Source organism: Geotrypetes seraphini, chromosome 4 (assembly GCF_902459505.1).
Source record: "Geotrypetes seraphini chromosome 4, aGeoSer1.1, whole genome shotgun sequence".
Lineage (NCBI taxonomy): Eukaryota > Metazoa > Chordata > Amphibia > Gymnophiona > Dermophiidae > Geotrypetes > Geotrypetes seraphini.
This window is the reverse complement of record NC_047087.1, coordinates 88,092,567-88,372,679: the sequence shown is the minus strand read 5'-3', so window position 1 is coordinate 88,372,679 and position 280,113 is coordinate 88,092,567. Positions and strand designations below refer to the sequence as shown.

At 43.3% G+C, this 280,113-nt stretch overlaps 1 protein-coding gene across 8 annotated transcripts; it reads left to right on the top strand.

Moving 5' to 3' along the window:
* The first annotated feature begins 77,652 nt into the window (after nucleotides 1-77,652).
* On the top strand, nucleotides 77,653-272,528 carry PHLDB2 (pleckstrin homology like domain family B member 2). 8 transcript variants are annotated; one of them, XM_033941094.1, is made up of 21 exons: nucleotides 77,699-77,779; nucleotides 101,056-101,169; nucleotides 129,423-130,772; nucleotides 179,186-179,545; nucleotides 192,601-192,744; nucleotides 197,287-197,424; nucleotides 218,684-218,812; nucleotides 229,157-229,312; nucleotides 230,675-230,785; nucleotides 231,335-231,424; nucleotides 236,815-236,958; nucleotides 237,765-237,926; nucleotides 245,770-245,910; nucleotides 247,946-248,039; nucleotides 255,920-255,955; nucleotides 256,604-256,796; nucleotides 257,809-257,899; nucleotides 259,725-259,871; nucleotides 263,597-263,816; nucleotides 267,298-267,383; nucleotides 269,711-272,528. In XM_033941094.1, exons 3-21 carry the CDS (start codon nucleotides 129,435-129,437, stop codon nucleotides 269,849-269,851), a joined length of 3,921 nt encoding a protein of 1,306 aa, XP_033796985.1. In that variant the 5' UTR covers nucleotides 77,699-77,779; nucleotides 101,056-101,169; nucleotides 129,423-129,434; the 3' UTR covers nucleotides 269,852-272,528. The 8 variants fall into 8 exon arrangements, with proteins under 8 accessions (XP_033796983.1, XP_033796986.1, XP_033796987.1 ...); XM_033941092.1 differs by lacking the exon at nucleotides 101,056-101,169 and having other exon boundaries at nucleotides 77,653-77,779; XM_033941093.1 differs by lacking the exons at nucleotides 77,699-77,779; nucleotides 101,056-101,169 and adding an exon at nucleotides 78,109-78,228.
* The last annotated feature ends 7,585 nt before the right edge of the window (nucleotides 272,529-280,113 follow it).

Here is a 280,113-nt window from a genome sequence, read left to right as displayed (position 1 = left end):
GGCTAACACCTTTTTGTTTTAATAAATTTTTCAGAGACTTATTTAAAAATTCTTTACCCTTGTCTGTTTGAAGTTTTTCAGGTGTACGCCCTAAATTAAATATTGTTTCAAAGGCTTCGGTGACTTCATGACCGGTTTCTGTTTTTAAAGAAACGACCCATGCATATTTTGACAGGATATCTATTACCGTTAAGATGTATTTGTAACCGTTGTTATAAGGGGCAAAGGCTGACATGTCGACTAAGTCACTTTGCCACTGTCTGTCAACTTCTGACACAATTGTTTTATTTCTTTTAAAATGGATTCTAGCCGGTCTGTGTAAATTGTATGCGTTTTGACCGGTGACCCAATCCACCACATCTTTTCTCCGGACTGTTATATCACTCTTTTTAGCCGCTTGAAGTAGAGGGTTAATGCCTCCATAGCTTCCTGCCGCGTATGGATCATAATAAATTTGCTTCAATAAAGAATCTTTCATAGCTCTGCCTTTTTAACAGAGCCCAGTTAGGTGACAGCTGCTTTTGTTTTTTTTGTTTTTTCAGATTGTTAAGACAACAGTAGGAGGCCGGGACAAGTTCAGACATGTTTTAACACACCTCCACCTCTCTCCCCCTTGGCTTTATCAGGGGAGGGGTGCTGCAAGGGGCTTATCAGCTGTTACCATGACAATAGGGGAGCTGGCCCATTAACCATTAGCTCAGAATTCCTACTGAAAAGTGTGTTAAAAGCAAATGCAACCTTTTCTCGTTTGTTTCTGCCCCCTGCTCTGTTTTAAAAGCAGGAAAGATTTTGTGAATGCCTTTTGTTTTGTGATCTGCTCTATCCGTGAGCTCTTAAACCCTGTCTTTTAACTAAAAACTGTTAAAATAAAGACGCTTCTTTTCTGGCCACATCATTTCCGGGTGGGGGTTTTGACTAAGTCTGTTTCCCCTATTTCCGCCTACGTGTTCAGAAAAGCGCATTTCCGCTGCGTCATTTACCCTATTTCCGCCTACGTGGTCAGAAAAGCGCATTTCCGTCACTTCATTTACCCAATTTCCGCCTATGTCATCAGAAAAGCGCATTTCCGGTAGGGGCAGGCACTCCCATTTCCGGTGATGTCATCAGAAAGCGTATTTCCGGGGGGGTCAAACACGCCCCCATTTCCGGCGATGTCATCAAAAAGTGCATTTCCGGGGCGGGACATGAGGGGGCGGGGCAATGGAGGGGCGGGGCTTGGGGGGCATTGGCATGGGTGGGGGCAGGGTCAGGGGCGGGGCTACCACCATTCATTCCTATGGGAGGGGAGTGGCATAGGTGAAGAGTGGGGTGGGGCCATGGGTGGGGGCGGGGCCATGGGCAGGGCTACCACCATTCATTCCTATGGGAGGGGTGGGGCATGGGCGGAGACTAAGGCGGGACAATGGGCGGGGCATAACCCGGAAGTGAACGCTGATTGGTCGATCCTTATCTCTGACAGCTGTCAATCATTTTGACATGAGGTGTACCCATTATACTACTCACAGCTGCTTATACCATGTCAATGGCTGGTGTAAATAGCACATAGATGTTTGCAGTTGCACTCGCTACTGACATGATTGTAGACATGGTTCTTAACCTGGGTTCGACCGAACCCCAGGGGTTCGGTGAGTCAGTCTCGCGGGTTCGGCGGAGGTCAAAACACACCTCCGACTCATATAGCGCTTCGGTCACGTTCAATCATAAAAACGAAGAAAAGGATCAGACTGTGTTGCGAAAATGACATGAGAGTGGCACTTGCCAAGGTAAAGCCGCGCATTTCTGAACTGGTCTCTGAGAGGCAACAGCAGAAGTCACACTGATTTGCAGTAAATTTCATTATTATGTTATTATTATTCGAAATATAGAAGAACTTTTTTGTTTTCAAAATTGATATAATTTTTTCCCTCACTGTATACCTATGTTTTGAATTTGTAAAAATCATATTTTATTTTTCCAATAAAGAAAGGTTCGGTGAACACGCATATGAAACTGGTGGGGTTCAGTACCTCCAACAAGGTTAAGAACCACTGTTCTAGAAGCTTAGCATGTAAATGTTTGGCATTTACATGCCCCTCCCACACGCACTGAAGTTAAACGCTACACATTTTGAGCACTAAAGTTTGTAGACTAGTGACTAAGGCTCCGATGCACAAAAGGTTTCCTTGCAAGTAAGACTGGTTTTAACCAGTCTTACTTGCAAGGAAACTCTCCTACCAATGCACAAAAAGAGTTCTCCATGGCTGCTACCAATCATCGAGGATTCTCCTGAAATTCAGTTGATTGGGGCAGGGACGCAGGGTCACGTGTCCTTTTTTTCCCCATAAAAAATATAGTAACCTTAGTCCCTGCGCTTGAAAGTTCATAACACCAGTGGCGTACCTAGGGTATGTGGCACCCGGGGCCCATCATTTTTTGACACCGCCCCCCACCCCCCATGTAAAAATTTTTTTTTTTTTGCAATAACCATGAAATGGAATAAATGGTCAGAATAGAAACAGGCAGTGAAAATTTTCTTTTATTGAACCTCATATATGTAACCATTATTCCAAACATAACATAACATAAATTATGTCTAAATTGTCATGACATTAGAAGTACATATGGAGTAGTTGCAGGTGATGCTTGGGACAGTTCTGATTGTGTTAGTTCGGTTTTATGTGTTTTTTGAATAGAAGGGTTTTTATTTCTTTTTGAAGGTTTTGCAGTCTGTGGTTGATATCAATTGGTTGTAGAGTTGGGGGTCGAGTGTTGCAGCTCGAATGGCTAGGAGGTTGTCGAACAGTTTTTTTCTTTTGACGTTTTTGGTTGGAGGGTGTGTGAATGGTGCACAAGTTCTCCTATGTCTGTTTGAAGTGGATTGAATTATTTAGCTGAAGAAATTAGTTACCCCCCATTCCACACACATTAATTCTCTTCCATTTTTGTTCCCATTATAAAAAACACTGATAAGTTCCCAGAAAAAAAATACATTAAAATAAGAAGTGAAAACAAAGGCCCCTACAGATGAGAACATAACATAAGAATAGCCTAACTGGGTCAGACCAATGGTCCATCATGCCCAGTAGCCCATTCTCATGGTAGCCAATCCAGGACACTAATACCTGGTCAAAACCCAAAGAGTAGCAACATTCCATGCTACCGATCCAGGGCAAGCAGACACTTCCCCCATGTCTTAATAACAGATTATGGACTTTTCCTCCAGGAATTTGTCCAAATCTTTCTTAAAACCAGCTACACTATCTGCTTTTACCATAACTTCTGGCCACTTCATTTTTAAGTTTAGATCTTTCCTTTCAAACAGAGACCTTGCTAGATGTCAAATACAGCACAAGGTAACTTCACATGGACTTAGCTGTGCAGGAAATGTGAATCTCCTCATACACCCACCATATAGTGAAAAAATGTGCAAAGGTCTGTTTTTTTCTTTCAATCACTACATAGCCTAATGCCACACAAGCAGCGCTGTTACAAACATATTCTGTAGGTCAGTGCTAAGGATAACAAAGTTTCCTTCCTTGGACCAGAAGGAGATAAACCACTGGAAGAGATCCCAAAACAACACCCAAAGACCCACTCAGTGTGTGAATCAGTTGAGTGGAGTGGACTAACTGGGGGGTGGAAATGGGCCCGGAGTTTGCTCAGCAGAATTTCCCAGACCACCTCTTCCTCTCAACACATTGACACGCTGCCACCATCACCACTAGGAACACCTCACTGGGTAGGCCAGCTATGCTATAAACTTTATAAAACACATTATTATATTTTCTTATAAAGCACATATTTTAACTGACCTCTCTGACATCCTCAGCCTTTCCATTCACAAAAATAGAAGGAAGAAAAGTTCCCATTTCCTGCTGTCTCATGTCCCCGGCCTATACAATATTTTTTTTCTGCAGACCCTTCAAAAGTCTGACCAAATCCTCGTTTCACTTGCATTATAAAGTACTGAGGATGCCATCTCTCCCCAATCCCAGGTCCTAAAGTCTAAGACAGTAGCGCAAACTAATGCTGCCAGATACAGGGAAAAAAAATTTTGATTCGATTCAGCCCTATTGAATTGGTTTTTCAATTCGATTTTCCTGCCCAGTTGGGTGATTTTTTTCAAAACTCCTGGTGGGTTTTATAGCTTTTTCACCCCCTTTGGCTTCTCCTAACCACACTGGCGCTGTGGTGTAAATAAAATAAAGAAACAAAAAGGACTTTTCCTCTTTCTGTTAAATCCTAGCTCACATTTGCAGTCCAACACCAGCTCTGGCAGGATACACATTTCAAATCTGACATGTTATAATCACAAAACAGAAAATAAAATTAATTTTTCTACCTTTTGTTGTCTGGTTATATTTCAAATCTTGTTGGTCCAAGGCTCTGGTTTTCTTCTGATAACTTGCTTGCCAGGGTCTCCTTCTTTCTGCATGCTAACCATCCATCTGCCAACTCTGTCCTCCCTTTCCATTTCCCTTCCCTTCCCAGGAAGTCTGGTATCTTTCCTTTTTTTCATCTCCCTCCACAGATCCACCTTTTCTTAAATACCCTTTCATCCGGCATCTCTCCCTCCTTCCCCACCATCCCAGAGTCCACCATCTCTCCCTTTCTTTTCCTAATTACCCTCCTATCCAGTATCTCTATCCCTCCTCCACACCATCCCTTGTGTCCAATTTCTCTCCCTTTCTGTTCCTTCCCTCCCTAAATCCCATGGTCCATCATCTCTCTCCCTCTCCTCTATTTTCAGACCCATTATTTCTTCCCCCCCCCAAAGTTTGGCATATGCATGTCTCTTTGAACACCCCCTTCCCTCCGTGTACTTCTAAATCATGGTCCCCCCCCAAAGGCCTGTCCCCCCTTAAAGATCTGCCTGTCCCACCTTGAAGGCCTGCACCCCCCTTGAAGGCCTGTCCCTTCCCCTTGTAGGCCTGTCCCCCCCTTGAAGGCCTGCCTGCCTGTCCCCCCCTTGAAGGTCTGCACCCCCCGAAGGCCTGCACCCCCCCGAAGGCCTGTCCCCCACTTGAAGGCCTGTCCCACCCCCTTGTAGCTTCTCCCCCCCCTTGTAGGCCTGTCCCCCCTTGAAGGCCTGCCTGCCTGCCTTTCCCCCCTTGAAGGCCTGTCCCCCCTTGAAGGCCTGCACCACCCCCCTCGAAGGCCTGCACTCCCTTGAAGGTCTGCACCCCCCCCCGAAGGCCTGTCCCCCACTTGAAGGCTTGTACCACCCCCTTGTAGCTTCTCCCCCCCTTGTAGGCCTGTCCCCCCTTGAAGGCCTGCCTGCCTGCCTTTCCCCCCCTTGAAGGCCTGCACCCCCTTGAAGGACTGCACCCCCCCCCCGAAGGCCTGCACTCCCTTGAAGGTCTGCACCCCCCCGAAGGCCTGTCCCCCCCTTGAAGGCCTGTCCCCCCTTGAAGGCCTATCCCACCCCCTTGTAGGCCTGTCCCCCCCTTGTAGGCCTGTCCCCCCCTTTAAGGCCTGCCTGCCTGCCTTTCCCCCCTTGAAGGCCTGTCTCCCCCTTGAAGGCCTGCACCCCCCTTGAAGGCCTGCACCCCCCCTTGAAGGCCTGTCCCCCCCTTGTAGGCCTGTCCCCCCCCCTTGTAGGCCTGTCCCCCCCTTGAAGGCCTGCCTGCCTTTCCCCCCTTGAAGGCCTGTTCCCCCCCTTGAAGGCCTGCACCCCCTTGAAGGTCTGCACCCCCCCAAAGGCCTACACCCCCCCCGAAGGCCTGCACCCCCCTGAAGGCCTGCCTGCCCCCCTTGAAGGCCTGCACCCCTTGAAGGTCTGCACTCCCCCCCCCGAAGGCCTGTCCCCCCTTGAAGGCCTGCCTGCCTGCCTGTCACCCCCTCCCCCTTGAAAGCCTGCTTGCCTGCCCGCCCGCCCCACCCTGAAGGCCTGATGCCCCGACCCACCCCGAAGGACCGCTCGCCCCCCTGGCCTCCCCGCACCACCTATGAAGCAGCCGCAGCAGGATCGCGAAGTCAGCGTCAGCGATCCCTGCGCTGCTTCCTGCGCCACGGTCCCGCCCCTCCTCTGACGTCAGAGGAGGGGCGGGATCGCGGCGCAGGAAGTAGCGCAGGGATGCTGACGCTGACTTCGCGATCCTGCTGCGGGCTGCTTCACAGGTGGTGCAGGAAGGTCAGTGGGGCGAGCGGTCCTTCGGGTGTGCCGGGGGACTGAACGGCAAGGCCGGGAACACCCCCTTAGGGCTGGCACCCGGGGCGGCCCGCCCCCCCCCCCCCCCTAGGTACGCCACTGCATAACACTATAACTCTTTTAGAAGTTGCTTCTGATTGAGCTGGAAGATCAAAAGAGCAGGCAAAAAATGTGGCATTCAAAAATATGACTTATGTATTTTATCTCTTGAATATAAAAAGTAAGAGCATTTATGTATTTGCTACCCTTAAAAAGCACCAGCTTTGCTCCTACTATAATTTGCTGATATTTTCGTAAGAAAATGAGGCAATTGATAGATATGTGCACATTTTTATTTAATTCTGAAAACAAAATATGTGTGTGCCACCTTTGCATTAACCTAAAGGTTTGAAATAGATTTAGGAGAACAAGATTTTTACATGTCTATCTGCAAGTCTTAGCAAGAAACGGTGATTTCCTGTGTGCTAACTCACCCTGCACATACCTTTCAACTTGCAAATAGCAGATAGGGTGTGTATAATTCACAGGAAAATCAGATGACAAATACTGATAGTTCACTGCTCAGCTTTATATCTATTTCCTTTTACCCTATGGTTTTGGTGATAATGGTGGTTACCGATGGTGGGGAGAGATCAGGAGTGGGCCGTGATTCCCAGGTGTCTGAACGGGGCACAGGAGAAGGAGCTGGAAGGTCAGAAAGCAAAAGCAAGGAGCTTTGTGGTGCAATGTGTGTTGGGGTGTGCGCAAGTGTAAACTAGAGAGTTACATGGGGACAGAAATCCCACCCATCCCCGCCCGTCCCCGCCAGGATCCTCTCCGTCCCCACCCGTCCCCATCAGGATCCTCTCCGTCCCCACCCAATCCCTCAAGGAATTACCTCCATCCCCGCCCGTCCCCATAAAAAGCAGCAATTACTTCTGACAGGATCATCAATTCCACAGTTTCTTTTGCTGTTTTCCTTGTGGAATCTCTTTACCCTTGGTGGTACCCTTTTTTTGTTTTCTGTTCAGGTAATTAACTTATAAACCCCCCTCTTTTACTAAGGCTGACGTGTCCATTATATTATATGGATGAACCCTTCTTCCAAAGCCTTCCATCCCCGTGGGAGTCCCGTGGGCCAGAGGGGGTCCCCCCGTGGGAGTCCCTTGGGTTATGGGGGGATTCCTGCTGGACCCCCACAGGACCTGCGGGATTCCCGCGATCCCTGTTCCTATGCAGACCTCTAGTGTAAACACTGGCTCCCTAGGTATTGAAGATCCATGGTACACTAGTGGGTGATAACTACTGCTACACTGTTTTTGTGTAATGCTGGTTTTCAGCTTTAAAAAGGCAGAATGATTTAAATACAGTATAGACAAAAGGTGACATCCCCAGCAACTGCCTAGCTGACTGCATTTCCAATTTTTGCCACAGTTGGACCTATAAAGTCTATTGATGTTTTGGCTGCAGACACAGCATAAGTGCCCTTTTAATGGAAGGGTACTATCTCCTGGATTAGGAGGAGGCTTTGGAAGAATGAGGCAGGGTGGCAGATGGAGCTCATCTGGTCAGACACTTTGGCCAAAGGGTGTCTAAGCCTGTAGGCGCCATTCAGATGGATGAATGAGGCAGAGCGTCCATTACAGACCAGGGGTTGAGGTCAAAGTCACAGAGACTGTTTGCAAACCCTAATTTGACTTCTCCGCAGGTGGAAGAGATTCTCCATGTCAAGACTGAAATTCAAAGTGATACTTCACACAAGGCAAGAACCATAAAACTTTACTGACTTAAGAGTTCCCAAATCAAACAGTGGAAATGGAAACAGGCAGATTGGCAGCTTCACAGCACAAAAGCAGAGTAAATAAGGTTTTGATCTCTTTTTGTACAAACTTGGGAGATAACCTCCTTTCTAAGACTTTGGATACTCTCTGCAACTTTGTTCACCTTTCTGACTTCCCAGGGGCCCTTTTTAATACCTGATATTCCCAATGCTTTAATCATCATCTCTCCTTTGAACTTCTTTTCTCCCTCCCATTTCTGGATTCCTATAGACATAAGAGCATAAGTGTTGCCACACTGAGACAAACCAAAGGTCCATCAAGCCCAGTATCCTGTTTCCAACATTGACAAAATCTAGGTCTGGAAAGATCCCCAAAAAAGTAAAACAGATTTTATGCTGCTTATCCTAGACATAAGTAGTGGATTTTGCCAAGTTCATCTTAATAATATCTTATGGACCTTTTTTTTTTTAGGATAGTAGCCAAACCTTTTTTAAACCCTGCTAAGCTAACTGCTTTTAGCACATTCTCCGACAAGGTTAATTGCACATTGCGTGAAGAAATATTTTCTCCAATTTATTCAAAATTTTCTTCTTAATAACTTCATTACATGCCCTCTAGTCCTTGTCTTCTGTAGATCTACTTCCAGCCCTTCAGCTGTAAATATATAACAGAAATATTTGTTAAGCAATTCAGCCTTACTGTATATTTATCAGCTTCTACATATTCCTCCCCTTCACCTTTGAGTCTCACAATGCCACTTTTGCACTTCCTCCTTTCACTAATATATCTATAGATTGTCTTGTCCCCTGTTTTACCGTGTTATCTATTTTTTCCCATTAGCATCTTTGCTTTCCTTGCTACTTTACCAGCTTCTCTTAACTTTTCTATATAATTTTGCCTGTCTTTCGCTTTCTGCGATCTTGTGTATTTTACAAAAGCTAACCTCTTTTTCTGTACCTTTTCAGCTACTACTTTTAAGAAACAAAGTGACCTTCTTTTCCTCTTACCTTTACATACTTTCCTTATAAAATGGTTTTTCCTATTTCTTCCATATGTTCCCATCCAGGCAACTGCTTGATGTAATCCCCCATCTAAACAAAGCTAGTTTTTTAAAGTGTAGAAACTTCACTTTTGAATTAACCGCTCTCTATACCTGTCTTAATATTAAACCACACCATGAGGTGATCACTTGGTACCAAATGATCACCCACTATAACATCAAAAACTTTCCCCATTTGTAGGCCCTAAGTCCAGTATGGCCCCATCTCGCTTGGGCTCCATTATCACCTATTGGAGCAGCTCTCCCTGTAGAAAATCTAGGATCTCCCTACTTCCAGGAGAGCCTGCAATAGGGATACCCCAGTCAACATCTGATATATTAAAATTGTCTATTACTAATACTTCCCCTTTTATAGCTATATTTTGAATGTCTTCAATTAAATCTCCATCCACTTCTGTCTGTTGAGGAGGCCTGTACTGTATATCACACCAATTTAAAAACATTTCCATTCCTTCTTTCCAGATTGACCCAAAGTGCCTCTTCCTTATCCTGAAGGTCCTGCAATTGTGTGGCTTTAATATGATCTTTAACATATAATGCCATCCCCTCCTTTTCTTCCTATCCTGTCTTTCCTGAACAGATTATAGCCCAGTTTAACTATATCCTAGTCATGGTTCACCATGAACCATGTCTCTATGATTGCCACTAAAACCAAATCAGTCTCTTCCTTCACAGCCTCTAGATCATGGACCCCTTTAAGAACCTGATGAAAGTTATCGACCCCCTTCCCCAGATATTCACATAGACACAACTTTGCATACAATGAATATAATAGACTTTATTTATCGAGATTTGATTATCTCATACATATATGATATATTATATACAAAGTATTATCAAACTTTAAAGTAAAAAATCTAAAACAAATCACTCCTTTTTATGCAAACAGTAATGGATCTTCATTATAATTATGAAATACAATCCTCTTGAGCAAATTAAAACAGATCTACTTCTACTACTACATCTACTCTCGTTATCTGTGAGAAAAATCAACAGTACCAGGCTGTATAGTGAATATAAATGTTAATTTTTATCTGACTCTCACAGACCCCCTGAAACTTATTAAGTTAAGAACCTCGGTTTATGACCAAGAACTTTATTTCCCATACTATGGGCATTAGTACAGTATATACTGCTTTCCAGACATTTCCTCATATGTGTAGAGGTTTTTAATGCTTCACTTACCTGAGGGCTTATACTTCTCTGGGGGCTTTGATCATCTAGCCCCAATGATACTAGTTTAAAGCCCTCTTCAGTAAGTTAGCCAGTCTCTGCTCAGAAACCCTTGAAAAATCATCCCATGGACCAGGAAGCTAAAACACTCTTAATAACACCATCTATGTAGCCATACATTCATCTCCAGGATGGGAGCTTCTCTGCCTTGGCCTTTCTTTACCCTCGACAGGGAGAACTGATGAGAACACCACCTGTCTGCTTCACCTTCTCTCCCAGAGCCACAAAGTCACTATTAGTTTAGAGGGGTACTAATAGTATCATTAGTGCCATGCCAACATGGATGAACAGCACTGGATAATAGTCATTAGGGCTTGATGAGTCTTGACTCCCTGTAACATCTTGAATTTTAGCACCAGGCAAACAGCACACCTCCCAGGACATCATGTCTGGTCTGCAGAAGGATGCCTCTCATTGGCGAACCAAGGGGGGGGCCGTCCACCTCAGGTGCACACTCCAAGGGGGTGCACAGCATGCCGGATCTGGAACCTCCCACGCTGCTCCAAATGGCACCTCAGCAAGGCTGCCATACTTATAACAGAGCAGAGTTGGCAGCCACGCTGAAGTGAGCGAAGGTCCCGCGATGACTGCGCCGTCTACCGCCTCTGTTCCAGAAGAGGTAAGTGACGTCGGGGGGGGGGGGGGGTGGACCAGCAGCCGCAGTCATCGCGGGATCTTACCACAACTCCCTGCGTCTGCCGGCCCAGCCCCCTCCGACATCACTTACCTCTTCCAGCCGGAGCAGAAGCAGTCATCGCGGGACCTTGCTGATTTGGGATGGAGAAAGAAAGGAGCATAGTAGGGTGGTGAAGGGAGATAAATCTTGAAAAATTTAAGAAAAACTTAAAGACATTCTTATTTCGTGATGCATTTTCTTCTACTTAAATACTTCACTATTATCAAAGCTTTATATATTTCTCTACATCTCACATTTTTTCCCCATCCTATATGTTTCAACCCCTACCCCTCTTTCTCCTTTTCTTTCTAAAGTGTAACTTTACCCACCCATCCCCTTTTATCCTCACACTCAAGTTTGTTTTGTTAAAGTCATTAATGTTTACTACACATTCGAAATTATCTAATATCTATCTAATTACTTGTACTTTTAATTATTTTTATAAATTATGTAAACCGGCCAGATATTAGTTTGATGGTCGGTATATTAAAATTTAATAAACTTGAAACTTGAAACTTGAGGTCAGGGTGTTATGGAAGGGTGTAGAGGGTGAAATAGGGGGGGTCAGGATGGTATGGAATCATGGTGAAGGGTGAGAAAGGGGGTCAGGGTGGTATGGAAGCGTGGTGGAGGGAGAGAAAGGGGAAGATGCTGATGGAATTGCGGGGAAAGAGACATAAGGGGGAAGGATACTGCATGGAATTGGGTTAGAGGGAGAGAAAGGGGGCAGATGCTGATGGAAGTGGGGGGAAGGGAGAGGAGAGAGTGAAATGCCAGACCATGTGGTGTGGGAGAGGGAAGGGAAGAAGAGGAGAGGAGAGATGCCAGACCATTGGAGGAGGGAAGGGAAGAAGATGGATGCCAGACTAATGGGGGTGAAGGGAGAAATGGAAGGGGGATGCATAAAGTTTCTAGAACGGGAATAGAAAGAGAGAAGATGCCATATAGAAGGGGCAGAGAAAGGGTAGACAGTGGATGAAAGGAAGAGAATGATAAAAAGATTAGGAAAGCAGAAACCAGAAAAGACAAGGTAGAAAAAAAATTCTATTTTTTTTATTTATTTTTTGCTTTAGGTGAGATGCATCGCTGTTTCTGTGATGTTGCATTGTATGCAGAGTCCAGCTTCTTGGTGCTTTTAACCTTTGTCTACGTATTTTTATTCTATCTCCACATTTATAAAACTGTAGAGCGTTTTTTTAGCGTTGGCACCATGGCTAAAAATCACACTACAGTTTTGTAAAAGGGGGAGGGGTTAGTTTGTGATTACATTCTAGGTGAAGGTGTTTTCTGTGTGTTCAAAAAGACATAATTTTCTGTTAGGATTGACTGTGTAGGATTGATCTGTACTAGTCTGGCTTGTTTAGTTTTACAATGGGTTTATTGATGTACTGCTCACTGCAGTATGTAAGATGCTGCCTTTTCCTAGGTATTCATGTGTGATGTGTGGATTGTTACTAAAAATCATGTTTTCATACAGATGGGGGGGTGTCAAAAAAATGATGGGCCCTGGGTGTCACATATGCTAGGTACGCCACTGTTGCCTCTGTACCCCTCAGAAGGGAATCACCAACCACCACTACCTTTTATCTCCTCGTATTCACAGATCCAGCAGCTCTGGGGATTTTGAGCTTTGGTTCTTCCTCTCCCTGCAATGCTCTCATCTCCTCCCAGGGCTGCAAACCAGTTCTTCAGTGCAAGTGCAGGTGGAGTCACGGTATCCAGTGGCATAGAAAGGGTAGGAGGTGCCTGGGGCAATGGTGCCCCCACATCCTCCTCTTTACCCCCCCCCTCGCTCCTTCCCTGCCCCCCCACATGTCACACTCGCGCCTTCCCTCCCCTTTACCTTGTCACTGCCATACCTCCACTCCACGCCCACCAATTGCTGGCTTGTAGTAGCAACCAAAACACCAATAAGAGCAGTAGAGCTTTCAAGCCCAGGTTCTTGCAGCTCATAAAGGTCCTGCTGGTTCTGCTCTTGACATCAGGAAGTACATATCAGAGAAGGTGAGACAAGGAGGGTCTTCACCATTTGTAAGCACTTGGGCTGGAACACTCTTCTGCCCATACTGGTGTTTTGGGTGTTGCTGCAAGCCGACAGGCCAGAACTCAGTTGCTCCTAGGCCTGAAGAGGTGCTGAATGCTGACTTGCTAAGTAGGGTTACCAGATTTTCTCTCTAAAAACAGAGGACATCTGGCCCCACTCTGTTCTGCCCCCAGCCCCACATGAACCTCATATCTCCTTCCTCGAGCTCAGGGCCATGTCTGGAGAACCTCTGCACATGCGCAGATGTTGATGTGATGACATTATATGTATGCGTGTGCACAGAGGCCCTCCAGACACGGCCTCAAACTCGGGGCCTTCCAAAACCCAGGCAAACCGCCAGAGAGGAGCAGATAGTGGATGCTGTGGATGGGCTGCCCCTGGAAGGGTTATACTCTAAGGGCCCCTTTACCTGCCATCATGTTTCTAAGAGGTGTGAATATTCTGCAACCACAGTATGGCTGGGAAACATGTCACCAATGCTGTTGCCCCATCCTCCCCAGTTACAGCCTCTGCCTCTGTGCAGACAGTAACATCAGACAGTCCTAAGGAGAAGGGCTGGTTCCATGTGCAACATGTCTTCAGGTTGAATCCCTCATGAAGGAAGTGAAGAAATTGAGAAAGGAGGTGGCAAGACTGATAAGCATCCACGAGAACAAGAGGTACATCGATGAAGTGCTTCATGGGGCACCAAGGATTTCCAGCAGTGGGGAAGAAGACAGCTGGACTCAGATTACAGGATCCTGCAGGATCAATACCATCAGTAGTGTAGTAAGGGGGAGGGACCGCCCCAGGCGCTATCTTGGTAAGGGTGCCAGCACCTCTCCACACCCACACACCCCCACGCCATGCTCACACTCATTTCTGACGATGGCTAGAATTCTAAAAATCTACCTCAGGGAAAAGCCATTTACATAGGTATATTTGCCATATATGCAACTCTATAAAATTATCCCTGTAAGTCACTATTTCGTACCCAAATAAGAATCAAATTATTGATTCTACATAGCAAAAACGATGGCTTGTGAAACCAGCAACTGCACTGACAGCGCTACCTAATTTCATGTCCTGTGGATCAAAACTTTACACCTGGTATCTGTGACCCAGTTGCACTCACTTTCAGCAGCTCCTTGCTCCCCAGCTAATTCCTGAGAGCTGTGTTGAATATTTTCTTTGCACCTGCACAAAACATCATTGTTGCCTATGGAAACGCTGGCAGGGCCAGCCCAAACCTGCCATTACAATACAGGATTCATGTCTGGCATTCCTTAAAATGTGCCTAGTGTCAGAATTGATTGGTCTGAGTATTCTCCTCTAGTTCGTAGCTGGGACTATAAGAGTACGAACAGTGTGACCTCGTCACCAGGTCAACCTGAATAGGATGAATTTGCTCCATTACATTCATTGGTTTTGGAAAAATCTTAGGATCTGTAGGGCGATGGTTTTATACCATATCCTCAGAGCCCACCTAGACAGTCAGGTTTTCAGGATATATACAAGGAATATGCATGCAAATTTGTCTAATGCATATTCCTTGTAGATTTCCTGATAACCTGATTGGGTAGGTTTGCTCTAATAAGAATGGGTTGAGAACCACTGCTGTAGGGAAAGAATGGGAGGCAGCGCCAAATTTTAGATAGTGGTGCCTATAGCTAATGGAGATTATATACAATCATTCACTTTGAACATAGGCATTACTCCTTTTCCTACAGCAGGGGTGTCAAACTCAGTCACATTAAGGGGCTGAAATCCAAAACACAGGCTAAGTCGTGGGCCAGACCCCACGCAATCTCTGCCCCAGACCCTGCCCCCCTAATAGTACTAAATTGTAACACCATTTTTTCCATTCATTTTTCATATATACACACAATGTAATCTTGTTAACAACACATAATGGTTGACCACAAAATTAAACTACACAAAGCACACTGTATGCTTCTCAACATTCATTCCTACCACAACACAGATAACCCCTATGCAAATACGGGACCAAAACCTAAAAGTACTAATATATACAAACAAACCCTAAGATTCAAGATTCTGCATGCAGTATAACCCCCAGAGAAAAAACCAAATGCATTTCTTCCTGAACAGTGCAAAATACAGACAGCAGATGTAAATTCTCAAAATTGACACAATTCAATCACTAAATGGTAAAATCATTCCCCCTATCTTTGTTGTTTCCCTCCCTCCATGCTGTGGCTCAACTAGGTGCCTCCCTCCGGCGGGTGTCTTACCTTCCGGCCGGCTCTCACCTGGCCGTTTTATGCGGCCCGGTGTGATGTGATGTGGTGTTTTCATTGCCACCCACAGTGTGATCTTCTGGCTGGCTCCCTCCTCCTCACTGCTGCAGTGTGCACAAAGCCGCGAGCGTTAGTTTCTCACGCGTCCCGCGCCTCATCTGGAAGCATTTCCTCTGACGTTGCGATGTCAGAGAGAAGGTTTACGGTTCAGGCGCAGGACACACGTAGGAGCCGCTGCCCGTGGGCTTTGTGCACACTGCAGTAGTGAGGAGGAGGGAGCCAGCCAGAAGATAACACCGGAGGCGGCAATGAAAATGCCTCATCGCACCACGAGCCACATAAAACAGCCAGGCGGGCCAGATTCGGCCCACGGACCTTGAGTTTGACCCCTGTGTCCTACAGGATCTGAATTTAAGGTTACAGCAGTAGTGAATACACCATCTCCACTCTCTGTAGGCATTTTCACTGAAGCTACTATCATAACAGGAGCTTCTACAAGTAATGCTACAAATACAGCTGGCAGTTCCACTACTGTCGTGAGCAGCATACCTAGTAATTTCACAACTGCATCCACACCTTTTTCAACGGTAGTCACAATAGCTCCTCCAAAAACCAATATCAAGGCTCTGTCATTAGAAGTGAGTCACACTTGTTTGAAAGCTTTCTCACTCTCAAACCCTTTCAGGCCTATTTCTTGCTCATTAGAGCTTCGCCACCAGTGCTCTGCTCCTAGTCCTGAAGAGGTGCTGAGTGATGACCTGCTAAGAGGAGGACTTCATTGGAGTCAGGGACATAGCCAGACACCCAATTATGGGTGTGCCTGGACCCTAGTTAGGTCCCAACTCTCCCTTCTGGGGCTGGCGCAAGTAGTGTGCATCAATCACGTTGCATGCTGACGGTGAAGATTAGCCTTTTAAAAGTACGCAGAGGAGAGGTTTTGAGAGTTTTTAGCTGGTGTGATTGGGGGGTCCCCACCAACTACCTCATAGATGTGCTGCCACTGGGTGGGCCTGAGCCCAAAGTGGATGGGCCTGAACCCACATGGGCCCACCCATGGCTACGACACCGATTGGAGTATCTTACCTGCTGGTATTCAGACTTGAGAAAAGTTAAACTTAGACTTCAGTAGATAATTTCATTTTCTATTTCTTTCTTTCTATCTTTAATTAATTACTCTGCTTATTTAGTAGTCTGTTTAGACAATAGTGTAGAGCTTTAAAGGTTTTATATAAAAAGTGTTTTAGAGTCTAGATAGTATTTTAGGTTGTATTTTAGAGCATAACATAACATCAGTTTAAAGAACTAATAGCAGTTGAGGAAAGCCTCTATTTAGTGTCTAGTGTTTAACATTAGTTTAAAGTAGTACATCTTACCCCCCTCTTGTACAAAACTGTGCTAGCAGTTTCTAGCGCGGGGAGCCGTGCTGAATGGCCCCCGTTGCTCCCGACGATCATAGGAACTCTATGAACATTCAGCGCGGCTCTCTGTGCTCTCTCTGCGCTAAAAACGCTAGCGCGGTTTCGTAGAAGAGGGGGTTAGTCTCTAAAAAAGCATAGAAATCGCAATCTCTATTAATAAAAGCTAGTAAACAAGGTAGGGTCACATCTGTGTTTATCTCTTAGAGATTATTTGCAAGGTCTTTCTTTTAGGAACAAAGAAACTGTTCAATTGTGCAGTTACTTGTCAGTCAAACAGTGCCCAATTAAAGGGAACAGTTAAAAGGGCAGAATAAGTGCAGGGTGACTCATCCAGAAGGTGTAGCTGACATCACTGTAGAAGCACAGCTACACAAAGTTAACCACGCAACTCTCTAGCCTGGAGCCGTGGCAGTGGAAGGCAACAGTGGTGGCAACTTGAACAACAGCAGTAGAAGGGAGAGGGGTAAGGAGGTTTGAGGGGCTTATGCTGGACAGATGGGTGGAATGAAATGGGAGGGAGGAGTGAGAGAAGAGAGAAGGGGCAATGCTAGACATAAACTCATCAGGCAGGGCATACACTAGACATGATCTTTACTCCCAATATCGACCTCTTTTCATTTTCCAAAATTCGAAACACACCAGTTCCCTGGTCAGATCACCACATCATTTAATTTAATTTAATATCTATAAAGAAAAATGAATCTGTTCCTCCACCTAAAAAAATAGTTTATCGTGATTACAACAAACTTGAACATTCTACTATTTCCTCTTTTATGAGCTCTAGACCCCCAATATCAGAGTCAGACTCTCTAGAAGATCAACTTTCTACTTGGAAATATTCCATTCAACTTCTATTAGATAAAGAGACCCCCTTGATTAATAAAATTATTTATAACCGTAAAGCTCATAACCCATGGTACTCACCAGAACTTTCACTGATCAAAAAACAACTTAGATCTTGTGAGAGAAAATGGCGTAAAAATAAAACAATGGAAAATTTAGCATCATTCAAAGAGCAATTCCTATTATTTAAAGGTAAAATCAACGAAGCAAAAAGATTCTATTACACCAAAAAAATTAAAACGGCAAAAAATTCATCAATTCTTTTCTCTATTATAAAATCTTTCAAATCAAATACACACAAACAAGCTCATTCTTTAACACTTTCAGCACAAAACTTAGCAGACACCTTTTGCAATAAAATCGAAAATATACGAAAGAAATTTGCAACTACCATTGATAACAAGTCCCCTATTTACCAAACTTCTAACGACTATAAACTTCCTTGCGCGAAATGCTCTAACTTTAACATTCCTTCCCTATCACAAATTAAGTTAATGTTACAAAACATAAACTTAAAAAATTCCCCCTCCGAGATCATTCCTCCTGTCGTTTTAAAGAAATATTTATCTTGTTTTGGACCATATATATACTCTTTTGTTAAAAAAAGCCTTAACTCTGGTATTGTACCCAAATCTTGGAAAACAGCTACAATAATTCCCATAATAAAAGACCACAAAATAAGTACTGAAGATCCTCTGAATTACCGCCCAATCGCAAATATTCTTTTCCTAGCAAAAATTACAGAAAAAGTAATTTTTAATCAAATATCAGAATTCGTTGAATCTACAAATGTTCTACACCCCAACCAAACTGGCTTTAGAAAAAGCCACAGCACATAATACTCATTATACATAATCTCGATCATCACAATTCCGTCATTCTATTTTCCCTTGATCTCTCCGCTGCATTTAACACTATTGATCATTCTCTTTTACTAGACAGACTTCAATCAATCGGTATCAATGACACAGCCTTACAATGGTTCAATTCCTTCTTATCGGAATGGTCCTCTAGTGTCCAATTCAATGACACTAAATCTACACCATACTCACCTAGCTTTGGAATTCCTCAGGGTTCAATTCTTTCCCCCTTACTTTTCAACATCTTTCTCTCACCTTTACTCAGTCTTAGCCAATCTATAGGCTTCTCCGCATATGCTTATGCGGACGATATACAATTATTACATCCATGTAATCCAGAAAACCCAAATGAAATAGCTCAAGTCAACCAAAAATTAGTCAAAATTAAAGAATGGCTCACCTATAATAAACTCGCTCTTAACATTCCAAAAACAAAGGTCCTCCTTTTTCCTTCAAAACAGGGATTACAATTATCTTCTCCTTTCTTGATAGATGATATAACAATTGAATCAGTGACTTCACTTAAAATACTAGGTGTAATCATAGATGATAAGTTTACTTATCAAGAACATGTTAATAACATTGTTAAATGCTGCTTCTATCGTCTTCGTTTAATCCGTTCAATGACAAAATATTTAGAACCGCAATCCTTAAATATTTTAATGCACTCTCTTGTTATATCAAAACTAGATTACTGCAATTCTCTTCTACAAAATATCACTCAAAAAGAAAAAAAACGTTTACAAATTGTTCAGAACATAGCAATTAAAATAATTCATAATGGTAAAAAATATGACCACGTAACACCTCTTCTAATCAAATCACGCTGGCTGCCCATAAATAACCGAATAACTTATAAAATAGCTCTACTGATTTTTAAAACATTAAATACTAATGAACCACAATTTATAGATCGTCTATTAATCCCCCATTCTTCAAATCGTTCTTTACGATCTGAAACCCAAGAATTATTAATGGTTCCCTCTTTAAAAGTAGTAGGGACAAAACGCCACGATATTTTCTCTGTAGTGGCTCCTCTTACTTGGAATACTCTTCCTTTATATATCAGAAAAAATAAAAATTTAAATCAATTTAAAACTAATTTAAAATCATTTCTTTTTAAAATCTCTTTTGATCTCTAAATCCACTTCATAGCTAATTTTTATTTTAGAACTTTTAATCCCTTCCTAAATGTTTCCTCCCTCCCCTCTCAGACCACTCTCTCTCCCTTTAGGGAAACAATATTTTTGTAACTTTTAGCCCTCATGTTCATTCCATATGTGTCATAGTATGTTTGTATTGTTTTGTGAGTCTAATTCCCTTTCTGTTAAAGTAGTATTAAGATATTGTTAATTTTACCCCTTTAATGTTCAATAATATATAATTTAACAATGTTTGTTATATTTTGTTAATCGCTTAGTTTGTAATAAGCGATACATCAAATAAATTAAAACTTAAAAAAAAAAAAAAAAAAAGAAGAGGAAGAAAGATACTGGACAAAGGGAGGGAAGAGAATGGGAGTTGCTGCATGGGGGGGAGAGGGTCCGGAGAGAAAGAAAGAGAGGAGGGTATTGATTAATAGGTTGCACTAGGGCATCAGAAACCTAGCACCAGCCCTGAGTCTCCACATACACTTCCAATACCTAACTAATCTTAGAATATCTTCTGGCTTCATATTCAGTCATAGAGTCTCTGGCTTGGTCTTAGCTCTTGCGCTCCCACATAAGCCTTCTTAACTTTTTATCCCCCTTTTCCAGCATGCATAGCTCTTCGCTTATATTCATTTATCCTGCCTTTCGTCCTCCTTACTTCACCATTCTTCCCTCTCCACCTTCCACTGCATAAGCCCTCCCCCCTCCCCAACAATATTTGTCTACCCGTTCAGCATCAGCCTCAGCACCATTAGCAATAGCCTCAATCCAACCCAACTGCAGTCGTCCCCCCGCTCCCAGCATCAACTTCAGTCCAACCTCCCCAGCATTTACCTCAGTATCAGACAAACTTCTCCAGCCTCAGCCTCCCCCTCTTACACCTTATCTGTTGAAGGAGGTCCTTGCTGTTTCCAGCAGCAGGAGCTTGTGTATTTTGCTCCCACAACTCTAAACATCTTTGTACAGCTCTGCCAGCACTACAAGAGAGTTTAAAACATAGGAACAAGCCTTTTCTCATGTTTTAAATTCTACCAGAGCTAAAAGAAGATGTGCAGAACCATGAGAACAAAAAAGCATAAGCTGCAACTGCTGTGGAAAGCAGAACCAGTGAGGCAGGCTTTTGATGCCCCTTAAAATTGGGCGCTCTGAGCCAATACCTTGTTAGCTTGGCCCTCAGGCCAGCCCTGGAGTAAAAATTAGCCCACAAAAAAGATGTTTTAAAATGGGAATGAACTCAGTGCACCTTATTGCATCAATCTCAGAATGGGTCTCAAGTTTGTCTGGCAAATGTCATTGTTTTAAAGAAATATACCCCACTCCGCCCCCTTTTACTAAACCGTGAAATCTATGAGCGTGGGGAGCAGGGCGGAGCATTCAGTGTGGCTCCCTGCACTAATAATCACTATCGCGGTTTAGTAAAAGGGGGAAATAAATACTAATGATTTTTGCTGCAATTGCCATTCCTATTACAAGATAAGGTCCAACATAACTCAAACATGTAATTCTATTTATTTCCTTTATAGCTTGTTTGGTGTCATCCCACAGATGTTCATTTTGAAGAAAATAATATTCATTTCAGTCTTAAGAGCAGGTGGTTGCAAAAGGCTTATGCTTCTGCATCACCAAAGGCATATATTAAAAGAAAACTCTTTCAGGCTAGAGTAAAAGATTGCAGCATAACACAAGGCAAGACATATTATTAATCTGAACAATAAAATTCCACTGTTTCAGCTGGTAGACAAAACAGACATTCCAGACATCCCCAGCATTCCAGAAGGTTAGGTGATTGATATCAGCAGTGCCTACAGACAGATATGTTCACAAAAAAAACAGTAAAGGGTCCATGTTTTACCAGAGCCTGACTTCCAACTAGCCCCAGATGTCCTGAGTAGAGAATGTCTGTTTCCTACTGTAAGCTGCGGCAAACCCACAGGAATGGGGAAAAATTTGGCTCATTTGCCACGGGTTTAGGAACATGGTTTTTCACCACCCCGCGAGAGCAGTAAAGAGCCTTGTTTCCGCAGTAAAGGATGACTGCCACAAGTCGCCTCCTTCCCCACCTCCCCTCCCTTCCTGACCAGCAGCCCCCTCCCCTCCCTCTTGATCACAGGTCCAACAGCCCCTCTCCTTCCCTTCCAATTGCGGGCCAAACTGCAAAAACAAACAAACCCAAACTGCGACTCCCCTACTGGGTCGGCCCCTTTCTACCTCCCACCCTGGGCCTACCAGTGTCTTAGAAGCTTCATTGACTAAAGAGGCAACATTGCAGGCCTGCTCCGGGACCTTCCTCTGGCTGAGTCTCTCCTCCTTCTGGTGAAACTGGAATATGTGTTTAGTTAAGATAAAAACGTGGAGGGACATAATCAAAAACAACATCTAAGTCCCCTTTTGGCCTAAGGCCTTAGTCGCACAAAGTAGGCAGCAAGGAAATGGCCAGTCTCAAAAAAAACATCCAAAATGTGTTTTTTAAATCAAGAATGGCCTACCTGTACATTCAGCAGTTTAATCTCCCAGACTTCCACTACGTGTATGTTAAAACACATTCCCGAGCAAAAAATTGCCCAAGTTCCAAACGCCCAAAACAAGACCTTTTAGGCGAAGGAGAGGCCAGTCTGTCATAAACAACGCTGGTTAGAGAATAAACAACACCGGTTATAGAATCATGGAACCATCCCGTCTTCCCCTCCCCCTGCAATGATCACGGCAGGAGAGATACCCAATCTCTCCTGCCTCCACAACCCCTCTGACATATTGCAGCAGGAGAGATGCCCAATCTCTCTTGTCGGACATCCCCCCCAAACCTGGAGCTTCCTTGCAAGTAAGGTTTTAACCAGTCTTACAAGTATATACAGGCAGAACCAGCATAGGGGAGGGCAACTGTCCTGGGCCTCATAGCTCTAGGGAGCCCCTCTGGGCAGGCATGCCTTCCCTCTTCTTTCGGCACTGGTCTGACATCACCTACACCTTCCCTGTTTCACTGACAAACTGACCACGACAGCAATTCTAAAGTGCTACCTGCAGCTCCCTCAATGCTTTCCTTCTGCCATGGTCCACCCCCAATTATGCAACTTCCTGTTTCCTCTTGGGTGGACCATGGCAGAAGGAAAGCATGGAGGTTGCTGCATGCAATGCTGCAGAATCGCTGCCATGGCTTGTTTGTCAGTGAGACCTGGAAGGTGAAGGCAACATCAGAGCATCACTGAAAGGAGAAAGGCATGCTGATCCAAGGAAACCCTCTAGACCAGCTGACATTTTTAAAAAGTAGAATGTGGAAGGGAGGGATTAAAGAAGAGCTAGACTGGAGGTAGGGAGAGGTGATGTGAAGAGGTAGAACTTATGTGGTCCGGAAACAGAGGAGATTTAGAGAGATGATGGGCAATGGTCTAGATGGAAGGAATAAAAAAAGGAGAGAAGTTGGATGCAGGGTGGTGTAGAGGGAGGGAGAAAGAGACACTTGAAGGGCAGACTGTTGGGAACGGGAAAAGAGAGATGGTGGACCTGGGGAAGGAAGGGAGGGAAAAATATAGGATGGGAGAATAGGGTTGTTGTGAAGAGAAATGGATAGATGCTGGACCAGGGAGGGAGAACGATGGAATCGGAAGGCAGTTGGGAAGAGAAGTTGGGCTTGGGGAAGGAAGGAAGGAAGGGAGAAATATTAGGTCTGGGCGTGGAAGAGAGAGAGATGAAGCATCTCTTTTTTTTCTCTCCATCAGCATCTAGGGTGAGGGAAGAAGAACACAAAAGAGAGGGAGAAATGTTGGACCATGGGGGTGAGGTGGGGGGTTGATAGAAGGACCGATGGACACATGAGAAGGAAGGAGGGAAGAGAGGTGGGATAAGAAGATGCTAGGGAATGGGGAGAAAGAGACAGGGAGATATAGCCTGATGAGAGTGGAGAGAGGGAGGGGGATTCTGGAAATGGTGGAGCCATGTAGAGGAGATCAAAAGGGGGGTGACAAGAAGATGAATGAGACAACAGTGAGAGAGAAGTGAGTACAGTGGTAGAAATGTGATAATGAGGAGTAGATAGAAGGAAACAGGAGTCTGGGAAAGGAGTGAGATGGGAAATGGGAAAGTTAGAGCATGAGAAAGGGAGATGGAAAGTTGGTAGGTAGCTGAAAAGTACAAAGAAGAAGGGTGAAATTTGAATGGATGGAGAGGTAGAAAAGAAAATAAGGGTGGAAAAAGCTAAAAAGGAAAGATCAGTATATCAAAGTCAGGCATTACTGGGGAATGAAACAAGACAGAAGAGAGGAGAAAAGACATATGGACAGCAACCACTAGAATGAGAATTATCAGAAGACACAGAAAAGCAGAAGTGACAAAATGGGACCAACATGATGGAAAAATAAAATGTCCAGACAACAAAGGTAGAAAAAGTGTTTTATTTTAAATGTATTAACCGGAATATGTTAGCTTGTGACACATTAGAATATGTTACCAATGTGACACAGACAAGAGGACATAGACTGAAGCTGAGGGGGGACAGGTCCAGGACAAATATCAGGAAGTTATTTTTCACGCAGCGAGTGGTGGACACCTGGAATGCTCTCCCAGAGGAAGTAATTGCAGAATCCACCGTTCTAGGATTTAAGGGTAAACTAGATGCACATCTCCTTAAGAGTAAATATCACAGTCTGTTCTCTTTACATCAGTCGCCTTTCTATATCCAACAATTTAATGACTGATGTCTCCCCACCTCTATAATAACTATTGGTGTTCAATTTTTTACATTTTTTAACGGGTTTCAGACATGCCATTATTGTACGCCCACATTTTTTGGCGATACAAAATCTTCCTTAGTGGCTATGGCTGTTGGCTTCTTCATTCACCCATGTTTTTAATACGTTTTTTTTATATGTTTTTTTATATATACGTTTTTTATCTTAAATTCTTAAAGTGCATGATATCCTCATAAATATTTGTGAATAAAAGTATTCTTGCTATAAAATTCAACTTATCTTAAGCATTCTTTAGTTCCTTTATAGGATCAAATATCGGGTAGGGGCTTGTCACATCGACATGTTTCGCCGTAAAGGCTTTATCAAGATATATACCCCTATAAGAACAAAAGAAAACATGATAAATCCCATCGTTTTTCACACAAAACATCATCTTTTCTTAACTTTAAGGGGACCAGCTAGTATAATACTTTCAAAACTATGCGCTCACCCTTTTTTTGTTTGTTTTAACAAACAAAAAAAGGGTGAGCGCATAGTTTTGAAAGTATTATACTAGCTGGTCCCCTTAAAGTTAAGAAAAGATGATGTTTTGTGTGAAAAACGATGGGATTTATCATGTTTTCTTTTGTTCTTATAGGGGTATATATCTTGATAAAGCCTTTACGGCGAAACATGTCGATGTGACAAGCCCCTACCCGATATTTGATCCTATAAAGGAACTAAAGAATGCTTAAGATAAGTTGAATTTTATAGCAAGAATACTTTTATTCACAAATATTTATGAGGATATCATGCACTTTAAGAATTTAAGATAAAAAACGTATATATAAAAAAACATATAAAAAAAACGTATTAAAAACATGGGTGAATGAAGAAGCCAACAGCCATAGCCACTAAGGAAGATTTTGTATCGCCAAAAAATGTGGGCGTACAATAATGGCATGTCTGAAACCCGTTAAAAAATGTAAAAAATTGAACACCAATAGTTATTATAGAGGTGGGGAGACATCAGTCATTAAATTGTTGGCATCTCCTTAAGAGTGGCATAGAGTGATACGGGTAAGGGTAAATTAGATGCACATCTCCCTTGAGAAGCATACAGTGATATGGGGACTAAAACTATGCCAGTGTACACCTGGCGGGGCCTCCGCGGACTTGATGGACCCAGGGTCTGATCCGGAGATGGCAATTCTTATGTTCTTATGTTTATCAGAGATCTTTGTATTGTATTCCATGGAGGGGGAGGGGGGAGGCAGTGGCCCTGAGCCCAAAATGGTTGAGCACCAAATTTTCTCCCTACCCTCAAATGCAATGGGGAATCCCAAAACGCTGCCAGCTGATGACCTCTTCCTCCAGTCCATTAGCCAGAACTCTCCAAATTCTGCAGCTGGTGGCAGCTCGAGGACACTGCTGTTAGCTGCAGAGCTTGGAGATTTCTGGCTGCCAGACCAGAGTAGATGGTCTTCAATAGGCAGGGCTTCGGGATCCCCACCATCAAGAGAGGTGGCTAGTTTTAGGAGATCCTGGGCCCAGGACTAGGGAAACTCCATTTATGTCCTCTTTTTGAAGGACTGTCCAGATTCTTGAATGGACTTTCCAAAACCTGGCAGTGTGTCCAAGGTTTGGAAAGTCCCAAGGTCCAGCCACAACTGGAGACCCTTCAACAAGCATGTGCAGATGATGTCACAGGTATTCACACATGCTGGAGGCCCTCTAGACGTGTCCTGGGGGTCGGGTAAAGAGAAGCGGTTTTTTGGGGGTGGGGCTGGAGGCAAAATGGGATAGGGTGGGGGCGGGGCTTGAGGCAGAGCAAATTGAGGCTGGGGCGGAATGGGGCAGGGCCATGTGTCTGTGTTTTCCCTTCTTTAAATCTGTTACCCCTACCCAGGACCCCTGTGTGTTCAATACAAAAGTGCATATCTATTTTTATTTCTCTTGCTGAGTTTGATTTCTTGGGATTCTCAGTTCTGTATTTGGTAAAAGTCTATCTGTGTTTTGTGTGTGAAAAAGTCATTTAAGGTTGTTTTTATGTGTAATAGCAATGATAGGTGGGGATATTAGGGGGAGGGAGTAGGGAGGAGAAGGGATCAGGGGCCTCAGAATGTCTAAAACTGGCCCTGCATGCAGGGAAAACTTTGGATCATCTGGATCTGGGAGAATACCATGAATATAGGAGGAAAGGTAGCCGAAAACATGGTATTTGACTAGCCAGTGGAGAAAATGGATAGGGTTACCAGACATCTGGGAAAATCTGGACATGTTCTCTTTTTTGTCACAAGCATTCGCACATGCTTGGAGGCCCTCCAGAAATAGCCTGGAGGTCAGAGAAGAAAGACGAGGCTTTGTGGAGGCAGAGCCAGGAGCGGAATGGGGTGGGGCTGGAGGCGGAATAGGGCAAGGTGGGGCTGGGGGCAGAACATGGCGGGGCCATGTGTCCGGGTTTCTACGTCAGAAAATCTGGTAACCCTAAGCATGGAGTTTTTAGGAGAACTTTGTCCTAAGAAACATAGAAACATAATGGCAGATAAAGGCTAAATGGCCCATCCAGTCTGCCCATCCGAAGTAACCATTATCTCTTCCTCTATCTAAGAGATCCCATGTGACTATCCCAGGCTTTCTTGAATTCAGACACAGTCTCTGTCTCCACCACTTCCTCCGGGAAACTGGTTCACACAACTACCACCCTTTCTGTAAAAAAGTATTTCCTTAGATTACTCCTAAGCCTAGGTTGCATAGGGAGAGGTACAGGCGTACCTAGAGTATGTGACACCCGGGGCCCATTGTTTTTTGACACCCCCTGCCATCATTTTTGACACCCCCCCCATGTAAAAAAATATTTTTAGTAATATTCCCCCCAGGTGCCGGCCATGAGGGGGTGTTCCCGGCCTAGGAGTCATGGTCCGGGAACTTCCCTTCTCACGGCCCGGTGCCAAGGCTCTGGATAGTCCCCGTGGCCCAGCATGTTCCCAGCCTTCTCTCCCTCTACCTTCCATGAAGCTGAAAAAACTGCCGGCCTCGGCAGTGATTCAGCTACGTCGCCCGCGGCTCCCGTTCCTGTTTTCCGTGTCTGCCTTTGCAATCAACCCAGGTGGAATCAGGAAGTTGCGTCATTGGCAGACGGAGAAAGCAGATAATGGTTACTGTGGATGGGCAGACTAGATGGGCAATTTGGCCTTTATCTGCCATCATATTTATATGTTTCTAACTTCATCCTATGTCCTCTCATTCCTTTCAAATGAAAGAAACTCGACTCATGCGCATTTACACCACATAGGTATTTAAATGTCTCTATCATATCTCCCCTCTCCTGCCTTTCCTCCAAAGTATACAGATTGAGATCATACGCCTTATGTGAAGACTGTTGCAGAGTGTGCCAGAGTTTAAATCATAGCTCTTGATTGAAGCTGGCTGACAGTTTATACAACCAGCCCAGCTAAAGGCTATCAAGTGTGAAAGAAATCCTGATAAGAGGAAGGTGTGCTGCAGGCACAACCTTTGCAAGTTGTAGCCTGGTTATAATGAACTTTTTCTGGATAAGTGAAAGACTGCTTAATACAGATAAGGGAGGGGAATTTCTTTTAAACCCCTCCTGCAAACAGGAATTTCTTTTAAACCCCTCTTCTTCACACAGAGGGTAGTGGATACCTGAAATGCTCTTCCGGAGGGTGTAATAGGTCAGACTACATTATGGGGTTTCAAAGAGGGACTAGATAAATTCCTGAAGGATAAGGGGATTGAAGGTTACAGATAAAGGAGAAAGAAAGGGTATAGATAAAAAAGAAAAGGGGTTTGAAGGATATAAAGGATTAGGGAAGAACAGGTTCTAGACAAAAGATCACTTTACAGGTCATGGACCTGATGGGCCACCGCGGAAGCGGACCGCTGGGCACGATAGACCTCTGGTCTGACCCAGCGGAGGCAAATTCTTATGTTCTTATAAGGAATTTCTGAAGGCCATGTGGACTACAGAATTATGCTTATAAGATCTCCAGAATACAGAAATATTCCTTTAGGGGAGAGGGGAAAGCTTTTTCTGCTTGATCTCATTTTCTACTTAAGAAGCAATACTTTGGAAAGATAAGTTGATTATATATATATATTTTAAATTCTTTATTCATTTTCAAACTTAAACAGTGTTATACAGGAGTACATTACAAAATATCTTAAAGACAACATTTACAACTTTCAATAAATACCATAAAAATTATTTTTACCCCCCCCCCCATTTCAATATAATCAAGTAATCAAACAGTATTAAATCCATCTTTTAAAACAATCCCAATATACTTTCTTCCACTCTTCCCCCCACTCCCCCTCCCTGGATGTGTAAGGAATGAACAAAAGTATAAGGAAGTATCATTCAATTATTAATAAAATTAGTCAAAGGACCCCCATGTCAATTTAAATAATTTATTGCTACCCCTTTGATCAGAAAACGTTCTCTCGAACTTGTAACTCAAACATAACGTGTGCCACCAAAAAGTAAAATTTAGACGATCATAGTTTTTCCAATTTTTTGAGATCATTTGGATGGCTATCCTAGTCATGATTCCCAACAATCTATTTTTATATTTATCAAGTAGTGGCTTAGGGGATAATAATGTCCCACAAATTACCATATCATAAGATAGCGGAATCAAGTCTCCACAATCATATTAATATGACCCCAAATGGAACGCCAGAAGGTAAGTATTAATGGACAATAAAAGCAGATGATCCAGTATCCCGATCTCAAGATGACAGTGGCAGCATCTATTTGATTTAGAACTATCTAATTTCTGTAAACGAACAGGGGTCCAAAAACTTCTATGTAACAAAAAAAAAAACATATTTGTCTCATAGATGCTGACGCTGTACATCTCATCCTCCATGACCAAATACGTGGCCACTGAGTAGCAGAAATCTGTTGCTTAATCTCAATGCTCCAAATATCCCGAAGGCTCGTTTTTGGTTTCTTATTCAAAAATTCAGATTTAATTTGTACCACTTGGCTGCCTGATGTCCTAGGAAATCCTAGCAAAGGACCGGCAAGCTATACTGAGTTTTTAAGTTTTGCCATTCTGGGAACCCCTTCTGGATGGCCTGCTTCAACTGCAACCATTTATATATTTGAGACTTTGAGATATCAAATGTTTGTTGCAGTCGTGAAAAGTCAAGCAGCACTCTGCTTAACTACATTTATTATGGGCCAATCAGAGCTTTAGACCCCTCCTCAGTGCATCCCAGGATGCACCTGGAAGAGGAAGGCCCGCCATTTTGAAGAAGCAGGCCTGCTGGCTGGAGGGAGTAGGCTAGGGTTGCCAGACATCCGGATTTCCCCAACACTTTGTCCAAGTTTTGAGCAGCTTCTAGCAACAAACGACGTCGGGACAGCATTCACACATCCGCAGATGCAACGCAGTGACATCACGCGCATGTGCATAACATCATCGCATCACACCAGCGCATGCGCGAATGCAGTCCGACATCATTCATCCCGTGTAGGTCAAGAGGGCGTGGTGTGGGGTGGTATGGGTCGTGGCCAGCTGAAATGGGGCAAGCCTGGGGCAGGGCCATGAGTCTAGATTTTTCATTTGGAAAATCTGGTAACCCTAGAGTAGGCATCCCTCCCGCTGGCCATCATCTTCAAGGTGCGGTAGGGTATCATTACAGGTGAGGCATCTGGGGGAAGGGGTCCTCAACAGCAGGAGGGAGTGAGCATCCCTCCTGCCATCCCTTAGGGCTCCTTTTACTAAGGTACGCTAGCGTTTTTAGCTTGCTATAACGCACACTAGCCGAAAAATTACCACCTGCTTAAAAGGAGGCGGCAGCAGCTAGCAGGCACGGCATTTTAGCGCACGCTATTCTGCACGTTAAGGCCCTAATGCACCTTTGTAAAAGGAGCCCTTAGTTTAAAGTGCTGGAGTGTTGGGGGTTTGTTGGGGGGTGGGGGGACCCCCGGCAGCAGGAGGGGCTGGGCATCCCTCCTGCCGTCCTTCAATTTAAAGTGCGGGAGGTTGGCAGGGGGCTGGGGAGGGCCCGGCAGTGGCAAGAGTGGGCATTGTGGCTCTTCCTGCCAGCTGAGCCCATCGCGGCAGGGGGAACATCGGTCAGCTGAGCTGGCAGAGAGAGTAGCAGTTGTAGGCATGTTTTTGTTTGGGGTTTTTTTTTTCACTTTTGACAGGAGGATGGAGCTGTATTTAGCCATTACTAAGCAAATGCTAGGCACAGTTCCTCCCCTCCCTTTACCGGTGATTCTCTGCACAAATAGCGTACATATAATTTGCATGCTATTATGCTGAGAATCGCCAATAAAAGTAAAATCGCTCCCACTGCAGCCACTACATCGACTCTTGCCAGATTTTACCAGCAAGTTTTGAGAATTTTCCCCTGGATCCGAGAGAAGAGCGACTTCTCTGTTGTGGTCTTAGCTTACCCCCTCCCATCCTCTTCTCTGTAGGCTGGCAGGAATGGAGGGGCTAGATTAGAACACCTCTGTTGTTCTGGAATGCAAAAAAAAAAAAAAAAAGCAGCAGAACTGGGTTACAGGCCATTCCTCCCACAATAAGACTTTCCAGTGCCAAGCAACAGGCTTGTCTCTGGAGTTACTCAATATCTTGTTTTCATGAGGATATCAGGATAATAAGCAGCATTAGAGACATACGCAGCTGGAAACCACAAAATCCTTTGGAAATCACAGCCCTCAGAAAGAGCATCTACAATCTGATAAAATTACTAAACTATTTTCCAAGCTGTTTCCTTGTCTCCGATAATGAACACTTTAAAGTGTTACTTGATCCTGATGATTCATTTTGTGCTAAATTCTCATGCACAAATAGTTTGCCTCTAGCACAGCCCAGCCCTCACAACACAGCAGAGCCATGAGGGAAAAAATGCATTTGCATTAAAACAAAATTGCTTTGGAAAATTTTAATATCTGCTATTTTGCATATTTACAAAAGATCCTACAATAAATCAAATGTCCAGTGAAATTCTCAGCTATTTGGGCTAGTTTAGGACAAGGGGTTCACTACTAGAAAGTAAGGCTGCATTTTAATTGCAGATAACTCTGTGATTAATGCATTAATCATTAATTGTGATTAAAAAAAAAAAAAAAAAATCACATTGCAGTGTCTCCTGTTCTGTTCTCATGAACTCCCAACCCCTGTGCTCGGTGGAGTCCCTTATCTGCCAATCAAAATCATCCATTCCCCTGCCTACGTGGAATAGGGTCCCGGTAGAGGTGGTGGAGACACAAACTGTGCCTGAATTCAAGAAAGCGTGGGACAGGCATGTGGAATCTCCTAGGGAGATGAGAAAATAGTGGATAGGCCATTTGGCCATTATCTGCCATTTTTCTAAATCTCTGTTTCTCTTGATCTTCACCAGTGGCAGCATTATACATATGCTGCTTGCACCCTGGTCCGAAACTTTTCCATTGACCCATCCTGTTCAGCAGGGTTGCCAGATATTTTATTACAATCCCACCCATTTACCTTGAAAAAAACAGCCCAATGTATTTCTTCATATTCCCAATAGTAAATAAGATAAAAATGCCATAATCAACTATAATTAAAATCCTAACAAACCTTATTCATCTATAAGTGCAAAATATCCATCAAATAGAATGGGTTATAGCAAGGCAGGAGTAAGGCGCACTGGCAGAGCTCTGTGTGTGTGTGTTGGGGGTGGGGATGTCCCAGTATTGGAATAGCAGAGGATGGTGCAGGGCAGGAGTAAGATGCACTGACATAGCTTTACTGGTTGTTGGGGGGGGGGGAGCATGGGAGGGGGGAAGTCCCAGTACTTGAACAGGAAAGTGTATAGCAGGATAGGAGTAGAGTGCATTGTTACAACTGTGTGTTTGCTGCAGAGCAGGAGTGAGGTGCATTGCCTTTCATAAAGTCTTAAAATTTTCCAAAATTGTTTTAGGAAAAATAAAGACGTTAAAGTATCTTCATGAAGCAGCTGCAGTCTCCGCCTTAAAAGGAAATGAATGATTTCCCAGGCAAAGCAGATTGCTGAGAATTTAAATGCAGCCCAAATTACAGTGCCAAAAATCAGAAACCTGCCCAAAACCCACTATTGCTCAAAATTTCCTGCAACCAATTTTAGAAAGCAGCCCAATTGGATGAGAAAACCACGAACCTGGCAACTCTGACGCTCAGGCAGAAACAGGAAATGATATCAGAGGAAGTGGAATGGGCCAGAGGGAAAGCTTCAGAGCAGGCCACAGGCAGCATATATGCATTTCTAGGAACCAATAGACCACCTTTAAGGTAGACCAGCGGGAGGGGAGGGAGTAGTTGAGGGAGGACCGAATGCTAAATCCTGGGTGGGGTAAGGGATTACAGCTTCTGAACAAAGCAAAACTGGAAGGGCCACCAATAGAAACTATGATCAAGGCAATGAGTTCCAATAGCCATTAGCTTTATGCTGTTCACCACCAAGTTTGTGTCACTGCTCATGGGGAGGGGGAAAAGACTGAGAGGGGACGTGATCGAAACATTCAAGATAATGAAAGGAATTGACTTAGAGAAAGAGAGACTGTTCACCCTCTTCAAGATGAAGAGAACAAGAGGGCATTTGCTAAAGTTAGAAGGGAAAAGATTCCATACAAATGTAAGGAAATTCTTCTTCACCCAGAGAATGGTAGAAATTTGGAACGCTGTTATAAGGGAAAGACCATTCAGGGATTCAAGACAAGGTTGGATAAGTTCCTACTGGAACAGAACATACGCAAGTAAGGCTTGATTCAAATAGGGCATTGATCTTTGACTTAAGGGCCGCCGCGTGAGCGGACTGCTGGACACGATGGACCACTGGTCTGACTCAGCAGCGGCAATTCTTATGTTCAATGAGGACAGCTAGAAACAGGACTTAAAATGATTTGTCTTACACTAGACCCAGACATCTGGTGCTGACAGCTGACAACAGCTGATTATCAAGAGTCAGGAGGACCAAAGGCTTTACTGTGTAGAATTTCCATGGTTGTGTACAGTAAATTAGATTTTCTGTGAAAAGAGCTCCAGAGTATTACAAAGGAATTTATTTGTTCTGTGTATTAAAATTAGAAACTTTCTAGGCTTAGTAGGGCTTGGCAGAGGTGATGTCAGAGTACAGTGCTGTCCCTTTCTCTCCAAGGGTGGAGGCCAGAATATAAAAAGGGAACTCCATGAATCAGAGTATGTCATCACCTGAGAGGGCTGTAGGAAATAACCAGGAGACTTTTGAGTCTCACATTACCAACTTATGGAAAAAGATTATATATCGTTTAAGACAATTATGTTTGGTGAGATCATATTTTCATGAACATCGCTTTGCCTTTTTGGCCCAAAGATGGATATTATCACACTTGGATTACTGTAACTCATTGTATTTGGGACTAAATTCAAAATTTCTAAATAAGATGTAATTGATACAAAATATGGCAGCTTGTTTAATATTTCACAATTCTGATTATCTTTCAAAGTTTCTTTGGCTTCCCATATACAAGCTCGTATTGTTTTTAAAGTTGCTCGTTCTGTTTTCCATATATTACATGGAAATTCATCCAAATTGCTGATTTCACTTTTATTCCACTCATTTTTTTCTTCATCACAGGTGCTCAACACATTCTTATTAAGATATCCAACTATTTTTAAAAAAATGTATGCTATAAACAACATCTTATTCTTTGTTTTCCATTTGAGCAGTTTCTGTATGGAGTGATATGAATTTAATTATGCAAGATTTAGAAGGAAACTAAAATCTTTTTTATTTTATTTTTTTTCTTTATTAATCTTTTGTGTGATACTTGTTTACAAAATTTGATTATTTTTATTTTATAGTGGTTTTTAAATCTATTTTCATTTAATTCCCCGTATTATTCAATGGGCTTCTTCTGAGGTAAACTGCCTAGAAGCTCTAGTTGGGATTTGAGTAGTGTATAACTCTTGTATTAGATTAGATTAAGAGGATCATACTCTTAGGGATGTCCTGGAGAGGGGGGAGAAGAGGCCTTCCTTTCCATGGATAGAGTATCTCCAAAGTGTTGAGATGAATAAGAAGGATATTGCATGGAGATGTGTACAGGAAGGTGAAGAGCACCACCCAAATGGGGTCCTTTTATTAAGCTGCGGTATAAAGTAGTCTTAGCGTACCTATACACAGGTTTTTCCTACAGGCTAAAAGCTATTTCTACCACAGCAGTAAAATGGACAATTTTCCATTTTTGCATTAATGCTCATACAATGTCTCTATAAGTATGTGGCCATTAAAAACATCACTGTGTTAACACATACCAGCACCTATTTTGTAGGCTCACAGGGCAATCGTGTGTTACTCAATGGACAATAATGTAATTCTGCTAACTGATCACTCTCCACCTCCGGATATGCCCCCTTCACACAAAGAAGATTAGTAATTTACCACAGGACACCTGAACATGTCCCACATTAAGCTATTTTAAGCTGTGGTATTCACATGCTAGCACTTGTCACCATTTAGTACTTGGACCGCCAAAGAATTATCTGGCCCTGAACCAAAAGGTATTCTGTGGATTTTCTGCTCATGAGCATAAAGTAGATCACAGTTAGATTGTAAGCCTACCGGGACAGATAGGGAAAACGCTTAGAAGGCATAATCAAAACTTTAAAACATCCAAAAACCTGCCTACTAGCAGGGACGACCAAGTGCCAATAATCAAAACAAACTTTCTGGACGTTCAGCAGCACTTCTAAGCTGCTGTGTGTCCAGAGCTCAAAGGGAATAGGGCGGGTGGGAATAGGGGGGGCTTCCACCTGGATGGACATCCTGAAGCAATAAAATCGAAGCTTTTCCAGGACATCCAAGGCGGAACTTACATGCCGGGACTTAGACTACAGTAAAACAGGTCTACCGTCTAAGTGCCCCACAGGTGAGCAAACTGATAAGATGACCACTGGAGGGTTTAAGGCTGCTGCATTTAATCTGGCATTTCGAGTGGAAGAGGACAGCTGGGGGGAGCCCTGTGGTTTCCCACCAAATCTGCTGCTATGATGCAGTTTTTTTTTTTTTTAAAGTTAGTTCTTCCTGCTGAGGAAGCACATGTGGAACATGAAATCATGTTGAGGAAGAGTCTTTACATGTAGCTTTATTTGGACTATAGTTTGGTGTGTTTGCATTGTTTTCTGTTTTTTTCATTGGACACTATTTGGGGATCTGAAGAACTTGATAATGGCCACCACTGCCTGCTAAACCCAGATGGAAGAATGCATCCGGATGACATTAAGAGATAAGTGATATACTATTTTTCTAAAAAAAAAGATCAGCTTTTGGCCTTTATTGGATTTGGTAGGCAGGTGGTGCTATGATGTGGTAGATTGGACCATTGCCTTTTGGGATGGTAATAATCGTGTAACTGAGCACTTTTCATTTAATTTATTCATTATTCTTTATTATAATATAGAACTGTTTATTTTTTTATTTTGACAACAATCTCTCTGTTACCTCAAGCAAATATATTAATTAAAAAGTCCTTTGGTCTTTTTTGGAAACTTAGAAGGTTAAGATAATATTTTAAACATCATCAGTTCCATTTATTGATGCAATCATTATTACTATCCTTATTGGACTACTGTAATGTTACTTTCTTAGAATGGCCCAAGTCAATGCTAAAAAAAACCTTCAAACCCTTCAAAACACAACTATAAGACTAATTTTCAAACTGAAAAAGAGTGATAGGATCACACCTTATCTTATGAAGCTGTACTGGCTATCGGTGGAAGCTAGGATTCTTTATAAATTCTATTGTATATTGCTCAAAACATGCTTTGGGGACACACCAGATTACATTCCACAGCGTTTTAAACTCAACTTTGAATTTAAGGCAAAATCATACCTCCTGTTTTCCTGAAATTAAAAAGATAAAATACATCAGAATTTTAATCTCAACCTGAGCTTACCAAGCAGCCAAATTATGGAAAACTCTGCCTATTATGATTAATAAACAAATTAATTTTAAGAGTTTCAAAAAAGAGCTAAAGACCTATTCACCCTAAGAATTTGTATATGCTAACTAGTTTATAATGTTATAATAGTTCATCTATTTTTATGTAAACCGCTGTGAACTTCCATGAGATATTGGTGGTATATAAATAAAGATTCTATTGTATTGTATGCAAACAGCACATAGGTCATCATTATATGACAATAGATTGCAGCTGTTAGTATCCTTATATATACATATAGCACCAAAGCACTCCAATATCTTTGAAAGTCACTGCAGACAGGACATACCATTAGTAAGAGTGAGGAGAACTCTCATGCCCTGGAAGTACTGGTCTGAGACTGCTGCAGCTCTGGGAACAACGTCAACCTGGCTGGCATGTGACATACAGTAGTCTGCCAATATTTGGGTATAAAGAAAGCCTGCGTTTGATATGTACTGTATATGGGACAGTGAAAGTATGGAGTACCCCATGTCCTGGAAGAATTAGTTTGATTTCTTTGCAGCTCTGGGCCCAGCTTCGACCCAGCAGGTGTATGATGTTATCTGCCAGCACATGGGTATAAAGGGATCCTGCATTTGTAACCTGCAGCCACAAGCACAAGACCCGAGGGGCAGAGTTGGGCCCTTTTGAGCCCATTCAGAGCACAGAGGAAAATGTTGGGGACCATTTTCATCTGATTTTTTGGGGTCCTTGATATTGTTGCTTATAATGAGCAAAACGAAGATTGAGTCATGGTCCAGTTGCCTCTTACCAGGTGGTATTGAGCCCCATGAGTAGACATTTGGCGGTTGCTGCTATAGGAACTCAAGGTGTTAGGTCTGGATCCTCTTAAGAAATCTCATTATGTTTGATTTTAGCTAAAGCATCAAACAGGAGGGGAAACATAGGAAGAGAAGAGAGGAGGCCCTTGCTAGACCCCTAGGGAAAAGGGTAGGATGAGGAAAGACAGAGGAAGAGATGCTGGCACTGGAAAGATGGGGACAGGAGGGAAGAGAAATGGAGAGATGCTAGCCCCTTGGATGGGGTGATGTGGAGAGAGCAGTACAAGAAAAAAGAGTGAGAGGAGAAGCTGGACATGATGTGGGATAGGAACATAATGGGGCAATGCCAGATACTTGCGGGAAATAAGAACATAAGAAGCACAATCTCCGGATCAGACCTTCGGTCCATCAAGTCCGGCGAACCGCACATGGGGAGGCCCTGCCAGGCATACACTTGGCATAATTTTTAGTCAATATAATGTAATATACAATATTCCATTCAATTCAGGAGGTGCATCTACAATATTACATATAACGCCTTCTCTCTATTCAGGAAAAGGCCTCAGAATTGGAGCCTACGCACAGTCTTATCATAGACTGAAAGATCAGTCACCTCCTCTTTTACCTCTGCTCACCACTTCTATAATTATCGCTCTCAATGAAAAAACTCATGATTTTTTTTCAATACAGTGTTTAGCCAGATGGTATCTGGCTCAACATGAACAGCGCTGGATTGATCGTCTGGGTACATTAAATCCAGAGGGTCTTAATAAAAACTTAGAATGGCAACATTTCTATTAAGCTTATAAGTGGGAGAATCGAGATAGTGTTTTTCTAATACTAAAACCAGAATTTTAGGATTTTTTCACCAGGAGATGATAAAAGGGAGGTGTTACGTCAGTACGTTGAGTAACACGCTGACAAGAGAGTATAAAGTAGACGCCGGCGCCATCTTGCCGATGTTCGAGAATCATTGGCAGTCGGTAGTAGGAAAATGAGCAACATTCTGCTTAGCGGGAAAAAAGATGGTTTGTTATAATACTAATGAGTCTATTTTATTTATAGATATCTGGATGCTTTAATATTGGCCCTAAAGCAGCGGTTAAAGAATAAAATCTGCGAAACACTGGCCGCGTCGGCATTCTAGAACAAACACTGAACAAACATTGACTGAGATAAGTAATTAGCCATCAAATGTTTTTCAAACCAAGGAAGTAGTGCATCTCTGGTAATTTTAAATGTTGAATGATATCTTAAGTTATAGATTAAGTCACAAAAAACTACAAATTGAAAAAAAAGTAAAATAATTAAGATGTTAAGAATAAATATAGATTTCAGGTTTTTGGGCCAATGACTGGAGCATGGAGCAGTAAAAACTACGCTGATCTTTCAGTCTATGAAAAGACTGTGCGTAGGCTCCAATTCTGAGGCCTTTTCCTGAATAGAGAGAAGGCGTTATATATAATATTGTAGATGCACCTCCTGAATTGAGTAGTATATTGTATATTACGTTATATTGATTATTTATACCACTCAGGATGATAATACTCTAAGTAATTTTTAGTCATCCATATCCCTCTATGCCTCTCATAAGGAGATGTGCATCTAGTTTGCTTTTAAATCCTAGGACGGTCGATTCCGCAATAACCTCCTATGGGAGAGCATTCCAGGTGTCAACCACTCTCTGCGTGAAGCAGAACTTCCTGATATTTGTCCTGAGCTTGTCCCCTCTTAGCTTCATTCCGTGTCCTCTTGTCCGTGTCAAATTGGACAATGTAAATAAATAGGGACACAGAGTGGTAATCCTGAACACATGGAGCAATTAGGGACACAGACGGATGATGCTGGACAAAGGAGGACAGATATTGACAAAGAGGGAAGATGCTTAACAGGGCAAGAATAAGGTTACAAAGAGGGAAGATGCTGAACAGGGCAAGAATAAGGTTACAGATAGGGAAAATGTTCAACATGGCAGGATGATAGGGATGGGAACACAGAGAGATGATGCTGGACAATGTATATAGAGATGCAAAGGGAAGATGGATGGCGGACATGAAGAGGGAAGAAATGCCAAATGAACAAGGAAACTCTGGCAAGAGACTTAAGAGTAGACAGAGGAAAGTAGAAACCAGAGATGGAAACAAACACAACTAGAAAAATAAAATGGCCAAATAACAAAGGTAGGAAAATGAACTTTATTTTCTATTTATTGATTATATGTCAGGTTTTGGAATATAAATCTGCCAGAACTGGTGTTTAGACATGACTGGGGCTCCCTTATTGGCCTTCAATCTCACTCACTGTGTTAATAAATCTCAGTTTTGGGATAGGCCTTGGCATCTCTGTATTTCTTCTCAAGATGTTTGATTATGTTTCCTTGGTAGTTTTTATATGACTTTTCTTTTGTATGTTTGCAATGATTATATTTTCATGCTCAGGGCTCTTATTACTAAATGGCGCTAGAGGTTTTTAATGCAGGCTAACAAGGAAAATGCTCTTGAACATCGGAGCATTTACCTCACCAGCCCACACTAAAAACCTCTAGCGTCGTTTAGTAAAACCCAGTGTCACTTAAAAAACAGTCTCTGCAGAAGTATTCACCAGAATTAGTGAAATGTGCTTTTGTGTAGATCTAGGCCCTAGCGAGCTATGTGCAGGCAGTGCAGGCAGTGCAGGCCAGCAGGGAAAATGCTCATGAACATCGGAGCATTTACCTCACCAGCCCACACTAAAAACCTCTAGTGCCATTTAGTAAAACCTAGTGTCACTTAAAAAACAATATCTGTAGAAGTATTCACCAGAATTTAGTGAAATGTCCTTTTGTGTAGATCTAGGCCCTAGCGAGCTATGTGCAGGTAGTGCAGGCCGGAAAGGAAAATGCTCCAATACTCATGAACATTGGAGCATTTACTTCACCAGCCCACACTAAAAACCTCTAGCACCGTTTAGTAAAACCCAGTGTCACTTAAAAAACAGTCTCTGCAGAAGTATTCACCAGAATTAGTGAAATGTGCTTTTGTGTAGATCTAGGCCCTAGCGAGCTATGTGCAGGCAGTGCAGGCAGTGCAGGCCAGCAGGGAAAATGCTCATGAACATCGGAGCATTTACCTCACCAGCCCACACTAAAAACCTCTAGTGCCATTTAGTAAAACCTAGTGTCACTTAAAAAACAATATCTGTAGAAGTATTCACCAGAATTTAGTGAAATGTCCTTTTGTGTAGATCTAGGCCCTAGCGAGCTATGTGCAAGCAGTGCAGGCTGGCAAGGAAAATGCTCCAATGCTCATGAACATTGAAGCATTTACTTCACCAGCCCACACTAAAAACCTCTAGCCCGTTTAGTAAAACCCAGTGTCACTTAAAAAACAGTCTCTGCAGAAATATTCACCAGAATTAGTGAAATATGCTTTTGTATAGATCTAGGCCCTAGCGAGCTATGTGCAGGCAGTGCAGCCGCAAAGGGTGCAAGGGGAGGAGAGGGCTCTAAAACTGTAACCTATCTATTGGCTTCCCTGCTTGGCTGTGACGCAGTGGGCCGGAAAGGAGCTCTAAGGGGTGTGTCACACAGGGAGCATGTTTGGCTTGGGATGGTCCTGGTGTAGATCACCCTGGACTGGTTACAGGACCACATATACTTCATGCAGTGGAGTAAGACCAGGCCTGGCAGAGCATCTCCTTTTGGACTGTAACATTAATCCTACTTTGAGAATCTATCAAATTAAATATTTTTGGCCTAATTCCATCTTAAGGGCCCCTCTTACAAAGCCTCAGTAGCAAAGCTGCCACGGTAAATACACCGAAGCCCATTCAATTCCTATGGGCTTCAGTTCATTTACCGTGGCAGCATACCTACCACGACTTTGAAAAAGGAGCCCTAAATGTACATTATAACTGAATTTATAGGATGCTTTTAACAGGATGTTCAACCATCTAACCTTATTCTTAATTCTCACTAGTTGATATGGAATTTCAGTGGTGTGCAAAATATATTAATTGGCATGTCTGCAGCAAAAATTTCAGTTTAAATTCAACCCTTTGAAAATAATTAACCCCCCTCACCCTTTTACAAAACCGCGCAAAAGGTTTTTAGTCCCGGCTGGCACACTGCGTGCTTTTCACTGCTCTGACGGTCATGGAGTTCCTTTGAGTGCTGAAGCCGCGCAGAGCATTCAGTGCATTGGCCGGCGCTAAAAACCTCTTGTGCGGTTTTGTAAAAAAAAAAAAAAAAAAAGGGGGTTAAGTATCCTTTCAGCATATTAATCCTTTTTGTCTTAACATATTGTTGCCACAGAGACAGCCTCCTCTCTAATTTCTCTCTTATCAGCCTGGACTTGAAAAGAACTCCGGACTTTAATTTTATGTATTGTCTTAGTGCTGGCAAAAAATCCCCAGGGACCTTGACCTTTCCCTAGCCCTAGCCTGAGTACCGTGTTTCTTGTCTGAATTCACTTATTCTTTTTAAGGTTCACATTTCTATACTTATTGACACAACGTTGACACACATTACCCTCAGAAGATATGTTTACATTTATTTAGTGGGCAATTTTGAAAGCGAGTTCTGCAGGCATAATGCCTTTTAATGAGGCAAATTGGCTCTCTGAAAATTCCCCACATCGTTCGTAGGTAAAAAGATGCATGCAGGTGGGCCTGGGTAGTCCATGGTGGCAGACCTAACCCAGTCGGTGGCAGCAGCACAGCCCAATGAAAAAAGAAATGGATTTCATGTCAAGATCCATGCTCCTTTGGACCCACCCAAGTTAACAACAAGCCACACACCCTCCCCCCCCCAAAAAAAAAAATTCTAGCTGTGCCATTGCTGCATACTTTTACCCGCATCTGGGAGGGAGACAGTCCTCAGACAGTTAGGGTGAGGGCTACAGGTACTTTCTCCTCAGGCAATTTTCAATGTAAGAGTGTGCATGTACTTTTACTTTTGCAATTACTGTAAAGTTTGTAGGTAAAAAAGACCCGTAGACTGCAGCTGTGAGAGTGGTATGAAAATTGCCATGTGCATGTACCTCCCTGATTGGGTGACACCATGCTAAAATTTGTCTGCTATCTAAACCTGCTGTAAAATAAATCTTTAAGATAAATTTTTTGCTGTGATATTATTGTATTTTATGGTTACATTTTGTGATTTTTTTAAAATTATGTATACGTGAGACATAAATATTATGTATAAGTGAGATATAAATATTAAAAAATGAAATTAAGGCCCCCTTTTATTATTAAGCCGCCTTAAGGTTTTTTTATCGCCGGCCACTGCGACAAAAACTCTGACGCTTATAGAATTCTTATGAGCGTCAGAGCTTTTACCACAGTGGACGGCAATAAAAACCCCTAATGCAGCTTGATAAAAGGGGGCCTAAGTCTTCACCTTATTCCAGAGCAGCAGCCTGTGACACCTTGTCACCATATATCATGGCATCTAACATCAAGTTACCATGTATAAATTATGATGATATAATGAATACAAGAAGTGAATTAAGATAACTGTGATGAGACCTCTGGTGAGACCTCATTTAGAATATTGTGTACAATTCTGGAGACCACACCTTCAAAAAGATATAAACAGGATGAGGATGGTCCAGAGGAAGGCTGGTCTTCGTCAAAAGGTCGCTGGTCATAAGATTGCTTTGTCATAAGGTCGCTGGTCTTCGTCATAAGGCATATGAGGACAGACTTAAAGATCTCAATATGTATATTTTGGAGGAAAGGCAGGAAAGGAGATATGATAAAGACATTTAAATACCTACATGCATGAGGCAAGTCTCTTTCATTTGAAAGGGCATAAGATGTAATTAAGCGTTGATAGGCTCAGGAGTAATCTAAGAAAATACTTTTTTACAGAAAGGGTGGTAGATGTGTGGAATAGTCTCCTGGTACAGATAGTGAAGACAAAGACTGTGTCAGAATTCAAGAAAGCATGGGACAGGCACATGGGATCTCTAAGGGAGAGTAGGAGATAGTGGATGCTGTGGATGGGCAAACTGGATGGGCCATTTGGCCTTTATCTGCCTTCATGTTTCTATGTTCTTATGAACTTAGCCTGGAAAAATAAATAAACTAGGGTCATAAATAGTGCTTGTGAATTCCAGTTCTCTGGGAACTAAGGTTGCCAATTGGATCCAGATTCATCTGACAGATTTAATCCAGTCCTGGGTTTACCCCATTACAGGCAGTGAATGGGAGTTCTGATTTCCCTATTGCATTCCTACAAGTCCCTGTATGCAGTGGGATTAGATCAACCCTTTTGGGTCTATTGGGATCCAGTTGGCAACCCTACTGGGAACTGAACCAAGATTACAACTCCTTCAAGAGAAGCCACCACTTGGTTTGGAGATAGTAATGACTTTTGCTTCAACCAAAGCAAACCGGATTAGAACTAGTGAGCTGGAAGGGGCAGCCCTTGTATTGCATCTCAAAGTTGCCCTCATTATCTTGGTCTTCTTTCCATTTCATGAGTTTTCCTCTATTCTGACTGTTCAACGCTTCCTGCTCCCTTTTATAAATAGCCCGTGCTGATCTATATTGAATTACTAGCTGATGACCCGGCGTTGCACGGGTATTTAATTATAGCAATAACACTGTAAATGGATTCAAATAAAGATACTTTATAGTGGTGAATGAAATTATTGTTTTACAGCTTAATAAAAAGTACAATATTCAAATAATAATGTGAAATATTTGACAAAATGAATACAATACAACTAACGCAAAACGTGATTATAAACAACATTTTTAGTTTCACCTCCAGGAGCAAGAACATATAAATTGTTAGGTGAACCCACCCTTGAGCAAGCAACATAGAGTTGTGGGCCGAGACCCCCAGAACATATCACCCCAGGTAGTGAGGGATCTGCATACCAAGTTTCGTTCAAATTGGTCAAGCCGTTTTTGAATTACTGTGAGAATGGCAGCTGTTTACATTTTTTCCATTGACATGAATGGGTGATATCTGATTTTCTGTTTGTAGCTCCGCCCACGTGTGCAGGTGGGTCGCAAGACCCCCAGAACATATCAGCCCAGGTAGTGAGGGACCTGCATACAAAGTTTCGTTCAAATCGGTCAAGCCGTTTTTGAATGACAGTGAGAATGGCAGCTTTTTACATTTTTTCCATTGACATGAATGGGTGAAAGCTGATTTTCTGTTTGTAGCTCCGCCCACGTGTGCAGGTGGGCCGCAAGACCCCCAGAACATATCAGCCCAGGTAGTGAGGGACCTGCATACCAAGTTTCGTTCAAATCGGTCAAGCCGTTTGTGAATTACTGTGAGAATGGCAGCTGTTTACATTTTTTTCATTGACATGAATGGGTGATATCTGATTTTCTGTTTGTAGCTCCGCCCACGTGTGCAGGTGGGCCGCAAGACCCCCAGAACATATCAGCCCAAGTAGTGAGGGACCTGCATACAAAGTTTCGTTCAAATCGGTCAAGCCGTTTTTGAATGACAGTGAGAATGGCAGCTTTTTACATTTTTTCCATTGACATGAATGGGTGAAATGTGATTTTCTGTTTGTAGCTCCGCCCACGTGTGCAGGAGGGCCGCGAGACCCCCAGAACATATCACCCCCCAGGTAGTGAGGGATCTGTATACCAAGTTTCGTTCAAATCGGTCAAGCCGTTTGTGAATTACTGTGAGAATGGCAGCTTTTTACATTTTTTCCATTGACATGAATGGGTGAAATCTGATTTTCTGTTTGTAGCTCCGCCCACGTGTGCAGGTGGGCCGCGAGACCCCCAGAACATATCACCCCAGGTAGTGAGGGATCTGCATACCAAGTTTCGTCCAAATTGGTCACAGTGAGAATGGCAGCTTTTTACATTTTTTCCATTGACATGAATGGGTGAAATCTGATGTTCTGTTTGTAGCTCCGCCCACGTGTGCAGGTGGGCCGCGAGACCCCCAGAACATATCACCCCAGGTAGTTGGAATTACTGTGAGAATGGCAGTTTTTTACATTTTTTCCTTTGACATGAATGGGTGAAATCTGATTTTCTGTTTGTAGCTCCGCCCATGTGTGCAGGTGGGCCGCGAGACCCCCAGAACATATCACCCCAGGTAGTGAGGGATCGGCATACCAAGTTTCGTTCAAATCGGGCAAGCCGTTTTTGCGTTGGCAGCTCTTTACATTTTTTCCATTGACATGAATGGGTGAAATCCGATTATCTGTTTGTAGCTCCGCCCACGTGTGCAGGTGGGCCGCGAGACCCCCAGAACATATCATCCCGTGTAGTGAGGGATCTGCATACCAAGTTTCGTTCAAATCGGTCAAGCCGTTTTTGCGTGATCGCGGCACATACATACATACATCCGATTTTATATATATAGATATGAAAATAATGGCAAATGCAATCATTTAAAAATAGGCCTGAATCAGAAATGAAGCTACTTTGAGTTCAGAGTCTGCATTTTTCAAATTCTTCCCTTACCTTATTTGGGCATGGCAAACTGGAATTCAGAGCAGTGCCAGGGCTGGCGTTTATTACCATAGGACTGTTTAGAGAAAAGTGAATACCGTCAACGTCTAAGACACATGGCTAAATATGGCTTGCATTAAGAGCAAAGGATTCCTATTTTTTTGGCAGCAGCATCTACACCCCCTGTCTTCCAGGGTCCAACCTAAAGACAAGTAGAGCTGCAGGGGTGCTCAATTACAGAGCGTAGGTGGTAGCACAGAGATCAACATGTCACACTTACATTAAGAGAAAAGAGAGGGTGGAGAGAGCTTTGAAGCAAAGAGCTGTGCTGTTACTGCCACTGCTTTGGGGAGAAAACAAAACAGAGCAGCAGAGCAGATAATAGGAGGGGATAGGATAGCTTTCATATTTGCATGAAGGTCAGTGGAAATTGAGGAAATAAAAACAAAGAAATTAGATATTCAGGATAAATGATTGTCAGCCAATGAAGCCTCATCAAAGTAGATGTAACATGATTCAGTCACTAGGTGTCACCATCCATAGCAACCACTTAGAAACCTATATAGCAGTGTTTTTCAACCACTGTTCCGCGGCACACTAGTGTGCCGCGAGATGTTGCCTGGTGTGCCGCAGGGCCGCCATCAGGGCAGTACTACCAGTCCTGCATTCAGGGGCCCGGAGCTGACAGGGGGCCCGAGGCAGGGGCGCCAGTAGCTCGCCAAGGCAAAGTGAGTCGATCACCCAGGACTCACTTTGTCTTGGCGATCTAATCTATCGAGCCGATAAGTCTTCTTCTCCCCGACGTCAATTCTGCAGTCGGAGAGGAAGTTCGGGCCAGCCAATCGCTGCCTGGCTGGGCGGAACTTCCTCTCCGATTGCAGAATTGACGTCAGGGAGAGCATGCGTCGGCGTCGGCTTTGGGGCCTGTTATCCATTGGTGGGTCCTGTTCCCCGATGGCAGTGGCAGTGGCTTGGGGAACGGCAGGGAGAAAGAAAGAAAGGGGGCAGGCAGGGAAACAGAAGGAAAGAAGAGAAACAGAAAAAAAAGAAAGAAAGGTCAGGGAGAGAGGAAGAAAAAGTTGGGGGAGGGAATGAGGTGTGGAGGAGAGAAAGCATACAGGCTGATAGAAGGGAAGAAAGATTGGATGCACAGTCAGAAGAAGAAAGTACAACCAGAAATCACCAGACAAGGTAGGAAAAATGATTTTATTTTAAATTTAGCAAAGTGGAGGCAGTATTACCACAGTTTTCAAAGGAATTTGCCCAAATAACTTAATAGTTAACTGGGTAAATTCCCAGAGATGAAAACTTCCCTTCACTTACTATGCACAGTTCTGAATTTATATCTGCTGTCTATATTTTACAATATGGTCACCTTTTACTAAACCGCAATAGTGGTTTTTAGCGCAGGGAGCCTATGAGCGTCAAGAGCAGCGCTGGGCATTCAGCGCAGCTCCCTGCGCTAAAAACTGTTATTGTGGTTTAATAAAAAGGATGGAGGGTATATTTGTCTATTTTTGTATGCTATAAAAACCAAATACAGAGAGAGACTGAGAGCTGTTGACGAAGAGCTACGTGTGTGTCTTTCTTCGATTCCAGCCAGAATATCAGCTTTGTGTTCAGCCAAACAGGCCCAGGTTTCGCACTGAATAAAGTATTTTATAATTTTTCACTATTCTGTTTACTTAATATTTCATAATAAAGTAATTATAAAATACTTTCTTTGTGTTTATTTGATTCCTATTCAAGAGAATTACTTTATATATAGTCAATATAGGCACAGAGTTAAATTTTTTAACATTTTCTAATGGTGGTGTGCCTCGTGATTTTTTTCATGAAACAAGTGTGCCTTTGCCCAAAAAAGGTTGAAAAACACTGCTATATAGATAGTAGGTGTCACAGTAGAATTTACAACAGAAAATTAAATGCACATCTGAATCATTAAGAGCAAAATCAAGAAGGATAGAGGTGTGACAGCACAAGCAGGCATACATGCTGGAGAAAGGGTGTGACACTTTCAAATAAAGTCCATTTAGGAACATGGTCACTCCACAGAGTTTTTTTTTGTTGGGTTTAGCATCCCCAATGATTGTAAAAAGTTGCCTTTTATGTATGTGTATATGAACAGTATGTTTGTTTTGTGTGTATCTGTATATGTGTAGATATATATGTATGTCTGTGTGTCTGTGTGTTTATATCTATGGGTTTATCAGTCTCTCTGTGTGCCTCTGTATATGTGTGCATGCTTCTGTTTGAGTATCAGTGAAGGGGGGTGTTTGTAACTGGGAGAGTAGAGAGGCAGTTGTATTTCAATGTATCAGTGTTTCTATGCTGCAGCAGCTGGAACTGCTTCTCCTCCATTTTTGAGGGAAAGTTTATTTCTCTGGAACCCCAGTTTGATCTTGAAGTATTTTCCCATTAAAATTTCAGAATATTATTTTGCTCCTACATAGACAAACAGACTCTTGACCCCTTATGTGTTATGTTGGTATAGAAAGAATAAAAAATGACCTAAAACCACTGCCTGAGTAATAAAGCAAGGACATTGCAGGGACATCCTGACAGCCACTTTTCCTATAAGTCCCACGCTTCCAATAGCAAGGAATGGAGAATGCTGGTGGATTTTTGAAGGATTAAGATTTTCCCTCAGTTCCTCTCTGCTGCTTATCCTGGGACTGCTGAATCTTGACAAGGAAAAGCCTTTCCCTGGTCCTCATAAAACGTGAATACAGCATAAATAACTGTAAAGCAAATATTCATCAGGTACCCATACAGCGCAGATAGCTGATCTATATAACAACCCCATGAATGCTTCACACTGATAGATATGCCTATAGCACAGACAGCTGAAGAGCAGATTTTTATCAGATCCCTACAGGCATCACATTGATACATAATGCAGGAATATAGCATTAACGAAAAAAAACAGGGAATTTATTTACGTGTGACCATTTTACAGGACTATACCTATTATTCCAAAAAGTGACCAAAGATGACAAATAAAATAGACTAGTGTTAAAAAACAACAACCCTTCCCTCCCCTGAATGAAACTAAGGAGACGTGGAAGAAACCACAAAGAGGAAACAACATAGCCAGGGAAAAACTAGCTGACATTTCTGAAGAATCTAGCAAGCAGTGCTGCTTTCAGGTTTAATGTAAAACCACATGCACTCTGACTTCAGCCAAACCCAAAACAGACTTGTTATTAGGAGGGGATTACTTCTTCAGAACTCATTTGTGGGTTGGCATGGGAATATGAATATTATGCAGGCAGTGATCCTCTTTGCCAAACGTTTACAAGAGTACATAAGACGTGTGCTTTTCTTGGGTCAATTTCCTTTTCAAAATATTCTCATGCAGTTATGGAACACTTCCTCACACAGACACTCAAAGGGGTTGAATTAGCACAAGGGTCTGATTCTATCTTCTAATCTAATCTATAGATTCTATCTTCTATTTTCTAGTCTAATCTATAATTTATGAGTTGTTCTAATATGTTCTGGGATTTGAACCTATGACCTCTGGAAGATGAGCACAGGGCTTTTATAAGAACATAACAACATAAGAATTGCCGCTGCTGGGTCAGTGGTCCATCGTGCCCAGTAGTCCACTCCCACAGCAGCCCTTAGGTCAAAGACCAGTGCCCTAACTGAGTCTAGCCTTACCTGCGTACGTCCTGGTTCAGCAGGAACTTGTCTATTTTTGTCTTGAATCCCTGGAGGGTGTTTTCCCCTACAACAGCCTCTGGAAGAGCGTTCCAGATTTCTACAACTCTCTGGGTGAAGAAGAACTTCCTTACGTTTGTACGGAATCTATCCCCTTTTAACTTTAGAGAGTGCCCTCTCGTTCTCTCTACCTTGGAGAGGATGAACAACCTGTCTTTATCTACTTACGTCCTCTTTTACAAAGCCACGCAGCAACAACCCTGAAGCCCTTTAAATCTCTATGGGCCTTGGGGCCGCTAGCGCAGCTTTGTAAAAGAGGCCGTAAGTCTATTCCCTTCATTATCTTGAATGTTTTGATTATGTCCCCTCTCAGTCTCCTCTTTTCAAGGGAGAAGAGGCCCAGTTTCTCTAATCTCTCAATGTACGGCGATTCCTCCAGCCCTTTAACCATTTTAGTCGCTCTTCTCTGGACCCTTTCGAGTATTACTATATCCTTCTTCATGTACGGCGACCAGTGCTGGATGCAGTATTCAAGGTGGGGGCATACCATAGCCCGGTACAAAGGCATGATAACCTTCTCCGATCTGTTTATGATCCACTTCTTAATCATTCCTAGCATTCTGCTTGCCCTTTTTGCTGCTGCTGCGCATTGCGCGAAAGACTTATTTGACTTGTATATCAGTACTCCCAAGTCTCTTTCCTGGGGGGGTCTCTCCGAGAACTGCACTGGACATCCTGTTTTCGTGTATAAGATTTTTGTTACCGACATGCATCACCTTACACTTATACACATTAAACCTCATTTGCTATGTCTCGGCCCATTTCTCGAACGTGTTTATGTCATGTTGCAGGTCTTCGCAATCCTTCTGCGTCTTCATTACTCTGAATAACTTTGTATCATCTGCAAATTTAATCACCTTGCTTGTTGTACCAATTTCCAGGTCGTTTATAAATATGTTGAAGAGCATGGGTCCAAGCACCGAAGCCTGTGGCACTCCACTCGTGATGCTTTTCCAGTCCGAGTATTGTCCATTTACCCCCACTCTTTGTGGGGGTAAATCCGCCAACCAGTTTTTAATCCACGTGAGTATTTCACCCTTGATTCAATGGCTCGCAATTTTTCAAAGTAGTCGTTCATGTGGGACCTTGTCGAAAGCCTTCTGAAAATCCAGATATACAATGTCGACCAGGTCACCCTTGTCTATCTGCTTGTTTACTCCCTCGAAGAAGTGCAGCAAGTTCGTCAAGCAAGATCTTCCTTTACTGAAGCCATGCTGGCTGGTCCTCATCAGATTGTGTCCATCAAGGTGATCAATGATGCGGTCCTTTATCAGCGCCTCTACCATCTTTCCCGGTACCGAGGTCAGACTCACTGGAATGTAGTTTCCCAGATCTCCCCTCAAACCTTTCTTGAAGATCGGCGTAACATTCGCCACCTTCCAGTCTTTCGGAATCCTTCCTAATTTGATCGACTGATTGGCTATTAGTTGGAGCAGTCCAGCTATAACCCTTTTCAGTTCCTTGATTAACCTTGGATGGATGCCGCCTGGTCCTGTGGATTTATCGTTTTTAAGCCTATCTATCCGCCTGCATACCTCTTCTAGACTGACCATCAACCCTGTCAATTTCTCGTCTTCGTTTCCTGCTTATAGCCTGTCGTTTCCTGCTTATATGGTATGTTGTGTATATCCTCTTTGGTAAATGCAGACGCAAAAAATGTGCTCAGTTTGTCAGTGATGGCTTTGTCCTTCTTTAGTACTCCCTTTATTCCATGGTCATCCAACGGCCCCACCGCTTCCTTCGCGGGTCGTTTCCCCTTGATATATCAAAAGAACAGCTTGAAGTTTTTTGCCTCCTTGGCTATTTTTTCTTCGTAGTCTCTTTTGACCCCTCTTAACGCCTTATGGCACCTGCTTTGATGTTTGTGCTTTTTCCAGTTTTTGCCCGTTTCTTTTCCATTCCTTAAATGAAGTCTTCTTGTCTCTGATCGCTTCCTTCACCACTACAGTGAGCCACGCCGGTTCCTTGTTCTTTTTCCTCTTGGATCCCTTTTTGATAAGTGGTATATATAGATTTTGTACCTCGGTGACTGTGTCCTTAAAAAGGGACCATGCTTGCTCTAGCGTTTTTATAGTGCTTACCTCTTCTTAATTTTCTTCCCCACCATGAGTCTCATCCCTTCATAATTCCCTTTTCAGAAGTTCAGTGCCATGACCGTCATTCTAGATTGATGTTTTGCCCCTGTGTCCAGGTTGAAGTGGATCATATTGTGATCATTGTTTCCCAGCGTCCCTTCTACTTCTACAACTTGTGACAGTCCTCATAGTCCATTTAGAATTAAATCCAGAATTGCTTTTCCTCTCGTATTTTCCTTGACAAGTTGTTCCAGGAAGCAATCGCCTACAGCATCCAGGAACTTGGTCTCCATACTGCAGCTGGAGGTGCCTAGGTTCCAGTCTATCCCCAGATAATTGAAGTCACCTATGATAACTGTGTTGCCTCCCTTGCAGTTTTGTTTAATCTCGTCCATCATTTCCCCATCAGTTTCTTCGGACTGCCCTGGGGGTCGGTAGTAGATGCCGATCTTCGTTTCCGTTCCATTTGTTCCTGGAGCAACAGCCACTTCATTTTAGTTGTGGGGGTTCCTACCATGAGAGCTTAGTGATCCTAGCCATGTGAAGGTGAAAATACCCGAAGAGATCATAGCTTAGCAAATCCCTAAGCTATCATATCAGATGTGAGAAAGAAAGACATTAATGGAAGCTGCTGTGGCTGAATGGGTAAAAGCCCTGTGCTTATCTTCCAGAGGTCATAGGTTCAAATCCCAGCATATATTTTAATTGTGGCATTTTACTTTGCGGGTGCACCTTGATCTCATAATGAGGTCAGCATTGTGCAGCTGCACACCTGCATTTGCAATGAAGTAGAAGCCATGCTAAGGTCTGTATTTGTTTTTAAGCTTTTGCAAATGAAATTATGTATACAATCTATATTTTTTTCTCATGTGCTTTCCTTGCTTTCAGTAATGAGCTGATTGGAGCATTGTTTAGTCAGAAGGGTAGCTTTTTAGCAAGAAACCTAAAGATGTATTTTTTCATATGCTCTGCTTCAGTTTGGGGATGTTTTCCTCTAATTAGCAAATAGCATTGCTGTTTGTCCACAAAAATAGAAGGTTTTGCATGCAATATATCTGTTTTGATGTGCCCTGTTTATGTGGTGCCTTATTAAATGTATTTTGAGCTTAATAAAGCAAAAATAAAAACCAAGAGAGCTATTTAGCAGATCACATTAAGGACGTCCAAACTGTGCCTAAGTTCCGTCCATAGAACTCAGGTCTATCTGAAGCCCAAACTATGCTGAAAGGTAGACCTCTTTTACAATGCTTATAAGACCTAGTTTTACAATTGCTATGCAACTTGCTAGCTCACTGTGTTAAACCTATAGCCTTCTACCCTAATGTTGCTGGTTCGAATCCCAGTCACTATCTCTGATGGCAGAGAAATAAATAAAAGCATTAAACAGATCCAACTCCCAGTATCATAGTTATAATGAAAATCACCATTCTAATAATGTCATAATAAAATTAAGGACATTGTTTGGACGTCTAACTCTCACTTAAAATCCGATTCTCTAATGAACATCTAAAAATTTGGACATCTAAACAATGCTGAGTGTCACTGAGTGAAATTCTACAAAGTATGCCTGTCTTGGATGCCCAAACTGCACCTAACTTTAGACGCGCTTTGCAGAATCAGGGCCTAAGTGTGTGGAAAGCATTTCTATCAAACAGCTGTCATAAGGTAAAGAAACAGAACCCGCACAGTAAGGAAACTTGAGGATCAAAGTATAACTGAGAGTAAAAAATTATGCAAAGATAATGAAGCATTTGAACTGGAGTGATCATGGAGTCAAACAAGAGAAAGTCACCCTCAGGATGGGGCAGGTGTCCTGAAAGCCAACAGGCCACTGCCTGTCCATGATTTAAGACTAAGTGGTGATCAGACAGCCATTTTGCAATTTTGTTCCGTCAGACCTGGAGTAGGTGAAAATCAGGGTTAGCTGAATTAGTGGGATATAAGAGAAGAATATCATCAGAGTAGATGTGGAATGACAGAATAGCACACTCCTGTATCAGTAGTGCCAGGGGACTGATAAATAAATTGAACAGTAACCTAATTTTACTTATTGTTTCTCTCCATTAATCTTAGCCTATTCTCTTATTTATGTATTTGTAAACTACTTAGATTTTTTTTTTAATTTACAGTATATTAAATAAAGCTGAACTGTGAACTACATTTTTTAATATATTCCCCTCTTTTAAACTTATTTCCACTTAGCTCTTATTCCCAGGTCTCCTTTCCTTTTTTTTTTTCTTCTTAAGTTTTCACATTTGTTTTGCTTCTGGCCTTTAGGGTAACTGGATGGAGACACTGGCTCCAGGGCAATTGGATGGAGACACTTTCCAAACTATTATCTCCTTAGAAATTAAACAGAAGTTTCAAGTTTTATTTAAAATTTGAGGGATCCTAGCTGTTTTGTTTTGTCTTAATCAGAAACTGACTAAAAACACTATGGGCTCCTTTTACAAAGGTGCGTTAAGGCCTTAACGCGCGGAATAGCGTACACTACATTGCTGTGCGCGCTAGCCACTACCTCTTGAGCAGGTGGTAGTTTTTCAGATAGCGCGCGCTAATCTGGTGCGTGAGCTAAAAACGCTAGCATACCTTTGTAAAAGGAGCCCTATGTAGCGGTACTTTGAAAAGAGCCTTTGCCTCTGGTCACAAAGGGAATGGGAGAGAATCAGCAAATCATTGGCCTGATTGCCCATGCTGTATATCCTAGCCCAGGGGTCTCAAAGTCCCTCCTTGAGGGCCGCAATCCAGTCAGGTTTTCAGGATTTCCCCAATGAATATGCATGAGATCTATGTGCATGTACTGCTTTCAATGCATATTCATTGGGGAAATCCTGAAAACCCGACTGGATTGCGGCCCTCAAGGAGGGACTTTGGATCCCTGTCCTAGCCTCATGCAATCTCATGTTTGTCCTATGGATGAGATAATCCCTGCTGACTGATACTGTGAACTTGGATCCAGCTCATTCTGTCTTCAGACTGTTCATCATTGTGAGCAAAGCCCTCCGCAGGAAAACCCCTAGAGCAGATCACAGAAAGACTGGACTTGCTCTGAACCACCCAGTTGAATCATACAGATCTTTTAAGGGCTTATACAGTAAAGTGCATCAAGCTTTGGATACTGATTAGCTCAGCTTTAATTCAGAATGCAAAAATTAGTTTTGCATGTGAATTAACCATGTGTAAAACTTTGCGCCCAGCACATTTAAATCCATGCTAATGAAGCTGTTAGCTATTTGGCGCAGATGCAGGTTTCCTCATTCTTCTGTGGTGAGAATGTCATGTTCTTGTTACTACAAGCATATACAGTAGCCCCCGGACCCTGTATACTGCGGTCAAAGTTGTACACGCAAATCTATGCACGTTGCCGATTTGTGAGTGCAACTTAATTGTTTAACAAGCCAATCTCTGCCAATAATTGCCAATTAACAAGCAATTATTGTCACTAATTAGAATTTACATGCCAAACTTTCTAAGCGTGTTGTATAAATTGGTGCAAATATATTCTAGTGCATGGATCTCAAAGGGGATGTGTCCAGGGGAGGAGCATGGGCAGGTCGTGGGCATTCCTAAAAGTTATGTACACTGTTATAGAATACGCCCAATCCATGCACAACTTAGGTGTGGGCATTTAGACCTGGTTGTCATTGGCATAAATGCCTGCATCTGGAAGCAGTTTATAAAACCATGCTAAGCTCCGACCTTTTCAGTGCCAATTTTATAGATGAAATATATTTGATTTATTCCTAGGCCGGGGTCGGCAACCTTTTTACAGCAAAGAGTCAATTTATCCAAAATGTTTGACCCAAGATTTACAAATAGTGCAAGGTGTAGCTTCTCTCCCCTCTAACCCCTCGTAGGTCTCTGTACCTCTCATCCCTCCCTCCCTCCCTCCTGCCACTGCCCCTCCCCTCAAACCATAGCCAAGGTTCTCTCTCCTCTCCAGGGCCTGACCCTTTAATCTCCCTCCCAACCCCATGATCCCCCCTCCCCCTCCGGGTCTACCGAGGTACCTGGAAGTCCAGCGGGAGTCTTTGTGGCAGGAACATGACCATCTCACTTCTGCCTCCTTGCGCCTGCCTTCTAAAATGGCTGCCGAGACCTCTCATGGTAGCTCGCGGTACTACAGGAAATGTCACAAGCAGCTGTGAGAGGTCATGGCAGCTATTTTAGAAGGCAGTTGTGAGGAAGCAGGAGTGAAAGGGCCATGCTCCTGCAACAAAGACCCCCGCTGGACCACCAGATACCTCGGTAGGCCCGGGGGGGGGGGGATTATGGAGTTGAGAGGGAGATTATAGGTCAGGGCCTGGAGAGCCACAGCCACATACAAGATGAGACGCTTGTAGCTCACGAGTCACAGGTTGCTGATCCCTGTCCTAGGCCCTCAATTTTGTCTAGGTTCCTAAAAAAAAAAAAAGCATATGTGAAAAAAAAGATAGAACTGTGGAAAAGGTGTGCTGGAACACAGAGCACAATGCTGGCTTATTGAGAACATATGCCCAGATCTGAGCTCAAAAAAATTGCATTGGCACCCAGACTTGAATGATATCTGCACATGTACTTCAATGCTATTCTGTGTAAAAATATTGGCATCACAAAAGTTTTATGCACAAATAGCATTCTAGCACATGTGTGTGCTAAATCTCTGGGTGCCGATTTGTACACATGATATTGCATACTTACATCTGTCCAGTGCCCACATTTTTCTGTAACTGCATTAGGGAGCAACATTTGATGTTACTTTTGCATTAGGGAGCTGTGCATTAAGCATAAACTTATTGCTTTAATGCAAGGTTTCTGCAACTGTCTCTTTATATTTCCCAACACATCAGTACCCCATATAATTATAACTGGCAATTTTAAAGCAGTTATCAGTACCTGTTTCTTATATCTATCTATAGCATTTACTTGGGGATCGTTGGAGTTTTTGCATCTTCTCTGTCCTGATGTATTTGACACATTTCTGATTTTTTAGCCATGAAAACTGTATCCCTTTTATTTTAGCCACCACTCCTTGTATTCCTTTGAAATCACATTTTAAGTCTGAACATGCTACATGTATACCCATCATGGTTTTTCCACAGGATGTTCTGCTGATGTTGTGATTGACATGAATCATTCCCAGATTCAAACAGAGTTTAAATTTTCTACAGGCTATTTCCACAGGGATGCAATTAAAACAGTAGAGGAAATTGGAATGTTAATGAATTTAACTGCCTGCTAAATAATCTAAAATAATATTTTGTCTGGTGCTGCCACTTTAAATCTGCAGTGATTCTGAATTTCTCAGGATATCCAAGAGGGCGCCAGGAAATGCATTCTGGTTACTGTCGCCCCTCCTTCCACATGTAGCCTTCCTCCCCTATTAGATTAATACCAAAAGCATGAAGTAAGGTTTAGCAAGAACTGGTTACTGAGGTTTGAGAAAACTTGGCAGGCTTGGGAGGCAGGGGAAAACTTCTACTTAGCAAGGAAAAATTTGGACTTGAATATCAAAGGAAAGATAGTAATGTGCCATCCCGCTGCTCTGAATATAATAAAACAGTGGGCAAATTTATGTTTATTTTATAAGTTTGAGAAAATGAACTCCAATATGTTGGGGGGTAATAAATCATTCACATTAGTTTGGGGTCCATTAACAACTTTTGTTACTTCGGTATAGTTGTCTTTTACCTTTAATTTCCTGTTGACTTACACACACATCCAGGGAAGGGTGGGAGTGTGGGGGATTATTTCTTTTGTTTTATTCCTTGATTGGATGTACTGGAAAGGGGGGGGGGGGGTAATTCATTTTGTATTGTTATTGATTGATTGTAAGTGCTGACTCTGATTATTAATGTATATATAATTTTAAGCACTTTGTATTAGTCTTAAAAATTTAATAAAGATTTATATAAAATAATAATAATAAAATGCCAAGCCAGATATTCTTAATGGGGAGTGTGTGTGTGTGGGGGGGGGGAGAGTAGGGAGTGGAGGGCAATATCTCCAAATAGGTTAGTTTTCCACACAAACCACACAGGGGTAGCAATGAATATCAATCAGATCAAAAAAAAAAAGCAAAACTATTGCTATGTAAGTGTCAAATGGAGAGCAACTCATTAGAGACTCAACAATACTTTAAAACAGAAGTGGAGGGAAAAGCTTCATAAAACATCATGACAGCTCTATACATACAGGGGGGCATAATCAAAACTTTAAAATGTCCAAAAACCTGCCTAAGTCGGCAATTGGATGTCCAAATAGAAGGGATGTCCAAGTGCCAATAATCAAAACAAATTTTCTGGATGTTCAGCAACACTTTTAAGCTGCTGTGCACACAGAGCTCAAAGGGGCATGTTGGGAGGTGTGTTATTGGTGGGCTTCCACCTGGACATCTTGAAGCAATAATTGAAGCTTTTCCAGGACATCCTAGGTGGAACTTACAGCTGGGACTTAGACTAAAGTAAAACAGGTCTAAGTGCCCCAAAGGTGAACCAAATGACAAGATGAGCACTGGAGGGTTTAAGGACCAGTGCCGGCTCAGTTGAAGGGGATTCCCCATGCCAGGATGAGCTGGAGCCCTCTACTCCTCCACCACACACCCCAACATCACCCCCACATCCCCCAACATTCCTACTATGTCATCACCAGACACCCTTGACTTCAGGTAACAACTCCCTATCACTGGACACCCTCTCCCCTCCCCGATATCAGACAACTCCCCCACACACACACATCAGCGGACACCACCTGATTTCAGGCAACAGCACCCCCCACATCACCTGACACCCTTGTACCTTGTGCTGCAAAATCAGCAAGAGGGAAGCCCACACTCTCCTGCCTACAGGGCCTGTGCTGTGAAATAAGGGCCTTCCCCCTCCCCATCCCATCTTGGGATGTAATGTGAGGGGCCTAAAGCCCCGATTAGCTCAAAATGGCATTTTTAAGTTGCTTAGAAGTTGACATGGATGATATTATAATATACAACATTTACTCTGCTTTTCCCTTAAACACTCCTGGCTCTCTTTTACCTATCAGGATTCCCTAAATGTCTATATGCTTCCCCCCACCCCCATCTTCTAGTTTAAAAACTGCTCTATCTCCTTTTTAAATGTTAGTACCAGGAACATAACTGGTTAAGGTGGAGTCCATCCTTTTTGGAATAGGATTCCACTTTCCCAGAATGTTGTCCAGTTCCTATCAAATCCAAATCGCTGGTCCCTGTACCATAGTCTCAACCATGTAATTAGACTTTGGAGATCTTCCTGCTTCAAACAGCCCCTTCAATAGTTTAACACAGTAAATAGATTGCCTTAGTGACCTTTGAAGCTATTTTACCTTAATAATAGTACCTTAAATTAACATCTAATTCATGTCAGAAGCACTGCTTCCTCCTTCTAGCAAAAAAAACCAGAAAATAACTTTTTCTTTTTGGTCAGAAAGTTTGAGCCCTACTCTGCTACTTTCCTTTAATGCTCTGGGCTGTAATAGCTAGGTTTAAACATCTGGCAGAAAGGTAAATTTAAAACTATTTGGGAAGAGATTTCTAAATATTTAAAAAATAAAGTTTGCTCTTTTATGATATTTAAACTAGGCCCTGCAGTACCTTCTAGAGGTTATTTGTTAATGCTTTTCACCAGTGGTCTTCTCATAGGAAGGACCATAGGTGCCTGAGTCAATCAGAGCCTTAGGCTCCTCCCAGTGCATGCACCATGAAGGGGCCTAAAGTTCTGGTTGACCCAGGTGCCTAAAGCCCCTCTTATGGGAGGAGCCTTAGGTGCCTGGGCCAATCAGAGTATTAGGCCCCTCCCAGTGCATCCCAGGGTGCACCAGAAAGTGGAAGGTTCACCATTCTGACGAGGTGGGCCTGCCAACAGAACAGAATGCCAACATCTCTCCTGCTAATTTTCCATCAAAGATGCAAGGGGCGTGTGGAGGGGTGTGTGGGGATGTTGGGCTCAGTGGAAGGGGTCTTTCTTTAGAGGGGTACTGGGGGATCAGTGGGTGAGTGTGTGGGAGGGAGAGAGATTGGAATCGGGGATCTCCTTGCTGGTTCAGCTGATTGCGTCAGGGGAATCCCCAATCAGCTGAACCAGCAGGACTCCCCAAAACCATGGTTTTGGGGAATCCTCCTGGTTCAGCAGATCGGGGATTTCTGTGCCATAATCAGCTGATTGCAAGCTGTGAACTAGTTTTGGGATACCCCTCAATGACAAAGATAGGTGCCAGAAATGTAGGCTTGGGTTTTTGGGGCCTACATTTCCGGTGCCTATCTTTGCTTGAATTGTATCTTCATAGGCACTTGAGGTGGGATTATCTAACTGGCCCTGTTGCGTGATTGACAAGTGATCGGTGGCCAATTTTATGGCAGCCGCTGACATGGGCGCTGGTTAGAGAATCTGGGCATTAGTGTCAAGTAAATTCATAAGACTGTATAAGGGCAGTAGGATTTTTCTTATGTTTTGATACATGTATGGGTACTAGCACTGTTTTCTGAGGCTTTTCTTACCCCCAGTTAATTAATGGAATGAAATGATAAGATTTTCATTCTGGGTTTGTTTGGTGGATATTTTCTTATCATTTGTACTACAGACAGTTGGTATATTAAGAATCTCACAAACAAACAATAGTTAAATACAATTAATAAAAACATATGGGACATCTGTGCTGTTGTGCAGATTATAAAGACTAGAAAGGTGCACTCACAGACTAGAAAAAATGTCTAAACAATTCTTTACCTCTAGTGCTTGCCCTCTTCCTCTGTCTACCCCAATAAATCCATCCTCCTCTTTTCTCTCTACTTCTAATGGGCTGTCCAGACTTGAGATCCCCTCCCCCATCCATCCTTCTTCTGCAGTTATCATTTTTAACTTAAGGCAGTAGTTCTCACATGGTGTTCCGCAAGAGGGGTCTAGATGCGCCGCAAACTGTTGTGGGTATTTTACTGGGGAGGCTTAGGGGAGGTGCAAAAGAGTTGTAGCGAGGTTCAAGAATGCACGAGTGAAAGAGTGGCGAGGCTGGGGAGGGAGCACGTGAAAGGTGCAAGGCAAACTGGTAGGCATGAGTATGGAGAGGCACGTGCCTGAGCGTCATCAGTCAGCTCTGGGACGCCGTCTCTGTCATGTGGCAGGGCCAGAGAGGGGCATAGCAGTCACACCCAGGAGCAGAGAGCTGAGCCCACTTTCCCCCAGTCTCTCTGGGATGGGGCATATTGCTGGGCAGTCACTCTCGGGTGTGTCCTTTGCCTGTTTCCTGACTTTGTTTTCTTCTTAATCCTCCCTGACGGGATACCTCTGTGTTTTCCCCCCACCCCCTTTCTCTGAGTGTTTCACTGTGAATGACTGAACTCAGCTTTTCTTTTTTATGATGTCTAGCATCTTAGTGTTCTACATCATACCTATGTGAATTAGGGTTTTCTTCATTAACATTAAATGCAAAAAAAGAGAGAAAGACTTCAGTGCATTGAAGATAAAAGGAGGGTATGTTTGTCTCATATATGCCCCAACATTGATAAAGTCACCAAAAACATAAAGCTCATGTTTCACACTGCCATGTTTAATTTATTAAAACAAGGTTATTAATAGCTTTTTGAAGTGTGTTACTTTTAGTCATAGTTTAATTAATATTTTTTAAAATTTTGTGTACAAGTTTTCATGTTTTCCAATGTGCCATGTGCAAAGTTTGAGAACCACTGACTTAAGGTCTACCTCTCACATTTCAGATTTCACCAAAATATATTCACTAGGGGCTTCTTGGGAGAACTGTTAGAGGGCAAAACTGCTTTCAAACTCTTACTGGGTCCGGTTCTCAGGAAGGGAGCCTTATCGGCGATTTATAAGTGTCTTAATGCAGGGGGAACTTCTTTGTTGCCTTATATGAAAGCCTGGGAAGGTGATTGGGGATCTGTTATGCCCTGGGAGGTGTGGAAGGGTATTTGGCGCGAGGTATCCTCCTCGGGAATTGCGACCTTGATAGTGGAGAATGGGTTTAAGGTGTTGTTTCGCTGGTACTATACCCCTAAATTATTGGCTAGGATGCGAGGGGGGCAGGGAGGATTTGTGCTGGAGGGGGTGTGGGGATGTGGGTACCTATTTTCATATGTGGTAGTCATGTAGGACAGTTCACACTTTCTGGATGCAAATGTCTCATATCCTGAGTAAGAGGGTGCCGGCTGACTGGCACCATGCTTTATTGTTTTGGCACGAGTTGGACTTGGAAGGGGGGGAATCTTCTTTCTGTAAATTGGCAATTACGGCTGTCCGCTTGGTGGTGGTCTCCCAGTGGAAACAACTGGGGGGCCCTTTCTTGGCAGTTGGTGGAGAGGAAGTTGCACCAGTGGCAGCTCATGTATCGCCTTACTGCTCTCCAGCATGGTGCCCGCCATGGATACGTACATATTTGGCGCAGTTTTCGCCTACTTGCTTAACAATTGTAATTGGTTGGGGGGTGGGGCTGGTTGGGGTGTGCTGGTCCCGGAGGGAGTTTTTGATTTTTGGGTAGCTTCACTCTGTTATGGTGTGGTGTTGAGGGCTGTGGGATCTGTTATAGGGGGGGGGGTGGAGGTGGGGGTTTTATTATGAATTTGTTTTTGTGTGCTTCTTTCTTCACTGGTAGCCTGGTTGCTTTTGGCTGATTCTCTGAGTTTGTACTTTTGGGGGAGCATGTTTTTTGGCTTAGCACCTATATGAAAAACTATATGGATTCTTTTGTTTATTTGTAAATTGTATTTTCATGCTTGTATTACTGGTGTGTGCTTATCTACAATAAAAAGCTTTAGGCCGCGCATGCGCAGTCCTATCGCGTGGGTCCGTTTTCCGTGAGATGTACAGCATCTCAGATAGGAGTGCGAATGCGCCCGAAACACTCTCTCTCTCCTCCCCCGAGACAGATGTCGGACATGGCTGCTGTCGGCCCGTGCTGTTTTTTGATCTGCCCTGCTCCTTGCTTGAAGTCCTCTCTCCTCCCCCGAGGCTGATGTCGGACATGGCGGCTGTCTCCCCTGAGGCAGATGATCTTATGGGAATCAATGTTCTTCACTCTGCCCTGCTCCTTGCCTTACTATATTTTTAAGTTGAAAGACGAGGCAGCGGCTCCTCTCAGGATCCCCACCTGCGTCGGAAGTCCAATGCAGCCGGGGATCTTGAGAGGAGCCGCCGCCGCCGTGTCTTTCAACTTAAAAATATACTAAGGCAAGAGCAAGGCAGAACGATCTTCAAAATGGCGGCAACTCGGTCTCCGTTCCTCCGGGGGGGGGGGGGGGGGGGTCTGGGAGTAGACGGATCGCGGCCACTCAGCGCCCCCACCGAGGAGCCCAGCAACTTTCCGCTGTCATTTGCCGCCCCCCCTCTCTTCCCTTACCGCGGGCCCGACTGCCGATTTAAGCAGCGTGTCCAGCAGTCTTCACACGCTGCTTCAAGCCTTTCTACTGCCCTGATTTGCTCCGGACGTGCCAGAGTAAATCAGGCCAGTAGAAGGACCCGAAGCAGCGTGTGAAGACTGCAGCACACGCTGCTTGAATCGCCATGTGTAGTCGGGCCCGCGGGAAGGGAAGGGGGGGCGGCAAAGGACTCGGGCCCGCGTTTGTAGTCGCGACTGTGGGAAGGGAAAGAGGGTAGAGGAAATGCTAATGCAGGCATAGGGAACTGGTGTGGGGGGAGGGAATGCAGCTTTGCACAGACAGACAGAGGGAGAAAGGGAGACAGAAAGACAAGAAGAAAGACACAGGGGCAGGTGCGGGACAGCGGGAGTCGCGTCAGGAGGGGTGCGGGATGCCGCAGAGGGAACTTTTCCAATGGGTGCAACTGGGCGGCTGTCGGGAGCCTCTGATCAGGGGCAGAGCAAGGTAAGTGTATCATAGGGATAAGAAGGAGGAGGGAGGGAGAAAAAGGAAGGGACGCCTACTGCTGGACAGGGGGAGAAGGAAAGAGGTGCTGATGGACAGGGGGGTGAAGAAAAAGGAACGGAGGCCTAATGTTGGATAGGGGGAGAAGGAAGGTGCTGCTAGACAGGGGGGAGGTAAAACAAAGGGAGAAGGGCTGCTGCTGCTGCATAAGGAGACCTGTGAAGGGGTGGTGGTGGACACAGGGGAGGTAAAAGGAAGGGAGAATGGACAGGGGGAGCAGGCAAGGGGTGGTGATGGATAGCCAAGGAAAAAGAAAGAAAGAAAGCAGCTAAGGAGAGAGAGAGAGAGAAAAAATAAAGAGAGACACACACACATATATTCTAGCACCCGTTAATGTAACGGGCTATAAGACTAGTATATATATATATATATTCACTAGTTTCTCTGCTGATTCTGACACCTGACATGACCTACCTATAAAGCATTCTTTTATTTTTCTTTTGCAAAGGATTCCTACAAACAGCTAATAAATAGACATAGTATGTATTCACTGGAATCTGAAACATTTTTAAAATGCTGTTTCTGAGTCCACAGTAGCTCAGATAGCCAGTAAAGTGGCTGGTAAAGGCCAGGATTGCCTCATTGACACACACACACCCCATCCTTCACATTCCAAGTTAGGGTAAAGATTAAGCTGAAGACGTTAAACTCCCCCTCAAATATTCATTTAAAAAAAAAACCAGCTCTTATAATCACAAAAAATATTAGATACTTGAATATGGATGCTAATGAGGTTACAACATTCAATTAATCCTGGTGCCAACACCCAAAAGTGATATCATGGCACCACCATTATCCTGCCCCCACATCTGATGATTCAAACATGTCATGGGTGGGAGGAGGGTCTTTGAGCACAGTTCTAATCTTTCTTTCTCTGTTTTTTCCTCTATTGCTTTATTTTTCTCACGGTGCCCTTCCAGAAAGGAGCCACCTTTTAAAATGAAACACTTGGAAGATGTTCCCAGGGCAAAGATAAATCTCCTCCTGGTTCTTGCTTGTCATTAAACAAGCTGAGTCTGGCAACACTACACAGATGTTAACTAAACCACACAACTGCAATGAAATACCCTGGGTTTTATGCATGTAAACAGAAATATTCTCTTTGATAGGATACAAGCCACATTAGGGCACTGCAAAAATTTGTACAAGGGGATTGCACAAGTTTCATAAAAGAGCTAATTCTGCCCTGTATTCAGTATATTGTAGAGCTGCCAACTGGATCCAGGTTCACAGAACAGGGTTGATCCAGTCCTGGATTTAACCTATTGCATTCAGGGATTTGTAGTTATGATTTTCTCATTGCTTTGCCTAAGAAAAGCAAGACTACAAGTCCCAGTATGCACTGTGGTAAACCCAGGACTGGATCAACCTTGTCTTGCGAATCTGAATCCAGTTGGCAACCTTAGCCAAGTTTCACAGTTCCAAGAGGAAGACTTTTTGACCAGTTTTGGTTTGAACTTACATTCCAAAGCAGTGTGGGATTTGTGGTTCTTGATTCCACACATTGAACTCAACACTGAAGTTTCCATAATGTATCGGGACAGAGCTGTCAGAAATCCAGGACTGGCTGAAAATATCCCTCAGACCTGCCCTTGGAAAATGATGCACCTACTAGGGGTGACAACATATAGTCTGAGGTAATATAAATAACAGCTGACCATTAAAATTGTCTTTGTTTTGGGTGAATTGTATTATTAGTCTTAGTTTCTTTGGACCCCTAGTAGGGATTTCTTTAATGTTTTTTTCTTTCTTTTTATTTTATTGGATTTCATTTTCAGATCACTGTCATAAAATACCTATAGAATTGATAAAAGTTTTTGATTGATGCACAGCTTTTGGATATGGGTGTTTGGGTAGGCGGGTTAGTGATATACTTGACTTTGCATTTTAGTATATTGCTATGGTGGGGAGACAAATTTTTCTGAAGCCTTTATATTATGTTTTTGTTTTATCTCTGATTTTGTTGTTCCATAGCTTCTACAGTTTTCAATAAAAAGATTTTAAAACAAGCTTTGGGCATGAATGAGACAGAATGTTCATCAAAAGGAACACTATCCCTGGGAATCATTTTGAAAGTGGTTAGTTTGATCCATCACGAACAGTTTTGAACTTGTGCCAAAGCCCTTTGTTAACTTCAGACAGTAACTAACTTCTTTCTATCACGCTTGCTTTCCTTTCAAATACTTTTGGTGCCAGGGATGAGAATGAATTTGATAGCTGTGCCAAAGCTATTAAAATAGCAATACGTTTTTCAAATGATTCACCAAATGATGTCACTGCAGTGGTCAGCAGTTTTTACACTGCTAATCGCCGTGGGCTGATTTGGATATTCAAAGCCAGGCCTTGCCCAAGCACCAGCTTTCAATATCCAGGTCCTCCAAAGAGCTGATGTTATGTGGGTGCTGACACCCAAATAGCTAACTAGACAAAGACAGAACTGCCTTTTGTGAGATGTTATGTGTGGTTAGTGATGTGAGCACTGGCACTGAATATTTCTGGTGTTCTCATAAAGAGACAGAGGTGATGTGACACAGACATTCAAATATGTGAAAGGTATTTATTTATTTTTAAAACTTATACCCCTCTCGCTACTGGGTCGCGCTAGTATGGTTCGGATGCGCATTTTTCCCACAGTGGCTGTATGTGCTGCAGACTCTCCCGTTGCAACTGACTGGGAAGGATTTGCGTTGTTTTCACAGAGGAATTAATCGCTTTGGTTGGGCTGCTAAGAAACCCAAGTTACCATTGCCTATGCTCTTGGGGAATTGGTCATGGGGGAGGGGGGCTGGGTTTGCCAGATGTCCAGGTTTATAATTATGCGTGTTTGCTAAGACACTTGGGGGATTGGGTGAATCAGACTAGTTGCTATACCCCTCTTCAGATGGAACGGGAGTTTTTTGCTCCCTTTAATGTGTTTGCGTTGCTTCATAGTCCCAGGAGTGCGATTCCTGCCTGTTTCACAGTAGAGAATGACACGGTGGATGTTACCCGCGGCTAGCCGCGATTAGCTGCAGGTAACCCGCCAAAATGGATGACGCCGGGGGTGACCCCGTGTGCTTGGTTGTGGGAAACGTATTATAGGGTGACATTAAGAGCCTATTATACTCGCAAACAATTATATTACTGTGGAGGTCTTCCTACACCAGTATGTCACAAGTTTGGACAGGAGTAACACACCTGGGACATGCATTTTGGTCCTGTCCAGTCATACAGCGTTTTTGGAGACGTATAGTCTCTTACATGTCCGGCTTGATAGGTAGAGTCTTGAGGGGTACACTAGCCCAATTGGTTCTCGATTTGCCCGAGGATTATGGCCATTTGCCCCGAGGAAACCTGATTCTCTGTAGAAAAATGAGTCTGTTAGCCCGTAAATGTATCCTACAATATTGGACAGTCCAGGACCCTCCGGCGTTCTGGCATTGGGGTCACAGAAGCGGAAGCTTTTGTTCATGTGCATCTGGGAACCCTATTTGCTGTCCTTGCATCCCAAGGGCCGTAGTGCAATATTTATGTGGCTGTCCTAATTTGGGTTGTTTGCAGTTGATTAGGTGGAGAGTACCTAGGGGGGTGGAGAGTACCTGGGGAGGTGGGGGAATAGTTTTGGTGGATGGTGGTCTGTTTGACATTTGGCTATGTGACATTGCTCTTTGGGTGGGGAGGGTGGTGGGGGGTGTTCTCTGTTTTTTTTTTTGGGGGGGGGTTGTACATTATACATCTGATATAACAGTTTACCAGTCGGAGTGGGGGGAGGGATGATGGATGGCCCACTCCAGGGCTCATAAGAATCCAGGGCCCTGGAGTGCTTTGTTGTGCTTATGGACCTAGTGGGGAATAGTTGGATAGGTGATGTTTGCATTTTATGTATAAAACTGATAATGACTCTCTTTGCTGCTGAGGATGTTCCATTGTTTCTTACTCGACTTTGATATGTATAATCTGTTTGAGATTGTTTCGCTATTTTCATCAATAAAATTGTTTAAACATAAAACTTATACCCAACCTACTTGTAGAACTCACACAAGCATACATAAAATTAATTTACACAAAATAAACTAGATACATCATATTATCACAATAAACTGTAAATGTTAAAAACATATGAATAGTCTTACTGGGCCAGACCAATGGTCCATCAAGCCCAGTAGCCCGTTCTCAAGGTGACCAATCTAGGTCACTAGTACCTGGCCAAAACCCAAGGAGTAGTAATATTCCATGCTACTGATCCAGGGCACACTCAGTCAATCCAACAAAAAAGGGCAAGAACCTCTCAAAACTGAGAGTAGAGTGATCAAAGAGCAATGGCAAAAGTAACTATGAACACTCAATATTGAATAGTCAAATACAGACAATTGTATACAACTGATAGTGAATCATAATGCTCAGAGAAATGGAGGTGATAACAGGGCAGAACCCAACACTACCACCTCACCACCCAATCATCGCATGAATTCAATGCACCAGATGTAAAAATTATTAGTTATGCACAATTACTTTAAGTGCACTAAGCTACTAATTTTGTACAAAATAACAAACGTTGATCAAGTAATCTGAAACAGCAAACTTATCTTGAGCTTGCGGGTTCCGACGTGACACAGACACGTTTCGCTCCTGCCTCAGGGAACCAAATGAAAATTCACAGAGGACTCAAAAACGTGTGGGCGAGTTGTCATTCCTATATTTAACGCATTTTTACCAAGCGAACGGCTTACAACAATATCAGCTCTCAATAAGACTGCCTCCTCGCAGCATTATGATTCACTATCAGTTGTATACAATTGTCTATATTTGACTATTCAATATTGAGTGTTCATAGTTACTTTTGCCACTGATTCAGGGCAAGCAGTGGCTTCTCCCATGTCTTTCTCAATAACAGACTATGGACTTTTCCTCCAGTAACTTGTCCAAACCTTTCTTTAAACAAGCTACACTATCCGCTCTTACCATATTCTCTGGCAACGCATTCCAGCGCTTAATTATTCTCTGAATGGAAAAAAAATTCCTCCTATTGGTTTTAAAAGTATTTCCTTGTACTTTGCATAGTCACAAAAGCCTGCAAAAGAAAAATGATGGAAAAGTAGAACTAGAGGACATGAATTGAGATTGCAGGGATAACCTCAGAAAGTACTTTGTCATGGAGAGAGTGGTGGATACCTGGAATGCCCTCCTTTAGAAGGTGGTGGAGATGAAAACGGCAACGAAATTTTAAAAATGTATGGGATAGACACAAAGGAATCCTGTACTGGAAAGAATGGAACCAGACACATTTAGCAGTACTTAGATGGCAACTCCAGTAATTGGGAAGTAAAGCCAGGGCCAGGCAGACTTCTACAGTCTGTGCCCTGATCATGGCAGAACAGATCTGGATGGGCTGGAATGGGGCTTTGAAGACAGTTTCAGTAGTTGGAGAACAAGGCCAATCCTGGGCGGATTTCTACAGTCTGTGCCCTAAAAATGGCAGGGTTAGAACCACGGAAGACTGCGATGACCTACAAAGGGACCTAACGAGACTGGAAGAGTGGGCAAAAAAGTGGCAAATGAGTTTTAACATAGAGAAATGCAAGGTCATGTATGTAGGGAAAAAGAACCCAATGTTCAGCTACAAAATGGGGGGATCATTGCTAGGGGTGAGCAACCTTGAAAGAGACCTGGGGGTGAAGGTGGACACAACATTGAAAGCATCGGCACAGTGTGCGATAGCCTCAAAGAAAGCGAACAGAATGTTGGGTATCATTAAAAAGGGTATCACAACCAGGACGAAGGAAGTCATACCGCTGTATCGTGCAATGGTGCGACCGCACCTGGAATACTGTGCCCAGTACTGGTCGCCGTACCTCGAGAAGGACATGGCAGTACTTGAGGGGGTCCAGATAAGAGCGACTAAACTGATAAAAGGTATGGAAAACTTTTCATACGCTGACAGGTTGAAAATGCTGGGGCTGTTCTCCCTAGAGAAGAGGAGACTTAGAGGAGACATGATAGAAACCTTCAAAATTCTGAAGGACATAGAGAAGGTAGACAGGGACAGATTCTTCAGACTGTGGGGAACCACAAGTTCTAGGGGTCACTCAGAGAAATTGAAAGGGGAAAGGTTTAGAACAAACGCTAGGAAGTTCTTTTTTACCCAGAGGGTGGTAGACACATGGAACGCACTTCCAGAGGTTGTGATAGGCCAGAGCACAGTTCAGGGGTTCAAGGAAGGTTTAGATAGGTTCCTAAAGGATAAGGGAATTGAGGGGTACAGATAGAAGCAGAGGTAGGTTATAGAAATGGTCAGGAACCACTTCACAGGTCATAGACCTGATGGGCCACCGCGGGAGCGGACCACTGGGCGCGATGGACCTCTGGTCTGACCCAGTGGAGGCAACTTCTTATGTTCTTAAGATCAAATACACAGCCTCAATATATAAAGGATTACAGACCTTATATATTTAAATCTTTTTCAATTGCAAAATCTCTCACATGATCCTCAGCGAGGCCACCTCCCACTCAATAAATCTTCATAGTAGGTGGCTTTACACCTCCTCTCGTCATCGGATCCTTATATTTTCTTAAACTTTTTTTGTGCTTGTATTCTTTATAATTTTTTTATATATAATTTAATGTTCAAAAACTTAAATAGTGGCTAAAATAAATTTACTTAGCTTTAGATCAGCTCAATTTCTGGTCTCCGTTCTGGAGAGGAGAATGGTCTGTTCGGAATGGAGTGATATTTATTGGAAGAGATAACTTTGAAAAAACGTATCAGAACACAAGGGTGAAACATGTCGGTTATCCCCCCGTTCTATGAACAGGAAGGTTTAATGTGTAGTAAATGTATAGTACAATCTACATTTTTGAACTGAATGTGTACAAATAAATATGTCTATTAAGAAGTTCCAGACTGTGATACTTGAGCCTTCTTATTTCTGTAGTGAATTTAATAATCTACCAATCCTAAGTATATTTCTGGAATGCAAGGATCCCTATTCCTCAAAATCTCTATCAGAATCCCTTTGGACTCCTTGGCATGTTCTGAAAATTTAGTGCAGATAAACACACACTTTGGAAAAATTGGGCTAAAGACTGAGGGACGGATTCTCAAAACTCGCCAGGGTAATCCAGTGAGTCCATGTAGCGGGAGTGATTTTTATTTTACGGGTGATTCTCAGCATAAGAGCATGCAAATTATATGCACGCTATTTGTGCAGAGAATCGACAGTAAAGAGCGGAGGAACTGTGCCTGGCGCTTGCTCAAAAGAGCAATCACTAAGCACAGCTCCTTCGATCAAAGCTTATCTCCCTACCCCTATCAATTGAACCACAGCTCTCCCCAAGTCCAGCTGGCTCATCTGATTGACTGGTAGGGAGAGCAGCAGATGGAAATGTTCTCCTCTCTCTTGTCTGCCCCTGCCTGCCCCCTCACACCCTGTACAAGATCGGCAGGAGGGATGCCCACTTCCTCCTGCTGCCGGGGTCCCTCACCCACTTGCACCTTTAAACTGAAGGATGGCAGGAGGCATGCCCACTGCCTCCCGCTGCCGGGGTTCTCTGCTCCCCCCTACATCCCCCCCCCTTCTTTACGACGAAAGCCAGTCAGAGGGATGCCTACTTCTGCTGGCCGACAGGCCCGCCCAGTGGTGTAGTAATGAGGGGACGTGGTCCACCCTGGGCGCTGTCCTAGTGGGAAAGCCAGAACCTGTCCTCCTCTCTGCCCCCCTGCTCCTTTCCAACCCCCCCTGCTGCATGTGCCCCTTCCCTTCCCTTGTACCTCTTTAATTTTTCCGGCGCAACTAGTATGATGAACTTGCTGCCTGCTTCGGTGTTAGCTCTCCCTGATGTCATTTATGGGTTCTGTGCCTAGGAAGTGACATCAGAGGGAAAGCCAACATGACACGGGCAGCAAGTTTGTGATGCTGTTTGGGTTGGGAAAATTAAAGAGGTACGGGAGAAGGGAAGGGAGTGCATGCACATCATGAGGAGTCAGAAAGGAGTAGAGCAGGGGTGTCCAATGTCGGTCCTCGAGGGCCGCAGTCCAGTCGGGTTTTCAGGATTTCCCCAATGAATATGCATGAGATCTATTAGCATTCAATGAAAGCAGTGCATGCAAATAGACCTCATGTATATTCATTGGGGAAATCCTGAAAACCCGACTGGACTGCGGCCCTCGAGGACCGACATTGGACACCCCTGGAGTAGAGGCAAAGGAGGGTGGGTAGGAGTGATACCACCTTAGATGCCACTCACCCTCGCTATGCCACTAGGCCTGTCTCTTCAAAATGGTGGGCCTTCCCTTTCCTGGTGCATCCTGGGAAGCACCAGGAGGGGCCTAAGGTTCTGATTGGCCTTGCTGCCTAAGACCTTTCCCATAGGAGGAGCCTTAGACGCCTGGGCCAATCAGAGCCATAGGCCCCTCCCAGGATGCACCGAGAAGGCCCATTTTGAAGAGGTGGGCCTGCCAGCCAGAGGGAGTAGGCATCCCTCCAGCCAGCCTTTGTCGTAAAGGTAAGGGGCGCGGCCCAGCAACAGGAGGGAATGGGCATCACTTTTGCCGTCTTTTAATTTAAATGTGTGTGGGAATCAGGGGTTTTGGGGGTTGTCAGGGGCGGGGGCATCCCTCCTGCCATCCTTCAATTTAAAGGGGATTGTTGGGAAGTGGAGATGCCGGCATTGTCAGGGGCATCAAATGGCCCTTGCAGGATTGGTGGGAAGGAGGAATTGGGGTCTTTTTTTTAATTTGCGGGTGGAGGGGGGGATGTCTGAGCTGTCAAGCTTTACTTTTCTATCAGTGCCTGAGTGCTGAAATTAAGGCTATGATAGCTCAGACCCTGCAGAAAACTTTTGCCCGCAAATGTGGCACAACAAAGTTAGAGAATCACTCAGAGTTAGGATTACCATAGGGCTCCAGAAAAAAGAGGACAGATAGAGACATTTGGGTTTTACTTCCATTGAAAGAAAGAGGAAGTAAAACCCAGATGTCTCCATCCGTCCTTTTTCTGGAGCCATATGGGAACCCTACCCGGAGTGTTCCTTTAAATATTAATACGCCCATTTTACTACCATTTTAATATTAATGACTTTGTTGTACTACATTTGCATGACAGAGTTGGAGACTGCTAGGAAGCCCTAGGAAAAGACCAAGGTGAGCTGTTCTGATAATCAACCAGTGAAATACTGGCACTCTAAACCAGCTGGAACCGGTTTAGCGACCATTGTTAAGAGCACAGTAAGTTTTGAGAATCCAGCCCTGAGTAGTGTTGCCCAATTCACCGATTCACATTAGTGAATCGATTTGAATCGATTTGTTTTCTAAAAAAAATCAGGCTTTCCGATTCACTGACCAACCCTCCCTCCCTCCCCCCCCAACATACCTTCGGGCCTCCTAAAGCAGGACGTCAGAGGAGGGGGCAGGACCGCGGCAGAGGAAACAGCACGAAGCAGCGCAAGATTGCTGGCATCGCGATCTTGCTGCAGGCTGCTTCGCTACGATAAATGGTGCGGGGAGGACAGGGGGATGAACAGTCCTTCGGGGTGGGGGGAAGAGCGGTCTTCCGGGGTGAGGGGGCAAGCGGTCCTTCGGGGTGGGGCAAAAGGCCTCAGGGTGGGGCGGACAGGCAGGCTTTCAGGGGGGAGACAGGCCTCCAGGTGGGGATGCAGGCCTTCAAGGGGGGGACAAGCCTTCATGGGGGGAGACAAGCTTTCGGGGGGACATACCTTCAAGGGGGACAGGCAGGCAGGCCTTTAAGGGAGGGACAGGCCTTCAAAGGGGGGGGACAGGCCTTCAAGGGGGGGACAGGCAAGCAGGCCTTCAAGGGGGGGACAAGACTTCATGGGGGAGACAGGCTTTCGGGGGGACATGCCTTCAAGGGAGGGACAGGCCTTCAAGGGGGAACACAGGCCTTTGGGGGGGGTGCAGGCCTTTAAGGGGGGGGGGGCCTGGTGTAGAAGTACACGGAGGGAAGAGGGGTTCAAAGAGAAGTGCATATGCCGGACTTTGGGGGGAAGAAATAATGGGTCTGAAAATAAAGGAGAGGGGGAGAGATGATGGACCATGGGATTTAGAGAGGGAAGGAACAAAAAGGGAGAGAAATTAGACACAAGGGATGGTGTGGAGGGGGGATAGAGATACTGGATAGGAGGGTAGTTGAGAAAAGAAAGGGAGAGATGGTGGACCATGGGGTGGTGGGGAAGGAGGGAGAGATGCCGGCTGAAAGGGTAGTTAAGAAAAGGTGGATTTGTGGAGGGAGATGAAAAAAAAGGAAAGATGTCAGACCTCCTGGGGAGGGAAGGGAAACGGAAGGGGAGGACAGAGATGGCAGATGGATGGTTAGCATGCAGAAAGAATAAAGAAGGAGACCCTGGCAAGCAAGTTATCAGAAGACAACCAGAGTCTTGGACCAATAAGATTTGAAAAATAACCAGACAACAAAAGGTAGAAAAACTAATTTTATTTTCTGTTTTGTGATTACAATATGTCAGATTTGAAAAGTGTATCCTGCCAGAGCTGGTGTTAGACCGCAAACGTGAGCTAGGATTTAACAGAGAGAGGAAAAGTCCTTTTTGTTTCTTTATTTTACTTACACCACAGCGCCACTGTGGTTAGGAGAAGCCAAAGGCGGGTGAAAAAGCTATAAAATAAACCCACCAGGATGTTTGAAAAAAACAACCAATTGGGCAGGAAAATTGAATCAAAAAACCAATTCAATAGGCTGAATCGAATTGAAATTTTTTTTTCTTGAATCGGGCAGCGCTAGTTTGTGCTACTGTCTTAGACTTTAGGACCTGGGATTGGGGAGAGATGGCATCCTCAGTACTTTATAATGCAAGTGAAACGAGGATTTGGTCAGACTTTTGAAGGGTCTGCAGAAGAAAAATATTGTATAGGTCAGGGACATGAGACAGCAGGAAATGGGAACTTTTCTTCCTTCTATTTTTGTGAATGGCAAAGCTGAGGATGTCAGAGAGTTCAGTTAAAATATGTGCTTTATAAGAAAATATAATAATGTGTTTTATAAAGTTTATAAGCATTGCTGGCTTACCCAGTGAGGTGTTCCTAGTGGTGGTGGTGGTGGCGGCAGCATGTCAATGTGTTGAGAGGAAGAGGTGGTCTGGGAAATTCTGCTGAGCAAACTCCGGGCCCATTTCCACCCCCCCAGTTAGTCCACTCCACTCAACTGGTTCACACACTGAGTGGGTCTTTGGGTGTTTTGCCTGGGTAGTTGTTTTGGGATCTCTTCCAGTGGTTTGTCCATATCTCCTTGTGGTCCAAGAAAGGAAACTTTGTTAACCTTAGCATTCCTTTGCACATTTTTGCACTATATGGTGGGTGTATGAGGAGATTCACATTTCCTGCACAGCTAAGTCCTTGTGAAGTTACCTTGTGCTGTATTTGACATCTAGCAAGGTCTCTGTTTGGAAGGAAAGATCTAAGCTTAAAAATAAAGTGACCAGAAGTTATGGTAAAAGCTGATAGCGTAGCTGGTTTTAAGAAAGATTTTGACAAATTCCTGGAGGAAAAGTCCATAGTCTGTTATTAAGATATGGGGGAAGTATCTACTTGCCCTGGATCGTTAGCATGGAATGTTGCTACTCTTTGGGTTTTGACCAGGTACTAGTGACCTGTATTGGCTACCATGAGAATGGGCTACTAGGCATGATGGACCATTGGTCTGACCCAGTTAGGCTATTCTTATGTTATGTTCTCATCTGTAGGGGCTTTTGTTTCACTTCTTATTTTAATATATTTTTTTTCTGGGAACTTATCAGTGTTTTTTATAATGGGAACAAAAATGGAAGAGAATTAATGTGTGTGGAATGGGGGGATAACTAATTTCTTCAGCTAAATAATTCAATCCACCTCAACCAGACATAGGAGAACTCACGGACCATTCACACACCCTCCAACCAAAAACGTCAAAAGAAAAAAACTGTTCGACAACCTCCTAGCCATTCGAGCTGCAACACTCAACCCCCAACTCTACAACCTATTGACCTCGACCGCAAACTACAAAACCTTCAAAAAAGAAATAAAAACCCTTCTATTCAAAAAAAAAACAACGAACTAACACAATCAGACCTGTCCCAAGCATTACCTGCAACTACTCCATATGTACTACTGATGTCATGACAATTCAGACATAATTTAAGTTATTTTATGTTATGTTTGGAATAATGGTTACATATATGAGGTTCAATAAAATAAAATTTTCACTGCCTGTTTCTAGTCTGACCATTTATTCCGTTTCATGGTTATTACAAAAAATATTTTTTTACATAGGGGTGGGGGGGGTGTCAAAAAATGATGGGCCCCGGGTGCCACATACCCTAGGTACGCCACTAATTATCTGAAATGATCAGAAGCAATTATAAATCTTTCCTTAATTGCTTCTGATCATTTCAGCTATACACAGCTGAAAGCAGTGCAACATGCGGAAAGTGAAAAACTATCAAAGTATCAACTGCAAGAGAAAACTTAGAAACATAAGAGTTTGACGGCAGAAAAGGGCCGGCGGTCCAACAAGTCTGCCCACACAATACCCTCCCTCCCACAAGTCTACTCAAGTCAACCCCCCCACCTGAAGTATCCATCTTTTAAGCAAAACTCTGTGGTACCCCCACCTGTTGGTCCCATCGACGCTTGAAGTCAAGCACGCTACTGGCCTCGACCACCTGGCGAGGAAGACTATTCAATCGATCGATCACCCGTTCGGTGAAGTAGTATTTCCTGGTGTCGCCATGGAATCTTCCCCCCTTAAGTTTTAACGGATGCCCTCGTGTCGATGTGGGACCATTCAGAAAAAAATATTTCTTCCTCCACTTCAATGCGACCCGTGATGTCGTGAGATATGAAGTGAATATGAAGCTAAATGCTAATTGTGCCTTAAGTGTCCGGTGCTCGCATCTGTAACCGCCTTCAGCTCTCACCTCCTCCAGCACAGGACACATGCACAAGCTGCACTGCCGCCAATAGTTACTTACGTTCTGGAACGTTGCCTGCCTCACTCCTGTAACTTCACGCAAGCGCTTTCCTACTTCTGTACGCGATTGTGAGGTGGAGTGGAGAAGACAATCGTGCACAGATGCAGGAAAGCGCTTGCGTGAGGTTACAGCAGTGAGACGGGCAACGTTCCAGAACACAACTGCCGGACACAACCGCCGGACACTTAAGGCACAAGTTTTCCCATAATCATTCTTTATAATACCGAGGGCCTCAAAATAGTACCTGGTGGGCTGCGAGTTTGAGACCACTGGTCTAGAGAGTCTAAATACCCTTGCACTGGTCCTGGGGTTATGAGATCACTGGGGACATCTCACTCAAGATCTGATGACAACTGGATTGGTCATGTAGAGTGTCCCTCTTCTTTACAAGACGCATGAGATAAAAGGTCAAGAAACTGCTTCCAGATAACTGTGGTTCTAAAAGCTGCCAGTCCATCAAGGTGCATGATGGTATGTCAGAAGAACTCTTCCAAAACCTCAAATATTTATTTTGTCTCAAAAATGTAATTGAAGTACAAAAAGAGAGGAAAATGTCTAGATATTTTTGGTTGAGTTTTCTGCTGATTGAACTATTTGAACATACTGTTTCAAAGCAGAAGTACTACAAAAAGTTGCATTCCTGATTTTTTTCAGCTATAATGTATTTTTCATGTGTTAATATTGGATCAGATGCTAACCACCCAATACCAGGTCAATGGAATATCTTCAAGAAAGAAAAAAAATTATTGCAGAATAATTTGTATGAGCATTTTTTTTTCTATTTCGTCTCCTTTCTTGAGCTAGGTCCATAACTTTTCTTAAGGAAAAAGTTTGATTTTAGCTTGCAGGTTTGGTTTTTTCCCCCCTTTATTTTACTAATGTGCCTCTGTAGGTTAAATGGCTCAGGAAACAATGTATACACCTGAACACGTCGTGAAAAAGTGCTGGAAAATGCAGGGAAGGCAATATTTCAGTTAACAACATTCGTGTGGATTTCATTTCATATGGGTGTCTTGAGTTTTTTTTTTTTTTTTTTTTGTCCTCACTGCAGTCTTCCCCCGTGGTCCCTGGGTGAAAGCAGAGCAGGCGCACTCCACATTGCTTTTCTAATCTTTTATCCCCCCCTAGGTACAGAACGAGAGAGAAGGTCCCCTACCCTGCGCTTTTATTTTGAAACAGCGGCGACCGTAGGCTGCTGTTGCTTTCTCAGCAGTAAACTCCATAGCCCGAACCCAGCTGGAAGCTCCTTACTCCGAAAAGTACAGTGCAAAAGAGCTTTTCCCAGCCTGAGCCAAGGAAGAGGGTCAGATAAACACAGCTGGTTTCCTGTGAGCCACCCTGCCAGACTGTGATTGTAACCACTCCTTCCTGTCTTCAGTTTACTTCCATAAACCTCGTGGTTCCTTCTTTTTTTTTTTTTTATTATCATTTTCAAACCACTGATAGGAAGACCGACAAGAGAACACGGTAAAACCAGGATTCTCAGGATCTCCAGGATGTAGGGCAGACCACCTTAAGAATAGATTGCTCATTTTTTAATGACAGCAACAGGCTGTCTTTCAGTGGGGAATTTCTCTGCAAAGTCCCAATACAAGTCTATGAGGATCCTGCAAATCCTGGTTTTACCCAGACCCCCTTCAACTAATTTAAAAACAAAACACCCGAAAACCTCTTCGCTGTAACGACAAACCTTGTTTGTAGGACTGTTCACATCGCCCAGAACTGGCTTCCTCTGCCGTCCCGCCCCCACCCCCTACACTAATCTCATTTCCCCGCCTCTCCCTCCCCCCTCCCACTCTTTTTTTTCCCATTTGCACCGGAGCTGTCGACTTTTACCAGTCCCTTCGTGTTGCGATATAGGACCAGCAGCTGAACTAAGTTAAATGGGACAATTGCCACAGCGCACTGGGGAAGTAAGTTGAAAACTATTGGAATTAGGTGCTAATAGATCTGATGCTCCCCCCCCCCTCCTCCTCATCGTTCCTTCAAACTTGGTCCCCGAGAGCGCTTTTAAAAAAGTTCGAGAGTGTACCATTCCAGATGTGGAGGGGGGAGAAACCGCCCGCCCACCGCGCGAGCGCAGGCAGCGGCCGGGGGTAAGTGTGCGGCTGACATTCTTTCCGGAGTTGTGGGTGAAGCTTGGCACCGGAGCCAGGGAGGTGGGTTGGCAGCGAGGAGGGGGGGGGGGCTGGTTTGTGTTTAGAGAGGAGAGAAAGAGGCGGGAGCCCCCTTTCTCCTGGAATCGCTAGGGCTGGAGGTAGAGGAAGGCTTTCTTGAGCAATAGAGCACAGAGTGAGGAGGGAAAGCTGTTCGGCTGATGCTGTGCTCTCCGGTACCGGTGGATTAGACGCGGAAATCTGAGGTATTGGGGGGGGAGGGTACTGCAGTAGATACTGAAAGTTTGCAGGGGAGGGAGGGGCATTAGATGCTGAAATTCGGGAAGGATGGCAAGGGGTGGGGGTACTAGATACACAAAGTTTGGAGAAAGGGATGGGATGAGGGCATTGGATACCGAAGATTTGGGGGGCTACGCTTAGGCTGTAGGGAGTTGGGTTGAACCCCCCACCCCACCCAGGCACCGAAGAACATTGAGGGAGCCGGACCTCGTTCAGATCCTTCTCCAGTGGGGAGGGTTAAATTCCAAAATTCCCCAGCAGCAGGCATTATTAAGTAGGTTCGGCGTTGCCTGTAGCAAAGTGCCCCCTATCTTTCCGTTCAAAAGCTGGCGCCCTGCTGGGATTCCTTTCATTTGCAGCAGCGGGAGGAATAATTCGAGGTTTGGATCCAGAGGGAAGATTTTGGCTTTCAAGAACTGAACGCGAGTCTGCAGCTGCCAGCCCTCTTCCCGATGGATCCAAAGTGCGGGAGGAAGCTGGCCCAAAACGAAGCATTTCTCTCGGGGGGCCTTTTTCTTTTGGAATCTGCTGATGCTTTCCTGGCAGCATAATTGACCGTTTCTGTTAGATAATTAGTTAATTACTGGAGCATATTTAAGAATCACGTGGCAATATGCAAAATGAAATATGTCAAAAGGACAAGTATGGAGTACTGGGTTTTTTAAACTTTAAATGTAGGGTGGGTTTTTTTCTCTCTCTCTGATGGGATAAATCAGAAGAGAACAAAAAGGAAACCGAGGAATGCAGTTAATGACCTGGGTCCAGAGAACTGCCTGGTTAAGGCATCCAGATGTAGCATGGTGGGAGGGAGAGGGACAGATGAGAAGAAAGATTCCAAGAGGGGTTGGGCAGGAAGGAGAATGGGTATGGGGCGTGTTTAAAGATGGTCCAGTGTATTAGTTCTACTTACAAGTGGAATTGAAGAGGAGACTCTTGTTCAACCCTAGTATAGCATTTGCCGTTTCCTAATTGACTTGGTCTAGCATTCACAGTATGATTTTGAGGATTTGGGGGGCAGAAAACATAATGAAGGGGGTGGGGGTATGTGAATATGATGTGTTAACATCTGGACTTTGCCCATATGTGGTGAGTGTGCCCCTGGAATGTGTAACTGCTTTGCCAGATGTTGAACTTTGTATATTTTTTTTTTCTCTGCTAACCTACTCCTTCCCATGCTGTAGAAGCATATTTGAGCATCTGTCTAATTCTGATGTCAGATCTCTGGCAATGTTTATCCCTATTTGATTCTGCTAAGCTTCCCCTCAAAGGGAACTTCCACACATTTCACTCGCTTGTTAAGAATGTGTACTGTAAAATGCTTACTCTGAGTGGCTGTGGATTTGGCCAATGTGTCTGTTTTCAAAGTGATGCCCCTTTTCAGTGGGAATGTGGCATGTGAGGCTGCTGCAAAAGTCTGGGTCCCATATGTGCAAAGGACCACATCAGAAGTGCCAAAGACTGATTACAAAATCTTAACTTCCTGTTGAAAACTATCTTTTAAAAAAAAAAAATCTTTATTAATTTTAAAATATAAATAGTGCAATACAATGAATTTAAACATAAACAAATCAAGAAATGCACTTTAAATATGCAAATAATTCAAAAAACACTAATTTTCTCCCCCTCCCCCTTTAACTAAGAAAAGTAGATACACATTTATAATATCCATACATTAAATAAAATAGGAATAACAAGCAATAATACATTTCCCACCACCCTCCCTCTCACCCTGGATGTGTAAGGAGGTCAGATAAAAAAAAAGGTACATAACATCTATTGTGACTCAATAAATGATGCCAATTGGCTCCACACCAAGTTAAATACTTTACTATAACTTAAAATTTCAGCGATCATTCTTTCAAATTTATAACTAGAACACAAGTTTGCCCACTAGAAAGTGTAATTAAGTCGATCATAACATTTCCAATTGCATGTTATCATTTGAATGGCTACTGCCGTCATTAAGAAAAATCGGCTTTTATAACAATCCAAAGAAGGTTTAACACTTATCTTTAATCTTTTTTTTTATTTTTTTTTTTACATGATGCAGACAAAATTTATTTGGACAAACAATTTGTTGCATACAAATAGACCACTTTATACAGATTGTGGGACCCAACACGGTCCGTGTTTCGATCAACATGTCTTCATCAGGGGGGTCCAAAAAACCGGTGGTTTCAATGGACATGCAACAAATTTGCCTGATCTGTAGTCTGTGTTCTATGGCGATGAGCGTTATGCTGCTGAAAACTATCTTTAATTTATGGCATTGTTCTTTAACATATCTTCAACTTTATTTTATGTTTACTGGAGGAGTATTAAAGATTACCTAAAGTTAGATGTCAAACCTTTGGGTGCTAAGCATTGATTCTTTAGCAGCAGTTCCGCGCAGACTTGCCATAATAGAATACCAATGTACCAGAATATACATTGGCATTTACGGTAAGTGCCTAACTATATGCCAATGTCTCGCAAACTTTTTTAGCTCCAGCACACTAAATGGAGCAAATAATGGATGCCTTGGCATTTAGCGCGCGTAAAATAGCATGTGCTAAATCAGTTAGCGCATCTTAATAAAAGGACCCCAAAGTAAAATTCTGGAATCTCTCATGGCACACCTCGAATCTCTTTGGGGCATACACAGTTTGAGAGACACTGCTGTAAGCAGTTACGGGTGCGTAACTGCATGTATTCAATAACATGTCCTGCGCAAGTCCTGGGCACACTCCTGATTAAACCCATTCTCTCCCCAATTCATGTCCCTTTATAGGTGCATGCTATGGATTTTTAGTGCATATTTTAAAGAATATTGTCTAAGGTCAGTTGCATGTATACCTGCTAATTGGTGCTAGTTAGTGACAATTAAGTCTCTTTAGTGGCAATTATTGATAGTTGTGAGCAGTGCTGCTTGTTTGTAGTCCCTTTACTACTTGTTTTTTTGTGACTTTTATATTTTTCATATTTAACATGGCCAAGGACCCTATAAGACCCCCGAGAGAGGCATTTTTATTTTGCCGAAACAGGTTATTGCATATGTTATCTGGTTTCTATCCTGTGAGTTACTTGTGACTGTATACACCAGGGGTGGGCAAACTTTTTGACTTGTGGGCCACAATGGGTTCTTAAATGTGCCAGAGGGGCTGGGGGGGGGAATCTGATGTCCCACAGAATGATGGTAAGAGAAAGGGCTAAGGCAGAAAGAAAGAAAGAACCCCCCCCCCCAAAGGGCAGCCTGTTGTCTCTGGTTTCTGTTTTCATCTTCTTTTCACTCTTTTCCTTCCAGCGTCTGCCCTCTCTGTCTCTACAGTCCAGCATCTGCTCCTTCCATCCACTACTCTCTACCCCTTCCATATGGTATCTGCCTTCTTTCTATGCCCCTCTCCCCTTTCCATCCTGCCTGCGCCCCTCTCTCCTTTTTACATGATTCATTCCAGCTTCACTGCTCTCTTCATTTTTATCTCTCCTACATCAGATCTAGCATCTTTGTCCCTCTCTCCTTGGTTCTCTGCTGACCCCTTCCCAGTATCACTCTCTCTACTTTCTCATTCCTCTGTCTCTCCCCTTTCCCTCATCTGATCTCTCCATTCCACCCTTACCCCTCCTCTAATCTCCCTGCCAGCTGTTTCCTTCCTTTTTTCCTCCTCCCCTGTCCAGCAGTACCCCTTCTTCTTTCACTCCTCTCCCCTATCCAGTAGTAACTTTCTTCCCTTCCCTTTTCCTCCTCCCCTCCCATCAGCATCTCTCCTTCTCCCTCCTTCTGTCTAGGTTCTGTAGCAGCTCTTCCTTTATTTTCCTTAGTCCAGCAGCGTCCCAGTCTCCAACAGTGGATTCCTCCCCTCCCAGTAGCTCTCAGTAGTGCTGCCCGATTCAGGAAAAAAAATTTTGATTCAATTCAGCCTACTGAATTGGTTTTTCAATTCAATTCGATTTTCCTGCCCAATTGGGTGTTTTTTTTGTTTTTGTTTTTTTTTCTAACATCCTGATGGGTTTATTTTATAGCCTCTTCACCCCTTTGCCTTCTCCTAACCACACTGGCGCTATGGTGTAAACAAAATAAACAAACAAGAAACACTTTTCCTCTCTCTCTTAAATCCTAGGTCACGTTTGCGGTCTAATACCAGCTCTGGCAGGATACACGTTTCAAATCTGACATATTGTAATCACAAAAAGGAAAATAAAATTAGTTTTTCTACCTTTTGTTGTCTGGTCATTATTCAAATCTTGTTGGTCCCAGGCTCTGGTTGTCTTCTGATAACTTGTTTGCCAGGGTCTCCTTCTTTCTCCCTGCTAACCATTTATCTTCCATCTCTGTCCTCCCCTTCCGTTTCTCTTCCCTCCCCCGGAGGTCTGGCATCTTTCCTTTTTTTCGTCTCCCTCCACAGATCCACCTTTTCTTAATTACCCTTTCATCCAGCATCTCTCTCTCCTTCTCCACCACCCCAGGGTCCACCATCTCTCCTTTTCTTTTCCCAACTACCCTCCTATCCAGTATCTTTATCCCCCCTCCACACCATCCCTTGTGTCCAACTTCTCTCCCTTTCTGTTCCTTCCCTCCCTAAATCCCATTGTCCATCATCTCTCTCCCTCTCCTCTATTTTTAGACCCATTATTTCTTCCCCCTCAAACTCCAGCATATGCATGTCTCTTTGAACCCCCCTTCCCTCCCTCTGTACTTCTACACCAGGGCCCCCCCTGAAGGCCTGCACCTCCCCCCTGAAGGCCTTTACCCCATCCCTGAAGGCCTGTCCCCCCCTTTGAAGGCCTGCCTGTTCCCTCTGAAGGCCTATGCCACCATCCCTGGCCTGTTCCCCCCTTAAAGGCCTGCCCCCCCCTCCGAAGGCCTGCCTGTCCTCCCTGAAGGCCTATGCCACCATCCCTGGCCTGTCCCCCCTTTGAAGGCCTGTCCCCCCCCCCCACTTAAAGGCCTGTTTCCTCCTTGAAGGCCTGTCCCACCCCCTGAAGGACTGCCCCCAAAAGACTGCCCCCCCCCCGAAGGACTGCCCCCCAAAAGATTGCCCTCCCGAAGGACTGCGCACCCTCCCCCCCCACCGTGAAGGTCTCCGTGTTGCTCCTGGCCTCTCCGAACCATTTACCTTATTGCTGGAGCCTGCAGGCGAAGATTGCGGTTACAGCATCTTTGTGCTCTGAGCTGTTTCCTCTGCTGCGATCCTGCCTCTGATGTCAGAGGAGGGGCGGGACCGCAGCAGAGGAAACAGCTCAAAACACAAAGACACTGTAACCGCAATCTTCGGCTGCAGGCTCCAGCAATAAGGTAAACGGTTCGGGGAGGCCAGGAGCAACACGGAGGCCTTCCCGAGGAGGGTGGATGCAGTCCTTCGGGGGGGGCAGTTCTTTGGGGGGGCCAAGAGGGAAGCCGGACTGCAGCACTTCCTGACTGACCCTCCCTCCTCGCCTTCTAAAACAGGTGCGGCAGAGGCCAGCCAGCAAGAGCAGCGCTGCCGCTCCTGCTTTAGGGGGCGAAGGGAGAGGGTCCGAATCGGGAAGCCGATTTTTTTTTTTTTAATTTAAATTGATTCGAATCGATTCACCCAAAGTGAATTGGTGAACTGATTCGAATCGGGCAGCACTAGCTCTCAGTACTTGCCTGTAGCAATGCCAGTAGTGTCAGCGCAGTGATTCACTTAGGCAGCCTTGATTCCTTTGATGGGTCGTGCCTGCTTCTGAGGAAATAGGAAGTTGCATCATCAGAGGCAGGCTGCAACTCAGCAAAAGCCCCAAGGCTGCCTAAGTGAATCACTGCGCTGACACTACTGGCACTGCTGCAGGCAAGTACTAAGAGCTGCTGGGAGGGGAGGAATCCACTGTTGGAGGCTGGGAAGCAAAACGTTGGAACTCATCAGGCCCCCTGATCTCGCTGGCCCTGCACGGACTGGCAGGAAATTTTCAATGGGCCAAATTAAAATGCTAAACAGACTGGATATGGCCTGTGGGCCGTAGTTTGCCCATGTATGGTATACACCCTTTGTGGATTGATTTTAGATTATTGTTTTTAAGTTATTTGGAGGCTTATTAAACTACAAACTAGTACATCTGATCTTTTGTTCCACAATCTTTTTGTTGTTTTGTTAATTGATGTTAACTACCAATAATTATCAGCTCCTTATTATATTAGGTTATGCATACAACTGACCTTATTCTGTACCTTGATGTGTTGATTCTATAAAGTCCACCTAATGATTTGTGCTGATATCGGCATCGATTCTATAAACCTTGGGTGCCTATTATAGAATCATGCTTAGCATTGCCTCCCTAAGGCATGCTTAGGTAATGTTCAGCGTCCTAATATTTAGGCACACCCTATTTATGCCAGGGTTTTCTTTGCCTAAAGTTAGGTGCTAATATCTGAGCCTAACGGCACCTAATTCACAAAGAGGTGCCTAATTCAAAAACATGACCATGATCCGCCCCCTAACTATGCCCATTTTTTATGTAGGCCAGGGGTGCCCACACTTTTGGGGCTTGCGAGCTATTTTTAAAATGACCAAGTCAAAATGATCTACCAACAATAAATTAAAAAAAAAACACAAAGCACCCTGTACGCAGAGAAAATGTTAGTTATTTATATTCCAGGGGTTTTTCAAAGAGGTCAAGGCAGATGACTTTATGCAATATCACCTCAGTAACAACTATACAAAAATAGACAAATATACCCCCTCCCTTTTTACTAAACCGTGATAGCGGTTTTTAGCGCAGGGAGCTGCGCTGAATGCCCCGCGCTGCTCTCGACGCTTATAGGCTCCCTGCGCTAAAAACTGCTATTGCGATTTAGTAAAAGGGGGCCATAGTGCAAAATATAGACAGCAGATGTAAATTCTCAAAACGAACACATTTTCTTCACTAGATTGAAAATAAAATCATTTTTCATACCTTTGTTGTTTGGTGATTTCATGAGTCTCTGGTTGCACTTTCTTCTTCTGACTGTGCATCCAATATTTCTTCACTTCTTTCAGCCTCCTGTATGCTTCCTCTCCTCCAGACCTCATTTCCTCCCCCAACTTTTTCTTCCTCTCTCCCTGTCCCCTTCCCCTTTCTTTGTCTCCATGCCCCCTTTCTGTCTTTCTGTCTCCCTGCCCCCTCTCCTCTCTCTTTCTTTCTCCCTGCCTGCCCCCTTTCTTTCTTTCTCCCTGCCCCCCCCCCAAGCCACAGACGGTGCCATCGGGGAACAAGCCCCCAAGCCACCACTGCTGAGTTCTGAGCTCTCCCTGCTTCCCGATGCCTAAACAGGACAACAGAAGTGCCGGGCCCACCAGCCTTCTCCCCAACGTCAATTCTGACATCGGAGAGGAAGTTCCGGGCAAGCCAGGCAGCGATTGGCTGGCCCGGAACTTCCTCTCCGACATCAGAATTGCTGTTGGTGGTGGGTGGGAGGGAGGGGGTAGGCTGGTAGGCCTGGTACTTTTGCTGTCCTGTTTACGGCATCAGGAAGCAGGGAAAATGCAAAGGCAATGGGAGTCTATCACAGAGCCCGGGATGGGCTCCGCGATCAACTTGCATTGCTTTTGTGATCTACTGGTCGATCGCGATCGACCTTTTGGGCACCCCTGGTGTAGGCGCTTTGGGCTAGGCACATTTTTATAGAATTGTTTTTCGAGGTAGGCACCTAATTTTCAATCAAGTCCAATTATAGCCAATTGTGAGGTGTTGAGTACCAATATCAGCACCGATTAAGCCTATTGCTTAATTTATTGGCGCCTAACTTTTTAGGCGTACTTTTATAGAATCAGGGTCCGAGTACAGAACTTTGCGTGCTAAGCATAAATTGAGCACTTGACTTTATAGAATTAGAGGGGGGGAATGTGTTTAATTTAGAAATAAAAATTGAAGACTTTATATGATTACCGGTATAAGGAATGCCATTCTGGGTTATTCTCATCCTGTTGTCCACAGTGGCAAAATCAAGCTCATAAGCATCAAGCAGGATTCTAAGGAATAAATTGTGTTTTGTTGGAATAAATAGTGAATTTTCTAAGTCTACCCTGTTAATGATGATTTTAGGAATTTGTATTAGCTAGCTCTTCTTTTTTATTTGTTTTTTTTAAGCATGCATTGGGCCTTATAAGAATAGGACTTTTTGTGCCTACGGGAAAATAAATCTTCACTGAAGTAGGTCTCTGTTGAAATATTCTTTTCCTATGTTTTTTATTTGCTTATCACAGGAAATAGTGCATCCTGTATGCTGTGAAATTCTTTCATGTGGGTCTCACCTCACATCAGTATTTATAGTTCTATGGTTTAGCTATTTTTAAGTCTGTTTCCTCTCTTAGAGCTGGAATATGTCTATTAGGCCATAGTTTCTAATCTTGACTCATTCATCTACCTTTACTGTTGCTTTACTGTGTTGTGGTTCTATTTGCCAACCCATAGGTGGGTATTATCCGCTCTCGGCTCAAAGGCTGTTGTGTCAGAGTGGTGGGAATGAACAAGGCGTCTTTGAACTTTTTGGAGGTTAATAAAGGGTTTACAGTACACAACCAAAAATGTTGGTATCCTCTGCACTAGGCTGTTCCACCACTCTACAGTATTTGGATTTTGACTGCATCTTATCCTATCTTGGTGATCCAGCGTGTCTGGTACATATTGTTGGGCAGATTGACTGCCTTATCTCATTACTGAAACGGATCTTATAGCCCTTTTCTGGAAAATTCCTACGTGTGGTCCTGTTTCATTTCAAAAAGCAGGAATGTCACAGTTGGAAAATCCATGATGCAGCAGTATTCACGAGGAAGTTTGTTTATTCTCTATTTTAGTCATGTGATTAAACAAGCAAAAAATTGATGCAGAGCATGTATTTCATATTTCCCAGATTTAGCATCACTTTACAATAAGACTGAGTTGAAACTAATCAATACAATGGATCCTTCATGACGCCAGATAAAAATGTTTGATTACTAGATGTCTCTAGCAATCTTCTGTTCATATTTCTTCGTATGTAGCAAACCTGGGCTCTTCATAGACTTTACTAAACTCAAGTTCACTAGTGGGAAATAATTACACAAAATAACATAAATCAAACACTTCCCACTTATATGAAAAAGTGCATAATATTATCACTTCAAAGTGACATTTATACAGGAGGAGGCCTCAGTAATGGAGCCTACGCGTAGTCGTATTCACTGACTGGGGTTATCAGCGTAGTTACTCAGCTCCTTTGCTCCAGTCATCGGCCATACAAATTCCTTCCATTTGTAATAGTTTACGGAGAATGCTGTTAGATTTGCACAGGAAATGGCTTGGTACATCTACAAGTTGGCCCTGAAGCAGAGGTTATGAATTGAATTCCACGAAACGCTGGCCACGTTGGTACTTTTTGATACACAAGCACTGACTGAAGCTAAGTAATTTTTCAGAAACATTTGAGTACATCAAAAAAAATTTTTGCTGAATGAAAATGAAACTATTACAAATGGAAGGAATTTGTTCAGCAATGTCTCATTACGGTAATATGAATTAGTGCAGATGACTGTAAAGAATCGTAGACAAAAGATAAAAGAAAATCAGAAAGAGATAAAAGATAGAAAATTTTGGAAAAAAGGTTGAGATAATATGGAATATATCTAAATGTATTGTAGAATTTTTAGATTATTTAGTAATAAAACGGGTAGAAATAAGCTATCTAAAATAGGGAGACACTGGAGTATGGCCGATGACTGGAGCAAAGGAGCTGAGTAACAACGTTGATAACCACAGTGAATACGAGTCAGTGAATTCGACTACGCGTAGGCTCCATTACTGAGGCCTCCTCCTGTATAAATGTCACTTTGAAGTGATAATATTTTGCACTTTTTCATATAAGTGGGAAGTGTTTGATTTATGCTCTTCATAGACTTGCCACATTATCGGGGTACAACAGAATACAGACCATATAGCCTCTGTTATATCTATTTCACTTGTTGATATCATCTTCCGAGTCTTAATGCTAAGGAACATGCACCTGCTTAACGATCCCTATGGGATGGGAAGTGCAAACAAAATGTGGCATGGTGCCTGGGATTCTCTTTTGAGTGCCACATCTAAAAAAATTCCCATTTTCTACATTGGGTTTAATGGCATAATAAAATGAAGACAAAACCTTTTTAGAATGGTTGTTCAGTCCCTTGTGCGTCCCTCTTGATTGCTCACATGTTTTGTCAGTGCACTTGGTAGAGGATTAAGATGTGACACTGTGTCACTGGCTTGGCCTTGTTCATTTTCAAAGGCTGATACAAACCTCTGATAATGGGATGGATGTCTTCATTTGCAACTGTATGGGGTTGATGCAATAAAAATAGGTATGCTTTTCACACAGCTTAGCATGGCTTCTGTGCACAATTTTTTGCACGACTTGGGATGCCCTGTGTTAGAACGTGTTTTACACATGCACTAACTGGGTACGAAGACTTGCTTACAGCTCATTTTAAATCCCATGGTAGTGAAGGCATTAGCTATTGAACCCAGATGGAAAGAAGTGCTTAAGAGACCAGAAGGCTGAGCGCAGGGAGGTTTTAATATCATGTTTGAGAGTGAGTAAGAGATTAGCTCACTCTTGTGTTAGTGAGGAATTCATGCCTGTTTCTTCTCTGACTACAAGCATGTAAGATCTGCAGCTTTTCTGGCTTAGTTAAAGGAGATGGTTAAAAAAAATGGTAGGGGATGAGGATCTGAGTGGGTGAGTGTGTGTGCACGCTGAAACAAACAGGCGCTGGCCTGTTTTGATGTTTGTGTGAAACAGCACTGCAGCATATGTGCATAATATATATGCATTAAAAACCCGTGTAGAGCTACAATTTTCCTGTTGACACTATTATGTGCAGAAAAGCATTCTTCTGTAGTATATGTGCAGAGGTGCAGAATATAGCAGCTGTATGTATCCCATCTCTAAACGTAAGCAGGAAAGGAAGGGGGATAGAACTTGATATACTACCTTTCTGTGGTTGCAATCAAAATAGCTTACATATTATATACAAGTACCTATTTTTGAACTGGGCAGTAGAGGGTTAATTGACTTTCCCAGTGTCGCAAGTTGCTGCAGTGGGAATTGAACCTGGTTCTCAGGCAGTTGCACTAACCATTAGGCCAGGGGTGCCCAAATGGTCGATCGTGAATGATTAGTAGATCGCAAAGGCAACACAAATTGATCGTGTTGCCTTTGCGATCTTGTTCTTCCTGCCTCCCTGAGCCAGGCCAGATGTGTACAAGCACCAGACCACAGGCTTTCACCTCCGACGTCAATTCTGAGGTCGGAGAGGAAGTTCTGGACCAAGCAATCACTGCCTGAATGGCCTGGAACTTCCAATCCGACATCAGAATTGACTTCGAAGATGAAGGCTTGTGGGTCCGGTGCTTGTACGCGCCAAGCCTGGCTCAGGGAAGCAGGGAGAAATAGGCACTATGGCTTGGGGGCAGGGGGAGAGAGAAAGAAACACAAAAAAAAGGGGGGCGGGGAGAGAGAAAGAGAGACAGAAAGAAAAGGGGAAGGGGCAGAATTAAATAAATATTGGATTTACAGAAGGAAGTGCAACTAGAGACTCATGAAATCACTAGACAAAAAGGTAGGAAAAATGATTTTATTTTTAATTTAGTGATCAAAATGTGTCCGTTTTGAGAATTTACATCTGCTGTCTATATTTTGCACTATGGCCCCTTTTTACTAAACCACGATAGTGGTTTTGAGCGCAGTGAGCCTATGAGCGTCGGGAGCTGCGAGGGGCATTCAGCGCAGCTCCCTGCGCTAAAAACCGCTATCGCGGTTTAGTAAAAGAGGAGGGGGTGTATTTGTCTATTTTTGTATAGTTGTTACTGAGGTGATATTGCATAAAGTCATTTACCTTGACATCTGAAAACCCCCCAAATACAAATGATAATTAACATTTTCTCTGCGTATGGTGTTCCTTGTGTTTTTTAAAAAATTTTATTGTTGGTAGATCATTTTTGACTTGATCATTTTAAAAGTAGCTCGCAAGCCCCAAAAGTGTGGGCACCCCTGCATTAGGATATTCTTCTGCCTTTATAAGTTTAACAGTGGGTTCAGCACTTGAATTCTAAGAAACTACCAGCCAATTTCTTTGTGGTTTTTAGCTAATGTGATTAAGAAAGCTATAGTACATCATTTGCATGATGTGGACTATTTTCAGTTTGGTTTTCATCCATACCATGGAACTGAGACCTTGCTTTTTCAAGCTTTGATGTTACATGGGTTTTGAACAGAGAACCTCATTTGTATTGGTGCTACTTGATTTATTTTCAGTGAGTCATGAGATATTATATTATTTGAAAGAAGTGGGAATAGAAGGCTTTTAAGTGGAAATAGAAGGCTTTTAAGCCATTTTTGTTCCATTATTTGAAGCGAGTTGGAAAAGATAATGTTACCCAATGGTTTTCTTTGCTAACTGGGATTCTGCAAGGGTCAGCTCTGTTAGTTGTGCTATTTAATATTTGCATAGCTCTGACATGTAAGCTTTTTACTACCCTTTGGGGTCAACCATAAGACTATTTGGAGATCATTTTTCAATTTTTTGCTCCTGGCAGCAACACATTATCAGCTACACTTAAATTTTGTGGCTTTTGGTTCAAAAGCTGTTAAACACTGGATAGCACATTATCCTTGGTTAAAATTACAATCTAGTGTTTAAACAAGCACAAAGAACAATAAGAGACCCCCATTTGGAATGTAGTTTGGATTTATAATTGAGTTCCCCCGAGGAAATAGGCAAAACATGGTCTATGACAGCAGTGGCATAGCGAGGGTAGGAGGTGCTCAGGGTTGTGGTGCCCCCACGTGCCCAGCTCTCCACCCCCTCGCTCTTTTGGTGCCAACACCCCTGTGTCCTCCTTGCCACCCCCCCTTCTCATCCCCGTACCTCTTCAAATCTTCTCCAGCGCGAGCTGTTCGTGTTGGCTTTCCCCTCCGTCACTTTATGGCCCCATGACCCGGAAGTGATTTCAGAGGGGACCAGGCCGGCATGAGCAACAGGCTAGAGTACTGTAGTTGCTTACCCTGGTGAAGATTTTAAAGAGGTATGAGAGTTTGGAAGGGAGGTCACAAGCAAGGTGTGGGGGCGGGGGGTATAGAAGTGCTGGTGCCCCCATCAAAAAGGTGCCCAGGGTGGTTCTGCCACCCCCCCTCCCCCCCACTAGACCACTGCATGTCGGGAGCCAGAAGAACTTAGAAGATAAGTCTTTTCATGCTATTTAAAACTTATGTAAGCATATTGAAGTCCAAGCCTAGTTTTCACAAGATCAATAATATATGCTATGATTGGAAGGTGAGACTGTTTGGGGGATTCATCCCCTTATAGGTTTCCAGGTCTCTGAGCATATATCACACTTTAACCTTGTGGGCACAGATATTGTGAAATGAGAATTTTTGTTTCTGTGAAAATATTTTTTTTTGCTTTGATAGTTGAGCATTTTCCCCAGATTTTGCTTAAATATCTGCTTTTAACTGTTCCCTCCCTGCTACATTTTGCCTAATAATTAGGTGCCAATCCAAGATGAGCACCTAAATAAGGATCGGGTGCACTAAACTCATTATTCGTCCAATGATCATTGCTAAATCGGTTGAACCGGTTTAGCGGCAATGTAATTTAACTGATTAATGTACACAGTGGCTCATCGTGGGCTTTTCCATGTGTTCGTCGGAGCCTCTGACTCTGCCATGCAAACAACTTCATTAGTATTAAACCGAGGTCATTAATATTAAAACAAGCACTCTGATCAATACCCTAACATCACTTAGGAATGCACAACCCAAAATTACCTACAGGTCTGCCATATTGTATGCCCCTCGACAGCCTCCGAAAAAAGAGGCAGGAGGGATGACCATTCATCCATCCTCGGAAACCCAGACCTACCAATGAAGATTGTGACCCTCCCCTCTGTGAAGATTGCGGCCACCAAGACCCCACACAAACTCCCCCCTCCATGAAGATCACGGACACCTGAACCCTCCCCAGTGATGATCAGCAGGAAGGATGCCCACTCCCTCCTGCCTTGATCACCAAGCCCCCCTGCATGCCCCCGACCCACCGTCATACCTTTATATAGAAGAAGACACAAGAGGGATGCCCAGTCCCTCCTACCTGCACCGGGTAGGTCCTAAGGCTCTGATTGGCTCAGGTGCCTAAGGTCCCTCCCCTTAGGCGTTTGATCCAACTGGGCCTTAGGCTTCTCCTGATGCATTCCAGGATGCACTGAGAAGGGGAAGGTCCGCCATTTTGGAGAGGCAGGCCTGCAGGCAGGAGGGACTAGGCATCCCTCCTGCTGTCGCATTCTATATAAGGTATGGGAGTGAGGAGGGGTGTGGGGGAGCTGGATGTCCAAGTTAGGAGGGAGTGAACAACCCTCCTACCAACAATCTTCATGGTGGAGGGGAGGGGTCGGGAGTATGGGGAGGCTGGGGGTCTGAGGCAGGAGGGAGTGGGCACCCCTCCTACTGATGATCTTTGTGGCGGGGGAGAGGTTCAGGAGTGTTGGGAGGGGGGGTCTGGGTTTTCAAGGCAGGAGGGAGTGGCATACCTTCTGCCTCTTGTGTATTTTTTTTTTTTAAATTCAGGATCCATGGGGAGAGCGGCATGATTTTTTTGTTTTTTAAATGGGGACAGATATTGTGCAAGTGTAACACACACATCTGTCCCTATTAAAAAAAAGAAAAAAGTCTTCTTGCCCTGAATATCTGAACGGCAGGAGGCTGCTTCAGGGCTGCTACTGCTGCTCAGCTGTTTGGGCTTCCCCTGCTGGCTTTGCGCATGTGTCAAAGTTGCTTTCCCAACAACTGAAGGAGTAGAATTAGACAGACCTCCATAAAACTTCAAGGGAAGCCGTTTGAACATTGATCGCCGTTTTGAAATCGGACAATTTGTCAGCCCCGCAGCGACCCACCGGATTTTAAGGATGATTTTAGTGCATCCAGGTCTAAATTGGCCAACAAGCCAATTAGTGGCAATAATTGGGTGCTAACTAGCACCAATTTGAACTTGTGCACACATTTTGCTATGCTCTGTTCTATATCGAGGTGCACCCATAATGCAGAATCCAAAGGGGGTGTGGCCATGGGTGGTTCATGGGCAAGGCAGGTACATTACACAAAGTATTATAGAATACTGGGAATATGCACCAAAATTGGGCGTTGGGAATTACACCTGGTTTCAGCAGGCACTCAAATCTGGGCGTCAAAATCTAGCATTGAATGCTATTCTACAGTGGGTGCTCATCTTTGAGTGCCTGTTAGAGCAACATTGAGCGCTGATTTTTAGTGCCATTTACTGAATCTAGCCAAGAGATGGGCAAACTAAGGCCTGCAGGCCATATCCAACCCGTTTAGTTTTTTAATCCGGCCTGCCGACTGAACCCCGCCGACCGCGATCCTACATACCTCCCTCCAGAGCAGCGTCGGGCCGACAGCACTCTAAACAGGCTGCTTCATGGCCTTCTCTCATCGGGGAATTCTCTCTGCCACATCACTGATGTCATCAGTAACACGGCACACAGAAGGCCGCGAAGCAGCATGTTTAGAGTGCTGCCGACCCAACACTTATCTGAAGGGAAGTATGTAGGGCTCACGGTTGGTGGGGTTCAGATGGGAGGGAAGGATGGAGGTTCAATGGGGGTTTGGCTGTGCAGCCGGGGCAGGTGCTCAAGGGTTCTGCTGCACGAGGGATGGGAGGGAAGGATAGAAGATGGACAAGGGTTCTGCTTCACAGGGAGATGAGAGGGATAGAAAGATGCTTTTGGTGTGGCCGATCTGTCATATTTAAGAACCCCGTTGTGGCCCATGAGTCAAAAAGTTTGCCCACCTCTGATTTAACCCTACGTTTACTCTAAATTTAGGAAAAACATTACTATTCTTAGTCTTGTTAGTACTATTCTTATACCTGTTTTCTGGACATTGAAGAGTGGTCTATTCCTTTTTCTTCTACTATGAAGAATCAATGTCCTTATTGACCAGGGTTGTGGAGTCGGTAGATAAATGTTCCGACTCCGACTCCTCAGTTTTTTGTACTTCAGACTCCGACTCCAGGTACCCGAAATTTCCTCCGACTCCGACTTCTCGACTCCGACTCCACAGCACTGGTTAATTTTCAGATCGTTAAAATGGAATGTCAAGTTGAGAGAAATGAGTATTTTCGACACCACCTTCTTTTTGCTTTTAATCAAGGTTCTAAGGCCGCAGAAGCTGCTCGCAATATTTGTGCTGTGTATATAGTGGGTGCTATAGCTGAAAGAATCGCTCGTGATTGGTATGCCAAGTTCAAAAATGGAGTCGGTAGATAAATGTTCCGACTCCGACTCCTCAGTTTTTTGTACTTCTGACTCCGACTCCAGGTACCCGAAATTTCCTCCGACTCAGACTCCACAGCCCTGTTATTGACTGCAAATTAGATATGAAGTCCCAGTTAAATCAGGTTTTTTTTAGAAGATATATTTATGCTGCATTTGATTTGTTGCCTTTAGTATTTTATCAGTGGCTTATTTTAGTATTGTTGTGCAATTGCTAGTAATTTCAGTGAAGGGGTAGCCAGGTGGTTAGAGTTGCTGCCTCGGCACCCTGAGGTTGTGAATTTGATCCATCCTGCTCCCTATGACTCTGGGCAAGTCACTTAGGACTCCATTGTCCCAGTTAGATTGTGAGCCGGCACAGATAGGGAAAATACCCAAGAGTACCTGATTACTATTCAACATATTGTAAACCACTTTGTGTGAATCTTTTCATGAGAAGGTGGTTAATAAATAATAGTCATTTCAGCATTAGATTATTGTAACCACTTATATGTGGGGGTTTCCTGCCTCCACATTAAAAGTACTCCAGGTTGTACGAATACCACTACTGTTGCAACTTGCAATCCAGAAGTTTGATCATATTTCCCCCTTTTAGACCAAGAAAGTGCTGGGGATCACCAGAGGATTTCAAGCTTATACATTTAAGCCTTTGCTCCGACGTCACTTCCTTCCCGGAAGTGACGTCAGAGAGGGCGCTGAAGGTGATGCAGCAGTACGTTTTGTGGCTGCACCACCACTATACATAAGACTGCAAAATGAAAACAGAATTTTCAATGATGTAGTAAACATAGAAACATAGAAAGTGACGGCAGATAAGGGCCAAGGCCCATCAAGTCTGCCCACACCAATGACCCTCCCCTACCTCCCTTTGCGAAGAGATCCCACCTTTCGATCCCATTTAGCTTTAAAATCAGGCACACTGCTGGCCTCAATCACCTGCATCGGAAGACCATTCCATCGATCCACCACCCTCTCGGTGAAGAAGTATTTCCTGGTGTCGCCATGCAATGTCCCTCCCCTGATTTTCCATGGATGCCCTCGTGTTGACGTGGGTTCCTTGAAGAAGAAGATATCCTCCCCCACCTCGATACGGCGCGTGAGGTACTTGAATGTCTCGATCATGTCCCCCCTCTCCCTGCGTTCCTCTAGGGAGTAGAGCTGCAATTTATTCAGCCGTTTCTCCCGTATGAGAAGGAAGTGACGTCGGAGCACTGAAGCCAACGTGGGCAGCAAGTTCGTGGCTGCTCACACTGAAGATAGAAAGGTATGGGGAAGGGGCGAGAGAGGGGCACCATTGCCCCGGGTCACTGCTCACCCTCACTGCGCCACTGGACAAAGGAAATGTAAAGCAAATGTAGGGGATCTACTATGCCTACGCCATATGTACATATGGCCATGGAGCGGTCAGGGCAGGATTAATTCATTGAGGGCCCCTAGGCACACAAGTACACTGGGCCCCCGCCCCACCCCACCCCACTATGCGCCCAGGCGGAAACAGGAAGCTGTGTCAGAGGGAAGCTTTGGGCAAGCAGCACCGCTTGCACAATTACAGTTCCCGTTGCCTTTCTTACCCACGTTGCTTGCTTGTCTTACTTTCCATCGATGGGGGGGGGCCCGCGTTGCCAATCAATGCTGGAGGGGCCTATCGCTGTTTGGAAAAAACAATGTTGATGCCCTCCTTCATCGGGCCCCCCTGACCATTTCGGACCCTAGGCACGTGCCTATTTTGCCTATTGGTTAATCCTGCCCTGGGAGCGGTCAAAGGCCACGATTCATATTTAGATGACCGTGTACTGCAGTGCTATGTCTAAGCTAAAGAAACACTTGTGTTCAAAGAATTATGGAAACATGCCAAAGTGTTGCAATGGGCACATGCAAATTTAGCGAACCTTCGCTACTCTCTGCCAACTTTATTTGCATGTGTGTTTTTTGGAGAATGACTCTTAAAAAAAAAAAAAAAATCATTACAATAATGGCTGTGACAGCGGCCCATCGGTTTTTAATTTAAAGTTTTGAGAATCTAGCCCTGAATCATAAGACTCCACTATTTTGTGCTGCTCTTAAATTGTATCAGCTCCTGGGCTGTTGAAATTGCCTGAAAGCTTGTATGTTCTCAGGAGTTGGCCCATTACTTGTATATGTTTCTTTTTGTAAGTCACCTACAGTAGTAGATAGTAATTTAAAAAAAATAAATATTAGTTTCATCCAGTGATTCATTGGTTATTTGAGGATGTGATACTGTTGTACAGTTCATTTTGGATGGCAGTAGAAAGGAAGGGAGTCGGTCTCATTCCCAGCACAACTGTATGTATTACTGCAAATAAGTAAATGAAAGACATCTGTGGTTTTAGCTGTGTAATGGGTAACTGAAACTTACCTTTGGTCTGGCTGCCGTTAGTTAATGATGAATAAGTTCAGTAAGCCTGATGTGATGAACAGGCTCGAGGGTTTTTGTTTAAAAAAAAAAAAAAAAAATGCTACATGTCCTTTTTTTGTGTGTGTGTTAACTGCAGGACCCTAAAATACAGCTTTATTTAAAAAACAAAAAAACAACAATCCTAAATGTTCTTCCTATAATTTAGTTTAATGCATTAGTTTGGTTTTTTTTTTTTCTTATTAAGAAAGTGATGTTGAAGCCATATAAAAAATGGGCACCCAGGTAGCAATGCCTGTTGTGAATTGTCTAGACCAGGGGTAGGGAACTCCGGTCCTCGAGAGCCATATTCCAGTCAGGTTTTCAGGATTTCCCCAATGAATATGCATTGAAAGCAGTGCATGCAAATAGATCTCATGCATATTCACTGGGGAAATCCTGAAAACCCGACTGGAATACAGTTCTTGAGGACCGAAGTTCCCTACCCCTGGTCTAAGGCTTCTGAAGTCATATGGGTGTTCCTGAATAGGATCAGGGTTGACAGGCAGGGCCCATGGCTGTGCCAAAGTCTTCATGCTGCCTGATCAGCACCATTAAGGGCCTCTTATCAAGCCATGGTAGTGAGTGCCATGAGGCAAATGCCCCAAAGCCCATTCAATCCATATGGGTTTCAGTGCTTTTACTACACCGGCTCGTGCTATTCAGCTTGATAAAAGGCCCTAATTCTGATTTCTTTGTGCATTGTATGCCACCTGCACAGAAAGCAAAAATGCTACATGAGTTGGCCCAAAGTTTGCAAATGTTTTTTTCTAGCCCTTTTTTTAGTTGAGGTATTTATATACCACCTATCAAAGTTATCTAAGCAGTTTACAATCAGGTACGCAAGCATTTTCCGTATCTGTCCTGGTAAGCTTACGATCTATCTAACATACCTGGGGCAGTGGAGGATTGAATGACTTGCCCAGGATCACAAGGAGCAGCGCGGGATTTGAACCCACAACCTCAGGGTGCTGAGGCTGTAGCGCTAACCACTAGGCTACTCCTTCCTCTTAGCACACAGCTAGGCCATCCCATCACTGATTAAGGTGCTTATCAAAACATTCTGCATTCAAGTTCATACCTTTCATAGCAGGTCAGAAAAACTAGTATAAATTGCTTAGAAACAAACATGGGATTAAAAGATAACTTGGGGGGAGCTTCTAACACAGCGCTTCAGAACAAGTTAAGCAACAAGTCATTGGGAAAGGGTGGAAAAGATGATTAACCAATGTATCAACACAAAAGAGTAAATTTTTAAAAAATCAGCCTATGACAAGAACAAGGAGGAATGAAGTTCTGTCTAGCCTCAGTTTGAGTTCTAGTGCATTTCCCAATTTCTATGACAAAATTCCCAATTCTTCTCATTTCTACCCCACCCCTGAATCACCCTCCCAACTTTGTAAAGTAAAATAGTATGCCCATCATGCTCCACAGTGAAGAAGTGGTGTGCAACTTTCAACGTGGAGATTTCGAGACCGAAGATGCAGCAAGGTCTGGAAGGCCTCAAACTCCTGAAATTGTTGACCAAGTCCATGACTTGATTTTGGCAATCAGCAAATATTGGCTAAAACAATTGCTGAGACACTACAGATATCCAGGGAATGTGTTAGGTATATAATCCACGAGCAGCTGGGTATGCAGAAGCTGTCTGCCAAGTGAGTGTCCAAATGTTTGAATGCTGACGAGAAACAACGTCGAGTAGACACTTCCAAGTTGATTTTGCAGCATTTTCAGCGAGCTGGTGCCAGCTTTTTGAAACAACTACCGGTAGTTACACACTATGATCCTGAGACAAAACAGGCCATGCAATGGCGGCACTCAGATTCTCCAAGGCAAAGGAATTTCAAGACCCAAAAGTTAGCAAGAAAGGTCATGGCCACAGTGTTTTAGGATCAGGAAGATGTTGTAATGACTTACTATCTTCCAAGGGACCAAACTGTTAATGCAGAATACTACTGTAACTTGCTGTGCTGATTAAAGGAGTCATTGAATAAATAAGGAAAGGGAAGCTGTGGAAAGGAGTTTTTTGTTTTTGTTTTTTTTGCAAGACTGCACCTGCTCACAAGGTTGGCAAAACGATGGATGTTTTGACTCATTTGGGGTTTCAGTGCATAGACCATCCACCCTACTTACCAGATCTTGCTCCATCTGACTATTTTCTGTTTCCAAACCTTAAGAGTTTGAAAGGGTGACAATTTTCAGGTGATTTCAGCAGCAGATCTATCCAAAAGTTTAAATTATCTATCCCCTCGTTAAAAGGCGTTATCTATATTGGAAAATGAGGGAAATCTCTTTACTTTAAAATCACTGAGTTTTGGAATAATTTTCCTGTCCAGCTGCGTAACTTGGGTTCTTTCCAATTATTTCAAAAACATCTGAAAATGTGGCTATTTTCAAAAATGTAAATTCCGCTGCTCTCTATATAATCACTAATTTTATTACGTTTTCCTTTGTTTAAAACTCTTGTAAATTGTGCCGAGCTCTATCTCTATAGAGAAGATGCAGTATAAAAGTGTGGAGGGGCATAATCAAAAGAAACGTCTAAGTCCGTTTTGGCCTAACTCACAAGTCGTCCAAAGTTGGACACGGGAAAAGGTCCATTTTCAAAAAATACTTCCAGCATTTTTTTTTTTAAAATAGTACAACTGTACGTCCAGCCGTTTGGTTGTTCATCTTTATACCCCATTTTCGTCCAAATTTTCGTCCAAAAATTCATCCAAGTCAAAAACACCTAGAAAAAGACCTTTAGGACATGGGAGGGACCAGAAAAGTAAGGGATTGGACACCCAGACATGGCAACAGAGTAGTGGGGCACCTTACAGGGGCACTGCTGTGAATTTCACAAAAAGGGTGCCACATAAACATCTCACAACAGCTCCCTTATAGGTCATGGTGAGCCCCCTCAAAACACCCCCTGAATCTACTAGACCCACCTATCTACCACCCCAATAGCCCTTATGACTGCAAGAGCCACTTATATGGCAGTACAAAAGGGTTTGGGGGTTTTCTGGAGGGGTGCACTTGTTTCTCCATGAATGCAGTGATTAGAGTGGCTTATGGGCCTGGGTCCTCCTCTCCATGGCTCACTAACCCATCCCCAAGACCACTTAAGCCATTTATGTGCAGCTCTACTAGGCTTTCCTATGCCAGGTGCTGATGTTTTGGAGGCAGATATGTAAAGTTGTTGTTACGTTTTTTATGGGGGGGTCAGTGATCGCTGGGACTGTGTGTGGGGGTCTGTACTTTGTGTCTGCAGTGCTTATCTTGTCACTTTGGATACCTTTTGTGGACTTAGACCTGGTTTTAGATGGCCTAAGTCACAACGTCCAAGTTCTGTCTAGGCAGTGTTGTAAAACCTTCGGTTATACATGCAGTATGACTAAGTCTTAGTTACGGCCCACGTCCCGCCCTCACCACTCCTCCTAAAATGCCCCTTTTAGCTCTGGTCGTTCAGCAGCACTGTGAAGGCCTAAGTCATTTTTAAATACGTCTAAAACCCCGTTCGATTATTGGCACTTGGACGTTTTTTGTTACTGATCGCCAAGTGCCGATTTAGGCTGGTTTTTAGACATTTTTCTGTTTCTATTATGAGCCCCTTAAGGTTTAGTTTAGTTTAATTCAGAGCAGTATTTGTGATTAGACATCAGTTAGGGTTACAAGACGTCCTTTTGAGGACATGTCTGGGGGTCCGGATGGTTTTTCAAATCCCGGCACTTTGGGTTTTGAAAAGCTTCCTGACAAAATGGTGTCGGTAAGGGGCATGCACGGATGCTGTCTGGGGGTAGAACAGGGTGTGACAGTCGGAACTGGGCAGTCCTGGTGGCGTGGCCATGGGTCCGGATTTTCCTGAAGGAAAATCTGGTAACCCTAATCGGAGTATTTTATGGAAGGGTTACGGAAACTCCAGACACGATGTGCCAAGTGTGTTGAACTTAGGGGTGAATATGTGGAATAACTTTGAAAGTTTTATGGCTGCATGTCATTCCCTTCTTGGTTGGAGTGAGAACATTTCAGCACCCCTTTGTACCCTTTTTAATTTCCATGGAAACTTTTCAGAACTGCAGCACAGTAAAACGGTTTCCCTTTTCTTGTGCTTGTTTTGTAGTACTCCAGGGCCTCTTAATCAAGCGTTTCTTCCCCCATCCAATGGATACTGCTTGAATAAAGAATATGATTTCACACAGAAGCAATTTTTTTGCCTTTCAAAATTTGGCAGCAGGTAAAAAAAAAAATTAGATGCAGCTGTGGAAGATTTTGTAAATAACTTGTTTTGTTTGATCTGCTTATCGGAATAATCCCTTTGATGTCGAGCTGAAGAAAAGACTGGTCTATAATGTTGGAATTTTGAATATATGTAAGGATAAGGCTGACAGAAGGGTGGGGCATACAGGGCAGTTGCCCTGTGCCCCACAGCTACAAGCCACCCCCCTCGACTGCTTGTTGAGGTGAGCATCCCTTCCTTCCTTGCCTGTCACTCTCACTTGCTGCCTCTCTCTTGCCGCTGTCACAGCATGCAAACAAATCTAACCCATGCCAAGGGGCCCTAATGCTGTATGTACTGCTACTGACTTCCCTCCTTTTCTCTCAGTGAAATAGGAAGTTACGTCATGAGGGGGAGGAAGGAAGCCGGCGGCGGCATACACAGCATTAGGGCCCTGCGGCATGGGATACAGTGAACCTTGGTTTACGAGCATGGTCCGTTCCAGGAGCATGCTCGTAATCCAAAACGCTCATATATCAAAACAAAGTTCCCCATAGGATATAATGGAAGCTCGGGCAATTTGTTGCTACTGCTGCCGGCGGCTGACATAAACATAAAAGAACTGGGGCGCTGGGGCTCTTTCCGCAGCCGAACCAACCTCGCTGGGGCTTTGCAGCTTTAACTTCTTTTTTGTTCATTTTGTGCCGTGGGTGCCTACATTCATGCTGGCTTTCTCCTCCTTGCCGCAGTGCTCGTTCAAAGCCAAGGACAGCGGTTCCCACGTGCCCCCCTCGGCCGACCCGGAAGCCCTCTCTCTGACGTCGCAACGTCAGTGGGAACGTCTCCGGGCCAGCCACAGGAGGCATGCAGGAGCTGCCGCCCGCGGCCCCGAGCGAACACAGCAAGGAGGAGGGAGCAGGCAAGAAGGCAATCCTCCAGGGGCAGCAGAGAGAAAAAAGCATTGCCCTCAAGCGGGTCGCCCGGCGCAGCAGGTTGGACACCCTAAAAGGCAAAACTGAAGTGGAAGAGAATCAGAAAGAAAATCTGCAGACGGTGTGCGTGCATTGCAAGGTATCGAGAGGGGGATGCGGGATGTTTTACTATGGAACACGCTCGTATAGCGAGTCAAGCTCGGTTTACGAGTCACAGATTTTACAAATGTTTTGCTCGTCTTGCAAAACACTCGTAAACCGAGGTTTGACTGTATTTTGTTTGCATGTGACAGTGGGATGAAGAGCAATTGAGTGACAGGAAGCGAAACTTGTCGGCGGCATGCGTAAGGTTAGGGCCCTACAGCACAGGTGACAAGCAGGGAAGTGAGCTTCCGATTCCTACAAGCGCTTTTGAACGGTTCATAGTTATAAGCGCGCAGGACAAATGCATGCCGGCATTTGGGAGCAGACAATTGAGTGCAAGACTCCCGCGCGCCGCCTTAAAAGCTAATTTTAAAGGGCTCTGACGGGGGGTGTAAGGGGGCAATCCCCCCCCAGTTTACTTCATACTGTTCACACTGCCATGGGGAGGTTGGGGTGTTGGAACCCTCCAATATAGAGAAAACTTAACTTTTTCCCGATTTTTATTAGGAAAAAGTTAAGTTTTCTCTATAATGTGGGGAGTTGCACCCCCAAAACCCTCCCAACAGCAGCACGAACAGTATGAAGTAAAGTGGTTCCCCCCACACCCCCCGTCGGAGCCCTTTAAAATAAGCTTTTAAGGCGGCGCGCGAGAGTCTTGCGCTCAAGTGTCTGCTCCCAAATGTTGGCGCGCGTTTTTGTCCCGTCGCCCTCTAGAACAGTGTCTCGCACACTAAATGGAGCAAATGCTTTTTGTGGCACATTACAATTGAAATGATAAAATTGCAAAACCAATACAAAAATTAAATTTTGAGATCTACCCCTTTTTTACAAAAAGTGCAGAAGAGGTTTTTAGTGCCAGCCAGCGTACCGCTCTGCATTGCTTCGGTGGTCATAGAGTTCCTATGAGCATCGGAGCAACACAGAGCATTCAGCACCAGCTGGCGCTATAAACATCTTCCGCACTTTTGTAAAAAGGGGGTGGTTATTTAAAGTTCTTTAAGCTATGTATGGGTAATTGTAACAACGGTGAAACTAAAGTAGATAGAATAGTATTGCTAATCAATGTGATGGATGTGCTTGTTTTGAGTGCAAATTTACTCAAAATGCAACTCAATAGTAGTCAAGCAAACATGCATTTCATCATTCACCATCTGTAGTCGTTTGTTTGTTTTTTGGAAGGGGGTTCAATTTAATTTCTGTCAAGAGTTCAAAATCCAAGTTCGCAAAGATATGATTGCTTTGTTACCGTTTGGATCTTTTTTGCTTCGTTGTTCAAGTTAGGATAACTGCTGCATATAAAAATTAAATTACTTGTGTTAATTTTCAAGGACCACTCCCCTCAAAGAATGAAGCTTGTCTGGGCGGTTGTATCTTTACGCACACAAATGCTCATAACATTGACAGACTCTTGCATACACGATGTACGTGTCATCTATTCTGGAATCTCTCATGGCACACCTGGAATTTCTTCAGGGCACACCACTGTGCCATGGCACACAGTTTGAGAGACACTGCTCTAGAAGAAAAGGACCAGGAAAAGGCTTCCGTGAGTGCCCAGGAGGAAGAGAGGGAGAGAAAGGGACAATAGTAGGATGAAGGGAAGAGTTGGAACTATGTGGTATGATGAGGGGGGGGAATAGAGGGAAGGAATAGGGGAGAGACAGATGATGCTGAATTGGCGGGGGAGACAAACAGGGTATATTTGGGGATGAGAGAGAAAAGGGCATGTCAGATGGGGAAGAAATAGAGAGGATGTTGGATTGTGGGGATGTAAGAGAGCGAGAGAGGAGATCCTGGATGGCTGCAGTGGAGAAGGGGGGAAGAGCAAGATTCTGTATGGAAGAGGGGAAAGGGGGTGATACGGAATGGAAGTAGAGAGAGGGGGGAAACAGTGGATGGAAGGGGAAAAAGAGAAGAGGGACGCTTGTTGAAAGGGAGAAAAAGAGGGAGGAGAGTCCAGATGGAATAGGAGGAGTGAGAGAAGATGGAAGAAGGAGAGGACACAGTTAATGGAAGTCTGAGGAATGGGAGGGCCAGGGTGAGGGAAAGAGATGGAGACCTTTGAAGCAGAAAATTAAATGGAAGAAATTGAAAGAAAAAGATCAATGCTGGAGATGGATATAATGGAGGAGTTGAAGACAGGAGAAGAGAGGAAAAATGGCAAATAGACAGGAAACCTTGGCAAAATTAGAGTTAAGAGAAGACAGAAACCAGAGACTGGAATCAACACGGTTAGTAAAATTGAATGACCAGACCACACAAGTAGGAAAAATTATTTTATTTTTAATTTTGGACAGTGTCATAGCTGTGCTATTCTGCTCTAAAGGTTAATAGATAAAAATTAAATGGAACCCTTAAGAAGCCATACATTGCATACAATGCAACACTACAGAAAGTCTTCCTACTGTTTGATGAGAGATATAAAAATAGCAGCATGGGTGGGGGGGGTGGAAGTGGAGAAGGAGGAGAGGTGACCAAAGGGCCCTCTTCTTAATTTCTGCCCTGAGCCCCACAAAGTGTATGGGTCAATATTCAATGTGATTTAACTGGCCAGATATCGCCTATTTGAGGCTAACCTGTCATTTTCAATAGCACTTAGGGCTAGATCAGGGGTGGGCAACTCCAGTCCTCGAGGGCCGGAATCCAGTCAGGTTTTCAGGATTTCCCCAATGAATATGCATTGAAAGCAGTGCATGGAAATAGATCTCATGCATATTCATTGGGGAAATCCTGAAAACCCGACTGGTTTCCAGCCCTCGAGGACCAGAGTTGCCCACCCCTGGGCTAGTTGCATTAAATTCAGTGATTGTTGCTAAACCTGTTTTCACAGCTTTAGCGATTGCTTTTACCGACCCGATTCACAAAATGGCTCACCATATGTGTTTTGTGTTGGGTTTTTTTCCCCTCAATCGCCCATTTTCCGATCCGGCCATGTGAATTAGCTGAAACCCCCTGCAAAGTAGCCAAGCGATTGATGCACTTTCTTGGCTATGCAAAAAAAAAAAAAAAAATATGCCCAGGGGTTTAGCTATAGGAAAAAAAAACAGTAACTTACTGACCTATCTGCCTGGGTTTTTTTGTTTGTTTGTTTGTTTTTTTTCGAATGGCACATATTTATTACAAAATATCTGTCCCATATTAAAAAAAAATGAAGAAAGTTCCGAACTGTTGATTACGGCCCTCCCCAATGACTCCCGACGAATGCAGCACCATGGATTTCCCCCTCCCCATGAGTGAAAATTGGCAGGAGGGATGCACACTCCCTCCTGTCATGCCATCCTTACCCCCCCCCCTCCATGAGAGAAAATTGGCAGGAGAGATGCCCACTCCCTCCTGCCAATGGAGGTTCCCCCCACTGAACTATCTCTTATCCTCCTCCCCCCCAAAAAGGCAGGAGAGATGCCCACTCCCTCCTGCCACTGGATTCTCCCCCGAACCCCACCCCAACTCCCCAAACCCCTCATAACTTAGATAGACATTGAGAGCTGGAGGGAAGCATGATCCCTCCAGCTCCGAGGCCTACCCGTTGAAATGACTGGCCTTCCCCTCTCCAGTGCACCATGTGATACATGGGGAGGAGCCAGAGAATTGGCCAACAGTGATCCAGTCGGTATTAACGATTTTTTTTTTGTTTAGTGCATCCAGGCCTTAGCTGGTCAGTGCTACTGAAAATAACTGGTTTAACATTGAACTGAAAACAGGTGATAGCCTGGCACTGAATTTCTGGGTTTAAAGCTGACAGCAGTTGGCAAAACATTGATCGCCGCTGGCTAAATATTGAACCCATATTGTTTGGAAAGCAGCAGACAGTGATTCAATGTGATTGATTTGTAGAGAACATAATTGGTTGATCTTAGTGGTCTTTTATGAAAACTTGGAAAGTTTGCTTATATAATTCTATTGTATGGTATTGCACATCTTTTTGATGAACAACTTACAGGAAATTCCACTCTTCTGACTTCAGAGGCATTTCTCCTCTGCCAACCTGCCTTTGATTTACTTATTTATAATAATTCTGCTCTGCTAGTATACAGAAGACCTTAAATTCTAAGCGCATCACAGATGGCAAAGTTAAAATACAATACCCATAACAATAAGAAATCAGTAATCGCAACCAAAAATTCCAGGAAGGGTAAACAAACCAACTAATCCCAAAAAACCTCGGCTTCCACACTGATTTGGGAATTGGTAGAACCCAGAGGAGGTTGGAATATTACCAGGAGTTGGGCAGGGAACTTGCAGAAGAGATTAGAGAGAACTTTTTGGTGTTTAACTTAACTTTTTATATCCCTTCTTTGTAACTGTACAGAGTCCCTTGCTTGGGGGTTGGGGCTGTGGTCTTGGCTCCTTCTGGAACTTGGTATGTGTGCATTCTGATCCTGTCTACTAGATATCTGTAATATTGTGTAAAAAGTGACATACCCCCCCCCCCTCCAATGGTTGTGAATGTGGTCTCTACAACATGCCTGATCTGAGCCCTTTTCATTTGTTATTCCTGGCTAAGGGTGGGTGTGAGCAAAGGGGTGGTGGGGAGATTACTTTGTATTTTGATTAGGGGTTGGAGAGGTTTTAGAAGTGACTGTTCTTGGTAAAGTCAGAAAGAATGTTTACTTTGCTTGTAGAGTGGAGGAGGGGAAGTCTGGCATTCAGCAGAACATACAAATGTAAATTAGATTTAGAGTTCTGAGTGGGAAGACTTTCTTTTAGTTAATACAGAGGCTAGTATAGACATGCTTTTTATATAGATTGTATGTCTTTTCGTATGCAGATTTCCAAAAGAATGCAAATAAAATCTGCACTGTGCATATCTCTCAGAATGTGTAAAGAGAGATTTTATATAAGATGTAGTAAAAGTTGCTGGTTACACTCCAGCTGAGTGGGGGTGGGGAGAGGAGTCAGGCTGCCAGATGTTGAACCGCAGCTTCTCTAGTTATGAATGTGAGACATGGGGGAAGAGAGACGATTGCTGTATCTTGGAATTGGTTTGGGATTCTGTTTGCTGGCCCCGGGTACGTTAGATAGATTGTGAGCCCACCGGGACAGAGAGGGAAAATGCTTGAGTACCTGATTGTAAAACCGCTTAGATAACCTTGATAGGCGGTATATAAAATCCTAATAAACTTGAAACTAAACTTGTATATAGGGAAAGGGGTTGCGACTTGTATACTGCCTTTTTGTGGTTTTACAACCACACTCAAAGCACTTTCCATACAGGTACTTCAAGCATTTTCCCTATCTGTCCCGGTGGGCTCACAATCTATCTAATGTACCCGGGGCAGTGGAGGATTAAGTGACTTGCCTAGGATCACAGGAAACAGCGTGGGGGGTTTGAACCCACAGCCTTAAGGTGCTGAGGCTGTAGTTCTAATCACTGCACCACACTCCCTTCCAATACAATATCAGAAGTGAGCCAAGTATAGAACAATGAAGTATTGTGACATCACTAATGAGATTGGCTCTTAGGCATTGGAGGAATGAGACATTATGACATCAGGGAAAGGGATTGGCACTTGTATACTGCCTTTTTGTAGTTTTACAACCACACTCAAAGCAGTTTACATACAGGTATTTCAAGCATTTTCTCTATCTATCCCGATGGGCTCACAATCTCTCTAATGTACCTGAGGCAGTGGAGGATTAAGGTGAAGATTCTCAAAATTGTAATGTGGTCGCTAAACCGGTTCCAGTAGATTTAGCGGCGGATTATCAAAATGGCTTACCATGGCGGTCTTTTTCCAAGTTTCCTAGCAGTCTCCAACAAGGTAATTAATGTATAAATGAGCACACCGGGTGATTCACTATTATTGCTGGATGATTCCTTAACCTCGCTGTCCTACATTTTGCGAGCAAAATTTTCTGGCAGGTCTGAGCTGTCGTAGCCTTAACTTTCTGGTCAGCGCCTGAGCCTGATTGGCCAGAAAATTGTGCCGTTACCAAGCAAACCTCCCCCTGCTCCCCTTCCCCTCCCCCCCACCCCCGCAGCGGGAGAGATACCTACTCCTTCCCACAGCCATGCAATAACACCCAACGCAACCCCCCTGACACCCCTCTCAGACAGTGGGAAGGATGCCCACTCCCTCCTGCCACCGCAGTCATGCCCCTGCTGATCCCCGTGCCTCCGATGACCCCTCCACCCCCCTTACCTTGTTTATGAAGGACGGCTGGAACGATGCCTATTCCCTCTGTCCAGCAGGTCTGCCTCTTCAAAATGGCGAGCCCTCCCCTCCTCCTTGGATGTACCGGGGAGGGGCCTAGGACTCTAATTTGACCTAGGTTGTTTAAGACTTCTCCTATGGCATCTCTTCGGCTGCTGGGGGAGGGGTGTCGGGGGTTGTTGCATGGCAGTGGGGAGGGAGTGGGCATCTCTCCCGCTGCCGGGAGGGGGTTGCTTGATGGTGGCAGTGGGAGAGATGCCCACTCCCTCCCCATCGCCATACAACAACCCCCAACACCCCTACCCCTGCAGCCGAAGAGATGCCATAGGAGAGGCCTTAAACAACCTAGGCCAAATCAGAGCCCTAGGCCCCAGGCCCCTCTCCGGTGCATCCCAGGAGGAGGGGAGGGCCCGCCATTTTGAAGAGGCAGACCTGCTGGACAGAGGGAGTAGGCATCTGGGAAGCTACTGAAATCTTGGTGGTTGAATAAGTATTTGCATTAACTCTTTTTAGTATGAGTAAGCATTTAGCATTGCAAATAGGACTAACTGGGCAGACTGGATGGGGTAATTTGTGGTGGTGTCCTCCCCTACTGTTTCTGTTTGAGCCTATGCTCAGACAGAGGTCATAGTGCTTAATTTCGAAAGGGCACCTGAGAAGTCATGAGATTTAGCAGAGTACAAACAAAACAATGAAAGATTTTAAGAGTGTGTTTTGTAAATGATTAGCCCTACCTGGCCTCTGGCTCAGAGCAAACCCTGAAGTCCAAGGATTGGATCTGTGCCTGCTAGAGAGCAAGCTGAGCCAGCCCAATAGTTATCTGAAATGCAGAGATTTCGCAGATAAAGAGGTGACTTGTAAAGTGTCCGAACGTCTCTAAACTGGTTTGACTGGTTTAGTGACCGATTGAATTTGTTGACCCGATGCACAAAATGGCTCACCGTGTGGTTTTCCATGCGGTTGTATATTCTCCAATTCTGGCATGCAAAGAAGGTCATTAATATTAAAACCAGCCATTCGATCGAGGGCCTAACATCCCAGAATCGCATCAGTACTACTGACCTGAAAAAAATGATAGGTCTGCTTGGGGTTTTTTTTCCATGTTTTTTCTATGGGCACAGATGGGGTGTGTGTGAAACCATGCTATGATGCGGGGGGCCCCCGATGCTCCACTCTGGAACCAATAAAAATCTGTATTGGGGAGCAATTTTTTCTTTTACACGTGTATTAGGAAACCTTTGCTGAACTCTAGCACAGAGTTCTGACGCACATCTTTCTGCATCAGGCCCCAGAAATGTAAAATCTATCTGAGGACTGACACAAATTGTCAATAACCTCTCTAAAAAAAAAAAAAAAAAAAGAAGAAAAAAAAAAAGTGCAACTATTAATCGCAGTGAAGTATGTGAGCTACAATGGTGAATTGTTCTGCTGGTGTTTTCAATTGTGGCTTTTTATTTTTGATTAAAATTCCTAATAAAATAGAATAAGGGATACTTTGCTGTTATAGAGGGAGAATCTGACTGTATTTATTCAGTTTAAACTCTCATTGTCCGATACAGTATTCAATATGCAATAGAAAAAATAATATTTAAGACATGATCAAACTCATGATCACAATGGCAAGAGCAAAATACGAGTAACTAAAAATATACCAATAATATTAAAATCAACTTAAAAAAATAAAAAAAATGAGACATGTAAGAAAGGGAAATTTTTATTTTTCAACAAAGGCCTCTTATCTTTAAAAAAAAAGCTTTGGGCAACATTAAAAAGCTAAATCATTAATCACTGTGTTTGTTTTACCCCTTACACAGTACAAGTGGCTAAGTCCAGCTGGGGTAATCCACACACAATAAATACAGATGGATGTTAGTAAAAGGTCCTATCTGAGGATTGCATTTTTACAAATGTTATTGTGGAAATTAATCACTTAAGTTCACTGGCCCTAGCATATGGATGCTGGGGAAAAAAAAACAAAAATGTGATAGACCATAATGAGACTTGGAAAAGAAACAGAAGCACTGTTCAAGATTACTATTTCTACCAAATATCTTGCTTCAGGTATGATAATGCTGTGAAGGAAGCATTTAAAGCATCTGGGAGGGTGCAGAGTTATTGTTAGTCATTTTTAAATTTTTCTCTAAAATCTATTATCCCAGGACAAGCAGGCAGCATATTCTTAACGTATGGGTGACGTCACCGACGGAGCCCCGGTACGGACCTTTTTAACTAGAAAGTTCTAGTTGGCCGCACCGCGCATGCGCGGGTGCCTTCCCGCCCGACGGAGGAGTGCGTGGTCTCCAGTTTCTTCGTTTCCGCGGAGCGAAGAAGACGCATGTGCTTTTCAACGGCCGTTGAAAACTCTCAATTTGCCTTCCCGCTCGCGATTTTTGATCCAATTTTGGTTCTATTTTTGTCTTTCGACTTCATTCTTCTAAAAAAAAAAAAATTCTTTTCGTGTCTTTTTCCTTATTTTTGCAGCCGGCCCCGGCGGGGCCTGTTGTAATCATCCAAGCCTCCGGGTTTGATTTCGCGGAGGCCGTGTTTCCCTTCATGCCCCCTCAACCAGGCTTCAAGAAGTGCCAGCGGTGTGCACGCCCGATCTCTTTAACTGACCCACACAACTGGTGCCTTCAGTGTTTGGGTCCAGAGCATCGGGCTGACACCTGCACCCGCTGTGCTACTCTCAAGAAACGCACTCTTAAGAACCGGCAAATACAGCAAAATATTCTTTTCGGTACCGGTTCTACCATGGATCAAGCCCCGACGTCGACGGCACCACCTAAATCGGCACCGACCACATCGACACCGCCTGATCCTCCTTCGGGGTCGATAGCGCCAGGTAAGCCGGCTAAGAAGCCTTCCTCTTCCCTTGAGCGACCTCCAGCTACAGCGGTGACCCCGGTTCTTCCGACGTCCCGCCGCTCCCGTAAACGCTCCGCTCCGATCACGGTGAGTGCCTCGTCATCGACCTCCTCATCGCCGGAGCGTCGAGCAGCACCTATGGTACCGAAGAAATCTAAAGCGGTACCGGTGCCCCCATTGGAGGACCGAATCTCGGCCATCCTCCAAGACAAGCTTCAGGAGCAGCTACAGAAGCAACTCCAACAGCTCCTTCCAACCTTACTGGCACCGCTCCTTCCGGTACCGGTCCAGCCCGAGCCTCGCACCGCTCCACCGGTATCCACCCCCTCGGTACCGTTGAACACATCCATGCCGGTCTTATCTGCTCAGCCTGCACTTCAGACTTGCTCGGCAGAGGACCCTTCCCAGGCCCCAGATCGACGCCGGTCGTCTCGGGATCGGGATCGGCACCATTCCTCCAGGGACAGAGATCGACGCCGGTCTTCATCCCCCGGCACCGTATCCATGCGATCTGGCAAGTCCCTTTCTAAAACCCGCCATACTGAACCGGCTATCAGGGACCCAGACCTATGGGAACAATCCCCACTCGGTATCGAGGAGGATGCCTCTTCTACAGATGAGGAACCCTCCATGGCTGAAACCACTTCTAAGCCCGAGCAATCCTCCTTCACGAAGTTCCTTCGGGAGATGTCAGCGGCTCTCTCCATCCCCCTTGAGTCCGACTCTAAGAAGTCCCAGGCCTTTTTAGAAGCTTTGGACTTCGACCAACCTCCCAAGGAGTTTCTTAAACTTCCTGTACATGATATCCTCCGGGAAACATTTTATAAAAATTTGGAGACTCCATTGACTGTTCCAGGTGCCCCTAAAAAACTGGACAGCTTATACCGGGTCATCCCTATTCCGGGATTTGACAAACCCCAATTGCCCCATGAGAGCCTCCTTGTAGAGTCCACTCTCAAAAAATCTCAAGGCTCCAGCGTTTATGCCTCCACCCCTCCTGGCAGAGAGGGAAAGACAATGGACAAATTTGGAAAGCGCCTGTACCAGAATGCCATGCTGGCTAACAGAGCCAACAATTACACCTTTCATTTTTCATTTTATATGAAACACCTGGTCCAACAACTTTCTGCTCTAGAAAAATATATACCTGAGCGTAAGGTCCCACTCTTCCAACAGCAGATTTCCAACCTCCTTCAGCTCAGAAAGTTTATGGTGCGCTCGATTTACGACTCCTTCGAGCTTACTTCACGAGCCTCCGCACTGGCAGTGGCCATGCGACGCCTAGCCTGGCTGAGGGTGTCTGACCTTGATGTAAACCACCAGGACCGTCTCGCCAACGCGCCCTGTCTTGGTGACGAACTTTTTGGGGAGTCTCTTGATACCACAACACAAAAACTTTCGGCTCATGAGACCAGATGGGACACCCTCATTAAACCCAAAAAGAAAACTCCACCGGCACGACCATACAGGCCTCAGTCCTCTTATCAACGTCGATTCTCTGCCAGGCCGCTGAATCCTCCTCAGCAGCAATCTCGCCGTCCTCGCCAACAACAGCACACTCAGGCTCGCTCTCAGTCTCACCAGGCGACCAAGCCTCTCCCTCAGACTAAACCTCCTCAGCCCTTTTGACTCCTTTCTCCAGGGCATAGCCAGTCTCCACCCTTCGATGCCTCTTCCTCAACCTATCGGAGGCCGCCTCACCATCTTTCTCCAACGCTGGGAGGCCATCACATCAGACCTGTGGGTTCTCAACATCATCCGCCACGGATACTCACTAAGGTTCCAGACTCTTCCCATAGATCATCCTCCCGTAGAGTCTGCTTCTCACTCCTCCCAAACTCCTCTCCTCCTCAGGGAGGTCCAATCCCTCCTCCTCCTCAATGCCATCGAAGAAGTTCCTCCAGACCAAAGGGGTCAGGGATTTTACTCCCGCTACTTCCTGGTACCCAAGAAAACGGGAGATCTTCGTCCCATCTTAGACCTCAGGAACCTCAACAAGTGTTTGGTCAAAGAAAAGTTCAGAATGCTCTCCCTGGCCACGCTTTATCCTCTTCTATCTCAACACGACTGGCTATGTTCCCTGGACCTCAAGGAGGCCTACACTCACATCCCAATCCATCAGGCTTCGCGTCGCTACCTCCGATTCCAGATACAAAATCACCACTATCAGTACAAGGTGCTGCCCTTTGGTCTCGCATCATCACCCAGGGTGTTCACCAAGTGCCTGATTGTGGTAGCGGCTTTTCTCAGGTCCCACAACCTACAAGTGTTCCCATACTTGGACGATTGGTTGGTGAAAGCACCTACATCTCCGCTTGTGCTGCAAGCCACTCATCAAACCATCTCTTTCCTCCATCTCTTGGGGTTCGAGATCAATTATCCCAAGTCACATCTGCTTCCTACGCAGCGCCTGCAGTTCATCGGAGCAGTTCTCGATACCAATCAAATGAGGGCGTTCCTTCCTGCCGACCGGCACCGGACGCTACTTCACCTTTGCCGGCAGGTGCTCCTTCATCCATCCATCCCTGCTCGCCAGATGATGGTCCTTCTAGGCCACATGGCCTCAACAGTCCATGTGACTCCTCTGGCACGACTCCACCTCAGGATACCTCAATGGACCCTTGCCAACCAATGGTCACAGACCACGAATCTTCTTTCTCATCCCATCTCTGTGACATCGTCTCTTCAGCAATCTCTTCAATGGTGGTTGAACTCCTCAAATCTCTCCAGGGGACTTCTCTTCCATCCGCCTCCTCATACCATGGTCATAACCACGGATGCTTCCCCCTATGCGTGGGGGGCCCACTTGGGCGATCTCCGCACCCAGGGACTTTGGACCCCTCAGGAGCGTCAACATCACATCAACTTCCTGGAGCTCAGAGCCATGTTTTATGCTCTCAAGGCTTTCCAGCATCTCCTCTACCCTCAGGTTCTTCTCCTGTGCACGGACAACCAAGTCGCCATGTACTACATCAACAAGCAAGGCGGCACCGGATCTCGTCCCCTTTGTCAGGAGGCCCTCCGAATCTGGACCTGGGTCATAGCCCACAATCTGTCCCTCAGGGCTGTCTATATCCAGGGCGAACAGAACTCCCTGGCCGACCAGCTCAGCCGCATCCTGCAACCTCACGAGTGGACCCTGGACCCTCCTACTCTCCACTCCATCTTTGCTCGCTGGGGCACCCCGCAAGTGGACCTATTTGCAGCTCCTCACAACCATCAGCTGCCCCAGTTCTGTTCCAGACTCTTCTCTCCGCATCGTCTGACCCCAGATGCATTCCTACTCGACTGGACGGATCGGTTCCTCTATGCCTTTCCTCCACTCCCTCTGATGTCGCGGACCTTGTTCAAGCTCCGCAAGGACAGGGCCACCATGATTCTCATCGCCCCCCGGTGGCCCCGACAGCACTGGTTCTCCCTCCTGCTCCAGCTCAGCTCCAGGGAGCCCATTCCTCTTCCTGTGTTTCCTACTCTGCTTACACAGCAGCATCAGTCTCTACTGCACCCCAATCTGTCTTCCCTCCACCTGACTGCTTGGTTTCTCTCGGGCTGACCTCTCCAGATACCCTGTCTCAGCCTGTCCGTCGTATTCTGGATGCCTCCAGGAAACCCTCCACGCTCCAATGTTACCATCAGAAGTGGACCCGGTTTTCCTCTTGGTGCCTCCTGCATCATCACAATCCCACCTCATTGGCGGTAGAGACCATTCTGGACTATCTGCTCTCTCTGTCCGATGCTGGTCTCAAGTCTACCTCAATCAGAGTCCACCTCAGTGCCATCACTGCGTTTCATGAGCCTATCCTCGGAAAACCTCTCACGGCTCACCCTCTGGTTTCCCGCTTCATGAGAGGCCTCTTCAACATCAAACCACCTCTACAGCCTCCTCCTGTCGTCTGGGACCTAAATGTGGTTTTGTCAGCCCTCATGAAACCTCCTTTTGAGCCTCTTGCTACTACTTCGCTCAAACTTCTCACATGGAAGGTGCTTTTCCTCATTGCCATCACCTCTGCCAGGAGGGTCAGTGAGCTGCATGCACTGGTCGCCGATCCACCGTTCACTGTTTTTCACCATGACAAGGTGGTTCTGCGTACCCATCCTAAATTCCTTCCCAAGGTGGTTTCGGCTTTTCACCTCAACCAATCTATTGTATTGCCTGTCTTCTTCCCGAAACCCCATTCTCATCCTGGAGAACAGGCGTTACACACACTGGATTGTAAACGTGCCCTTGCATACTACCTTGACCTTACCAGGGCTCACCGATCCTCTCCTTAACTTTTTCTGACCTTCGATCCCAACCGTCTGGGTCGTCCTGTCTCTAAACGAACGCTGTCCAATTGGCTTGCTGCCTGTATTGCGTTCTGTTATGCTCGGGCCGGCCTGTCACTGGAAGGAGCTGTCACGGCCCACAGGGTCAGAGCTATGGCTGCTTCTGTGGCTTTCCTCCGTTCCACGCCTATTGAGGAAATCTGCAAGGCGGCCACTTGGTCTTCAGTTCACACGTTCACTACTCACTACTGTCTGGATACCTTCTCCAGACGGGATGGACACTTCGGCCAATCTGTGTTACAAAATTTATTTTCATAATGGCCAACCATCCCCCCTCCCTCTCTGTTAGCTTGGAGGTCACCCATACGTTAAGAATATGCTGCCTGCTTGTCCTGGGATAAAGCACAGTTACTTACCGTAACAGGTGTTATCCAGGGACAGCAGGCAGATATTCTTACGACCCACCCACCTCCCCGGGTTGGCTTCTTAGCTGGCTTATCTTAACTGGAGACCACGCACTCCTCCGTCGGGCGGGAAGGCACCCGCGCATGCGCGGTGCGGCCAACTAGAACTTTCTAGTTAAAAAGGTCCGTACCGGGGCTCCGTCGGTGACGTCACCCATACGTTAAGAATATCTGCCTGCTGTCCCTGGATAACACCTGTTACGGTAAGTAACTGTGCTGTATAGTAGGCCTGGGGAGGGTCCGCAGTTGGCGGGAGGGCGGTGCTTTTGGTCAGGAGGAAAGCAGAGTGGTTACATTTGGTTGGTGGGAGGGGGAGGTGGAGTTTTATTTCAGCCGATATCAAAACATAAGCTAAACCTGAATTTTGAGCTGCTTTGGCACTGAAAACAAAATTTAGTCAATCTCTACTGCAGGCTTAATTCCAGGGACCTCTTACAGAAAGAAGGTATGTGCATCTCAGATAGAGAACAATCCCTGTAAAAGCTGAACTAGGTGGCTGGAGAGGAGCGAAGGTTTAAGTGTAATAGGATTTTATTCATATTGGATCCTAGTGTTTAGCATCAGCTGCCCTCTCAGGTTTTGGTGTTTGGCTGTCCTGGAGGTTAGATTATTATATTTTAAAAAAAAAAAGTGAAGGCTACTTATTTCGTACAGGTGTTTGTAAGAAAAGCATGATTGTTAGATTAAGGGTCGGATTCATCAAAGGGCAATAAGCACATTTGCTTAAGTACAAGTACATGCAACCACGTTTAGCGCGCGCTAACCACTGAAGATGTCTCTTAAGGGGCATCTTTGGCAGTTAGTGTGCGATAACACAATAGCATACATTTGTCGCCCTTTGATGAATCCCCACCGTATATGCTAGGAGGAGAGAAGCTGATATGCACGGACGGGGAGAGGGACCTTGGGTTGATAGTGTCCAAAGATCTAAAGGCGAAAAAACAGTGTGACAAGGCAGTGGCTGCTGCCAGAAGGATGCTGGGCTGTATAAAGAGAGGCGTAGCCAGTAGAAGGAAGAAGGTGTTGATGCCCCTGTACAGGTCATTGGTGAGGCCCCACTTGGAGTATTGTGTTCAGTTTTGGAGACCGTATCTGGCGAAAGACGTAAGAAGACTTGAGGCGGTCCAGAGGAGGGCGACGAAAATGATAGGAGGCTTACGCCAGAAGACGTATGAGGAGAGACTGGAAACCCTGAATATGTATACCCTAGAGGAAAGGAGAGACAGGGGAGATATGATTCAGACGTTCAAATACTTGAAGGGTATTAATGTAGAACAAAATCTTTTCCAGAGAAAGGAAAATGGTAAAACCAGAGGACAAAATTTGAGGTTGAGGGGTAGTAGATTCAGGGGCAATGTTAGGAAATTCTACTTTACGGAGAGGGTGGTGGATGCCTGGAATGAGCTCCCGAGAGAGTTAAGCTGTGACTGAGTTCAAAGAAGCGTGGGATGAACACAGAGGATCTAGAATCAGAAAATAATATTAAAAATTGAACTAAGGCCAGTACTGGGCAGACTTTCACGGTCTGTGTCTGTATATGGCCATTTGGTGGGGGATGGGCTGGGGAGGGCTTCAATGGCTGGGAGGGTGTAGATGGGCTGGAGTAGATTTTAACTGAGATTTTGGCAGTAGGAACCCAAGCACAGTACTGGGTAAAGCTTTGATTCTTGCCCAGAAATAGCTAAGAAGAAAAAATTAAAAAATTTAAATTGAATCAGGTTGGGCAGACTGGATGGACCATTCGGGTCTTTATCTGCCATTATCTACTATGTTACTATGTAAAGAATTTTAAAATATATTTTAGTTATCTTTGTATGTTTTATTTTGTGTAATATATTTTGGGACCATTTCACAGAGCTGACATACTCCATGGTACACTGGGGCGTCCCATGGTGATTTTGCTATGTGTGTGTGCACTACCCATGCACTAAAAATAACATTTCTGTATTTGGCACAAGGGGCATGCCTGGGGATGGAGAGTGTGCTTATTGGTTAGTGCAGCCGCATTGCCGCGAGCTAACTGATTTAACACATGCTTAGTGCATGAGCCCTTACTGCCTACATAATGAGTGGTAGTAACGCTTCATGTTCTAATCTGTTTTAATGGCCACACACTAATAGCAAAATTAGCAAGTAGCCATTAATACTTAAACTAGGAATTTTGGCCATTTTACCTCAGAGGTAATAATGGCCATAGCACACAGGAATGTGTGGTGCAGTAGTTAAAGCTACAGCCTCAGTACCCACGCTGCTCCCTGTGACCCTGGGTAAGATACTTAATCCCCCCATTGCCCCAGGTACATTAAATAGATTGTGAGCCCACCAGGACAGACAGGGAAAAATGCTTAAGTACCTGAATAAATTCATGTAAACCGTTCTGAGCTCCCCTGGGAGAACGGTATAGAAAATTGAATAAATATGGGTGCGTTAAGACCACGTTTTACCACTGTATGTTTGGTAAAAGGGACCCGTTTTAAAAAATATTATCCATTGCTTAGAACTATTAGCAATTGGCAGGATAGAAATATTTTAAAATAAAAACATAGGGCTCCTTTTACTAAGCCGTGTTAGGGCATTAACGTGCGGAATAGCAATAACGTTGCTGTGTGCGCTAGACGCTAATGCCAGCATTGAGCTGGCGTTAGTTCTCTCTGCGTAAAATGCTGCGCGCTAAAATGCTGCGTGTGCTAAAAACACTAACGCAGCTTAGTAAAAGGAGCCCATAGGGAAAGATGCCAGTTAGCTGTGTGTGAAGTCGTGTACTAACTAAGGCAGTTTCTGACTGACCTGTAAGCCCAGAATATATCAGGAGAAACAGAATATATAAATAGATTTACTAGCTTAACAACATGTAACCTGGTTTCCTCAGATCTTACAGATGTGATTAAGCTGAAAGGAGCCCAGAATAGAAGGCTGAATGTGGGTTGTTTCAGATGTAGCCTGGACGGTATAGTCTTAACTTTTTGCCATGTGAGGGTCTGCAGAGTCGAGGCCCACAGTGGTCTGTAGATGTCCCTCCTGTATCACCAGTCTGAAACATTCCCAGTGAGATAGCCTGGGTAGAATAGGGCAGCAAATGTTTCACAGAAATCGTACTGTTTGGGGGTAAAATTTAATTTAATAGATCTTTTTTTATTATTATTATTTTTTTACATTTTTATTATTGTATTAAATTACAACAGTGTAATACATTTGATTGAAAATAGTAAATTATTACAGAGAATACACTATTTCAAACAAATAATATACAGAATCATAACTATGCCCACCCCTTCCATCAATTATTAATAATAATTAACATCTTTATTACTATAATATGAAGATTTAATATCCATTTTTTCATTACCTTTCCCTACCTTACCCCCCTCACATCCCAGATGTGTAATGAAAAAATTCAGAAGGTAATACATTATCTTGTTAATGTGAAGCAGCAAATAAAGCCAATGAACTCCATATTTTGTTAAATAAAACACTAAACCCCAAACATTCTGCGTTCACTCTCTCATATTTATATGTATTGCATACATTTGTCCACCAAACTGTATAATTTAATCTATCATGGCTTTTCTAGTTTTTTTGTGATTAATTGAACCGTAATTCCATTTAAAATCAAGAAAAGACGGCTTTTAAATTTATCAAGGGGAGGTTTAATATGTAACATAGTACCAAAAATTATTGCTTCGTATGTTAATGGAATACAGTGGTGCCTCGCACAGCGAACGCCTCGCACAGCGAACGCTGCGCACAACGAACTTTATGTCTTGATTCGTACAACGGACTTCGTTTCACACAACGAAGTCCGGGGTTCCTGCGGGGTTGGATCGCAGCGGGGTTGGTCGAGCCGCGAGGGTAGTCTCCTTCTCCTTACCTGCCCTGTCGCAGCACACAGCCGAACGGAAATCTTCCCGATGTCAGCGCTGACGTCGGAGGGAGGGCTTAAGCAAAGCCCTCCCTTCCTCCGACGTCAGCGCTGACATCAGGAAGACTTCCGTTCGGCTGTGTGCGGCTGCGGCAGGGCAGGTAGGAAGAAGGCAATGGCGAACGAAAGAGGGGGGAGGGGGCGGTCCGCCCCGAAGAATGTGCACAGCTGGTCAGGTCCCCCGATCGACCGACAACAGGCCCGGCCGACAAACCTCCCTGCCCTGTAGCCGCGAATCTAAATTACCTCTTACAGCAGCTTCAATAATCCAGCTGCTGTAAGAAGGTAATTTAGATTCGCGGCTACAGGACAGGGAGATTTGTCCGACCGGGCCTGTTCTGTTGTCGGTCGGGTGCAAAAGCGCCACAAAGGTGGAGGCAGGGAGGGAGGAAAGGTGGAGTGGAGAAGAAAAGACGCTTAAGGGGGGAGAAGGCCGCTGAAAGCACATGTTGGAGCAGGGGATGAGAGGGAGGGAGAGAAGGGGAAATATTGGACAAGGGCAGAAGGGATGCTAAATCATAGGGTGACAGGCAGAGAGAACAACAGGAAAAAGAGTGGAAGCAATCTTGAACCCTGAGGGTGAGGGCAGAGAGAGGTGGTGAGATGATTGATCATGGGGAGAGGGACAAAAGGGAATAGAGATGGGATAGGAAGATAGTGGAAGTAAAAGGACAGGGAGATGTATGTTTTTAGATGTATCTAAATAAAAATAATAACAAAAAATTTATCTTTTTTATGTCATCTTAGCATATTTTATGCTGCAGAACGAATTATTTTTTTTTACATGTATTCCTATGGGAAAACGCGTTTCACATAACGAACGTTTCACATAACAAACTTGCTCCTGGAACCAATTAAGTTCGTTGTGTGAGGCACCACTGTATCTGATTCTAAAACTATATTTATTTGTCCCCAAATTGACTTCCAGAAACTAAATATCAGCAGACAAAAAAATAACAGATGATATAAAGTCCCTATATCAGCATGACAGTGCCAGCATCTATTAGATCTGGAGCTATCTAATTTTTGCAAATGAACTGGGCAAGAGGGCAAGATTATCAGCAGAACAGAGCTGAAAGAAATACAAAAGCAGAATAATAAAACATAGAAAGGAATAAGCTTGCCAAAAAGTTCTTAATACATTTTTTCCTTGATGAATGAGAAACAAAGAGGCAATACATTTTTTCCTTGCTGTATTGATGAATGAGAATTGATGAATGAGAAACAAAGAGGCTTTTTTACTAAGCTATATTAGGCATTTGCCATTTGTGTGTGCTAAGCATGAAGCCATTTTTTTTCCAAGAGGGCGTGTCGGGGACAGAGAGTGGGTGAGTCAGCTCATCTACATTAGTGCATGCTAACCGATTGGCCCACAATTAACATTGAAGTCTTTAGAACCTCCAGAATAAGTGGTGATATTGTAAGTGCTCCCATGGTAATTTTGGAAATGCCCTTTTTCATGGCTGTGGAAAAAATAGCCTAAGTTTGCAGAAAACACCAGTGTACAGGTGCGCTACGGTAACTTCTTGCCACAGCTTAGTAAAAGGACTAAGCTGTGGCACGCAATGGGAACCATGATAAAACAAAAAACACCTTAACTTAAAGAAAATCATCAAGAGAAAAAAATGCACTTCTACAGAAATATGGTATACAAGTGTAAGAAGAAATGGGCCTACTTGAAAGGACATATCTGAGTAGCGGCACCTGTTGAGACAGATATTCAGCGGCACTATGGGCCAGAATCAGTATAGGGTACCTACATTAGGCGTTGCTAACCAAGGATGCCTAGCGACGCTTAACTTCAAAATCCTCACTCAACATTTTTTTTTTGGGGGGGGGTGGTAAATTGATCATGCCAATTTTCAGGCAATCAAAAAAAAAAAATTTTAATGCCCAATTTAATTTTGACGCCACATTCTTAGGACACCTTGATGCCTAAGTGGAGGCGCCCTCCAATGCCTAATGACGCCTACCTGAAAAGTAGGTGTGGTTGATTTAGGCATCGCTAGGCGTCTTGAGTTAGGCACCGGTAAATTAGGCCTAACTCTAGGATGCCTAGCAATGCCTAAGCACACCTAGGCGCTGCTAGGTGAGATTCTATAAGTGGTGCCTAGCGGTTGATTGACAATCACACTGAGCAGCGCCTACAAATTAGACGCCGTTTATAAAATCTGGCCCTATCTGGATATCTTTACAGATTGCTATGGAACTACCTTGATATTACCAGGCCAGAGACTAGAGTTAACCAGGTAGCAGTGATTTTTTGGCCACTATTAATTTATTTTTTTATTATATCTTTTTGTTACATAGCAAAACAAAAGAATCAAGAAAAGCGATATCAAGAACATAAGTAATATCCATTAATTTTAGCCCACATTATTGGGATTGTCTTGTTCCTTAATGTGTTAAGAAATATTATTTAAATAAACATATTCACTATTTTTATTATCCCTACAGACAGGCAAAAAAATAAAAATCAAAGTCACTTTTATCATCAACCTAATTGTTAGTTTCAAGGCCACTATTCGGATAACTTGGGACAGCGGAAAAGCTGTCCTGTATCTGGGTAAGCTATTTATTTTTACCTATTTTCTAGAATGTAGTAGTTCTCTTTTCAAAAAGTATCAAGGCAGCTTTACAATAGTTTTTTGTAAATAAATAAATAAGAATGCAGAGACAATACAAACCAAAATCATTAACCACTGAGTTCAGTTTCTATAAATGGCACATGACGCACCATCATGAGATAAATTGGCATTCACTGACAACATTTTCTGATTTTCACGCACATCTTACTAAGCACTATTCTTTGAAGATCAGTGCACAAATCTTAGGGTTCCTTTTACTAAGCTGCGTTAGCGTTTTTAGCGCATGCAGCATTTTAGTGTGCGCTAAACCCGCGCTACACTTCTAGAAATAACGCCAGCTTAATGCTGGTGTTAGCGTCTAGCGCGCGGGGCAATTTAGCGCGCGCTTTTCCGCGTGTTAATGCCCTAACACGGCTTAGTAAAAGGATCCCTTAGTGTGTAACTCAAAAGGGACGTGGCTATGTAAGGGGCATTGGCAGCTCAGGGTATTTACTAAAGATGATCCATGCCTAACTTATACGACTGGATTTACACCAGGTTTTAGTTGGTGTAAATCCTTGCACCCAAAGTTTGACAAGGAAATTGGTTCTAAGTGCTATTCTATAAATGGTACGTACGTAATTCAGAGCAAACTGTAGAAAAGAAGAGGGATTCAAAGTACAACCACAAAGGAACACAACAAAAGCACAAAGAGCCTTCAAGTTCCGAGTACCCCTGCTTTAATGATGGACCTGACACGGGCCTTGTTTGGGCATCTCCGCCTGCGTCAGGGGTCAGAAAGTCTTATAATTCAGTATAAAAGATCAAAATACTCGACAAACAAAATATTTGCCCAAACTGGTGAAAAAGAAACACACTCGGACTAATAGTTAATCTGGTACCACAAAGAGCTGAGCTGCGCACTTAAGTTCTGCTTTTCCATTAAAAAAAAAATTGGAGTATTTTGATCTTTTATATTTAATTACAAGACCTTCTGACCCCTGACGCAGATGGAGATGCAAAAACACGGTCTGTCGGATCCATCATTAAACCAGAATTACCTGGAACTTGAAGGCCCTTTTTGTGCTTTTTTTTTGTGTTCCTACAGTATATAATTCAGCACACTCAATAAATATATTGTATTTTTGGGATCTTAAGAGGCTTGCGCAATAATCTTTCACTCATTTATTTAGAAGACTGCAGAGATCGTCATTGATCCATCTTTTTTCTTTTTTCTATTTTTAAAAGTTTTTTTTTTTTAATTTTTTTATCTTATAACTTTAATAAATTTAACTTTTTAAATCAGCACTTTTTCTTAAAATATTCATTTCAAAAAGTTAGAACTCATCTTTTCTTTTGAATTCTGTCAGCTGGGGACGCTGCTGACATGTTTCGCCGCTTGGGCTTTCTTAAGGCTGTCTCCTATGCATATAAAAAAAAATCAATATTATCTCATTTCTAAAATTTGCAGCTTCAAACCTTTATCGGCTTTTAACCCTTCTATCTATTCATAAGCAGATTTTAAAACATTCACTTCCACAGAATTATTCTTTTCCCAGGATGTTACAGATTTTGTTCCTGCTTACTTTTTGCTATCGCCGTCCCCTATCAAGTTAAGTTTTTTTCAAGATGGCATCATCGTCTTTTCGTAGCTATTTTTTTTGGACTGTTGGTGATGTCGTTCGGATTCTATTATTTCATTGGTCTACATATTTAAAGGTTATGTTAACCTTTCAATTTATAGTATATTGTTTTCTATACTGTGCTCCTTCATCATATATGGATTTTCCTGCAACCAGCTCCCTTTGCTTTGTTTCAGTTGTTGTATTAAATTAGATTAAAGTTGCCCACTCGATTTCTTGATTTAACCTATATGGTTCGATGGTATTCAGCATAAAGATCCATTTTTGTTTTTTATAGTTTAGTATATACTCAGAATTGTGATTGAGGGGTATAAATAAACTTGAAACTTGAAATTTCCTCCCTCCTACCCTTCTAAATCCTGATCTATTATTCTCCATTTCATATCTGTCCAACTATGACCATGGTCATTCCAGTGTTGTACGAGAGGGGCTTTGTTCAGCCTCCATTGTAATTCTAGGCTTATGCTCGTTTAAGCATATATGCACTAGTCTGCTGCGCCTACCAATGTATATTAGGTTGCATGTGCATTGGATTATATATATCACATTCGTGCTTTTGCAGTTAGTGGTGGATCTTGCTTTTATAGTACGATGTTTCTTTAGCACCTGCCATTCATACCCCTCTATTGTGCATTGACACCATTGGCATGCTCCACAGCTACTGTGTTTGTCTAGTCTCATCTTTGGTTTGTTTTTTTATATCTATATTTGGAGACTATCTCTCCTATGTTCTCATTCCGTTCGTATACTATCGTTGGGGGTGTTGAAAAACCTTTTAACGTTGTCCGTATTATGTGCCAATGTTTCAATATCACCGCCTTCAATTGTTGCGCCATTTTATTGTATGGTAGGACGCATATTAATTTCTCTTCATTTTCCTTGTTAGTGCCTTCCTGCAGTAGTAATTTTCTCTGGGCATGTTGAGCTCGGAGATACGCTTTTTCTAATCGATGACTTTGGATATTTTTTATCTTTAAGTCTCTGCTTTAGTAAGCATGCTTCAGGGCTCCTTTTACTAAGCTGCGTTAGGGCTTTAACACGCGGAATAGCGCACGCTACATTGCTGCACGTGCTAGAACTTACTAGCATTGAGCTGGCGTTAGTTCTAGAAGCGTAGCGCGCGGTAATTTCAAGTTTCAAGTTTCAAGTTCAAGTTTATTTAACTCTTGATATATCGCCTATTTAAATATTCTAAGCGATGTACATAATATCATAAAACATAGAAACATTAATAAACATTTAAAAACAGCAAATTTCAATAATGACTAACAGTGAAAGGAGCCCTCAGTGAATATTTTAAAATCTACTTATGAATAGATAGAAGGGTTAAAACCTGATAAAGATTTGAAGCTGCAAATTTTAGAAATGAGATTATAATATTGATTTTTTTAAAAAATGTTTATAGGGGACAGCCTTAAGAAAGCCCAAGCGGCGAAACATGTCAGCAGCGTCCCCAGCCGACAGAATTCAAAAGAAAAGATGAGTTCTAACTTTTTGAAATGAATATTTTAAGAAAAAGTACTGATTTAAAAAAAATTAAATGATTAAAGTTATAAGAGAAAAAATAGAGAAAATAAGAGAAACTTTTAAAACTAGAAAAAAGAAAAAAAGATGGATAGATGACGATCCCTGCAGTCTTCTAAATAATGAGTGAAAGATTACTGCACAAGATTCTGAAGATCCAAAAAATACGATAGATTTATTGAGTGTGTTTAATATCTATTGAATACATTTTAAAGAAAGCAATAATTTACAGTGTGACTAAAAAGATCTATATCCAAAGTCAAGGGCCTATATAATTCAGAGCACTATTTTATAGAATAAAGCTCGGTGCATTTATTTTCTGTGCTATTTATTGGATTTAGTCCTAAACATACAAAAAAAGAACTTTGGTTAGCCATAAAAGGGAAGTATAATGCAAACCAGATAACATCTAAATATCACCTCTATTGGGACAGTGCTGGTCACCCATGACACAATCTAAATATTTGTATTTGTATGCTTCTTTTATATACCACTACTATCTGAAGCAGTTTACATTCAAGTACTTAACTTTTCTTTATCTGTCCTGGTGGGCTCACAATTTAATTACGGTATCTGGGGCAATAGAGAGTTTTAAGTGACTTTCGCATGGTCACAGGGAGCAGCATGGGCTCAGACTCACAACTAGAGAGTTGCACGGGGAAAGAAATCCCACCCATCCCCACCCGAACCCGCCAGGATCCTCTCCGTCCCCACCTGTCCCCATCAGGATCCTCTCCGTCCCCACCTGTCCCCATCAGGATCCTCTTCGTCCCCACCCGTTCCCATCAGGATCCTCTCCGTCCCCACCCGTCCCCGTCAGGATCCTCTCCGTCCCCACCCGTCCCCATCAGGATCCTCTCCGTCCCCACCCGTCCCCGTCAGGATCCTCTCCGTCCCCACCCGTTCCCATCAGGATCCTCTCCGACCCCACCCATCCCCACAAGGAATTACCTCCATCCCCGCCTGTCCCCATAAAAAGCAGCAATTACTTCTGACAGGTTCATCAATTCCGCAGTTTCTTTTGTGTTTGCGCTGCTGTTTTCCTTGTGGAATCTCTTTGGTGGAACCCTTCTTTTGTTTTCTGTTTAGGTAATTAACTTATAAACCCCCTCTTTTGCTAAGGCTGACGTGTCCATTATATTATATGGACGAACCCTGCTTCCAAAGCCTTCCATCCCCGTGGGAGTCCCGTTGGCTAGAGGGGGGTCCCTGTGGGAGTCCCGTGGACCAGAGGGGGGTCCCCGTGGGTTAGGGTGGGATTCCCGCGATCCCCATTCCCGTGCAGACCTCTACTCACAACCTCAGGGTGCGGAGGTAGCAGTTCTAACCACTAGGCCACTCCTTCATTGTCTTGAGTGCTGTCACCGAATATCTGTCATTTCTTGCCCATGGTGGCCAGCATTTAAACAAAAAATGCTGACTGTCAGGGACCCATTATTGGAAGCGGGGGGGGGGGGGGTATTTGCATTGTATGGTTGTATAGAAGGGGAAATATTTTTCATGGCATAAGAATCAGATGGGTTCACAGAGACTGAATATTGCATGATTTACTGGTTAAGATGCAGAGGTTTTGGCTGCAGAGCATCCCAAATGACCAGAGAGAAACTGTCCAGCCAAAAACATTGCTTCTTGAGAGCTAGCAGTGTGTGTAATTCTTAAAATCAGAGTGAAGTCATGACACCGACCTCTGATTCATCAGAATTCTGTACCTCACTTCCCATTGCAAGGTAAATATTTCTTCAGGGGTCAGACACAAATCACTTTAAGCATCATGATTGCTTTTGGTGCACAACAGATGAATATTGTGTTGAATCAACAGATGTTTTAGTTGTGATTCATTGTTGGATTATACATTTGAAATATCCAAACAAGACAAGTATAATTTTATGACTCAAATGCAGATGAAGTAAACCCCAGGAGAATTTAATAAAATAATTTTGAAATGAATATTGGGCATATCTATCTATCTATTACTATGGGGCTTATAATCAAAACATCCAGATATCCAAAAATCCACTAAGTAGGAACTTGTACGTCCTGTCAATTAGGATGTCTAAGTGCCAATTTTTGAAACCGCTTTCTGAATATCCAGCAGGATTTCTAAGCCACTGTGCATCCAGAGCTCAAAGTGGCATGTTGGGAGGAGTGTTATGGGTGACATTTTGGTGGGCTCTGGGTAGGCTTAGACGTAAATGTCCTACAGGGATAATTGAATGTTTTGGCAGAAGTCCAAGATGGAACTTATACCCTTTTAAAACAAGTCTAACTGAAAACATATAAGTGTTAAAAAGGTACCCAAAATGACCAGATAACCACTGCAGAGATAAAGTAAAGACCCCCACACACACACTTCCCAGTGCTCATTGACTCCCCTCACACCCCACAAAGATCAGAATACAACAGTACATACCTGTCTCCAAAACAGCAGCACCTGGTATAGGAAAATCTAGTAGACCTACACACAGGTGTCTTAAGTAGCCTTGTGGATGGGATAGTGAATCATAGAGAGGAGTAGTAAGTCCCATAAGCCACTCTAATCACTACATTTATGGTGGAAAGTGTGAGTCCACCAAATCCCCCCCAACCCTGTTTTGCTGCCATATAGGTGCCATCTGCAGCCATACAGGCTATTGGGGTAGTAGACAGGTGGATATAATGAGTTTGGGAGTGCTCATCATAACCTATAAGGGGATTCTGGTGAGATATTTATCTGGCACTCTTTATGTGAAGTTCACAGCAGTGCCCTTTGAGGTGCCCCATTGCTCTGTTGCCATGTCTGGGTGGCCATTCCATTACAAGACTGGCCCCTCCCATGTCTGAATGATCTTGTTCTGGGAGTTTGGGACTTGGATGAAATTTGGGTTGAAAGTGCGGTATAAAGAAAGATGTTTTGGCGATCTTGACATCCAGATAGAAGATTTTCAAAAACAAAACTATTGCTGGACGTATAGTGGTTCGCCTTTCGAAAATAGGTATTTTCTTGCTACTGACTTTGGAAGTCTAGCGCCAAACGTCCAAAGTTGGACTAAGATGCACTATCGAAAATGCTCCGCCAGGTATGTTCTATAACTTTTATATAATATAATACCCAGATATGGGTAGATCTATAACGGGGTGCCTCCATTTTAGGCTCCCGAGTGCTGCGTGTGGAATGCATATTCTGGAATGACATCTGGGCACTCCGATTTCATTATAGAATTGTAGCATAAGCCCACATATGTGCACCCAAATTTAGGTATGAGTATTTACACCAGGCTAATGGCAAGCATAAACAGCTATTCCAAAGGACCATGCAGCATGGAAATGTTTTTAAAAAAATGAGTGCCAGCTAAATTATTTAGGAACTAGAGGAATATAAATATACAGTGTATATATATATATATAGAGAGAGAGCTTTTTCCATCTTCTACCTCTCCCCAGCATTTCCAGATCTTTTACCTGGGGCTGACGGAGGCTTTGGTGTCTTTTACTAAGTCTGGAACAGTGTTAGGCATCAAGCCTCAAATGCCTAATGCCTGGGACTTTTCCAACTCTGAAAATGATATTTTCCCTCCCTTTTACAAAGCTACGATTGCAGTTTTTAGCACAGGCCAGCACGTTGAATGCTCTGCGATGCTCCTGACACTCATAGGAACTCTTAAGTGTTGGGAGCAGCGCAAATCATTTAGCGTGCCGGTCTGCGCAAAAAAACGCTATTGCGGTTTTGTAAAAGGGGGGGGGGAAGAGGCGTTAGTTTGCCCCACCCCCCAAAAAAATCCTAACCTAACTTATGTGTATTCATTTTATTTACAGATATCAGCAAGAATGTCTGACTATGATCTCATCCAAAACCTGGATTTCAGAAACGCGGCATCAGGGAAACGATTGACGATGGATTCTCTTGAAAATGATCTCCAGAATATAATGGACACCCTCAAGCAGAAAAGTTACCTGCATTCATCAAACTCTCAAAGTCATATTAATGGCGAGTCTTCAGATTCCTATTTTAATCTGTCTCAATATGCACCTTCTAGTACCAGCGGGTTGCCACCAATCTCTCCTGCTAGAAGCACAGTCTCCCCTTCCAAACTGCAAACCAGCAATCACATTGCTTATGAAGGTTCCCATCTGTCAGAAAATAATCATTCCACAAAACATGCAGTTTCCAGTCCAAGTTGTGGAGTGGACCTTGGTTTCAGCCTGGCCAAAACAGACTTTGATATTCATTCTGGCAGAGGACTTGAAAGCACTTGTCGACTCCTGGATATGCCGCCCTATTCCAAATATAGTCCCAAGAATAAATCGCATGACAATGTATTTCCAGAAATGTTGGAGGGGAGAAAGACCTCCAGCTCTCTCCTAGCAATGTGGAATGGAACCTCAGGGAGTGAAAGGAACCTCTCGCCAGTTGGCAGATCAGGGGCAGCAAGCATGCCCTCTAGCCCAAAGCAAGTCCGAAGAATGAACATCCAGGATACTCAAACACTACAGCCGCGGTTGGCAAAATACAAGGAGGTTCCTGTGGAGGCTTCCGTGGGCTTGAGAGCCAGGAAGTATTCAGGGGGATCTCTGAGTCACATGGGAGTTTATAGTCGTTCCCTGCCAAGGTTGTACAAGTCAACGGAAAATCAAGTCATGCCCTTAAGTTTACCGCCAAGAAGTTCCCTTGGGAATTCTAAAAGGAAAAATCACAGGGAAAGAGATCTACCTCAGAATGTTCTAGATGCAGATAATTACCTTCATTTTACTTCCAGCTCTGTGAATGCACCATTTGTGAACTCTGCATCTGATGTTATTAATTATTCTAATTCGGCTCTTTGTGTATCTGCGAGCCCCCGCGTAGCCAGAAAGATGCTCTTGACATCAACCTCTTCATGTGGGAGTGATGATCTGGATATCCGTGGACTTTTGGGGACCGTGCCTGGTTACCATTTTTCTCCTGCTGAAGTCAATAGAACTTTTTCTGTAAGAAGAAATATTTCTGGTTCTATGGAGTTTGATAAAGCAGATTTTGAGAGCCCCCAGCTCCCTCCAAGCGCACTGTCGCCTTCTCAGCGGGAGAGGAAGAACAGCATTGGATCGCTCTCAGGCAGGGAAGACTTGATGGATTATCACAGGAGACAGAGAGAAGAGAGATTGAGGGAGCAGGAGATGGAACGACTGGTAATTTTATTTTTACCTTCTTTTGATTTTAGTATTCTCTTGATATGCTCGTGGTTTAGTTTTTAATTTAATAATTCAGACCTTTATAGTTTGATATTACATTAGTGAATCCATTAGGTCAGTACAAAACAAAACTCTAGGCGCTAAGGCTTAATCGTATCTCATTGTCATTGCTAACATACTAGTATTAAAGCAATTAAATATAGGGCTTAGCGCACACACCGGATTAGCATGCGCTATTGTGCGTGCTAGACGAAAATCTACTGCCTGCTCAAAAGGAGGCGGTAGCGGCTAGCGCATGTGGCATTTTAGTGTGCGCTATTCCGCGTGTTAAGGCCCTAGCACGCCTTCGTAAAAGGAGCCCATAATATAAAAAAAGATTTAAAAGTGCCCATAATTATTGAGTGGGTAGTTAGTTACTTATTGAGAGCTACAGTTGTGAGTCTTGACAAGAATTATGTTTTCAGTATTGAGTATCTGAACTGGACATTTTGCTGCAGATGGTTTCCCTAAAGCAGGCTTTCAAAACAAGGCCATTGTTGGGGACCTGATACTTCATGTTTAGAATATTTAAGATTTTGCATTCATACTATCAATCCAGATAAGTGCTGCTCTGCTCAATATTTCTGTCTTTGGTTTTTAAGCTGCAAAACTTAAAAAAAAAAAATTGTTTTGAATGTTTTGTAATAAGAACATAAGAACATAAGAAGTTGCCTCCACTGGGTCAGACCAGAGGTCCATCTCGCCCAGCGGTCCGCTCCCACAGTGGCCCATCAGGTCCGCGACCTGTGAAGTGGTTTCTGACCACTTCTATAACCTACCTCAAGTTTAGTGCAATGATTAAAACCCCAGAGAAGTGTTTTCTAACACCACTGGTGGTGGTTTTCCTCTCACTGATTATGAACACTTAAAAACTTTTTTAATATTATATTTGGTTGCTTTAATATTACAAGGGGGTACTGAAAAGTTCTCAGCCCACCCAACCAGCTTCCTAAATTCTGAGCCCCTGTAATCACTGCATTGATACTGAAACATGTGCACTCTCCTATACACCCCCAAAACCCTTTTGTACTGGCATAAGTGGCTCCTGCAGCCATAAGGGCTATTGGGGTGGTAGATAAGTGGGTCTAGGGGATTCTGGAGGTGGTTTGGGGGACTCACCTTGACCTATAAGGAGCTGTAGGGAGGAGAAGCCATGGCACCCTTTTTGTGAAGTTCACACCAGTGCCCTTTAAGGTACCCCACTATTTAGGTGGCATATCTGGGTGTTCAGTCCATCACTTTTCAGACCCCTCCCATGTCCAACAGGGCTTGTTCTAGGCATTTTGGACTTGGACAAAAAGTAGGACGAAAATGTGGTATAAAGATGGACGATTTAGTGGCTTGGACGATCAGATCGGCAGGACGTATAATTAGACGATTTTCAAAACGAAAAAAAAGTTGGACGTATTTTTCGAAATTGTGTCTTAAACTGTTTTTTTATTTTGGACGACTTGTGAGATGGGCGTAAATGGACTTAAGACGTCCCTTTCAATTATGCCCCTCCACGAGTTTATCTTGTTGGGCAGATGGGATGGACCATGCAAGTTGTTATCTGCCATCATCTTGTATGTTAACTCTTTACTTATGGCCCCTTCTTGGAGGTCAATCATGAGAGCCTAGAATGAGCAAATTAGAGAGAAAAAAATATCCATTGTTAAGTTTTCTATTCTGCTTAACCATGAAGTGGAGGAATGGTTTAATGGTCAGAGCAGCTGCCTCAGGTTGTGAGTTTGATTCTCACTGCAGCTCCTTGTGATTCTAGGCAAGTCACTTAATACTTCATTGTCCCAGGTACAAAATATTTACCTGTCTAAAATATGTAGATCGCTTTGATTGTGTAAACCACACAGAAAAAGCAGTATATCAAGTCCCGAACCCTTTACCCTACATAATTCAAGAAAGCATGGGATAGGCACATGGGATCTCGAAGCGATAAAGGCCAAATGATCCATCTAGCCTGCCCATCTGCAGTAACCATTATCTGCTATCATGTTTCTAATAGTCCTTTTACTTAAAGAACTTTTGAAGGTTTTAAATATTAAAACATCTTGATATTTAATGTGCTCAAAGGCCCACTGAAAAGAAAAATTGTTTTAATGTGTTCTGCTTGACTACTGTTAATGAAGTGTTCAGAGCTTCTGTAGTTGTGCTATATTTTTTATGAAATGTGAGCCTAGAACTACATACAGTATGAAGAGTATGGTTACACCAGGGGCAGAGGAATGCCTTTTGTTTGATGGGCCCCAGCTCCACTCATGAACCAATCTTGCCCCTGATCCCATCTTCTGTCTCAGCTATGTCATCAATATTACTCTCAGCAATGCTGTCTCCAACCCTACCATCCCCCCTTCCTTTATCTACTACCCCATAGTCCCTCCCACATGTCATTCAGCATGTTTCCTCTTCTCTACCTTTTCAATTCCCCCTCTTCATGAGGCCTAGTATTTCTCTCCTTCTCTCCCCCCTTTATAGTGTCCAGCATTTCTCTCTTTTCCTGCATCTCAACCCCTCCCCCTGCAGCTCTCTCCTCCACCCCCGTTGTCTCCATCATCTTTCTATTTTGCTTCCAACTCTCCCTCCCTTGGACTACTAAGAGTCGCCAGAGTGGTCCCTGCGAGTGGCTAAGACTATAGCCAAGCTTTATGGCTCCAGATTTCCAGCAGCTGTTTGTTCAGCCGAAGATGGATTCTCTGCTGGCGTAGGTCAGTGTTTCTCAACCCGCCTGACCGCAAATTCCTACTTATCCATCCCTCTCCCTCTCTCCCTCCCTGATGCCACCATTGGCAGAACAGGCATCGGGGCTGGCCAGCATGTGGCCTTGAGCATCTGTGCATGCTTAAACTCTATCGGCTATCTCGTCCTCCAAACTTCCTGTTTCAGAGGGGGCAGAAGCCGGCAGGCCTTGAGCATGCACAGATGGCTAGTCACAATTTTGCTGCTGTTGTGCCAATTATAGTGTCACAGCTGTGGGAGAGGGAGGAAAATATGGAAAATTAGTGGGTTGTCAGAGCACCTGTGGTTCCCCTCCCATTCTGATAATGGTTACTGTGAATGGACAGACTAGATGGACCATTTGGCCTTTATCTGTCGTCATGTGTCTATGTTTCTATATTGGTGCAGCATAGATTCATAAAATTGCCCCTTTTGACTTCAGACCCATTTAAGCAATGGAGCATTTGCTGAATTGGTAGTGCTGACCACTGCTTCTGTAGTCCCGTCAGTACCTCAGTCTTCCATGATCAAAGGAAAAGGCTGGTTAAGTGTGTGTGTGGGGGGGAGGAGGGGCAGAGGCAGAAAAAGAATACAGAATTTTTGGACGAGAACAATAACCCCCTCCCTCACCAGTCTGATAATTTATGAATAAGGTGCAGGATAACACATGTTATGCGATGCCTTTGAACATAAGTACCTTCAAACACCCTTAAAATGCCAGCCTGTTTCTTTTATTACTATCAACCTTGCTGGCTTATGTCATGTCAGGTTTGAAATACTGAACTCAAACTAGCATCCTGCAAGAGCTATTCAAATGAGACAACTTGACTATGAATGAAGAGATAAGAATAGCAAATGTCAACAGGCTGGACTTCCTGTGCACCAGAATTTTAATGCCACACTCAGCATGCTGAAACAGCAGTGGCATTACCGTGTGACCAGATACTGTGTTCGCCTGCCAGCTGTGTCATAGCTGCAGAGTTAATTCCAGTGCCCGAGACATCACAGTAAGTGACAGGTGCTGTGAGGGGCGTATCATCTTGCACAGGTTAGATGAGAGGGCCAACGGAGCACTCTGCAGCTCCCATTAACTCTATAAAAACATGCTGTTAACTTTTGTAGGCTCTGTGCAAAAGTGTGTTTAATTTAAGAAAAGAAAACAGTGAGACTTGCCCTATCCTGCTTATACACCATGTCCAACATAGTACAATCATTTTTCCTCATGTTACTAAAGCATATTCTAGTGTAATGTGTCTGCGTAGTAGACCTGAACACTAGGATTATGCATCTGAACCCACAGGTTGCTTGCAGAATGCTGTCAATCACCTTTGAACTCCACCTTCTTCCCAGGAAGCTGCTCCTGCCCTCTCAGTTTTTTTTCTGAAAGCAAGTTGCTCAGAAGTGTTTCTGCTCCGCTCTGTGGTTTTGTTATTTTTGGGTATTTTTTCTTAGTATTCAGTTGGAGGCTCAGTGCCCAGATGTTCTCACTTGTTGGGATCTCTGCCTGGGAGAAGATGCAGAATCGTACTACATAAGTCTGCTGCTAGCAGGATCAGCCCTCGGGGACACCTAGCTAGCCATAAGATGCACCCCATTTTCCCACCTCCTTTTGGGGGTGGAAAAAGTGCATCTTATGGAGTGAAAAATACGGTAACTTGCCTGATTTATGTCCATTGCGTGCTGTGCTAAAATATGGATGGTTTTTGTGTGGAATGGTAATTTTTCCCATTCAAACTTGTATAGATTGAGTTGTTTGGGTTTTTTTTGTTTGTTTATTTAATTCAAAGTTAGATGCCATTCTACAAATGGCGCCTAGCAGTGCCTAAGTCAAGTTAGGCACTGGTAGGCGTCTGCAACTTAGGTGCCAGTATATTGGACCAGGATTTTCTTGGCCTAAAATACCAGTGCTTGCTGGCACCTAACTCTATCCATAACCGCACCTACATTTTGGGTAGGCACCTACCTGAAAATTAATTCTTGTAATCATTTTAATTGGTTTTTAATAGCACAGTTCAATTAATAGTGCCGATTTGAACCAGTTAAAAAAACTGTTAGGTGTTTACATCAGTAGGCATCCCGATCTAGGCGCTCACCAGTAGCCTCCATTTATAGAATTTGGGCCTCACTGTCTCCTATTTAGGGCTCCTATATTATGGACCCTCTATCCGGTTAGCATTATGGCGACATCGGTGTGCTAGAGCATTTCTGCCCCCAACACACACTTTTCAAAAAGACTTTAAAAAATACACAGCACAAGTTTATCATGCACCGATTGCAAAGCTAATGCATAATGCGTTGGTATATCCTGTGTTAGGCCATTTTTCCTGCATTAGGTGTGCGTTAGCCCTTAATAAAGCTCAGTAAGAGGGTCTTTAAATCAGACCACTCCTATCCAAGATGGCGATTCGTACCGGTGTCTGGTGAGACGCTGAGGGCATATCCGCTTTTCATTGCAGTAGTGACTGGATTTTCGTCGGTCGCGATGCCGAAGAGACGGGGGAAGAGCGCTGCTGCTGCCTCGCGGCGTCTTGAGCACCCCCCTCTTGCTTCGATTGAGCAATTTCTCCAGCGTATCCAGAGGGAGTCAGTGGTGTCGGGGAATCGCCCGCTGGACTCTGCGGCGTGGAGTGACGCCGGACCGGAAGTCCTGGGGCTGGATACCACGCTGAGCCCCGACCAAAGGAATCCACCTCCCCCACCGCTGAGTGCGAGTTCCCCATGGGAAAGGAGTGGGCTAGAAGCTGCAGCACTCTCTGACCCTGAGGCTGTAACATCGGGGAGCCAGCAAGGTGAAGTCTCTGTGGCTTTGTTAAGCCCAGAGATACCTCCAGCGGATGAAGTAAAAGGAGGAGAAAATCCAGACCAACAGACAGAAGGCAGTCAAGGTGAGCCTTCTCAAATTTTACATGAGACTTTCTTTAAATATGAAAAACCAGCTGAAGTGACTCTTGATTCAATTTGGGACTTAGTTTCCAAACTGGGAGACTCACTAACTAAACAAATTAAGGAAGGTGAAAAGAATACAAAAATTCTAAAACAGACAATAGAGGAAAATAAACAGGAAATTTCTAATGTTAAAGAAAAAGTGGGAGAAATTGAAAATGAAGTGAAAATGATCAAACAAGTTCAATCCACAATAATAAAAGATAATCAAATCATTAGAAGAAAATTGGAAACTATGGAAAATAACTATCGGACTAGTAACCTACGACTGTTGAATTTTCCTAAAATTATATCTATAAACCCGAGAGAGATGATAAAAAGGTACTTTATGGAGATACTTAATATTCCTGAGGAATCATTGCCTCCTCTCACTCGAGTATATTATTTTCCTATTAAAGAAGGGGATCAACACTCGGAGGACAAGAAACAGGAAATACAAGACCTTCAACAAGACTTGACAGCAATTCTGGAAACATCAGATAAAGATTTGGTTAAACCAGCAACTCTTTTACACTCTTTTATTATCTGTGGCGTTGCTGCCGGATAAGGATTGGATTTTGAAAATGTTCTTTAGAAATAAGAATAAAGAATTTTTGGGTTTGAAAATTCAAATGTTTCCAGATGTTAGTAGAGAAACTCAGAATCGTAGGCGGCAGTTTCTTTTGATGAAAGCAGGAGTTACACAGCTGGGTGGTATTTTCTTTTTACGTTTCCCATGTAAATGTATAATAAGATATCGAGATAATAAGTATGTGTTTTTTGAACCATCTCAACTTTCAGCCTTTCTGACACTGAAACGTCTGGAAAAAGAAGGAACAACAACTACTACAGTAACAACAATGTAATAGTAATACTAATTGGATTTGATATTAGAATAATTCCTCAAGCCAGGCACGTGATACTGTTTTCTTTGTTTAGAATTATAAATTGATTTCCTAAAGTTCACTCATAAATAATCTTGGATCATATTATAGAGGACTTGAGATTGTTCGACTAGAATTTTTTTTCTTTTTATATCATGTAAATGATTATCATATAATTTTGTCTTTGATCTAACAATCTTTCTGTACAAAATGTTTGATTTTGTTAAGAATTTTAAAATGATAAATAAATAAATAAATAAAAAAATAAATCAGACCACTCCTATATTGGTGCTCTGAACCAATCTTTCCTGGCAGACAACTGGAGCCATAATGGCAGCAGAAGTAGTCTCTTTGACGGAAAAACCCCTTATCTCCCATATAGCCTTTCCTCCTTGTGAGAATATGTGAATATCCATGCCTTAAATCTCCTTAATAACAGTGTTTCAAATAATATAAGTATGTTTCATAGAAGGTTGTTAGTTATTACAGGTGCTGAGAGGCTCCAGTGTAGGGCTTTAGGTTGCTTAGTTTTTAGTGGGCTGTTTGATGGTCCCGGGAGACTTGTTGTTATAAGCAGTTTGTAGTTCCTTTTTCAGCCTCTGAAGCTGTTCCAGGAACTGGTGTACATGATAGGTGGTCCTGGTTGCCCTGCTGGAAATAAACAGCTGAGCCAAGCTGCTTCTTTACTCCTTTTGTTTTAAGAGTGCAGCAGGTTCTCTGTTCCCACTTTCCCAAACACAGCCCAAAGCTTTACCGATCGCTGTTATTGTGTTCCTAGATGTCTTTTGACTTAGGATAGCCAGGTATCTATCTCCTATACTTGTTTGGGCTTAGATAGGGTTACCAGACGTCAGGATTTCCCTGGATGGCTTTTCAACATCCGGCACTTTGTCCGGGTTTTGAAAAGCCTCCTCAAATCGCAATTGGTAGGGAGGAAGTCCGCATGCATGAATGCCATGCGATGTCACACGTGCAGCCTCTGGACTTCCTCTCTGCCCAACAAGAGCAGGCAGTGGGGGCGGGATTAGGGCGTTACAGGGCGGGGATGAGCGGAACTGGGCGGGTCTAGGTGTCCGGATTTTCCGATTGGAAAATCTGGCAACCCTAGGCTTAGATAGGGCCTTTGCACTGGATGGTTCTCCCCACATGCAGGTCATTTGAGTGGGGAGGCAAGCAGCCAGAGATAAGGATTTAAATTGTGCTCAAGGTTTTATACCCCAGATAATCTCTCTTCAAAACTGGTCTCATCCCTTGTTTGGAATACTAGTCACAGAGAAAGATACTCCCCTCTAGCACTGGTGATATCATAGTCAAGTAAAAGCAGATTTTAGTAGAGTAACTAGGTATCACTGTGAGCACTCTTTAGCAGGATCCTAAGTCTTTACACAAACATTCAAGATGCCCTTTTTCTCTAGGACCCGCCATCTCTTCCCTTCCATTTCCAATAGCATGCTCTTATCGATAATCCAGACAGCCAGAAACCCAACACTGCTTTTACCCAGTCAATAGCTTGCTCGACAGACCCAGTGTCTTGAGGGCTTCAGTTTCCACTAAAGCTTCTAGTTTTGCTGTAGTCCTTGAGTGTCCTCGTAGAATATGGGCTAAAACGGTGGTTCCAAACCCTGTCCTGAAGGACCATCAGTCAGTCAGGTTTTCAGGATAGCCCTAATGAATATGCATGGAGACTGAGTGCTGAGATTGGAGTCGGTTCAGAGAATGGCCACCTGGATGGTCTCGGGACTCAAGGATCTCCCATATGAAGAACGGTTAGACAAATTACAGCTATACTCGCTCGAGGAGCGCAGAGAGAGGGGGGACATGATCGAGACGTTCAAGTATCTCACGGGCCGCATCGAGGCGGAGGAAGATATCTTCTTTTTCAAGGGACCCGCGGCAACAAGAGGGTATCTGTGGAAAATCAGGGGCGGGAAACTACGAGGTGACACCAGGAAATTCTTTTTCACTGAAAGAGTGGTTGATCGCTGGATTAGTCTTCCACTGGAGGTAATTGAGGCCAGCAGCGTGCCTGATTTTAAGGCCAAATGGGATCGACACATGGTATCTATTCACAAGGCAAAGGTAGGGGAGGGTCATTAGGGTGGGCAGACTGGATGGGCCGTGGCCCTTATCTGCCCTCTATTTCTATGTTTCTATGGGGCAGATTGCATGCCTAAAACCTCCATTAGATGCAAATCTCTCTCATGCATATTAATTAGGACTATCCCCAAAAAACTGAGTGGCTGGTGATCCTCCAGGACAGGGTTGGGAACCACAGGTCTAAAACATTAGTCTGCAAAACGCAGCCCCCAAAGTTCTCCACGGTAGCCCTCAAATAGTTGGCTGAAATGGATCTTCAGGTCCTGTAAATATGTTAATTTCAGTCTTGTCCACTTGATATATTAACTGCAAATGTGTTATTTGGGCGTTTCAGTTATGGAATTTGCTACTGTTGGTAATCCAATATAAAGTGAGGTTGTTTTTTTATTTTACTATATCCTTGAAGTGTTGTAGAATTAATATTGGTATTAAATTGTTAATGTTTAATACCTAGTCTGAACAAGCAGGTCAAGGAAGTTTACAAAATTAGTAGCATATGTAAGCTTGAAATTAGAGAATGACACGTGGACAAATTTTTCCTCGTCCTCACAGGAATTCATTTTCATCCCCACAAGTTGTTTTCCTGTCCCTGTCCCTGTCCCATTAATGCAAGCTCTGCCCTCATCTGCACAAGCCTCAAACACTTTAAAATCATAAGTAGCAACATTCTAGAGCTCAGACTGTGATGTCAAAATGCCTCATTCCACCAATGCCTAAGCTCCGTCCTCATCTGCACAAGCCTCAAACACTTTAAAATCATAAGTAGCAACATTCTAGAGCTCAGACTGATGTCATAATGCCTCATTCCACCAATGCCTAAGCTCCGTCCTCATCTGCACAAGCCTCAAACACTTTAAAATCATAAGTAGCAACATTCTAGAGCTCAGACTGATGTCATAATGCCTCATTCCACCAATGCCTAAGCTCCGTCCTCATCTGCACAAGCCTCAAACACTTTAAAATCATAAGTAGCAACATTCTAGAGCTCAGACTGATGTCACAATGCCTCATTCCACCAATGCCTAAGCTCCGTCCTCATCTGCACAAGCCTCAAACACTTTAAAATCATAAGTAGCAACATTCTAGAGCTCAGACTGTGATGTCAAAATGCCTCATTCCACCAATGCCTAAGCTCCGTCCTCATCTGCACAAGCCTCAAACACTTTAAAATCATAAGTGTTTGAGGCTTGTGCGGTTAAGGCAGGGACAGCGACAGAGACAAAACTCACGGGAACAGGACAGAGAAATTGAGTTGTTGTGGAGACGGGGACAAATTTGTCCCCATGTCATTCTCTACTTGAAATCTTTTGGTGGCCCTGAAGGTTTTGTATTCAAATTGCGGCCCTTTACATGAAAGAAGTTGGAAGGACATAAGGGCTATAAGATAGAATGCATCTACCAAATGGGCTGTCTTTTTTTTTTCATCAGGTGCCCTGTATGTAAGTGGTTCCATTCATTTGTGTTAAAGACAGCATCATATATTGGAAATAATCCGGTTCCCGAGAATTCAACAGTTTTTGTTTGCTTTATTTTATTTATAATCCGCCTTTCCCAAGGCGGCTCACAGTATAAACCTACATAATAAATACATAAAATACATGTAAAAACACAAACAAAATAAGCGACCAGCGCTTTACACAAATTCAAATGCCTTAATGCCCATATTTCATGTTACAAAATAAATGTCTCTTCAATAACTTCTTAAAAGCATCACGATTACATTGCTTTCTAATCTACAAAGGTAGCCAATTCCATTCCTGGGGCCTCTACAAGAAAACATTGTTACACATGAGGTATTCAGTCTCAGTTCCCTTACAGATGGCACAAACAAGTCACCATGATGGATAGAACGTAACTTGGATAATGGGACATAAGCCTGAATAATACCCATCAAATTTGCAGGAACCAAACCATGCAAACACAAATAAATCATCATAAGCAGGCTAAAGTATATATGGTCTAACTTGCAGGGCTGCCCAAGTCCGGTCCTCGAGATCTACTGGCAGGCCAGGTTTTCAGGATATCCACAATGAATATGCATGAGAGAGATTTGCATACCAAGAAGGCAGTGCAGGCATATCTCTCTCATGCATGTTCATTGTGGATATCATGAAAACCTGGCCTGCCAGTAGATCTCGAGGACCGGACTTGGGCAGCTGTAGTCTAAAGTATATGTGCTGCTCTTGTTTTCTGACCACAAATGCTACTCTTTTCTCATTGCACATGACATTAACTGCTTCAGCTTCATTTATGGAAAAATATTGCTATCTTAGTCCATAGCCTCTGGCACAGTTTTTCACTCCTTGCCTTCAAGTTTACCTATTTTGGAAGTAGATTTCCTTTCTTTTTCTTCTTTTCTTAAATCAATGGCATGTAATCAATAAGGGTTCTATAGGATTGTGATTTTCTGAGCTGAGATCCAAGATGGCCGCAACAGCTTTCTGCTGAGACAGACGCTGTGTATCTTACCTGAAATTTAACTGTAATGCCTCCCGACGGCATGCTGTTCCACCGATCGGCTCCATTGATCAACTCCTGCAACACCTGCAGAGGGAAACTGAGCTGTCGGGACCTCGCCCGCTGGAGAATGCCGCCGAGGAGTGATGTTGCGGTAGATCTCCCTGGGCTAGACGCCACCTTGAGTCCCGAGGTTAGACCGCCACCCCTGCAGCCTCAGCGAGCGAGCTCTCCGCGTGTGCTCATCGGGTCCGGAGAGGCGGCGTTTGAGACACGAGAGGCTGCTGCGAGCTTGACGGAGATCCCTGGAGAGATTTTGTTTTCCCCAGAGAGACTGCCTGAGGAAGAACATCTGACAGAGATGGATCGAGGCAGTCAAGGGGTATGTTTGGGAGCTCAGAGCTTACAACTAAGCCTCCAGAAGTTACATTGGAAGCAATATGGGATTTGGGAACTCAATTGTGCTATAACTTAACAAACAGGGAGAGAGATTAGAAGAACAAGTAAAAAATTTCTAATTTAAAACAAGACACCACGACACTTAAAAATGATTTATTAAAAGTTTCTACGGAAAAAAAAGTTCAAGAAGCCCTAATAATGGATAACACTTATTTAAGGAAAAAACTTGAGACTTTGGAAAATTTAGGCAGAGCTAACAATCTACATATTTTAAATTTTCCTAAGATACCACTGGTCACTCCAATAGATATGGTGAAAATGTACTTTAGAGAAATTTTGGATATTCCAGAACAATCTATGCCTCCCCTTGTAAGAGTTTATTACCTATCGCAGAAAAGTAACCAACAAAAATCTGGGAATGGAAATCTACGAGAGTCCCCATTAGATGTCTCCACTTTATTGGATCAAATCATATTCAGTGGTACCTTGGATTACGAGCATAATCCGTTCCAGGAGCATGCTCGTAATCCAAAATGCTCATTTATCAAAGCGAGTTTCCCCATAGGAAATAATGGAAACTCGCTTTGATAGGTTCCTACCCTCCCCCCCCAGGCCAGCAGCACTGCTCCCCCCCTCACGAGAATCGGCATTGCTCCCCTCAAAGGCCCCCCCCGCGAACCGGCACCCTCCCCCCCCCGCCACCATCGGGCACCCCCCCCCCGCCATGACCTGAGGTCCCACAACCCACCCGAACCCTCTTCTTATTTGATGTAGCCTCCGCACCTGCACCAGCATGTCCTGTGCTGTGCTGTGCCGGTGCCCGAAAATTTGCTTCCGGTGCTGGGCCTTGAGTATGTGCGCATGCTCAAGGCCTGAGAGTTCACGTTGGACATGAGAGTTCACATTGGACATGAGAGTTCACGTTGGACGTGAACTCTCAGGCCTTGAGCATGCGCACATGCTCAAGGCCCAGCACCGGAGGCAGATTTTCGGGCACCGACACAGCACAGGACATTCTGGTGCAGGTGCGGAGGCTACATCAAAGTAAGAAGAGGGTTTGGGTGGGTTGGGGGGACCTCAGGTCGCGGCGGGGGGGGGTGTGCCCCATGGCGCCGGGGGGGTGCCGGATTGCAGGGGGGAGGGTGCCGGTTTGCAGGGGGGGCGCTCGCAAATCGAGGCGCGCTCGGTTTACGAGGCACCAAGTTTGCAAATGTTTTGCTCGTCTTGCAAAACACTCGTAAACCGGTGCACTCGTAAACCGAGGTACCACTGTATTGTGTTTGTCTTGATTAATATCACACCAAGGACTACCAATAGATGTATACCTTAAGTGGGTTGATTAATATAATATTTCTCATATGTGTGGACCTTCAGACCGCAGTCGGGTACATAACTACCGATTGCTTTACTCTACTCTTCGTCGACGAAGAGTAGAGTAAAGCAATCGGTAGTTATGTACCCGACTGCGGTCTGAAGGTCCACACATATGAGAAGTATACCTTAAGTGGGTTGATTAATATAATATATCTATTGGTAGTCCTTGGTGTGATATTAATCAAGACAAACACAGTACAGTATATGATTTGATTGACTAAAACAACAGTGGCTCTTGTCCACTTTATTGGAGACATCTGAGGCATCTATTGCTTCTCCAGCTACACTTTTGCTGATGGTAGCATTACAACCGAATAAAGAATGGATTCTAAAGATGTTCTTTAAAAACAGTTCTAAGGAATTTTTGGGATATAAAATCCAGATTTTTCCAGATGTCTCAAGAGAGACACAAAAAAGGAGACGTCAGTTTTTGATCTTGAGACCAGCAGTGACCGAGATAGGAGGTGTTTTCTACTTGAGATTTCCCTGCAGGTGTGCGATTAGATATCAGTCCCTAAAATATGTTTTTTATGAACCTTCACAGTTATCCAGTTTCATATCCCTTGAACGCCTTGAGCGAGATGTGTAATATCGTCACCAGTATAAATGAAGTTTCCTTACTCAGTAATTAAGCTGTAAATCCTAGTTAGAATTGTTAACTTTGTTAACTTTTGTTTTCTTTGGAATCACTGTGATGTAAATCTTGGATCTAAATTGAGGACTTGGGATAGATTCCGTGTATAATCTAGTTTTCTTTCCTTTTTTAGATTGATGTATAATTTGAAATTACTTTGCTCAATCTATCTTTCTGTACAAGTGTATTATACTTGAAAGTTATTCTGAAAATTATAAATAATAATTAAAAAAAAAAAAAGGATTGTGATTTTCTTTTTTTCTTTTCATGAGTGTTGCAAACAATTATACAAGCTCAAATAATTCAAAGAAAGATACTGTATGTGCTACAGACCGGCATCTTTCAGCTGGACTAGCCCTGTGCTCATTTAGTGATACTGTGGTGTATAGAATGTTTTCACATAATCCTTGTTTCCTGCTGTGTCTGAGGAGCGTTTAATTTAGATCTATGATTTGGCTGGGTTGCTGCATTCACTTAACAAATCATTTCTCTCAAGTTTATCTGAGCTTAGCTGCACTGAATGGAAGGTAGAGGAGGCAGACACTGGCATGACCTGTCTCCACTTGACTTCATACTGCGGCTAGTGTGGATTAAATCAGATAACATCTAATGAATTTGATGCATGGTGGGACTTTCCTGCAGGGTATTTTGGATATCGTCTTTGACTGATTAGTTACAGGCAGTGGTTATGGGAGAGTTCTGGCACTGTCTTGGGTGTTGGGGGTTAGCTCAGCAATGACAGACTCTGCACGGTAAGCTGACCTTTGGGTGGATAGAGGTTTGGTGTTTTGAAGATGTCTGTAGACGTTGAGTGCGAGAGGAAGTCTTTGTAAATTATATATAGGGATATGGATTCATTACTGTACACTCAGTTAATCAGTATGCCTTGAAATTAGGGGTATAACATTGATTTAACATATGCTGACCTACTAATCAATGTGCATAAGGTCAATTTGCATAATAAAATCTTTATTAACACAAAGGTGCCAAACAAACTGAAAATGTATGAATATTAGGAGAAAAAGGTCAAAAGACAGAAAATGTATAGAATACTTTTTTCTCTAATTCCCATCCTAAAAAAAAAAAAAAAGTAATCATATCATAAGTAATCACAAAAGATGATACAGAGTTAAAACAAAATTGAAGAGGTGAGTTCCAAAACTTAAGTACATTATTTTCAAAAACGAGTAAATACTGGAAATAGCAGTATAGACAGCCATAGCATGCGTGCAATTTGCACTAAAAGGCATTTAGTTATAAGGAACATGATAGTCTGTGAAAAAATTCTTAGGCTGGCTAGAATTCTTGAAGATAAAAAAACTGGCATTTATCCAGAAAAAGCTTTTCATACTTAACAGGTTTTGGACTTTTCCTCTTCAGTCATGGGCCTTATTTCCAGCACTGAAAATTGATCTCCCAGAGTAGAACGTATAGAAGCTGTTTATGTTCTCAGCCTTAGCCAATTTTGAAGCTCCCTGGTTTAGATTTGAAATGTGGGGAAAGTCTGCATTCCTTATGCTATAATTGTACTTAGCTTAATTCATCAGTGTAATTAGAGAATCCTTTTACACTGTGTGCCACTATGCACCACCCACTATGGAATACTTTTGTAGACTTTTATTCCCAAAGCATTTCCATGGCTTTTCTAAAGTTGCCCAGAGGATATGCGAGCATTCAGCGCAAAAAGATGTTTGATAACCTTCTGGCGACGCAAGCAGCAAAACTTAACCACTCCATCTCCAACCTGTTGATGGCAACGGGCGACTTCAAAACTTTTCGAAAAGAAATCAAAACCCTACTTTTCAAAAAATTTATCCAGATATCTTAACCCAACCCTTCCCCCTCCTCCTAGATAAATTCTCCCCCAAAGCCTCCACTTAAATAATCTCTTCCTCCCCAAAACACCAACCAAGTATTCAGATCCCTGAAATGTAACATAATCTTATTTGTACTCTAACTGAAATCTATTTGTTATATCATACAGTAACGTACAGTAAATTTAATATCCAATTTGCAAGTTCTTCTGGAATTAATCCAGCTACCTCTCCTCCCTTGTAACCGAACCCCCCCCCCCAAAAAAAAAACTGTTGTAACTTCACTGGAAATGTCCAGTTAGCTCTTTTGTAATCCGCCTTGAACTGCAAGGTATAGGCGGAATAGAAGTCCCTAATGTAATGTAATGTAATGTAAATGCACACCCTGGCCTGTATATATGTAAGTTTACCCAGACTTGAGCAGAGCTATTCCCAGGAGTGGGATTGAAAATGCAAATGTCTTAAAAATTAAAGTGCATGCATGCAAATTAACCCTGAACTTCTGAATGTTTCCCTAGGGTAATTTTCAGTGTGATGAGTACACATATCTCTGCTTTGAAAGTCTAGTCATGCAGAGAGATATTTTCAAGCATACATGCAATTATAAAATTTACCCCTCCTATATATACACAGTGCTGGATTTCATATTAAAAAGGTACCATCCAGCAACGAGACTGGTGTCATCATAGACTATACATTCTTCTGGCATAATACATTGGTATTATGCCAGGGGTGTCCAACCTGCAGGCTGCATGCAGTCCCGTGAAGTATTTTGTGCGTCCCTGCTCAAGGTTCGAGGGCGAAGCAGTGTTTTCCTCTGCCGCCCCCGGGTGTTTACCGTTTTGTCGGTACCCTCCTCTGTTTTGCTACAGTGTTTGCTCAAAGCCGCAGGCAGCGGATCCTATGTGCCTCTGTGGCTTTGAGCGAACACTGCAGCAAGATGGAAGAGGGAGCAGGCAAGATGGTAAACATCCGTGGAACAGAAGGGAGGGAGAAGGGGGTGTTGGGACTTGAGAGGGAGGCGCTGCCTGCGGCTTTCAGAAAAAAAAAAAAAAAATATGACTAGCAGTGAGGAGGGAGCCGGCCTGAAGATAAACACCTGGGATACAGAAGGGAGGAAGGGAGAAGGACGTGAGACGTGAGACTTGAGAGGGAGGGAGCACAAACTTAGGAATAATGATGGAAGGAAGAAGGGAGGGGCATGAACTTAGGACACAGAATGAAGGGAAAGATAGAAGGGAGCATGAGCCATAAGATGGAAGAATGGAGGGAGTAAGAAAGAGATGCAGAGGTGAGGGAGATAACAGAAAGAGAGAATTAGGTGTCTAAAAGAGGGAGAGAGATGGTGCAATTGGGGAGATAAAGAAAGAGGAGAGCTGTGAGGCAGAGAGAGGAGGGACGGAGACAGAGAATTATTGGACATGGTGGTGGGAGAGGAGAGAGGTAGCGATGCATAGGCACAGAGAGAACATGCTGGGCCGAGGAAGCCTCCTGGACTTTTTGTTTTTGTGGGGAGAGGGTATTAAAAGAAGTGCCATATTGGTCATGGGGGAAGAGCTTATGGGACCAGAAACAGGACAGAGCAAGAGATGGTGGGCAATGGTCTGAAGGGAGAGAAGTTGGAACTGGGGTGGTGTGGAGGAAGAGGGAAAGAGATACTTGAAGGGAGAACTGTTGGGAAGAGAAAGAAAGAAATGGTGGACCTGGGGAAGGGAGGCAGGCAGACAGGGGGAGAGATGGGATGGGGAGCAGTTAGGAAGAGAAAGGGAGAGAAATTGTATCTGGGGATAGGAGGGAGAAATGTTAGGCCTGTGGATGGAAGGCCGAGAGATGCAGCATCTCTCTCTCTCTTTTTTTTTTTTTTTTCTTCTCCATTTCATTGTTCAGCATCAAGGGGGAAGGAAAGAAGAAAACCAGAAAAGAGAGGGAGCAAAATGTTGGACCATGGAGAAAGAGGAGGAGAGATGGAACCATGGAAGGGCAGGAGGAAAGAGGGCTGGGATAAGATGATGCTAGGGGATGGAAAGAAAGGGACAGGGAGTTATAGCCTAACCAGTGGAGAGAGGGAGGGGGATTCTGAAAGTGGTGAGCCATGTGGATGTGGTCAAAAGGGAGATGACAAGATGAGTGAGATAGCAGTGAGTGCAGTGGTAATGGGGAGTAGATAGAAGGGAATAGAGGAGGCTGGGAAAGGAGTGAGATGGGAAATGGGAGAGCTAGGGACTGAGAGAAGATGGAGAATTGAGAGGTAGCTGAACATTTAAAAAGAAGAAGGGTGAGAAAGAAGGCAAGATTTGAGTGGACAGTGGCAGAAAAGAAAAAGTTAAGAAAGCTGAAAGGAAAAAATCAATACGTTGGAGACAGGCTTAAGAAGGAAATGGAACGAGAGAAGAGAAAAAAATGGACAGCAGATACTGGAAAGAGAATTAGTTTGGACCAAGATGATGGAAAAACAAAACATCCAGACAACAAGGTAGAAAAAATTGTTTTATTTTGAATTTATTAACTGGAATATGTTAGCTTTGGGATATGTGCATCACAATTATTTTTGTATTCAGTGGCGTAGTCATATACAACTGATTTCGGGGAGGGACTGGAGCCCAAAATTAGTGGATGGGCACCAAAGTTTCTCCCTGCCTGAGTGCAATTTATATAAATACTTGAGCTAGTGGGGATTTCCATGTCCTGCTAACTGAAGACATCTTCCTCCAGTCTGGCAACTCAAAATCTCCAAGCTTTGCAGCCAATGGCAATATCCTCAAGCTGCTCCTGCTTTCATGCATGCATGAAAGCCAAGGAGAGGGGTAGGGAGGAGGGAAGGCAGCAGCTCTGCAATATTGCTGCCAGCTGCAGAACTTGGGAAGTTGGAGAGAGGAGGAGGTGGCTGTCAGTTGGTGAGGCTTGGGGATCCCTACTAGCTACAGTAGGGGAGATATTCATTTTGAGGGAGCCTAAGCTCAAAGTGGGAGGCCCAAAAAAGCAGTAATATTTACCCTGATTAAACGATCCTCCACATGTGCTGCTGACAGCTGATTCAGCCTCCCCGCTCTGATGATGTTCACCTCTGAAGAGGCTCACCGTAGCTGTAATAGAAGTGAATGGGAGAACCAGGACCGCGCATCCCTGTTCATCAGAATGGGGATGTGGAAGCCTGTGGCTGCTCCCACTGTCAGCGGACTGCCGCTCCACCCCCTTGGTACTCCACTGCAATAGAGGTTTATAGAAACAGATAAATTGGGATGGTATTTTAAATAGCATTAGGACTAGGGAGCACTCCAAAATACTAACGAACAGCAACTGTAGAACAAACAAAAATAAGTTTTGTTTTCAGTCTGATCTAGTATGGCATTTTTTATTTCTTATGCAATTCATCTGTGGAATGTGTTGCTAGGGAATGTGGTCAAGGTTCATTATATAGCAGGGTTAGAGGAAGTTTGAATGAGTTTTTGGAGGTCAGTTAGGCTTGGGGATTTCCAGCTTCTGCATCTAAATGGGGTGGCCAGATATCCACAAGCAACCTGAACTGGCTGTCAGATACAGGATCCTGAGCACAATGGACCATGGATTGACCCAGCATGGCGTCACTTGTAGTAATATACATTTAGGCCACTCCTTGGCATTACAAGGTGGGATAGCTCCTGCCCTATTGTTTTGGTGGACCTGGGAAAATTTGTCCCTAAGGCACTGTAATGCTGACAATACTGAATAGCAAAACTTTTCTTCACCAAAGGATAAAAAGATTCAGGCCAATGGAGTCCTTTTTCAAAAAGCATACAAAAATGCATTATCCTGTTGTGGACAGAATATTTCGAAATCTTCAATGCTAGAACAGCTCTTTGCTGCAGTGCAGATATTCTCTTAAGTAGGTCTTTGTCTTATCTTCTAGTTTTTAGTCTTTAGACGTGGTACTCTTGGTTTCTTTGCAGCCCCTCAGACAGAAGTGTCCAGCTCCTTTGATGTTCTTTACCCCTGGGTCTGTAGAATGTTTCTCCTCAGAGCCTTTAGGACAGGAGTGTCAAAGTCCCTCCTCGAGGGCTGCAATCCAGTCGGGTTTTCAGGATTTCCCTCCTCGAGGGCTGCAATCCAGTCAGGTTTTAAGGATTTCCCTAATGAATATGCATGAGATCTATTTGCTTGCCCTGCTTTCATTGTATGCTAATAGATCTCATGCATATTCATTGGGGAAATCCAGAAAACCCAACTGGATTGTGGCCCTCGAGGAGGGACCTTGACACCCCCGCTCTAGGAGATACTGAAATGAATGTACCTAGGGAAAGCACAAAACTCTGGGACATGCACTTGGAATCTCTTTTAGGGAGAGGAGGAGATAATGGATGCTGCGGAAAGGCAGACTGGATGAGCCATCTAGCTTTTATCTGCCATCATCAAGTTTCTAAGTTTCCTCTCTTTCTGCTGTTAGGCTTATCTGGCCTATGAAGCCCCTTTATCCATCTGACTGGGCCTGGAAAGCGGAGCTTTCCTTCTGTGCCCTTAAGCAGAAACAGGAACACACTTCAGGGCCTTTTTATAGTTCCTTCCAGATGTAGAAATACTCCCTTTACTAGGCTACATTGCTAATACATCACTCTCAAGGGGAGAGAACAGTGGTTCCAGAGTTCTTGCAGATACTCCTGTATAAAAGAGAAATTTGGGGATCGCTACTTATGTTTTTACCAAAATGAGTAATAGAGCAGCTTGCGTTCTCTTCAGAGAATAACCAGCCTAAGGTAATGAAGATAATTTATTTAACAAGAAAGCTGGGAAGTATGCCAAGAGTCTTCAAGAAAATCCTATATGACTAACTTGCTTGTATAAGCTGTGGGCCTAGATAGGAGCATCCTACAGCTAGATCTGTTTTTTTAACTAACAAGATGGCTAAGAAACAAAGAGTTCTTCTGGTTTATAATTTGGGATGTCGTTTAGGGGGCAATTCTATAAAGTAGGCACTAATATTTTTGTGTCAGTTATGTATGTGAATATTCAGAATACTAACATATAGATGTGTGTATAAGCTCTCGTTTGTGCTGAATACATGCTATTTCAGGGGTGGGCAACTACAGTCCTCAAGAGCCACAACCCAGTCAGGTTTTCAAGATTTCCATAATGAATATGCATGAGATTGATTTGATTTGCATGCCCTGCTTCTGTTGTATGGAATCTCATCAGTATTCATTGTAGAAAACCTGACTGTGTTGTGGCCCTTGAGGACTTTGGTTGCCCACCTCTATAAGTAGGTCAAACAAAAGCACTATAATTAAATGTAGGTGCTTACTTCATATATCAATGTGGTAGCTGGGAAATATTTTCTTTCCTGCTATACAAGCAACCATATTAGATCTTAACCGACCCTCAGTGGCACCACTCAGGACTCAAACTTTTCATTGTCCTGAGCTTTACGTGTCTGCTCGTCACTGGGTCTAATGATCTTTTTCATAGAGCTAAATATTTTTCCTAAACTTTTTAACTTTTTATTCTTTTATATTTTTATAGTTTTATACTTAGCTTAAAACTGTGGCTAAGTCCTCTTGGCTCGAGATGTCAGCATTTATAAGGGATGTCAAAGCCGACATGTTTCGCCTAAATAGCTTTTTCAAGGCTTCATCCCTGCAAGCATAACCAGCATAGCCACGTATTAATAACTTATAAAAATAGATTCACAGTAAAAAGAAAGCTCTTCTTACACTCAGCTAGCTATCGCCTTGCCGAAATACTAGCAGACTCCTTACCTCTTTACCGCCGACAACCACTGTAACCGCCAATTCTTTACACCGGAAGCGCCAGCGTTTTTTCATTTAAATATCTAGGGCTGTCTGAAAAGCCCGAGGGCATGTGATGACGTGAACTCCGGCGTAAAAGACTGTCCTTTACAGTATTTATTAATTTATTTATTATCAAATTGAATCCTCCCTCCTGATTATTCTACATACTGGGTCAGACTAGCGACATCCACTCTAACTCATTATTAAGCCCGTAAGGGGATACTGTATTTAAAACATAGATCCACTGTTGTTCTTTGTAATTTAACATTTCTTCCACATTTACCACTCCCTCCCTCCCGTCATTTAACTGATCGATTATTCTCCATTTTAACTGACTTGGCTCATGCTGTTGACTAATGCAATGTTCTACTATAGGGGCTTGTAACGTTCTAGTTTTTATTCTTGATTTGTGCTCATTTAATCTTATATGAATGGGAAGAGACGTACGCCCTACATAAACCAAGTTGCAAGGACAGATCAACACGTAAATCACTTTTTCTGTTTTACAATTTGTAAATCCTGAAGCTGTTATTCTTTTCTTTGTTTGGGGATCTGTCCACGTTGTACCTTCAATGGTGTTAACACACCATTGACAGCTGCCACACTTGCCATGACTCCCTACTATATTTTTATTTTTATATCTAATGCCCATCTTTTGCTGTTGTAGAGTTTGACCAATTGTTTTTCCTCTTTTAAAAGAGAACATAGGGATCTCCGTGAAAATTTCATGAAGCTGTAAAATTTGCCAGTGACGTTTTATTTGGCTTATCAGTTCCTTCCCTGCTTCAGAATATGGTAACACACAAATAAGATTATCTATTTCTTCAACCTTATTCTTTTCTTGTAATAACAGTTCTCTGTTGGCATATTTAGCTCGTGTATATGCATGACGGATAGATTTAGTTGGATAACCACGAGCTTTAAATCTATCCCATAGTTCATTAGCCGCTTCTTTAAAATCTTTCATATCTGAAGAGACTCTTCTTACTCTAAGGCAGTGATTCCCAACCCTGTCCTGGAGGAACACCAGGCCAATCGGGTTTTCAGGCTAGCCCTAATGAATATGCATGAGAGAGATTTGCATATGATGGAAGTGATAGGCATGCAAATTTGCTTCATGCATATTCATTAGGGCTAGCCTGAAAACCCAATTGGCCTGGTGTTCCTCCAGGACAGGGTTGGGAACCACTGCTCTAAGGAACTGACTGACTGGAAGGTTAAATTTTAAGTGGTAAGGGTGGTAACTGGAAAAATGAAGTAGCGCATTACGGGAGATTGATTTTCTAAACAATTTTGTATTCAGTTGAGTATTTTGTTTATTTAATTGCATATCCAAAAATTCAATAGTATTCTCATGATAAGTGGGGGTGAACTGGAGATGAGGGTCTCTAGTATTTATCCAACCCAAAAATTGTTTCAGTTCTTGTTCTGTGCCCTGCCAGAGACACAAAATATCATCCAGGAATCTTTTCCACAATAAAATGTGCTTGTAGAAGTCAGAAGGATAGATTTCATTTTCCTCAAATCTACTCATATAGAGGGTGGCTACTGAGGGGGCTAAACATTTAGGCGAAACATGTCGGCTTTGACATCCCTTATAAATGCTGACATCTCGAGCCAAGAGGACTTAGCCACAGTTTTAAGCTAAGTATAAAACTATAAAAATATAAAAGAATAAAAAGTTAAAAAGTTTAAGAAAAATATTTAGCTCTATGAAAAAGATCATTAGACCCAGTGATGAGCAGACACGTAAAGCTCAGGATAATGAAAAGTTTGAGTCCTGAGTGGTGCCACTGAGGGTCGGTTAAGATCTAATATGGTTGCTTGTATAGCAGGAAAGAAAATATTTCCCAGCTACCACATTGATTCTATAAATAGGTGCATATTTGCAATAATGTATACTTTACAGGTGGGTGAAATCTCAGTGAGAGTGTGATTATAGAATTGTATAATTTATATGCTTAACTCTACGGCTTAAGGCTTGCACTTAAGCACATTCATATTTTATATGCCCTGTTATTTTGGAGGAGTCGCCTAGTGGTTAAAGCTGTTGCCTCAGCACCCTGAGGTTATGAGTTTGATCCCAGCCTGTTCCTGTGACTCTGGGCAAATCATAACCTTCCATTGCCCAGGTACCACAGTTAGATTGTGAGTTTGCGGGACAGATGGGGAAAATGCTTAAGAGTTCTTGATTACTATTCAATGTATTGAAACGGCTTTGGGTGAGTCCCTTTGTGAAAAAGGTGGTTAATAAATCCCAATAAATAAATCAATAAAAAAGTATGTATCTACTTTTTCTTTTTGCCTGTCGGACACCCTCTGGACTTCTATATATAGATGTACAATTACAAAATTACTTCTTTAGGACTGGATTCAGTAAATGGAGCTGAAAAATAGATGCCGGGATAAATCTGTGCTCTGTGCTATTCTAGAAAGGGCATTCCGTGATGAGTGCCTAGCGGGGATTCTTGCGCCCAATTTCTGGCATGAGGACTTATGACAGCTGAAACGGTATAAATCCTGGTGCACAAGTTGGGTGCAGATCCCAGGAATTCAGTTGCACTATGAATATCTTTCGCCCCCGACTCGGTCATGCTCCTCCCATGGTTGTGCCCCCTTTTAAATTGCGCACTATGGAATTTGGGTGCTCAGGCTTATAGAATAGTGGGCAGCCGGTTAGTTGTGTGTGCAATCACTAATTGGTGTCAATTAACATCATTGCAGCCAATTACTGATATTGGCTTGTTAATCAGGTTGAATGCAGGTATTTGGGCGCCATTTATAGAATCTGGGGGATGATGCTGTGGGGGGGATGGGGGAGGAGGACACAATTAAAGGTCTGCATGTACCATATTTGACCATATTTGAGTCCTCCAAAGCAAAAGCAGGTCATTGTAAAAGCAGTTGAGTTAGCAGGGTTTTTAAAAAGGTTTGAATAAGTTACAAAAAAAACAAACCAAAACAAAACCCAAAAAACATTTATTAAGATAGACTTGAGAAAATTTACTGCAGCATAAAATCTGTTTACTCTTTTTGGTTCCTGCCAGGTACTTGTAACCTGAATTGGCCACTGGTGGAAACAGGATACTGGGCTTGATGCACCTTCAGTCTGTCCTGATATAGCATTACTTATTTATGTAGTTAAGTCTTACTTACTGCTTTTCAGCCATGCACTGATTCATAACCTCTAAGGCCTGAAGACTTAAAACCAAAATCAGGCAATGTCTGTACACACATACATTTAGATTAAAGCTGATTCAAATATTGCTTGTTTTTTTTTTTTTAATGAAATGTATACCTCACAACTTAGATGGTCAATATCTCCTATTGTAAGAATGTGAACTCCCAATAATCGCCAGGGTTCATTTTAAATGCTCCTGCCTAGCTTTTATGTCAACCATGATACTTCCCAGATCCCCATATAGGAGGAAAGTCTATAAATGGTGGTAAAAGGTGTAAAAAAAAACACCTGGGCATTAATGGCAGAGTTGCATACCAAATCTGTTAAATACTAGCGTAAGTCTCCAGGTCTATGCTAGCATAAATGTAGGTGACTAAAAGCATCAGCTGGGTGTGTAAATGCATCTGTTCTATAAAGTGCACACAAGAGTAGTGAGAATGCACCTGACATGCCCATACCGCTCTCACATTAATGCCCCTTTAAAGTTGTGCACTATAGAACTTAGGCACATAGAGACTCCGTAGGGGTGATTCCTTCCTCACACCTAAGGTTAGGCCTCTCTCACTGATGCCAAGAAGCATGAACCATCTTCTACAAGAAAAATTATCTCTGCTGCCTGCCAGGTGCATTCTGGGCTTATTTACAAGAACTATGTGTTTCTTCAGTCAAGCAAAAAACAAAAGGAATTGACCCCAAAATATCCACAAAGAAGAAAATCCAGAGAAAACAAAAAAAAAAAACTCTGTGGAGTGACGATGTTCCTAAATGGACTTTATTTGAAAGTGTCAAAGTTCCAAAGGTACACTGAAATCATCCACATAAAATAAGTCATCCACATAAGAGCCTTAAAGGACCTAGTCCGCTAGGGATATAGGACCCAACATGGTCCGCGTTTCGACAAAAAGTCTTCTTCAGGGGTCCCTGGGAGGTCCTATAAAGGTGAGTACGTGGGAAACAATTGTGTGGTGAGTCGGAAGTGAGACACTGCTTGCATTTCTTCAGTCAAAGACATCTACCCGGCTCAACTCCTGAGAAAGTTGGAGCAGGTATGAGCTGCTATTATTGGTATGTGTGTTTCTTATCTACTGAGGTACCTCTCTCTCAAGGCTGGTACACGAATATACACAGAAAGGCTATTAATTGGAGTGTTGTTTCTGGATTGGTCCTAGGGAGGTCATCTGATGAAAACTAAGGAGAAGGTGCCTAATTAACGAGCAGTCTATGTTGGGATGTAAGGAAGCTTGGATCTTAGCATGGGTTTCTCTTCACACACCTTCTATAATAATTACAAACTGATGACCGGCTCTCTGTGGAGAGTGAAATATGGAACTGCCCGTTATACAGATCTGTTTTACATCACATAAGGAACTTGAGCAGATATATCTTACAGCTTGCTCCAGTGACAAATTGCCCTGTCTAACTCGAAGGAATTTTCACATTTGCTGCGCTGAAGGAAACGGACGAATTCCATCTTCCTGTACAACTGCTAAGTAGTGCCAATTATTGCTTGTTAAGGCCAATTCTTGTTACTTTCTCTAACTGAGACAATTTAGTATTGGTTAATCAAGTATGTTATATGCCTAACTGACTCTATTCTATAACTGGTCATGCAATTTCACACTTAAATGTAAGTGCTATTTATGGTATTTGGAGGGTGAGGGACAACTCTGTAACGGGGCACCTCCCTTTCAGTGCCCCAAGGCCATGTAGTAACAGACCTTACATACCTAGATTCTGTTACAAAATCCTAGCATAGCTTGATATAAGAGCCCTTAACATTTAGGTGCCCACACTTACACCACCCATGCTTGTCCACGTGTACATCCCTTGTAAATATGCACTATACAAGATTTATACTACTACTATTAATTATTTCTATAGTGCTACCAGACATATGCAGCACTGTACAGAGTTACAAAGAAGATGGTCCCTGCTCAAAATAGCTTATAATCTAAACAGACAAGACAGACAAACGGGATGCCATGGATACGGTTAATCTGCTGGCTGGATTGGAGGGCAGTGGGGAGTAGGGTTATGGATTGAAGGCTATATAAAAAAGGTGGGTTTTCGGTCTGCTTTTGAACAAGGGAAGGGGCTTGGCAGACAAACTCGGGTACTTTATTCCAGGCATAGGGGGCACCTAGATGAAAGGAATAAAGTCTGGAATTGGCAGTGGAGGAGAAGGGTACAACTAAGAGCAACTTATCTGAGGAATAGAGTTCTTAGGGAGGTGTATAAGAAGAGACAAGAGAGATTGGGCAGTAGAATGAACAAAAGACTTGTAGGTCAGCAATAGGAGCTTGAACTGTATGTGAAGGTGGATAGGGAGCCAGTGAAGTGACTTAAGGAGAGGGGTGACATGAGTATAGCGAGGTTGGTAGAAGATGAGTCGTGCAGCAGAGTTTTGCACAGATTGCAGGGGGCAGAGGCGGCACTGCGGGAGACCAGTTAGAAGTAGACTGCAGTAATCTAAGCGTGAGGTTACGAGAGTGCGGACAAGAGTCCGGGTAGAGAGGAAGGGGCAAATTTTGGTGATGTAGAGAGAGAAATGACAGGCATTAGCAATTAGTTGGATGTGCATAGAAAATGAGAGGTTGGAATCGAAGACGACTCTAAGGTTGCAAGCAGAGGAGACTGGAACGATGACAATATTTACAGAGATGGAGAATGGAGGAAGAGGAGCAAAGGGTTTAGGAGGAAAGAGGAGCAGCTCAGTCTTGGACTTGTTTAGTTTCAGATGACGGCAGGCCATCCAAGCATCAATGTCAGCCAAACAGGCAGAGACTTTTTCTCGGGCTTTAGATGAAATTTCGGGTGTAAAGAGGTAGATTTGGGAGTCAACAGCATATAGGTGATGCTGGAAGCCATGGGAGGAGATCAGGGCACCAAGGGAAGAGGTGTAGAGAGAGAAAAGAAGAGGTCCTAAGACAGAACCCTGGGGTACGCCAACTGCTAGCAGGGTAGCAGCAGAAGAGGATCCACCAACATGTACACTAAAGGTGTGATGGAATAGGTAGGAGGTAAACCAAGAGAGGACAGATTTTATGGAATAGCAGTTAGGCAGCAAACTGGTGTATAGACATTTAAGTGCACAACTATGTTAACATTCTAAACATTTAAGCCAATATTAATGCGTAAATATTAGTGTTAAGTTATACCCCTAGAACAGTGGTCTCAAACTCGCGGCCTGGGGGCCACATGCGGCCCACCAGGTACTGTTTTGAGGCCCTCGGTATGTTTATCATAATCACAAAAGTAAAATAAAACAATTTCTTGATCATATGTGTCTTTAGCTATAAATTACAATATTATTATTACAACTTAGCCAAAAGGAAAGATTTATAAACTATAAAGAGTTTTACTTCATGCAAAATTGTCATTTCTTTAATAAGACATTAACTATTTTTTCTGATGCCCTCCAAGTACCTACAGATCCAAAATGTGGCCCTGCAAAAGTTTGAGTTTGAGACTACTGCCCTAGAAATACGTACATGTTGCATGTATAAGTATGTGTAGACACACAATTTTATAAAAGGCCTTTTCTGCAAATATATAGATCTGGCTTCATGTATGGAAAAGACCTTCAGAATGTAACTCTGTTAAGTATAACATTTTGTAAGTGGATTGCTAGCATTATAAAAGTGTATCTCGGGGCTTTTTCTCATTCATCAAAAAAGATTTGCCTCAGAAAGGAACTTTTTTTATTCTGGCTAAATGTGTTGGGCTAGGGTTAGGAGCACATTTAAATCTTCTGTGTTATTACCGAACATGTGTTGGCCAGACCTTTGTAGCATCTGATTTTCAGATTTCTCAGTAACCTGACACTTGATGCTCTTCAGATTTGAAACTTGTCTCCATGCTCGTTACAGCTCAGGCTACTCTATTACTCTTATCTCCTTGTTGATATTCACCAGATGGTCCCTGCTTCCAGTTACCAGCCTCTGCTATGTATTGATATAAATCAGAGGATTCCTGGAATGTTTAGACTGCAGTAAATTTTATATGGCGCTTACACAGAAGGGGGGAGGGGATAAAGCAATAATCGGTACCATAAGTTTTTGTATTTTGCTTTATTAACTGACACTGGTGCAAATTTCCTGTGTCACTGTAAATCCCCTCCCACTTTCCCATGATGCCTCTGGGGATCCCAGGCCACACCCTCTTCAATCTCCTATTTCAACCAGCACTCACTGCTCCCCTTCCTGCCCAACCTCACGTAAGCTGGCTCCCCATTTTCTTCTTCTGCATTTTGTTTCCTTGATAGGTTGCCTCCAGCCCATACTGCCCCACATCTACCAAGCATTTACAGAAAGGTGCAGATCTTCACTGACAGACAACATTCTGGAACAAGACATTTTGGGGCTAATTTTCTATAGATTGTCTAAAGTTAGGTAATGCATGCTCAGTGTGGATTCTATAATGGCAATTCCCACTATACAGTACTACTATTTATCACTTATATAATGCTGAAAGGCTTACGCAGCGCTGTACATTTTGACATTTAATAGACAGTCCCTTCTAAGAAGAGCTTACAATCTAACTTGGAGACAGGACATATAGCATTATAGATGCGGAACTAAGGTGAGAGGATTTAGGAGTTGAAAGCACTCTTGAAGAGGTAATATTTTAACTGGGCCTTACACACAGCCAGAGACGGAGCCCGCCATAGGGATTCGGGCAGCTTGTTCCAAGCAAACGGCACATCAAGCTAGAAGGAATGGAGTCTGGAATTGGCGGAGGAAGAGAAGGGCACAGACAGGAGGGACTTATCAGCTAATTGGAGTTCGCGGGGGGGAACATACGGGGAGATAAGTGAAGAGAGATAGTGAGGGGCAGTTGAGTGAGTGTATTTGTAGGTCAGTAAGAGGAGTTTGAATTGCATTCAGAAATGGATGGGAAGCCAGTGTAGTAAATTTAGGAGAGGGGTAACGTGAGTATAGTGGCTCTCACAGAATATGAGTCGTGCAGCCAAATTCTGGATGGATTGAAGGGGAGTAAGATGTCTAAGCGGAAGGCCTGAGAGTGGTGAATTGCAGTAGTCTAAGCGTGAGGTGATGAGGGTGTGGACAAAAGTTTTGATAGTGTGCCCAGAGAGGCAGGGTTGGATTTTGGTAATATTATAGAGGAAAAAGCGCTAGGTTTTAGTGATATGTTGTATCTGGGCAGTGAAGGAGAGAGAGGAGTCAAAGATGACCCTGAGATTGCGAGCAAACAAGACAGGGAGAATGAGAGTGGTGTCCAGAGAGAGAAAATGAGGGAGACGGGTTTAGGCGGTAAGATGAGCAGCTCTGTTTTAGCCACAATTATATGCCTAACTTTAGGTGTGAGTACCTATGCCAATTCCAAAGGTTTCTGTAAATGCTCATACTTAACTGTAACCAGTGCACATAAATGCTAGGCATGCCCCTGACTCACCCTTACCCTTCCTAGGTCCACAACCCTTTGTAGTTGCACGCTAAGTATTTTGGCCCCGATTCTATAAAAGGTGCTTAGCCAAGGAACATGGCGCATAGCGCCTATCAGTCTTCAGTTGGACACTGTATAGAATCGTGCCTAGCAGCGCCTGGTCCTGTGCATACATTCAAAATACGTCCAAAATATGCCCACAATCTGCTATCTGTTAGATCTTACAAAATAAGCACAATCGGGCCTCACTAGTACCTGGATGGGAGACCGCCAGCGAAGAAACTGCAAGTGTTGTAGCCAGCAGAAAGCAATGTTGGCTTTCTGCAGTATTCTGCCAAGAAAAGATCACAGGCGTCATAAAAAGGCTGTGATTGCTCAACATCTAGAAATAAGCAGAAAGACGGCAAGAAAAACAAACAGCATCTTGGCAGAGAAATGGCTGCTTGGTGTATCGCTCTAGCACAAATCCTTAGACTAGGGCTTCTGTCGAAGAAAGCCTTGGCATGTAAATTACAACGTGCTCCTTATTATATGCCAACGTTCATTTGTTTTTGTTTTGTTTGTTTTTTTTATTTCCTGGAAAACTGCTTGTTTGGAAGGAAGACAGTGGTTTGTCTTGGCATGACCCACACAGTTGACAAGACCCTTTTGTTCCAGGTCCCTTGAACTTCACATGACCTTTTGATATTTTAAGGGACTGCTTCTATTGTTGCTTAATTGGTATTTCCTATACGGCCTATCATTGCTGAGAATATAAAGCGGTTTACAGACTCAAATATAGCCAGAAAATAAATCCAACTAATCTGAGTTAGGGCCGGATTCTAAAAACTTACCTTGCCCTTAATGATTGTCGCTAAACCAGTTCCAGCTGGTTAAGCATGCCAATATTTTACTGGTTGATTATCAGAAAGGCTTACCATGGTCTTTTCTGACCTTAATGTGGTACAACAAGGCCATTAATATTAAAATGGTAGTAAAATGGACTCATTAACATTTAAAGGAGCACTTCAGGTGATTCTCTACCATCATCGGGTGATTTCCTAACCTCACTGCCATATTTGCAGGCAAAATTTTCTGGCAAGGTCTGAGCTGTCATAGCCTTACTTTCCAGTCAATGCCTGAGCGCTGATTGGCTCAGCCACTGACAGGAAAGTAAGTTTTGACAGCTCAGACTCTGCCCCCCCTTCCCCCCAAAAAAGAAGAAGAGACGCCCAAATTGAAGGACGGCAGGAAGGATGCCCACTTCCTCCTGTCACTGGGGTCCCCCATCCCCAACAAACCCTGATACTCCCGACAGCCCCCAACAGACTCGACAGGAGAGATGCCCACTCCCTCCTGCTGCTAGGGTCCCCCGCCGCCCCAACAATGTCATGACTGTCCTCCAACACTCCAGGCAGGAGGGATGCCCACTGCCTCCCTACTGGGATCCCTGCTCTTGACAATCCCCTCCAATAACCCCCGCCTCCCCTGTACCTCTACAATGAAGGCCGGCTGGAGTGATGCCTATTCCTTCCAACTGGCAGGACCACCTCTTTAAAATGGTGGGCCTTTCCCTTCCCAGTGCATCCTGGGATGCACTGGGGAGGGGCCTAAGGCTCTTATTGGACCAGGTAATTAAGGCTCCTCCTATGGGAAATGCCTTAGATTCCTGAGCCAATCGGAGCCTTAGGCTCCTCCCCAGTGCATTCTAGGATGCACCAGGAAGGAAAAGGCCTGCCATTTTGAAGAGGCAAGCCTGCTGGCTGGAGGGAATAGACATCCCTCCAGTCGGCCTTTGTCATAGAGTTACAGGGGTGGGTGGGTTGTTGGGAGGAAGGGGTAGGGGACCCTGGCGGGGAGAGAATGGGCATCCCTCCTGCTAAGGATGTTGGGGGCGGGAGATACTGATGGCGGGAGGAAGTGAGTGTACCCCTCCTGCCCAGGGTGTCGGTGGGAGGGGGGGGGGGTTGTGAGGTTTGGAATCCCGGTGGCAGGAGAGAGTGGGCATCTCTCCTGCTGATCATGTACAGAGTGAAGGGGGGGCAGCAGCAGATGAGGAGGGGTGTCGGCGGTAGGGGGAACATTTCCTTCTGCTGCTCTCCCTGCCGGTCAATCAGCTGAGCTGGCAGGACTCGGGGAGACCTGTTGATCAGGGCAGGGAGAGTAGCTTTGACAGAAAGGAGGAGCTGTGCTTAGCAATTACTCTTCTGAGCAATCACCAGGCATAGTTCTTCCTGCACCTTACCAGTGATTCTTCACACAAATAGCATGCATATACCGGTAATTTCAAGTTTATTTTAAATTTGTTATACCGCCTAATCAAACTTCTAAGCGGTGTACAATAATAATAAAAACATACATTGACTGGAATCCAGGGTTTAAATGTCTTTGGATGTACTAACTGTCCCTAAAGATATCAAGCATAGATATCTATTCACAGAGAAAGGTAGGGGAGGGTCATTGGGGTGGGCAGACTAGATGGGCCGTGGCCCTTATCTGCCGTCTATTTCTATGTTTCTATATGTTTCTATGCTTGATATCTTTAGGGACAGTTAGTACATCCAAAGACATTTAAACCCTGGATGAACAGGAACAAAAGGTAAGAACTACAATATGAGTATTTTGAGAAAAGAGTACAAGTAGGGGAAAGACAATAGGAGGGGTAACTGTAAAGAAAACAGCGTAGAGTCGTCCTTACAAGGGCAGTTAGGATTCAAAAGCATCAAGAAATAAAAATATTTTTAGCTTTGTTTTGAATTGACTTAGTAATGATTCTTCGCGTAAGTAGTTAGGAATAGAATTCCAGAGGGAAGGAGCGGACACTGTAAAAATGTTTGATCTCACTGTGTTTATGTGCTTCAAGGATGGAATTGAAAGAAGATTCTGAATCTTGGAGGGGTTATATGGAATGAGGAGTCTGTCGATGAATTTGAGCTGGTTATTTTGACGGGTTTTGAATGTTAGTAAAAGGATTTTATGTTCTACCGGTAGCCAGTGTGCTTTGTACAAGAGGGGAGTGATGTGATCGTATTTTTTTTGCGTTAAATATGATTTTTATTGCAGTACTCTACACCAGTGGTTCCCAACCCTGTCCTGGAGGACCACCAGGCCAATCGGGTTTTCAGACTAGCCCTAATAAATATGCATGAGAGAAATTTGCATATAATGGAAGTGACAGGCATGCAAATCTGCTTCATGCATGTTCATTAGGGCTATCCTGAAAATCCAATTGGCCTGGTGGTCCTCCAGGACAGGGTTGGGAACCACTGTTCTACACTATCTGGAGGCGTCTTATTTCTCTTTTAGTTATTCCTTTGTAGAGAGCATTGCAGTAGTCTATGCAGGAGATCATGAGTGAGTGGATCAAAGAATTCAAAGAGGAGGGCTCAAGCAATTTGGAGAGAGATCTGATCATTCTTAGATGGTGAAAGCAGTGCTGGACCACTGTGCTGATGTGAAGGTGATATGAGTCACATTTGATAGTAAATTAATTTAACAATTTTAAAAAGGATGCAACTTTGGGTAGAGATTTGAATTTGAGAGGAGCTTGCATGGATAATCCTTCTTTTATAGGAAACTAGTGTTTAAGCCCGTTACATTAACGGGTGCTAGAATATATGGCTGTCTGTCTTTCTTTCTTTATGTCTCTCTCCCTGCTCCTGTTTCTTTCTTCCTTTCTTTCTGTCTTTCTCCCTCCTGCAATTTTTTTCTCTCTCTCCCTGGCACCCTTTGCCTGTCTGTCTTTATTTCTGTGTCTCTCTGGTCCCCTGTCTGTCTTTATTTCTGTCTGTCTCTCTCCCTAGCCTCCTTTGTCTGTCTGTATTTCTTTCTGTGTCTCCCCCCCCCACTTTCCTTTGCAGAAGCAGCAGTGCTATTTCCCTTCCCCTCCAGATCCCTGTGAAGTAGTAGCAGCATTTCCCCCCACCCACCCCCCATTCCCTTCTCTCCCCCCCCCACTTTCCTTTGCAGAAGCAGCAGCGGTATTTCTCTTTCCCTCCAGGTCCTTGCTGAAGCAGTAGCAGCATTTTCCCCCACCCCCCATTCCCTTCTCTCCCCCCCACTTTATTTTGCAGAAGCAGCTGTGATATTTCCCTTCCCCTCCAGATCTCTGAGAAGTAGTAGCAGCATTTCCCCCCCACCCACCCCCCATTCCCTTCTCTCCCCCCCCCACTTTCCTTTGCAGAAGCAGCAGTGCTATTTCCCTTCCCCTCCAGATCCCTGTGAAGTAGTAGCAGCATTTTCCCCCACCCACCCCCCCATTACCTTCTCTCCCCCCCCACTTTCCTTTGCAGAAGCAGCAGCGGTATTTCTCTTTCCCTCCAGGTCCTTGCTGAAGCAGTAGCAGCATTTTCCCCCACCCCCCATTCCCTTCTCTCCCCCCCCCCACTTTATTTTGCAGAAGCAGATGTGATATTTCCCTTCCCCTCCAGATCCCTGTGAAGTAGTAGCAGCATTTTCCCCCACCCACCCCCCATTCCCTTCTCTCCCCTACCACCACTTTCCTTTGCAGAAGCAGCAGCGGTTTTCCCTTCCCCTCCAGGTCCCTGCTGAGTAGTAGAAACATTTTCCCCCACCCCCCATTCCCTTCTTACCTTGAGCTGCCCTGCTCCGTTCGGCCCCTCCCCCTTCCCTTCCCGTGTGCTGGCCTGCTGCGGCTGAAGGTTTTTTTCGGCGACTCCTCCTGTTAAAACTCCCCCCCCTCCTCCTCCCGCAACCGCTCCTGTTCAAAACGGCCTGCTGAGGTTCGCGGCCGCTGTAACGAACCTCGCAGGCCGCTCTCCAACTCGGTAGCATGTTCCCTCTGACGCGATTGCGTCAGAGGGAACGTGCTACCATGTGGAGAGCGGCCTGCGAGGTTCGTTACAGCGGCCGCGAACCTCAGCAAGCCGCTTTGAACAGGAGCGGTAGCGGCTGTTGCAGGAGGATTGGGGGGGGGGGGAATTCGTGAGCGGCGGCAGGACCATGAGGCGGGATTGAGTTTTTCGGCTTCCCCTATCTGGGGAAACCGCCGTGCCGAACTGAGCTGCGCGTGGGGCCGTAGTAAGCGCGGGGCATGCTGCAGTCTTGGCGGCCACGGACATACGGATCATGGAAGCACGCTGATAAGACTGCGCATGCGCCGCCTATGGTTTTATTATATAGATATCATTAGTTTGGACTTTTCAGTGTTAAGGGACAGCATGTTAGAATCTAGCCATGATTCCAGTTTTTGATTTATGATAGTTACCTTGTCACGGTTATTTAGATCAATCGGGTGTATTAGCTGAACGTTGTCTGCATAAGCAAACATTGTGAAACCGATAGATTGACCTAACATTAAGAGCGGGGCCATGAAGGTATTGAAAAGTAAAGGCAATAAAATCGAGCCTTGTGGGATGCCATATTCGTTTTTGAAGGACTCTGAGGATGTTGCATTGAAAATTACCTTGGAAGACTGTTCTATAAAAAAGGATGAGAACCAGTCCATGACTTGATCTGTGATTCCGATTTCTCATACACACGACAGAAGAAGTTTATGGTCTATTGCAGGGATAGGGAACTCCAGTCCTCGAGAGCCGTAATCCAGTTGGGTTTTTTAGGATTTCCCCAATGAATAAGTATGAGATCTATTTGCATGCACTGCTTTCAATGCATATTCATTGAGGAAATCCTGAAATCCCAACTGGAATATGGCTCTTGAGGACCGGAGTTCCCTACCCCTGGTCTATTGTGTCAAATGTCAAAAAAGGATCCAAAGAGATTATCATCTTGATCACCACCAGTCAGTTCTGCTTAAGTCCTATGAGTGAGAGTTCTGTGGAGTGATGTTGGCAGAATCCAGTTTGGTTCAGGTGCAAAACTTTGTCTTCTCGGTGAAGTCAGAAATTTGGTGGAAGACTAGTTTCTCGGTGAGCTTAGCTAAAAATGGGATGTTCACTATGGGCTGGTAATTAGAAACTTCTTGGGCACTAGTTTTGTGATCTTTGATTATTGGATAAATGATGGACTCTTTCCATGTTTTGGGTAAGGTTCCTGAGGCTAAACTTGTACTCAACAGGTCTAGGATGCCAGGGCCAAAGATTGAGAAGAAACGCTTCAAGAGAAATGGTGAGATGACTTCTGAGCTGGTTCCTTTAATGTTTAGCAAATTCAGGCATCTCTTGATGTCCTGAAGAGTCGGCAGAGTAAACCTTGATCATTTGGAAAAGGGGAGGTTTGTGGACACGTTCGTATCGGCTGTGTTACTGATAGTGCAAGAAGTGGAGTTTAAGCGGCTGCTGCTTGCCTGTGAGATAGAACCTATAATTTTCAGGATTTTATTGAGAAGATGAGAGGCTATGGCCTGGGCTTGAGGGTAAATGGTCAGAATCACCCATAAAATAAAAATCACTCCCAATACGGCCACTACATCAACTCACTGGATTTTACCGGTGAGTTTTAAGAATCTGGCTCTTGAGCATGAGTCGATGGCACCTAACTTAAGTCCTAGTAACTTGATGAATTATAGATCTAAAAAGAAATCGGTTTAGTGCTTGTTTGGTAAGGTCCTCCAGCGCCATTCCCATGGTTGTCTTCAACATGTTCAGATAGGACAGGAGAAATAGTAAAGAGAAAACCAGAAATAATTCTACTGCTAGTTTCTTAACTTTAGCTACTTTGGGGCAACCCCCTCCTCTCCAGACCAATTTGCAGAAGATGGGCTTTTCTTTTGGGTTAAAATATTTTCAGTATATATCAATTACATCCAGTTTCAGGGAGGGACCATAAAAGATCCTAAAGATACACTGTTTTAAAACTGTGGTAGTCACAAGTTATGTCAGCAGGTTTTAACCTTTTATGACCCATCTCTTTAAAATGACTTCTAGGAGAAAGCAAATGCATTTTTGAAGTGGGTTGGTCATGATGGTGTTTGACCTGTAACAGATACTTTTAAGAGAAGGGTGAGTAGGTCCATCTGTCACTTGGAACTGGTGAAGGGCATCCTCTGTGCGGTCTGATGAGGGTAGAAGCTAAAATTGTGCTGTGGTATTGAGGACACAGAATTACAAAAATAGGTAAAATACAAGAGAAAGTGCTGAATAATTTCTGAAACGACTATGTGCTGAAGTCAAAATGGAATACAGCAATGTTTAGTAAATAGCTGCTAAATGGTCGATTATTCAAAGTGATTTAACCAGGCAGGAGAGGCTTCTGGCCGCTTAAATCACTTGCACAGTGCTATTCGCTGATATTCAATGGCACTTAATCAGTTAAGGGGAAATTCTAAAACCATTACCTAAACTTAGATGCCAGTATGCGCCCTACTGGCATCTAAGTTAATTGAAGAACGCCATTGGAAACGGCGAGGTTAAAGCGCCTACCGGCACCTAAATGAAAAGCCTCTGGAATCACGCCTATGTAGGTACTTTAGGCTGCTTATCGCCAAAGTAGGTGTGTCCAATGCCGGAAGTGGAATTAAACGGCCCAAAGCACCTGCATTGGTGTGATTCATGCAAAGATAGGCACCAGAAATGTAGGCCCGGAAAATCCTGGCGTACGTTTCCGGCACCTATCTTTTCTGTAGGCATGATTCTGAAGCTTGCACCAATGCGTGATTGACTAGCGATCAGTGGCTGCTTTTAAGGTGGCTGCTGATATCGGTGCCGGTTATAGAATCTGGCCCTTAGTGCCACAGAATTTCAACACTAACCACTAAAGCCATAGCTGGCTATTTTGTGAGCGGTCTGGGGATGGAGTCAGTGCTTATCGGACTGCACAAAATTCAGTCATAGAAACATGATGGCAGATAAAGGCCAAATGGCCCCTCTAGTCTGCCCATCTGCAGTAACCATTATCTCTTTCTCTCTCCAAGAGATCCCATGTGCCTATCCCAGGCCCTTTTGAATTCAGACACAGTCTCTGTCTTCACCACCTTTTCTGGGACTGTTCCATGCATCTACCACCCTTTCTGTAAAAAAGTATTTCATCAGATTACTCCAGAGCCTATCACCTCTTAACTTCATCCTAAGGTCCTATCTTTATCCGGTTTCACTTAGGCAGCTAAGTGCTGAATATCACCACAAGTGATTGAACCGACCAAGAGCCTCTTCCTAACTGGATAAGGGATGCTGGCCATACAAAGCCAGATATTCACTGCTGGTACCTGGACATGGCCCGGTGTAGTCAGGCATAATGCCAGCAGTGGCCAAAAAATCAGACTGCTGTTGACTGAATATTTATACCTAAATATTTATATGCAGAGCTCTATCTAAAGTAGGGAAACTAAAATGTATTCATGTGATGTAGTCTGAATGTTAAGGGAGAGCTAAAACACTGAATTCTTGCCTTCAGTTGAAAAAAAAAAGTTCATTTTGATACCAGCAAATAGTATAATTATGTCTGTTGTGAAATAAAGAGATAAATTATATGAAGGATATTAGGGCTGCGTTGGGGAGGGGGCTGCAAACATGGTTGCCTGCTGCTTTATTTTTTTCTTCACCAGTTCCCTTGTTCCTTTAGTGTGCTGGATACTGGACCTTAGTCATAATGCATTGATCTTGGAACCTGGTAGACTAGCTCTTGACTAGAGGTTGTGGTACGAGCAGATAGCATAACTGGTTATAAGAAAGGTTTCCTGGAGGAAAAGTCCATAGTCTGTTATTGAGAAAGATATGGGGGGGAAGCCACTGCTTGCTCTAGATTGGATTGGTTCCTACTATTTGGGATTCTAAAATCTTTCTACTCTTTGGTGATTCTGCATGGAATGTTGCTACTGTTTGGGGTTCCGGAATCTTGCTTACTCTGAGATAATGGCATGTTGCTACTCCTTGGGTTTTGGCCAGGTACTAAGGACCTGGATTGGCCACCATGAGAACGGGCTACTGGGCTTGATGGACTGTTGGTCTGACCCAGTAAGGCTTTTCTTATGTTAGCACTTGGATAGGAGATCTGAGAAGAGCAGGGAATAGGACCACAACATCATTGCATGAAAGAGGTAATGCTTTCTCCTGGTGCCAGATGTGGGGGTGAGAGAGAGATGGATCTGTTTTTGTCGGGGGAAAGGAGAAAGGAAAGTTAGCATGGTGCTCCTTTCAGTGATCCGAGCCTCATAGCTCCCAGATGGCTTATGCGGAAGAGAACCGGAAAGAAAGCGATAGCTGCAGCTCCTATATTTGACTCTTTTTGGCTGTCTGCTCTTGGTGGGATAGAGTTGCATACAGTTGTTCTGGACACTCTTGCTTCAAAGTCAAATGGAATTTGGAAGCTGGAGGTCTTGGATGCAACAGCAGTCTGTTGGGTTTCCTTAAAAGCTGGTCATTCTAGATTTCCTTAATTTCTCAGTTTGTATAGACGATGCTGTAATTTTCACTGGCATTGATACTCGATTCAAGAAGCTCTCTGATATGAAGATTACGCCTGCATCATCTCTGCGTGGTTGCGCAGTAAGTAGTGCTGGAATTCTGAAGTGTTTTCTTTAGAGAGACAGAGCTGGATGCTTGTGGAAGACTTGTGAGGGCAAAGATTTGCTGCTATGGTGTTTTGTTCTTTCATGTAAATTATAGCTTAGTGCTGACTAATTCTTTTCTGTCTAGTTTAGTTCTTATGCCCACAAGGCTCATTCCAGGTAGTCACAAACAGTAGGCATATATCTGAAAAGCAGTCATTTTTTGCCAGGAAACAATTTGCAGCATGCACTCTTCTCTGATCCTCTTTCCTGATAAGATGACGTGAACAGTTTTTTGCCTCTACTTGCTTTTGCATTGCAAATTTTCTTTTCTTTTGGGTACTCTTACTAAATGGTTGTGATTCTCCATTACAGTTTTAAACCCTGCCTATAATCTGATTGCAATGCGACATTGCATGAAAACAAGCTAGAGAAGTCAGGGTAAAAGTGAAGACCTTGATCCTGGCCCCTTGGAATTTTTCCAGTATTTTCTACACCCTTCCACTCATTCTACCCGGGTGGGGGCCATGTCCTAGCACTCTTCCTGATGCCCTGATTCAGTCCTGGGTTTTATCCCTAGTTGCTAACCTGCTATAATAGGGATTTTCTTGTGCAGGGGCTGTGAGCTCTGCCTCTGGAACATCCCCAACCCATGAAACAAGATGCTAGATCCAGAAATCAAATGGGCAGAGCACTATCACTGAGCCCCCAGCTGGTGCCTTCCTTATATAACTGTTTATTGGTAATCCAAATTTGGAAGAATGTTAGATTAGCAAATCTAACCCATGATGCTTTGCTAAACTCTGCCACTTCTTTACTACACATTAACGCACATATTCACCACAAGTTTCGTTTTATGCAATGGAACCTGTTTACTAAAAACACACACTAAAGGCATTAGCCTATGCAACAGTTGTAGTAAATCTAACCCTACAATTTTAACAAAAACGATAATGGAAACATACATGGCAAATAACACCTCCCCCCCCTTTTTTTTTTTTTTTTTACAAAACTGTAATAGCAGTTTTTAGCGTATGCTGGCGTGCTGAATGCTCTGCACTGCTCCCAACACTAAGGGCTCCTTTTATGAAGGTGCGCTAGCGTTTTTAGCGCGCGCTAACACCGCGCTACACGGAAAATACTAACGTCAGCTCTTTGGAGGCATTAGCGTCTAGCACACGCTAAAACCACTAGCACACCTTCGTAAAAGGAGCCCTAAAAGTTCCTATGAACGTCGGAGCATTGCAGAGCATTCAGCACACCAGCCTGCGCTAAAAACCGCTTTCACAGTTTTGTAAAAGTGGGGGAGTGGGGTAAGTTCTATAAAGAACAGCCAGTAATTCATTCAACAATGGGGAACATAGAATACACTCTTCTCACAAACTTTAAGAATAAATAATGCCTTATTAGAATTTATCGGGAGTGGTGTTCTGCAGCAAAAAAACCTCTTGGCTTGTTTAATTATCTTACTTTTTGTTGAAAAGGGAAGAGCCTCAGATCCCCGTGCGTTGTAAAGCTTTAACAACCGCACTAGATAGGGAATTGACCTCACTGGCTCATACTCCCCCTCCTGCCCGCATAGAAACAAGTCTTAAACAGTTTACAATGCTTAAAGAATCAAAAGACTTAACTTCTAGCTTCAGGGCAGGGTAAATTGTTGAGAGTTGAAGGTCAGATGTTTCAGTGCAGGTGATTATCTCTGCCACGGTGAGCGTGAAAAATTAAATGCCGCAATAATCGGTCCACCGCCCTAAAGCAGTTTGAAGGCGAAACGACAGCTAGCTCAACGTCGGCGAAGGGACTGGCAGAGACGGCAGGGGTGATAATCACCTGCACTGAAACATCTAACATTCAACTCTCAACAATTTACCCTGCCCTGAAGCTAAAGTTGTCTTTTGATTCTTTAAGCATTGTAAACTGTTTAAGACTTGTTTCTATGCGGACAGGAGGGGGAGTATGAGCCAGTGAGGTTAATTCCCTATCTGGACCAGGATTCACTAATCTGCCCGATCGGGCCCAATCCGGGCAGGTCCGACGAATTCAGGAAACAAAAATATGCAGATGGGGGCGATCGGAGGAATGCCCCCATCTGCCTGCACGGCTCACGCAGGCGCGATCGGTGCGCATGCACAGACCGCGCAGACCAGTCCCAGCCGTGACTTTTTTTTTTTTTTTAAACATTAAACTTTTTGTAGCCCGTGGGTTTAACCCGCACTGGCAGTTGGGGCAGGCAGGCATGTTCGGGCCCGACTCTCCTGCTTCCATGAGGCAGCGGCAGCCTCTTCCCTCCTTCCATTCAGTGCGAGCCCGTGGGTTTAAAGCGGGGCTGCATTGCAGCGTGCAGCCCTGCTTTAAACCCGTGGGCTCACACTGGAGGGAAGGCGGCAGAGCCAGGGGAAGCAGAGATGACATGTCAGGCAGGCATTCGGGGCAGGCAAGCCCAGGGGTGCAGGACCACGAGAGCCAGGGCAGGCAGAGCGAAACAGGCAGATCAGGGCTACAGGAGGCATTCGGGGCTGCAGGAGATTGGGGCTGACAGGGCAAAGAGCAGGGCTTCAATAGAAACAGGAGAGTCAGAAGGACATTTTTGACTGCTCCCCAGCAATCGCTTCTTCCGTTGATCGGCCAGCCCTGTCCTGGCAGGCGGGGGGAGGAGGTGAATTAACTTTCTCATAGGTTCGCAGTTTTATCATATTCTCGACAGTTTTTAACAGAAAACCGCAAATAACCTATGAGAAAGTTATTTGTGGTTTCTCCGTATTCGCGGCTATGTTCCGCCCGTAACCACCGCGAATATGGAGGGAGGAATGTACTGCCTTTCTGTGGTTGCAATCAAAGTGATTTACAAACTATATACTAGCACTTATTTTCTGGGGCAGTGAAGGGTTAAATGACTCACTCAGAGTCACAAGGAGCTACAGTGGGAATTGAACCCAGTTCCTAGGCTGCTACATTAACCATTAGGTTACTTCTCTACTGAGAGTGCAGGAGAGCATTTGTCAAAGCCATTTATGCCAGCAATTTACATAGTTAAACTGGGCAGTGATTTCCCCATTTCATTCAATGGTAAGCATCTGTGTTTGGAATATAACAAGCATGGATAGATTTGAAAATACAATGGCCTTATTTGTCCTATTAATGGTCTATAGATACAAATACTGACCTTTTATATTGCTCACAAATGTATTCACAAAGTGAAAATGTGCAGGTTTGGAAAATTTGTATGTTGTGATTTATACCTAACCTTTCACCCACACAGAGTTTTCAAAAGTGTTTGATTTGGCCAAATCTTTAAATTAGGGAATAAGGGGGTATCCTCCTTAATCCCCCATTGTTCATTTATGCCTCAACATTAAAATTAAATAATGATTGCAGCCTCTGGATCTAATTAGCAGCAATATCCACAAAAAAAGAGAATTAGAGCATGAAATCAAACACAAAATCTACTCTAATAAAACCCTTACCCGCACATGTGCTGTTGCAACAGCGTGATTCCTGCCGCCGTGAGGTGTGCCTCCGTGGCCGTATTCTACTTGCAGCGTGTGCAGCGGCTTCAGGCACGTGCAGCTATTTCAACGGTGCCAGTAGTTTGTCCCCTGTTAGCTGCGGTTTGTGTCCTGTTACCTGGTGCTTAGAGGGTGTCAGTTACGGTGGCGGTTTGCCTCCTGTTAGCTTAGAGGAACGACAGGAGGGTGTCCAGCGGCTGCTACAAGGTAAAAATTACCATGCTGCTTAAAAAACTGCTACTGCTCAGGTAAGTGGAGGGGGAGAGGGAAAGGGGGCTGCTTTAGGGGGAGGGGTATGATGGGGGGCAGACAGCAATCATGCTTTGCTCGGGGGGGGGGGGAGACAGAAGAGGGCCACGAAGAGACAGAGAAATACAGGCAGGCAGGGGGCCAGGAAGAGATACAGACAGTAAGAAAGACAAACAGACAGAGGGCCAGAGAGACAGACAGAAAGAAAGACAGACAGACAGCAGCCAAGGTGAGTTTTCAGTAAATTTTTAAAACTGTTAAGTCTGCACATCTATTCTAGTACCCATTAATCTAACGGGCTTAAGCACTAGTTACCTATAACATTCCAATGGCAACAAGTATCCAAAGCATGAAACATATTTTTTATAAAGGAAGGTAAAAGCCTCAGACTTCCTGTCAATGATATTAAACATTGGTATGAAGGATGTTCACGTCACAGGCTCAAAACACCTTCAAAATAACAAAATCAATTTTCATAAATATATTTTAAAAACTCTATGGCCCCCTTTTATCAAGCCACATTAAGAGGTTTTTTTTTTTATCATTGGCTGCTGCGGTAAAAGCTCCGATACTTATAGGAATTCTATGAGCGTTGGAGATTTTATCACATTGAACGGCAATTTAAAAAAAACCTAAACGCAGCTTGATAAAAGGGAGCCTACATGTTAAGTGAAAATGTAAAAAGCAAAATATGATAGTTAAGTGCTGTTGTTTTTTTGGTTTAAAAAAAAATCTTTCAAAATTTCTATTGCTCAAATGCAAAATATGATAGTTAAGTGCTGTTAGTTTTTTTGGTTAGTTTTTTTATCTTTCAAAACTTCTATTGCTCAAATCTTTACACTGGCTTACTAGATCTACCAAAACAGAATTCAAAATCCTGTACTTGGTACACAAAATTGTTAATGGTAATTGTCATAAGGGGGGGAGGGTGCCGGTTCGCAGGGGGGCGCTCGCAAATCGAGGCGCGCTCGGTTTACGAGGCACCAAGTTTGCAAATGTTTTGCTCGTCTTGCAAAACACTCGCAAACCGGTGCACTCGTAAACCGAGGTACCACTGTATATAGACAAAAATTAAACTGAACCGCCAAGAAGCCAGACTCTGCATACAATGCAACACCACAGAAACAGTGACACATGTCCCCTAATATTGTGCAAAATATAAAGAAAGCAGATGTAAATGTGAAAAAACTGATAAATAATTACTACTTTACAAGTTAATAAATAGAAATAAAACAAAAAAATGGAAAATAGGAAAATACTATTTTATTAGACAAATACATTTTATTTATTTTATTATTTATTTATTTATCATTATTTCAACAAAATAAACTTATTGAAAAAACAAAAGTTTTCCCAATCTACAATATCAAAAGAAAATAAAATACTCATTCAGATTTTAAGTAGATATAAATTTTTGAATAGTCCACATTAAAGAGAGAAACAATTCACATCAACAATTGGATAATTGGATAATTTAAAATTAACAGAGATCAAATTAGTAGCTCGTCTACATTTTAAATCAGACCAATAAATTGGAGTCAATTGGAACTCTGCATTGTCACTCCCTTCCCTTCCAAGAAAAACTGCAATAGGGAAAGTTCATAAAAAACATAAGTATTCTGATCCAAGTAAATTATACATTTACAAGGATAACACAGTTGAAATTTTGCTCCCAAAGTTTTAACATGTTCTTTCAATTCTAGGAATCTTTTCCTTCTTGATTGTGTCGTTCTTGAGACATCTGAAAATATAGAAATCTTGCCATCCATAAAGGAGACTTCTTTCAACCTAAAAAATAGGCAAAGAAGCGCTTCCTTATCTTGTAGAAATACAAATATCACTAGAAGTGTTCTTCTTCTGAAGTCTCCGAAATTCTAGATAAATTCATGGAGGTTAAGTCCACATTTCTGGAAACATCAATCGCTCCTCCTACACTTACTTGCTCCACTTCATCACTTCATCATGCTTCTATTCCTTTCTCTCCTCTCTTCTACCTTCCAAAATATTTAGATCAATGCTGTCTTGTTAAAATGTTTATTTTATTTTTATTTTTCCTCTAACTCTACTTTTCACTTCTCTATTACCCTCCAGGTACTTTAGTTAGATTGTGAGCCTTCGGGACAATAAGGGAATTTTTCAAGTACCTTTCTTATTTCTAATCTTAATGTATATTTTCTGTAAACCGCTTAGAACCTAACGGATGTAGCGGTATATAAGAAATAAATTACATTACATTACATTACATTACATAAGTACCTGAGCTCTCTGATTACACTGAGTAGAACTTGTCTCTTGCAGGTCTTATAGAAATAAACTTTCGGTTCCTTCTTTGTCCTCTATAAAGTTAAAATCTATTAATGATCTTAGATGAACAAGATTATTTGAGATTTAGGTTGGCATTTTCATAAATATTTTAATTAATTTTGATTATCTTCTTTGTCATATGATAGGATGTTATTTGCATAGAGGTTTCTACCGTGGGCCGGTGAAGTAAATGCTCTGATGCTCATAGGAATTCTATGAACTTTGGAGCATTTAACTTGCAAGCCCATGGTAGAAACCTACTACCACCATTTAGTAAAATCCAACAATAGTTGATTTATTATTTAATTTTTATAATTTGTTTTACTGACTTGCTGTTAAGCGTATAGAGCTTATGGTTAGGATAGTATATAAAAACTTTGTTACATTATGTTATATTTGTAAAATGGATGCTCCAGCTACATGTGCATTTTTGCACATATTTTCAAACATGTCTGTGACTTTGTAAGCCACCTAAGTTTGTAGATAGACAGAATATAAAATTTTTTTAAATAAATAGGCAGATCTTTTTTCTTAAATACTAACAGAATTGTACACCTCCCAACCTGGAGGTCTTGATTCTGATTTTTACATTCTAAATGCAATGGGAGCTGAATAAATATTCTTTTTGCCATTGAAAAATCCCATGCACTAAATGTAGATACAAGTCGGTAGAAGCTTTTCAAGAAAAAATGGGACGGGGTGGGGGTGTGGGGGGAGACAGAAGTAGGAAGAGCAGAGATTTGGCTCGCACCATTTCAAATGCCACACCACCCACAATATAAGCATTTAAAGAAAATGTTAAAGTATATGTAAGATTAATCAAAGCCACTAAATATTGTTTTGCTGTTTGTACACATATGTAACCTTAAATGGTTCCTACAGTTTCTGAAAATTTTAATTGGCACCTTACTGTCATTCATTTTTACAGTCAGCATATTCATAGACATTGTAATTTTCCAATCTGTATAAACATGAGGGATCACTGTTGCCTCTGTGAAATTATTTTTTTACTACCGGTGAAGACATGGGATAAAGACAAGATCCTTTTTCTTTTAAATCTGGGGATATTCATCCTTTCTTCATTCACTGTAAGCAACATCAGCCTAAGGTTTAAAACCCTTTATTGATTGAATGTAAGAGATATCCTGATCTGTTGCAGCACATGGGTTTGAAAACAGGTCCTTATTTCAGACAGTACACCAAACCTTCAACTCTGACCAGGGCAGGATTAATTTGTCGAGAGCCCCTAGGCACACAAGTACACTGGGCCCCCTGCCCCGCCCCACCCCACCATGTGCCCAGGTGGAAACAGGAAGCTACATCAGAGGGAATCTTTGGGAAAGAAGCACTGCTTGCAAAATTACAGTTGCGTTGCATGCTTTTCTTACTTTCCGTCAATGGGGGGAGCCACATTGCTGATAGGGGGGCCCGTGTTGCCAATCGATGCTGTAGGGGCCCATCGCTGTTTGGGAAAAACAATGTTGATGCTCTCCTTCATCGGGCCCCCCTGACCATTTCGGACCCTAGGCACGTGCCTACTTGGCCTATTGGTTAATTCTGCCCTGACTCTGACTCTTGATTCCGACTCCTCTGTTGTTCTGCTATCTGACTCCTCCTGCTATTAGGCTGTAAATTTTTTGTTCTGCATCTAAAGTACTAGTAAATATAACTTTTTGATCCAGAACAAAGATATGTATATATAAGTGTAAAATGATAAATTTATTTTAGTCTCTTTATATTGAAGCTAGAATTTGAACTGGTACATTTAGACAGACTCCGATGCCCTGGTTTCAGATATGAGTCTAGAGCAGTGTCTCATAAACTATTTCCAGCTATGGCACACTAAATTGATGGCTGCGGCTCGAGGGCACCCGGAAGCGCATGGACATCGACACGATGATGTCGCACGCACTCATGATGTCGTCATGACATTTGCGCATGTGCGAAGGCCCTGCAGATGGGACCTTGAGCTGGCGGGGGGGATGGGGTCAACAGGAGAGGCGCAGAGAGGTGCCAGGGAGAAGGAGAGGCGCCGGTGCCAGCTGACTGTTTATAGGATTTGCCTCTCTCCGCAAGAGGCACATTCTGTAGGCAGTCAGCTGGCGACTCTCCTCCTCACCGGCCTCTCGCAGCACAGTTTGCGATTCACTGGTCTAGAGAGTACACCATTTAATACCAATTATTACACCTTAGCAAGGATTAGGTATTTAAATTGCACATGTAACTAATATTTTTTAATATACTGTATGTGTGCAATCGTGCAGTGCACGTAAATGGGTGTACAGTGTGATAGAATTATGGGACTTATACCTATCTGAAGTTATAAAATTATCCTTAGTGAACATAAAGCGATGGTCAATTATTTTTTCAATGCTTTTTGCAGCAAGACACGCTGTATCCATAGAACTGTACCCATACTGCTGGCTGAAAGGCTGTGATTGGTCTCTCGACTATATTGCAAATGTTTTTTGTCCATCAGCAAGGTTGCAGGACACCCGATGCAGGCAGAGTTGCCAAAACACAGCTGTGTCTCCTACCAATTTGTAGACTGTATATTTACCGAATTTACCTATAACAATTACAATCTCAAATTGCAACCTGTATATTGGTATTAGATCCCAGTAAGTGCAAGTTAGGATAAAAACTTGTATTGAAAAAACTAGTACTGTAACTATGGCAAATTGTAACCCGTTAACTGTATATTATGTATGTTAACCTGTAACCCATTCTGAGCTCATTGGGGAGAACGGGCTAGAATGAATGAATGAATGAATATTGCATATCACTGCATCTGGTCCTTTTGTGCCTCTCTTTATGTTGACCAGCTATTTTGTCACATAAGTACCTGAATGTACACCACTTTGATAGCTTTTGGGCTTGTAGGTAGTATATAAATAATAATCATTTGTTAACGATGGTTGTTGTCATCTCAAGATACCTGTAAATCACGTTGGCTCAGTCTGCTGCAAAAATGAATTTGTGGATTAAATCAATGCTTATCAACCCTTTTCTGGAGACACACCTAGTCGTTTGGGTTTTTAGGCTTACCACAATGACACGGCATCAGAGATATTTGCTTACAATGGATCTCCAGCACATGCAAATTTGTCTCGCATATATTCATTATGGTAATCTTGAAATCTGACTGGCTAGGTTTGCCTGCAGGAGAGGGCTGAGAAGCACTGGATTAGTCAGTTTTTCTCTTAGCCCAGTTCAAATTTTTTTTTCATCTTTTTCTATTTTTTGTATTTTTTTTAACTAAGCAAATTTTTTTTTAAAATTTCTATTTAGGAACGACAGCGTCTGGAGACTATTCTTAACCTGTGTGCAGAATACACCAAAACTGACATTGATCCTGATCAGAGAAAGGTAGTGGATGTTCAGAAAATTAACAAAGAACTTGACAAGCTCCAGCTCTCGGATGAAGACTCTGTCTTTGAGGATGGCAGGTTGCAGGAACTCCTGAGGCCGCCCAGTCGCGGTTCTGCCTTTTCAGAGTTTAGCAGTCCAAGTCGGAGTGCTTCTGTTTTCGCTGTCTCTCGAGGGACAAGGACAGAAGAGTATCCTGGTGAAATCGGCCAGCTTCCACAGCTTTCCTCTTCCCTTCTGCTTAACACTTCCAGTGTGTCTTCATACTCAGGATCACCAAAGGTAATTTTATTACAAACCTCAGAAATGTAAATACCATTCCTCAGTTACTTAACTGTTATTCGGTGTCTCGGTGGTTAGAATATCGTTTGCCTTATTCTTTCCTTTCTGAGCTTTATTAAAGAAATTTGTGTTGTATTTATTTAGGCCCTCTTTTACAAAGGTGATTATTGTGGTGGACCACAGTAATTGCTCCGATGATCCAATGGGCAATGAGCATTTGCCATGTGGCAGCTGCTACCGTGCCTTTGTAAAAAAAAAAAAAAAAAAAAAAAGGCGGGGGGGGTTTAAATTTTATATGCCAGCTTCCAATTAATATCAGTTTGCTTATGAACTCAAAATTAAAGCATAAATCATAACACAGTGATCTTTCCTAGCCTACAGAGCAGAGCACAGTGCCTTTTGGAGCAATCCTCTTGTCAGAGGCTGGTTGCTTCCATACACTGGCATAGTAAAGGGGGGGTGCGGACCACCGTGGCTGCAAGCACCTCTCCACCCCCCCATGCCATGCTCACACTTTCCCTCCCTCCCCCCCCAAATACCTTTTTTAAATCTTCGCCAGTGTGAGCAACTACTCTAGCCTGCTGCTCGCGGTTGCCTGGCTTCCTCTGAAATCTACTTCTGGGTTGCAGGGCCAGGAAGTGATGTCAGAGGGAAAGCCAGCGCGAGCAGCAGGCTGGAGAAGCTTCTCGCACTGGCAAAGATTTAAAGAGATTTGGGGGTGGAAAGGGAGGGTGTGAGTGTGGCATGGGATGATGGGGTTGGTGCACAAGGAGTGGAGTGGAGGGGCCGAAAGGAGAGTGGTTGGGAGGTGGGGTGCACTGCCCCGGGTATCTCCTATCCTCATTATGCCACATTATGCCACTATTGTCATGTTTCCAGTACTTTTTAACATTAGACCCTGCACATAGCTTGTATGATTTTTCTGTGTGACAACATGCTCACATGGCAAAATTATTCACATGCCCTGCATTGAAGTCAGAAGAAAATTCATGCTGCTTTGATTGAGAGTTGATGCATGCCTCTTGGTTGTGCAGCATTAAGAATCCTCATACATGGCATCTGAAATCTTGGCTATTCTCAAAAATGTAAATTTCGCTGCTCTCTTTATAATCACTAATTCTTATTATGTGTTTTTTCCTAATTTTAAAGTTCCTGTAAACCGTGCTGAGCTCTCTCTTTATAGAGAGGATGCGGTATACAAGCTTAAGGTTTAGTTTAGTTTTTAGACACAGTATGTCAGCTCTGTTCCCAGCTAATATGGGAATGAGACTGGACTCTACAAGGCAGGGCATGAGAGAGATGTCTTGTGAACCATCTCAGTAATCACTGCAGTTATTGTCCAAAGAAGTGCAGTAGAGCTGCTAATTATTTCTTTAGATGATGATTTTCAAAGTGACTTTTTTAAACAGGTAAAAAGGGTTTTGCTATCATTAATCAGCTATTTGGAGATTGCCATCCCTCTATGCATATTAAAGCCTACATCTTTGTTCCATAGCGCTACATACTTTTACTGCCTTAACAAGAAGCATTTCCAGGGGCATCAGAGCAGGAATGGTGTGAAAGTGAATGCTATGGTCACGTGTTTGTCCATACTTTCCTATTAAAAAGTTAGCCAGAAAAAAAGCAGGTGTGAGAACTTTGTTCCCTGTGATAAGTTTCAAAGCATATATTCACTTTGAATGTCCCTACAAAGTTTGAAGGATATAAAGCACATGAAGCCTTTGTTCCAGTATGGACAGTTTGATTGTCTATCTATTTTTGGATTTTGCTCACAACATTTTCAGTAGTAGTTCAAAGTGAGTTACATTTAGATACACTGGTTATTTCCCTGTCCCTGGAGGGCTCACTATGTTATATTATGTTATGTTATACCAGTTCTTCTATTCCGCCTTTACCCAATTATTTCAAGGAAGGATAATAACAGTAGAAACCAGACCAACTTGTCCAGGAATTATAGAATTAGACAGTAGAAACTTATGTTGAAACAAAAAAGATTTCAAAGGTTTTCTACACCGAAAATAATTCCCAAAACAATGCAGTCCTAAAGGAAGCTAGTTCCAGAAATGAACCACTTGATATTGAATAGGCAAGAAAATTGTCTAATAGTTTTGACTTTCTTAACCATAGGAAATTTCAGTTAAGAACATAAGAGTTGCCATATTGTGACAGACTGAAGGTCGTCCATGAAGCTCAATATCCTGTTTCCAACAGTGGCCAACCCAGGGCCCAAGTAGTAAAACAGATTTTATGCTGCTCATCCTAGGAATAGGCCATGGATTTCCGCAAGCTATTTCAATAATGGCCTATGGACTTCTTTTAGGAAATTATCCAAATATTTTTTAAACCCTACTAAGCTAACTGATTTTAACACATTCTCTGGCAACAAATTCCAGAGATTAATTACATGTTGTGAAGAAATATTTTCTCCAGTTTGTTTTAAATCTATTTTCTCCAGTTTGTTTTAAATCATCGCATGCCCCCTAGTTCTAATATTTCTAGAAAGAGTAAACAATTCACATCTACCCATTCCACTCAGTATTTTATAGACCTCTTATATCACTCCTGAGCTATCTTTTCTCCAAGTTGAAGAGACCTAGCCACTTTAGTCTCTCCTTTTAGGGAAGTCGTCCCAAACCTTTTATCATTTTCGTCACCCTTCTCTGTACCTTTTCTAATTCCACTATATCTTTTTTGAGATACAGTGTCCAGAATTGTACAGTTTTGTGTTTGATGTTTTAGAAAGAGGACTCTGCAATAAGGCCACTAGATTAACCAAATAGCTAGGAGCGTTGCCTGCCAGAATCTTAAAAACTGTTACTGCTGGTTTGAATTTTAGCTTTAAAGGGTAACCAATGAAGTTTACTATAATAGGATTGTAAATGCTAAAATTTCCACAAGCCAAGTATTAATCTTACAGCTGAAATTTTGAACAATCGATTAATAAGGGATTTAGAACAAATAACTAATACCAAATTGCAATAGTCTGTTCTGGACAAAATCAAGGACTGCACCCAAATCCTAAAAGGTTCAATCTGAAAATATATCCTTATAGATCTCAGTTTTCACATTATCAAAAAAACATTGTTTTAATCACAAATTTATACATGATAACACATGGACAAGTTATAATCAATTTCTACCCCTAAAATTTGTGAGTGCAGCTCCAAAGGGAAATCATTCCCATCTACAGAAATAGTTGTAACATATTTTGGGTCCTTTTGGGAACCTAACCACAGAAATTTTCTTTTGTTCTTGTTCAGTTTAAGTCGCTGCATGGAAATCCAGTTTTCTATTTTATTGAAACAAGTCTTTAGTGGAAATATCATCTATTAAAAATGAGGATACTGGCAATATCACTGTAATATCATCTGCATATACAGTATGTAAATTCCTGCGTGACCCAAAACAGTGCCTAAAGATTGCATGAGTATGTTAAATAATGTAGGAGAGAGTGGGGAACCTTGAGGCACAGATCCACACAGAGGTTAATTTAGGTTGAGAGAAAAAAAAAAACACCTCTTATTGAATAATGTCAAATGAAGGAAAAGATCTCAGAACTGCCACTCCAAGGATCATAATATTATCATCCCTATAAGGAATTGTGGTGTGGGTATCTTTCATTGATCTAAAAACCTTCATATTATTATTCATATGACTTAATTCGTCATTGTTTCAAAATGTAATTGGTATGTCAAAATTCAACTACTCAATAACTTAAATAATTTAAATTCCTAAAACTTTTTTTCTTTTTGATCTTTTTTTATATTGCTTTTATATTTCTAAAATTATCTAAACAGTGCAAACAGTACAAATACAAATACTTGTGCAAATTGCAATGAAAGTGTGCAAAAGAGCTGTGCAAAAAGCAAAATAGCTTATAGTATGGCAATATTGAAGCCTTAAATAAGCACTTATCTTTTATATGTAGAAATTTTTTTGTGGAGCAGCAAGGAATTATTCCCGCTCAAGCCCCGTATAGTGTGTCCAACGGGAACCCGTTTTGCCATGAATCAATCTATCAAATGTAGAGTCTTGGCACAGATTTTGCAGAGTTATAGGCTAATATGTATGAATGTGAATTTCTATAATTTTGTGTCCAGTAGTTCATAGCTTAGAAGTCATACATGCATGAAAAGTAAGGGTCCACTTTTATGTAATCCTGCATGTAGACACTCCTGAGGGCATTATTTGGGCAGAATGAAAGCTGATTTGAACAGTAATGAGACTGTTTATTTGTTTTTTTTAAATTCATAATCAGATGATTCCAGAGAATCTGAACATTTTTCTTTTTCAAAGTAGTGTCCTTCACATTCAATATATTTTTGCAGCGATTCATAAACGATTCAAAGATGTGCAGTCGACTGTTTCGCACCATCACTTTTAGTGCTGTGGCTTTTTTTTACCACCAAAATTCTGCAGTATGGCTAATTTTTTTATCCTTGCCGTAACATTTCAAGAGTTTCATTACCATTCTTTCCTAGTTTAACACAAAATTCAATCACACACCTCTGGTGTACTCTCACATACATGTCTTCCTCATCTACCATGACTGAACGTACAAAGTTCTTCCTCTCACTGTGACTCCACAATGAAAACTATGGCAGTCCAACTGCAGGTTCAGAAACGTCGATGTTCGAGCTTCACAAGAATCATAGAAACATAGAAACATAGAAATAGACGGCAGATAAGGGCCACGGCCCATCAAGTCTGCCCACTCCAGTGATCCTCGCTATCTATCTTTGCGGATAGATCCCACATGTCTATCCCATCTGGCCTTAAAATCCGCCACACTGGTGGCCTCAATAACCCGAAGTGGAAGACTATTCCAGCGATCAACCACCCTTTCAGTGAAGAAGAACTTTCTAGTGTCACTGTGCAGTTTCCCGCCCCTGATTTTCCACGAATGCCCCCTTGTTGCCGCGGGACCCTTGAAGAAGAAGATGTCTTCTTCCACCTTGATGCGGCCCGTGAGATATTTGAATGTCTCGATCATATCTCCCCTCTCTCGACGCTCCTCGAGTGAGTAGAGCTGCAAATTCCCCAACCGCTCCTCGTACGGGAGCTCCCTGAGTCCCGAGACCATCCTGGTGGCCATCCTCTGGACCGACTCCAGTCTCAGCACATCCTTGCGGTAATGCGGCCTCCAGAATTGCACACAGTACTCCAGGTGCGGTCTCACCATGGATCTATATAGTGGCATAATGACTTCAGGTTTACGGCTGATGAAACTCCTGCGTATGCAACCTATGATTTGCCTTGCTTTGGATGAAGCTTGCTCCACTTGGTTTGCCGACTTCATGTCTTCCCTGACAATCACTCCCAAGTCTCTTTCTGCTACAGTTCTTGTCAGGATCTCGCCATTTAGGGTGTAGATCTTGCATGGATTCTGGCTTCCCAGGTGCATGACTTTGCATTTTTTGGCATTGAAACTGAGTTGCCAGGACCTAGACCAGTGCTCCAGCAGAAGTAAGTCATGCACCATATCGTCTGTCATTGCTTTTTTGTCTGTTGTGCTTTTGCTCACTACATTGCACAGTTTGGCATCATCGGCAAACAATGTTATTTTACCTCGAAGCCCTTCTGTCAGGTCTCTTATATAGATGTTGAACAAGATCGGGCCCAGGACGGAGCCCTGTGGCACTCCACTTATCACCTCCGACATCTCGGAGGGAGTGCCATTCACCATCACCCTCTGAAGCCTACCTCCAAGCCAGTTCCCAACCCATTTGGTTAAAGTGTCGCCCAAACCTAAAGAACTCATCTTGTTCAACAACCTTCTTGGAAAGAAAAATGGAGGCAGTCTCATGACTTTTCAGTCAGCCCTCATATATAATACATGTGCAAATGTCACCAAATTCAGAACTGGTGTCTGTTTGTGCAGTGGCATTTGTGTACTGTCGTGGCTGGATATGAGGGCCTATTTTATAAAAGCATATAGGCACCTATATTGCCATTATCAAATGCAATTGCAATAGATGCATTTTGGAATGCTCAGAGGCATCTACAGTATGATGCTACAGTATCATACATTATGATGCTTAGAAGATGGTTCCAAGTGGAAACTCCTCATCGTTAGTTACTCTGTACTGTAGATTTTCTTTATCCCATGTACTCTACAAGACCACCCTAACCCTGCCCCTAGGGAAACCTATTTTCTTCACATGAGTGGGGGAGGTGGGTAATTTTCAATGGGGGTTTTCCTTTTAAAAATTATTCTCCAAGGACAGGTTCCTAATACCTAATGGTTCTGCTTACTAAGGGCAATTTTATAACAGGATACCTACCGTATTTTTCCGCACCATAAGACGCACCTGACCATAAGACGCACCCTAGATTTAGAGGAGGAAACAAGAAAAAAAATCCCATTCTGAACCAAATTCTCCCTGTTAGGCTCTTTACCCAACCCCACACTCCTTGCCAAGCTCTGAACCCTGTCCCCCCTCCTGCCAGGCTCTGTACCCTGTCCCCTCTCTGGTGGCCTAGTGGTAGGCCGGGACAGGGCAAAAGGCAGGCAGGGCTAGTGGCTAGCAGGCAGGTAGGAACAGGGCACAGGCCTAGTGGCAGGCAGGCAGGCAGGGCTAGTAGCTGGCATGCAGGGACAGGGCATAGGGCTAATAGCTGGCAAGCAGGGCACAGGGCAGGCAGGGCTAGTAGCTAGCCTGCAGGCAGGGTCAGGGCAGGCAGGGCTAGTAGCTGGCAAGCAGGGCACAGGGCAGGCAGGGCTAGTAGCTGGCTGGCAGGCAGGGCACAGGGCAGGCAGGGCTAGTGGCTGGCAGACAGTGCCCCCACCCCGATGCAGGCAGGTAGGCCGGCAGGCCCCGGTACCTTTTTAAAAATTATGCCTTCCAGCGCTGTATGGCAGGAGCTTTCAGTGCTCCTGCCCTTCCCTCCAAGCTGACTCCCAAACTCTCGCGGTAGTGTCAGAGGGGAGCACTTTTTAAAATCCTGCCATCCAGTGCAGTAGGCAGAAGCTTTCAGCGCTCCTGCCCTTCCCTCAGCTGATTCCAAAACTCTTGTGGCAGCGTCAGAGCGGAGCACGAGGCAGGCGCAAGCTTTTCACGTTCCTGCCTGGTCCCGCTCCGCTCTGTGAATGGCTGCCATCAGGGTAGACTTAGGTGTGTCGGGGGGTGGAGGGTTCAGCTTTAGGGACATGTTGTTGGGGTTCCGGGAGGGGCGGGGATGGGCATCTCTCCTCCCTGGTGTACTTCGGGTGGGGTTCAAGGGCAGGAGGGATTGGGCATTCTTCCTGCCCGACGTACTTTGTGGCATACTGTTCCCTGACGCAGCTGTTCTGCTGATTACAGCAGAGGGATTTCCTTGCCACAATCTGCTGATGGCAATGCATTTCTCTAACTGGTGCCTGTGACATGAGCGCCGGTTAGAAAATCAGGTCGGTTAGGCAGGGTTAGGTGGGCAGATGCAATTCTGTATAGGACGCTGGTATGCGATTCTCAGCAGCTGCTTAGGTGGCTGCTGAGACCAACGTCCTATACAGAATTTGTCCCTTTGTGTGTATGGATTGTCATTTACTTGTGAAAATGCCTTTATAAAATTACCCTCTTTGGGGATAAATTTTCAAAAATCATTTTCACACATAAGCCCCTGTTTTATGTGCAGAAATCACTCAATGTAAAATTGCCTGGATTTTAAATAGTGGAAAAAAATATGCGTGTGGAGGGAACTTGTATGAGTGGCTGGCCAGGCAGGAAGGCAAACTAGGCATCTATTTTCAGCTTTTTTTTTTTTTTTTATAAAGACAAACAGACTCTGATTCTAAAAATGGCCCCTAGCCAATTTCTGCACAGAATCTAAAATGTTTTAATTGGCTTAAATGGCATGATAGTTGAAAATCCCATTAAAAGCCAATTTATCACCTATCATCAGACCAATCCGCACTCTCTACGCTTTTTCCCCCTTCAAACCCTAAGCATTCTTCAGGCAATTCCTACCCCTCTCACTTCCCCCCCTTTCACACACCCCCTTACTTTCCCTCCCCTACAACCCTTTTCTTCTGTAACATTCCTCTCATGCATTTGTAATTCGCTGAATGTCCAGCCTTCTTTCGATGTGAACCGCCTAGAAGTCGACTGACTATGGCGGTATAGAAAAATAAAGTTATTATTATTATTAATGCAGTGAGACGACTATGCAACCAGAGGGAAATGGCTCGCAAGTGCTCCTACAGCCACTTTATCCCTTGGCTCTGGAACCAGCTGCCTGAACAGATAAGATCACAGAACTCTCTGATGCCATTCCAAAGAGCAGTAAAGACCCTCCTCTTCAGCTAAATAGACACCAGCAGATAGACTCCTATTTCTATCATTCCTTCTATGTACTCCATGTTTTATGACCAATTATGTCCTTAATTGTTGTGAATGTTTAATTTACTAAGAATGTTTGTTTTTTGTAACCCGAGGGATAGAAATTGAAATAAATAAATGGTAATCCAACGTGCGCTAACTTCTGTTTGTTCAGCTAGCATGGCTTCACGTAGGAGGCACTAAGTGCAGCCATGCTATTTGCGACCAGGTTCTACACCCACTTATGTATTCCATACAGTTATTGCAGAGGACATACTGAGCACACACCCTACAATTAGCAGGCAGCCTTTGCATTGGCGTTGACCTCCAAACTCTATAAAAGGCACTACAAATTATGTGCGCAATTTTTGGCGTACAATTTAATTGTATAATGAGCCAATTAGTGCCAGTTTTTGGGCCCTAACAATCAATTTTCCGCTCTAATTTGAATCACTTAGAAGTTATGCGGGCATATTTACAGACTGGATCTGTGCGTACATTTTACATTCTGTCCCTAAAATGGGAGGCTCATGGGCAGATCGGGAGTTGTTTTGTTATTTATGCATGCTGTTATAGAAAAAGGGCATCCATTTCTAATTTAGGTGCAAGGATTTACACCAGGATTTAGTTGATGTAAATGGTCACCTCTAAAGTTAGGTATGGTTTCCGGTGCCGAATGCTATTCTGTAAATGGCACCTAATGTTGAGCGCCGTTTATAGAATATCACTTGGTGCGTTTTTTTTAAGTCAGTGCTGATTTTTCAGCGCTATTTATAGAATTCAGTCCTGAATATCCAGGTTTGTGCAGTCAGCTGTCCTTTATATGATTAAAGCCCTCTTTCACTAAGCAGCGGTAGAGGTTTGTGCCGCGGGCCATGGCCAGGGCACTAAATGCTCCGACGCTATTAGAATTCTATGTGCATCAAAGCATTTTGAGCTCCAGGCCCTGGTAGTAACTTGTACCACGGGGGGGAAGTGCTGCTTTTAGCAGTGAAACCATATAAATATAGGACTAAGTTTTTTGTGGTCCAATTTGTCTAGTTCATCTAGATGATTAATGTAATGTAATGTAATGTAATTTATTTCTTATATACCGCTACATCCGTTAGGTTCTAAGCGGTTTGAAGAAAATATACATTAAGATTATAAATGAGAATATCTGCCTTTAACCACATAAGTACCAACTCCGGCCCTGGACTGCCTGCAAAATATCTGGCTACAACTTTAGCTGTTGGTCTAGATCAGGGGTAGGGAACTCCGGTCCTCGAGAGCTGTATTCCAGTCGGGTTTTCAGGATTTCCCCAATGAATATGCATTGAAAGCAGTGCATGCACATAGATCTCATGCATATTCATTGGGGAAATCCTGAAAACCTGACTGGAATACGGCTCTCGAAGACCGGAGTTCCCTACCCCTGGTTTAGATATTCAGCAGCTCTGACTGGTTAAGTCACTGACTAGCAGTGAATAGTCTTGCACAAGCGATTGAACCGGTCAGGAGCTCTTGCTTTGAATATCAACTCCTAGGCTTCTAACTTTGGCTGAAAATAAGGCACAAATTTTGCTTCACAGTATAAATTTAGCTCTTTTTTTAATATTGGGCCAAAGATTTTAGGTTGAATACTGACAGTCGCACAACCTCACCTATTTGCTCTTATAAACAAAAATTGCACCCTGCAACTTTTTCTCCCTCCTGCCATTTGTGACTCATTTATTCCTGCAGTTATTGTACTTCCAGATCTTACAGGCACAGGAACATATATACTTTCATTTTGTAAGCGAGAGATTCCATATCTAATCCTCACTGGGAGCTGGAGCAGCAGCTGAAACTCAAGTCATATTCTTGGCCTTCCTTCCAGGGTTGGTTTAGGCAGTGATTTTGAGGGACCCCCCAAGCGGTAGAATGCCCTGAGAATATCCAGCTGTGCCCAGTTGATGAGAGAGAGGATGCTGGTACTTAAATCATTAGTCCATAAGTTTTTGTTTTAACCTTCCTTTTTGCGGACTTAGAATCCAACGTGGCTTCTTGGGTTTGACATGTATGTGCTGTTTAATGAAATAATAATAATAATAATAATAACTTTATTTTTCTATACCGCCATAGTCAGACTGACTTCTAGGCGGTTCACATAGAAAGAAGGCTGGACAATCAGCGAATTACACAATGCAAGAAGAAGGGGGTTACATGATGATTAGGGGAGCATAGGGAAGGAATACATGAGAGAAAGAAGTTACATAATACATTGGGGTAATAAGGGGAAAGAATACCTGAGAGAGGTCATCTGATGATTTTCAGAATGTGCTGTAGGTCTGTCTGGCTTTATTTATGTGGTTTCCCAGCCAGGATTGCTGTCTGTTTGCTTGGAACATGAAGGTTCTGTCTAGGAAGGATTTGTATTTGCAGCCTGTGATCTTTGGGTATGCAAAGATATTTTTGTTTCTGGTTGTACGTTTGGGGTTGTACAGAGTGAAGTGTGTTTGCAGGTAGGAAGGTGCTAGGCCCCAGACTTGTTTGTAACAGATACATGCAAATTTGAACAGTATTCGCGCCTCCATTGGTAGCCAGTGTAATTTTTTGTAATAGGGGCTGATGTGGTCTTTTTTCCTCAGTCCGAAGATCAAGCGAACTGCAGTGTTTTGCAGAAGAGAAAACCCTACAAAGGTGTCTGCAAAATGACACAAAAAGTGGGGTGTCGCAAATCAAAAGGCCACCAGCAAGTAATAAAAACTAAACCAGTCTTTAATGAAAAACTAGGCCAGTCTTTATTTCCAAGGATATCAAATAAGGCCTTGGCACGGCTGTGTTTTGGCTGAAGATCTTGCGTCAGGAGTCAACAGCAGAAATCTTATTGCAAATCCTTTGCCCCAAGTTTTGTCCATAATAAGTTAAGAGGTACCTATATTTTTAACTTCCTTTCAGGGACATCACCTGTTCTATAAAGAAAAATGAGTACCAATATTCCTTTCTAGAATGCTAGTATAACCAGGTGGAGCTGACATAAGACTGTTACACCTATTTTCCAGGGATACACACTTAGAATAATATTCTAAACTTAAATATATAACTTTGCTCTTCACCCAGATTCCGTTCATGCACTCACCTGCACACGACCGTGCTATCAGAGATATGTGCACAGTTATAGAATAGTACATAGGTGCATGTCTGGCATGTAAACACAATTGTGGATACAGACACGCATTTATGTTGTTCTATATTCACATGTGTAACTAGTGCATAAACATTTGTGTTATATAATCAGTACCGCTAAACAACACATGTTGAGATACAATTGACTATTTCTTGATGTGGTTAAATCGAGGCACCGATTTAGACCTATGATTCTTCTTCTTGGGGCACATCTAGCCAGTTAGGTTTATAGAATATCTGCAATGAATATATCTGACCATCTTTGAGAAAAGTTGACTAAAGTAGTGATCTAAAATGTTGACACTGGCTGATTTTTCAAGTCTTGGGTCCATAAGCAGTCTTCAAAAGTTACATGTTTGAACTTCTGTAATTTTTTAAATATTTTTTTACATAGAGGGATGGTGTTTGGGTTGTTGTGTTACACATTGTTTGCTCTTAACAGAATTCATTAAAACCTTATTTTTTTTGTTTCTGGTGACTTTAGTCACCTTTTCTCAAAGATGGTCACATATGTGAGACAGATTTGCTTGTACCGCCTCCATTGTATGTAAATCTATCTCATGCATATTCTTTGTGGGATAGGCATATGGGATCACTTAGAGAGAGGAAGAGATAAATGGTTACTGCGGTTGGGCAGACTAGATGGGCCATTTGGCCTTTATCTGCCATCATGTTTCTATGTTTGTGAATATCCTAAAAACCAGACTGGCAGGGGGTGTTTGAGGACTGGGTTGAGAACTACTGTTTGTATAGTCACTTAATGTCCTTTTCTGGAAAGCCTGCCCCAGCAGTTTCCAGTGAAGTTGCTGTGATGTACTGAAAATTCAGATCAGTGAAAAATGATGTGAATTAGCTGAGAGAGTTGTGAACCTAGAATTTAAAATGGAGAAGGCATAGGATGAAGGGCAAAAGGAATGGACTCGGGAGTAATCTTTATAGAAAGGGTAGAAGATGTGTGGAACAGCGTCTTGATGGAGATTGTTGAGACTGCTTCTGTATGTAAGAAAGTATAGGACATGCACAGAGGGTCTCTAAGGAAGGTGAAAAAATAGGAAGATTGCTCTTGCCCTGGTTCATTGCTGGACCACCAGGGCTTTCAAGTTAGGCTTTCTAGAGATCTGGGAGGCGGGATGTTATAGAATCAGCCGAGATGGGAGGCAGGAGGGATCCCTCCTGTCTTGGCTCACCGCTGGACCACCAGGGCTTACGGCAAGCCTAGGGGAGGCCTGCAACAGGTCCGGGAGGGGTGGGCACCGACTTGAATATAAATCAAGGAACCCCCCTCCCATTTTGGGGCCATTATTTGGCCCCAAAATCTTGGTTTATATTCGAGTATATACGGTAAGTAATTGATATGGCTGGGTATCTGGGATAGGCCATATGATCTTTATCTGTTATCATTTTCTATTTTCCATGAAAGTATTTTCTCTCTACCAGTACCTGCAAGAATCAGGTCACTTATCTCTTGTAGAAATATTTATCAGGTTTCACTTATCTTATTGGTTAAATTTTTTCTAGTTACAAAGGCCATAATTGACGGATTTGGTCTTCTCAGATCAATCGGCAAATGACAAAATGACTTGAAGTTATAATTGTTGTTAATTACAGGTTGCTGAAAATACAGCGGATGAGCAGGGAGGACAGGAGCTGACTCATTTGGAAGAAGAGCGTGTATTAATACTAAACCGACTGGAAGAACTAGAGCAGAAAATCAAAGATTTAAACAACCAGATGGAAGAATCCTCAAGAGAGGTACAGTACAGATGAACCTTTGGGCTGAAGATCTTGTAAGATCTTTTGTATTTCCTGTATATTCTATAAAGGACCTACAGAGTGAGATTCAAGTGTGACATTTAATAATGTTCCTTTAGTAAGGTTCTGTGGGGAACTGATGTCATTTTCTGTAGTAGGATTTCTTTTTAATATATATTTTATTCAGCCATAAGATACATAAAGGCCCAATTCCAATGTCTGAGCCCTGTCGGGTGCATGCTGTATAGTCAGAGATAGGGCTTTACCCATACACATACACCTCAGACTCTATATTTGGAGCCTAAAGTTATATATAACCAAATCCCAGATGTTAGATCATACTTTAGCAGTTTATTTATTTAAAAATGTATATACCGCATACAACTATGCAGTTTCCATATCCCATACATAAAATCTTGTTTCCCTACGATTATCACATATAACATAGACATGTCTAGACAACATCATTAATCGTCCCTGTTATAAACAGGGATGGAACGCAAATTCAATCAATTCAGAAATATAAGCAAGCTTTAAATCATACATTGCTGTCAAAAAACTACTACCCCAACTGCAAAAGATCAAGTACATAGCCTGGGAATACTTCTTGACACAAATATTTCACTCTTGTCACCTCTCCCAGGTAGTCTCTTTCTCATTCTACTATCTCTGATAGCTCCAGAAAATAAGAAGCTACTTCTCTGAAACTGACTTCACCCAACTTCCCTATGCCTTTGTCGTGTCCCGCACTATTCAACCAATTGATAGCAAAAAATCTCCAGCACCTACAACATAAAAAGAACACTTCAATTAGACTCCTGAAAAACAACCACGCCTGCGACTTCCTCTTAGAAGCACAATCATCAGCCCACTGTCCAAATGGGTTATTTGCCCATGGTCACAGGGAGCTGCAGTGGGGGTGGGGCTTACGGCCTCGGGGTACTGGGGTAGCTGCTTTTTCCACTGGTGAGTGGCCTAGTGGTTGGAGCAGCTGCCTCGGCACCCTGGGGTTGTGAGTTCAGTTCCCACTGCGGCTCCTTGTGACTCTGGGCAGGTCACGTAACACTTCATTGCCCAGGTACAAATAAGTACCTGTCTAAAAAGTGTAAACCATTTTGATTGTAACCAAACGGAACAGGCAGTGTATCAAGTCCCATTCCATCCCCTAAAAGTCATGGTCAGACACCCCTTCCCAGCAATACTCTAATCTCATATCCACGAGGAAGTGTGTGGTGCAGTGATTAAAGCTACAGCCTCAGCACCCTGAGTTTGTGGGTTTAAACCCACTCTGCTCCTTGTGACCATGGACAAGTCACTTAATCCTCCCATTGTCTCAGGTACGTTAGATAGATTGTAAGTCCCCCGGGACAGACAGGGAAAAATGCTTGAGTACCTGCATAAATTCATGTAAACCGTTCTGAACTCCCTTGGGAGAACGGTATAGAAAATTGAATAAATAAAAATAAAAATACTCCACTGTGAATGTTTGCTTGTAGGCCATTCTGAGCTACCGGGAGGACGGGATAAAAATTGAAATAAATAAATAAATACCTATTACCAAATGCATCTTCAAGGGTCTAGTAATAACATACAAGTCCCTATACAACATGGCACCCCCCCCTCTATGCATCCCAAATAGACCACTCCGCTCCCAGAGGGAAATATGTTTGCAAATACCTGCTGGTCATGGCCTCCAACTCCAGAGCGCCAGACAACTGCCTCCTCACATCAGATCCCTCAAAGGGCTTCTGAACTTCAGGAAAGCAATAAAAATTTACCTCTTCCCATAAATCCAGTCACTCCCTTCAAACCATATGTATTCTAATATACGCTGAACTAGGTTCACTCTGGTTGTTAACTGATGATGGCAATAATTGTATGTTAACTTCAAATCGTATGCTAAACATGACTCTGTATATCTAACATTACTGCACAAATGTAAATTCATAATTTGTTTGTCTAGGTTTTATGTTTGCCAACCTTGTTATCTGTTCTGAGCTTGTTGGGGCAGACGAGAAATAAAACTAACCAAATAAATAAAAATTAATTAATCGGTACCAATAATTTGCAATTAACATTGAAAGTTAGGTGAACAGCTTGGCAGGCACATAGTACAAAGTCCAAAACACCTACCTAAACGTGGGCATGGTCACGGAAGGATCATGGGCTTGTTTTCATGTCAAGCGCCTGTTTACTTGAGTGTCATTCTACGCACAAATTAGGCACAGAACATTCAGGCCAAGAAAACCCTGACAAAACTAGGGTGTGCCTAAATGTTAGGATGTCTGCACTTAGGCAGCGCTAAGTGCAATTCTATGCAGCGCACATAACTTTTATGTAATCGCTCTTAGCGCCACATTATTCAGTGCCAATATTTTAGGTGACATGGAGAATCTAGCCCATAATGGAAAAGAAACATGAACAATCATCAAATAACTATTTAGCTGAAAAGAACTTGAAATTAACACCAAAATTAATCACCTTTTCTGCTTTTGACTTCTCTTAATCCCTTCTCAACTATCTGACTGTGGTTTGGGGAAACAATGTTAGATATCATTGCCATAATACAGGATTTCATAGGTCAAGTTGAAATTCCTGTGCTAATATATAATGCTGAAATACAGCATTACACATCCTGGGAACAGTGAAAACGCTAGTGGGATTTGTGGGCACTCCCTAGCAGGAATGATCCCTTTGGAATACAGGTTCTCAACCCTGTCCTTGGGACGCACCAAGCCAGTCTGGTTTTCAAGATATCCATAATGAATATGCATGAGACAGGTTTGTATGCACTACCTCCATTGTATGCAAAGCTGTCTCGAGCATATTCATTGCAGGTATCCCAAAAAACTGATTGGCTGGGTATGTCCCAAGGACAGAGTAGTGAACCCTTACTTTGGTGTGATTGATGCAGCTCCCTGATAGGTTCATTGCTGGGGTTGGAGGCTAGCTACAAGGGATTTTCAAAAAGTTTCCGCACTTTCATATTTTCGCGGGAAATGGTTGGGGCGGGAGAAGTGGTACAAGGACGTGTCATAGAATGTCAGGCAGCAGGGTGAATACGTGGAAAAAGTGATGTAATTTTTTTTTGAGATATTTAATAAATAATGTGGAAAATTTTTGAAGAACCCTCGTAGATACTGTGCAACTGGAAGAAAGGTCCAGCTTATCAAGTGTTGTTGTTCTGTTTTGGAGAGTAAATATAGAGCTCATAAGGTTAACTCATAAGATTAACTCATAAGGTAATTGGCAAAGTACCTCTCCTAAGTGCCCAGCCGGATTAAACTCTATATCAAACATACAGATATTATTTCTCAGTCATATGTGAATATTACTTTGTTTAAACAGATATTAAATTGAACTCAATTTGGCAGGCCTTGTCATCAACTCCCATAACAGATGCAACATCCAAAGGTTTTAGCATTGATTGGAATGATTGATCTCAAATAGTTATGGAAAATTATCTATGAGGGCATTACATTAGCATTAAAACCCTGGTAAACTGAACTCCTTACATGTGCAGGGATAAAGTAGGACGTCATATGTACCACAGATGCTATGACTCGCACATACCTAGAAGAGATAAACAAATTGTTCTTTATTTTACCCAGTGATAAATTCTGACTTATATTACTTGAAATAATCATAAACTCCACACAATAATAGATTACATTTAACTCACTCTTACAATTTAATGCTTATACGAAGGTGAATCAAAAATTAAAGGCAATTTATTAAATTATGCGATAACTGGAACAAAACTAGCGAAATGCAACATACGTACTCATACATTTCCTGTTGGATAATTTGTACACGCATAGTGCAGCCACGAGGTCAGAACCACAGATGCTCCATTGCAAGATTGCACCGTTGAAGAACAATGTGCAGTAGTACGTTTTCTTTGGGCAGAGGGAGTGAAACCTGTGGAAATTCACAATTGGATATTGACTCAGTATGGACACAGCACTGTGAATCAACAAAAGGTTTATGAGTGGGTAAAAAGATTTAAAGTGGGAAGAACAGGTTTAACCGATGAAGGTCGTTCTGGTTGTCCATCATCAACATTGACAGGGCGGATGCCTTGATTAAAGACTGACAGATAACTGTGTCTCAATTGGCTGCAAATTTGGATATCAGCCATATTCTCAAAAAGCCACCAAAAGTTAGTTGCTGGCCGGCGCCTAGATCTTGCCAACCGGCGACTAACTTAAGCGTTTTAATTGGTTCTAAGTGATACAATAATTAGTCACGCCATTTAAAACCTCATTGAAACAAAAAAAATTAGGTGACGGTAGGTGGCCTCCGGGACAGGCGCCTAGCGTCACCTATTGACATCGAAGCCCGGAAGTGGGCCTACATTTCTGGCGCATAGGGTCCTTGCTAGGTGCTGGTATTCCCGGTTCTGAAAGCGGTGCCTGGCTGTGATTTGACACGCAGCAGGCACCGCTTACAGAATCAGCCCCTAACTGGCCTAGACTTTTCTGAAGGCTTTAATAAGGAGCTTGAAAAATAATCTTACATTTTGTGATTTTCGGTTCCTAGGTCGACATGGAATGTGCTTTGTTAGAAGGGGAGCAGGAATCTGAAGCTGTGCAGCTACAGAAAGAGAGAGACATTCTGGATCAGCTCAACAAGAAGATCGCTGAACTAGAGAGAAGCACTGTGTGTGAAAAAGCCAAGGTAGGAAGACAGTGTTAAAGCTATCAGCAAGCCTGCTCAACTGAATTTTTTTGTTCATATCCACAGTGAAGGCCCTGTTTGCAAAGAGTCTGATACTTACAAAAGTATGAGTCAAGAGGGAAGTTAATAATATGAGTTACCATTAAGATATGTTTTCCTACTGTTAATCCCAGTTATTAGTAACTAGTCTCATTGCATAAAATAGCACATTAATGATAAAATAACACATCTTAAAGGTAGCCCACATTGATAACTTCCCCCCTCCAGTGTGAAGAGTTGCAGTCTATGGTTACCAGAACTGATATTATGATGTCATAGTGCCTCATTCCACCAATGTCTAAGAATCAGCCTCATCAGTGATGTCATAATGGCTTGATTGCCCTATTTGTGGCTAACTTTTATTACATATCGCTGCGATATCTAGACATTCGTTTTTCTTTAAGGGAGGAAATTATTAGTGTGGGCTACAGTTCAGAAGTATTAATTCCAGTTATTAGTAACTAGGTCTCATTGTATAAAATGGACCTGTGGTAAAATAGCTGGAATTAGCAGTATAATAGCGCATCTTAACAGTAGCCCACAGTAATAACTGTGTCCCTCAATCTGCTTACAGATTTGAAACATATACTTCAAATAATAGAAAACAGAAATTAGAATTGCCAGACTTATTAAATCCAAGAAAGAAGGAACTAAAAAATAGTTGTGTTAGAATGATTTATAAAAATTGGTGATATGCAGCAGCAACCACCTGTGATTCTCTGCGGCAGTGCGTATCTGGATTGGGTTCATTGCTGACAGAAGTTTGCCAGCCCTTAAGATAAGTGTTGCTTTATTATGGTTTGATTTGGATGTGCAATGATAGAAAAAGTAGTTGCCCTGTCTTGTTAATCACTGTAGGCACATTTATTTTTTTTCTGAGCATATCTTTCACATATGTATGAATAACTTCATTTTTGTTAATGTTTTTGAATATTTTATTTTATTTTTTTGTTCCAAAAGTTTATTGAAAAAATGCAGAAAGATACAAAACCATGAACAATGCAAACAACCACCCATACACCCCCCACCCTACCAAAGGTCATACTGCGATTCTTCAGTATGAGATAAAACAATCCAAAGCTGAACATAAACCCCCTCCATAACCCTTCCCCCCTCCCCTCCCATCCCAACCCATTTGTGTGCAGAAAGCCTATGAGAAACCACCAAAGTAGCTGGGTGAGACCACTAGGAGGCTAATGTTTTTTTGAATATTTTATTTTAAATCTTTTGTGATTACTAAGAAAAAATGCTATCACAGTTTCCAAAAAGCCCAAATCACAGAGAGAAAGTGAAGAGATACAATTAGGTCCAAAATCTGTATATAGCATCATAAGTTGTGTGCAAGCACAGATCAGTGCACATAGCCAATTTGCAATCGCAATTTAATTGTTTAACAAGACCAATCGATGCTGATAGTTGGCAAGTGACACCTCATAATTGACGCCAGTTGGCACTAATTAAAATTACGCACACAACTTGGTCAGTGCATTCTATAAACTGGTGCACGTCAGTTGTAGTGCATGAATCTCAAAAGTGGGTGTGACTAGGGAGGAGCATAGGTGAATCATAGGTGTTCCTAAAAGTTAAGTGAACTGTATAGAGCAGGGGTGTCCAACCTTTTGGCTTCCCTGGACTGCTTTGTCCTAAAAAAAATTTTCTGGGGCTACACACACACGCAAACACTGCAGCAAGACAGAGGAGGGAGCCGGCAAGACGGTAAACACCCGGGGGCAGCAGAGGAAAATACTGCATCGCCCTCAACTGGGGCTGCACAAAATATTTCATGGGGCCCCATGCGGCCCTCAGGCCACAGGTTGGACACCCCTGGTATAGAGAATATGCCTGATCTGTGTACAACTTAGGGCTCCTTTTACTAAGCTGCGGTAGCGTTTTTAGCACGCGCCGCCCCCCGCACTACGTGGAAAATCTAACGCCAGCTCAATGGAGGCGTTAGCGTCTAGCGCATGCGCTAAAACTGCTAGCGCAGCTTGGTAAAAGGAGCCCTTAGGTGCAGGTATTTAGGCCTGGTTTTCCTTGGCTTAAATGGGGGCACCTAAATGTTAATGACATGTACAGCTACTAAACACGATTCTATATATGGTGCATGCCTTTATAGAATCACACTAAACGCCATTATGATCAGCACCAATTTTTTTTAGGCATTATAAATAATATTTAAAAATAGAAGAGAAAAGACTTACAAGATCATGAAGGGCATAGAGAGAGTAGAGAGGGATAGATTCTTCAAACTTTTGAATAATAAAAGAACAAGAGGGCATTCGGAAAAGTTGAAAGGGGACAGATTCAAAACGAATGCTAGGAAGTTCTTCTTTACCTAACGTGTGGTGGACACCTGGAATGCACTTCCAGAGGACGTAATAGGGCAGAGTACAGTACTGGGGTTCAAGAAAGGATTGGACAATTTCCTGCTGGAAAAGGGGATAGAGTGGTATAGATAGAGGATTACTGCACAGGTCCTGGACCTGTTGGGCCGCCGCGTGAGCGGACTGCTGGGCACGATGGACCTCAGCTCTGACCCAGCAGAGGCATTGCTTATGTTCTTATGATTTATTAGCTGAAAAATAAATACTACAGACTCAGCCACATCTTATTTCAAAAGTAATCTTCCAGCTTATGTATCCAAATAAATTATTTTAAGAAGCTCTTTTATTGAAGTTCGTAATCTCTAGGCTTAGTGTGCTATAAATTTGTATTTTCCCATGCACTAAGCCCAAATTTCATGTGGTACTTTTGAGCCATTTTTCTTTTCTTTTTATGGGTTATGTACTAATGTTCCCCAAAAATCCAAATATTCAACAGTAGTATCAAGAAAGTAGCTGTGACTGAATATCCAGATGTAGTGAACATCTGGCACTATCCAGATTGTGATAGTCAGTCACTATACACATAGTTCATCTGGATATACCTAACACAGCGCTTTTGCAGTCTTAAGTTATCCAGATAGTTATCTGGATAGTTATCCAGATAGTTATCTGGATAGTTTCAGCAGGGCTGAAAATTGCCCCTTGGGTAATTCTGCTCTCTGTCTCAGGCCACCTCAGCACGATCTGGACAGCACCAGTAAAAATCTGTCTCAGTGGGACCTATGTGATTAGCAGGTGCTACTGCTTCGATAAGTCTTTTTAAATAATGACTCTTGCAACACTGTTCAGATTACCAATATTATTTTCTAGACTAGAAATCCATGTTTCTTGTTTATCTAAAGCAAGTGATTTGTGTATGTTGTTGGTAAAAATCGATAATATTTCTGTAAATAAGGATTTATGTGTTGAATGCATGTGTGTAATCATGCATTTAGTGTGAGAGAGATTCCTTTTTCCTCATACGCTGACAGATCCTTATATTTTTAGCTCAGGCTGTTCGGTTGATGTCCTGACTTAAGCAGTGGTACCAAAGGGAAGTGGCAGTGTCTTCCGGAGGTGCTTGTTATCCTTTGCACCTGTTTGACATGAACACCCTACTCTGTATCCCTTTCCTCCTGCTCACTGCAGCTGCTCTTGGCTGCTGTACAAAAACTCACTGTAAATTCTGTATAAGAATAGTCATAAATTGAATGTATCAGCCAGTCATTGATTTACCTAATAAAGGCTGGAATAGAATCTTTGTTACTACTTTATATTTGCAGGACTGTCTCAAGGGACTATGGTTCCCTGAGCCAATTTTTCTTTGGTGTCCCCCACCCCCAGATCCATTTATTTATTTATTCAATTTTCTATACCATTCTCCCAAGGGAGCTCAGAACGGTTTACATGAATATATTCAGGTACTCAAGCATTTTTCCCTATCTGTCCCGGTGAGTTCACAATCTATCTAATGTACCTGGGGCAATGGGGGGATTAAGTGACTTGCCCAGGGTCATAAGGAGCAGCGTGGGTTTGAACCCACAACCCCAGGGTGCTGAGGCGGTAGCTTTAACCACTGCGCCACACACTCCTCCCTGTTCCAGCCAACTCACTGTGTCCCAGGGGCAGTGGGGGCAAGATCAATCCCCACTCATTCTTGCCCTAGTGACTGCCTTCTTTAAAATGGTGCTAAGGGGGTTCAATCTGCCATATAAAAGAAAAAAAAAGCCCTTATAGGACAGCTTGAAAACCCCAACGGAAGTACTGCAAGACTTTTGCTAGTGGCCAGAAGCACCATTTTGAAGAAGGTGCATGAGATCCATTTGCATACGATGAAAGCAATGCATGCAACTCAATTTTGAGCATATTCTTTGAGGAAATCTTGAAAACTGATTGGGTTGTGGCCCTCGAGGACCATGGTTGTCTACCCCTCCTCTTAAACATCAGTATGCCAATTAGAAAAACTAAACAAGTCAGATTACTAAACATCCCTACAAAGATTATTGTAGTTGTCTGGAGCTTGCTGCGTCTGAGTAAATGAAATTAACATATGAACCATCATACTGTGGCTTTCGTCAATCTCTTTTTTTTTTTTTAACCTGAAATAAGATATAACAGAAGGCTGAAACTTCATTCCCATTTATTCAGAAGTGGTAAGACCCAAACAACTGGAATAATCATGGCACCAGCTGCGGATTTAAATAGAGAATGACATGGGACAAAGTTTGCCCCATCCCTAAAGGCTTTGTCCTTGTCCCTCGCCCATGAGCTCTGTCCTCGTCCCCATCCCATCCCCATGGACTCTATCCTCATCTGCACAAGTCTTGAATACTTATGATTTTATATTTAAATCTTTAAATCCATTGTTTGTAAATCACAAATAGAGCCTTCTATTTTGATCTGGTTTTGGTACAATCGTCCCAAAGATTTCCCATACATTTACAAGTTTTATGAGGTAAATGTGGCAGTGAGAGAGGATTTCACTTTTGGTTCCTTGGTGTTAAGGGCAGATTCATCTTCCCGCCCTAGACTCAGAAGACTACTTTGGTACATCACCTATTATCGGGATTCATGTCCTTTGCACCAGAAGGGAAGATTAAGTACTTACCTCAATATTCTTCTTTCTGAAAGAAGGACATATGAGCCCAGACACCCTGCCCTGTCAGTCTAAAGTTTGCCTGCCTACTGTTCAGACAAACATGTGTGTCCAGAGCTGCAGTTTTCTCCTGTCGGTCAGATGTGTGCAAAAAAAAAAAAAAAAAAAAGCGTACAGCAGTAAGTGAGACTCGACGAGCTCCATAATGCTGGTTGCATTTTGATGGGTGGCTGCTGCCACCCATGTTTATGGTGTTTAACCTTGTTAATTATTATTTACAGAGCAGAACAGAACTGTTTTAACGAGGAGGCTCCCTGTCTTCTCCCCCCCCCCTTCTTATTTCTCTGTTTTAGTACTGTTCGATTGCTTTTATACAAACTGAAGGGGACTCTACAGCACTGGAGAAGGAGGTGGAGCTGGAAGAATAAAAACAGCTTAAGACCAAGTTGTTCGTTAATGCTTATTTATGATACGGTATGATAATTATTCCTCTGAAACTGTCTTGCTTTCCCGTAACTACAGTTGATGAGTACTTGTTGAAAGTATTGTTAGGGGCACTTTCTTATATCATTAAATATGTGTGTGATGATTTTGGATTGCTATGTTTTAGTGTATGTGTATTTTTTTGTGCTTTTATGGTTGTTATTTTGGAAACTACTGAGATTTGTGGTGGTATAAAAATCTTTTAAATAAATATTAATTTCATCCTTCTGCAACCAACTCGCAAGTAGAGGAATATCATCTATTGTCAGGACTCATATGTCCTTCTTCCAGAAAGATGATTATCGAGGTAAGTACCTAGTCTTCAGTGGCGTACCATGGGGAGGTAGGCAGTCCGCCCTCAGTGCAGACCTTGAGAGGATGCTCCCATGGTTGGCATCATGGTCTGGGAACTTTGCTGCTCTCTCTACATTGGGCCTTCCTCTGTCGGGTCCTACCTTCGCAGAAGCAGAAAGTAGATGAGACTGGCAGAGAGGAAGGCCCGATGCTGGCAGAACAGCAAGTTAAGGCTGCTGACAAAGAACTCGCATACTTCTGGGTCTGCCTTGTAAAACAGCGGTAGTGGTGAACAAGCTTCATGTGGCCCGGTCTGCCTGGAACTTCCCTTTGCTGCATCACTGATGATGCAGCAGAGAGAAGCCCTGGTGGAATAGACCACAAACAGCTTGTTTTGCGCTGCTGCTGCTGCTGTTGGAGACCCAAAGGAATATCAAATCTCACAGGGGGGAGGGTGGTTAATCAGGTCCAGAGGTGCTGCACAGGGGGCTAGGAAGGAAGAATGGAAAGCCTCTGCACATGGGGAGAGGAGGAGAGAGGAAGAATCGTTGGACATGGGTTGGAGAAGAGGAAGGGAGATGCAACAAAGAGGTAAAAAAGGGTGAGGGAGAAATCTTGTATATGGTGGAGGGCAGGGAGACATGCATGGAGAAGAGAGAAGGAGAAATGTTGGACTTAGGGTGGCGGGCAGGGAGAGATGGTGCATGGGGAGAGAGAAAGAAATTCTGCACATGATAATGGAAGGGAGGAAGGGAGAGATGCTGCACTGGAGGGGAATAGAGAAGTTTGACCCTGGGCAAAAGGCAGGAAAAGAGAGATGGTAGACAGTGGGGAAGGTGCAGAGTTGGAAGATGGATGGTGAGCATGAAGAGAGAAGAAAACATCAAATGGGGAGGAGACCCTGGTGAGCAAGTTAACAGAAAACAGAGCCTGGGACCAACATGATTTGAATAATAAAATGACCAGACAACAAAAGGTTTTATGCCAGATTTGAAATGTATATCCTTCCAGAGCTGGTGTTAGACAGCGAGCGTGAGCTAGGACCTAACAGAGAAAAAAAAATGTTTTTTTTGTTTACTGTATTTTGTTTACACCACAGCGCCAGCATGGGGTTGGAAAAGTTATAATGTGGGAGGAAGGGCTATATAAATAAATAAATAAAATTACAAAAAAATATTTTTTTATATTGGGGGGGGGGATTAAAAATGATCGGCCCCAGGTGTCACATAGCCTAGATACGCCACTGCTGTTTGAGGGTGGAAAAGGTCTTGTCGCTCCTCTACATAAAATATACTTTATACCTGTTTCTGTTAAAAAAACCTTCTTCTTCAGAAGTTACTCAATCTAATGTTGATTTAAGCCCTATGAATTTATCTAGAATTTTGGAGACTTCAGAAGAAGAAGTTGTACTTCGAACGACACTTCTAGTGACATTTGTATTTCTACAAGATAAGGAAATGCTTATTCACCTATTTTTTAGGATGAAAGAAGTCTCTTTTATGGATGGCAAGATTTCTATATTCTCAGATGTCTCAAGAACGACGCAATCAAGAAGGAAAAGATTCCTAGAATTGAAAGAAAATGTTAAAATTGGGGGCAAAATTTCAATTGCGTTATCCTTGTAAATGTGTAATTTACTTGGATCAGAATACCTATGTTTTTTATGAACCTCTCCAATTGCAGTTTTTCTTGGAAGGGAAGGGAGTGACAATGCAAAATTCCAACTGATCCCAATTTACTGGTCTGATTTAAAAAATGTAGACGAGCTACTAATTTGATTTCTGTTGGGTTTTTGTTTTTTGTTTTTTTAAATCTTCCTAATTTTCCATTCCCAATGGATGTGAGTTGTTTCTCCCCCTAATGTGGACTACTCAAAATTTTTGTTTGTATGTATCTAAAATTTGAATGAGTATTTTATTTTCCTTTTATATTGTAGATTGGGAAAACTTTTGTTTGTTCAATAAGTTTATTTTGTTGAAATAATGATAGTTGAATTTTTTTTTAAATGGAAAAGGTCTTGTCTCTGCCAATTTGAAGGAGTCCATCTCTAGTTGTGGAATAGTCCAGCAGGTCTCGCACTCCTTTCACTGGTATCATTTCAAGGCTTTCCTTAAATAGCATGAGACATTTTTTTTCTACTGGCAGCACAGTTTTGACACCTGAGTGAAGTCCTAGGCTTCCTTGATATCTCATGGCTGTGCCTTTGACCCGAGTAATCCTAGACCGGAAACGAAGATGGCAGCAGACCAGGTTTAATTTTGTTCAGTGAACCACATGCTCTCCCTACCACACAGTTCTTCTCTAACATTTCATGGATGAGTGAACCAGAGGAAGAGTGCAAGTGGCATGTCAGCTCATAGACACTGCTCTGGGAATCCTTATTGAGGCCTGTGACAGAATTAGCATGCAGGAAGGGTGATGCTAATAAACAGAGGAATTTCAGACTCAGTGCAAGACCCTGCACTAGCTTCCTGCTAAATTTCCCAGTGGCCTATTGGTAAAGCTGAAAAGGTGGACTAGACAAACATACAATAGACGTAAAGGACCCCAGTATTTTGGGTTACAGCTGGTGCCATGCTAATGCATGCTGCGTTTCCTGTGCCTGCCTGCAGACAAACATCATTCATGTGAGCAGGACGGAAGAAGACAAAGTCTTGAAAGGGAGAAGAGAATGATGGAGACATATTTCACAAAAAGGCATGTAAAATTTGAAGTGTATAGTAGAGTTGTGTTCCCGGATATTGGAAGGCTACAAAGGACTGGAGCAAGAGAAATGAGCATTTGATTGAAAATGTAGGAGGTCTCTAGATTGCTGATCAGGAAAGGCAATTCTAAGCTTCATGCTGATTATAATGTATCTCTTGATTGATTAGATTGCAAGTTCATTCAAGCGGGGACTGTCCCCTTAGTGACGCTGTACATCGCTGTATATGTCTGGTAAAACATTATAAATAATTAATAGTAGTAGTCTCTTTTCTGGCAATAACCCCCATTTACCTGTGGGAAAATTAAGAAGACTGCAGGGTAATTTCAAAAGAGATCCCTTTTCTGCATGAAAATGACTCATCTGATATCGACTCTTCTTAGCTTAGATATTTCTGTTTGTATATTTTTATGGTGTACACTTCTAGATATTTGTGTGAAAAAAAGTGACTAAAATGGAAGGTCCAAAGTGTTGAGAATGACTGATTTGGGTCCATAAGCAGTATGAAAAAGTTATATGTTTGAACTTCTGTAACTTTAACTTTTTTTCACATAGAAGGATAGGGTGGGGGGAAGGATGATTAGGAACATGAGAAAGATGAATGTGCTTTTATTGTATTACTATGAGTTGCATTGCACTGTTGTAGTTTTGAAAATTAATAAAGAATTTATTATTTTTTTTTTTTTAAAGAAGGATAGGAGTTAGACTGTTGTATTACAAATTGTTTGCGCTTTCAGAATTCATTAAAACCTCATTTGTTGTTTCTGATTACTTTAGTCACCCTTTCCTGGAAATAGTCACATTTCAATTTGAGTTGGTATGGATTGTTTAGTGTGGCCATATTTTTCCACTGTGATTTATTTCTCTTCACTCTCTTCCAGCCTTAATTGGGAGTTACTTCATACCATCCCAATCCCAAATTTATTGGGTTTCATCCAACAAGATGTGCATCTGCCAGATGTTTCTATTTTCTACTTTAAATAATGAGTCACAGTGGACTGATATTGTTTTGGTGACTGGAATGGATATAGTCTCCTAATGTTATTTACAAGTCTCCTAATGCTTCTCATTTTGGCTTCCTGGAGGCATAATACTCCTAGAACTCGCTATCACAGAAAAAAAGGACAAAAATATGCAAGCATGTTAACTAAGGGACCATTTTACTAAAGCTTACCACATGATAATGGTGCTAAGTGCCATGTGTCCTCTAGGTATAAAATAAGATGCACAGAATGCGCCAAGCTTCTATGTAACAAAAGATCATGAGACCTGCACCAATAAAGTCTGTGTTGGGTTTTCTAAGGCAGCTGGATACGAAACACGTCAAGACCCGCCTAAGCCTTTATTCAGCGCAGATAAGTTTTTGTTTTTTTTTATTATTATTTATTTATCAAATTTTTACATATTATAAATCAAGTATCCACTTGTACAGAAAGTTGAAGAAAAGCAAGAAAATAATACTCAAAGGTAAAATACATAGTAATCAAATAAAAATAAAATAAATGTTTAGCTTAAATTCAGCTCAAGTCCTCAAAATTAGATCCAAGAAGGATAAGGCGGACACATTGAGAAATTCTAACAACTATCAATTCAAATATTAGGAAAACAAGATCCCTTGGCTGAGGAAGGATATCATTATCAAAATGCACTTCACTTTGATTTTAATTTCCTTCATCCAGCCGAGTTCCTGCCAAAAAGGCTGTCAACTGGAATGGTTCAAAGAATACATATTTCTTCATATGGTATTGTATTACACATTTACAAGGGTGTCGTAGAAAAAAAGTCCCACCAAGAGATGTAACACCTGGCTTCATCAAAAGAAACTCTCGCCTTCTTCTCTGGGTTTCCCGTGCCAAATCTGGAAACATTAATATTTTTTGTCCAAGAAATTCTTTCATTTTATTTCTAAAGAACAATCTAAGCAACCAGTTTTTATCTGGAGCAAGAGCCACAGTAAGGAGCAATGTTGCCGGAGATACAAGCTCTCTATCCGAAAGTTCCAAGATTGCTGAAACATTAAGTGGTTGATTATTCTCCTGTTGTTTAGTTGGTGATTTAATAACTTTCATTGGTAGGTAATATACTTGAGTAAGTGGTGGTAATGTATCCTCTGGAATACCCAAAATCTCCAACATATAGCGTTTCAACATATCCCTATGTGTCACCGAGGCTATCCTAGGAAAGTTAATCAGTCGGAGATTATTATTACGAGAAAAATTCTCCAAAGTTTCCAGTTTTCTACGCAAATTTGTATTATCTTTTATTATTGCTTCATTAAGCTTTTTGATACTTTTAACTCCTGTTGTATATCCTCAATAGAAGTCTTAGATTCACCAATTTCAACTTTTATGTTTTTTATCTCAATTTCTTGAAGAGTAATTTTATTTTCCAGCTGCAAAAGCTGGGGCTTAACAGACTTGGCTAGGTCAGCCACTAAATCCCAGATTGAGTCCAGTGTTACTTCTCTAGGCTTTTCAACAACATATGAAAGATTAGAAGTTTGGATAGTCTCACCAGTTTTCAGCAGTTTCTGGCAATCCTTCTGCTGGTCTGAAATAGTCCCTGATGTTTCCAAGTCCTCGGTGTTTCTTGGACTCACCTGAAAACTCAGGGAGTCCATCTCCACGCTCCCCTCTCTGTTCTCCCTGGCCTCCGAGGATAGGTGCCTGCCTTCTCCCGGCAGCTCCTCCACTCGTGGGGAGCTGGTAACCTGAGGAGGTGGGGGAGGTGCCCTAGCGTCGGGGCTCAGCATAGTCTCTAGCCCCAAGGAGATCACCTCATTTCCGCCCCTTTGAGGCGTCTCCAGCGGGGGTGCCGACGCTGCCGGGATATCCTGCATCCGACGCAGGAGTTCTTCTATATTGCCAGCGGCGCTGCGGCCTCTCCTCTTCGGCATTCTAGGTAGGTAAATCTCTTCAGAAAAAAGTTTTTTCAAAAGTTCCCTCCGGCGTGCTACTCAGCGTCCAGGACCGTCGGCCATCTTGGATCTCGCAATCTCATTATTACATCTTTTTTTTTTTTTTTTAATAACTAATGCAAGATTTAACTAGCAAAATGTTGAAATCTTATAAAATGCAAAGCTATATTATGTGCTATGATTGAAAAAGGAAGGTTTTTCCCTGCTGCTGGAGCTCTGCTCTAAGTCTGGTCTTTCACAAACCTTTTTCTGAGCACTCAAAAAAACATGTTATGTTATATTTGAATTGATAACCATTGAGAACTCTTTTTGGTTGTTATACTCCATGTGCATATTTTTGGTTGTTATACTCCATGTGCATATTTTTTTATACACATATGCTCCTATGCCGTTTTAAGAGCTATTTGGCCCGGATACTATAAGCTGTGCTGTTGGCGGTGGCTACCTAAAAAAATGACTGCAAATCGTGTGTCAATCACACAACGGTGCCGTTTATAGAAAGATAGGTGCCAGAAATGTAGGCCAGGGTTTTCAAGGCCTACATTTCCATCGCCTACTTTTCCTGTGAATCGCAACTACGGAGGCGCTTTATGATTCCCAGTGCCATTTCTGGCGTTAGCCTCCGCAGACGCAATATAGGCGCCTTTCTTTAGGTGCTGGTAGGCACCTACAGCTTTTTTTCTAAACCAATTTTATTCCTTTTTAAATGGCGTTTTGCACTTAAGTTAGGATCCTAACTTAAGGTGTCATTTATAGAATATGGACCATTGTCTGTAAAGCAGGAGGAGAGAGATTGATAAGCACAGCTTAGGAGAGGGTCCTTGAAGTGATGGTGTGTGAGGATCGCAAGGTGACAAAACAATGCGACAAGGCAGTGGCCATGGCCAAAAGAATGCTGGGCTGCATAGCAAGGAATATAACCAGCAGAAGGAAAAAAAGATGCTAATGCCTCTGTACAATTTGCTGGGGAGGCCCCACTTGGAGTATTGTGTTCAGCTTTGGAGCACTCAACAGCCAACAAAATCCCACCAAAACTGACCTGTGTTGTTATATTTCTCTAAAGAGGGTAGAAAAAGCCTCAGACTTGGAGTATGAAACAACGCATTCTCAATGCCAGTAGTGATAGCGGCCTTAGAAGAAGGACTTTATATAGATAGTACTTTTCTTAGGGGAGGAAGAGTTTTTCCCTTGAGTTGGATACATGGTTATATAGGGGGAAATGTAAAATGGACATGGATCTGAGCTGATTGTTTTTGGTACCTTCTAGTTTGCCCTTTGGGGTAGGAGGCATTGAGATGTGGGTACAACCACAGGTGAGGGGGTTGGTGGAAGAATGCTGAATTTTATCCTTCTGATTGACTTATTGTTTCAAGAGGCTGATTGTGGGAAGATTCATCATGATTTCATAAGAATTGAAAGTATATCAATGGAGAATGAGCATTTCACGTTTTCTCCAGAATGAGAAAATGAAATTCTGAAGAGTGGATATAGATCTTGTGAGTTTGCTGAAATAAGACTGTGTAGACTGCTGAAGAGTGGACAGTTCTTATGATTTCACTGGAATGAGAGGTACAATAGAACATAGAAACATGATGGCAGGTAAAGGCCAAATGGCCCATCTAGTCTGCCCATCCACAGCATTCACTTTCTCCTCCTCTCCCTAAGAGATCCCACGTTCCTGTCTCACGCTTTCTTGAATTCAGATGTGTTCATCTATCAAAGAAGGGAAGAAGTGTCTTCAGCAGCAGACTGGCCAACCTACCAAAGAGGTCTTCAAAACAGAATCATTGGGGTAGGGTGATCAAAGCCCCCAGGTAAGTGAATCTCCAAATACCTCTACACAAATGGGAAAAAGAGGCCAGTCCCTGATTAGTGTTGGATTATGGGGTTTCTTACTTGTATATGCTTATAGAAGAGTCATAATCCATGCATGGAGTTGTCATAGGTAATATCTTATTTGGATTTAGCTCACCACTTTTTCAGTAGGTACCTCAAGATGAGTTGCATTCAGGTACAACAGGTGTTTACTTGTCCCGAGTGTTTAAAAATCTAAGTATGTTAAGTAAGTGACCCAAAATCACAGTGAGCAGCAGTGGGATTTGAACTAGTTTTCGCTGGTTTCAGCCTGGTGCTTGAACCTTAAGGCTACTCTTCCACTCTCTGGCCAGATAATACTGTGTATGTTTTATGACTATACTTTACTGTGATCTCTAGTTCTGTTCTTTTGTTGCATGGTGTGATGGAACTCATTTAATCCTTCATTGCCCCAGGCGCATTAGGTAGAGTGTGAGTTCATCAGGACAGATAGGGAAAAATGACTGAATACCTGAATGTAAACACTGCTTAGACAATCTCCATCGATAAGAGCATAAGCAGTGTCTCTGCTGGGTCAGACCAGAGGTCCATCATGCCCAGCAGTCCGCTCACGCGGCGGCCCATCAGGTCCAGGACCTGTATAGTAATCCTCTATCTATACCCTTCTATCCCCAACTAAACTTGGAAAGAGCAGTGCTCTACAAAAATGGGTGTAACAGACCTGAATTTAACTGATGCCTTTTCAGTGTGAGTTACATTTAGGAACAGTAGGTATTTCTATGCCCCTCCAAGGAATGGCATTCAGTGTTTGTATCTTAGGCTACAAGGGGTGTAAGAACTTGTTCAAAATGGAAGGCTGATTTTCTTGATCATCATCATGTATGTTGTCTTGCTTATGGGAGTGTCTGCTAGAAGCTTAATAGGGAGTGCCTTTCCTGGGAGATGTGTTAAGAGGAGGTGGATAGAGGTGTTTGGGAGAAAAAGTTAGTGATTCAGGCTTCTGTCCCAGAGGGTGAGGTAGTGGTACACCAGTGGTAATGTGATGATGATTTTTTAAGCATTGCTGCTTAGTTAGGGTGGATTATTATTATTATTTTTTGGTGTGGTCAGTAAGAGGTGGCTAGTCTTCTCATAAATTGCTCCTTAACTCAGAGGGAATTATTCCAAATACTTTTTGTCTGCCTAGCAATTTTGCCTAGTCTTGTTATCAGTTTTACTCCAGTTTAACTCCAGTTTAGGTTCTGAGCTCAGTCTCTTCCTATCCACCAGGACCCTTTATTTTAGAAACATAGAAACATAGAGATATGATGTCAGATAAAGGCCAAATGGCCCATAAGAACATAAGAACATAAGAAGTTGCCTCCACTGGGTCAGACCGAGGTCCATCTCGCCCAGCGGTCCGCTCCCGCGGCGGCCCATCAGGTCTGCGACCTGTGAAGTGGTTTCTGTCCACTTCTATAACCTACCTCAAGTTATATCTGTACCCTTCAATCCCCCTATCCTCCAGGAACCTATCTAAACCCTCCTTGAACCCCTGTACAGAGTTCTGGCCTATCACATCCTCCGGAAGCGCATTCCATGTGTCCACCACCCTCTGAGTAAAAAAGAACTTCCTAGCATTTGTTCTAAACCTGTCCCCTTTCAATTTCTCCGAGTGACCCCTAGTTCTTGTGGCTCCCCACAGTTTGAAGAATCTATCTTTATTCACTTTCTCTATGCCCTTAAGGATTTTGAAGGTTTCTATCATGTCCCCTCTAAGTCTCCTCTTCTCTAGGGAGAACAGCCCCAGCATTTTTAACCTGTCGGCGTATGCAAAATTTTCCATACCTTTTATCAGTTTAGTCGCCCTCCTCTGCACTCCCTCGAGTATCGCCATGTCCTTCTTGAGGTACGGCGACCAGTATTGAACACAGTACTCCAGGTGCGGGCGCACCATTGCTCGATACAGCGGCATGATGACTTCCTTCGTCCTGGTTGTGATACCCTTTTTGATGATGCCCAGCATTCTGTTTGCTTTCTTTGAGGCTGTCGCACATTGTGCCGATGGTTTCAGTGATGTGTCGACCATCACCCCCAGGTCCCTTTCAAGGGTACTCACCCCTAGCAGTGTTCCCCCCATTTTGTAGCTGAACATCGGGTTCTTTTTCCCTACATGCATGACCTTGCATTTCTCTACGTTAAAACTCATTTGCCACTTTTTTGCCCAGCCTTCCAGTCTCGTTAGGTCTCTTTGCAGGTCTTCACAGTCTTCCGTGTTTCTAACCCTGCTGCAGAGTTTGGTGTCATCGGCAAATTTGATAACCTCACATTTTGTCCCCGCCTCCAGATCGTTGATAAATATATTGAACAGTAGAGGTCCCAGCACCGACCCCTGTGGAACTCCGCTCGTGACCCATTGCCAGTCTGAGTATTGGCCTTTCACTCCAACCCTCTGTTTCCTGCCTGCCAACCAGTGTTTGATCCATCGGTAGATATCCCCTTGCACCCCATGGTTCCACAGCTTTTTAAGTAGCCGCTCGTGAGGTACCTTGTCGAAGGCTTTTTGGAAGTCAAGGTAAATGATGTCTATGGATTCCCCCTTATCCATCTGGTTGTTTATTCCCTCAAAGAAGTGCAGCAAGTTCGTGAGGCATGACCTTCCCTTGCAGAAGCCATGCTGACTCGCCTTCAGTTGTCCATTGTTTTCTATGTGTTCACAGATTTTGTCCTTTACCATTGCTTCCATCATCTTCCCTGGAACTGAGGTCAAGCTTACAGGCCTATAGTTTCCCGGGTCACCCCTTGATCCCTTCTTAAAGATGGGTGTGACATTTGCTATTTTCCAGTCCTCTGGGATCTCCCCTGTCTTTAGGGAGAGGTTGCATATTTGGCGAAATGTCTCTGCTATTTCGTTTCTCAGTTCTTTTAGTACCCTTGGGTGGATGCCGTCCGGGCCTGGTGATTTGTCGCTCTTCAGTCTGTCTATCTGTCTGAGGACATCCTCTTTGCTTACCTCTAGTTGTACCAGCCTTTCATCGTGTTCTCCGTTTATAATTACCTCGGGTTCCGGAATATTGGATGTGTCCTCTCTGGTGAAGACTGACGAGAAGAATTCGTTTAACCTGTCAGCTATCTCTTTTTCCTCTATTATCGCTCCTTTCCTGTCTCCGTCGTCCAGTGGTCCCACTTCCTCTCTGGCTGGCTGTTTCCCTTTCACATACCTGAAGAAGGGTTTGAAGTTTCTTGCTTCTCCTGCCAATTTTTCCTCATATTCTCTCTTTGCTTTCCTGACCTCTTGATGACATTGTTTCTGGTGTCTTTTGTGCTCTACCTGGTTTTCCTTTGTTGGTTCCTTTTTGCATTTTTTGAAGGATGATTTCTTGTCGCTTATCGCCTTTTTAACTGCAGTTGTTATCCATGCTGGGTTTCTAGATCGATTTTTTTTGCACCCTTTCCTAAACCTTGGGACACACAGGTCTTGTGCCCCGAGCACTGTGCCTTTAAGCAGTGTCCAGGCTTCCTTTACGGTCTTCACCTTCCCATCTAGTCTGTCTATCCACAGTAACCATTATCAGAATGGGAGGGGAACCACAGGTGCTCTGACAACCCACTAATTTTCCATATTTTCCTCCCTCTCCTACAGCTGTGACACATATTGTTTTAGAGGTCTGTAGGGGTCCTGTTTAAAATGTCTTTTGTGCAGTTCTTCTAGGGCTACTGCCACCCCTATTGAGAGGCCAGCTATATTAATAATTTTGAGGTTTTCAGTGACATTTACGTGAGTTCAGGATAAATTATTATGACAGTACTTTAGCCTCAAACTCAATAAAGATGCTTAAATATTTAGCTCTTTGCGCAATGGGCCTCCACACCCACAATTTTGTGGATGGGTGGACAAGCCAAACTTAATTGAAATAAGCATAAAATGTGAGAAACTTGTGTGTCTTTGATAGCATTGGGGTCCTTTCTCTAAGGTGTGCTAATGGATTTAGCAAGCGCTAATTAGTGTGCACTATGGGATATATGGCATTTAATCACACTTGGAATATTGTGTTCAGTTTTGGAGACCGTATCTGGCGAAGGACATAAAAAGACTTGAAGCGGTCAAGAGGAGGGCGACGAAAATGATAGGAAGTTTGCACCAAAAGACGTATGAGGAGAGACTGGAAGCCCTGAATATGTATACCCTAGAGCAGGGGAGTCAATATTGGCTGAAATCTAAAACATAGGCTAAGTCGCGGGCCAAATTTTTTATTAAGATACTTAGGGGTCCTTTTATTAAGGTATGCTAACCAATTTAGCACACACTAAATGCGCACTTTAATAAAAGGAACCCTTAGTCTTAGTAGAATTATAGGGTTACAATCTCTCCAACCCCATGCCAGCTCTGTGATGTAAATAAAAAAAACTTTTCCTCTCTCTTTTAGGTCCTAGTTCATGCTTGCTGTCTAACACCAGCTCTGGCAGGATGCACATTTAAAATCTGACATATTGTAATCACAAAACAGAAAATAAAATTATTTGTTCTACCTTTTGTTATCTGGTCATTATTCAAATCATGCTGGTCCCAGGCTATTACTACTACTATTTATTATTTCTATAGCGCTGAAAGGTGTACGCTGTGCTGTACATTTTAACATACAATAGATAGTCCCTGCTCAGAAGAGCTTACAATCTAATTTAGACAGGACATTTCAGGGTTGGGGAGATAATGGTAGAGGAAATGATAAATTGTGTATAGGTATCTGACAGCAGTGAGTGGGAGTTAAAGAGTTGAAAGCAGTTTCAAAAAATGGGCTTTTTAGCTTGGATTTGAATACTGCTAGGGATGGAGCACGACGTGTTGATTCAGGCTGCCTGTTCTAGGCATATGGTGCCGCAAGAAAGAAGGGACGGAGTCTGGAGTTGGCAGTGGAAGAGAAGGGTACAGATAAGAGGGGCTTGCCCGATGAATGGAGAATACGGAGAGGAGCATAGAGGGAGATAAGTGAAGAGAGATATTGGCGGGGCTTCAGAGTGAATGCACGTGTAAGTCAGCAAGAAGAGTTTAAACTGTATTCGGAAATGGATGGGGAGCCAATGAAGTGACTTGAGGAGAGGGGTAATGTGAGAATAGCAGCTCATGGAATATGAGTCGTGCAGCAGAATTTTGAATGGATTGAAGAGGTGAGAGATGGGTACGCGGGAGGCACAAGAGAAGTAAGTTGCAGTAGTCTAAGCGCGAGGTGATGAGAGCATGGACATGGGTTTCGGTAGTGTGTTCAGAGAGAAGAGGATGGATTTTGGTAATATTCTAGAGGAGGAAGCAACAGGATTTGGCGATTTGTTGTCTTCTGATAACTCGCTTGCCAGGGTCTCCTTTTTTCTTCTTTCTTCGTGCTAACCATCCATCTCTGTCCTCCCCTTCTGTTTCCCTTCCCTCCAGAGGTCTGGTATCTTTCCTTTTGGCCCGAGATTTGGCCCTCTGTTCCTTCCCTCCCTCCATCCCGGCATCCCGGTCTCACATGAAAGCAGCCTACAGAGGATCGCCGGTCAGCTGTAGCAATCCTAGCAGGCTGCCGTAGCTTCAGCAGCACGTTCCCTCTGCCGCGGTCCCGCCCCTCCTCTGACGTATGGGACCATGGCAGTGGGAACGTGCTGCAGTTCAGAAAAAAATAGCTGTGTCTTGAACAGAGTTTGTCATATTCACACTGCCTTTAAAGTTAAACTCTGTTCAAGACACAGCATTTGTATCCCCTGAAGAAGCTAATATGTGAAATGGGTCCCTGTTGGGCCATGAGATACGTGCTGATTTATTATTTATATTCACTCATTGCACTAATGCTGAGTTAGATCAGTTCTATGAAGTTTTTCTTTTGTGCCTATGAAAGATATTGAGTCCGCATATGAGATGTTGCGATATATGCTGTTATAGCTGTTCACCTCTGGACCTTCATTTTTAGGTAGATCTGTTTTGTCCGATTTTGCTTTGCAAGTTTTTGATCTCTTGTTGTGTTTAACTTTAGGCATGACCATTTACACCAACTGAAACATGGTGTAAAACCCTGCACTTAAATTAGGTGTGGAACCCTCCTTATTCTATAACTGTGCACGTAAATTACAGGAGCACCCATGATCCTCCCGTGGTCACACCCCCATTTCGGAACCACACACAAAATTTATGCGCAGATCCTCACCTAAAAATACAGATATAAATTTTGATTCCAATTAGTGCTAATAATTGCTTGGTTAAGATCCCAATTACTGACGTTAATTGACTCATTATTTAATTAAATTGTGTGTGCAAATTGGGAGCACGCCTAATTCGTGCACACAAATTTTTATAGAATTAGGTTGTAAACACAGTTATACAGGGGAAATGTAAAACATACTGCCAAGTGGGATGTGCATTCGTTAGCACACATTCAGTTCATTACCATGTCTTTAAAACATTTTCCCTTCTCCTTTACAGAACCGCGCTAGCATTTTTAGTGCTGGCTACCACAGTAACAGCTCTGATGCTCATAGAATTCCTATGAGCGTCGGAGCCATCGTATTTCCCCGAAAATAAGACAGTGTCTTATATTCATTTGGGGCCCAAAAAAGGCACTAGGTCTTATTTTCGGGTAGGGCTTATTTTTTTTAATGTACATGATCATCTCTCCCTTCCTCTCCTTCACCCCAATTCTTCCTCGTTACTTTCCCCCACATGTGCAACATTTTGCCTCCTCTCTGCAGCATCTTTCTATCCCTCCCATCCCCCTGTAAAGAAGAATCTTTGCCCAGTTTCTATCCTTCCCTCCCATCCCTCGTGCAGCAGAACCCTTGAGCACCTGCCGCCGCATCCGAACCCCCGCTGACCCTCCATCTTTCCCTCCCAACCAATCTCCGCCGAACGCGACCATAAATACTTTGCTGCAGAGGAGCCTCGGGTCAGTAGCACTCATAGGCTGTTTCGCAGCCTTCTCACTGGGGCTTTCTGTGTACTGATGACATCATCAGTACACAGAAGGCCCCAGTGAGAAGAACGTGAAACAGCCAGTGAGTGCTGCTGGCCCGACACTCCTCTGTATCAAGGTATTTATGGTCGCAGTCAGCAGGGATCGGTTGGGAGGAAAGGATGGAGGGTCAGCGTGGGTTCAGCAGTTCGGTTGAGTGGCAGGGGCAAGGCGGGGGGAAGCACGGCTGCCTACGACTAGGGCTTATTTTCGGGGGTAGAGCTCATATTAAGACCTACCCCAAAAATCATGCTAGGGCTTATTTTCTGGGTAGGGCTTATTTTCGGGGAAACACGGTATTACCGCCACAGCTGGTGCTAAAAACACTAGCGCGGCTTTGTAAAGGAGGGGATTAGTATGTGCAAAATTGATTTAATATGTGTTAATCTAAGAATTAATACAGTTCATCCTTGGAGCAATGGATTATATGGGGGAAGCAGTGTCCATTGGTCTGAAAATCCAATGTTCCCAATGTTTTTTATTTCCATATTGTCTTTGTTTATATTTTAATTTGTAATCTTTATTTTAAAAAATTCTGTTATTTTTTCGGTTTTTGTCCGTTGTTCCCAATATTGATTGCTTTGATCTTTGTTGCTCTGTGGATGAACTGTACTCATACAATTGATTTATGCATGTTAAAATGTTCTAATGTACGTTCAGTTTTTGTTCAAGTAGCAAATGTCTGAAATGAACCAAAGGCCCAAAATTCGCAAAATGTTGAAAATATGAAAACAAATCTTTTTTTTTTTTTTTTTTTGGCTTGTGCTCATTTCTAACAGCAGAAGAGAAGTTCACTAAATTTTTAACCTTGTTCATCAAAAGCATGTGAAGAAAAGAGCTACAATTTTCTGCAGATCTTGAAAGGGCTGCTTTTTTTTTTAATGGAAGCTTGCACAGTTTTTAATCTTCACTACTTTGTGCATATGGGCATGAATCCAATGAATTAAAACCGCTTTGCTTTGTTTCTGGATTTGTCGCTTTTCAGCGTCTGTGTATGATCTGCTCATGAGACCATGTCAGGATTCATCACTAATGTTGTGTTCCATCTAACCACCGCTAACTGGGTCATTCATTTTCTGGTTCATACTTTAGGAGAAATTAAAGCTTGATGCTGAGAGGGAAAAGCTAGAAAGACTGCAGGAGCTTTACTCTGAGCAGAAGACCCAGCTTGATAATTGCCCTGAGTCCATGAGGGAACAGTTACAGCAACAGCTGAACAGGGTCAGTAGCAAGCTTGAAGAATTCACCAATTTCTCCTTTGACTTTAATATGGTTGCCATGTTAGTCCAATTGGAAGATAACTTAATATATGTCGTAATTAGCTTTTGGGAGCTGACATTCCCTTTCATTAGATTGAAATAAAATGAGCAGATATGGGTTTATAGATTGGCCTAGGCTGAAAGAATTATGTGAGGGTTTTGCCATTCCATCAATCACATCTCTCATTTTTTCCAAGACATCAGATAGTTTAGGTTGGCCATTTTTTTAAAAAAACGCATGAAAACAGCATATTAATCACATTCAGCTCAATAAAACCCTATCTAAAGATGGTTAGGCAATGGATGGGTTACCTGAGGCATGGGGAGAATGGGGTAAAGGGCCTTCTTTACTGAAGCTTTCTTTCTGGGGATAGAAGGAAGCTTAGTAAATCATGTCCAGAGTGACTTGTCCAAGCTCGCAACAAGTGCAGAAACAGGACTGGAACACTGGTCTTCCCAGCACCCTGCCCTTTGCTCTAACCACCACGCTAGTCCTGTCATTTGCTATAACAGGCTCCAGGAAGTCATGTTCATGGTCATTAACATCTTTGATCTTGATAGTAATTACTTGCATGTGCCACTAAAGGATTTTCCATTCATGTCTTTCTTGTACTCATGTCCACTGCAGGATGTACATGGTTTGACGCTAGCATTTCATACAAACTGACAGTCTGCTGTGTGCTTTGGCTTATGTAAAAGTTGCAGCATTTTCATAGAATTCAGCACCTGCTTATCAGAATTTGACAGTGGCAGAAGCAGTGGCTCGCCCAGATCCTTTATGCACTCACCCACCCACAATTTTGGTTCTGCATCAGGAGGAGGCAAACATGATGGGAGGAGAAGGGGAGGCTGGAGCAAGCTTGTGGGAGAAGGGATGGAAGAATCAGAAATGGAGGAGAGAAGAGGTGGGGTTATGTGCCTAGGGGGGGAGGGGGGGAAGCTGAAGAGGGTGTATAGGAAGAGGCTTTGGGGATAGATAGAATTGGAGGTCTTATTGGGAGTTAGAAAATGAGAACAGAGGAGGGGCATCTGCGAGGGCAGAGAGTGTGATGGTGGGTAGGGAGAGAGAGAACAGTGGAACAGAGAGTGGGGTGGGAGCAGAGAGAATTAAGAATATCTTCTTCTTATATGGCAGCCTGATCCTTTGCAATAAACTGCAAGATTACCGCTAGAGGTAATGGGTACTATTTTGAACCTAGGCCTGGCAAGAACAGGATCAAATGGAGATTGCTGTATTCTCACTAGATTACCAGGGATCTGATAAGAGCCAGATAAGGACATTAGCAGGTTGTGAAATTTGGGGGAGGTCTTAATAGGGGGATCCTTTTGAGAGAGTATCACATGGTGGTTGTGCTGATGTCAGTGGGGAGTAGGGTATCTGGAGGGGGATTGGCCTTGTCCATTACATTTGTCCCTCCCAGCAGGCACTAATGCATTCCTTGGGTATACATTTTTCATTTTTCCTCCCTAAATCGCACCCTCTCCATGCCTTGCTCTCTGAATGTGGTGAGAATCACCTTGTGTAAATATAAGCCTTTTAAAATTACTAGTTAAAAGCTGCTACATACACATGTGGATACTTCTGAAATGAGGACCAAAGTCATTCTGGTGTGAGGGCATACATTAAAATAGTGCCTGCCTCAGATCAGCCAGCTCCATTATGAAATACAGCAATAGAGTAGACATCCCGGATGGTGTGAATAACATGAAGAAAGACGTAGCAAAGCTTGAAGAATGGGTTAAAATTTGGCAGATAAAATTTAATGCTAAGAAATGCAAGGTCATGCATTTGGGCTGCAAAAACTCAAAGGAACAGTACAGTTTAGGGGGTGAAGAACTTAAGTGCACAACAGAAGAGCGGGACTTGGGTGTGATTGTATGTGATGATCTTAAGGTGCCCAAACAGGTTGAAAAGGTGACAGCGAAAGCTAGAAGGATGCTAGGGTGCATAGGAAAAGGATATGACCAGTAGGAAAAGGGAGGTATTGATGCTCCTTTCAAACCTCATTTAGAATATTGTGTACAATTCTGGAGACCACATCTTCAAAAAGATATTTAAAGAATGGAGTCGGTCCAGAGGAAGGCTACTAAAATGGTGCGTGGTCTTCATCATAAGGCGCATGGGGACAGACTTAAGGATCTCAATATGTATACTTTGGAGGAAAGGTGGGAAAGGGGAGATATGATAGAGATGTTTTAAATACCTACATGGCGTAAATGTGCACGAGTCGGGTCCCTTTCATTTGAAAGGAAGCTCTGGAATGAGAGGGCATTGGATGAAGTTTAGAAGATGATAGGCTCAGGAGTAATCTAAGGAAATACTTTTTTACAGATGCGTGGAACAGTCTCCTGGAAGAGGTGGTGGAGATAGAGACTGTGTCTGAATTCAAGAAAGCATGAGATAGGCAAGTGGGATCTTATAGAGAGGAAGAGATAATGGTTACTGCAGATGGGCAGACTGGGTGGGCCATTTGACTTTTATCTGCCATCATGTTTCTGTTGTGGGGGCAGGTTTAACTGGAGATTCCACGAAGAACCATGGATGAGGTAACAGGAAGCAATGAGGATAATGCCCAGGGGACTTTAAGACCTGGGGTTTTTTGGTAAAGGAGCTTCCACATTAGCTATTTATTTGAATCCAAACAACATGAACACTTAGGTTTTTTTCTTTTCTTTTTTTGTTTTCAAAATGAAATGAAAGCACATCATATGCTACTACATGAAAGCCTGTATGTACTTTTGGTTTCCTTGTTTTCAAGTGGGGCAATCCACTTGGGTGACTACTTATTTATCCAGGGAAATCACTTTGAAACACATCAGAACAGAAAGACAGAAACTTATTCTATGTTCTATCAGATTGGATGCAGAGCCAGTGCAAGAGTTAATCTAGACAAACCTGCAGCTTTGCCACTCAGGTTCCCTGCCCTTTTCCCTTGTGATTCTGGATCTAAGCAGTTTACAATCACTAATAGATAAAATAGTACGTTAAAAGAAAAGTACATCAGATAAAACTAGGACAGTAACAATCAATCAGAACACACAGATCCTCAGTGTCATAGGACAGCCTAGCCACTAGGAGAAACCTATCTACTGTATCTGGAAAGATAAAAGAAATTAGCCTTAAGATAGGCTTTAAACTTAGTAAAAGATTGTTCGTTATGATTATACTTGTAATTGAGCAGGTCGTTCCACAATTTGGATGATACAAAGTAGAACACCTATGGCCATATTCTATAAATGGTGACCTAATTGCAGCCACCTAGCAATGCCTAAATTCAGGATCCATGCCAAACTTTTTTTTTTTTTTTTTTTTTTAATTGGCTTAATCAGTGTGGTAATTGACCATGCTGGTTTTCAGCCAATCAAAAAAAAATAAAAATTAAGCAATTTAAGAGTTTGGCGCCGAACTCTTAGGACGCCTAGCAACATCTAAGTAGAGGCACCATCCAACACCTAGGGGTGCCTAACGATGCCTATGTTAAAAAGTACAACTACAAATCTTGAAGGAAGTCACTCCATTAAGGTCAAAAATGAATTCAACCCAGATTTAATTTATTTGCATATCTAGTAGAACTCTGTTCAGAGACATGAAGGCTGAAAACTCCGCCTCACCACCCAATCATCACAGTGTTCAATGCAATTTCTAACCAGTACTCATGGCAGGGCTGTGGAGTCGGAGTCGAGGAGTCGGAGGAAATTTCGGGTATCTGGAGTCGGAGTCAGAAGTACAAAAAACTGAGAAGTCGGAGTCGGAACATTTATCTACCGACTCCATTTTTGAACTTGGCATACCAATCACGAGCGATTCTTTCAGCTATAGCACCCACTATATACACAGCACAAATGTTGCGAGCAGCTTCTGCGGCCTTAGAACCTTGATTAAAAGCAAGAAGAAGGTGGTGTCGAAAATGCTCATTTCTCTCAACTTGACATTCCATTTTAACGATCTGAAAATTAACCAGTGCTGTGGAGTCGAGGAGTCGGAGGAAATTTCGGGTACCTGGAGTCGGAGTCGGAGTCTGAAGTACAAAAAACTGAGGAGTCGGAGTCGGAACATTTATCTACTGACTCCACAGCCCTGACTCGTGGTAGTTCATTATGTTATCACTAGCTACTCGAGCTATAAAGTAACGTCTCTTTTTCAATAACTTGAAATATATTGAAAATACTGAGACTTAACTTAGACTATTTACTGGTTCTGACGTGCCACGTTTCGGTACTGCTTCAGGGAACCAATATTAAGTTTAAACTGGAGGTGAAGTCTCTGAAACAAAAAATAAAAATATTTTGCTACTATTAATTTTTATTTAACAAACGTTTAAAATCTCGCTGCTATTATTCTATTACAAACTATGCATGGCTAAATATAAAGGAAGGGACTAACCAATGACTTTAAACACGATTGCAAATTCGCCAACCAAATTTTCTTCTTCTTACTATTCCGGCGATGAACTAAATGCCGGTTAGACTGTTATGGCATGGTTATGGGTGGAGAATAGGCATGATTGATTTAAGCATTGTTAGGCATCTGACATAGGTGCCATCAAATTAGGTGAGTAATAAGCTGATCTAATGGAACTGTGCCTAAGTCCGCTTAGGCGCCACTAGGTATGATTCTATAAACTGCATCATTTTTTTTGATTGACAACTGCGACGAGTGGCGCCACTCAGTGCCATTTATAGAATCTGGCGCTTAATGCCTAGTAGACTCAAGATGAGGTTGTCCTGAGCAGTAGAGTACCAGTTGGTTAGCACTCAACAACCACAGGTTATGAGAAGGTGCGTAAGGAATAGTTAAGTCTGAACGATAAGGAGGACTACCCAAGTAATGTGCTTTATGTGTCGGCAAGAGAATCTTGAAGTGGATCCAAAGCTGTGTAGGAGGCCAATGCAGATGAACAAAAAGGAAAGAGAGATGGTTTTTCTAGCCTTACAATCCCTATGCCAACATTTCCCTTTCCAGAACAATCCTGCACAAAATAGGCATCCTACTTTGTTTTGCATATAAAGATGGTTTAAAGAAGCCGTTTATAGAAACATGATGGCAATTAAAGGCCAAATGGCCAATCCAGTCTGCCCATTCACAGCATCCACTATCTCCTCCTCTCCCTAAGAGATCCTATATGCCTGTCCCACACTTTCTTGAATTCAGACAGTCTTTGTCTCCACCACCTCTATCGGGAGACTATTCCACACATCTACCACCCTTTCAGAAAAAGTACAGTATTTTTCACTCCATAAGACGCACCTAACCATAAGACGCACCTACCTGTAGAAGAGGAAAAAACAAGAAAAAAAAATTCTGAACCAAATGGTGTGCCCTTTACCCTGTTCCCCCCCCCCTAGGGGTCTAGTAGTAGGCTGGGACAGGGTACAGGTCACGTCTAGTGGTGGGCACAAATAGTGGCAGCCAGCCCCCAGCAAGTGCCAAGCCAGACAGCCCCAAGGCAGCCAGCCAACCCACCCCCCAAGCCAGCCAGCCAACACCAAGCCAGCCAGCCAGTACCAAGCCAGTCAGCTTCCAGCCCCCAGCCAGTGCTAAGCCAACCAGCCAACCCGACCCCAAGCCAACCCACCCCCCAGCCAGTGCCAAGCCAACCAACTCACCCCCCAAGCCAGCCAGCCCTAAGGCAGCCAGCCAACCAGCCAAACCACCCCCAAGCCAGCCAACCCCCAGCCAATCCCAAGCCAGCCAGCCCCAAGGCAACCAGCTAACCCACCCCAGGCCAGCCAGCCCCCAACCAACCCCAAGCCAGCCAGCCAGTCCCAAGCCAGCCAGCCAGCCCAAATGCAAAGGCAGGCAGGCACCCCCCCCCTTCCCCGATACCTTTTTTTTCCATTCCAGTGGTCCAGTGCGCTTTCCGCGCTCCTGCCTCGGTTCCCCTGCTCTCTTCCGACAGCGGTGCACAAGGCAAGCGCACGCTTTTTGCGTGCCTGCTTGGTCCCACACTGCACTCCAATGGCTGCCTGTCAATTCTCATCCCATAAGAACTGACAGGCACATTTATGCCACATAGGTATTTAAATGTCTCTATCATATCTCTTCTTTCCTGCCTATCCTCCAAAGTGTACATATTGAGATCTTTAAGGCATACGTCTTATGACAAAGACCACTGACCATTAGTAGACTTCCACTGGACTGACTCCATTCTGTTTACCGTATATACTTGAATATAAACTGATCCAAATATAAACATAAGAATATAAGCAGTGCCTCCGCCGGGTCAGACCATAGGTCCATCCTGCCCGGCAGTCCGCTCCCGCGGCGGCCCAAACAGGTCACGACTTGTCTGAATCACCAGAAGGGGCTCCCTTGCCACCTTGGTTTCTCATTGAAGTCCTATCTTCCCATCGAAGTCCTAACCCTCCGGTCTTGCACATGCACGACCTGGTTGGGTTTCTATACTTATTACCTGGTTAGCTTTCTATACTTGTGTTACATCCCAGCTCCTCCCTCAGTATCCCACGATCCCTTTATCCCTCAGGAATCCGTCCAATCCCTGTTTGAATCCCTGTATCGTACTCTGCCTGATCACTTCCTCCGGTAGCGCATTCCAAGTGTCCACGACCCTTTGGGTGAAAAAAAACTTCCTTGCATTTGTTTTGAACCTATCTCCCTTCAGTTTCTCCGAATGCCCCCTCGTACTTGTCCCCTTCAGTCTGAAGAATCTGTCCCTATCCACCCTCTCTATGCCCCTCATGATCTTGAAGGTCCCTATCATATTTCCCCTGAGCCTTTTCTCCCAAAAAAGGAGGGACAAAGGTTGACTCGAATATAAACCAAGGTTAGAAATCTAGGTAGGTGAGCGTCATTTGTCAGGGATCATGCCATTAGTAATCACTAATTTTTCAGTTGGGGCTGTTTCAAGTCCAAAAAAGGTGAAGGAGAGCTGACAAATATTTTCCTACTTGGTGCCTCAACACCAACCAAAGTTTCTGGACTTCTGTCTCCACCAGAACATTTGAGCTCAGTCACATATGCAGAAAACAAAAAAAACCAAACAAACCCAAAATCTACCTTTTCAAATACAAGCCCACATATTAAAAGTACTACTGTACACAAACGAAACCCTAATATGCCAGACTCTGAACACAGTTCACCACAAAAGAAATAGAAAGAAATGCATTTTTTTCCTGAACAGTCCAAAATATAAAAATGGATATAAATTTTCAAAATTGACATATTTCAATCACTAAATTGAAAATAAAACATTTTTCCTACCTTATCTGGCGATTTTTATTTTTCAGGTCATCTTGTTCCATCTGTGCTCTTAATGCTGTTTCCAAGGCCTCATCGGGTGGGGTGATTTTAAGATCAAATGGGATCAACACGTGGGCTCACTTCAAAGAGGAACTAAGAGGGGAGGGTTATTTGAGTGGGCAGACTTGTTGGGCCGTAGGCCCTTTTCTGCCGTCATATTCTATGTTTCTATGTAAGGAAAAAAGCACCATCATTGAAAGGTGGCTCGAATATAAACAGAGACCCCCAATGTGGGGCCATTTTTTGACCCAAAAATCTCTGTTTATATTTGAGTATATGTGGTATATCTTTTTGAAGGTGTGGTCTCCAGAATTGTACACAGTATTCTAAATGAGGTCTCAACAGAGTCTTATACAGGGGCATCAATATCTCCTTTTTCCTACTGGCCTTACCTCTCCCTATGCACACTAGGATCCTAGCTTTTGCTGATGCCTTTATAAACTGTTTATAAAAGTTTATAAGTGGGCTGTTTGAAAATGAACAATGATGTATGGTCCTAGCAATTATTCATAAATCCAGTCTGTCTCTCAGAAATATATGCAAGTGAAGAAATAGACCTCAGAATAGGAGCTTAAATTCATGCAACAACTGTATTCAGTGTATCTTCATTTAATCATTGGTTAGAAAAAAACTCCACCAAGCAAAAAGAGTAAGAATATCAAAAATATGCACAAAAAATCCCAAAATAAATTGCAGGGACCAAAATGGTAAGAAAAGCGTCAGTAATAAGTGCTGTTATTTGGTGTTAATTGTATTTCTGTATGCACTTGTGTATATTTTAAAATGAATAAAGATTTATTAAAAAAGAAAAGCATAGAGATGAAAGGTGGAAATCAAGTCTGATAAATCGTCCAATATTACTGTATCCATTACTACATCACTTGCCACTCCAGTCAAAAGCTTAAGACTTCATAAATTCCCAACAGATTTACTCCTCTCCCTGTTTCACATAGTAGCTGCATCAGGGGAGAAGAGCCATCACCCTTCTTTTACTTAGCTTTCAAACTGCAGAGGCCACATGTATTGTATTGTGTTGTGCTTTTTTTATAAGGCAATATATTTATTTTTTGATTTTCTGGGGTTGGAGCTGCTTATTCCTCTTATTTAGTGGGCTATTTGAAAATGACCCACCCTCCCTCATGCTTCTCTGAGTTTTTATTGCTCTTTGCTGCCCTCCCATCCCCCAAGAAGCTGCCAGCCTAATCAACCACCTAATTTTCCTAAAAGTTAAGCCTGCCCTGACTGGATAGAAAAATTATTTTTTTCCATCTACCCTTATTTACTATGGTATTGTGTAGACATGCCATGGATCCTATCCTCTTTCTCCAGTCTTGGTCAGCACGCCATGCTTAAGGGGGAGATCTTGGGGACTTAGGGGACATCTGTGATCTTCAGTAACTGAAGAGCTTCATTCCGAAACGTGCTAAGTACATTTTTTTTCAAAAACAAGTTTATACCGAAAACAGACTGCCCTTATAGATAGCCAAAGGATATGTGAAATTTGCACTAAAAGGCTTTTTTTTTTTGGGGGGGGGAAGGTATATGATATTCAGTGGGAAAAAAATCTTCTTTTGTTTACTAGACTTATTGTAAATAATCCAGAAAACTACTTTCCACACTTAATAAGTTTTGGAACAAAACCCTTCAATTCAGGTAGAGGCTACGTATTCTTGTCTTGACGGCCATTATTTTTCTGATTCTCTACCTGTGCCACCGTTCTATATAACCGACCCAAATCTTTTATGCATGTTCATTAGGGATATTTTGAAAAGCTGGCCTGTTGATAATTGGGAGTGAAGACCAAAGGCTAGAGCATCATAAATTCCTCTGAAGCCTGGTAGACATGAAGGATATGTGGTTTTTTTCATCATTTCATAATACGTAATGGGGTCCTTTTACTGAAGTGCATTAGATTTTGCTGCCACAGTTGCTCCTTACCCCCCCAACCCCCCCCCAAAAAAAAAAAAAACAACAACAACAACAAAAAACAACCAACCTGTCACATGGACATTTATACTTGTGGAAATCTACTTAAATCATAATAACAGATCATAAAAGTGGAGATCTGTTAAGGCTTGAGAGCAAATTTCAAAGCCATTCCCACATGTGAAACTGTTTTACATGGAAACATGCTATTTGAAAATTGCTCATGCTGTGTACTAGTACAAGGATTTGTTCTTTTATTCATACCGACTAAGGTGTTCTGGATGATAAATAGCACACAGTTTGTATTTTCAAAAGAACAAACATTGTTTTGATTAGTGAATGCAGATGTTTGAGGATACTACTTCCTTGGGCAGTACGTGAAAGTGTACACTTCATTTGTCTTGGAAACATGGTATAAATGTGGCTGGTAAAGCATATTTGTAAACTTTAGTTATGTGGACTGTGTGAAAATCGCTCTGTATGGCGACACCAGGAAGTACTTCTTCACTGAAAGAGTGGTGGACAGCTGGAATAAGCTTCCAGTACAGGTGGTTGAGGCCAGCAGCGTGCCAGTTTTTAAGAACAGTTGGGATGCTCATGTCGGATCTCTACGAGGGAAAAGGTCATCAGAGAGCGATTAACTAGGGGGGTGGGTCAATGGAGTGGGCAGACTTGATGGGCCTTGGCCCTTTTCTGCCGTCACTTTCTATGTTTCTATGTTTATGTTTCTATGGGAATTAGTCCATATGGTATCAATATGTAAGCACCATTAAACACTCTTTTCCAGTCCCAGTCCATGCTTTGAGAGTTTAAGCACAGTGAAAGTCAAAATCGGACTATCTGGTTGCCCAGATTGGTCTTTCCTAATAACTAAAGTTTCAATTCGTTGCCAGCCTCTGTCCACATAAAAGGTTGAATTGAACCCAACAGGAATAACTACTACCCCTCTCTCTTTGTTGAAGTTTGCAGAAAAGCAAACTTTTTGCACCATAAACATTTTTGAAAAGCTATGTTACCCTAATGGTTTTAAACTACGTACATGGTAGACTGTATCTTTTGATATGAACACAACCATTTACCCGCCCCTCTCTGATGTGTGCTGGTTTGTATCCCATGAAGGATGCTGAGCTCTTGGAGGTGGAGAGTAAAATGTTCGAAGACTTGGAGTTCCAGCAGCTCGAGCATGAAAGCCGAATGGATGAGGAGAAGGAGACCCTGACGCAGCAGCTCTTGCGTGAAGTGGCTGAGTACCAGCGCTCATCTGTCACCAGGAAGGTACATATGCTGCCCTTATGTCAAGGCTTCTGCCTTTGTAAAGAAAAGATCTATTGTTTCACCAGAATTGATTAACAGTCCCTTTGTGAGGAAATGCTTGCTTTGATCTATCAACTTGTTAATGATTTCTAGGAAACAATTTTATTTTCACTAGCTACAACTTTGGTCTTTTTTGTCAGTTTTAAAATGAATAAAGAATTTATAAAAAAATAAAAATAGATAATCCTAATAAATATGCATGAGAAAGATTTGATACAGTAGAGGTAGTGGAAATGGAAATCTTTCATGCATATTCATTAGGGATTTCTCAAAAACCTGTTGGTGGCCCTTAAGGACTGAGGCCCAGATGCACTAAAGCCAACAATCGTTGATCATTGCTAACCCTGTTTTAACAGCTTTAGTGATGGATCACATTTGCTGACCCGTCACAGAAAATGGCTCACCGCCTGGTTTTCTGCACGATCGCTCATTCTCCGATCCGACCATGCAGATTAGCTGATTAATATTAAAATGTGATGTAAACTAGTAGAGTGATTGATGATCTAGCATGGCTTCCTGATACACTAAAAAAGTGATCACTTCTAGCAATCAAAAAAAAAAAGTGACTGGTCAAGACCAGTCACTTCCCTGTCTAACCCTTTTCTGTTTTTTTTTAATGGGCACAGATGCTGTGCATATTACACATGCACAATATCTGCCCCATTAGAAAAAAAAGCACCACCTCTCCGCACCAGCGAAAACAGCAGAAGGAATGCCTACTTCCTCCTGCCGACCCCCACCTCCCCTGCACAAAGAAAAATGGCAGAAGGGATGCCCACTCCCTCCTGCCATGGCAATTCCCCCCTCCCCCCCGTGGTAGCAAAACGGCAGGAGGGATGCCTATTCCCTCCTGCCACCAAAGGCCCACTCCCGCATCAGGTGCCCCCCAAACATCACCTACCCTCACCCCTTCCCCCCCCAAAAAAGGCAGAAGGAATGCCCATTCCCTCCTGCCACCAAAGGTCCCCTAAAATCCTACCCCCATAGACTACTGAAGTATCTTGATGCCAGTATATGCGTAATAATCAAGTCAGAATTCATTTGTCTGGTACCCCAGGAGTTCAAGCAATAAGTGTCTGCACTCCCTGCTAAGAAAACAGTATGTTGGCAAACGTATGTATGCATGAAGAAATGATGCCAGCACCCCACTAATGTGTTAAAAGAAGGGGGTTGCAGGTGGCTCTGCTAGACTCAGAGCTGCATCAAAGCTGGCAGTGCCAGTACAAAGGGTTTTAATATCTGGGTATTTATGAATGTTAATATAAAATGCAGAACAGCTTGGCTTCCCAGCTCCAACTAACACATAATATGCTTTGCTTTCAGGAAAAGATTGCTGCCTTGAAGAAGCAGACCAGTCAGCTTGTCCAGCAAGCCCAGCGGGAGCAGGATCATTTCTTAAAGGAGAAAAACAATCTGGTTTTAATGCTGCATAGGGTAAGGCCCTGAGTGTGTTCCTTCTGATTGAGGGTCCCGAGAACTCCTCCTCTATCTCTTCTACTCTGACTCAAACCCCAAATCTATTCTAAAGCTTCTTTTAAAAAAAACCCAAAAAAACCCACCCTTTTTGTGATTACATCTATCAAATTTTGTTGGTGTTTAAAAATTATTTAACTTTGTCTCAGTTGTGGTTTTCTGATATGTGGGTCAATATTTAAACTCTGCAGTCAGCATTTGTTGAAACACTGGATGCACATTCAAATTATTCACAGATGCGTAGCACTGCTGGTTGGATAGTGAGTGGTGCTGAATATTCAAACCGCTATCCAGAGAGCTCACTATATAAATGAGCCCTGTGCCGATGTTTGTTTATTTTTGTTTATAGACCGCACTTCGCTTTAACATCAGTACAGTTTATAAAATAGTAGGAAAGAGTCCTGTAAGCTTGTGTCAAACCCCAGCATCTTGTGTAGCTGTGCCAGAACTCTTTTGTGTTTTATACAAACGAATGTCATTTTAGAAAATATTTTTTTATGTTGCTGACAGGAGAAGGAAAATCTCTGTCATCTGGAGAAGAAATACACCAGTCTTACAGGAGGGAAAGGATTTCCTGTGAATCCCAGCAGCCTGAAAGAGGTAACTTAGGTTATGTTGTGCTGTCCTGTCCCTTAAAATAATTTCATTTCCCTGAGCCACACTTACAATTGAGCGAGAGTTCATTCCATGATTAGCACATCATACTGATGCAGTAATGAACTGTAAGTGGTACATGAAGTGGAAATCCCCATTTCTTGACTTTATGATAGCACATTCCATTTGCAATAAATCTCTTGCATTTCTTCAGAAGAAATTTTAGGGACTGGAAATGTGAATACAACAATATTTCAAAGCTCATTGAGCAAGAACCTAGGATGAAGCTCACAGCCTGATACTAGGGGGGGGTCCCCCTTCTCGAATTCTGTCAAACTTTAGGAAGAACATCTTTTTAAAGGCAAAGTGAAGACAAACTATATGCATGTATGAATGAAAACATATTTTATTTCTCTACAGACAGGATTTATGCGGCAGTTATTAACATGGGGGTCTCATTGCATATAATGGGACTGTGGTAAAATAACTTGATTTAACTGTGACCCACATCATCCCCCCCCCCCTTATTGTGCTCTGAGGTACCCTTCAGACTGATATTTAAACTAAACTTTGCGGTCAGCATTTGTGTTAATGCCCACTTGGCTGTTACAATTGTGCATATTTATTCAGAGCCTCTACCTGGATAGTGGTCAGTGCTGAATGTGCCTGTGGAGGAGATAGCGCCAGAACTATCCAAATGCAGTGACATTCAGACCAACTTTGGGATAAATTGCTCATTTCTATGTAACCAGATAGTTATCGCTGCTACCCAGATAACTTAGGGCTCCTTTTACAAAGGTGCGCTTGTGATTTTAGCGCACGCTACCTGAAAAACTACCGCCTGCTCAAGAGGAGGCGGCAGCGGCTAGCGCGCGGCATTTTAGTGCACCCTATTCCATGCGTTAAGGCCCTAACGCACTTTGTAAAAGGAGCCCTTAGTGCCAGATAATTTAGCACCATCTTGGTACTTTCAGGCTGAGGTGGTCGGTAAGGTATTGCTGAAAACACACAAGTAGTGCCTTTTTAGGGGAAACTATCCGGATGAATGCTTCTGTTATCTGGATAATGCAAACTGACTTGTAGTTCGAGATTTCCCAAGCATCCAGTGGTAGATTTGTATGCACAGGACTATTTTTGTGACTATTTACTAAATTTGTGTCTAGAGTACAAGTTTGAGAGTGCAAATTACAGAAGTCAGTTGCACACGTAATTTAATAATCAGTTGCTAATTAAACTTTGACTTGCATATTTGCTGTATCTGATAGTAGATGAGTGCTCTCTATTTTGTTCTCTTTGACATTATTTTGTGCACCTCTGAGAGGTCCAAGAGACTGGTTACAGCATCACTTAACAGAATGTAGCACCGTTCCTCAGCCAGAAAAAGGTTGTAGACAGGGCTGTGTCACTACATTTTCTGCAGGACCATCTAAGCACATATTACCCACCTAACACCTAGGCATTTTCCAATAAAAAATATAAAACATTTAAACAAACAATTCCTCAATAAACTATATAGCTATAATAATAGCAGCTAGCAACTCTTTCCTGTGCCTTTAACAAAATACAGTGGTACCTCAGTTTACGAGTGCACCGGTTTGCGAGTGTTTTGCAAGACGAGCAAAACATTCGCAAAATCGGCACCTCAAAAACCGAGCACGCTTCAATTTGCGAGCACCCCCCTCCCGTGAACCGGCACTCTCCCCCCCGCGATTCAGCACCCCCCGCCGCCATTGGGCACCCCCCCGCCGCCATTGGGCACCCTCCCACTGCGACCTGAGGTCCCCCCCACCCACCCGAACCCTCTTCTTACTTTAGTGTAGCCTCCGCACCGGCACCAGCATGTCCCGTGCGCATGCTCAAGGCCTGAGAGTTCACGTTCTCTTGAGAGAACGTGAACTCTCAGGCCTTGAGCATGCGCACATGCTCAAGGCCCAGCACAGGAGGCAGATCTTCGGGCACCGGCACCAATGCACAGGACATGCTGGTGCCGGTGCCGGTGCCGGTGCGGAGGCTACACTAAAGTAAGAAGAAGGTTCAGTTGGGTTGGGGGGACCTCAGGTCGTGGCGGGGGGGTGCCCGATGGTGGCGGGGGGGTGCCGGATCACGGGGGGAGGGTGCCGGTTCGCAGGGGGGCCTTCGTGGGGCAGCAATGCTGGTTCTCGTGGGGGGGGGGGTAGCAGCGATGCTGGCCTCGAGGGGGGGGGAGGGGGGTGGGAACATATCAAAGAGAGTTTCCATTATTTCCTATGGGGAAACTCTCTTTGATAAACAAGCATTTTGGATTACGAGCATGCTCCTGGAACAGATTATGCTCGTAATCCAAGGTACTACTGTAGTTCATAACTGAGAAAAAAAATGTATTTATTTGTATGTGTTTGTACCATTTTTCTGACTACAATCATTCAAAATGGTTTGCACACCAAATAAAATACAGAAAGAGCAGAGCAATGCAAAAATTTGAACAGCATCTACTATAATAAAACGGTAAGCCGCGCATGCGCACTTCCTATGTGTGCTCTGCTTTTCCATGAGCTGTAGCGACCCATAGGAAGTGCGCATGCGCAGCTTACGGTTCTGTTTTTCGGTCTGGCCTGCTCCCTGCCGTATTGCATTTTTTAGTTGAAAGACGCAGCGTGTCTCCTCTCACGATCCCCGCCTGCGTCGGACTTCCGACGCAGGTGGGGATCATGAGAGGAGCCACCGCTGCGTCTTTCAACTAAAAAAAAAAATACGGCAAGGCGAGCAGGCCAGACCAGACCGAAGCTCAAGACCGCGGGAAGGGAAGGGGGGGCCGACAAAGAAGAGGACTCCAGCCGTGAGGAGCCGAACGGAGCAGCCAGATCGCAGCAGGCCAGAACGCGGGGGAGGGGCCGAACGGAGTAGGCAAGATCGCGGTAAGAGAAGGAAAGGGGTGGGGGAAATGCTGCAACTGCTGCACAGGGACCTGGAGGGGAAGACAAATACCGCTGCTGCTGCACAGGGAAGTCGGGGGGGGGGAAGGGAAATGCTGTTGCAGGGAAGTGGGGTGGAAATAATACTGCACAGGGAAATGGAGGGAAAGAATGAACGACAGACAACAGGAGGGAGGGAGACAGACAGAAAGGAAGAAAGACACAGGGGCAGGGAGAGGGACAGAAAGACAGACAGAAAAAGGGAGTCATGGAGAGAGAGAGAGAGACATCGGGAGAGAGAGAGAGAGACAGAAAGAAAGAAAGACAGACAGACATATATTCTAGCACCCGTTAATGTAATGGGCTTAAAGACTAGTCATAAATAATATAATAAAGTTAACAACAAACCTACCCTCCCCCCCACCCCCTTTACGAAGCTCAATTAGGCTTTTTTATTGCAGGACACAGAGGTATTAGCTCCAATGCTCATAGGAATTAAGAAACATAAGAATTGCCGCTGCTAGGTCAGACCAGCGGTCCATCATGCCCAGCAGTCCGCTCACGCGGTGGCCCTCTGGTCAAAGACTAGTGCCCTAACTGAGACTAGCCCTACCTACGTATGTTCCAGTTCAGCAGGAACTTGTCTAACTTTGTCTTGAATCCCTGGAGTGTGTTTTCCCCTATGACAGACTCCGGAAGAGAGTTCCAGTTTTCTACCACTCTCTGGGTGAAGAAGAACTTCTTTACGTTCGTACGGAATCTATCCCCTTTCAACTTTAGAGAGTGCCCTCTCATTCTCCCTACCTTGGAGAGGGTGAATAACCTGTCCTTATCTACTAAGTCTATTCCCTTCAGTATTTTGAATGTTTCGATCATATCTCCTCTCAATCTCCTCTGCTCTAGGGAGAAGAGGCCCAGTTTCTCTAATCTTTCGCTGTATGGCAAGTCCTCCAGCCCCCTAACCATCTTAGTCGCTCTTCTCTGGACCCTTTCGAGTAGTACCGTGTCCTTCTTCATGAGTGTTAGAGCTAATACCACTGCAGCTAGAGATAAAGCCTTAAAAGGACCCCTAAAAAACCTCCCCCTTCAGTAAGTAGAGAAGCTATCAATGTGGGCTACTGTTGTCGGTTTATTTTAGCACAGAATCCCATTGCATAAAATGGAACCCTGTGGTAAAATAATCTGACTTAATAGTAACCCATGTTGCTAACTTCTTCCCTAATGGTCTTGGCTGTATTACATATTTTCAGCATACTTGACCTGGTTACTTCTCTGTTCTCATTAACTAGTTGGTAGATGACGTCTGCAGCAGGATGTGCTAATTAATTATTATTAAAAAAGTGATATCTACAGGGCCAGATTTATGCTGCTTATGGCCTCTAAGCTGTAACATTTAAGAAGCTCCCCTCAATAGATTTTTAATAGATGATATATATAAATATTTTACATTTGTCATTTTCAGTATTTACAATTTTTTTTTTTTTTTTATTTTTTTTTTTATAAAGCATGAGCCGCCTTGTAATATGTGGCCCTAAGTTGTATGTGTCTATCTTATACATAAATCAAAATAGTGCACGGGATATCACATTCGCCTGATAATCATACATGGCATTAGAGGCCTTAGAACTAGACTGGGAGATCCTTTAAAGCCTGCATAAATCTCTTTTCCAGACAGAGTATTTCCATCCTGTTAAAGGTTTCAGGCGGGCTGCATACCATAATAGCCTGCCTTTCAGTTTCCATGGATCTTCATTAGCAGCAGGCAGGATATGCACACAGATGCCAGGCCTCAAGAAGAAGATGGAGCTGTGGTGCCATCTTGTGACAACAGTCTAGGCTGCAGGCAGCTCTGTACTCTAAATTTACATAATGCTCCCATGTCACTTAGGTTTGGTTAAATTTGATTGTTTATACAGTATGCTCCCTACTGGGATCCCATTTAATGTGGCCAGTTCTTGCTCAGAATTAGGAGACTATGATCTTAGTGTGGATCTAGTTTCTTCAATGTGGTTTTCAGGTTTTCTCCACCTCACCCCCCCCCCCCCAATCTTTTTCTTCACTGAAGAAGCAACAACTGTGAGTATATCGCAGGTTCTTTTGGAAAAATAGAGATATAAATTTGTAATGAGGAAGTGTCCCTGTGCAGGTTATCAGATTTCTATTTACCGTAATCTGTGCATTGTTAACAATTAATTGTGCTCTTTTCAAGTATATCGTAATTTCCTTTACAAATCTCGGTGGTCCTGCTCTTGTATAAGACCATTTAAAATGTACACAGAATGATTGAAGGGTGTTTCTTCCAGCTTATGTTAAATTTTAGCTGTTTTAACATTTGCCTTCTAAATTTCAGATTGCACTGCTTAATGAAACTTCAATTAATACCCACAGATATTGGGCTGTAATCACCCTGAACTAACACTTTCTGGGCTGAAGATGTTAATTCACTTGCATGACATTTCAATCACTCTTCTTTCTCTGTGCTAACATCTGCATTCCTCCTTTTAGGGCTATATCAGTGTATGTGACATTAATGAGCTGTGTGACAGCCCCAAGAATGTTTCCCCTTCCACCCAGGTCCCTTCTGATGCAGGTGCTGCACCCACTGAGCCTGCCACATCTACACCACTGAGCCACTCCCAAAACAAAGAGGTTTGTCCATGTGACTTTTTTAACACCTTTTTCACCACAGTATGTGATGCCACAGGGCACAATACCAAGGATGAGTATGGTTTATAGTCAAGGACAAACGTGCTCAGAGAACAGTTTCTGAATGAAAAGTGAGTAGAAGTGATTTACATTTTATTGGTCAGGCTGTCCAATGTTTTTGACCTTCATCTCGGGTGGACCTTTATCAGTGGTTGTGATCAATGAAATGTGAATATTGTTTGGGGGTTTTTTTGGACATGCATTTGAGTTTCTGCCTCTGCTCTTTGGGTTACTTAAGAGTAGTCCTTATTAAAATCAACTTTAGATATCTGTGTATCTGTTATAATATGTTTTAAAGGTTTATTTGGACACACAGTAGAAAAACATAGATAAGGCATATATATCATTTCATTTAGGAACGAACCTTGATTATTTCTATAATTCATATCCTTTGGGTGTACACATCGAAATGAGTTCTGTCTCAGAAATATTTGGGCCAACATGACCGCTTTCATGCTTTTTTGACGTTGTACTATGATGTTTCATTTTCTACTATTATCAAATTAATTTTGCATGTGAATTGATTTTCTGCAAAAGCTTCCTTTGATCTGTGTTCTTACGGGTTAGTTCAGGGTACACCTTGCTGCATCTGTTTCCTTAATGTTCTGACCAATCGACTTATAGAGTAGTTTTGGGTGGTTGTTTGACCAGTTAAAATGGACATTTTCCTACACTGTGCATCATCTGTGTGGTTTCTAACGTGTGGACTAGTAGAAAATTTTGGTGTATGTTCTCTTTTTCCTTTTAAGTCTTTGGGCTCTTCCCTCTGTTCTGGCTGTGTGTCCCCTCATGCTCTTTCTCTTCCTCCGATCCACTGGTCCGAGGTCATGGTTGCCTGTATACCTCCTCCTCCTACTTTACCGGACACTCCTCCACCTCTTCCAGTAAAGAAACACCGCAGGCAGAGACAGGTAACCTACATCTCACAGAGTTTGAAAACTTATGCACCATACTTGTGTCAGTGAAAAAAAACCTGCATGATGGCATGGTATACATTCTTTTCATTCATCTTGAATGTTTTCCAAGAAAGTAGGTAGGTCTAGCACAACTGGCAGCAGAATTTGTAGGCATGGATAGATGCAAAGAAACTATAAATTTACTTATAAAATACTGAATAATTTGAAAAATATTTTTTTAACCCATAGTACGGTATGCTTTTTTAATACAAGGAAACAGAATATGTATAATAACAAAATTAAGCGAAATTAGTGGAGACCCTTAATGAGTGTTCAAAGTGCCAAAAATCCTTAGATTGTCATGAATAACATAGAACAACTCTCAAATTATGAATAATACATAATTCTTTTATAAAACAGTCTAAAAGATAAGTGCTTACACACAGTTTTATCACAATGCCAGATTGCTGATGGTTGCCTGCTCTTTATTTAAAATTTGAGAGAAATTGATATTTGACATTAAAATTATTGATGAATATAGGTATTTAAAAACAAACATATTAAAAAAAGATTAAGGGCTCCTTTTATCAAGCTGCGGTAGGTGGTTAACGCTCGGAATACCGCGCGTTCAACCGCCAGCCGTGCTAGTCGCTAACGCCTCCATTGACGAGGCGTTAGTTTTTTGTTGTGCCGCGGGGGTTAGCGCGTGATGAAATGTCCGACGTGCACCCTGTAGCGCACCTTGATAAAAGGATCCCTAAATTAATTAAAAAAATCATAATAGAGGTTTTGACCTATGATGATACCCTAATCCAAAATTGGAGTCCTTCTATTGATCGGATCCCAAGGGTTGTTTGAGGTCGTTTTCTTCTGTTTTATAGAAGAATTATGCATTATTCATAATTTGAGAGTGTTCTATGTTATTCATAATAACAAAATTAAAACATAATCCTGCTGATATTCAAGATGAGTCTGATGGTGCCAACCCATTAACTCGCTTATTGGCAGCTCTTTGGTCATTATCATCAGCAGTTAACCAGCTATCTTCACTAAAAATGACCAGTTAGTGCCAGAGTGCAAGCCAGCTATGCAGGGCGTACCAAAGTTGGGGGGTGGAGTCCTTTTAACTCCTAATATTAAGAGCCAACAGGCCAGTGTTAGCGCATAAGTAATACCGCATAAATGTGCTAATGAATGGCCAGTCAGCTCTACTACTACTATTAATTATTTCTAGAGTACTACCTGACATACGCAGCACTACACAGTCACAAAGGAGACAGTCCCTGCTCGAATGAGCTTACAATCTAAATAATCAAGACAGACAAACAGGATGCCAGGGTAGGAGTTACAGTTAGAGGGGATGGTTAAACTGCTGGCTAGGGTGGTGAGCAGAGGAGAGGAGAGTTATGAGTTGAAGGCTGTCTCAAAAATGTGGGTTGTCGGCCTATGTTTGAACAAAGGAAGGGGCGTGGCGGGTGGGCTCAGGTAGTTTGTTCCAGACATACGGGGTGGCAAGATGAAAGGAAAGAAGTCTGGAATTGGAAGTGGAGGAGAAGGGTACAGATAAAACCAATTTGTCTGAGGAATGGCATTCTCAGGGAGGTGTGTAAGAAGAAACAAGAGAGATACTGAGGGGCTGCAGAATGAACACACTTGTAGGCTATTAATAAGAGTTTGAACTCCATAGTCCAGTATCTTTGTACTACTCTCTCCCTCCCCTCGGTGGAATCTGATGCTTTTTATTTGTTATCATTTTTGTTTTCAGTGCTGCAGGCAGTATGAGTGAAGTAAACATGCTGCTTTCAATGGCCCTGGAAGCTTTCCCTTTGCTACAGCTTCCTGTCCCTCAAATCACTTCACTGGCTTCCTTCTCCCCACTCTGTCTTACCCATTTCCCTTCAGCGTCTTTTCCTCTCCACCCCACCTTTCCTCCCTTTCTCCCTCCCTGCTCCTTACCTTCATGGCGCTTACACCCCCCCCCCCCCCACTGCAGTGAGAACACCTCTTAGCCGCTTCCGCCATGCACTCGCGTCCTCCCCCTCCCCCCCCCCCGACAACAGGCCCGGCCCAACAAATCTCCTTGCCCTTTACCTGTGGCCAGCGATGTCTAAACTGCCTTCTTACAGCAGTCGGAGCATTGAAGTTGCATATGACTACCGTAAAGGTCGTCTCTGATGCAACTTCCGGCTGCGTCAGAGATGACCTTTACGGCAGCCACACGCAGCTTCGACGCTCCGGCTGCTGTAAGAAGGCAGTTTAGACATCGTGGCCACGAAGGTAAGGGGCAGAAAGGGAGTAGGTAGTGCTTTAAACTCGGCGGCAGCAGTAAGGAGGGAGGGAGCGCGATAGGTGACCGCATGCATTCCCTCCCTTAACTGCGGGGACAAGGCCATTCACCGCTCCATGGGGCTGTGAATGGCCTTATCCCTGTAGCCACGGTGAACACAGGTTTTTCCTCATCGTTTTTGCGGGTTACCTGCGGCTAGCCGCGGGTAACAGCCACCGTGTCATTCTCTAGCCTCTAGGATCCATTTTTACTCCCATGCCTAGGGTGAAGGCCTTGGAATCCCATCTTTGTGTCCATGCCTAGTTGAGGACTCTGGATCCCATCTTCATGCCCATGCCTCATGGAGGCCTCTGGAACCCATCCTAACCTCTATGATTAGGGAAGCCTTGGGATCCCATCTTCTTGCCCATGCCTAGTTAAAGCCTCTGGATTTCATCTTTATCACTATGACTAGTGGAGGCCTCTGAATCCCATCCGAACCTTTATGACTAGCAGAGGCCTTGGGATCTTAGCCTTGGGATACCATCACCCTGGTGCACAACATATTATCTTAGGCGTTGGTGTATTTGTTGAGTGGGCCACAGAGACAACATTTAACAGTGCATGGTCTTTTGTATGATATATTATGATTTCTGAAGTGTGAAAGAAATGTTGGAAATTAATGATAAAGAAATCCTTAATGCTTATCTTTCTGTTTCTCTCTGTACCTTGAAAGTTTATAACATTTCTGCATGCTTAATTTCCTTTGCTTTTTTAATAGTAACTATAATATTAAAAATGCAAACATACTTTTGATGCATTGTTTGAGAAGAACACAATAGCAGGCGTGCTGGCTCCCATCACTGTACTTGTGTGGTCTTCATCATAAAGCATATGGGGGACAGACTTAAAGATCTCAATATGTATACTTTAAGAGCAGTGTTTCCCAGTTCGGTCCTGGAGTACTCCCTTGCCAGTCAGGTTTTCAGGATATCTACAATGAATATGCATGAAAGAAATTTGCATATAATGGAGACAGTGTATGCAAATCAAGTCTATGCATATTCACTGTGGATATCCTGAAAACCTGACATGGCAAGCGGGTACTCCAGGGCTGAGTTGAGAAACTTTGCTTTAGAACAGGGATCTCAAAGTCCCTCCTTGAGGACCGCAATCCAGTCGGGTTTTCAGGATTTCACTGATGAATATGCATTGAAAACAGTGCATGCACATAGATCTCATGCATATTCATTGTGGAAATCCTGAAAACCCGACTGGATTGTGGCCCTCAAGGAAGGACTGAGACCCCTGCTTTAGAGGAAAAGCGGGAGAGGGCAGATATGATAGAAATGTTTAAATACCTATGTGGTGTAAATGTGCATGAGTTGAGTATTTAATTTTGAAAGAAGCTCTGGAATGAGAGGGCATATGATGAAGTAAAGAGATTATAGGCTCAGGAGTAATCTAAGGAAATATAGTGGTACCTCAGAATCCGAAAGCCCCAAAACTCGAACGACTTGGAATCCAAACGTTTTTTGTAGTAAATTTTGTCTTGGAATCCGAACTCTGCTATGGAATCTGAACGCCCTGCACATTGTATATGTGTGTTTGTGCCCCAGAATCCGAACTCTGCTTTGGAATCCGAACACCGTGCATATTGTATGTGTGTATTTGTGCCCCATAATCTGAATGCTGCTTTGGAATATTTGTTAATATTTTACCTTAAAATCCAGTTTTTCCTGTTAAAATTTGAGTTTGTGGGACCCAGGAACTGATTAATCCAGTTTCTATTATATTCAATGGGAAAAATTGACTTGGAACTTGAATGCTTTGGAACTCGAACGGGGTTCTGGAACGGATTAAGTTCAGATTTCAAGGTATCACTGTACATTTTTACAGAAAGGGTGGTAGATGCATGGAACAGTCTCTCAGAAGAAGTAGTGGAGACAGACTATGTCTGAATTCAAGAAAGCTTGGGGTAGGCACATGGGATCTCTTAGAGAGATGAAGAGATAATGGTTACAGCAGATGGGAAGACTAGATGGTCCATTTGGTCTTTATCTGCCATCATGTTTCTATGTTTGTAAAGAAGAAGTTTCAGCAGAAATTTGTAATTGGGGTCTTAATGTTTTATTCAGAATAGGTTTGCTGGAATATGCCTGCTCTATACTCTTCATGTCCCATTTCCCCAATGTTAGAAGCTAATAGCTAAATGCTTTAGAAATCATAGAAGGTGGCTCAGTGGCAGTACTGTTCACCAACATGCCGAAGACCTAGGTTCATTTCCTGAGTCTGAATTTTTTTGCTCCCCAGGCCTACCAGGATTAGGGTTACTGCTGAGGCAGGACTCAGGTCCTGCAAGGAAGGAAGGAAGTTGCAGTCAGTCATCTCACAGCCACAGTGTATTGTAACTGGACTTAGGGTCCTGGCTAAGAACGGTCAGTGCAATGAGATAGGAGGACTGTACAAGAAAGGAAGAGTCTCTAGGTTGTTGCAAATGAAGACTCCCGATGATATAGCACAATAGAAGCTGATCTACATTGACCTAGGAGCCCAGTGACTTAAAAGGAAACTGCCAGGGGTCAGTTTTTAGCAGTATTTAAATTAATGTGTATATTCAGCACCACTCTATAAGATACTCAGTGGCACTAAATTCAGATATTGTGCAATTGCCATGAGCACTGTCTTTTTTGTTCAGCGGACCTAAACTAAACTGATAGCTTTGCCAGACAGTAGCTGAAAATCACTGCTAGCCAGATAAAATTTGCCACTGTGACCTCTCTTTCCACTCCTTTTCTATGGACAGTGACAAGTTGGCTAGATGCAGGGCTGTGGACTCTCCCAGTTTCAAAATTAAAAAAAAACACCAAAACAAACCCATTACAAGAGGTGGTAAAATTATTTTATATGTCTATTTGTCCTGGATCTAAAGTTATATTTACCAGTACTTTAGATCCTGAACAAAAAATTTAAAGCCTAATATCAATCAGTGAGTTGGAGCTGGAGTCGAACAGTAAGAAAATAGGGGAGTTAGTCAAAAGTTTGATGTACTGACTCCACAGCCCTGGTTAGAGTGATTTCAGCCAGACACTATTCTTATAGCAGCAGAAAATACCTGGATAGCAAACTAATACATTCACAGTCAGTCAGTGTATGTGCAAGTCCATTTGAATATTGGTCTGATAAATTTTAATCGGCAATATCTGCAAAGGTTCATTGTAAAAAGTATGAGGAAATCTATAAACTGCCATGTGTGCAGATGTGTATTTTTATGGTTAGGAACATAAGAATTTCCTTACTGGGTCAGACCAGTGGTCCATCTAGCTCAGTAGCCCATCCTCACAGTGGCCAATCCAGGTCACTAGCAAAAAAAACCCCCAAAGAGTAGCAACATTCCATGCTACCAATCCAGGGCAAGCAGTGGCTTCCCCCATATTTTTCTCAAGAGCAGACTATGGACTTTTCCTCCATGAACTTGTTAAAATTTTCTTAAAACCAGCTGCATTAACTGCTCTTACCACAACCTCTGGCAATGTGTTCCAGAGCTGAGCAAGGGTCATTGACGCCATTTGTGAAAGCTTCAGGTTTGAAAATAATTATACATGCAAAATGACACCAGTGCAAGGTTTTAAAATTATAACCAAGATTTATTGAATTATTGGTTCTATTTTTCCATTATTAGATCAAAAGAACAGCATAATTGCTTACGTTGCGCTCATGGGAGATCATCATTGTGGCCAAAGGCTGGCCTTCTCACAATGGTCTCGTTTTTCTATCTCATTACATTCTATTATATAACTTTTGGTTTAGTGACATCATCAAGTTTGACGACCAATAACATTTCTATGGGTGGTCTTAAAGTTTAGACAAAGAAACATTCCTCCATGTTTAAAAGTTATACAAAGTTTTCAGAAAATTACTTTTGATTTCTGAATTAACATTATAACATTCAAGAGAATCTATAATTATTAACATGGTGCTGAGAAATTCTCAGCTGTAAAGGAAAAAACTCTTCCTAAGCTGACAGATTCAAATTGCATGGCCTTACACAGAAACCTTACTCTGGAGGAAGGGGGGTAAATCCCCCTCTTCTCTCCCTGAAGCGTGGGCTTCCAATGCCCCCCTTCTTCCTATTCTTGAGGCTGACTCTAATTACTTCCAGATGCTGCCTCAGGATTTTCCTTAGTGTTTCTTCAGGTTTAAAATATATAAAATATGTTTTTCAAAGCAACACAGTCCTACACTTCAATCCAATCATATTTGTTTCATTCACTCTTTGCTTGGCCAAGCTTTCATTCATTCAATAAATCATAATTTTCATTCAAAACTACATCCAATTCAGTTTGAGACACGTTATATCTCAGTTTGGAATATGGAGTCTAATATGCTCTTCCTAACTGGCCTAAGCACATCTGTAATCAATTAGAACCACGAGGCTAAAGGCGGGAAGCTGAACAAAGAACCAGAGAGGACAAAGAACAGCAGGGAACCAAGATGGAGTTCTTAATATCTCTATGCATGTATGTTACGCTTTACCTAATTTCCTCTATGATCTGGCTCAATAGCAAAATACATAAAGAGAATATTATTATTCTTTTTCTTAATATTTATCTATAGTGTGTTTTTCTGGCCTTGGCTACATCTATATTCAGATTTTTATTCACCTGTTTTTCCGTACGCTTCTATTTGGGCGCGGTCCTTAACTAACACAAATGTTTGTCTAACTAGAATTACCCAGAATCATACGAAAAACTGGCCTTTTGTAGAAAAACGTCCACAAAAATACTGCACTATCACCCTAACATCCATTCCCATTTCCGTCCCATAACCAGCGCTGGCCACGAGCCACGACTCAGAGCTTAACTATTCTCTGAGAGAAAAAAATATTTCCTTCTACTGGTTTTAAAAGTAATAGGATCTCCCTGTCACTTCAAGTGTCCCCTAGTCTTTGTAATTTTTGACTGCGTTAAAAAAAAATCGATCCACTTTTACCCATTCTACACCTATCGTCGTGTCAACATCTGACTTAGCCAAGTAAAACTATAATGTGCCAATATACATGTAGAGAATCAGGCTTTAAACCTTTACAGACTGATATTGTGCCAGTAACTGGACATTTTTAAAAACCTAAGTGAAGGTTCTAATTTATAACATTGCTTTGCATATGCCAAAGCAATGAGCATAAGCAGCTCACTTCCGACAATCTCAGTTTCAGTGCAGGGAGGTTAAGTGGCGCATTTAGAGTCGCACAGTGAGGGTGAGAGAGGAAAACTGTAGCAGTCTCTTTGGATATAACTCCATTTGCTGATTCAGTGCTAGCATACCAGTTCAGATGATGCCCTCTGCAGAACAATAGGCCAAAATCAGAATTTACTGGAAATCATAGTCATTTGATATTGATTGTGGAGTTAATTTACTGATTTCATTTAACCCCTTGAACGAGTACATTCTGTTTTACCTGCATTGCCTGAGACTGGAGAATTCATCCAAACAGTAAGCTGTCATTGCTGCATGGAGTATAGTGTGGTGGTGATCGGTGGAGACAATATAATTCAATGTATCAAAAGCATTTTTATAAATTTATCTTTCAAGCATTTTAGAAACCTGGAGGAAAGGAAGAAACAGTACAGGGAAGGCGCTTATCTGAGTGACACCTTGCCACGCAAGAAGACGAATGTGGCAGTTTCACCGTACTTTAGCAGCTCCACCCTGGGGCGAAGCGTGACTCCAAAAGTAGGTGAAGTGGTTTTGCTGGCTTTATCTCATCAGCATGTGGTCTGTGTCTCACCTTCCTTAAAACATCTGAGCAAGTTACAATAAACTTTGCATAAAATATTTAAAACACTAGATCGGATACAATAAAAGTAAAGTCTGGACCTGCCCATATCGCCAATTTCTCTGAAACTGTCAAATCCTTATGAATTAAATATCAGCACCAAAAGCCATCTCAAAGATCCATGTCTTAAAATTGTTTCTCCGAGTGGATATATGACCTCCGACCAGCAGAGGGGGAGACTGAACTACTGAGTGACTAGATTATAAGGTACTGTACAGTCCTGGATCATTCAGTATTTGTCAGTCTTCCAAGAGAAGTAGGAAAAAGAGCAGTTTTATAAATTGGCACAAAATTGTGTGCATAAGTTAAAGAATAATGGCCCTAGGGTTACCAGATTTTCCGGAACTAAATTCCAGACCATGGCCCCGCCCCCCAGGCCCACCCAGTTCCGCCCAAGTCACACCCTGTTCTGCCCCCCAGCCCCACCCCCTCAACCTGTTCACTTGTTGGGAGAGCATCTGTGCAAAGTGCCGGGTTTTGAAAAGCCATCTGGATGTCCAAACATGTCCTTTAAAAGGAGGACATGTCCATGGAAATCCAGACTTCTGGTAACCCTGAATAGCACGTATGCGTGTAATTTATGCCACTAATTGACAGGAATGCATGTAATTACTAGGTGCTATTCTGTAGCATCACATAGCATAGAGGGGTGAAAGGTGTGAACATGGGTTAGGCAGGGGTAGGGAACTCCGGTCCTCGAGAGCCATATTCCAGTCGGGTTTTCATGATTTCCCCAATGAATATACATTGAAAGCAGTGCATGCAAATAGATCTCATGCCTAAGGGATAAATATTCAGCCAATGGGGTCAGCATATTTTTTTTTTTTGGCTGCCACTAGCATTATATCTTTCCCCAGATATTCAGTGCTGGGTCATGTCCAAGCACTGGCATTAAATATCTAGGCATACATGGCTGGCTAACATTTAATGGAGTTAAGTGCAATATTTAGCACTTAACCTACATAAAGATAGGACAGCTTTTTACTCAGCTTCTTTTTTTGTGGTTACCTTATGAGGTTAAGCACTGGATGTCAGCACTTAACCACAAAAGTGTTCATACCCAGATGGCCCATAAATTAGACAGGTTCAGCTTAGGCACTAAGGTCCGGATTCTCTACCCTGTGCCATTGTCGGTGACTGCAATTGTGTGGCACTGGTTATTGAATTCCACCTCCAGCACAGGTAGGTGCCGGAAATGTAGGCCAGGGTTTTCCAGGCCTACATTTCTGCCGCCTACGTTTGACTTGAATCATAGCCTCTCCTGGTCGTATAATTCACTTTGAATATAGACACCCCTCCCCCCCTCTCAGATTTGTAATGACAAGAGGACCTGTCTAAGCATTTCTTCCCATATGTTGTTCTAGTCTCTCCAGCACTGATATCGGCCCACTGGCTGCCCATAACCAAACACTGCATTTTCCAAGACCTAGTGTTGTCATATAAATACCTCTACAACATGACACCCATATTTCTCAGACAAACTTTCTCTCTACACCCCAAAGAGAATGCTATGCTCCCAAGATGAAATACACCCACATACACCATCAGGACACTCCCTCCAACTCCAGACAGCCTGGAAACGATCCTATTCCCATTTCTTACCAAACCTCTGGAATAGCCTATCTCCTCATATCAGAGCCCTTAAAGGACTTCTTAACTTTAGAAAATCTGTAGAAACCTACCTTTTTGCCTAGTCACTCCCTCAACCCTTCACCATCATCAGTAAGTAATCCTATATGAAGATATATTGCAACACACTGTATGTAAACCCTATATTGTAACACTGTGAACGTAAACTGTAACCCATCTGGCACAGTTCTGAGCTCTTTGGGGAGGACGGGATATAAATCTAAATAAATAAAATGATGTCTTTTTAACATGTTAGAGGCTTCTGGTTTATTTGCTCTGTTCTTTTGTATTTTTTTCACACAGCCCCACCTACCTCTTGGACAGAGCAACAGCTGTGGCAGCATGCTCACTCACAGCCTGTCGCCCAAAGATACAGACTCCAGAAGGATGCACAAGGGTGAGGATGCAGATGCTTAACTAGTGCTGCATTTGGAAACTGGTCATCCATCAGCTTTATTTTTTTTTTTTTTAATTCTTTATTGAATTTCAAATTTTGACAGTGCAATACAAATATATTAAACATGAGCATTATACATAACGCACTTAAAATACACAAAATTAATACATTACCAATCCTTTTCTCCCTCCCTTCCTTACATAACTATTACACTGCACATGCATATATTATTACAATATTATAGATAAATACCTTTAGCAAACCCAAATACCTTCACCTCCCCCTACCCCCCCCCCTGGATGTGTAAGGAATCTGTAAAAAGGGAGATACCTGGCAATTCAACATATGCAGTCAATGGGCTCCACACCTTATTGAATGTCATACTAGACCCCAAACACCCCGCATTCATTCTCTCATATTTATACGTGGAACAAATATTTGCCTACCAAAATGTGTAATTAAGTCTGTCGTAACTCTTCCAGTTACGCGTAATCATCTGGATGGCTATTCCGGTCATAATCAAGACGAGCCAGCTTTTATATCTATCCAAAGTAGGCTTAATATGCAATATTGTACCACTAATTGTGGCTTCGTAGGTTAACAGGTTTGATGACTCAAGAATAATATTTATTTGTCCCCAAATTGACTTCCAGAAATTAAGTATCAATGGACAATAATACAACAGATGATCCAAGGTCCCTATATCAATATGACAATGCCAGCATCTATTAGACTTAGAACTATCTACCTTATTCAAACGAACTGGGGTCCAAAAATTCCTATGTAATAAAAATGACCAAGTTTGTCTCATAGATGCTGACGCTGTACATCGTAATCTCCAAGTCCAAATTTGTGGCCATCGAGATGCAGAAATATACTGCTTACTCTCAATGCTCCAAATATCATCAGCTTTATTCTTGAGTGTTTTTCACTCTGCCTTAGAGAGCTGCACGGGGACGACGGGAATCCTGCGGGACCCGCGGGGATCCCGCGGGTTCCCCCTTCGGGTCACGGGGATCCCATGGGGATGCCCCCTAGGGTCACGGGGATCCTGTGGGGACGCCCCTCGTACTCTCGGGGATCCCGCGGGGTTCAATGCCGCGAGGCTCATCTGATTTTCTTACCTGCCCTGCTGCGAGGCTCGTCTTCCATTTCCTGCCTGTCCTGCTGCAGCACACATAGCCAATCGAAAGTCTTCCCCGATGTCAGCACTGACGTCGAAGGGAGGGCTTAAGCAAAGCCCTCCCTTCCTCCAACGTCAGCACTGACATCGGGAAGATTTCCGGTCGGCTGTGTGCGGCAGGGCAAGTAGGGAAAAGGCAGTGGCGTACCAAAGGGGTGGGGGGGCGGTCCGCCCTGGGTGCAGCCATGGGGGGGGGAGTGTGCACAGCTGGTCAGGTCCCCTTACCTTTGTGGCGCTTCCCCTGACCGACCGACAACAGGCCCGGCCGACAAACCTACCTGCCCTGTAGCCGCAAATCTAAGTTACTTTCTTACAGCAGCTTCAATACTCCAGCTGCTGTAAGAAGGTAATTTAGATTCGCGGCTACAGGGCAGGGAGGTTTGTTGGACCGGGCCTGTTCTGTTGTCGGTCGGGTGGGGAAGCGCCACAAAGGTAAGGGGCAGGGAGGGAGAAAGAGAGGAAAGGTGGAGTGGAGAAGAAAAGACGCTTAAGGGAAATGGGTAAAACTGAGGGGGGAGAAGGATGCTGAGAGCACCGGCGAAGACAAAGGGGTGGAGAAGGACGCTGAAAGGACATGGGGAAGACAAAGGGGTGGAGAAGGACGCTGAAAGCACATGGGAAAGACAAAGGGGTGGAGAAGGACGCTGAAAGGACATGGGGAAGACGGGGGGGAGAAGGACACTGAAAGGACATGGGGAAGACAGGGAGGGAGAAGGACGCTGAAAGGACATGGGGAAGACAGAGGGGGGAGAAGGACGCTGAAAGGACATGAGGAAGACAGAGGGGGAGAAGGACACTGAAAGCACATGTGGAAGATAGAGGGGGGAGAAGGATGCTGACAGGACATGGGGAAGATGGGGGGGGGGGGGAGAAGGACGCTGAAAGTAAATGAGGAAGAGAGAGTGGGGAGAAGACACTGGCAGGGAAGAAGACAGAGATGCCAGACTATGGGGGTAGCGGAGGGAAGAAGATGGGTGCCAGACCAATTTGGAAGGGGGGAGAAAGGGAGAGGCACAGTAACAGAGCAAATGGAAGACGCAGAGAGAAGAGAGACAGTGGATGGAAGGAACTGAATGAGAACATGAGGAAAGCAGAAACCAAAGGTAGGAAAAAAATTATTTTTCTTTTTTGCTTCAGGATAAAGTAGTATATTAGTTGTGTTGATAAAAATTTATAAACATTAGAGGCTCTGGTAGAAACCCGTTTACAAAGTATGTATTCTTCCCAATTAATATTTCCAAATTAATAAAGTCTTTTTGCTTATTTTTAAATGGGTTTCTACCAGAGCCTTTAATTCAGTAGCATAATTAACTGAAATAACTATTTCTGAAGTTTATAGGGACGGGCGGGGACGTAGGGGATTCCTCGCGGGGACGGGTGGGAGTCCTCACGGGGACGGGTGGAACTTTGGCGGGGACAGGTGGGGATGGGTGGATTTCTGTCCCCGCAAAACTCTACTCTGCCTTCTGTACACCTGGGCTTTGTACCAGTTATCAAAGTAAAAGCCAACATGCATTTTCACTTTCAGACTTGCTGAAGAGAAACAGTGCCCACAGACACTTGTACCTCCCTCTTCTGTGGGCACTTTTTCTGACCAAAACAGTGTCCATAGTATGGAAAATATGAAAAATGTACCCAGTGTTTCAGTCCTTTTCTTTACCTTCTCCCTGGGAACTCCTCTGCTAAATTCAGTTAAAAGTACATACACCATGGAGCAAGGGGCAAGTTTCAAATCACAAAAATCAAATGCAAAAATATAGCCATAAAAAAGTGGGATGCTGAATTATTCTATAAAGTCAGTAAAAATTTCCAAAATCTATAACAAGAACAAAAAAAATTATAAATATACATACATACATACATACATACACAGTGGAGAAAAAAGACCTTGGTGAAAAATGCTTCCAACAAAACAACTAAAGTTAGAATTTTTGTCTACTCCACAATAAAACAAAATATATATTTGTCATTGATAAAGGGCTTAATATGAATCAATCAACCTAACATTAGAGTGAAACATAGATCTTCTACCTCATTGATAACAGATACTTAGCTTTTTAATCTTTGGTGTTCTTTCTGCAGCGTCCTATCTATGCAGGAAGAGGAAGTGCTGCAGAAAGAACACTTCTGGGGCAGGTCGATGGTGGGAGGCTGGCTTCATTGCACCACCGACTGCCTGAAGTTTTTAAATTACAGTTAAGGGGAGGTGGTAGGTAGGGGAGTCAGTAACTGGGGAGAAGTCGTATCGCAGGTTCCAGCTGAGACGGGGGTCTTGGGGGAATGAGGGAAGGGCAGATGCTGCATGAGCTTGTGGGGAGGGGGTTGGGAAAGCAGGAAGGACAGATATGGCACAGACTGAGAGGGGTTTGGGAAGGCAGGGAAGGACATGCTGCACGGGTTGGGGTTAGGAAGAGAGGGAAAGAGAGATGCATGGGTGGAGTGGTAGGAAGGGAGTGAAAGAGAGATGCTGCCGGTGGGTGCGTGAAGAGAAAAGGTCCAATTATTGGGCATAGGTGTGTGGAATGGGAGAGAAAGAGACAGGGTATACATGGGAAAGGAAGAAAGATAGTGGAGGAGAGGAGGGAGGTATAAATGTTACACTGGGAGGAAGGAGAGATGACTCAAACAAGGGAGAGATGTCAGATTCCAGAGAAGGGTGATGAAAGGGAAGAGAGATGCTAGACCATGGAATGAAAGGGAAGGAGGAGAAAGAGATATGCCAGACTGCAGGAAGGAGAGGAGAGAGATGTTAGACCACAGAAAGAGGAAGGGAAGGAGAGAGAGATGCCAGACCATAGGAGAAGAGTGAGATTCCAGGCTTTGGGAAGGAGAGGAGAAAGATGCCAGACCATAGGAGTGGAGAACTGGGAAGACAGATGCTTGACCACGGGAGAGAGAAGGGATGAGATGGTACACAAAGATGGAAGGGAAGGGAAGACAGAGGGAGGAGATGGTACACAGCAATGGGTATGGCAGGGAAGAGATAAGAAGAAATACTTCTTATGGATAGAATAGGGAAGAAGAAAGAGGGAGAAGATGGTACACATGGATAGATGGGAAGGGAAGACATGGAAAAGTATATAGATTTTGAGAAAAAAGCATAAACATAGAATAAAGTTGAATGTTAAAAAATTTAATGCTAAAGATGAATGTAGGGCAGAAAGTGAAGGAGAAAAAACAGCAAATGAAGAAGGCCCTGGATACAGTTAAGAGCACAGACTGAAGGAAGTGCAGCCAGAGAATGGGAAAAGATGGTTAGAAAAATAAAATGACCAGACAACAAAGGTAGGGGAAATGATTTTATTTTCAATTTAGTAATTGAAATGTGTTAGTTTTGAGAATTTACATCTGCTGTCTATATTTTCCACTGTTAGGAAGAAATGCATTTGTTTCTATTTATCTGAGGTTGTACAGCATGCAGAGTCTTGCATCTTAGGGTTTCATTTGTATATATTAGTACTTTTAGTTTGTGGTCCTGTATTTGCATAGGGGTTATCTGTGTTTTGCATGTGTGACCAAGGCCAGTTGTTCTGATAGGAATGAATGTTGAGAAGCATATAGTGTGCTTTGTATGGTTTAATTTTGTGGTTAACCATTATGTGTTAATAAGATTACCGTATTTTCACGCATATAACGCGCGCGTTATACGCGTTTTTACCTACCGCGCATACCCCTCGCGCGTTATATGCGTGAGCGCGGTATACAAAAGTTTTAAAACATAGTTCCCACCCCGCCCGACGCCCGATTCACCCTCCCAGCAGGACCACTCGCACCCCCACCCCGAACGACCACTCGCACGCGCTCCCACCCGCACCCGCATCCACGATCGGAGCAAGAGGGAGCCCAAGCCCTCTTGCCCGGCCGACTCCCCGACGTCCGATACATCCCCCCCCCCCGGCAGGACCACTCGCACCCCCACCCCGAACGACCGCTCGCACGCGCTCCCACCCGCACCCGCATCCACGATCGGAGCAAGAGGGAGCCCAAGCCCTCTTGCCCGGCCGACTCCCCGACGTCCGATACATCCCCCCCCCGGCAGGACCACTCGCACCCCCACCCCGAACGACCGCTCGCACGCGCTCCCACCCGCACCCTCATCCACGATCGGAGCAAGAGGGAGCCCAAGCCCTCTTGCCCGGCCGACTCCCCGACGTCCGATACATCCCCCCCCCCGGCAGGACCACTCGCACCCCCACCCCGAAGGACCGCCGACTTCCCGACAATATCGGGCCAGAAGGGAGCCCAAACCCTCCTGGCCACGGCGACCCCCTAACCCCACCCCGCACTACATTACGGGCAGGAGGGATCCCAGGCCCTCCTGCCCTCGACGCAAACCCCCCTCCCCCCCAACGACCGTCCCCCCCCATGAACCTCCGACCGCCCCCCAGCCGACCCGCGATCCCCCTGGCGACCCCCACGACCCCCCCACCCCCCTTCCCCGTACCTTTGGTAGTTGGCCGGACAGACGGGAGCCAAACCCGCCTGTCCGGCAGGCAGCCAACGAAGGAATGAGGCCGGATTGGCCCATCCATCCTAAAGCTCCGCCTACTGGTGGGGCCTAAGGCGCGTGGGCCAATCAGAATAGGCCCTGGAGCCTTAGGTCCCACCTGGGGGCGCGGCCTGAGGCACATGGGCCCAACCCGACCATGTGCCTCAGGCCGCGCCCCCAGGTGGGACCTAAGGCTCCAGGGCCTATTCTGATTGGCCCACGCGCCTTAGGCCCCACCAGTAGGCGGAGCTTTAGGATGGATGGGCCAATCCGGCCTCATTCCTTCGTTGGCTGCCTGCCGGACAGGCGGGTTTGGCTCCCGTCTGTCCGGCCAACTACCAAAGGTACGGGGAAGGGGGGTGGGGGGGTCGTGGGGGTCGCCAGGGGGGTCGCGGGTCGGCTGGGGGGGCGGTCGGAGGTTCTTGGGGGGGGGCGGTCGTTGGGGGGGGGGGGGGTTTGCGTCGAGGGCAGGAGGGCCTGGGATCCCTCCTGCCCATAATGTAGTGCGGGGTGGGGTTAGGGGGTCGCCGTGGCCAGGAGGGTTTGGGCTCCCTTCTGGCCCAACTACCAAAGGTACGGGGAAGGGGGGTGGGGGGGTCGTGGGGGTCGCCAGGGTGGTCGCGGGTCGGCTGGGGGGGCGGTCGTTGGGGGGAGGGGGGTTTGCGTCGAGGGCAGGAGGGCCTGGGATCCCTCCTGCCCGTAATGTAGTGCGGGGTGGGGTTAGGGGGTCGCCGTGGCCAGGAGGATTTGGGCTCCCTCCTGGCCCGATATTGTTGGGGAATCGGCGGTCCTTCGGGGGAGGGATGTATCGGACGTCGGGGGGGGGGCATCAGGCTTTCAGGATGGGGACAGACCTTCAAGGGGGGACAGTGCACGGAAGTCAGGGGGGGTGAACGGAGAGTCGGGACAGCGCACGGAAAGTCGGGGCAGTGCACAGAAGTCAGGGGGGGGGGTGAACGGAGAGTCGGGACAGCGCACGGAAAGTCGGGGCAGTGCACGGAAGTCAGGGGGGGTGAACGGAGAGTCGGGACAGCGCACGGAGAGGCGGGGCAGTGCACGGAAGTCAGGGGGGGTGAACGGAGAGTCGGGACAGCGCACGGAGAGGCGGGGCAGTGCACGGAAGTCAGGGGGGTGAACGGAGAGTCGGGCAGCATGCGCGGTATAATCGTAAGCGCGTTATACCAAAGTTTTTGTGCTTATCATCGTGATTTCTGCGCGCTATACACGTGTGCGCGTTTTATACGGGTGCGTGTTATTTGCGTGAAAATACGGTATATTGTGTGCATATATAAAAAATGAATGGAAAAAATGGTATTACAATTAGTACTATTATGGGGGAAGGGCAGAGCTTGGGCAGGGTCTAGATGGAGCTTGCTGCCTATGCAGTCCATTGCTTTCCTTACTTAGCAATGACACAGTGGGTGGGCTAGGAGCTCTAGGGGGTGTTGCACAGGCCACATTTCCGTCTCAGGATGGTCTTGTTAGTGGTTAATGGCGGACGGATTGCTAGCTATGTCAAGAGGCCAGAGCTGAATATTGACTTAGCCAGCTAACTTTATAGCAGCCAAAAATAAACCAGGTATTCAGTGCCAGTCACCGGAAACAGCCTGGCATTGAATATCCAGGCTCCATTTCAACTGCAGGAGTCAGCCTGGCTAACTCCCATGGTCTGAATATCAGGCCCAGTAAGTATTGTTCCATTCCTGGAGGAAGCCCCTGGAAAAAGGAGTTACAGTGGGATTTGAGCCTATTGACTCAATGATACCTTTTCACTTAGGATAGGGAACATCTGGAATAGTCTCACAGTGGAGGTTACAAAAACCAAAATTGTCGTAGAATTTAAGTGTGCATGGGATGAACATAATTAGTACCAGTAGAGAGGTGAAGGCCACAGATCAAAAACAGCCTTTTTCAGCATGCACGGATGAGGTGAACCATGAGGTTCTTTTCTGCCGACATTCTGCATTTATAAAATTGGCTGTTTGACATGGGGTCACAGGATGGTACATTCACAACACCCAAACCCTCCACACAAATGTTTTGTAAAAGTGCTTTAAGAAATAAATAAAATAGTCTGTCACTGAAGCAGATACATACATAGCAACAAATTTGTCACATTCAATTCTCGTTTGTAAGTGCGCTCCCATTTTTTTTTCTCCCTTTTTGTTTTCTTTTCTTGCTGCAAATGATGGAAATCCTTCCAAGCAGTTGCAACCAGTCCTGCCAAGAGCCCTAGCAGAAAAGGTAGGTTTATATGTAAAATGCTATACAGCATGTCGCACCCAGTGAGCCTGGAACATGGGGCAGTGTGCATTAAAAATGCCTCTTTATTTAGAACATGACTGCTGATCCGGGGGCTAACTGTGCTAAGAGACTTTTGCTGCAAGATAGAGCCCATTGTATTGAATACTATGGTCTCAAGGCCATCTGACAGCACGGTTGTTTTAGAGGTTTAAGTAGTGTAAAGGGGGTGCTGAAAAGAAGAGAATGACATGGATATTGTTCAATCAGTGATCTGAAACAATGTCAAAAACATAGAATTTCGTTGCTGCAAAGGGCACTTGATGAAATAAGATAACACTCTTTTCAACTAAAGTGGCAAAATAAAGCTCAGAATTTAGGAAGCTGGTTGGTTGAGATGGTTTTCATTGAAAATCAGGGCATTGTTGTGTTTGAGGACAAAGAGCTATAGCCCAAAGGCTGGAATACCCGCTGTGGACATTTTCAGTCCAGTATGAAAGTAAAACACTAGATATTAGAGTATAGATGATTTCATAGGCCTGTAAGTATCATGTTTTGTTCAAATATGTAAGGAAATAACATTCATGCTTATATATCTTGTAGCCGCTCCTGGGCATTTTGTATAATTACACTTTCTGACTTGCTGCCTAGGCTATAATCACCAACACATGTGTGAGGCACCAAGGCAGAAGTCGCCTGAATTTTACAACAGAACTACATCTGAATCAAATGTGTACTTGGACAACTTTTATTACCCTGATCATGCCTTTGATACCCTAAGCCTGGACAGTTCCGACAGCATGGAGACCAGTATATCTGCCTGCTCTCCTGATAATATTTCCAGGTAAATCTTAATTTCAGAGCTTGCAGTACACTGGGGGATAAATGACTTGTGCATGCTGTGACAACTGTAGCAAAGTGACACTGGTGGGAGCGAGGAAGGGAGGCCTGGTTTGGGGTCTTTATTAAATCTGTGAATGAGTGAACATAGCTGTGTTTAATGGAAAAAGAGCAAATCAAAAATTTAGAATGAAACATCCCAAATGTAAACTCTTGAACATAAAAGAGCTCCAAGAATTATTCCGTTGTGAGAAGAAAGGACAACTTTGTTTGCATTTATCAAAAAGAGTCTTTAGAAATGCCACTTTCCTGCTCTACCTCTCAAGTGTGGAGTCGTTTGCTGAAAGGTTCATGATAAGAAAGATTTTAAAGTAATATAATCGTACAAATTGAGCCACATCCTGTAGTAAAAATTAGTGGGACCAGCCCTTGATGCAGCATTAATTCTAGGCTTAACCCTATGGTAAAATCCTGCTTTATAGCACATTAAGCTCAACACTTAATGCATTTCACTCTTCAGTGCAACAGTTCTCAATACTGAGCTAACCAGCTAAATTTGTCAAACCACCCTTGCCATGTCCCCTTATTGACTGGATAACTTTGCCCACATAAGGGCTGTATTTTCACAAGGACATATCTATGTACAGAAATCTTTTGAATATTAACTTCCTATGCCTTAAGTCAGCGTTTCTCAACTCGATTCTGGAGTACCCCCTTGCCAGTCAGGTTTTCGGGATATCCACAGTGAATATGCATAAACTTGATTTGCATCCACTGCCTCCAATATGTGCAAATTTCTTTCATGCATATTCATTGTGGTTATCCTGAAAACCTGACAGGCAAGGGGGTACTCCAGGACTGAGTTGAGAAACACTGACTTAAGTCATTGACTTGTTGCTGAAAAATATCCTGCCCACCTGAGAACAGAGCAGTTTTGTGTGTTTAGCATCTCTTGAATCGGGTAGGTCCATTTAAAGAGTCTGGGCCTAGATTTTAATATCCCTGTCTTTGTTCAGCGCCAGCACTGCAAATGTCGCTAGAATAGAGGAGATGGAAAGACTGCTAAAAGAGGCCCAAGCAGAGAAGACACGACTGCTTGAATCAAGGGTGAGAAACATGGCTTCAATGCAAAAAATAAAACTGAAGTACTGAAGATGGGCCTAAATGTTTGGTATTATCATAGCTTACAGAGTACTGTGAAATAAAGTCCTGCATACCTCATCAGTCCCCTTGTTCTTTCCTACCTGAGCAGCATGTATAGATCCACCCTTTTTGTCCTGTGTGTCTTGTCATAATTAGATTGTAAGCTCTTTGAGTAGGAACCATCTCTTGTGTGTTTAATGTACAGTGCTGCATGGGTCTGGTAGCACTATACAAATAATAAATAGTAATAGTACTTTAAAAGCACTTTTAATACAATTTAACCAGTACTTTTAAAACAATTTAACCAGCCAGAAATGGCTCCTGGCTGGTTAGATTGTCTGTCCAGGACTAACCTGGCATATTCAGTGGCACTTAACCAGTTAGTGCCACAGAAAATTAAGTTAGGGGGAAATTCTACAAACGATGCCTTAACTTAGGCGCCCTACCGGCACCTAAGTTAATAAGGAAATTCCGTTTGAAACAGCAAGAAACTGTAAATTTAAAGTGCCTACTGGTGCCTAAAGAAAAAGGCGCCAGAATCGTACCTCCAGAGGCGTCTACTGACACCTAATGCAATTTTGGACATGGTTAACACCGGAAGTGGCATTAGACACTCTAGAGCGCCTACCTAGGCACAATTCACGACAAAGATAGGTGCTGGAAATGTAGGCCTGAAAAACCCTGCCTAGGGTTCACAGCGCCTATCTTTCTCAGGGGTGCGATTCTCTATATGGCACCGTCACATGATTTTAGGTGGCCATCAATATTGATTGGCGCCATATAGAGAATCCGAGTGTTAGCACCTAACACAAAACTAGCTATTTGGATGGCATTCTAAGGGTAGAGTCAGCACTTGGCGGGTTAATCACTAATATTTAGCACTTACCTGAGCAAGATAACCACATAAACAGGACCACATAAGTCAGTCCTATCTTTGTGGTGCTGAATATTGTATGTAACTGGCTATGGTATGGCTGGCTCCGTCAACCCAGAAATAGTCCGGCATTGTATTTCCAGGCATAATGTCTGGTGGTCAGCAAAATTTAGTTTAAGAAACCTTCTGAGGACCCAATTTCTACAAAACATTATATGAGATATTGTGGTTCCTGACATTACAATGTCAACATGATATGCAATAAAACATTGTAATTGGCAGCATAGGATGTAAACAAAGATAAAGCATATAGATAAGGCAGAGTAAGAGGAGTTAGAAAATAAGGCAACTAATTTAAAGAAAGTTGTGTACAAAGTCAGAAAGGTGCTTGAGTATTAGCTCAGAAAGGGTAGCAGTGGCTAAACATGCTATAGTATGACAGCTGGTGTTACTCCGTGTGTGGGTGTGGGTGTGACTAGCAAGTTTGTTACTTCCTTTAAGGGTTTGGGTGAAGAGCCAAGTTTTCACTTGCTTCCTGAAGTAGAAATAGTTTTGTATTAGGTAAACCTTTTAGAGAGTGGATTCCAAAGTGTGAGAGCTACTCTGGAGAAGGCTTATTTGGTGTCACATTATGTGATGTTCTTTGCAGACAGTGTCTAGAGATACTCTTCATCCTGATATGTAAGAAAGAAGGGCAAATTCTGAAGCATGGGAGATGTACATTTTTTTCACACCCTGTTGCTCAGGAGGCAATGAGGTTTCTACCAAGAAGCATCATTGTGCTGGGGGGGGGGGGGAACTGAAGGTGTGCAAGCAATGTTCAAGTTTTCAGAAAATTTGTTTACAAATCGATCAGTCATTTCCACCAATTATTTAATCATGCTTATGAAATTCTCTAATTGGGTTGGTATTTAGGAACGCGAGATGGAAGCAAAAAAAAGAGCCCTGGAGGAAGAAAAACGCCGCCGGGAGGATCTAGAGAAAAGACTGCAGGAAGAAACGAGTCACCGGCAAAAACTGATTGAAAGGGAAATCAAAATGCGTGAGAAGCAGAGAGCGCAGGTTGGTATGGGCTCCCAAAATCTCCACAGAACCTCTGCCTCAGGGATTTTCCCATTACTACTCGTTCATGGTCAAGGTTTAGTGGATATTCATATCATGAAAATACATGGTACAAGTTCAAAAAGGAGAAAGGAAAATGGGATTTAGAGGAAAAATAGCACCCCCACTTGTGATGAAAGATGGTGTAGGTATCATTATTTCATGGAACAGTGAAGCAGTGGAAGCACCCATGAAAAACTGATCACAGTTTCACTGAACATGAATTGTTGAGCAATTTTGGTTCAGCATTTATTTGATCCTCTGAAGAAGCTGTATGTGACCTCCCTACAACAAAATTCATGTGGTTAGTGTGAAATAGAAAGCAAATGATATTTCTTTATTTTCATAATTTACCCACCCCTCCTTTACAAAAGTGCGGAAGAGGTTTTTAGTGCCAGATGGCGCTCTGAATGCTCTGCACTGCTCTGATGCTCATAGAAACTCTATGATAATCAGAGCAGCGCAGAGCATTCAGCGTGGCTGGCTGACGCTAAAAACCTTTTCTGCGCTTTTGTAAAAGGAAGGTTAGTTATTAAAAATTAAAGAATTTAAAATTTAACATTGAAGAATTATTTGAATCTTTAGGCAGTGGTTTTACAACTTTTTTGTTTGTGTGAGTACACTGGTCAGGATGGAAGAAATTGTTCCATCTTTTTAAAAAAGTCATCATTATTTCACAGCGATTCAGTGCCAAAGTTTCAAAGAGAACCCTTTGTATGCGCTTTCCCTCTGAAACTTGCCATGGGGTCTTAATGCACCTGATTTTCTGTTCAGATAGATGTTCGATGAAAATTAACACACAGATCCTTTTACAATGCAGCAGTAGCGATTCCTCTGTGGCAAATGCACCAAATTCCTATAGGCTATAGAGGATTCTCCTATAGGCTATGGAGCATTTTCCGCAGGACAATCGCTACCACAGCTCTGTAAATGAGACCCAGAGACTTTGTTATAATCCATATGCATTATTTTCTGATTCTGCCCTAAACACATCCCTGGAAGTACAGATGTAAGACTGCATACTGTCTTCTAGCTATGCTGATGATATTGTAGTCTGCCTATTTCCATGCAATCATAGGTAGGGAACAAATAACAAAAGAAAATAATAAACCTCAAAATTGACAAAAATAAAAACAAATGTTAACAAATAAAACCAAAGACAAAACCAACAAAACATTATAAAACATGAATTAAACCTCCCACCTCCTATTTACCTACCTACATAAGTGTCTTTGACAATTGCCTGTCACGTCATTAATATATTATCACTGACAATGTTGCATCTTTTATTGGATTTAACTTTTTATAGTCTCTTTATCTATATTCTTAAGGGACAAATAGCCAAAGGAAATTATACATTTGTCAGCAGCTTCTGAACATTTGCAGCACCTATATAACATAACATAACATTCTACTTATATATGGCAGGCCCGTGAAGCTCTATGTGGTTTACAAAAGAGAAAGATATTACAATTGAATAGAGTAACATAGGGCCTATTTTACAAAGTCGTGCAGAAACAGCCCCGAAGCCCTTTAAATCTCTATGGTCTACGGGGCCGTTACCGCGCAGCAGCCGCTAGTGCGGCTTTGTAAAACAGACCCTTAATTTCCTATATTCTTGGTGAACAGATATGTTTTCGAATGCCTCCTGAAATCTAAGGGCTCCTTTTACAAAGCCGCGTTAGCGGTTTAACACGCGTAATAGCGGGTACTAAACTGCCGGCCGCGCTAGCCACTACCGCCTCCTTTTGAGCAGGCGGTAGTTTTTCGGCTAGCGCAGGGGTTAGCGCGTGATGAAAAGTCACGCGCGCTAAAGCCGCTAACGCGGCTTAGTAAAAGGAGCCCTTAGTGTTGGAGGTCCTAATTAAAAAAATTTAAGACTTTGTCCCAGGACACTGCCTGATAAGATAAGAGACGGTGATGGTATTGATGGTATTTTTTAGATTTACATCCTTTTTTTCTAGCACTTCTATAATGATGGAGTAACTATTTGAAAGTTTTGATATGGATAAACATGTAGAAATGCAATATGAAAGTTGCTCGCTCTTCTACTATTTATCTTCTCTATAGAACTATTAGATATATGCAGTGCTGTACACAAACACATAAGAAACAATTCTTATTCAACAGGTTACAATCTATTCAAGACAAAAAAGAGATTAGGGAGTTTCATATATTATAGGAATGATTAAAATAACTGGAGCAGGCATATAAGAGGTTAAGATTTAAAAGTACCCTCAAAAGGTGGGGCATTTAGCCTTGATTTGAATAGGGCCAGAAATGATCCAGTTGCATGATGCAGCAAAATGAACGAAACAGTTGGCAGTGGAGAATGACACAGATAAAAGTGACTTAACCAATGAATGGAGTTCCGGGAAGGAGTGTAGGAAGACATATGCGGGGAAATACAGTATATGTTTCATAAAAAAGAGTTTTTGATAGAGTTTCTCTGGAAGCTGATTTCTATGAACTTGTGTGAGAAAATAACTGGTCTCTTTTTCTGCATGTTAAGTATTTATTTATTGATTAAATGAATCAATATTGTAGACCACTGAAATGATACGCCATTAATCCAGCAGATTTTTTTTTCTTCATGTATATTGTCTTTGTCTGTTGTCTTCATTTTTGGGAGCATTAACAGGTGAAATGACTGGTTATGTAAACCAGATTTGCATTTAAAGCCATCTCCTGGCCAGACCTTGGCTATGTATTGGATTAAGTAATCTCTTTCTAAACATTCTTTATCTTTGGTGGGTGATAATGACACTAATTGTCGATATTAGCATATAGTCATACGTGCAAGGGGTCATACATTCTTAGCAGTAATACAATCTCTCTATGGCAGTTTTCTGCATCTGTAAGTACATAGAAACATGAAAGCAGATAAAGCCAAATGGCCCATCCAGTCTGTCCATCTACAGCATCTGCTATCTCCTCCTCTCCCTAAGACAGGGGTGTCCAATGTCGGTCCTCGAGGGCCGCAGTCCAGTCGGATTTTCAGGATTTCCCCAATGAATATACATGAGGTCTATTTGCATGCACTGCTTTCATTGTATGCTAATAGATCTCATGCATATTCATTGGGGAAATCCTGAAAACCCGACTGGATTGCGGCCCTCGAGGACCGACATTGGACACCCCTGCCCTAAGAGATCCTACATGCCTGTCCCATGCCTTCTTGAATTCAGACAGTCTTTGTCTCCACCACCTCTACTGGGAGACTATTTCACGCATCTACCACCCTTTCAGTAAAAAAAAGTATTTCCTTAGATTACTCCTGAGCTTATCACCTCTTAACCTCATTCTATGCCTTCTCACTGTGGAGTTTCCTTTCAACTGAAAGAGACTCATCTCATGTATATTTATGCTACTTAGTTATTTAAACATCTCTATCATATCTCCCCTTTCCTCTAAAGTATACATATACTATGCACCCAATGTACCTCTCTTCAGGTTGTAGAATTATGTGACTGCAGATTGGGAATTCTTTTCACATATTTGGAAAGCAAAGCAGTAAGAACTCCCCTCCCTTTAGCACCACCCTATTTATTATGCAAGGATAAATGATTTTGACTTTCTCCATTGTCACCTTCCTTGTGGCAGAACCTCCAAATGAAGCCCCTTGTTGATGGCACATGAGCATACAATGGGTAAACGACATAATGCAGTCCTGTCTTTTGTTCTAGGCACGTCCTCTGACACGCTACCTGCCAGTCAGGAAGGAAGATTTTGATCTTAGGAGTCACATCGAATCAGCTGGCCACAATGTGGAGATCTGTTACCATGTGTCCCTTACTGAGAAAACCTGCAGAGGATTCCTGATCAAGATGGGAGGGAAGATCAAAACCTGGAAGAAGCGCTGGTTTGTGTTTGACAGAAACAAGAGGACTTTGTCCTATTATGCAGGTGAGTCATGCATTTAACACAATGCCAAACTGAGTCACACAAAAGGAGCATCTAATCAGCATTTTGTGTAAGAAAGCAACAGGGACATAGTGAAAAGTGTATAAAAACAAGACATTTTTCAAATATCCACCTTGTATCACCCCATCAGTGGTTCCCAACTTTACTTGTCACTCCAACACCTTTTTATGGTGCTTCAGATGCTGCTGTTATCCTTAATAGACTATTGTAATTGTTCCATTAAATGTTTGAGAATGCAGCAAATATCTCAAAATTCAGTAGCATAAGTAATTTTGGGTTGTCAAAAATTTTCATGTATCATCATTCTAGTAAAATGACATTGTTTTACCAACTGAATCTTGACAATTGTTTTTAGGGTTCTTCAGGGCCTTGCTAAAGCATATTTTTTAAGCCCATTGTGCAGTAATACCATCCTGCTAGCACCTTATGTTCTAGAATGTTTAATCTGCTCCAAGTTGCACTGGTAAAGGATTTGCACAAGGCTGGGACTTCCCCTCTCCCAGAAGACACTCCCAGGCCACACCAGAAAGATCCTCCATGCTTTCCAAAGAACCCCCTGATGTTTAGCAGGTGGGGCAGAAGCAACCTCTAGATGCTCATGTCCCATTGGATACCGAGCTCAAAATGAGGAATCTGTCTACCCGCTAGACAACAGGGAGCCCCCAGGAAGTTCTAGTGGGGGGTTGTCTTCAGAGAGGACCATGGGTGCCTTTGAGAGGGGTATTGCCAGAGTCTCCTGTGAAGTCTTCCAGGAGGAATGGGGGTGGTAGGTTGTGAAGCGGAGGTCCGCATAGTACTTTAGTTCTGGCTCATTTAAGATGGCCCCAGAAGTTTGATTGCAAGTTATATTATTTGTTTGTCATGGGAAGTTCTAACCTGGTTTACTTAGTCACTACAGATAAATTAAGTAAAACATCATGTCTCCCCTGAGTCATATACAGTGGTGCCTCACACAACGAACTTAATCCGTTCCAGGAGCAAGTTTGTTATGTGAAACGTTCGTTGTGTGAAACGCGTTTTCCCATAACAATACATGTAAAAAAAAATAATTCGTTCTGTAGCATAAAATATGCTAAGATGACATAAAAAAAGATAAATTTTTGGTTATTATTTTTATTTAGATACATCTAAAAACATAATTGTTTTTTAAAACAACACACATTTTTTAAATTTAAAGACAGACTAAGTAGAGTCTAATTTTACAGTGAGAGAGGGCAGAGTCTCAGCGGCAAAAACTGGGACTTAACTGTTCATTTTTTTTTTTTTTTTTCTACCGTGTTTCCCCGATAAGGCAGGGCCATCAAATAAGACAGCCCCCCCTTTTTAGAAAAAAATGTAAAATAAGGCACCCCCCCGCAAATAAGCCACCCACCGATACCTGCGCTTACCCGAATCGGGTGGTACGGTGGGTGACTCCGTGTGGTCCCTGGCACCCCCGACACGATCGGGGCAAGAGGGAGCTCAAGCCCTCTTGCCCCCCCGGCTCCCCGACACGATCGGGGCAAGAGGGAGCTCAAGCCCTCTTGCCCCCCGACTCCCCGACACGATCGGGGCAAGAGGGAGCTCAAGCCCTCTTGCCCCCCCGACTCCCCGACACGATCGGGGCAAGAGGGAGCGCAAGCCCTCTTGCCCCCCGACTCCCCGACACGATCGGGGCAAGAGGGAGCTCAAGCCCTCTTGCCCCCCCGACTCCCCGACACGATCGGGGCAAGAGGGAGCTCAAGCCCTCTTGCCCCCCGACTCCCCGACACGATCGGGGCAAAAGGGAGCCCAAGCCCTCTTGCCCCGCCGACTCCCCAACTCCCCGACAATATCGGGCCAGGAGGGAGCCCAAGTCCTCCTGGCCACGGCGACCCCCTAACCCCACCCTGCACTACATTACGGGCAGGAGGGATCCCAGGCCCTCCTGCCCTCGACGCAAACCCCCCTCCCCCCAACGACCGCCCCCCCCAAGAACCTCCGACCGCCCTCCCAGCCGACCCGCGACCCCCCTGGCCGACCCCCACGACACCCCCAACCCCCTTCCCCGTACCTTTCTGTAGTTGGCCGGACAGACGGGAGCCAAACCCGCCTGTCCGGCAGGCAGCCATCGACGGAATGAGGCCGGATTGGCCCATCCGTCCCAAAGCTCCGCCTACTGGTGGGGCCTAAGGCGTCTGGGCCAATCAGAATAGGCCCGGGAGCCTTAGGTCCCTCCTGGGGGCGGGGCCTGAGGCACATGGGCCCAACCCGACCATGTGCCTCAGGCCCTGCCCCCAGGAGGGACCTAAGGCTCCCGGGCCTATTCTGATTGGCCCAGGCGCCTTAGGCCCCACCAGTAGGCAGAGCTTTGGGACGGATGGGCCAATCCGGCCTCATTCCGTCGATGGCTGCCTGCCGGACAGGCGGGTTTGGCTCCCGTCTGTCCGGCCAACTACAGAAAGGTACGGGGAAGGGGGTTGGGGGTGTCGTGGGGGTCGGCCAGGGGGGTCGCGGGTCGGCTGGGAGGGCGGTCGGAGGTTCTTGGGGGGCGGTCGTTGGGGGGAGGGGGGTTTGCGTCGAGGGCAGGAGGGCCTGGGATCCCTCCTGCCCGTAATGTAGTGCAGGGTGGGGTTAGGGGGTCGCCGTGGCCAGGAGGACTTGGGCTCCCTCCTGGCCCGATATTGTCGGGGAGTTGGGGAATCGGCGGGGCAAGAGGGCTTGGGCTCCCTTTTGCCCCGATCGTGTCGGGGAGTCGGGGGGCAAGAGGGCTTGAGCTCCCTCTTGCCCCGATCGTGTCGGGGAGTCGGGGGGGCAAGAGGGAGCCAGGCGGAGAGAGGGCAGTTAAGCGCAGTGCCTGCGCGGAAGGATGCAGCTCGGGCGACTTCGTTGTGTGAAACGAAGTTCGTTGTACGGATCAAGACATAAAGTTCGTTGTGCGCAGCGTTCGCTGTGCGAGGCGTCCGTTATGCGAGGCACCACTGTAATTTTAACCTGCTGTGCTGACTTGACTGTATCTATCTATCTCTCTCTCTCACTCTCTTACTCTCTCACTCACACTTTCACTCTCTCTCACACTCACTCTCTCTCTCACTCTTACTCACTCACTCTCTCACACTCACTCTCTCTCTCGCTCACTCTCTCATTCACACTCACTCACTCACTCACTCACGTTAAGGATGACTGGATAAGTTATCTGATTAACTTTACCCAGATATGGTGCCATTGAATGTTCACCTCACTCCACTTCCACATGCTCAGGAGACACCCTCTTAATTTCATTTTCTAATAACATTAGTAGATAGTACTGTATGCAACACGTAGAGCATATTGTCAAATTTGTTCAAAAGGATCCAAAAAGAAATGATTTTTAATTTAACAATATATTGCAAACTGAACCAGGAGTTGGTTATAAGGAAACTAGTTGGACTGCAGCCGTTAATAAATATGGGTTAATTACTGGATGTGACTCCCCTTCTAACAGCTCCCTTCGTCTTTTTTTCAGACAAGCATGAAGCCAAGTTGAAAGGAGTAATATATTTCCAAGCCATTGAAGAAGTTTATTATGATCACCTCAAGAATGCACACAAGGTAGAAGAAAAAGGAGAATGAAATCAAATGTTACATTATAATTTTCTTTTTCGATTAGAAGTGAATAATGGAAAAAAGTGCAGCCTTCCAACTATGGGGATGCCCAAGGGTAGACTTGGAGCCAACACATTCCTCCTCCCCCCCCACACACACACACACAAGTGTACTAAATGTACCTTGGCTGACAGGGATGCTGAAGCCTTGCCAGCCAGTCCCTTCCTCCTTGAATGTAGAAGTTGATGGCATGCCTCCAGCCACTGCCGGGCCCTCTGGCTCATGCTAAGTCATGAACTAAGCATGTGCAAGAAGTTTTGGTGGTGAAATGGAGGCACTCCGCTGACCTTTACATTCAAGAATCAGCACCAGAAGGAGGGGAGTGGCTCGGGAACGGCTGGTGTGGCTTTGACATCTCCGTCAGCTGTTTAAAAGGGTACTGAAGTTCTGGAGGGGGCCCAGCCCCCTCCCCCCCACACACATACTTCCATGGCTACAGTCACTGTTGCATGTTTGTCCACAAAACTCCAGATTCTAATCATGAGAGGACTTTTTTTTTGCCCTGGTTTTCTGCATTTGGATTATCGCTCTAACAGGGCCCTACTTAGGTCTAGATTCTCAAAAGTTTGCGTTAAAAACTGATGGGCTGCTGTCACATCCATTATTGTAGCGATTTTTTTTTTTAAGTGAGTCATTCTCCAAAAAATGCTCATGCAAATGAGGTTGGTGGAGAGTAGTGAAGGTTCACTAAATTTGCATGTGCCCATCACTGGTGATGATAAGCACATGCGCAGAATAAATGCAACCCCCCCCCCCCAAAAAAAAAAAAAAAAAAACAACAAAAAATCAAGCTGCCAAAGTCAAGCAATGCATCCCGATAGCCTCTGGAAGCAGAAGAGATGCCCACACCCTCCTTCCAACACATAATCCCCCCTCTCCAGGCCCCCGCTGATCCCTCCCCCTTACCTTGCTTAGGATGGCAGGCCAGAGGAATGCTTGCTCCCTCCAGCCAGCAGGCCCACCTCTTCAAAATGACGGGCATTCCCCTCCTCACTGCATCCTGGGATGACCTGGGGAGTGGCCTAAGGTTCTGATTGGCTCAGGTTGTTTAAGGCACCAGGGAGGGCTCTAAGACTCTAATTGGCCCAGTTTGTTTAAGGTCCCTCCCCAGAATGTGAAGAGGTGGGCCTACTGGCTGGAGGGAGTAGGCATCTCTCCGACCAGCCATCATAAGTAAGGTAAGGGGCAGGGGGTTTTTGGAGGCACTGACAGCGGCACTGACTTTGGAGGCTTGACAGCGGGAAGGAGAGGGCATCTAGTCACAGAAAGGGTGGTGATAGAATGGATATGGTGGAGGTACAAATAACAGAGGCGAACAAAACAGAGCAGGATTAAGGCATAGAAAAACTAGATAATGTATCAAACAGTACATAGGAAAAATACAACCCCAAGTGTACACATTGGAAAATTAGAGACATGCCTAGGGCCCAAATGTTTGAGAGGGGCCCTCACAAATGTGGCTTCCAAGACAGATTTTTGTAATGGTAAATCAGCTGCTAGCAGAAAGAAGAGTGGGGGTGGGGAGAAGGGAGAGAGGAACTAGAACCACCACCACCACTCATAGAGATCCTTTTAGAATTTTTCTGACATCAATGTATGATTTGGAGCTTGCTTGTATTTTTGAATTAATTGAATTTGTGCTCTATCCCTATTATAACGGGGACAATTAACGATGTTGTTTAGACATGTCTATGTTGTATGTGGTGGTCGGAGGGAAACAAGATTTTTATGTGTGTGATATGGAAACCGCATAGTTGTATGCGGTATATAAATTTTTTAGTAAATAAATAAATTTCCTCTGCATTATCTTCCAGTAGACAGAAGGAGTTGACAAGGAGCATTTCTTACTTGCTGCTTTCTTTTCTCTGCAATGGGACCCCATCTGTGGACGTTTCAAAATATATTTGCATTACAGTGTAGCGCCCAAGGCACTTATTTGCCGAGGGCCCACCAAAGGGTTAATCCTGTTCTAGGAGAAGCACAGGGTGGGGGAGCAAAGGTAAAGCAGAAATGTCACGGAACTGGTAGATTTTGCAGTAAGAAGGTAAAATGCATAGGCAGGTCCTTAGGATAATTCTTTCCTGTGTTCTATGTTCCTCTGCTTGTTTCATTGTGCTGAACAGTGGCACCAGCTAGTATAAGCATACAGAAAGCTTATCAGCTCTAAATATGAATGTATTCCTTAATGTGGAAAAAGCTTCAGAATTTAAGTGCTTATTTAAAATGGCTCACCCACATGTTTTTAACTGATATTTTTCCCCCTTTTGTTCTAGAGTCCAAATCCATTGCTCACGTTCAGTGTGAAGACACATGACAGAATATACTACATGGTTGCACCAACCCCAGAAGCTATGAGGATATGGATGGATGTTATAGTTACTGGGGCCGAAGGCTACACCCACTTCATGATCTAGTAAACATACGTAACGTGTTACCCCAGGATACACTGCAATAAATACAGGAATAGTATTAAGCCATATTCAGCCAAAGTGGAAAAGCTATGAAGTTAACCATCAACCTGTTGTAAGGAAAAGAACAGTAGATCAGAGCTGCTAAAAGAAGGGGAAAAAGATGCTTTTTGATCAATAATTTTGTGAGAGAAAATGTGGATTTTATGATGATTCTGTCACACTGGTTAGAACAGAAAAGTTTCTCTTCAAGAGGTGTTGATGGCTGTGAAGTTGTTCCTGTGTACTCATTAGAACTGACAAACTTTGATTGCTGAACAGAAATATAAAGTATTATATATTTTAATATGTTATATCATATGACATCTTTTGGTAATATAGCTTTCAGGTTTTTCATTCTTTTATTATGTGTATTTTAAACTCTGTTATATGCTATAAGAAAAGCCAAAGATTTTATAATTGTGCGGAGGCGTATTACACCGGTTTCTCTCTTTTTACTGAATAAATTTTTCACTAATTTGTCATAGGATTCACAAGCGAATGTAGGTTTCTAAAATGTGTTTGAATTTCTACTTGTGCTGGACTACGTTAAGGGGTTGCCTATGTGGCATGATAAACTTACAGTATTTCTCTGACACCCCCCAAGTGTGTTTAGCCATGTTTTTTTATTGCAAGGATAAATAACAGCTGTTGATTGAAGCTTCCTGAACTCAGGCTAGTCCTGAATGTTATGTTGCAGAATATTTTTCAGCTTGATGATCTGTAAATACTTTGTGCGCCTTTGTATTATTTTCATTGAAGAAGTGATGAAAGATGTACATAATGTGGCCTTGGAAAATCAAAGCATGAGCTGAAACATAATCTCATTTTGTCACACAGAGAGAATTTGTTTGCATTAGGGTCTTTTTCAGATATGTATTCATATGCCGGAGTACCAGAAAGTGACGGGTGTAGCATACTTTGTACTTACATATTTTTGTACAGTAGTTAATTGGATAATTTTTGGCAGTCATACATAAGTGAACAAAACTCAAAAGATGCCATTTTTAGAAAGATTTGTTAATGTAATACTAAGCTACATAGATTACTCATACATCTAAAGGAGGTTACTTTATAAAGTCATTTCTACACATATATGGCTGCTTACCAGGGGCATAGCCAGGACTCAAATTGGGGGGGGGGCAGGGGTAGACTGGGGGGAAGCATTTTCTCTCTGCTCCCTCCCTCACGTTAATAAATCTACCTTTATTGGCGGGGATTCCCAGTACCCACCAGCCAATGAGACCCATTGCCTAAAACTTCCATTGCTGCCTTGGCAGTAGAGAAGTTGGTGGCCTCCTTTCCATCTGCCGACACCAGCACTCCTTGCACATGCTCAGTTCAAGCACAAATTGAGCATGTGCAAGGAGTACCAATGTAAGTGACTGGAAAGGAGGCTGCTGACTTCTTCAATGCTAAGGCAGCACTGGGACAGTACCGGGCAGCAGATCTTATCAGCTGGCAGAGACTAGGCATTCTCACCCAGCTGTTCAACAGGTACTTTGGTTTTGAAAGTGGCCTGAGCCCAACCTGGGTGGGGGAGGTCAGGCTCCCAAGGATTGACCCCCCCCAATGGCTAAGCCACTGATATATATGCACATAAATGACCACTTATAAAATACCAGCTGGGCATAATAGCATTTTTCTGCATTTTCTGCTGGTGGTTCACAAGTCTAGGGTGGAATTAACACATATGTGTCCATTCATAAAGAATGTGCCTTTATTTACACTAGCTCTCACAAGTATAAGTGATTGCACCTACATTCAAAGCACATTCTCTGCCATGTGCACTAGTGTTTTACAAAGTCAAACAGGTGCTTAACTTGCCTTTATAAAATGGTACCTACTTAAGGCCCCCTAGTATACAATTATTTTCTTAAATTGAAAAATAAAATAAATAGAAAGAGAACCCTGTTGCAAATAATGCTAAATTTAAAACTAAAACCAGACAAAATTAGAGGTCTATTTACGGAACCACATTAGCTGCGGTATTCACTTATCTCTGGTTACTAAGTACAGTACTGCAGTTTACTGAATTCGTGACAGATTGTTCTTGCAGCAGCAATGATATTCAAGTTGGCATGTTAGTGCTCCCAGCACCCTCTGCAGTAATGTTTAAAAGGGTATGAAGCACTGATTTACAGTGTACCCACCCCTTGTGCCAGTGCCCCTCAAGAAAACAACCTGCTGTGGCATCTGGTGTGCCTCGCTCAACCCAGACCTTTCTGGCCTACTTAGGTAGTGAGGTAAGAACAATTGGGGACCCAGTATAATGCCAGCTGCCCCAGGATTTCTGCTCCTTTGGAGAGGATGTCAAGGGAAGGGAGGACCTGCAAGAGTTTGTTTCATGAAGAACATTAGGCATGGTGAGATTGTTTCTGTGTTAAGATTAGAGGTGGGAAGGGAAATGTTCTCGGGGCTAATTATCTACACTGACTTAAAATGGTTCTTCATGTGTGCCACAGTTTATGTGAATCCATTTGTTTGCATCACAGGCCCAATTTGCAACAAAAGTGAATGAGCAGAAAGGCATATTAATATTGCCAATATGGCATTTTCAAAATGCACTGAGTATCAGATTTGATTAATAAGTTAGTAACATAGTAATGACAGCAGATAAAGACCTGAATGGTCCATCCAATCTGCCCAATAGTCACACTCTTTATACGTTCATGGTTAAATTGTTTTTTTCTTTAATGTTTCTGGGCTATGGACCATAGAAGTCCATCTGGTATTGTCTGAGTTGCCATTGAAGCCTGTTCCAGCCTATCTTAACCATCCTGTCACTGCAGCTTCTATCAAAGCCCTTCCCACCTCATCCTATATTAAATCACCATCTATGGGACACAGATTGTGCAGGATTGCCCAGTACCGGCCTTAGTTTGTTTTATACCATTCATTTTATAATTCGAGATCCTCTGTGATCATCCCACGCTTTTTTGAATTCTGTCACCGTTTTCATCTCCACCACCTCCCTTGGGAGGGCATTCCAGGCAGTTATTGCTATTTAAATAAATAGGCCTATTGGTTACATCTGTTTAAAAATGATGATGGCATCAGTTTAATACAAATAAATTTAGGAACAGGGATAAGTGAGAACACAGTTGTTTGCAGGCATCTAAAACTGTGCAACTTTAATAAATAAACAAATGCTTAAGTGATAGGCTAGACTGAAATGTTTGTGGAAGAACGTGTTGTGGAAAAGTAAAACATTTTATTGGGAACATTAAGTACAGTGGGGGTCTTTCATTTTATACAATTTGCCTTTTTAAAATGTAATAAAAATGCAAAATGTGTTTGACTTTTGATTTACCTAGTGCATTTGCCACAATATTTGAAAAAGACCCACTAGTCATTGCACTGATACCATGCATAGCCTGTGTGCAGCTGAAGTAGGTATATTGTGAAAGCTGAGTAGGTATATTGTGAAAGCTGAGTCTTACCCTAAATGTGGCTCACATCACAGCTATGAAAAGTATTGTATAGGCCAGTCTTGGAAGAGTGCATCCTTCCCAGAATGCACAGATACAGATGAGGGACATCTGTTTTTAACTCCATTTCTTTTTCATCCGTGGCCTTTTGTTACACGACATAACTTGACTGTACCATTAGCTGCCATTGGAGAGATTCTGCATCTTGTGTTTGTTATATTTATGCATGATTTCCTAATAAATCTTATGTTACTCTCTTTTCAGGAGCAATATTGTCAGTTCTTCATGAAAGGGATTTTCTTTGCATGTCAAGATTTAGGACCCTATACACTGACACTGTAGAATGCACATTAAACCAGGCTGAGACATTAGCACATAGCTGCATGTAAATAAATGTACATCATATGCAAATTAGACTTTATCACTTCACAGAAATAATACGGTATGCTCTCCACCATTGTCTGTAGACCCACTAAAGCCTACATGTTAACACCTGTCTCAGCCCAGTTGTGATGGAGAGGGAATAATGTTCTCAAGGAAAGACCATTTTAGGTTACTGTAATCCCGGCTCATTCCCTCCCCTTGCAATCTCAGCAGAGAGAAAACCCCTACTCTACTGTCTCTAGAACAGTTTAAGATGGCACTACTCAGAGCCTTCCCAGCTCCAAAAAGCAAGGCATTCGGAATTCCAATCCACCTCTTCCAAGTACCTGACAAGAATAAAGGGAACTGTATGTTGTATTTCTTTCCCCACCCCCACCCCCCCCAATCTAGAGGTGTGAATATATATGTCAATTTCTCTTTCAACACCCACAAAAATAATTCTCACCAGTACCACCTAACTCCCTCCTGGACATGAAGAGCAAGCCCCTCCCCCCCCAGCAAATGAATCATTCTTCCCCAAGATCAAGTCTGTGCCCTGACTGAACATCCAGCTCCCTTTTATCCTGATAGCAATGCCCTGTAAATAAATAAAATAAAATCAAGACAAGAAATAGCGGACTCCTTTACTGTGCCTCAATTAAAATGGCACCAGTTGACCTTGTGTTACTTTACACCACACAAGAGTTTAGCCAGTGTTAGGGTCAGGAGTGGGCCCTGATTTTATACAGGAAGGCATAGGAGGGGGCTGTCAGAATACAGATGCCTCTTGATTTGGGGTTCGATGTGGAAATTTTATCCAGTGCACCATGTTTCTAAAGTTATCCAGTCCAAGGATGGCTTTCAATTGTTCTTTAGGCAAGCAAAGATCTTTCCATTTTTCCTCTAGTTCAGTAACCTCTACTGTGTCTTTATGAGAAAGCTGATTATGTAAAACTGTAAGCAAACCTGCACATACAGGGAGAGGGTTGGGAAAGACAAATGCACAGGGGGAAGGAAAATGCATGGGGGGGTGTTAGGAAAGGAGGAAAAGAGAGATGCACAGGTGGAGTAGTGGGAAGGGAAAGAAAGAAATGTTGCCATGGGGGGAGGGAAAAGGAATGGAGAATTGTTGGACATAAGTGTGTGGCGTGAGAGGGAAAGAGAGATAATGTATATGGGTCAATGAAGAAAGAGGGAGAATTGTTGGACATGATAGTGGAGGAGAGGCGGGAGTGAGAAATGTTACACTGGGAGGGAGGAGAGATGAGCCAAAGAAGGGAGAGATGTCAGACCACTGGAATGGGAAGGAGCGAGAGAGAGATGCCAGACCACAGAATGGAAGGGAAGGAGAGAGAGAGAGATGCCAGACAGAAAAGTAGAGGAGAGATATTAGACCCGTGAAAAGAGGGAGGGAAGGAGAGAGAGATGCCAGACCATGGGAAAGGAGAGAGATTCCAGGCTATAGGAAGGAGAGGAGAAAGAAGCCAGATCATATGAGGGGGAAGGGGGAAGACGGAGCTGTCTGACCATGGGAGAGAGATGAGTTGGGGCATAGGGATGGAGGGGAAGGGGAGACAGAGGGAGGAGATGGTGCACAGCAATGGGTGCAACAGGGAAGAGAAAAGAAGAAATGTTTCTTATTGATAGATGGGAGTAGAGAAGAAGAAAGAGGGAAGAGATGGTACATATGGATAGATGGGAAGGGAAGGCATGGAAAAGTAGATTTTGAGAAGAAAGCAGAAAAATGGAAGAATGTTGAATGTTAAAAGGTAATGCTAAAAATGGATGTATCCTTAGAAACCCAGGGATCAAAATGTAATAAGAAGGAAGTCAGAAAAGAATGCACTTTATATTAAACAGACTGACTTCAATGAAAGATACTGTCAACAGAGAGTGATCAATACATGTGTAGTACGCTCAGAGATATGAAACTCCAAAAAGGAAGCCACCTTTATAGTGAAGAGTTCACCTTCCAGTCATTGCGATTAGTATATGTATGATCATTCTCTAAGACTTGATGGAACAATGTGTCTAATGCTGATTCAGTAAATAGTTTCAAAAATGTTTCAACACTCTCTTTCTTGTCTTAATATGTTGTAAAAACTGCTAAGATAACCTTGATAGGCGGTATATAAAATCCTAATAAACTTGAAACTTGAAATACATCAAAGGCAGAAACACGGTGTCAAAAAATGCTTGACTATAATAAGGATTACTTAACTTATGACAACAGTTTAGGGGGTCCCAACGTGGCCCCGTTTTGGAATCTGCTTCAGGAGACCCGATAAGGATTGTCAAAAGTACTTCATACAGGAAGTAGGCGGGACCCGGTAGAGAGGAAGGCCTGAAGCCAGTAAAAACTGTGAGTTGTGAAGGCTGTGCTGCTGATGGAGAGAGGTGAGGGGAGAGGAAGAGAAACGCTCCACCCGAGATAGGGACAGGGGTGGTGAAGATAATGGCGGTGACGGAGTGGTGAAGGGGATGGTGCAATGACGGGGACAGATTTTTTCCCTGTGTCATTCTCTAGTGCTCACATCAAAAGCTTCCTTCTGACTCAGCTTCCTATTTCCACTTTTGACTGAGCACCGCGCTGCCGATCTGAAGTTCTGTTGATGTCGGGGGTAGGAGGCTCGTTGCCGATCTTACGTGTCATCGCAGGGGGGGGAGCATTGCCAATCTTGTTGCCAAAATTGGAAAGGTGGGCCTGTGGTGGATGGAGAGATTGAGAGAAGGAGGCAGATGATGGAAGTGGGGAGAAAGGGGAGAGAGAAGAGGGCAGATGATGGAAGTGGGGAGAAGGGGCAGATGATGGAAGTGGGGAGAAAGAAGAGGGCAGATGATGGAAGTGGGGGAAAGAGAGAGAAGGGGCAGATGATGGAAGTGGGGGGAAAGAGAGAGAAGGGGCAGATGATGGAAGTGGAGAGAAGGGGGAAAGAGAAGAGGGCAGATGATGGAAGTGGGGAGAAGGGGAAGATGATGGAAGTGGGGAGAGAGAAGAGGGCAGATGATGGAAGTGGGGAGAAGGGGAAGATGATGGAAGTGGGGAGAGAGAAGAGGGCAATGAGAAGAGAGAGAAGCTAAAAACCGCAAGGGGGAGGGAGATGAAAGGAGAAAGATGCCAGACCATGAGGGAACAGAGGGAAGATGATGGATGCCAGACCAAAAGGGGGGGGAGTCTAGAGGAGAGATGGCAGGGGGAGACAGACAGTTTCTGGAAGGGGCAGACAGTGGATGGAATGGGCAGATGCTGGATTGAAGAGACAGGGCAGACGCTGGAAGGAAAAGAGTGAAAAGAAGATAAAAGCAGAAACCAGAGACAACAAAAGGTAGGAAAAAATCATTTTATTTCTATTTTGTCATTAGAATATATCAGATTTGAAATATATATCCTGCTAGAGACATAACTGGGGACTGCAAAGTCCAGGCAGTGCTTCTTTAGCTTCTAGCTGGCTTAGGGCTCTCTCGGACCAGGGGGCAGTTGCCCTAGTTGCACTCCCCTAACACTATTCCTGTCATGTGTGACTGCAGTATTCTGTTAACATGATATTTCTGTGTAGCATTCTATAATAAGAACATATGCAATGCCTCCGCTGGGGCAGACGTGGGGTCCATCGTGCCCAGCAGCCCGCTCACGCGGCGGCCCAACAGGTCCAGGACCTGTGTAGTAATCCTCTATCTATACCCTTCTATCCCCTTTTTCAGCAGGAAATTGTCCAATCCTTTCTTAAATCCTTTCCTGGTACCATACTCTGCCCTATTACATCCTTTGGAAGCGCATTCCAGGTGTCCACCACACGTTGGGTAAAGAAGAACTTCCTAGCATTCGTTTTGAATCTGTCCCCTTTCAATTTTTCTGAATGCCCTCTTGTTCTTTTATTATTTGAAAGTTTGAAGAATCTGTCCCTCTCTACTCTCTCTATGCCCTTGATGATCTTGTAAGTCTCTATCATATCCTCTCTAAGTCTCCTCTTCTCCAGGGAAAAGAGACCCAGTTTCTCCAATCTCTCAGCGTATGAAAGGTTTTCCATCCCTTTAATCAGACGTGTCGCTCTCCTCTGAACTCTCTCGAGTAACGCCATGTCCTTCTTAAGGTACGGCGACCAATATTGGATGCAGTACTCCAGATGCGGACGCACCATCGTCCGATACAACGGCAGGATGACTTCTTTCGTCCTGGTTGTAATACCCTTCTTGATTATACCTAGCATTCTATTCGCTCTCTTAGCAGCCGCTACGCACTGTGCCGTCGGCTTCATTGTCATGTCCACCATTACCCCCAAGTCCCTTTCTTGGGTACTCTCATTCAATAACATTCCTCCCATCATGTAATTGAACCTCGGGTTTCTGCTTCCTACATGCAATACTTTACACTTCTCAACGTTGAACTTCATCTGCCATCTCGTCGCCCATTCCCCTAGTTTGTCCAAGTCCCTTTGCAATTCTTCGCAGTCCTCCTTTGTCCAAGCTCCATTAAATAGTTTAGTGTCATCTGCAAATTTTATTATCTCACACTTCGTCCCTGTTTCTAGATCATTTATGAATATATTAAATAGTATCGGCCCGAGCACCGAGCTCTGTGGAACACCACTCATGACCTTCCTCCAGTCCGAGTAGTGGCCCTTCACCCCTACCCTCTAACCAGTTTCTGATCCATCTATGCACGTCTCCGTCCACCCCATGGTTCTTCAGTTTCTGGAGTAGACGTTCATGAGGCACCTTGTCAAAGGCTTTCTGGAAATCTAGGTATATGATGTCTATGGGGTCTCCTCTGTCCATCTGTTTGTTAATTCCCTCGAAGAAGTGCAATAAGTTAGTCAGGCACGATCTCCCCTTGCAGAATCCATGTTGGCTGGTTATCAGAAGTTTGTTTTTTTTAAAAAATGTTCATCGATGTTTTCTTTTATCAGTGCTTCCGCCATTTTGCCTGGAACCGAGGTCAGACTCACCGGTCTGTAGTTTCCCGGATCACCTCTTGATCCCTTTTTAAAGATGGGCGTAACGTTGGCTATCTTCCAATCCTCCGGGATCTCGCCTGTTTTCAGGGATAGATTGCAAATTTGCTGTAGTAGTTCTGCTATTTCCTCCTTTAGTTCCTTCAGAATCCTTGGATGGATTCCGTCCGGACCTGGAGATTTGTCAGTTTTTAGTTTTTCTATCTGCCTGCGCACATCTTCAAGGCTCACTTCCATGGATGTTAACTTTTGTGCTTGATTTCCATTGAAGATTTGCTCAGGTTCCGTTATGTTAGTTGTGTCCTCGCTTGTAAATACAGACGAAAAGAACATGTTAAGTCTTTCTGCGACCTCTTTTTCCTCCTTCACCACTCCCTTCCTGTCTCTGTCATCTAGCGGTCCCACCTCCTCCCTAGCCGGCTGCTTCCCTTTAATATATCTAAAGAACGGTTTGAAATTTCGTGCTTCCCTGGCTAGTCTCTCTTCATATTCTTTCTTGGCCTTTCAAACCACACTTGACATTCTTTTTGATACCTCCTGTGCTTTTTCCAGTTTTTCTCAGTTTTGTCTTTTTTCCATTTTCTGAATGAATTTCTCTTATTGCCTATCGCTTCCTTCACTATTTTAGTTATCCACGCCGGGTCTTTTGTTTGACTCTTTTTGCACCCTTTTCTGAATCTGGGGATATACAGATTTTGTGCCTCGCTCACCGTGTCCTTGAAAAAAGACCAGGCATGTTCTACCGTTTGCCATTTTTTGGAAGTGTTCCTAAGTTTCTTCTTTACCATTCCCCTCATTGCTTCGTAGTTTCCTTTCCTGAAATTAAAAGTTGTTGCTATGGTTCTCTTTCCTTTCGGCATTCCTACCTCAACCTTGAACTTGATCATATTATGATCGCTGTTTCCCAACAGTCCCACTACTTCCACTTCCTTTGCAGGACCCTTTAGTCCATTTAGGATTAGATCCAGAGTGGCATTTCCTCTCGTTGGTTCCCTAACAAGTTGCTCCATGAAGCAATCTTGTATAGCCTCCAAGAATTCAGTCTCCCTAGCGCATCTTGAGCTTCCAAGACTCCAGTCTATCCCGGGGTAGTTGAAGTCCCCCATAATAACCGTGTTACCACTTTTGCATTCTCGCTTCATCTCGGCTTCCATTTCCTCATCGATATCTCTGGTTTGTCTGGGTGGACGATAGTATAGGCCTATCTTTATTTTGGGCCCTTTCCTTCCCGATATTTTAACCCATAGCGATTCTAGCTTGTTGGTATGTGAAGGGGAGGGGAGACAGGGGTTTTGTTGGTCCTTGCTCTGTATATTTATATTTATAAAATGACAATTGTACAGAATATTGTTTCTTTTTATACTTTAATAAAATATGTTCAATACAAAATCGTAACTGAGACTTGTGCGGATGGGTTCAGATGGCTTGTGGGGACTGAGCTTGCGGAGACGGGGCGGAAATGTGTTTTTTAAATTTCAGTCTT

Excerpts from the sequence above, each read along its gene's own strand:
- PHLDB2 (XM_033941092.1), top strand. The coding sequence starts at position 77,750 with ATGGGACAATTGCCACAGCGCACTGGGGAA. Across the intron at positions 236,959-237,764 it reads GCCACTCCCAAAACAAAGAG|TCTTTGGGCTCTTCCCTCTG; the intron begins GTTTGTCCATGT and ends TTTCCTTTTAAG. Across the intron at positions 255,956-256,603 it reads CAAGAGCCCTAGCAGAAAAG|GCTATAATCACCAACACATG; the intron begins GTAGGTTTATAT and ends CTTGCTGCCTAG.